Consider the following 263,603-nt stretch of genomic DNA (forward strand, 5'->3'; position numbering starts at 1 on the left):
CACCACCACCATGGGCCACTCAATCCACAACATTGTCTGTCTGTCTGAGTGGCTGGTCTCAGACGATCTTGGAGGTGAACCTGCTGGATGTGGAGATCTTGGGCTGGTGTGGTTACACATCGTCTGCGGTTGTGAGGCCGGTTGGATGTACTGCCATATTCTCTGAAACGCCTTTGGAGATGGCTTATGGTGGAGAAATGAATATTCAATGCATGAGCAACAGATCTGGTTGACATTCCTGCTGTCAGCATGCCAATTGGATGCTCCCTCAATGCTTGTGGCATCTGTGGCATTTAGCTGTGAGACAAAACTGCACATTCCAGGGTGGCCTTTTATTGTGGGCAGTATAAGGTACACCTGTGCACTACTCATGATGTCAGATCAGCGTCTTGATGTGGCACACCTGTGGGATGGGATGGATTATCTCGGCAAAGCACAGGTGCTCACTATCACACATTTAGACTGATTTGTGAACAATGTTTGAGATAAATGGTGATATTGTGTATCTGGAATGAATTTTAGATCTTTAAGTCCATCTCATGAAAAATGGGAGCAAAAACAAAAGTGTTGCGTTTATATTTTTGTTCAGTGTAGAAATAGCAGCACAGGTTTAAATGTGGCACTTGGCCTTCATTTCACAAATGTCAAAAGTCCCACAAGAGTAACACGAGCACAAAGGCAGTCCTCTCAGACTCTGACAAAAAAAAAAAAAAAAAAAAAAAGCACCCCTGAGCTTTTTCATTGTGTATATTTTGCTGCCTGGCAACTTTCCAAACTTGATTGTAAACATTGTGTATGGCGCTGTTGAGCCCTGACATAATGCCATTGTCCACACTGTCACTGCAACAGCGTATTAACCTGACAGTGAAGACTGATGATTAAAGTTCACTTCATCTGAAAACCTATTAGACTTAAAGGAGACATTTTACGACTTTTTTCTTAAGTTATTATAATACTGTAGTTTTATTCATACCAAACATGTTTATGAAGCTCTTTACTCTAAATCCGTCTCACATAAAGCAGTTTCAGCTGTTTTATTTTTGGCATTTTCAGTACCTTCCACAATGAGCCGTTTCAGGGCTCTGTCACTTTAAGATAACAAACTGGAGCTGGCCACGCCCACCCCTTCACCACCCAGGCTGCAATAAGCTGAGACGCTCCAATATCCAGGAGGGGCTCAGAATACAGTTTGTGCTTTTATTACAGTACACTTGGACCACTGCAACTCCATTTTATTTGGTGTAAGCCAGGGTTCACTAGCAAGGCTGCAGCTGGTCCAGAATGCTGCTGCTAGAATTTTAGAAGGGAGGCTTAAATATGGTCATATACAAGAGTTTGTTTTAAGATCCTTTTATTGGTTTTTAAAACGTTGAATGACCTTGCTCCACCTTGCCTTTTGTCCCTATTCCAGCCATTTGCCCCAACACAGTCACTTCTCTCGGAGAATAATTTGTTACTCTTCGTCCCGAGGTCACGTCTGAAGACACGGGGAGACATGGCTTTCTGCGTGGCTGGCCCTAAGCTCTGGAATGCCCTTCCACTAAATGTTAGGGCCTCAACATCTGTGGCGGTTTTCAACGCAAGACTGAAAACTCATTTTTATGATCTGGCTTTTAACCAGTCTTATTCCTTTATGCAATATGATCTTGTTTTATTCTTGGTTTCTATCTTGTTTTAACTTGTTTTTAGCTTAGTTATTTATTGTTGCTGTTCTTTAAAGTGCATTGGTGGCATGCCTTTGTGTGTAAGGTGCTATATAAATTAAAGTTGAGTTGAGTTGAGCTGCTGCTCCTCCAGCAGCAGCTGTCTTGAACATGAGAGGTGGTTCTATTCTAATTTCCCCTTTTGTGACATCACAAATTTGGACTTTTTAAAATCACTTGTTTCGGGCACATAATTCCTAAACTAATCACTGACAAAAAAATGGATTGATGGGTTTATTCATGATTGGAGTTTTTATAGACACAGAAACCCACATGACTGCACATGCAAAAGATACATTTAGCAAAATATGTCCCCTAATGGGCCATTCCCATCTGTACTGGGTCGGCCCGGGCCGGGTAGCCCCAGTTGGCCCCAGCCTGGCCCGGTTGATTCCACACATGCTTGCCTTAAGCCCATGTGGGCTGATTCTACCCACCAATCAGAGGCTTGCTCTAATGGAAGGTGTGAATTTGCTGTCAGCAGTGGGTGTGTTGGCCCTGGTCGGCCTGAAGCAGACCCCCTCGAGAATAGGGCTGAGAATGAGCCTTGGTTGGCCCGGAAAAATACCAGGACACCCAGATATGTAAACAACCTATGCTAACCGGCCCGAGCCGACCCGGTACAGATGGGAATGGCCCATTAGCTATCTTGAATAAAAGCCTGACGTGCACACTTCATTTTGGGGAGACATGCATGAATTTGCCATCAAAAAATAGGCTTACATTTTCTTTTGTTAATATACGTAAATGATCAATAAACGAAACCAAACAAACTCACATGATTTGGAACAAAATTATGCTGATTTTATATGCAGGTCACTTTAATAAATTTCCAGGTTTAATGAAAGCAATGAGGTTTTGTCCCATGGGCAGGACACTGGAATGCTAAGGGGTTAAAAAACCCTGATCCAAAAGTCCAAGGATGATCCTCATGGGGAGGATTTCTACTGTTTAACTGAAACAGAGTTCTATGTAACCAGATTGAATTTCCAAACATCAAGAAGCTTATGCCTCATGTTAACTTTTCTGCATTTACACTGACTTGTCAAGGCGTTTTATAATCCTGTATACACGCTTGATGTAATGCTTCAAAAAATTAAAAGTCAGTGCAAACTCAAAAAGAAGGAAAAACTGTCTTACAAAGAGTTGATCTACTCAAAGCTTAAAATCATGTCACCAGTGAGGCACATCAGGAAAAATACTTGGAACACCTTTATTATTATTATTATTGAGATGTTTGTTTTACAGCTTTTTGTTTCAGGGTTAGAGAAATTCCTCTTTAAGTCAATCAGGATATTCCATAAAAATACAGGAAATCTTTGCAGAAATCTTCCAGAAATGCTGTATTAAACACAAAATCCTCTCGTCTACAACAGATCATTAAACATTCAGTAAAACAGACAATCCCAACAGATAGCGTCAGTATATGAACTGTGTTATGAGTTCAGAAAAATTGGGTTTTTGCTAAATAATCCCCTCCGCCTCTCTAGAAATAGCTGCAAGATCTTGAGGAGACGTCATTAAACAGTGATGTGTGCAGCTTTAGCTTCTTTTTGTGGGACAAAGAAAAAAACACATTGCATCACTTTGCTGTGAAATGAATCTCTAACCAAATCAAACAACTGACACAATACTTGACATAATGCATCCTTTTATTTTAATAATTCCCATTCATCTAGATGTAGTTCATTAATGGTTGAATTATTGTTTTCACTTGTCCAGGAGAGTTTGCACATCATTTTCTGGCCAGCTTCTTTTCATTCTCCCTCACCTCCCTCTGGTCTCCTGAAATCTGATATGTGTGTTTCTCCCCACATTCTTCCTCTCCCCTCCTCCCATGTGCATGCCAGAGTTCTCAGCTCAGCCCTCTGTCAGACATTGGGTTTCTGCAGACCTACAGCGAATTGTTTATTCTGCTGGACGCAGAGAAAACGCGGATTGACCCTTCATTGGCCCAAGATTTACTGCTGAGCCAGGCTCCAGTGTGATTCAGAATATATCAGCCAGCTTCCCGAGGCACCACAAATGACAATGGGCTTGTCTGCCAGGGGAACACAACGTTATTTCATCAGATAGTGTAGTGATTCAGTGACACAGTGACCTATAGTGAACATGGGGCATAAAAATCCATATACTGTGAAAATACTGAAGGAGAAATCCCCAGAGATTATTGCAAATTTTACGAAGCCTCTCTGTACTATTAATGCTTCTCCTGCAAACATAAAAGAAATAAAATGGAACATTCATTTCCCAACATAAAAGGCTCTCTTTGCATCATGAACTTGCATAAACTGTATTACTGAACAACCACAGTGCACTCCTACTTTAGTATTGCAGCTTCACGATACAGGACACAGACATTGTAGATAGAATGGCAGGGTAATACACCTTCCAGGCTGTGTACATAATGTTAATTAAAGATGCAATATGTAAAAAATGGTATAGTAAATAATCATAAAACATGTAGGGAGAAAGGTTACAATGAAACAAATGTTCTTCTCAGGTGGTTGAGGGGTTTTCAGGGGTTCTTCTTTAAAAATGGCTAAAGAAGAATATAGGCTCTGTGTATAATCCGTGAGCTCACGGGGATCCAGAGTGAGCTAACGCTACTGCGTCAGAACTCGACAACCACCGCTAAAATGCAGCAGTGTTTTGCAAAGATTCTAAGTAATAGGAGTGACCTAGAAGTTATTTCTTGTACCTCTAAGAAGCCACAACATATTTTTGCTTTACTGCAATATCAGGTAAAGACGGCTAGAGGCTAAGGTTGAGCTAACAATGCTAACAGTGAAGTATAAGCAAATAGTTGGCCCTAAAAATATTTCAAGTTACTTTTTAAATTACCAACAACTTGATAGGGAAATGTATTTATCTATTTGTCAGCTTACTTGTCTTCACTGGTCATCTTGAATCTTTTGGCGCTGAGCCATAGCTAGCAACAGCTTTCAAACCCACAGAACGGTAGTGTGAAAGTCACTCGTTTTTATTCAGAAAACGGGCTGCAGTAACCAAATTGGACTACAGGATGTCATTCTTACTTTTTTCTTACATTATGCACCTTTAGTTAAAGCTAAACAAGAGATGCCTTGTGATGAAGTAAAAGTACTTCATTATTGTACTTAAGTATAATTTTTCTGTATCTGTACTCCAGTAATTTTCTCAAGGCCTACTTTTTGCTTTTACTTAACTACATTTTCTAAAAAGTTTAAAAAGTAAAAGCACTTTCATTTTCGTTTTGTGTGACCCACACCATAAACCCATGGTCCAATGGAGACAGGCAGTGCACTCCTTCTTCCCCGCTGGACTGCAGTTCCAAAGGTAATAGTACTTTAATTTGCCCCCGTCCCCAGTCTGACAGCACACTTCTACATACAAAACACATATTTAAATATCAGTTGAATACTTAGACTTTTTTACTTTTAAGTAGAAGTTCAAAATGCATAGTTGAATACTTTTACTTAAGTCCATTTCTTTTGTATGCTTCCACGTTTGCTTCTTTTTATACCCCTTTATCTGTACCTTTAAAAAGCAGTAAAAAGTACTTCTTCTACCTCTAGGTAAAACCCATTTCCATTTATCTCAACTTTATCTAGTCTCACTTTGGACTTCTGGACAAAAATTTCAATCTTTTTTTATATTTTAAACTCACATAACAGAATTTATTCCCCCAGGAAATGAGAACAAAAGGTGACTTGTGAACTAAACACAAAGAGAAAATAGTAATTGAGGTGAATGACTGTGTGGTCATTGAAATGACTTATGCAGTTCTTTCGGTGTTCAGCTCAGAAACATCACGACTTATCACTTTACCACAGCCTCAGTGACAATTTTCTCTACTAGAACCACAAGACCAGGGTTGTGTCAAAATGCCACAAGTTCAAAGCAACCTTGAGAAAAAATATATATGGGAAACCCTTAAGATGTCCCGGTGTTAAGAATTGTGGCGGTCTGGGCCTGTAAGTCATTCTCAGCAGGAGCAGAGGTTGAAGTAGGAATGTCAGCATGGGGTCGGAGATGAAATGCTCTTGGAAATGATTCCAGGAAGGGAATGATCACGGACAGGCCACATCGAAGTCTGCTCTAGCTCCGACTCATGACGGAGAAGACGTGCTCACTCATTTATTCTGAACATTGTTAATGATATTTGTTATGATCTGAGACTGAAAACAAAACATTCATGTGAACGACATTTAAACAAAACAAAAAAAAAGCAAAAAGTCTCTTTCCTCCAAAAAAGGGAACATGAACTTTAGAAATTCCAAAAATAGAAAATTGAGAACTTTTGTGAGAAAATATGAAGTAGACTGACAGAAACCTATTGGTACAATACAAAAAGCTACAGTAATAGTATTTCGTGTTACAGTGAACATTTACTTAACCTCAAAAAGTCACTCTTAGCTGCCATCTACTGGCCAACACACAGAAGGATCAGGGTAATTCAGCTTGAACTAATCTGTGGTGGCATCATTTAACTGTGGCGCACAAAACGTTTGTTATTTCTGCAGAAATATTCAGACCTGATAATAAAACATTTGTATCTGCTGAATTGTACGATTGCACATCATTTTCTGATAACAATTTGGGTTCTCCAAACAATTCTATTTAGCTGAGTTAGGCATAAATCACCAAGAGGGCTGCAAGCTATTGCAAATAAAGTACAGTGATGCAGAAACATTCTGCAAAGTTTTCAGACTGCACACGATTTGCACCATAACTCATTCAAACAAAAATAAAGCTCCAAATTTCCTTTTATTTACATTATATTATTTTTTATTATTTAATCACATGTTATTTTGTTCTATTAAATCAAAATCATGTACTGATGGTGTACTGTGTGTGCTGCAGTGTTTACTTTATTTGTCCAACCCAAAGGTAACCAAAAGTAGGTCAAAGATGCAGCATGTTGACATATTTGTTGTGCAGGCCCAACAAGTCTCATGTCTAAAGAACGTTTATACATCAAGGAAATCAACAATCATTTAAAGCACTTAAAAAAGTTATGTGGTTATAATTAACAATTCTACTGACCAAAGTTGAAGGTTAACAAATTATAGCAATAAAAAATATGAAAAATATTGATGGGAGCTATATGTGTTGGCAAATGCATGAAAAAGTTGCTTTGTTCTTTGAGTGCTACATACAGGTGCTGGCCAGTAAATTAGAATATCATCAAAAGGTTGAAAATATTTCAGTAATTCCATTCAAAACATGAAACTTGTACATTATATTCATGCAATGCACACAGACCAGTGTATTTCCAATGTTCATTACATTTAAATGTGATATTCATAAGTGACAACTAATGAAAACTCCAAATTTGGTATCTCAAAAAATTAGAATATTCTGAAAAGGCTGAATATAGAAGACACCTGCTGCCACTCTAATCAGCTGATTTACTCAAAACACCTGCAAAGGCCTTTAAAAGGTCCCTCAGTCTTGTTTTGAAGGCACCACAATCATGGGGAAGACTTCTGACTTAACAGCTGTCCAAAAGACAATCATTGACACCTTGCACAAGGAGGGCAAGACACAAAAGGTGATTGCTAAAGAAGCTGGCTGTTCGCAGAGCTCTGTGTCCAAGCACATTAACAGACAGGCGAAGGGACGGAAAAAATGTGGTAGAAAAAAGTGTACAAGCTCTAGGGATAACCGCACCCTGCAGAGAATTGTGACGACAAACCCATTCAAAAATGTGGGGGAGATCCACAAAGAGTGGACTGCAGCTGGAGTCAGCGCTTCAAGAACCACCACGAGGAGACTCATGAAAGACATGGGATTCAGGTGTCGCATTCCGTGTGTCAAGCCACTCTTGAACAAGAAACAGCGCAAGAAGCGTCTCGCCTGGGCCAAGGACAAAAAGGACTGGACTGATGCTGAGTGGTCCAAAGTTATGTTTTCTGATGAAAGCAAGTTCTGCATTTCCTTTGGAAATCAAGGACCCAGAGTCTGGAGGAAGAGCGGAGAAGCACAGAATCCACGTTGCATGAGGTCCAGTGTAAAGTTTCCACCGTCAGTGATGGTGTGGGGTGCCATGTCATCTGCCGGTGTTGGCCCACTCTGTTTCCTGAGGTCCAGGGTCAATGCAGCCGTCTACCAGGAAGTTTTAGAGCACTTCATGCTTCCTGCTGCTGACCAACTTTATGGGGATGCAGACTTCACCTTTCAACAGGACTTGGCACCTGCACACAGTGCCAAAACCACCAGCACCTGGTTCAAGGACCATGGTATCCCTGTCCTTGATTGGCCAGCAAACTCGCCTGACCTTAACCCCATAGAAAATCTATGGGGTATTGTGAAGCGGAGGATGCAATACGCTAGACCCAACAATGCAGAGGAGCTGAAGACGACTATCAGAGCAACCTGGGCTCTCATAACACCTGAGCAGTGCCACAGACTGATCGAGTCCATGCCACGCCGCATTACTGCAGTTATTGAGGCAAAAGGAGCCCCGACTAAGTATTGAGTGCTATACATGCACATTCTTTTCATGTTCATTCTTTTCAGTTGGCCAACATTAGAGAAACAAACATTTTTTCATTGGCCTTTAGAATATTCTAATTTTCTGAGATACCAGATTTGATGTTTTCATTGGTTGTCACCTATAAATATCAAAATTAAACGTAATAAACATCGGAAATACATTGGTCTGTGTGCATTGCATGAATATAATGTACAAGTTTCACGTTTTGAATGGAATTACTGAAATATTTTCAACCTTTTGATGATATTCTAATTTACTGGCCAGCACCTGTATTATTTTACCTGTTTTCAGGGCTGCGTTTGCAAGGCCTCAGACTTTGCTGTCTGTGGCTGAATGGGCTGCAAATTTGCATATAAACTATTAAAATAATGTAAATTAGCAGATGCATACTTGTTTTGCATCATTTTATGTGTAAGGCACACAGGTTCTTATTGTTTCCTGAATTTAATAGCAACAGCACTGCAACAAATGATTTGCAAGGTTTATTCAAATCAGTCGCAAATCTTTAGGCAAAGCCTGCACAGGTAGGCGTGAAGTATTAATTAAAAAAAAGGAAAGTAACAAAGCATAAAACTCAAGTTTTGGAGACAATTTTCACATGCACAACAGTCGGTTTGTAGACGCGTAGGCTGGAAGAACCCTCAGTTCAGTTAACCACCCTGCACTCCTCCAAGCTCGCCGCTGATTGGTCAGGCTCGGGTAAAGGCGGAAGTCCACAGAGCAGGGGGATTCCCCGAGGGAAGTTCCCAACTCAAACTGGGCTATGTAAAACACACATTACCATATCCTCTGTAGCGCTTCGTAACTTTCTATCAGAAGATTAGGCGACGATGCGGCCGTGGTGTCACAACAAGACATTAATTAGACTTTAAGGAGTAGCTGGAACGAAGGTAAGAAGGGACGCGCTCGCGCCGGCTGAGCGGATCCGCGGAGAGTCTCTTTCCTTTTTCTTCTGGTTCTTTTTTGATTTGACCGGCTGAAAGCATCAGAAGGAGAAGGCATTACAGATAGTTACAGTTCAAATAATACGGAACTATGAAACACTCCAAAAAAGTCAAACTCAAAGGTTTCTTGGAAGGTTTCTGCGTATTTATTAGCTTACGGTAACTGATCCAGGAGCAGCTGGTAGCTACTGGTTAAGCTGACACTTCTAATGGAGAATAATTGATGGAGAGATCCTGGTAAGACTTCCATTAGCTTCTTTACTATCACTCATCAGTTTCAGCTGTAAACACGGTCCTCCATTTGTTTTGCTCTAATATTTAAATTAAAAAAGCAGTGAATCTATTAGCATAAATTATTTGCATCACTTTTTAGTGGTTTAGCTGCTCATCTGCATTTATGTCCTCAAAACTGAAGAAGAAAATCAATATCTGACATTTAGATCCAACTTTTGTTTCATCTAGACTTAATATTCATGAAGAAAAACGTATTTTCATGATTGCTCAATTCAGCCTGATACAGTTTTCCTCATTGCATCAGTCCATTACTTCAACAAGAATTTAGCAACATTTGTACAAAATATAAGTCTCTTTTCATAATTTAAAATGAAACAAAAAAATATAAGTATTAAGCAGATAGTAAATGCAAATCATGCCTAAAAGTTGTTTGAATTGTGATTTATTTTTTTGCAGAAGCGGCTGTAATAGTTTAAAATTTCACTTACAGGGCTCATGTCTGCCGTGTCAGTGATGACCGCGGAGCACAAGGCATGGAAAGGAACATTGGAGACCAGCTCAACAAAGCTTTCGAAGCTTATCGCAAGGTCTCCATCGAAAAGGACAATGCTAAAAAGGAGCTGCAGAAAATGGTAACTGCGGGTTAAATTGTTGCAAGCAGATTTGGTTCTTTATGTTTCCAATAGAAATTTGTGTAAATCATCTAAAGCTGTGTTTATTGATGGGTAACTGAGCATAAATTGTGTGTTTACAGACTGAATATTATGAGCGATACACTCAGGAGCTCCAGAAGCAGATAGAAGACCAGCAGAGGTTGATTTCTGAACTTGAAGCTAAGTTGTCTGCAGCGAGTCAAACATCAGGTTTGAACAAACACGCTCTTACTCTGCACGCATCCTGGGATTTTGACCACATTTCAAACACTTGTATTTTGTTTTACTCTCTTAATTTCCTACATTTTGATTCCTAGAAGAAATAAAATGTGAGCCTTGCAACCATCTCCTCGAAGGGCCCGGCACTTACAGGACACCACAGACCCCGGTGTGTTCTCGCGTAAGAGTCACAGCTCTTTCCACCTCATCGTTGAAATTAAGGACATGCATCCAGTAGCTTGCAGCTTCCTCTCACATTTGTAGAAGTTGGCAGAGCTTCTGCTTTAGTTTGGTGCTGCTATATAAAAGGACTTACAGGAACAAATCAGACCTGCACCCATCTAGAAGTGTAGAATATTAATACATGATTCAAACTGGTACTTTTTAGCATTTCCCTTAATGGTCTTGATTAGTTCTTAGTAATGTTTTCTTCCATATGTGCAGCACTTATTATAGTCATAATATTATTGTCTTGATTATTTCAGCAACAGTAAGACAATGTCTTAATTTTTCTGCTGACTTCAGCATTTTTACATAAGACTGTGGCCTGCAGTGCGTCCCCTTTTACTTCACCAGATGGTGCTAGAGGATAACATCACTGCTCAGTGCAGCTTCAGCTTTTCAAGGAATTTTTTGTGTCTCAACCAACCAGGAAGCATTTTCACTTGTGATGCATGAAATAAAAGTGTGCACGTCTCGGCAGCATGCTCTTGGATAATTGTTGTTAATGACAACTAAAAATTTAATGTGTCTTTTTCAGAAGATGGGCACCGTTGCTCCTAATTTGCCCGTCAGCAGCAGCGGCGTTGACTAGTACGTGTCTCTCCTTGACTGTTTCTTTTATTATCTCTTCAAATCCACAAATCCTGATTTTACAATTTAAAATGTGACCCCCCCCTTACATTTTGTTTTATTTATTTGCCAGTCAGGACATGCAGGGGGCTTTTGAAGCAATTCAAGGTCGATTTCGACAGATCCAGTCTCTAACCAGAAGACAAAAAGATCACCTGAAAAGATTTCATAGAGGATGCGATGCGTCAAACGGTAATAGTGACCTTCGTATTGCACAACCTTGACAAAATTTCCTTAAATGTGCAGAAAAGCTTTATTAAGTTGCATAAATATGTGTTCGTTTTTAAATTATATCTGTTCTGAGAACATCAGTGGCTGATCTCTGGGGGGAAAAAAGATTTAAAAGCATATTTAACCAGGTTAATATTTTCTTTACATAGTGGATGTTTTAATAACTCAAAACTACAATACCTTTTTAAAAATTATTTTTCAAGTTTTTGTATCTTCTAAAATGTGAATTAAAAGGATCTGTTTCATGTAAAACAAACAAGAACACGTTAACAACTTGCACAACAGGAAAAGGAAAAAAAAAATCTATATTTTTTGTGTGAATCTCTTTACAGTTCTTTTAGACCTAAAGGCTGCAGACATCTTTTTTCCCTCGGTGTTGAATCAGTTTAAACCGTGTCCTTTTGAAACTTTAATTAGTACATGTGCATATCATGCATGTAAATTTTGACAGCCCTATGAAAGTATCAGTAGCAGGTTGTGCGCTAACTGGAGTTGATAAGTGCAACATTTGACTGCTGATAGTTAAATTCGCTGCTTTGTTATGTTATTGCTTGCGTTCTGTTGACCCTCCGTCCACTAACGAAACCAAAAACGGTGACAATTTGAAATGCGTGATAACAAAACAGTGACACAACACATCTGCTGGCTGCTGCCGTTCCAGGAAGTGAGAAACACAGTGGGTTTTTGGTCACACCAAAACAAGAAATCAGAGGAATAAAACGTAATTCACTGAAACTTTTATCGCCACACAACCTCGTGGAGAGCTGCTTTGTTGTCGGACATGATGAGAACATCTAATCTCTGCTGACAAAGTGGGAATATGTGCGAATGCTTGTTTAGCAAAAAAAAAAAAAAATGAAATGTACGCAAAGGGCTGACAGCGGTTTGAATCAATGCTTTTGTCTTCTTCATTCTCGTGATGCATCCTCTGCTCTAGGGCCTTTTTTTATTGTCTTTGCAGCAAAATTCCATTAATTCCGTAAGAAACGGCACCTTTAAAGTCCTGGTTCGGTTTTTCTGAAGTGAGTTTTCTGTAGAAAAATTACGATTAATAATTATCTTACCTGCTGTTGAAAGTATTTTGAGTCACCTCAGTTTGGAAAATTTATATCTGACCAACTATCAAGTAATCTGAGTGATAAAACCAAGAATTTTTTTCTCTGCTTCAAAAAAACCTCTTAATTAGAAAATGTCACAGTGGTTCATACTCAAGCTATGTAATAAAAGACCAGATCTCTGTCAAGTTAGCGTTACACGGTCATTTATGCAAAGTGCTATAGTTATTTGATTCTAATTTAACACTTCCAGATATTGTTGCAGGATTACCAATTTGTGTTTGTATAAACCACTATAGGACATTTGAGATTCTATACGTTTCAAAGCAGCAGGAATCCACTAGCCTACAAATCTAGACAAGCTTTAGCAGAAGAAAAATATTTTGCCCTGCAGGTTGGTCTAGCCTCAGCAGGTCTACCATTGGCTGGGCTAAGTTTAGGCAGAGCCAATCACAGCGCTCTGTGTTTGTAGAGATGTTGGGCCGTTTTAGCATCATTACGGCAGAGCTGCAACAACAATGACAGCGGCTATAGAACGGCGCTCGTGTGAAATGGCTTGGGCATCAATTGTGGACGATTAAGACTTTGGCTTGTCTTTGAGACATGAGCAGATAGAGGTACTTCTTCAGTGGAGGATGGTGGACTGCCCCATTGACTGATTTCCATCGTTGTGAATATGTCATGTTGTTTGTTGTTCTGACTGGTCCTAGCGTTGTCTAATCGCGAGCAGAGACAGTTTAAAAGACAACCATAGATTCTGCCTCATGACTGACCTCTGCCTATATGACCAGACTATAATTACATATAAAGAATGGCTTGCCAGGCAAGGAGTATCAAAGCAGCAGGAATCCACTGATCTGAACTATATTTGGTATTAATCAAAGTATATAAAATAGACTTGAAGTCAGTGATTTGATCACATTACTTTGGCTTTTTTTAAACCCAGCATTCTGAGTTCAACCAAAACAAAAAAAGAGTCAATTCACTTGAACCAAACATTCTTAGTTAATTGTAAGGGTAGATCATTATATAGGTCGGCTGATAAATTTATTATTTATTTATTTGTTCCAAGTCATGGTAAATGGTAAATGGCCTGTATTTGATATAGCGCCTTCTAGAGTCTTGGAACCCCTCAAGGTGCTTTACGACTCAATCAATCATTCACCCATTCACACACATTCACACACTGGTGGGGGTGAGCTACGATGTAGCCACAGCTGCCCTGGGGCTCACTGACGGAGGCGAGGCTGCCGAGCGCTGTCCCTCCGACCACCACCAGCAGGCAAGTTGGGTTAAGTGTCTTGCCCAAGACACGACGACAGCGACAGACTGAGCGGGGCTCGAACCTGCAACCTTCCAATTACGGGGCGAGCACTTAACTCCTGTGCCACCGTCGCCCCACAAAATAACAAGAGAATAACAAAAAATACAACTAACAAAACAAAACATGAATATAACATCTTTCTTGACAAAAGAACAGGAGTAGGATGAAGAAATAAAATCTTATAATCCTCCCACCCTTTTCTGTTTCTAAATGACTACCGACTAGACTGACCGACCGATGCCTGTAAACTATAAAGCTGCACAGACCAAACTCAGTCTTCTATTACACACCAATACTCTTCTCAGCATTGCCATTAATTCATTTTCATCACATCTATGTGAACACAGATGTTAACAATTTTCAAAATCATTTTGGTACAAATTGAGTACTTTCCGTTTATAATAATATTTAAATAGAAAAATATTTGAACAACATTTTAAGTCCCTTACTAAGGAATTCCATTGTCTCACACTGAAACGCATAATTTCTTCAAAGTACTACCTGCAAAAGGTTGTTAAGAATTATAATTTCTTCTGCTTGTTTCATCATTTAATGTAAAAAGTCCATATGGCAACAAACGGCATTTTTGCTTTGTAGACAACTAATAAAGTTTGTAAGGAAACCACATCTTTCTGTTTCAATAATCCTGACCTCAAAAACAGTCTTAATGTATGTTCCCTTGGAACAGCTACATTAACAATTTTTACAGCCCTTTTTCTGTAAAATACAGTGGGGCAAAAAAGTATTTAGTCAGCCACCGATTGTGCAAGTTCTCTCACTTAAAATGATGACAGAGGTCAGTAATTTGCATCATAGGTACACTTCAACTGTGAGAGACAGAATGTGAAAAAAAATCTATGAATTCACATGGCAGGATTTTTAAAGAATTTATTTGTAAATCAGAGTGGAAAATAAGTATTTGGTCAATAACAAAAATTCAACTCAATACTTTGTAACATAACCTTTGTTGGCAATAACAGAGGTCAAACGATTACTATAGGTCTTTACCAGGTTTGCACACAGTAGCTGGTACTTTGGCCCATTCCTCCATGCAGATCTTCTCGAGAGCAGGGATGTTTTGGGGCTGTCGCCGAGCAACACGGACTTTCAACTCCCTCCACAGATTTTCTATGGGGTTGAGGTCTGGAGACCGGCTAGGCCACTCCAGGACTTTCAAATGCTTCTTACGGAGCCATTCCTTTGTTGTCCGGGCGGTGTGTTTGGGATCATTGTCGTGTTGGAAGACCCAGCCACGTTTCATCTTCAAAGCTCTCACTGATGGAAGGAGGTTTTGGCTCAGAATCTCACGATACATGGCCCCATTCGTTCTGTCCTTAACACGGATCAGTCGTCCTGTCCCCTTAGCAGAAAAACAGCCCCAAAGCATGATGTTCCCACCCCTATGCTTCACAGTAGGTATGGTGTTCTTGGGATGCAACTCAGTATTCTTCTTCCTCAAAACACGACGAGTTGAGTTTATACCAAAAAGTTCTACTTTGGTTTCATCTGACCACATGACATTCTCCCAATCCTCTGCTGTATCATCCATGTGCTCTCTGGCAAACTTCAGACGGGTCTGGACATGCACTGGCTTCAGCAGCGGAACACGTCTGGCACTGCAGGATTTGAGTCCCTGCCGTTGTAGTGTGTTACTGATGGTGACCTTTGTTACTGTGGTCCCAGCTGTCTGCAGGTCATTCACCAGGTCCCCCCTTGTGGTTCTGGGATTCTTGCTCACCGTTCTCATGATCATTTTGACCCCACGGGATGAGATCTTGCGTGGAGCCCCAGATCAACTGATGTTATTGGTCAACATTTAGCATGAAAATAAGGTGGAAAAATGCCTTGATATCAGCCATGAAAATCGGCCCAAAAAACAGCTGCACATATTAGCCATCGGCTGACCATGTCTCTTACACATCGCCATCAGTATCAGCAATAGAAAACCCAACATGGGTTGACCTCTAGTTAAATGTCAAAGTCTCATCTCTAGTGCTGATTCTTTACATCTTTGCATGCTATTTATACCATATAAAATATAAAATCAGAAGCCTGTTGGGTATTTGATGAATGCATTTGCAGGGGAAACCACTACACCTACAGTGTGGACCAGTGAGAACCAGTATCAAAATGCATGGGGGTGCAATTATAAGCACTGTCGCCTCTTAGCAAGAAGGTCACCTTTTCAGATCTGTACAGCGGCCGTTCCACTTGGAGCTGGCGTGTACTCCTAATGCACGAGTGGGTTTTTACTGGTGTCCTCCCACAGGCCAAAACATGCATGTTAGGGTTCATTTGTAAGTCTTTTAGATAATTGTAGCAAAATGCAATCAAATAAACATTTTTTAAGGTTAATGGTATATGTAACCTGTCAAGATGTGTCTCAAGTGTAACTGTCCTTTAACCAGTATAAAATGAGAAACAGCAAAAACTATGGAACATCACATTTTTCCTTCCTTATCCAGATCAGCGGTTCTCCATGCCCATCCAGTGTACGGACCGAACCGCAGAGGTAGAAAGGCCCTTTCCCTCAGCTTTAAGGGCAGCTGCGGACATCCCTCACCTGCCTGCATCTCTGGCATCCCGTGGTGCCGCTCACGAGGACAGGGACTTGGTAGACTCTCTCACCAAACTCAGTGTGAAATTCCCACCCCCTGCGGACAGTGAATACGATTTTCTGAACAGTGCTCCAGAGAGGAATCCTAATCTGGCCATGCCCATGAAGCTGCAGCCTCCCAGCAGCACCTCTCCGGCGCTGACGAAGGAGAAGCCCATGGAACTGCCTTTGCTTTTTGTCTATCCCACGTCTCCCTCCCACTCGACACCCTCTTCACCCTCCCAAGAGAGTGTGCGGGGACCCCAGCAGGTGAGAAACCCAGGAGAAGGTCTGAGAAAAGTAGTAGCAAATTATCAGTTTCTGATTGGTCTTTGCTAATGGAGGAATAAAACAGTGTGAAGTCCAAAAATATCTCCTTGGCTAAACTTGAAACATATTACCATGTAATGTGTGTGTATTCCTTTTTCTTTTTTTTTATTTGAGCACGGACGCTCTGGTTATATTTGGCGTCTTTGCCTGAAAGTGGGAGCCAGATGGAAGCACGTTGGAACAAGTATGAGGGGCCTATGTAGGATTTTATTGCTGATGTGTTTTAATAAATAATGGTGAATGACGAGATGGGAAAAAGTTTGTGCCGTTTAATTACAGTTTGGTTAGTTTGGATGAACCCAAAAATAGGAAGATAATTAAACACTTGAGAATAGATTTTCCTTTCTGCTGCTGTTTGTTCTCACTATAGAATGGATGACTTTGAAAGCAACAGATCCTTAAACCTCAGGGCCAAGTTTGTGGAGCATACTTGAGTGTAAAAATGGTTTCAAGAATAAATAACAGCTTACATCTCCGATTGTTTTTGAAATTGCAGTCTCTCTGGAGTCCTGGGTTGTGCGAGGCGGGCGACATCGGGACAGATCAGGAGCCTCAGAGCGGCAGTCCGAATAAATGTGCTTTCTGCAACGCCGTGGTTCCTCAGAACCGGATGAACAGCCACCTATTCTTGCACTGCTCTCCTAGGAACGAAACCAATGATTGACGGCGGCAGCAGAGACTCATGGACCAAGGTCCCAACTACTTTTTAAACATTTTACTGTGTTCATCATGATCCACTTCCTGCCTGCCTTGAAGTCCAAGAAGCGCTGTACAGGAACTGAACTTACACTTCTATAAGACTTGAATCCATCTATTTAATACTTAATATTGAAATGGTACACTTTTTTTATTTTGCTCACATTGATTTTCTACTATCAGACTGAGATTTTATGGTGATGCATATAAATATATATTTGAGAAAATAAACCAGTATTTACTCCTGTAGCAGTTTTTTAATATGAATATGAAAATTTTCAGCCATGCAATAATGTGCATTTATTTAAAATATAAGCAAACATCTAGGTGATCTAGTAATGGAGTTCCATGATCCGTTTAAATTATATTCTGGGTTAAAAGGACTAAAAAAAGCTAGAAAATCAGCTGATTATAAAAATTAGACTGATCATTAAATCAGCGCTAATGTTCATCGGTACACAGCCTTTCCAGCGGTGACGGTTGTGGTCGGAGGGACCGGTGGCGCCTGTGCTCGGCAGCCTCACCTCTGTCAGTGTGCCCCAGAGCAGCTGTGGCTACATCGTAGCTCATGACCATCAGTGTGTAAATGGATGAATGATACACTGTAGTGTAAAGTGCTTTGGAGTCCTCTGACTCTGAAAGGCGCTACTCAAGTGCGGGTCATTTATCACTATTATAACGAAGTTCAAGTACTTTGTTACTGTATTTACACAACAAACATATAAACGCAACACCTTTGTTTCTGCTCTGATTTTTCATGAGATGGACTTAAAGATCTAAAATTCATTACAGATACACAATATTACCATTTCTCTCAAACATTGTTCACAAATCAATCTAAATGTGTGATAGTGAGCACCTGTGCTTTGCTGAGATAATCCATCCCACCTCACAGGTGTGTCACATCAAGATGCTGATCTGATGTCATGAGTAGTGCACAGGTGTACCTTATACTGCCCACAATAAAAGGCCACCCTGGAATGTGCAGTTTTTTGCTTTATTGGGGGTCTGGGGACTCAGAACCGGTCAGTATCTGATGTGACCACCATTTGCCTCATGCAGTGTAACACATCTTCTTCGCATAGTTTATCAGATTGTCAATTGTGGCCTGTGGAATGTTGGTCTACTCCTCTTCAATGGCTGTGCGAAGTTGTTGGATATTAGTGGGAACTGGTACACGCTGTCGTATACGCCGGTCAAGCACATCCCAAGCATGCTTAACGGGTGACATGTCCAGTGAGTATGCTGGCCATGCAAGGACTGGGACATTTTCAGCTTCCAAGAGTTGTGTACAGATCCTTACAACATGGGGCCGTGCATTATCTTGCTGAAACATCAGGTGATGTTCATGGATGTACGGCACAACAATGGGCCTCAGGATCTCATCACGGTATCTCTGTGCATTCAAAATGCCATCAATAAAATGCACCTGTGTTCTTTGTCCATAACAGATGCCTGCCCATACCATAACCCCACCACCACCATGGGCCACTCAATCCACAACATTGACATCAGCAAAGCGCTCACCCACACGACGCCACACACACTGTCTGCCATCTGTCCTGAACAATGTAAACCGAGATTCATCCGTGAAGAGAACACCTGTCCAATGTGCCAGACGCCATCGAATGTGAGCATTTGCCCACTCAAGTCTGTTACGGCGACGAGCTGGAGTCAGGTCAAGACCCCGATGAGGAAGACGAGCATGCAGTTGAGCTTCCCTGAGACGGTTTCTGGCAGTTTGTGCAGAAATTGTTTGGTTATGCAAACCAATTGTTTCAGCAACTGTCTGAGTGGCTGGTCTCAGACGATCTTGGAGGTGAACCTGCTGGATGTGGAGGTCCTGGGCTGGTGTGGTTACACGTCGTCTGCGGTTGCGAGGCCGGTTGGATGTACTGCCATATTCTCTGAAACACCTTTGGAGATGGCTTATGGTAGAGAAATGAATATTCAATGCATGAGCAACAGATCTGGTTGACATTCCTGCTGTCAGCATGCCAATTGCACACTCCCCCAATGCTTGTGGCATCTGTGGCATTTAGCTGTGAGACAAAACTGCACATTCCAGGGTAGCCTTTTATTGTGGGCAGTATAAGGTACACCTGTGCATTACTCATGATGTCAGATCAGCATCTTGATGTGGCACACCTGTGAGGTGGGATGGATTATCTCAGCAAAGCGTCTTCAGTTGTAGAGGCTAACCATTAGCAACTCCACATCATGGCGGGACTCCTTCAGGCTTGTGTTATTTGTGGAGATGAAACATCAAAATTTCAGAACAAATGGAGTCAGTGGCAGAGTTGTTTAGCTGTTAGCCAATCACACACAAGATGTCCGAATATCAGGAAGTAAGACCCTAAAACCTGCTGTTTTATGATCCCCCCTCTTCTGGCTCAGTTCTACTTACTGAAACAGGAGCGCCAGAGCTTTCCCCCCACAGAGATAGACTCAGAAGGCATTCCTTTATACTAGAGACCACCTGCAAATGTGTTACCCATTTATCTGTACTTTTACTTATGGAAAAAAAAAATCAAGTACTTTCCAGTATGTGAAAACTTGACTATACCTTTCTTTTATATTTTCCAAACAGCAAAAATAATTTTTTTCTGCATCACTTCTTCACACTTTCACAAAGATTGTCGTGATTTTTCACCAATTCAGTGTGAGGATTCTTGAGGAAACCGGACGTGTTTGTTTTTGCAGAGCTTTGCGTGATAGATTACATTGTAAATACCATAATTATATCTTTTCCAATTCAGAAGTAGAGTATTACCATTTATTTTACGATAATCAGACCCCCTCCTCCCTCCGATTGATTGATTAAGCCAACCATAAATAATTCTCACCACTGAGCCTTTCTCTGCACGTTATAAATAGCCCATACGGGTGCAGAAATGTGCTGCTATAATGCTATCAACTATTCCCAACTAATGAGTCATTAGGCTAACATACAAGAGCACTATTTAAACACGACATCCACATACCAGAAAAGAGTGAAATATGTACCAGTTGGTGTGTATACAAAGGTGAATTTTACATATTGATGTTGGCGAAGTGTCAGAGAAAATGCGTGTTTATTTTGGAGTAACACAAACTGCACAATTCTATGTTTTAAATCCTAAAATGAACACAGGGGAGGAGATTTTATTCAGTTTTTATTTTGGCTAATACATATCCCTAATGATCCTGTCTCCTTAATCTGTGAACAGGCGAACATTGTGCAGCCTGCATGCTTCTCTCTCTGGGATCATGAACAGCTGCTTGCTCATAATTATGTTGTCATTCGTTGTTATTTGGAAGATGAAACTCATCCTGATGGCTAATTTTTTTTATTATTGTTTATGTGTTTATTTCTATGTGCTACCTTCACGTCTTTCTACAGCTACATTGCGGGATTATTTAGTTCCTTTTTTTAAAGATATAAGATCCCCTTTTGTTTTTCTCGTTTGGACATTTACCCTAGAGCTAGTAGATTTGAAATATATTTAAGAGCTATAAAAATGAGTAGGGTATGGATTGAGATGGAGAGGTAGCAGGCTGATTACAAGGTGTCAAAATTGCCAGGAGCAAGAAGGTGAAAGCAATCAGGGGTGAGAAGAGTGCAGCATTCGTGAGGGGCAACTAATTATCCATCTCATTTGTGGAGGGAAGCATTTGAGGCAGCTCTAGCCCACTGAATGGTGACAGATTGGTGCGGAGGAGAGGGGAGGTGTTAGAACAATGGAGCCCAGCTCACCATCATTACTGCATGCTAATCAGCAGCGCTTCTGCACCACCAGTCCGTGCTGGAGAGAGTTTGGGGAGACGGGGAAGTCACCGGCTTCAGGGGACTTCATTCATTTCCAAGTAGGGAAGAAAAAAGGGAGGAAAGTGACGTGCAGCATCGCTATTGGCACTATACCACGGCTTATTTGAGCTCATGGGTTATTTTATGCAGACTGATCATCTTTGCAGCCTCTCTTCCTGCAAGATAATTGTACAGTAAGTGTTGAGAGAGTTAACAAGCACTCGGAGGAGTGCAGTTCTCTGCGTAGTGCAAATGATACATGCAGACAGCAATAATAATCCCAAGAAATTATATATAAAATTGTCACGTCTTCTAACAAATGAGCACAAAAGTTTGTATTTTTCAACTGCAAAAAATATTCTAAAGCACCAAAGACAGAAAACTAACAAGGGGTTTTATGAAGTCACAAAAGAATAATAAAGTTTTTCCCCAAAAATTTAGGTGATTATAAAGTGCATTACACTAAAGCTAATTAGCTTTTTTTTTTTTTTGTATTCGCTGCAGAGTTTAGTACAAATTAAACAGGAATTGATTAATTGATAGTGGCATTTAAAGATAAAAAACACAGATTGTTTCAGTTTCACAATAAAACATGTTTAGTATTTTATTTAACGCCTCTCAAGATAAAAAACACGAGGTGCTTCACAAGACCAAAAAAAGTGATACAAAATGACATAAAATTGGGAAAAGTAAAAATTTGTTATCAAAAAAAGTTTCATACAATCTTCTATAGTCTTAGTCATAAATATAAGCTTCCTTTAAAGGTAAAGTTGCTATATTATACATTATATTAAATGATTTAATCCTAAATAAACTATTTATACTCCTAATACTGATTCAGTGCAGCAATGAAGTTTGTTGGCAACAGAAACAATGTTACACACTTTAAGGCAAGTAACATAAAAATAAACACCACCTACAATTATTTCCTTATGGATTGGAGGCATAATGATTTCAGACACATGCAAACATTTCATTTTGAATTTTAAATCTTGAGCCTACTAAGACACATCTTTCAACTTTAGGACCAATTTTAACTTTAAAATTCATCTTTATGATATTTTATCAAAAGAGTTAACAAAACCTGCAAATTTTTCTTTCAAAGAAGATTTTTTATTTCTTTTATTTTCATGTATGTTCGTTTCCTGCCAAAAAACAGCATCAAATAATTAGCATGAATGTAAAAAACAGTCTTAATAAGTGTAAAAGTTTATAAAAACAAGCATACCTTCTTTTTTCTTGGCCTGCCTGTAATTAGGTTCTAATTGCTGCAGACTACAGACAGAACTCCACAATGTCATTATGTTCAACAATTACTCTTAAATATTTAACAAATGTTTATGAGGCTGTGCCCCTGCCAAGAACAAGTGGAGGAAAGAAAAGGGATTGTTAATCAAACAGACGGAAAACAGAGAGCTAGCGGGTGGATGGAGGTCACATGGCTGGAATGGCCTCTTCACATCGATGCCGTTTAGACAATTAACGACTCAGAAGAGAAGCATATTCAGCTGTCTGTGCACTGGTCACCGTTGGCATGAGTGAATGCCAACTCTCGCAGTGTTGGGAGCATGGAGTATCACCTCACAGTTGTCTTGCCATGCGTTGGGCTCCTATTGCTTTGTGAGTGAGTGTGTGTGTGTGTGCAGAAGTGCCGTAGCCTGACTTTGTGTTCGATTAAATGTGTTGAAGCCATCGCCACCTTTGTAAAGTCTCAGAACGGCCCCTTTTTTCCCTCCATTGTGTTTGTCTGAGAGCCCTGATTTTTGGAGCGGAGATTTGGCAGTCACAGCAAGTGATGACAGAGGCAGTGGTGAGATCGCACCCAGAACCCCAAAGGAGGCTCACATTTCAGGCAGATGAGAGGTCCGTTCAATACATAAAAGCACTGATCATTGGGGTTTGATGATGCGTTGCTCAGAAAAATCACACATCTCTATCAGACAAGTCAGATTTTTTTCTTTTCCACAATGTTTGTTGGATATTTAAGGTCATTGGGCTTCCATTTCAGCTAAAAGACCAGCTTGAACATCCTCTTTTAAAAATGTTCTCCGTTAATTCACTATAGGTTGTTTTTCTTCTTGACAAATGTGGGGTGGGACTGAACGTGGGGATGTTTGCGGAATTGCATCTTGCAATTCGAGGGTTAAGGCAGCATGAAAGAATCCATTCTCGGTTTAATGACCTAGGCTTGCTGGGCGAGGACGACAGGGGAACGTGCTCTTGACTTGTACTGAATTTGCCAATTAACACCTCCAGTAACAGGCTGCCTCTGAACATCACCAGTGAGGAGAAAGGAGGAGCAACTTCCATGCTTTGTTTTTCAGCCTTTGATCCTGTAATGATTAGGTCTTATTCCTTCATATATAGAACATTATTATTATGCCTTACACATTTTTGCTGGAGTGGATTTTCTTTGTATGAATTTTTTGGACCAAGTCGGTGACAAACCCCTATCACGAGCTGTGTAGTCACTCTCAGACTGGCGATCGAGTTGGAAGCATGTGATTTTTTCCACATGCTGCTCGAGTCCTCGTGTAGTTATTGGGCTTTCTATTTTTCGCGCAGAGCCATATGGCCAAGTGCCTCTTCAATTAGACACGTGGCTGGTTTCTAAGATACACCGTGCTTGATTAACTTTGTCCTTTTTTTTATTGTTACACATGAAAATAAAAAAACAACAGCTCAGTCTGAGATGGATTTATCAGAGAAAGATTTCTTTTATTCTCCCCCCGCCATCATATAAAATCGCCATTCTAGCCACCCCTTTGGTTTCACACATGCTTATCAGACTCCCAAACAACACCTAGCACAGGTGTGAATATCAAAATCCCCAGTGAAAATCACAGTGGGTACTCTCGTGTTGTCTTCGGAGTCCTCTTACGTGCAGCAGTGGCTTTGCATCGGGGCCGAGATGCTGCTGGCTAACAGCAACTGCAGAAACACCTTTGGCTAAGTGTAAGGTGGACCTCCTTACACCAAATGCTCTTAATGACTTTAAAAAAAAAGCCACCCGGATCTAATTGAAAGAAAAGGAGCCTTAGAGTACAGTATTGCCCAGTACAATCACACCATGACACAGTAGTTTCACAATTCATTAGCAGGTACTTTCACAATATATAATAATTGAAAGATGGCTGCATAATTGATAGCAGTTCACACCGTGGGGAAAGAGCGCTGATCCATCTAATGATAGTAATAAAGTGTTGTGGGCTGAAGACGATACTACTAAAGGTGTGAGCTGTGTACATTTGCGATGACAAAGGCCTCGTCCTAACACTTTGTCAGACATAACAGATACAAACACTGCAAAGACGTTGCTCACGTTCGAGTCAGCAGAACCCAAGAGGTTCACGATGTTCCTCTGATGGCTGCGCCCATGCTGACCACCCTTGTGTGTTGGAGAACCTTATTAGAGATGCTCCACACAAATCAATTCATTTATTCAGTGTTAAGAAACCATCTGGCTGGACGGGAGCTGAAAGTCATCCTGGCAGGCCAGTTTCCTGACTGACACCTCATGGAATTAGTGGGAGGACGGCTTAATTTACCGTCTCCGCTCATCTCAGACCACACAGTTTACCGTCTCGGTACACTCAAAGATCAGATGTGAACCAGGCGCCTCGGTTAAACCTTAGCTCTTTGTTGCACACGTTCAGGTTGTTTATTAGTCCTAGGTAGTGAGATGCAACACTCATTGTGTTCTCTTTGTGGAAGCTGTGAAAATGGCACGCCATATGTAATACACTTGCTTGCTGCTGGTCTTGCCAATTCCCCCAAGATTGAGAATTCCTGTGCCAATGCTCACACTCTCTCTTTGTCCTTGTGATTTAATTGAGCTCATTGGATTGGTTTGTTGTTTTTTTCCTTCTTGATGCTGTGTCTGATGTTTAGTTGTTGATTTAATGGCACTAGCAGTCTGGTTAGAGTAACCATTTGAACCAGAGCATACGCATTCAGCTGTACCTCTGAGCTACTGATGAAACTGAATTTCAAAGACATAAAATAATAATAAAACCCAGTAAAAAAAAAAAAGGTTATCTAAAGAAAATCAAAGGCAGACATAAACCAATGTCGTTTTCTTTCCCCCCTCTCTCCTAATTCTGCACAAAACAAATTGGCTGCATATTTTGTTCACACCTTGTGCATCTTGGGGATAGCGAGCGCTATTCTCCGCCGTCATACCTGTGACAACAACCTGCAAAGTGCTCCCAGTGCCCTAATCTGCAAGGTAGGGACCTGCTGCCGCTGCATGTAGATGTTGTTTTCTTACTTCGTAGATGCATGTCCCTGTGGTTTTTACATTTGCACACCCACCAGAGTCACACAAGGTAAAAGAGATTATGTGAATGCCTCACAAGCTACCAGTTTTTTCCCCCTTCCTTTTAAAAACATGTTTGCATCCAGTTGAAAGCAATAAAAGCAAACCGATGGTGATTGATTTAGAAATGGCAGTCAGACCATGATTTTAGCTTCAACAGATGGCCAGTGGATTGGTTTAAATGAGTAACACCATTGCCTGCTTTAAGAGTTGGCTCAAGTAGTAGAGTAGTGTAGTACTGTCATATCATATCTCCTTGTGTCAATGATGATGTCACCAGGATAGATGCTTCTCAAGTGGGATCAGACCTACTCAGTGATGTCGGTAGAGACCCGCTCTGGGAGATCCCTGTCTGGCTGCATTATTCAACATTACTCCTTACCTCTCCCAGGGAAGAAGGGACTCCTGAATATTTGAGAGACAGATTTGATTTTTTATTTACGTGTTTAGATGGGAGAAAGAGGGGGGAAAAAATAGAAATAGTGCCAGCCGGTGGAGCCTGGATGGTCACCAAGGCAACTTGCCGAGTTTTGCTACTGTACGGGACTTCTTGGCTGTATCACTGGGGGCCGGTTTGGAAAAGTGTGCTACTTCGAGCGCCTTTTGACTGCGACTATGTGTTGACAAATCATTGATCATTTTGGTTTCACAACTATGTGTACCAGTTAGTTAAGTGTTGGACGGTCACTTAGACATTTTTCTGTTTTCTAGTTAGAGCAAATCTTACTCTGATCACACCTGCATTCACAGGACTCCGATTTAAGCTCAAACGATCAGAGTAGAGCGATTTTCTAAATGTACTCGCTCAGCTGAGGAGAGGCTGGACAGTTGATGTTAAACAACAATAAAGCAGATGTTTATTTTCAAGAGGACGCTCACTGAGAAACCGTGTAATACTTTTACTTTTTGAATAAGATCAATTGCACGCTGAATGTGAAAATAGTCTCCAACCCCTATTTCCTGCATTAGCCGCCGAAAGAGAACAGACGGTGAAATGATCGGGTCAGAAAAAGCCACAGATCTATGTGCACTGCAAATTTGTTTTCATGGACTCACCCATCTTGACTTGAGAATATGGAAAGCTGTTGTTAATTTAGCGTCCAAGAGGGAACAGAGTGCGTGTCAGCTAATAACAGCTAACCGTTAGCATTAGCAGCTCGACAACATGGCAGAACACATTCATACTTGTGGTATGAGATAAAACATCAATGTTGCATTTTCTACCAAAGAAAGAAGAGCAAATAGAGGCAGCGGAAGGGCACGTTGCTGTTAGCCAGTCAAAGGTGAGACGCTTACGTATCTACTTCCCGAAACAGGAGCACCAGAGCTAAGGCCTTCATTTATACTCAAGACCACATCAGATTTATTTAAATAATGGGTGTGACTCTTTTAAACAATTAAAAATGTTGGCAGGATGATATAGTTTATTATTATCCCATGATAAAATAAATAAACTTGCAACAACACTAAAGATATTAATCCATAAAACAACCGTATTATCTACAACCACAATTTGCAACTTGGCAGCATTTATCAGTACAAACAATGAGCATTTTAAGACTTTTATTATCTTTGATTCCTCTTTATTTGTTTAATTCAAAGTGTTAAAATATATATATATACTGTATATATACTGTATATATATATATATATATATATATATATATATACACAAAAAAAAACATACATAAACATGAACGTCAAACAATTTGAATGAAAAGGGGCAGAAGGAAGAAATATCTTATATTATCTGCCGCTATTTACAAACCAAACTTTTTAATAATGCTTCCATACAATTCACAATAAACAACAAAACAAAACGAAACTCAGATTCATTTTCTATTCTTGTAACTTACAGACCTAATCAGACACCAACTAAATTTAGGTTATTGTAGTTCTGTAATACACTTGATTTGATACATTTTTAAATATATTTAGTGACTTTAATTCTTTTATGTCTTTGCTAAGGTTGTTCCATATTCTCACGCCATTTACATAGATAGTCATTTCCTTCATTCTAAATTTCTGGTTCTAAATTTCGGTTTTTAAAATACTTCAGTTCCTTTTAAGAAATAATTACTGACTCTTTTTTCAAACATTTTCTGAATGTTGGTGGGTAACGTATTGGTTTTAGCTTTATACATTGTTTGCTATATTTTCATATTCACTAGATCATAAAATTTCAGTAGTTTATATTTGATGAATAACGGATTGGATGGATCTCGATAGTGATTGTTATTAATGATTCTCAATGCTCTTTTCTGTAGAATAAACAGTGGTTTATTCATTGTGCACAACAACCGTGTGGTCATTGCGTGTTATTGTGGTTAAACCATTGCTCACCATACTGTTAAAACTGCTATAGCGAATCTACAGAACAAGCAAAGTTTTGAATGAAAATACTCACGGAGCACACACCCCTCACCTCAGGTGTCTTGCCTGAGGCCCTGTCCACACGTAGCCGGGGATCTGCCAAAACGTAGATATTTTTCTACGTTTTGGCCTGTCACACGAAAACGGAGTTTTTTCACACGGAAACGGATCTTTTTAAAAACTCCGGCCAAAGTGAAGATCTGCTTTTTCTCCGTTTTGGGTGTCTGCGTGTGGACAGACAAAACCAGAGTTTTAAGGTCCGCAACGTCACTTTCCGCGACAATAAAATGCTGACATCACGTGTGCGACCTGTGTTTACACTAGCCGACAGCATGGATGCCATCAGAGCTGCGCTCACTTTATCAATTGTCCAAGCGCTTTTTGCTTGTTTGTTTTTGCAAGCGGAATTACTGCTCCTTGCGGAAGACCACAGACGAAGGACGAGGTTAAGAACGGGGGAAGTACTGCCGCCTACAGGTCTGGCATGTCCTTAACAACGTATTTATCCAGGTACGTGTGGACAGAGTTTTTTTTAAAAACGAGGTGGTGTGGATGCAAGTTTTTGGAGGGGCGGATATTCGTTTTTAAAAAAAAACCCGGCTACGTGTGGACTAGGCCTGAGACGCTTCTTTCAGAACTGGAAACCTGCATTTCAAGAGGAAACGAGAGAGTGCTAAACACCAGTCGCCCTTTTCTAGGTCCAAGCGCCTTTTGGACTGTGCAAAAGTTTTAGGCAGATGTGAAAAATTGCTGTAAACAAATAATTATTTCAAAAATGGAAGTGTATTAGATTTACTGTCATCAGTCAACAAAATCAGTGAATGAACAAAAGAGAAATCTAAATCTAATCAATATTTGGTATGACCACCCTTCACCTTCAACACAGCAGGAATTCTTCTAGCCACACTTGCACACAGACTGGGCTGGTAGGTTGTTCCAGACATCTTGGAAAACAGATCTTCTGTGGCTTCCTCACATCCTTCTGTCTCTTCATGTAATACCAGACACACTCCATGATGATTAGGGCTCTGTTGGGACACCACCATCACTTCCAGAACTTCTTGTTCTTCTTTAGATAGAAGAAGATTGTTCTTAATGGCTTTGGCTGGATGTTTGAGGTCACCCCCCCACCCCCCACCCATCTTTTTTTGTAAATTTAAATCATTGAAAGCATTCTATGTTTACAGTATTTTTTCACACCTGTCTGAAACTTTTGCACAGTACTGTCAGATTATTTATATGCTAATGTGGTACATTTATAAAATCTAACACAATCTTATGATTCATATCAAAATTATCGTAGACGATATAATATGGAACAGCACCAATTACATTGAATAAGGTGTTGATGTTCTTTTTTTGGTATAAAATTTTTTCCTTGCACTTGCTTGATTTCTGGTTCTGGGTTGTGCATTATTAGGGGTTTATGGGAGGGTTTGATGTTTGTACGAAGAAAGAACTTTTTAAACAAATTTAATGTAGCAGAAATCAATCAAATCAAATTTCTTTTTTTTTTTTGCATGCAGCATTGTACGGTCCAAACCATGATTAGAGGTGATCCGGTGTGGCGCCCCAACATGTGCAGACATGTCCGTCTGCAAGATGCAAAAGTCCCACTTTGTTCTGATGTGATTACTTGCGTGTGGCTGAGATGAAAATGGTTCATTTATAGAATGCAAACAGGAGTAAATGAATTATAAAAGGCACATTTTTGCACAACCTAGATGAAAAACGCTGTTGATTGTGTTTCTGTACCAAGCGCACCCAGACAAAGAAGGCCTCCGCGGTGGAAGAGGTTAGTGCCAAAATCCGCTGATTCTGGAATCCTACGCTGTTTAGTCAAATTGAATGAATCAATATTTCAGCTGCAACATAAGAAAGGAAATCTGCTTATTGATAACATAGCAGACAGTGTGGCAGACAGCGATAGCCTATTGTCAAAATCTGCAGCATCTAAAGATGGCTGCAGAACCCCTGCTCAGGTCCTGATGAGCCAAGCTGAGTATCGATCCATCTGGCTCCAAAGACACTGTCATGTCACCTTTGCATTTAAGTGTTATCTTGTCAGCTTCAAATGATCTAGCTGTCAGATCTGGAACAACCTGGCCCGTGTGATGCTGCTTTGTTTCTAAAGCCCAGCTGTTTATACGGCGGCCTGTGCCAGCAGGGTATTAGAGTCTACTGTTTACAGTGTTTTGTACATATCAGGATTCATCTGATCCGCTAATACACCATCATCTGGTTAGGTATATGTCTTTGGAATTTGGCATGGCATCTGTCTTGGTGACTGTGTCAGCAATACGTCTGCATAACGCACGACGGTTACCTCGTACATCTGCAGAATGTGTCAGTTTTTGTCTTAATTCCTTTCATTTGCAACTCTCGATGTCACCCGTTCTCAGATAATTAAACAGACAGCTAAGATTGAAGCACAGTAGCATCTCAAAACATGTGCAAATTGCTTAATTCCTTTCTTGACAGCAGCAGATGTAACTCTTCGCTGCCAGCGCGGTGGTTAAAGGGCGTAAACTCTTTCAGCCACCAGAAGGATTCTTTTCGTCCAAAGCAAAACCCCTTCTTTCCCCCCCTGTATCTCACTATTTCTCTTTAATGATGATCGCCCTGCTTCACAAAAATCAGAGCATTCGATTTAATTTCTGGACAGCACAGCAGTTCGGTGAGCGTCTGGAGCGCCCGTAAAGGTGACGGTCGGACATCGCCCAGTGGTCTGCACATGCTGGAGCTTTCTGGTGACTTTGTGAAGATGGATTCTTCCTGTAAATGTCACCGTTTAATCATTAAGAAATGACTGAACTGTTCATTTAATTCCACTATTATGCTTACAGGAAAAGTTTGTGAGGGAAATAAACCGGATTCCACTTTTTTTTGTTGTTTGTGGCAGCAGCCTGGATGTGAGCGGTGGCGACATAAATCACGACACATTTATTTTCCCCTCAACTTGGAACATAGTTCCCTTCCCCGTAGAATTCAGAACTGATCATTAACCTTTCCTTTGGTTCCTTCCCTTGCCTGGTCACATTTCCTCTCTATTTGGTTCCTGGCCCCATATGCCACTTTCCTATTTCCTGCCTGCAGACAGCAGGGAGTAGCTCTATTATCACCTTCCTAGAGCTGTCTTTGAATGTGAGAGGCAATTCCATTTCACTCAGCCGTGGGGAGGAGGAGGAGGAGGTGGAGGAAGAGGAAGAAAAGCACACTGTACAGCACACAGAAATTGGTTTAAGTCTTCTGTAGAGCTGTAAGACTATTTAGCTTTTTATTTCTAAAATAATCAGATTACGAAACAGAAACGTGGAGGATGTAGAGGCAGAATTTGGAGTAAGATCAAAGGTCAACTGCACCGTCTCATGTCTGGTTGTTGTGTGAACGCTTCATCGTCATCCTTTGAAATATTAACAATCCTAAAGCAGCTATATTACACGGCTGTGAAACAGCGCTAAACGCAGAGGAGACGCTCGTCCGATGCGTTCCCTCTCAAGTGTGCTTTGCTGCATTTTGCGACACTTTACTTGTGTTATTTTTGGGTTTCCCTCGGTCTCATTCCAGCTTTTATCGGCGCTCCGCTTCTTTGGAATGGAAGGGCTCTTGACAATATTGCTCCTGGATAAATTAAACATGAGTTACGCGGAGTGATAATCTGTGGGCCTCTCTTTTCACACTGCATTCCCAATGAGCTGCGTGTTGGCCTGGTGTTGTTGCCTGTGATTTTAATGAAGATTATTCTTGTAACACGACTGTCGCCTGTTTGCTCCTATTCTCCCCCAAATCTTTTTTTGTACCAGCTGAGAATTTTTTTTCTTCCGTTTTGTTTTCTTTCAAGCAATCTGCGCTATTCTGCGGGTTATTTTTAAGAGTTTTTCTGCCGCAGGTCAATCACTTGTTTGTAACAGACTTGTAATTAAGATACTAACTGAATCAGAAAACGGTATTTTTTTTTAAAGTGTCTTGCTGCTTTTGGACTAAATATTCATCAAGTCTACAGATTGATGAAAAGTAAACTGTCAGACACAGCTGTAAATTCGGTAATTAGTATTTATTCACATTTCATGTTGGTAATGTACCGGGCTCACGCTTAAAAGGGGAGAAGCTTGAGTCTTTATCTTTTAGGGTTGTTTGGATTAAGGCTGACGATTCTCAGAAAACCCCTCTGAGCATCCCAAGAGGAGAACGCGCACACTTGGCCTGGCTCTTAAAATGGAATTGATGTTTAATAAATAATTTCCAAGCCTCAAAAAAATCACAGCGATTCAATGACATTCATTTGGCATAAGTCAGTTTCGTTTCTGCGCGACTTTCATCGGAAATGGCTTAAAAAGTGGAGTCAGTGTGAATTTTTCATGCCACGGGCTCACCGAGGGGGCCAGTGGCCATGTTCTTCACTTGCAGACGTCTGACGGCGCATGGCAGCAGAAATCACAAAATGGTCACAAACCCCGACTGCTCTCCCTGGGTCACACGGGCTCTTTAAAATTTAACAAGAGCAGCAACAAACCAAACAGTTGATAACAGATCGAGGAGCAGGTGATAAAAGAAGTTACGGCGGGGACATTAAGCCCTCTCCACCGACTTTCCTGATTTTATAGCCACACAATTTGTTAGGCCAAGTAATACACATCAGAGAGCGTGAAGCTGCTGTAGTCATTTCTCTCTGGGATTTTTGCTACCCAGAGGACTGCAATATTTCACAACTTTGCCTCTGAATTGGTATTAGACAGCGTTCACACATTTGTAATTATGCATGGATTTAACATTCGCTCTATTCACATAATTCAGGATTTTAAAAGGCTATAATTCATGCTTTGTTCTTTTTATGTCTTCATAAAAAGCTGCTGTTGTTTTTTTGTGTAGAAACGTATAAAGGTGGTTTAAAATTGCTGTTTTTAAATGGAAATTTATAAATAAAATGAAAAAAAGTGCTATGTGAGAAATTTAGAAGATATTTCTGCAAACTTCTTTACAACATCAAATATCGCAGCTACAGCCTGATAAACGAGAAACAAGATTCATGAGTTTTGTGTGAATAACATGAATGAAAATCTATGGGAAACAACCTTTATACAACAAAACAACAACATCTGAGAAGTGTGCATTTATATTAAAAAAAACTAAAATACATAGAAAATAATCTGCTACATCTGCTGCAAATATAATTATGAAACATAATTACACAAGTCACTGGGAAGAATCTTACAGTGCGATGAGAGTAAAGTACTGTAAACAAAGAAAACATCATTTTAATGCTACTGCTGTTGTAAAGTGTTGATTTACCGTTTTATTCAGATCTATATACTTATTGCTGTTTAAATCACATATCGCCTCTGCCAGCGCGCCCCAGGGTAGCTGTGGCTACATCGTAGCTCATCACCATCAGTGTGTGAATGTGTGTGTGTGAATGGATGAATGATACACTGTAGTGTAAAGCGCTTTGGAGTCCACACTCTGAGGCGCCATACAAGTGCGGGTCATTTATCATTTATCACATATAATACTAAATGTAAGCATTAATAGTCCTTTGTGCCTGAAAAGGACTTCCCTGCACAAACAGGACCTATCAGAGTATTGCATTGCAGATTTTTTGAGGGAAAACCTCAGGATTTTCAGCTCGTTGGTGCAGCATCTCTTAAAACGAAAGCACCAGTGGCGTGTCCAGATCTTTTAAAATGGGGTGGCCCAGGTGAGGCACAACTTTGTGCACGGGTGGCACCAATGGTTATGCTTTTTTTGTTTTACCCCCAAGCCTTTTGTGGACGATGAAAAGCCTATTTAAAGGTAAATTAATGTGGTGGTACCTGGGGTGGCATGTGCTACCCCAGGCCACTCCCTGGACACTTCCCTGGAAAGCACTTTAATGTTATAAAACAGAGATCCTCATCAATCCAGCAACCCAAACGCACACGAAGTCTGTATGTGATGCAGAATATTGGTATCACTGGTTTACCTCTGCATGCATCCGCTAGATATTTCTATAAATGCACAGTTCAAAGCATTTGTTGCAGTTTTTTTTAGGAGAAAGAGGTTCATTGTTCTTTAAAGCACACTCATAAATGTTGTTTGAGGGTGAGAAGCCCCCCTAGTGCGGCTCTGGCATGGTATTAACACATGATTCCTGTCACCTGTATTTCCACCAAACATCGTGATCACCTGTCCTGAGGTTAATTTGCTGTGAGCTTTGTGGTAAAAAATCAGTCTGGTCTGACTGGGCAACCCTTAAAGGACATCAATAATGAGCAGGTGTGGGAGTGCACTTCTGCGTAGACGCATGTCTCTGTGTGTCCAGGGAGGACGGCTAATAAGGGTTTAAAAGCCACAACTGTCCACTCCGCCCCTTAGCAGGCCTCCAGCTGTCTTTTCTGTCAGAAAGCAGCCTGATTCCCTCTGACAGAGCAGATCACTGATGGCAGGAAGCCACAGGGGGATATAGTTATGTTAGCATGGCACAAAGCACCACCACGCTCAATCAGATTAATCATGCTTGTTAATTAGACTCTAATTTAACTACTGGTTCTCTTGTAGCATTTTTTTGGTCAAAAATGAAGAAAAATAAGAATGAAAGAAACTCTTCACTTTAATTTATTGATGGAAATTGCAATGTGACATCTAGCAAACAACATATAAATAACTTAAAGGCCATCTTAAATGCATTCCCATGAAATTTTTAGAGCTGCTGTAATATAAGCCACTACCTGTCATGAATCCCAAATAACCTTGGCTCTACCCTCTTAGTTCAGCCCACTGTGCCTCATTCCTTATTACTGGCCTGACAAGGAAATGTTTACCCATCCGACAAGAGACACGGCATTTCATAGTCAGGAAAAAGCAATTTCACCTGACTGGAACAGCACACGATGTCCCAGTATCCTTGCTGGCTATAATTTTGTTGTCATTTTGTGTGCTGTGATCATATCATTGAAGTGACAGTGCTGGGCATTAGGTAAAGTCCCTAAGCTGGTGCTCACTTTCAGGCTTTTTCTCTCCTTGTCATTCACATTGATTGGATTAGACCCAGGTGGCAAGCAGATTCCTCTGGCACAACAAGAAAAAAGTGACAATATGATGGTTGATGAAAGCAGGTTGTTTTGTACCCAAATTAACACTTTTAAAAAGAGAGAAACGTCTTTTTTATAATTATGTTTCTGCGCTTTTAGGGAATAGAGGATACCTGTAAAAAATATTTTGCCTTTCAGCTGTTTCAAGGTATTTTTTCATGTCTTTTTTAAGGCGACGGTGACACAGGAGTTAAGTACCTGCCCCGTACTCGGAATGTTGCAGGTTCAAGCCCGGCTCAGTCTGTCACTGTCATCGTGCCCTTGGGCAAGACACTTAACCCACCTAGCCTGCTGGTGGTTGGAGGGACTGGTGGCACCAGTGTACAGCAGTGCACCGCACACTGTCAGTTCACCCCAGGGCAGCTGTGGCTACAGTGTAGCCTAATTACCACCAGGGTGTGATTGTGTGTGTGAATGGGTGAATGACATTGTACAGCATCTTGGGGGGATCTAGGGCTCCAGAACGCGTTATATCAAATGCATGCCAACCATCAGTATCAAGTACTGATGATGTATTTCCAAGAAACTAGTAAACTTGAATATATATATATATATATATATATATATATATATATATATATATATATATATATATATATATATATATATATATATATATATATTCTTCAAGGGAGCCCTTAATGATTTTCCTGCTTCTCTCTCCAACTAAATGAAAGCAGAATTACGACTGTCATAGTCAACCCTTCCACCACCTGCTGTAGCTAGTGCTAACAACGAGCTAACGCAACATTGAGCCAACAGATACTAAAATAAGACATGAAGTAAAAAAGATCCACACAGTTGGACAAAAATGAATTATTACTCACAAGTCCAGTACAGCAACAAAGCCAGGTCACTATCAGACTGTGATTTCATAGCACTCATCAGCTGCCAAACAAGCGCCGTGCACAACTTGATGACTCAATTTTTTTTAGCATCCATCAGAATAAAACAGGTATTCAAACTCAGACTAATCATTCGGTTATCTGAAATTTCTTATTTAGATTTAGAATCAAACAACTAAACAAAATATTTTAGTCAATTTCTACCAGCACTGTATAATACGGGACATTTACAGTCGGTTTAGGGGTTTCCAATCATTGAGCTGTGGTCCAATCCTGGTTTGCACAATAAAAGTTTCTGAAATCAAAGTTAATTCTATTAACATATTTTATACATGTAGACTTGAATAGGGGGTTTATGTTCAAATTTGCAAAGAAATGTAAAAGTCATATAAATAAAGTGCATGGTCATTTTACTGTAACATTTGTTATAATTGCAATTAGCTCCGCCCCAAGTTCTCTAGTAAAAAGATGAACTTATTTACAAATGGTATCACTTTAATTAAAATGAACTAGTTGTCATTGTTTAAAAAAAACTATTGGACATATTTCAATAAATCTATCCAGATAAACCACATTAAAGCAGAGATCTAAAAACAATCAGAGACAATTTTTAAAAAAATATAACCAGTAGAAAACAACTTCATTCACTAGAATTTCTAAAGCAACTCTTTTGTATTTTTAAAGTTGAAACAACATATCAGATTTTACAGTGCACTGGAGCTCCTTGGTTTGGGTGCACCATATCATATAAAATACATACACTGACCAAATGTAAATGCATGCATCCAAGAGCACATTAGCATTTTCATATTAATTAAAACATTTAAATAGCTATAGATGTTGTTCATGGTGAGTCACTGCTTCAGCTGGTCAAAGGAGGCAGAAGGCAGATGTCCTAACCTGCACTTCTTTATGTCTCCTCGAGGGACAAATCTGGCCACAAGCATAACAAATCAGCCCCTCCTGTTTGATTATGTCCAAACGGCTAGCTGAGCCAATAAAGGGGGGACTTGGCCTGATAAACAGGCACACCTGGGGAGACGCACTGTGCAAATGCATGGTTGATTCAACAATTGGTTTCTTTAGAGAGAGGGGGAGGGAGAGAGAGAGAGAGAAAGAGAGAGAGTAATGCTTATTAATGATCATAGATGGAAGTGAACCATAATCCTGTAATGAGCAGAGCAGAGTGGCCTCTTTTCCTTTGGTGCAGACAAGCCTGTGCTTGCATGTTTCTCAGAAATAGATTGCTGGACCCAGTAGCCCTTCTGTAATGACCTCTCTAGTTAGTTTCAGAGAACCATGGCTGTTCATTAGAGAAACAAAATGCCTTCCAGTGTAATAGGCCTTTACTTGTGTTCCTTTAACCCTCAGATAGTCCTGGTTGGTTCCTCATTCTGCACGCAACTCAACCAAAAGCTGTTTTTCTTTAAATGTTCTAAGTGTTTTATGTTGTCAGTAAAAATGCAACATATCACTATGAAAAAAGCACATCCCAGTGAAGATTATTGAAGGAAACAAGAAATAAGAAAAAGTGAAATCAGAACTTTTCTGTCAGACAGTATCTAAACAGAACAGAACAGCTGTTCTGGAGTAACCTTATTAGCAAATGAAAAATGGAGGTGTTTGCAGCATCTGCAGCTGCTGTCTCATAATTTAATTTAATTTGATTTTATGTTTTCAATCAAAATTGTTTTATCACAAACTAAACCTGCTAGAAAATCTCCAATTGTGAAATGAAATGATTTAGGGTTTAATCACTGACTTCATCTCATCTGAATCGTGTTTATTTTTTTAGGAAATACATGTTTTATTTTATTAAAGCCTTTTACATGTACCTCAGAAATGTAATCAAAAAGAGTTTAAATGATTTATTTTTCCACACAGGATTTAATGTTTTTTTCTCTTCCAGTGAGCTTTTATTATTATTATTATTATTATTTATTTTGTTTTTCAAAGCCACAGCAGGTGCACCGGCTCATAACTTTTAGTACATGAAATATTTACCAGCACTGGGAATCATAAACACATCTTCAGAGGGACGCAGGATTTCACGCTATATCACAAACATTTTAAGGCTTCAGATGCACTGCCTGTCACGTACTGTCATTTATTTATTAAATTTTTTTGGTGTGTTAATAATATATCTAGGCTTCTCCGCGACATACTTTGGCACTCGTAGCGCATAAATAGGTAAATAACGCCGGTAAAAGGTAAATAACACAGCTGACAGCGAAAAACAACAATTATAATTACCTTCTTGTTGTATTTTTTTATGTTTCGTGCTTTATTTTTTAACCAGGAGAATCATTCGGAGTCCATATGCTTTAATCTCAGGCCCGTGTCACAATACAAACAAATCACTTTGTGCACGGCGCTCCTCAGATTGTCCTAATTAAGAGCTGTCTAATTAAATTACAGACTTGAGTTAACCAATGGCAGCACTTGTTTCATTAGCAACGCGCGCAGAGTGATGGAGAGAAAATCCACCCTGATTGCAGGATGGTGTCAATTGGCTAATTTACCGCCTTCCTTGCTTCAAGTCATCTCAAAGGCGCACTTGGTGGTGTTAGACTGGGGGAAGAGGCGTGTGCAGAAGCTGGTGATATAGGTTGAGGTAATAGTTGCTTCCTATTGAGCTATGCAGGTCGAGAATTGCATCTCGCTGCCGAGTGAACTCTCAAAGAAATTTATGAATGTGGGCAGTGGCTTTGCGAGCTCCAATGGATCCGAGGAGCTCTCGTTGCAGGACCATCCTATTATATCCGCAAGTGACAACCTGGAGAGAAGTTCACCTCTGAAAAAAAACTCCAGGGAGATGACGAATCAGTCAGAGGCAGACAATTTTCCCGACTCCAAGGACGCATCAGGGGACGTCCAGAGGGGCAAACTCTCTCCTGATCTTCACGGAGTCTCTGACATCCGTCATAATTTCGATGGATCTGCAGGAGAAAGGTGCATCTTTTCTCCGTCTTCTCAGCCGCAGTCCGTTTCAGCAGCAGCTCCCAGTGCGATGTTCCCTTACCCGAGCCAGCATGGACCCGCGCACCCGGCGTTTTCCATCGGAAGTCCCAGCCGGTACATGGCCCATCACCCGGTCATAACTAATGGAGCATACAACAGCCTTTTAACCAACACTTCTCCTCAAGCCTACCCGGCAGCAGGTTACCCTTACGCGCAACAATATGGACACGCATACCAAGGAGGGGCTTTTTACCAGTTCTCCTCGGCGCAAGCGGGACTGGTTCCGGGGAAGGCGCAGGTGTATTTGTGCAACAGGGCCCTGTGGTTGAAGTTCCACAGGCACCAAACTGAGATGATCATCACAAAACAAGGACGGTAAGAGGGCGCACATGCAGGACCAGTCGGATTTTCACATCATTGCAAGTCGGTCTCAAATAAATAAATAAACTATTTCCCCTTATAATAAAAGGCGCAATTGATGCATTTATTGGGACATCTAAATTGCAAATAAAAAAGAACATAATTTGTTTATATGGTAAAAATATCAGCATACATGTATTTTCTCCTGTTTCTGCAGACGAATGTTTCCATTTTTAAGCTTCAACATTTCTGGCCTCGACCCAACCGCTCACTACAATATATTTGTGGATGTAATCCTCGCTGATCCAAATCACTGGAGGTTTCAAGGCGGAAAGTGGGTGCCATGTGGAAAAGCGGACACGAACGTGATAGGTAATCACGACTTTTGAAAATTTCGATAGAAAATATTAGGAAAAGGGCATTTTCCCGCAGTTAATTTCATTTGGAAATAGGTCATCGCGAATCTAAAATCACTTTGAATGTATTTTTTTCTGTGCGTATTTTTTAAAGGTAATAGAGTTTACATGCACCCCGACTCACCCAACACCGGTGCGCACTGGATGCGTCAAGAAATCTCCTTTGGAAAATTAAAGCTCACCAACAACAAAGGCGCTTCCAACAACACAGGACAGGTAATGCAACCTCAAATCCAACTATTTTATTGTTGTTTAACGCATTTCATTAATTGTACGTATATTTACCGTTATGGTTTATTTCTTTTGTCTGAATTTGCTCCTTCTGTGTAAAAATAGTGTTTCCAAACTTAAAAATGTCTTTTTTCTTGTCTGACGCTCGTCCTTTATTGAAACTCCAGATGGTGGTCCTCCAGTCCCTCCACAAGTACCAGCCCAGGCTCCATGTGGTGGAAGTAAACGAGGATGGGACGGAGGACACCAGCCAACCAGGAAGAGTCCAGACGTTCACCTTCACAGAGACGCAGTTCATCGCTGTTACCGCGTACCAGAACACTGATGTACAAGAACTCTCTCTCTCTGCACAAAATAAACCATTTAGCGCATTTTGGAAATAACATGGATTTAAAAAATAATGTTGCATTTTTTTAAATGTATATATATATATATATATATATATATATATATATATATATATATATATATATATATTCGTTGTGAAAAACGAAAAAATATAAAGTTACTGATAGATTTAAACAAGGAATATGAGAATAAGTTTTTATCTTTGAGGTTTTTCCACAAATTAGAATTAAGTCTCAAATGAAATCACATTCATTATGAATTGTGTTTGCATGCTTACAGTTGTATGAAATGATCACCGCATCTTTTCTCTGCAGATCACGCAGCTGAAAATCGATCACAACCCGTTTGCAAAAGGATTTCGGGACAATTACGACACGTAAGACAACACAATTACATCTATTTGCCTCCTGGTTGCAATTTTTATCTGAACAACACAGTGCGCTATTTGGACAAGGATAATAAAAATGTTGCTTTTTATTTGAATGATTTTAATAGTAAAGAGCAAAAATCTGTTAACGAAACAAATTCAGCAGATTTTAATTAATTTACGTTCAATTTCGTTTGTGAATTTGGTTTGACCTTTGCGCACCGATTAAGAACAATATAGATTCCACAAATGATATTAAAAATGATTTAATTCCTTGTGTGAGACAGAAGGCCCATATTTCGAGGTTGCGTCAGGTGAAACGGGTTCCCAAAAAGCTGCAGATTATTTTTAATAAAAAGAAACATGATTTCAAAACGAATGGACGCACTGTGAAGTTCCCTTCTGAGCTGGTGTATTAGCAGACAAACGTCTTTGTTGAAAACGCCACCATTGCGCACCATTAAGCGCCGAATTGTTTTCTGTTTTCTCTCCATCTTTTCAGTGTCTACACAGGCTGCGACATTGACCGCCTAACTCCATCACCGGGTGACTCTCCGCGTTCACAGATCGTGCCGGGTGCGAGATATGCCATGCCTAGCTCCTTCCTGCAGGACCAATTTGTCAGCACTTATGCCAAATCTCGCTTTCACCCTGGCGTGGGGACTGGTCCTGGCACGGAGCGCAGCGTCCCACTCGGCAACAGCTTGCTATCCCCGCAGCAAACCGAGGAGCCCACTGTTGCCACCCCCCCGCAGCGATGGTTTGTCACCCCTGCCAACAACCGACTGGACTTTGCAGCCTCGGCATACGACGCTGCGGATTTCGCCGGTAACGCGGCCACCTTGCTGTCCTACGCAGCGGCCGGAGTGAAGGCTCTTCCCCTGTCGACAGCGGGCTGCTCCAACCGGCCTCTTGGCTATTACGCAGACCCGTCTGGCTGGGGAGGACGCACGCCGCCGCAGTACTGTGGCGTAAACAGCAAACCCAGCTCGGTCTTTTCCTGCTGGCCCGCCAACTCCCTCGGTGGCAGAGCCGCCACCAACTACCTGTCGGAGGAGGGGGACTCCATCGCCACGGAAAGGTCACCGATCGGTGGCTCGGAAGAGACCAAACCCAAAGACATCACCTCAGAGTCCAGCTGGATAGAGACGCCGTCGTCGATCAAGTCAATCGATTCGAGCGACTCTGGGATCTTTGAACAGGCAAAACGGAGAAGAATCTCACCGTCTGCCACGCCGGTTTCAGAGTCCGTGTCCCCGTTAAAAACGGAGCTGTTGGCACCGAGAGAGTGCGAGAAAAACTGCACGAAGGACATTGGTTATTACAGCTTCTACTCCCACAGTTAGAGAACAAACCCCTCTATCTATCTATCTATCTATCTATCTATCTATCTATCTATCTATCTATCTATCTATCTATCTATCTATCTATCTATCTATCTATCTATCTATCTATCTATCTATCTATCTATCTATCTATCTATCTATCTATCTATCTATCTATCTATCTATCTATCTATCATCAATCTATCTGGACAGTCACATCCTTGAAGGCCAAACTGTAAAATCTCTCCTCACCGCTGAACCACTGTAATTATTAACATATTGTAAATATTTCCGGACACGTGATGGTGATTAAATGTACAAAAATAGGTTTAAAAACGGGGCCACCCAATTTTCTTCTGTTCAGTAGCCTCATCTGTTGGTAACTTCATTTGGGATTCTGTACATGACAAGGACTTGTGTAGCAAAAACAATAATGATGATGATAATAATAATAATAATAATAACAACAACAATAATACTATTACTACTACTAATGATAATAATATGAATCTCTGTCAGTGAAAAAAATATGTATTTTGTACTTTATCAAATCTTTAGGCTACTAAAAGTTTAAAAGCAAAAAATGTGTCGTAAAAAGTTATAAATGTCGTAGATTTAGGAGCTTTTCTTTTATTTCTTTTGAGTTTTTTTAATAGTGTCTTGTGAAAATCTTTGTATTTGCTGTAATGTGACTGAAACATAATAAATAATGCTGTCATGATCTTATAATTTATTCAAACCTACAATTTAAAAAATATCCGTATTATTAGATTGAGTTGAAAGTTGACTTTTCACTGTTTTTACTAACATAAAAAGATGGATTTTTGCAGGAATTTAGAGATTTTAAAGCTCCAATAAAATTTGGTGACCAGAAGAAAAACTTATTTGATGACACTGATGAGTGAAAACGATCCTTGTTATGTATTTTTAATCAAAACAAATATGTATTAGAATAAAAAATGCAGTTATTTTATTATTTTAAGCAGAAATTGGCTTATTTCCACATTTTCAGCACAATTTAAAGCTTTAAGTCATTGTTATTCATGAAATTATTAATTCAAACAAAATGTTAGCTTTTAAATCTCTACTGCATAAAATTCTAAAAGAAAATATAAAACAAACAAGCAAAAATAGAGACAAAATATTATAGCGGATAAATAAATGGATCGGCCCTTTTGAGCATCAATCACTTGAGTTTTTTGTTGCGTAATCTGCAACATTATTGAATTTTGGTGCCTCATTAATGGGAGAAAAAAGATGCATGATATTTAGAAATAAAAGTGGCGCATAATAGGCTGAATGTGCAGCTAATTGACATGCAGTGTGAAGAAAACGCTCACAGCTGTCAGAGGTGTGGCGTTTAGCGTCTCACTGCAGCGCGCGAGCTGTCATCTGCGGGATAAACAGTAGATGGCGCTAAACGGATGCAGATCCTCCAGCCTGAGGTGAATCCAGAGGAGTTTTTATTTTTTTAAACCTTTTTTTCATGAACACACCTCTGTTTGTGTCTCAGTGACGTCACATGCAGTCGTTTTTTTCCCTCTGGACTCACGCGCTCAGGTCGTGATCGACACCAGATGGCAGCACTTTACTATTTCAGTCCCAGAAATCCCTCAAATGTTCTCAGTCACCATCCAGAAGCTGAAACAGTCACAAAAGTAAAACCAGCACCCCCCAAAAAGCCAAATAATGTCATTTTATTAGTCGTTAGCGGTTTTATCACTCACTAGTTTTAGTCATTAAAAATATTATTTTTTAAATATTTTCTTTTCTTATAACCATTTTATCTTATTGTCTTCTTTTTGCTTTTAAATAATTTCATTTAGTCATTTCGAGCCACTTTATGAGATGTTTCAGCCTCTTTTGTGCCAGTTTTTCATCTTATAATGAAAAACACATTTTAAAATGTTTTGGATTGTTGCTTTTGTCGTTTCGAAGCTGTTTGGAGCCAACTGACAATCTTTCTAAAATCTAATGTTTCTGTCTTTCCCCACATGCATTATTAATTATTTAGCACAGCTTTAGCAATTTTGTCAGTTTTTCTCTTTGTGACACTTCAGATCAGTTTGTTTTCCTTTTCAGTATTTTTGAGATATTTTGAGTGCGTCTGTAACTCATTTTGAGTCCTTTTCCACTCATTTCGTTATTGTTTTGAGGTCATTTTGTGAGGTTTCTTTTGTTTTCTTCTTTTTTCTACCTCAACAACAAATAACTGCCAAACAGGCAGGACCAGACCTACGTCGATGGACCAGACAGAGTGCTTTGAGTTTTTGAACTTGTGTTAATCAGTCCGTCCATAATGACCAATTCTATATAACTACTTTCTCTGAGACCACTATTGGATGAAGGGTAAAAAAAAAAGTTGATGAGTGCTGCTGCTGAAAATGTCTCACAGCGTGACCAACCAGCTGGGAACTCTCCTGTTCAAATAACCCCACCCCCTGAGAATTCTAACCGAGCCAATCAGCACTGAGCAGCGTACGTCACACACTACGACGCAGAGTTTCTCTGCGACTGAAGCGGAGTTCGCCACGGCTCTTTCCTTTCTTCTAAATGGCTTGGACATGTCTTTAAAACTACAAGTTAAAATGGCTAAAAGCCATTGTGCTCAAGAAAGATGTTTGCGCCGGCGCCAGACACCATTTTTGACTACAGTTAAAAAACTAAAGCATCGCGCAGTACAGGTGACACTTCCGTCTTTTTTCTGATTGGTTATTTTTGAGCTGGCTTGTCCCATCCCTCATGTGCCTCTCTGCTTGTGAGTAATTGTCTTTGTAGAACAGCGGACGAGTCTGGAAGGCCAGGCTACCAGAATCAAGCCTCATCATCATCCAGGTGAGGTTCTATACTAGAGGGGGCCACACTGTTAGACTTTACCTATCCACTTTACGGTAATAAACTGGCAACACTGTTGCCAGCATGATACCGTGATGCATGGTTAACGGTAACTTACCAATTAGTGTCGTCGTCGTCGTCGTCTTCCTCCGCTTATCCGGGTCCGGGTCGCGGGGGCAGCATCCCAACTAGGGAGCTCCAGGCCGTCCTCTCCCCGGCCTTGTCCACCAGCTCCTCCGGCAGGACCCCAAGGCGTTCCCGGACCAGATTGGAGATGTAACTTCTCCAACGTGTCCTGGGTCGACCCGGGGGCCTTCTGCCGGCAGGACATGCCCGAAACACCTCCCCGGGGAGGCGTCCAGGAGGCATCCTGACCAGATGCCCAAACCACCTCAACTGGCTCCTTTCGATCCGGAGGAGCAGCGGTTCTACTCCGAGTCCCTCCCGAATGTCCGAGCTCCTCACCCTATCTCTAAGGCTGAGCCCGGCCACCCTACGGAGGAAACTCATTTCGGCCGCTTGTATCCGCGATCTCGTTCTTTCGGTCATTACCCAAAGCTCATGACCATAGGTGAGGATTGGGACGTAGATCGACCGGTAAATCGAGAGCCTGGCTTTCTGGCTCAGCTCCCTCTTCCCCACGACAGATCGGCTCAGCGTCCGCATCACTGCAGACGCCGAACCAATCCGCCTGTCGATCTCCCGATCCCTCCTACCCTCACTCGTGAACAAGACCCCGAGATACTTAAACTCCTCCACTTGAGGTAGGACCTCTCCCCCGACCCGGAGGTGGCAAGCCACCCTTTTCCGGTCGAGAACCATGGTCTCAGATTTGGAGGTGCTGATCCTCATCCCAGCCGCTTCACATTCGGCCGCGAACCTACCCAGCAAGAGCTGAAGGTCAGAGCTGGATGAAGCTAGGAGGACCACATCATCCGCAAAAAGCAGAGACGAGATTCTCCTGCCACCAAACTCGACACACTCCACACCACGGCTGCGTCTAGAAATTCTGTCCATAAAAGTGATGAACAGAACCGGTGACAAAGGGCAGCCCTGGCGGAGTCCAACCCTCACTGGGAACAGGTCCGACTTACTACCGGCTATGCGGACCAAACTCACGCTCCTCTGGTAAAGGGACTGAATGGCCCTTAACAGAAAGCCACCCACCCCATACTCCTGGAGCGTCCCCCACAGGGTGCCCCTGGGGACACGGTCATAAGCCTTCTCCAAATCCACAAAGCACATGTGGATTGGTTGGGCAAACTCCCATGCCCCCTCCATCACCCTTGCAAGGGTATAGAGCTGGTCCACAGTTCCACGGCCAGGACGAAAACCACATTGCTCCTCCTCTATCTGAGATTCAACTATCGATCGGACCCTCCTCTCCAGTACCTTGGCGTAGACCTTTCCAGGGAGGCTGAGGAGTGTGATCCCCCTATAGTTGGAACACACCCTCAGGTCACCCTTCTTAAAGATGGGGACCACCACCCCGGTCTGCCACTCCCTAGGAACTGCCCCCGATGACCACGCAATGTTGTAGAGACGTGTCAACCATGACAGCCCTACAACATCCATAGCCTTGAGATACCCAGGACGAACCTCATCCGCCCCCGGGGCTCCGCCGCTGTGTAGTTGTTTGACTACCTCAGCAACTTCTGCCCCCGAGATCGGACAGTCCATCCCCAGGCCTCCCAGCTCTGGTTCCTCCTCGGAATGCGCATTGGTGGGATTGAGGAGCTCCTCAAAGTATTCCTTCCACCGTCCGACTATAGCCTCAGTTGACGTCAGCAGCTCCCCATCCCCACTGTAAACAGTGTGAGCGAGTTGCTGCCTTCCTCTCCCGAGGCGCCGGACAGTTTGCCAGAACCTCTTTGGAGCCGATCGATAGTCTTTCTCCATGGCCTCACCAAACTCCTCCCACGCCCGAGATTTTGCCTCGGCAACTGCCACTGCTGCACCCCGCTTGGCTATCCGGTACCTGTCTGCTGCCTCCGGAGACCCACAGACCAGCCACGCCCTGTAGGCCTCCTTCTTCAGCCTGACGGCTCCCCGAACCTCTGGTGTCCACCAGCGGGTACGGGGGTTGCCACCACGACTGGCACCGGCCACCTTACGACCACAGCTAGCAACAGCCGCCTCGACAATCGCAGAGTGGAACAAGGCCCACTCGGACTCAATGTCCCCCACTGCTCTCGGGACGTGGTCAAAGCTCTGCCGGAGGTGGGAGTTGAAGACCGTCTTGACAGGTTCTTCTGCCAGGCGTTCCCAGCAGACCCTCACTATGCGTTTGGGTCTGCCAGGTCTACGCGGCATGTTCCCTTGCCATCTGATCCAACTCACCACCAGGTGGTGATCAGTTGACAGCTCCGCCCCTCTCTTCACTCGGGTGTCCAAAACATACGGCCGCAGGTCAGATGATACGACTACAAAATCTATCATCGACCTGTGACCTAGGCTGCCCTGGTACCAAGTGTACCGGTGGGCATCCTTATGTTCGAACATGGTGTTCGTTATGGCCAAACTGCGGCTTGCACAGAAGTCCAATAACAAAACACCGCTCGAGTTCTGATCAGGTGGGCCGTTCCTCCCAATCACACCCCTCCAGGTCAAGCTGTCATTGCCCACGTGAGCATTGAAGTCCCCCAGCAGGACAATGGAGTCCCCTGATGGAGCACTATCTAGCACTCGTCCCAGGGACTCCAAAAAGGGTGGGTACTCTGAACTGATATTTGGCCCATAAGCACAAACAACAGTCAGGACCCGTTCCCCGACCCGAAGGCGCAAGGAAGCTACCCTCTTGTCCCCCGGGGTAAACCCCAACACACAGGCAGAGAGTCTCGGGGCTAACAAAAAGCCAACCCCAGCCCTCCGCCTCTCACCCGGAGCAACTCCAGCAAAGTAGAGTGTCCAACCCCTCTCCAGGTCTCGGGTTCCAATTAGTGTTGATCCCAGAATTATACCGTATATTTTATTGCTGTAAAAAACCCTCTGACTGCATGGCGGTGAGATACTGGCAACAGCGTTGCCAGTATCTCACCGGCAACAGTGTTGCCAGTAAAATACCGTAATATATTTCACAAGAAAATTACATCAATAACGCAATATTATACCGTGATTAATAAATATGTGTTGTGCTGTATGTTTATGGTATGTTACCGTAAGCTCATTTCAAGGTATGCTGCAATACCTTTTCCAGTGATTTACCGTAAACATACACTTTTGCTACTGAAAATAGTCAACGCTGTCAGAGGTTACTGTGTTTTTGTGGGCAGTAATTTACCTTTTTCATGTCATATTTTACTAAGATACGAGTAAACGGTAACATACTGTAATACAATAAAGGCTCCCAAAATAAAAGGTTTATACTTGTGTGCACACACACACACACACACACACACACACACACACACACACACACACACACACACACACACACACACACACACACACACACACACACACACACACACACACACACACACACACACACACACACACACACACACACACACTTGTTTGTGTAATAGTTGGATATATTTAAGATCAAGATGTAAACAAAATGCACTGGATTATCTTTTTTTATTTGATTGCTTCCATTAAAACAGAAAAACATAATGGTATAGTGAGAAGAAATTGGCAACTGATGGTCATAATGTAAAAAAGAAATGAATCAGTGACCTGTGTGACCTACAGCTGATAAATAGTCAGATGTATACAAAATGTCTACAAACCTTTCTTAAATGCAAGTAGTAGTTTACGTATTTGAATTGGTGTAAGAAAATGTTTGCGATCATCTGCCCCACTAACAGAAGGTCACTTTTTTGTTGGACACCAATGACATCTTTCAGGTGGTCTGCGATGGACAGAACTTTCTGTCTCTCCAATTCCGGCAGGATGCATGTGATTTCATCTTCAATTTCCATCACTGAAATATAAGGGGAAAAAATCATGAAGAAACTGAATGGTGCAGGGAGACAACAAAAAGATCTGCCATGTTATAAAGGGGTATTGGGTAATAATCCATCAGACTGTCAGCATTTACACACAAACTTCTGTCTGTAGGGCAGTGTTGGCAATAAAGTCCAAGGTCAATAAGGCGTACTGACTGATGCAATTCTAGCACAAAGTACAATTTAGAATCATTAACAAGTATCACAACTATCTACCCAAAGTCAGTGCTCTCACTAGTGTGATCTACTACAACAACATGACCTTTGACATATTTGGTACCTTTGTAGACAACTGCTGACACATCTAGCATGTTATGATTAGAGACATTTGCTTTTGTCACAGCATCCTGAGTGGCAGAGTTGTAAAGATGATGTCTATAATCATTCACTTCTCCAATGATTTGAATTGTAGGTGGAAATATTTGCCCTGGCATAATACTTTTTTTCCATCTTTAATATGGATCCTCAGATGGACACAAAGAGTTTTAATATTTTGTCCAACATACCCACATCCAGGAACTTGTCAGCTAAGATTTCCAGTGAACTTCCAGCTCTCCTCCTCAGTGTTCTCCCCTCGTCTATGATTTCTGTGCATATGGGAACGAAAGGCAGTGAATGTTTTAAAAGTGGCTTTACAATTCTCAATTCCACAAGAAAACATATAATTTGCATTGTGTTTATGGCTTCTAACATGTGAACTGAACAATATAAATTTGTGTGCACGGAATCTATAATATTTACAGAGAAACATTTTAAGTACCCTATATCTTCAATAGTTTCTTTTCCAGGGATATTTTAAGCAATACAACAAAAATGCATAGAAAACTAAACAGTACCTTAACAGTAGGCTAAATAGTCATAAAAGGCTCAAATATGCCTAAAATGTAACATCCCCTCAAAAAACGGAAAGTAGTATAGCTTTCACACTGGCCACCAAAAGGAAAATTATTTGACCTCAATATCGGAGTTAAACCTCTCCAACCTGTTCTGCATATCACAGCATGCACTGCCAGCAGCCTTCACCTGCAAACACTTACTGCCAAATTAGCATTTGTTTTTTTTTTGCTCCTAACTTTATTGAAAACAAATGTCATACACAAGAGAAGTCAAGGAAACAAACTGACTTTGATAGCAGTCTCCATTACAGAAAATGTGAAGCAAATCATTTTACCTTTGAAAAGAAAAAAAAAGAAAAAGAAAAAATGATCAAGAGCAAAACAATAAGTAGCAGAAACATTTTGGCACAAGCAGTTTTCTTATTCATATCTGAGATGTGCTTGAGTGACTAAAAATATAATGAAAAGTTATTCAAGAAAAGGATAAACAGAGAACTGTTTTTCCAATTACATGAATAAATAAATTATTTACATAGAATATTTACAAAAAGAAAACATCAGATATTTTAAGTAAAATCTAGCTTTGGCTATCAGTCCAAAATACAATCACATGCTGACAATTGAAAAATAGATTATGCATTGTTTGTAGATCTTAACAAATTTGGTTTTAAGCATCACATTACTTTGCATGGGTAGCAGCTGAAAATTAATCACCTTGTTTGTCAGTTTTTAAAGCAATCGGGTAACTTCAATAAGGTGTTTACACATTTATGGACAGGGACCATTTTGCAGAATTTGCATGAAGATCACAGCTATAGCTAGTTTAAAAGCCAAAACATGCAGTAAAATACTTACCAGACTGACCAACTCCCCTGTAATGGGTCACATTCGGGATACGCGTTTGGAAAATGTTTTTATTTCTTCTTTTCCTAAAAGTGCAAGACAACGATCATATATTGTGTTTCCAATGTTGTTGTTTTGAAAGCAAATATCCAGGTTGTAACAGGTGAAAGTGATGAATTCTTTTTCACTTAGCTAATTCTGGGAAACCCAACAACATAAAACATACCTAGGGGTGGAAAATACCTTTGATGAGTTCTTCCTTGGCCCATTTCCTTAAGATTCCATCTATAGCTGTCTGAATTTTTTGTTACATCTATAGTGAACACAATAGATAGACAACAGCATAATTTTGGTGGCTGTAATTATCCTATAATATTGCTGTGAAAACATGCAAAAAAAAAAAAAACAAACAACTGGTGGAATTTTGAAATGATCAATATTTTATGGAATATTTTACATAAAATTTCTTACAATTATAAAGTCGTAAACTGGTATCATGTCAGTTTTTTGATAAAATTCTGTAAACATTTATCAGTTTAAATCGCCCACCAGGCAGATGTCAATTACTGTCATTTAGGCAGTAGGACTAATAGATTAGATTAAATATGATTTTATCAATCTGAGATGATTTTTTAATTTACAATGTAGGCTTGGTTAAAGCATCCAATCTTTTGTTTTATATTATAATTAAAATATTTTTAAAGAGATTTTAGTGAGCGTTTACATACTGTATGCTTTTATAATAGCTCAATTAAAACATTTATTCTTGGAGCATTTTCTCTTTACTATGGGGCATAGTGTTTTTTCAAAGAATTGTTTTGGTAATGCACTCTGAATGAAGATTTGAGCAAGGTATTTTAAAATGTCCACTGAAAAACCACAGACAGAAAAATGTGAGAGGTATACCAAATTTTTATATTTGCTGTACTTTACCTGTTTCCTTTAAAACAGTGACATACCATGAAAAATATGTGATGTTGTTGAATTTACTCACCATTACATGCCAAATACAGTACTACACTGCTAAGATTTTAGCTGTATTTTCCTTTTGATTTTACAGTAATATACTATAGGAATGACAGCACAGTCTAACAGTGCATGGAAATTACAGTACTATACTGCAGAGATTTTAGCTGTATTTTACTGTTGATTTTACAGTAATATACTATAGGAATGACAGCACAGTCTAACAGTGCATGGAAATTACAGTACTACACTGCAAACACTTTTAGAGGTATTTTACTGTTGATTTTACAGTAATATACTAGCAAATGCCAGCAAAGTCTAACAGTGCATGCTGGGGTTAGCTGCTCAGTCAGAGATGCACATTTGTAAGAAAACGTTAAAAACATTGCCTTTATGTATGTCTAATTTTATTAAGTAATTGTAACAATAATAACAATTCATTTACAGTGCTTCTGATACAACCAATACATTTCAAAATAGAATAATAAAAATATGCATTATTTCAGTTGTCTATCCCCGTGTCAAAAAGAAAATATTTTTTGAATTATCACTTTTCATTTTCAGAATAATTCATTCACGTGCTTTGGTTCCATGTCTCACATTAGGCTAAATTATCACAACGTGGCTCTGCCCTCAGCAAGGAACAAAGGGGGTCCACGCTGTAGGGTGGCACTGGCCCAACCTAGAACCACCCCTGTGAAAATCCTAACCCAACCCTTTTAAACCAAATTCATGTTTTCCAAGTTTTCAGTTGTGAAAAAAACAAAACACTGAACGGATCTGGCTGAGCCCTTTCTGCTAAAATAGTCTTCCTGCATGAGTCAGACTCCAATAAAACAACAGATAAAGACTGGTTATGTAACTCAGGGCAGATTTCATGACACGCGTTTGCGCGCAGCTGCAGAGATGCTCGTGATTCTTTATTTTTTATTTTTTTCAAATAATCTTTCACAAGAGCATCCATGAAGCGCTAATCACAGCGAGACTCTGAAGGATGATGGTCATATGAACATGTGACTGCTGTGTGGACTCTCATTCACCACCACACCTGACTGGATTAAGCATCCCGGCTCTCTGCTCCTGCAGCTTTTGGAACCAGCCGGGAGAGGGGTGGGATGGATCCTGCAGAACACGGAGCCCAGGTAATAAAATCAAAGCTCTGGTTTATCAGGAATTTTTCTTTTTGTTTCTTTTTGGATGCCGCATAATACTTTCAGGCTGAGTGTTGCATGTGGAGATGAGAAAGTGTTAAATGTGTTATTAATTATGAGGACATCCCCAGCAGAAGTGTTATCAGTACATGAAGAGGCTTGAAGCAACTTTTAGAGCTTTTCTTTTTAGAGTTAATCTCTCAGATCAAAATGAAGGAATTGGAAGATTTTATTAACCTTTTAACTCAGCCAAGCAGAAGTTAGTCATCTTATTGCAGCATGAATTAAACAAACAACAAAACTAATATCTTGTTAAATTGCTTAATTTACAAAGAATGACCATATTTAATGTAACCTTGTTCTCATAAGAGTTAAAAAATGCTAAACTGAACTTTTTTATTGCCCTTTTTTCTTGGTGCACAAATCACATATTTCTTTCTTTTTTTCTCGAAAAAATGCATAACAATGCAAATTTTACATTGATATGCAGTGCAATCAAGAACTATGTGATCTGATTTCTGGTAGTGTTCACTATGTGATGTTCATAACATTTGAAAAAAGGTTTTTAAAAAAGCACGAAATTGTCTTCGCCCAGCCTTTCCAGGACATGTGTGGTGTTTTAACATAATAGATGCGTTTTACCTGCGGGCTCAGCAGCGTGCCTTTTTCCACTGGGAAAGTTCAGATGTGAATTGGTAGTGAAAACGTTCCATGCAGCTGGTCCCACGAGGTCACAAATTCACAGGAGAATTTTAAGATCGCGCATGAATTTGACAGTTCAAGGAGAAAGATGACAGGATGTATCCAAACAGGTTTATTTTCTGTTCTGTTTACCTTAGCTACGGGCAATGAAGATTTTTTTCACTAGTTAAGCAACTGGAAATATGGACATGACTTTTATTTTGAAAGTTGCTGGATGTTTTACTCTGCTTCTGTGTTTGACTTCCTGTGTGGCCCGATCTGAGCTGCTGAGCTTGTCGTGTTCTGGAAGCGTAGTGTGTCAAATATAGACTAATGCAACACATAAGCGATGCTTCACGACTGGTGGAAATGCACCCATCCACTATAATGACATATAATTGCTGCATATCATACTTAACGGACATTACGCAACACTTACCGGCTCTGCCAATAGAGCTCCGGACCCCACGTGACTCTCGGTTAGTAGACGCCATATTGGCAGGAAAAAAAGGTTAACAAGAACATGAACGGGATCGGCGTGGATTTTACTTCGTCTGAGTTTACTTCACACTTTAAAACCGAATAAATCGTTTTATATAGTCAGAAATTAAATAGACTAAACATCTCCGACCCTTACCGTGCCCCGCCAGAAGCTGTCGGAGCGGACTTCTTACCGGACCTGGCCGGGGAACGCCTTGGGATTTCCCCGGAGGAGCTGGCCCAAGTGGCTGGGGAGAGGGAAGTCTGGGCCTCTCGACGCTACTGCCCCCGTAACCCGATTCCGGATAAGCGGATGAAAATGGATGGATGGACAAATAACATAGATTTACATGTAAGTAGTTTAAATAGAGTGCTGTGCTGTTTGAATGTATAAACTAAACGACAAGAGAAAAGTTGATTTTTTTCCGTGAATAAAATAAATATGTCAGGCAGGAGCGTCTCAGGATCTGTCTGAGATCTGTCTCGGTGAGACAGATAATAGCAATCCAAAGTGCTTTTTATGTGTGATCTGACAATTGATCAACCCTTGCTTAAAAATTAAATACAGCTTAGCCGGTTAATTGCTGTGATCATAAAACACGTAAACGGCAGCACGCAGAACCACGAGGCAACGTTTTACGTGATGTTTACTTGTTGCTATGAGTAATAAGACAGAAAAAGCCACGCCAAAATAAGTTTAGGAAGCCCACTAAGAATCGTAATAAAAGCATTTAAAATAAATACCATACACAGTTGAGGAAACGTTGGTTGAAGTACCTGATATGAAGTGGTCGCTGCATAAGCGAAAACCTTTACTCTCGGGATCCCACAGTTTCATTTTAGCCCGGTCACTAGCGCGTTTTATTATAATGATCCAACGTTTGTGGCGCTCCGGATCTTGGGGAATCCTGTAGATGGCTGATTCCTTATGTTGTCCGCGTCTGTTCTGGCATCCTGGGGCACAACAGGAATCTACCACATTTCCCGTTTGATTGAGTTTTCTGACAATAACAAATAGCCCAGCTGCGGGCTTCTGCCTGCCAATATGGCGCCATTTTGATTTGAACTGTTGCATGCCGGGAGAAGTGACGTCAACTCCCGGAGCTCTATACTCATGCATTGGGCATGAGATACATGCATTTCACTGTCTTCACATGCTCTCCCACCACACCTCAGATTTCTCATGCTGAAAAAGCAATAGCCTAAGCACACCCTGCCCCTCGCGCACTCTCTGACAATGAAGGCATGTGACACGAGCCAACCCCCACACCCCCACTCTCACAGCTGGACTTTTGCAAAAGTTGGAAGACCTGGTTGTGCATCCGGTGGAAATGCCTCGTTAGGTTCAAAACATTATTTAATGGTTTACTTGCAAGTTTACACAAGCATTACTTACAACTCCTGACTTTGATGATACCACATACTTTTTAATTACAACTTTTGAACTGATTCAAAATTTCCAAAAGTTTGCAAAGAAACTCTTCTTATTCCAGCAACTTTGTTAGCATGAATGCAGGCATAGGGAGCCAATGTCTCCTCCCTTTCCAGTTGGCTCATGGGTCCCCGGAAGAACGAAAAAATTAATGCAAGTCAACGGGGTTAAAAATGTTATTTTCTAATCCTCTTTGCCTTATGCCCTGGATCGCACATATGTTGTACTGCAATTTAAATGGAAAGTAATGATGGGTGTTTCGACCATGCTAGTCATGTACTTTGAGATTTTTCAGCTTTTAAAAGTTCGTAATTAGCATGACAACAAATCAGACATTCGATTGTCGCATATGCAACGTCACCACAGAATCTTTTCTCCCCTAGCGTAGCTGCTACTTACCACATGGCCTTGTTCATGGTGGTTCTTCCCTCCTGAAGGAAAGATTTAAAGTTTGCTGAACTTACAGCCCTTTTCCCTCTGTTTTTCTCTATGTCTTATTCAATGACATCACTTTTGTGAAGCACATTTGTCCTGGACTTATTTTCACGCAGAACCTAAAATAACGTTTCCCCCGTTGGAAAATAAGCACGTTCTTGGTATCAAAATGTGCCTTTAAAATTCATGGACATCATATGTGAAATCCATGACACATAACAAGCGAAATTAGAAAACAGCGTTTTTAGCCCCAGTGACTTCCATTCATTTTTTCGTTCTTACGGGGACCCATGGTGCGGAAGTAGATGGGCGTGACTTAGGCTCCCTACTACTGTCCCACTTCACCTGCTGTGCCTCTGGCTGATTTTTTATCCTTTACCCATCTTATTCCTAGCTCCCATGACCCCTGGCATATAATATGCAGCTGAGTGCCGGTCCTGCGTTTGTTTACATGAAAACCATAGAGGATGATGCAATCCTTTTGTTCTAATCCACTTTTTATGGGCTTTTTGGAGACTATGTGGGAACACCAGCTGTCAAACGGGACACTGTGAGGTGATCTGGCCAAAGCTAGCATACAGTAGCATTTTAGCTACTTTCTTAACTCTGTCGCTTCTGATGGCAAGGATATGAACAATGCTAACAGCTTTAGGGCTCATCAGGACCTAATTGGGTTGGTTGTGTTTTGTTGACATGTACATCTCCTTTAAGCCCCATGAGATGTCTAAGCTGCAGCTGTTACACACCTGCTTAGACTCTATCTAAACCTGGATGGCTGGGAGCTTTCTACAGCTGAATGAAGATAAGACTGAGATCCTCATCTGTGCCCCAGACAAGCTGGTTCCCAAAGTCAGAGACTCTCTTGGTCAGCTTGCTTCCCACACCAAACCTTCTGTCAGGAATCTTGGCGTGACCTTTGACCCAGCTCTCACCCTGGATTCTCATGTCAGTTCGCTTGTTCCCTCTTCCTTCTTCCATCTCAGGAACATTGCTAAGCTGAGACCCATTCTGTCCCGCTCTGAACTTGAGACTGTTCTCCACTCCTTCATCTCCTCACGCTTAGACTACTGTAACTCTCTTTTCACGTGTCTGAGCAGAACCTCCCTGAACCGTCTACAGGTGGTTCAGAATGCCTGTGCTCGGCTTCTGACCAAGTCCTCCAAACACACCCGCATCACCCCGCTTCTCCTCCAGCTTCACTGGCTGCCAGTCAACTTCAGGGTTCATTTCAAGATCCTGGTTCTGGTCTATAGGGCCTTACATGGACAAGCACCATCTTACATTGGTGATCTTCTTAGTCCCTACACCCCCAGCAGGTCCCTGAGGTCCAGTGATCAAAGCCTACTGGTTGTGCAGCACCAGGCTAAAGACCAAAAGTGACAGATCATTTGCTGCTGTGGCCCCCAGACTCTGGAACTCTCTCCCCCTGAGCCTGAGATCAGTGGACTCAGTGGTCTCCTTCAAAAAGCAGCTGAAGACTCACTTGTTCAAGCTGGCTTTTGTATGATCTTCTTCACCTCTCTCTCTTTATTCTGCTCTCCCACCTATTCCACCTTCCTCAGGATCCACTGATTTCCCTCTTTCCTATTCACTCTCTCTCTTTCTTAACATTTTTTAATCACAATTGCCTATTTTTGCTCATTTTAAATATATTTTTAAACATTTTTTAAATTCTTTTTTATATTTTTACATTTTTTGTTTTTGTGAAGCACCTCGTGATTTTTATCTTGCTATAGAAATGATACTTTCTTCTTCTTCTTTCTTGAAAGTGATGGAACACAACCTTATTTACGTAAAAACAGACGTGGAGCCGAGTCAGAGCCTTAAAAATCTTCCCCACTAAGCCAAAATTTAAGTTTCTACATCAGGTGAAATACAAACAGCAGCTTGTTCACAGAAGGTTATTTTTATGTTAGGGTAATCATTTTATAATGTCTATGTTAAACACTGAGCTCTATTTCAATTATTTGTCTGCTTCTCAAAAGCACATTTACACATTTAGGGTCCAAAGTCAGTGTGTACACATTTATGAATAATTTTTATTTCAGGTTGAGAATGCAGTCAGATAGGGAAAGGCCGGGTCCTCATACGTTGATGTACAGCCAAAGTGGATTCAGGCACACTCTCTCTTACGCCGAGGCGCATGTTCCAATCATCACTCTTCTAGCTGCAAGTTTAACTTTATCTGGTTGTTAGTAAATCGGAGAACAGTGAAACATGTTCCCGAACTGCACAAGTACACTTTAAAATCCTCACCACGCAAGCCAATAGCTTTGAGCTATTTCTGGTATCCCACCAGATTTAGCTAATTGTTTCTACATGAGCCGGCCCTGGAATAAGGTGGATACTTCTTATTAGGTCTGCTGTCTCACTGAGCAATTCCGCCGGGTGCGTGTCGTTGTGCAACGTCCGCAAAGCGTAGCACATAGCAATTAGCCGTCGTTTTACTGGATCGGTGCATTTCTACCAGCTGCAAATTGTTGAATTTTGGACGCATCGCAGAAGCGTAGGGATGTGATGCTTACGCTTTTTATAGATTTTATATATTTTCTATTTTAAATACATGCTGCCATGTTTCTCCTTCCATGTTAATGTGTGAATAGCTGAAGCCAGCCATGGTCTTGTAATTATTTAATCATTTTGTGAGATTGAGGGAGCAGTTGCGTGGAACGCTTTTGGTACCTTTTCGCGTCAAAAATGCTCCCGGTGGGAAGGGAGCTTGCAGGTAAAACATTTTTATCAAATTTAGTGATGCTTATGCATCCAGGGGAATGCCGGTGTTCTGACTATAAGTGCGTCCTTGTCAAATTTTCCTACCATTGAGTGTTATGACTTCGCTCTTGTTTACAGTATAGTAACACGCTTATTAAAGGGCAAGTCACCCCCAAATCAACTTTTTTTTTGCTGATAAACTATATAAATGAGTGTCTAATTGTGCGGAGGTAGAAACGTGTAGTCAATAATTTGGCACTTTAGTGAATCTTATATAAATTTTAATATTCAGCTTTAAACTGTCAGTGTTGCGCAGTTGTCAGGTAAAAACTCAGCATTGCATTTGAATTTAAATCTGCCATCCCTATTGGCTAAGAGGTACACTATGAAGAGCAAGTCTCTCCATACCAGAGTCTTACTCCGCTCCCACTTCCTGTTTGAAAAATGCAGAAAACGCTGTTGCCTGGCAGACAGAAAGAGTGGAGCCACTAGCAAATACACCCACACAGGCTCACAATGACATTGTGACCTCATAATGGACCAGCTAACATCATAGTGTAATATTTAGCCAATAGCAGCGGCAGATTTAAATTCAAATGCAGTGCTGAGTTTTTACCTGACAACTGCACAACACTGACAGTTTCAGGCAGAATATTTAAATATTAACTAAGATGCACTAAAGTGCCAAATTATTGACTACACGTGTGTGCAGCACGATTAGGCACTCATTTCTATAGTTTATCAGCAAAAAAAAGTTGATTTGGGGGTGACTTGCTCATTTTAGCACAGTTAATTTTAAGTAGATATTACTCAAAAATACAGAACTGCAGCATACTTATCAGCAAAAATAAACAGTGTTTGTCGCCAAACGCTTGGTCACCCATCATCAGTTTTTGCTGCTTCAGGTGTGAGAACGTGTTGAGTCATCGGCCTGCGCATGTCCCTAAAGTAACACATATCGACGAGTAGCACGGACAGTCGGAACGGTTACTGTAAAAGATGGTTTCCATGGTGATCCTAATGATCCACTGTTAGACGTTTTAACATTTCTTGGTTTTCTTTGCATGTTTTTATATTGTTTATAAATGAAAACATAAAATTTTAACATGCATATTTACAAAGTAGATAATGGGATTTTGAAAAGACAGTTTCTTCACAAACTGATAGTTTAGCTCAGACAACAAAATACATTCGGTAGCAAAACACAAATAAATTGTAAATAATGACACATTCAACCTTTATTTAAAGTTACATTAGGGTTTTTGTTTAATTTAGAAAAGATGTTTTCTTTTTGCATTAACCTTGTGCATTATGCAAACCTGCTGTGTCACATGTGGCATTTGTGCAAACTTTCCAAGAAATTGGAATTATCCTTAAGCTTTATTTTTAGAATGTTTCTCATGGGGATGTTCTCAAAGAGAAATGAGCCCATTTTTATTGGGATTAGCTGATCATAATGGATGAGATTTGTTGTTATCTGATTGCTCTTTATATCAAAACAGACTTATACACAAAGTGCAAAGCTGAAAAACAAAACGTTAATGTTAGAGCCTTTTATTTTATCTTGACCCGATAAACTCAAGGAAACATTGATTTTCTTTCAGGTCAGCCCTTCATCAGTTGGGCGAAGGAGCTTGGTGAGTTGGATTGTTTGTGCAATAAAACATTTAAAATGATCAGCGTTTTCTAAAATGCTTCAAATCTTAAAAGAGGTGACGTTTGGGATCAGGAAAACACTGACGACGAGGTTGATTTGATGCAGCACAAGCTTATCTGCGGCTGCCTTTTGTGTTCGTGCAACAGAAGCAGGAGTCATCGTTTCATTTCTGATAAAATGCTGCAGGGCTGCAGCGATGTAATCTATAATCTCACACACAGAGAGCAGTGAAGCAGTTTTTTGGAAGCTCGTGCAGAAATTCCAGTGGTTTGACACAACAGATGGGCACCAGCCTTGATCAGACATGGTGTGAAGCACGGCAGCAGGAGTTTGCTCAGAGCCCAGCTTTTAGACTGTGTCACATTCGCTGTAAAGTGATTTTAGAGGAGACGACGCAGACGGGGGACTCATGCATTCGGAGACCTTACAGGTTCCCTGGAGCTTCAACACTCAGGTAGGAGGAGGTTTCATTTAGAGTCTTATGATTCAGCATTTACTTCACCTGGATGAATCAAATTTGTCATGAAATGTGTTTAGACAGCTGCAGCAGAGCTGATAGGGCTGACTTGTGTGACTTTTTTAGTGTGTGATCACACTGAAAATAAAGTGATAACCTTTTTGTCGCACGCGGGAGCGAAGCAAAGAGGATGTCGGTCAAATGACGGCTCAAAGCTGAAAAACATCTTGAATAGCAGCTCAGAAAAACAGAGTACCTTTAATAGTACTAATGTGTGTACTCCAATGGGAGCTTGAAAGCAGAATCATTTAAGGATTACAGAGCATTTTGTCTCACACTGAAAGCCTCCGCTTGCCACTGATGGTTTCAAAATTGCCATCTGTAGGGATCAGATCCAAGTTTGTTCCACATCCTGGGATATTATGTCAGCCGAGTGGTTTGTAAAATCCTTCAGCGTAAAGTCAGGCGTAAAAGCAGATCATTAGTGCCAGAGGTAGCGCTGGGGAATAATTGGATAATAAACAGAAAGGGTTTACTTTTAAGGCTTACGATCAGGATTTGAACATCTGAATGTTACTGCGGCACAGTTTTATATAGAAGTCATCAGGATGGATGCTTTGTGTTAGTTTCCAGAGATTATGGTGCATTAAACTCAATCCTGGATGTGCACTTCCTGCCTGAGTAAAATATATCCTACTTTTGGGTAATGTACAGGACATTAAATGTACAGTGAGTAGTGAACATTTAACATAAGCTAGTGTAAATGGTATTTAAGTATCAACTACCAGCGGTTTAATCTGACTGAGGATGTTGATCCATTTCCTGCAGACAGATTATCATCTGAGCCAGCACATGTGGCTCTGCAGCTGTGAACAGCAGCTCGCTTCATTAAAATAATGCTCCGCTGGTGAACTGGTGGTCAAGGTGGCTCCAGCAAAATGACTAAAATTAAGCAACTTAATGACATGTTTGATTTATTTAAATCAAAACATGTTAGCACAACATACAAAATGAGGAGATTCAGCTCACACAAGCCATACTTTGCTATTTTTCATATTTTAAAATAATTTTCTTGAGCCAGCATGTGCTAAAATGAGGGTTTACAAGGTTAATGAAATGTCACTGAGATCACCGCCCTCTGTAGCTAGAATACCGCATTTGCAACTTCAGGGTGGCGGTCCGGTCTGTTGGACTTAGAAAATGATTGACCTGGCACTGCAGTCTGCTTTCAGCATGTTTGCTGCATGTTTTAGATGTAATTTAGTTGTGATTCACTCCTGTAGACACTAATGAAGGCTGAGGAGACATTTCAGCAATTGGATGAAGGTGTTAAAAGTATGAACAGACAGCGAGGAGATAGGTTTCGCTTTTGGTTCTACTTAACAGACACCAGGGGGGTGCTAAAAGCAAGCCAAAACGGCCAAGTATGCCTTTAAATGAGTCATTGTTATTGGTTGGATTATCAATTAGCTGCACACTTGTTTTCATTTCTTTCGGTGTTTCAGAAATGATTTTGGTCACAAAATAATTATAAATGAAGCCATTTTTTTAAATACTTTTGTTGGTTTCTAACAAACAAAAGTCAAACCCTAAATTAGCTGAGTTGGCTGAAATTCAGCTTATTGTTAAATAAATGTACATATTTGTTGTCTACTTTATTAACCTTTTCTTTTTTACCAAGTTGATTTATAGTCAGCCGAATTAACACTAAAGTCAGTATTTAGTCAGGCATTTTTTACATTGTCAGGGATGATCTTCCGCCCCATTTTCATTCATTTTTATTCAATTAGCAAAGTGCAGCAACTGTACTTCAACACATTTATGCTATGAATAAATATCCTGCGAACAAACCTGTAAGGAAACTGTGGATTGTTGTGTTAACACTGTGACTTTGGTGCTGATTAAACAACAGGATGTTAATTATGGAGCTTCAGAGGTGCTGGTAAGTTGTGATACCTTAGATATGTGTTTCATTCCAGGATTCTGACTAAAAAAAGCTGCACAAGATGGGTCTTACAATTAATTTCATTTAAAAAAAAATAAACTTAATTTAGAAAATTTAAAAGATTTTTGTCCATTTTAAAATAAGGATAAAAGATAAAGGTTTAGAAAGATATGCATGTGAAGCTGAAATGTCTTTGCTTACATGCCACCAGATTTTAATTACACCTTTTCAATTTATCCCCCCCACCCCACCCAACATAAATACTCCTTTTCATCTATAATTCAGAGTCATTTTCACCTGTTTATTCCTGGTACTCCTTTAGACACATGCAATTGATTTAGTGATTAACCTATGTTGACAGCAAGGGAAAAAAACCAATCAGGATGACATTTTGGAAAATTAAACCACAAGAAGTCCCCGATTTCCCTTCAACGAACAACCAGCTAATCAAGGTTCGACCATGGACAACCAATGTATGGCCCTCAACTTGCTTTATACAAAAATAATAATTCAATGAATATATTTGTGTCCAGCTTTAGTTTCTGTTAAACAATTTTATTTTTTATTTTTCTGAGTAAATCTAAAGATAAATCCACCGCGGACAGACAGATTACGGTAGATTTCTAGCCTCCTCTAACCCTAACCCTAATTTGTCTTGCTGGTTGTGTGACCTTTGTGCTGACTGAGTCCCTCATTAACACGTCTCTGCCAGCACTGAGGCCGAGTTGTGAAATCCCATTTTGTATTAAAAAGCCTCCAAACCATTACGATGATAGAAAAGGAGAAATTTTTAATTAAAAACCAGGTAAAAGAAGATGTTTACACCCTTTCACGCACATGAAAAGTGGTGCTTTCATGAAAAGCTATTCAACACCTCCTCGCTCTCGTCTCCTTCAAAACGTTACATAAGCACGCTGATGGTCACAGCAGAAATCGCTGGTTTTCTCTGATTAACAAATGGGATTTTATTCCTGTAAAAAGATGATGTTTTATCCAGGAGCAAAATTATTTCAAAACTCAGCTCAAGTTAGAATTTATTAAACAGTAATATTTGAATTTTTCCATTGAAACTCTTTCAATGGACGTTTATGAATGTACAGGTCAAACAGATAATTTAATAAAATTGCTCACATTTCTAATCATTTAGCAAATTTTTTGTATATTTTCTTTTTCTGTTAAGTTATGTTACAATTAGTTGTTATTCAAAGCATGTTTACATAAATGTAAAGTACTGCAAAGTGTTGTGGTGAGGTGCATTGGGGTGCCGGTAGCTGGGATAGAACCTGCAACCCATGCTGGACAATTTACTACTCAGTATGATTAAAATCTAATCATCTCTTCAACCTAATCCTAAAAATCAAGAGAGACGGAGCTTACCTAACACCCATTGGTAGAGCATTCCAAAGTTTTGGTGCCATGATCGAAAAAGTGCAGTCTGCTCTGATTTCAGATGTACTGCAACTAGGGATGGGTACCTTTGACATTTGAATCAACACGACACCAATTCCCAGTACCTACGAATCGATACCGGCACTTCCGTCCATCCATACATTTTCAGCCTTATCTGACTTATCTGGAGTCGGGTTGCGGGAGTATCTACCTAAGCCGGGATGCCCAGATTTCCCTCATCCCAGCTATTAGAGCCAGCTCTTCCGAGGGAATCCCAAGGCGTTCCCTGGCCAGCCGAGAGATGTAGTCCCTCCAGCATGTCCTGGGTCTTCCCTTGGGTCTCCTCCCAGTTTGACGTGCTTAGAAAACCTCACCAGGGAGGCATCCAGGAGGCCTCCTGACCAGATGCCCAAGCCACCTCAACTGGCTCCTCTTGACGTAGAGGAGCAGCGGGTCTACTCCAAGCCCCTCCTGGATGACCGAGCTTCTCACCCTATCTCTAAGGAAGAGCCCAGCCACCCTGCGGAGAAAACTAATTTTGGCCGCTTGAATCCGTGATCTTGTTCTTTTGGTCATTACCCAAAGCTCGTGGCCATAGGAGAGGGTGGGAACGTAGATCGACCAGTAAATCGAGAGCTTTACCTTCTGGCTCAGCTCTCTCTTCACTATGACAGATCGGTACAACGCCCGTGTCACTGCAGATGCAGCACCAATCCACCTGTCGATCTCACGCTCCAGCTTTCCCTCGCTTGTGAACAAGACCCCGAGATACTTAAACTCCTCCACTTGGGGCAGGACCTCATCCCTGACCTGGAGAAGACCTTCTACCCTGCCACTGCCTCCATTCCTCCAATGCCCATTTTATGGCCAGCAGCTCGCGATCCCCTACGCCGTCCTTCTGCTGGGTGGTGGAAAACTTCCTGGAGAAGTAGGCGCAGGGATGAAGCCTGTCGTCGGGCCCGGCTTGGGACAAGATGGCACCGGCGCCGACATCCGAGGCGTTGACCTCAACCACAAAGGGGACTGCATGATCCGGATGGCGGAGGATAGGAGCCGACGTGAAACGGGTGACTAGGTATTGGAAGGCCCGAACGGCGTCTGGAGTCAGCCGGAACGGTTGGCCGAGAGGGCTTGGTCGGGTGAGAGAAGTGAGAGGTGCCACAATGGTGCTAAAGTCCTTAATAAAACGGCGGTAAAAGTTGCAGAAACCCAGAAAACTTTGCAGTTGTTTCAGGCTTGTTGGGAGGGGCCAGTCTCTCACTGCCTGGACTTTCTGAGGGTCCATCGTTAGTCCTTTATCTGAAATCATGTAGCCCAGGAATGATACAGACTGCTGGTGGAAGGAGCACTTCTCGGGCTTACAGAACAGGTTATTGTCCAGGAGCCGGGTTGGAACAGCGCGAACATGGTGGAGGTGTTCGGCCTCGGACTTGGAGTAGATCAGGATGTCGTCCAGGTAGGCAAACACCCACCGTCCCAACATGTCGCGGAGGACATCGTTTATGAGGCGTTGAAAAACGGCGGGGCTATTGCGCAGCCCGAAGGGCATGACTTGGTACTCCCAATGACCGGTGGGGGTGATGAACGCAGTCTTCCACTCATCTCCAGCTTTAATACGGACCAGATTGTAGGTGCTACGGATGTCCAGTTTGGTGAAGATCCGCGCCTGGGAGATGGCGTCCAGAGCAGACGTGAGGAGTGGCAGAGGATGACAGTCTTTGACTGTGATTTTGTTCAGACCTCGGTAATCGATACAGGGGCGGAGATCACCCTCCTTTTTCCTTAAAAAGAAGAAGCCTGCGGCACCCGGGGAGGAGGAAGGTCAGATGAAACCCTGCTGGAGGGCCTGGTCGATATAATCCTCCATGGCTCTGGACTCGGCGGGAGAGAGAGAAAAAAGGCGCCCCTGGGGTGGACTGGTTCCTGGTTGCAGCTTGATTTCCATGTCGTACGGGCGGTGAGGCGGCAGCGTGGTGGCGCGCCGCTTGTCGAACACTGCAGCCAGGTCCCGATAGGGCAGTGGCAGATTGGGCGGTGTTGGGCCGGGGTCAACGTCTGGGCGGTCTGGCATGGATGGAGGAGGAGAGAGGTGGGCCTGGCACTGGGTCCCCAATTCCAAAAGGCGGCCCTGGGACCAGGAGATCCGGGGGTCATGGAGACGGAGCCAGGGAAATCCCAGGATTAGAGGAGAGGAGGGAGCACATATGATCAGGAACCGGAGGGTCTCACGGTGGCCTTGGACGGTCATCTGGAGTGGCTGGGTTCGGTTTTGGACCGATAGGGTTGGAGGGGCCTACTGTCCACCGAGGTCACTGGCACAACTCTCTCCAAGGGGGTCATGGGGATCTGTAGGCGCTTAGCCAGATCCATGTCAATAAAATTGTCAGCGGCCACCAAGTCCACCAGCGCGTGCATCTGAAGTGAGGTCTCACCATGAAGGAGGGTGACATGAAGAAGGAGTCGATTTAAAGAGGCAGGGGTTGAAGGTGACCCAGGCTGAGTGACCACGATACTCAGTGGGTTCCGTCGTTTCCCAAACGTAATGGACAGTTCAGGCGTCTGTGGTCGGAGGAGCCACAATAGGCACAGAGACCCTCGCGCCACCGTCGCTGTCTCTCCTCCGGAGGAAGGTGGCCTAATTGCATGGGCTCATCAGTAGAAGCGGGTCTGGGAGCAGGCGTGGGGGAACGAGGAAGAGGTCCAGGCACCCTGGATGGGCGAGTGAAGGGCTTGGGCCGAACCAGAACCCGCTGATTGATGCGCAGCGCCAGATCGACCACTTCATCCAGGGTCTGGGGCAGTTCCTTTCCTGCCATCTCGTCACGGATGTAGGTCGCCAGTCCCTCCAAGAAGACGGCTCGGAGGGCAGAGTCATCCCACCGCAGCTTGGCGGAGATGGTGCGGAACTCCGACGCATAAGCACACACCGAGCGCTCCCGCTGGCGGAGCTTTAGGAGTTGTGCTTCTGCTCCCACTTCGCTGCTGGGTGGAACAAAAGTCTTTCTGAGGGCGGACACAAAAGCAGCATAGTCATTGCAAGCCGGTGACTTGGAATTATAAAGCGCAGCGGCCCACTCAGCCGCGCTTCCAGAGAGCAGGGAGGTGAGATGCGCCACCCGAGAGCGCGCAGAGGGGAAGCGTCCTGGTTGGCACTCAAACTGCATGTCGAGGGTGGCGAGCAGACCGTCTGGGCTCCCTGTCTCTCCATTCCACCTCTCCGGGAGACTGAAGTGCGGCCCCTCTGTTGGTGGAGTGAGGGCTTGCTGCTGGAGAGCATGGAGGGCTGTGGATAATTGCAGAATGAGATCGGTCTGGGAGTTTTGCTTGGTATTGAGCCGATCAATCAGGGTGTGGAACTGAAAGAATTCATTCTCCATTTGCTCCATCTTTCTTTTCATTCGCTCGAACTCTGCTGGATCTACGGACTCAGTCATCCTGTCACGATGGTCGACGGTACGGGAGTTGAGCTTGGTAAGGATGTTTGATGTCTGGATTATTAGGTAGAGAACTCTGATCATGGGTTTCAATGAAACGATGACTGAGTGAAGAGCCGGTGCGGCGTCTTCCATATATAGGCTTGGGAGTGACTGGGAGAATGCCGGGAGTTCCCGCAAGGAGCATGCTGGGAAATGTGGTCCAAGATGGAGGCCGGTTAGCTGGGAGAGGCCGGTCCGGGGGCTTGGGTTCTGACAACTTCCTCAGATCTTTTTTGCTGGTTTCATCACCACCCAGTTACCCATCCCATTTAGTGACTGCTTTGTTTACAGCTCATCCACAGTGACAAGATACGCTCTTGCGCCAGCGAGCGGCACGGGTACCGAAACAAGGCACCATTTCATATGATGTGAATCGGTACTCAGTCGGTACTATGGAATTCGGTCGGTGCCTTAAAAAGTACTGAATTCGGTACCCATCCCTAACTGCAACTGTCCAGTTTTAGCAAACTTTACAGGACAAAAAAGCAGATAGTTATCTGTATAGAGATTAAATTTTGCCACATGCTTTCAAAATATTGACCTCAATGGAAGCAAATAAACGGAAAACCGAAGAGGGCCAAGAATTGATCCCTGTGGTACACCCCAGAGAAAGACAGCACTGACGCAAAATCACCCACCTGGACACAGTACTCATCCCAATTCTCCATCTGGCTGCTTTAAGGTCAGAAGTTGATGCGAATTTGCAATAACAGTCTATAAGAAGTTAAATGTGCTAAAATAAATGACGGATCTGCTGATCAAAAAGATGATACATTTAAAAAAATCATTTTGTGAAATGTTTTTCTAAACAAATCCGTCATCATTTATGTTCTCAAAGGTTACATAATCCAACAACTACAGCAACAACAATAACACCGCTCTTGCTATAGAAATAATGCACGCTTTTCAAGTCAAGATACACACCGCTTCAAGGTGAACATGTTGAAGTCGAACTTTATGTACAGGTGGGAAACATCTTTCGCTCATAATAACGAACAATTTGTTTGAACTGTCATGAATCTCTTTCCTTCAGAATAAAAAGACATGTAATTAGTTTCCAAGGCAACCGTGCTTTTCAGCGTGGGATAATGTGTTTGTTCACGATGTCCTCGACTGAAAGTCGAGTCAACAGAGATTTACTAGAGGGCAATTTCAGGTTGTAACAGAAGGAAGAAGGGGTTTGAAGGTTTTAAGCTGTACTAAACCAGTTCCACTACTGAGTAAATGTTCTTTGTTTGATTTGTGCATCTGTGTGCCCAACAGAGGAACGATGATGAGGCGGTGGTGGACAGGGGAGGAACACGGTCTCAACAGAGAACAAACTTTGAGCAGGAAGATTTAGAAGGTACCAAAAAGCATCAAGCAGCAAGTTGAGCTGCTGCAGAGTCCGCCCACTCTGTCCTAACAACTGCTGCTTTCCTCTTGACAGTCTTTTTTTTTTTAAATGTTAAAAGATAAGAGCAGAGTAGGAGGCTGAAGCTGTGGGCGAGCTGAGTTTGCACCGGTAATTTCCCAATCACTCAGGAAAAACATAGGCAGTAAAACAAAGATATAAACATCAGGATGGAGAAACCAAAGGCCAGGAGCTGAAGAACTCTCAGGGGTAGGTGTCAAATAGCAAAGTGTGGCCATTCTGGATCCATTCTTAAGTTCTTCAGCCATGTTTTCTTCTTGGGGTGCTGTGTGTACATTAATGAGGAAAATTTAATGTCATAGAGTTTAGCAAATGGCTGCAAAGAGTAAAAATTCATTCATTCATTTATTAGTAAAAATTGTAAAAATTGATGGGGGTCTGAAAACTTTCTGTGCCCATGGTACATCCACATAATAATTTATGAAAGGAAAATTGTTCTCAACTATGAACAGGCTCTGGAAATTCTAGAGAAGGTCTTCAGGGGCAGTTCTAGAGGGGGGTCTAAGTGGGCCAGTGCCATTATGACAGCGAGCTTGCCCCCCCCCCCCCCCCCCCCCCCGTGCCAGCCCCGCTGAGACCCCAAACATTAATAAGCACAGATTTTTTTTCGTGATAATTTCATTTAAAGCATCATGTGAAACCAAAGCATGTGAATATATTTATCTGTAGTTGAAAAGAGATGTTGAAACCAAAATGTTCATGTTGTTACTGAGACAGATTACTCAGATATCAAATAATTTTTATGCTGATAGTTGTATTTTATTTTAAAACTTATTCAAAAACAATTGTATCTTTGGGTATTTTTACAAATGTGCCTCAGCTGATTACTTCCATCCAGTCTTGAAAATAAACAGTATTCAGTGTAAACAATAAATACTATATTTAATAACTTGTTTCTTTGTTTTGACCCTAATGGGGGATTGTAATTTACTCCTACTCTGATGTGTTCATTCTGCTATTGTTCCTGTGTACACTGAATCATCCCTGAGCAATAACAAGAAGTGCAATATTATTGATTTGTATGTCGATCAGTGGAACGGATATGTTGATTAGCAGTCGATTGTTGGGATTTTAGAATTAGATGCACATTTTATGTCTAGCTGCTGCTATTTGTAGAAGTTGTGCCTTCCAAGCTACAAACCAAATATTGTTTTGCGAATGCAAAATGACAACAAAGTATTTATCTACTTCACAAGTTACAATGTGCTATTTTCAACCACATGATAATTTAAAGAATTGTGTTTATCACCTATAATCGTTCTGACCTTATAGTAAAACTATTGATAAACATCTTCTGCCCCCCCCCCCCCCCCCCAGGCCACAGGACTCTCTACATCGGGGTCCATGTCCCCTTGGGCAGCACACGGCACCGTAGCCATCACAGGCACCGTCACCATGGAAAAAAACACTGGAGGAGAAGCAGGGATAGGAGCCTCCTCTTAGTGGAGGGTCCAGAGTCGCCAGTTTATGGTACCAACACTGATGCATTCATTAGTTTTTACTAAAGTGTTATTAGATGTGATTAATCTTAGTTCAATCGGCTCAGACACTCCGTCCCAGAGAGTCCAGTTCCTGCTGGGAGCAGATGATGATGACGAGGAGCACATCCCTCATGACCTCTTCACTCAGATGGATGAGATCTGTGTGCGGGATGGAGACAACTCCGAGTGGAGAGAAAGCGCCAGGTATGCCATGCCACCTTTTGTTTCTACAACATTAGATAACTTCAGCTATTTTTCAGGTTACAAGACTACTTTGCTAAGTCCTCGTGTTCTGTTGACATGGAATATACAACATATTTTATTTACATTGATACTCTGATAAAAAGCAATAAGGATGGAGAGTAAATGAGTGAAGCTGAGAGGAAAAAGGAGATTTAAGAGCTACATGTGAGGGCCTCAGAACGAATGAGTGCAGACGTAGAACAGATGGCAGGCCAGTTTTGCCGTCTGCTGTCTTCACTTGATGCAAACTCGTCTTACAGGTGGCTGAAGTTTGAGGAGGATGTGGAAGATGGAGGAGAGAGATGGAGCAAACCCTACGTTGCTACACTGTCTCTGCACAGTCTGTTTGAGCTGCGCAGCTGCATCATCAACAGCACCGTGCTGCTCGACATGAGGGCCAACAGCATCGAGGAGATTGCAGGTAAAGCCTTTTTAACAGCAGGACAATCATGCCAATTTCTGACTAGCTCCGCCCCTTCTGACAATCTTAAAGTTGCACATTACCGTAATGCTTCTAAAGATAATCTTACAATCCTACCTTTTGTGGTGTGTTAAGAGCGCTCTGGTCCACTCGGAAGGACATCAGGATCACTCCAATCATTAATACGGCTTTCAAGCATGTTGAATCCCATTGGTCTGATTTTCAGATACAAATGAATGTGATACCTGTTGAATGTGGCGCCTAGCCAATCAGAAAGTGAGGTGACCGAAGTGCACAGCACGCTGCTCCTCCACCATGCTTGTTCACTTTGAAGTTTTATCTCGTGAGATTTCACATCCGAACGGAGAATGTCCATGACTGAAAGTATTTCATGTGTCGTGTGTATTTACCGAGTACAGTGTAGGACCTTAAGCTGTCGTTGGAAGACTCAACATCTATCAAAATAAAATCTATTTGTTTGTATTTAAAGGTTCACAGCTTGTGTTTTTTCCACATTAGATATGGTTTTGGACCACCAGGAGTTATACTCACCCCTGGGAGATGAGCTCAGACAGAAAGTGCGTGAAACCCTCCTAAAGCAGCACCATCACCAGAGCCAGAAGAAGCTGAGCAACCGTCTGCCGATTGTGCGCTCCATCGCTGATATGGGCCGTCGGGCATCAGAACTCCACTTGGACAAGAATGGTAAGGGAAAAAAAATCTGTGTTCAGAAACATGTCAGCATTATTTAGAAAGTGAAACTTTTTTAATTGAGTTCATGGAAATATTTCCAGCAGATCCTCATCTTGTCTTGATTTTTTTTCTGAGTAAGATTGGCAAAATTCAGAAAAGTTCAAACAGATTAGGTCAAACGACAGCCTCTGGTTATCTCAAGGTCATGCATTTTAAACATCATTTAACAAATGCAAAGCTGGAGTCCATATTGTGATGTCATCAAGGAGAAGAAGAGGAGATTTTTCAATTTGAATGGCTATCCACTACTTCCAGGTCTGAAAGCCACACCTCCTACCGCGGACACGCAGGGACAGCAGAGCTAAAACAAAAGTCCGATGTAGTGTAAGGTTAAACGCTGCGCTAATCACTTAGCTTCAGTACACGAAAGATAAATCCCTTTTTGTTCCCCAGTCAGCTTGAAGTTTACAGACTGACCTTAATTCAATGTAGGCCAAGTTAGCATTCAAGCTAGCAACACATTAGCCTACTGAAAACACCACATACAACAATTATCTGCACCAATATTTCTCTTGTCTAAATAAAATGTTGGTTACGGTTCTCTAAAACACAATAATGATAGTATTTACCTGTCCAAAACAAACTTTTCCAGCTCTTCATCAGTTTTGAGCCCTTGTAAATCAAGAAACTCCCTCCATCGTTTAGTGTTTCTAATGTAAACTCCACAGACATATATGTATGTCTATGGTAAACTCTACTCAACTGTTGTGAACTTCTTGTGTTCTTTCTTCTTTGTTGGTGTGTTAAGCTGACTGGGGCACGTTCTCAAAGATTGACAGCTCCCTGTGGATACACAACTCTATTGGTCAACAGTCTAGGCTCATATAACTGATTTGTTTTTCTGATTTATGAGAAATATAAATTATGAAAGATTACCTTCTTTATATTATGGAACAGGGTCACATTTAAGCATTTTGAAGTTACTTAAAACTTTGTAAACAATGTATCCCATCTTTACTTAATACTGAAAACAGACCTTAAGCACTGCAGCATATTTGATGGTTGTGTCTAAAAAAGTTAATCTGAATCATGAATGCATTTGTGCATTTAAATAAAGGTGAAATGTTAAACAGTTTATTTAAAAATACTTGCTCACTCAAAATGTATTCAGTATTAAGATGTAAAATCTAATGAAATGTAACTTGTTGAACCAGTGAGTTTTTGTTTATTCAGGTCAGCTGACAGCCTCCCAATCCCAGTTAGCAGGTCCAGATGGAAAAGGAGACATCAGCAGAGAGAACAGCTCTGTGGACTTCAGCAAGGTATGCTTTTTATTTATTTGGTTTAGGCATCAACAGAAGCAAATACTTTAAAGATGTGGAACACAGAAAAAATATTTAGATTATTTCTGATTATAATCAGTTTTCTCACGCATCTCCTGCATTAGCTTCTGATAGAAAATTAACAGTAAAACCATAGGATTTGAAAAGCCTGACAGATCTGAGTGACACGAACATTCATGAACTCACCTATCTTTACTCTTGATGTGGAAGGCTGTTGTTTAGTGTTCAGGAAACAGCAGAGAACGTCTCGGCTTGTAGAAGCTAACCGTTAGCATTAGCAACTCCAAACAGAAGAACTTCTCCAGGTTTGTGTTATTTGTGGAGATAAAACGTTGCAAGTCACCGGTAGAGGCGCGTTGCTGTTATCCAGTTCGAGGTTAGATGTCCAAATATCAGGAAATAAGACTACAAAATCTGCCGTCTGAAGCTCAGCTGTGGCTTACTTCTAATCGCTGCACCGGAGATTTGCTTCCCCAGAGAACGACTTACAAGACATTCATTCCTAATGAAAACATTAAACGGGTGTTTGACACCTTTAATAAAAATGACTGTGAAACAAGAATCAAAGTTAATCAATGAAGAAATTTGTAATAAAGCAATTAAAATATTTTCATTTAATTTCATTTCACTTTATTTATAAAGCCCCTTCTGCAACCTTATCAGATGCCCAAGGCGCAGAATAGAACAAACAAATATGCATAAAAACAGTACAAAACCATAAATAAAAAATAAAAAAACTCAAAAGGACCACATTACATTCTGGACAATGAAGCTACTGTAACACCTGCAGAGAAGCCCCAAGATGTTACATCAGAATAGGTTTGCCATTTTCAGTAAACAATTCACAAATTAGGAACTTGCTTCGGTACTAATGTGCTACATATAACAATAAGATTAAAATAAAATCGAATAAAATATAATAAAAAAAAACTAGAAAACTTTCAGCTATAAAAAAATGGCAGGTAATGGTAACATGGCCGATAACGTGACGTTGTGTCGAGTACAGAAGACCAGCATGGTTGTGTGTTTATAATCTATTCACAAGTCTAACAGCAGATGGAAAGAAGCTGTTCTTATGGTGGGAGGTTCTGGTCCGGATGGACCGTAACCTCCTGCCTGAGGGGAGCGGCTCAAAAAGTCTTGACCCGGGTGCGAAGGGTCAGCTGCTATCCGACCTGCACTCCCGAGTTCTGGAGACGTACAGGTCCTGGAGAGATGGAAGGCTGCAGCCAATTACCTTCTCAGCAGAGCGCACAATGCGCTGCAGTCTATGTTTGTCCCTCACTGTGGCTCCAGCATGAAGTGAATCTGACCAACCAGCATTAATGTGGGCAATGAAGCACAGAATCGGATCTCTTCAAAAATAGATCATTTATGAAAAATTGCAAAAGCTAAAAGTCCATATAAAAGCTCAGTCTGTGCAGGTTGTGCCTACAAAACAGGGCAGGGAGACCAGTTAAAATCCAGGGGGAAGTTGAATTGTCTTCACCAAACCAACATGTATGAAGCCAGGTAGTGACGATGACTTGAGCTTCCCCCAATCGGCCCGGTGCCTCCAGCCGTCCGACTCAGTGCTGACAGGTGTTTGGTCCTTCTGATCAGTGGCTCCTGGTCTCCCCTGTTTGGCACACCTGTGAGCTTCTGCGAGGAGTTCTGCAAAGAGTTCAGCACAGCCACAATAGATCAATAAAAGTCATTATATACATTAAAACAAACTAACAAGAGGAAGCAGTTAAGAGACAGCGAGGTTCACCCGTGAGTCTTTACCTGCAGAGTTCAGCACAGCCGCAATAGATGCAGAGCTATGTGTGCCTTCCCCTTAAGTAGAGCAGTGCCTGATTTCTAATTGAGATCACCTGTGTTGCTGCACCCACACACACACACACACACACACACACACACACACACACACACACACACACACACACACACACACACACACACACACACACACACACACACACACACACACACACACACACACACACACACACACACACAGTGTGATACAGCTCTACCAGGTTACACTACGCTACGACATCTGCTGTTGGAAAGACATTAAATAGAAATGCGTCTTCAAATGAGACTTAAAACCCTGCAAAGAAGGTGACTGGTGCACGGTTGAAAGCAGTTCATTCCCCTGCCTCGGAGCCAACACCAACAATGCACGATCCCCCCGTGACCTGCAACAGGAACACGGAACCAATTCCCTATCAGCTGAACAGAGGGCTCTTGATGAATAGTGTCTGTTCAAAAGGCTCACCAGGTAAGGAGGAGCAGTCCCGGGAAGACCCTTAAACACCAGAGTTACCACTTTGAATGTCACCCTGAAGTGTACAGGGAGCCAGTGCACAGGCACCAGTACAGGAGTGATGTGCTCCCTGCGCGTCGTGCTTGTCAAGAATAGCGGCTGAGTTTAGGACTAATTGTAGCCGTGCCACCGCGCACCAATTATGAGTCTCCTAACAACGTTCAACAAGTTAATGAAACTCAGCCATATACAATCAGCAATGAAATCTCAGGAAGCAAAATTGGCTGAAACATATAATGGAAAAATATACAAAATAAAACAGGAAGAGAATAAGAAAAGTACATCAGAAAATACAAAAAGGTTTGGCTTAGATGATCTTTTTTGCGGGTTACCTAGCATAAATACTGTATAAAAAGCATATTGACCTCCTGAGGCTTATTTTTTCCTATCTATTGCCAACTAAAGATCTTCATACTTTTATATAACAATACTCCACATAAAAAGTACATCACATCTGACAAAAATGAGCAGACTGTTATGCAATGTTGCATTTTTTTGAGTAACAGGAGGGTATTTTTCACAGAAAAAGCAGCCAGTGAGGGATTAGGATTATAACCATGTTAAGTATTAAAAAGGTCAGTCAACACAGACCACAGATGGGAAAAAAGAACTCATTCACCATTATGTTGTGCAGGTTTGAACACTTCCATATGCTTTTCTTTGAGCTCTCATGAAATAATTATAAAAAATGCTTTGAATATGTGTTACAGGAGCTAAAAAATAACATTTTTGTTGCTTGAATTAGTGCTTGAATAAAAAAGTAAGTTTGCTTTTTATTTCCCAGTGACCCAATAAACTAATCTGATAAATCAATGTGTCCTGGAGCGTCAGCCTGCGAGGGAACAAGCAACACTCCAGTGAACACTTGTCATGCGATTATCACTTAAAAATCAACACCTTTAATATTCCAAAATGCTCGTCACAATACGAGTGTCAGAGAGCCGAAAGCAGACCCGGAGAAAGAAGGCTTCGTTTTTATTTATGTTAATTCTGGAATCTTTGTCATTATTATATAACAGATCAAAAAATGTCTTCTGCAATATTTCTTTCACACTTCTGTGACCTACTTTGTTAACACAAACAAATCCCCCACAGATGGAGGAATTTTAGACTAGAAACCAGTTATATTCATGCATTTAAAGGATTAGTGGGAGGATAAAAAGTAAATAAAGACCTTCTTCTTGTGAATTCGTGCCATATGAGTGTATTTTTTTTTTATTCAAATGGACCAAAGCTGCTTAGAGGTTCAACTTTTGGGTGTCAAGGGTTGTCCGTGCTACCTTTTTCAGATAGATCTTCATTTTATGAAGAAGATCCCACCAGGAGCAGAGGCGTGTAACGTGTTGGTGGGAGAACTGGAGTTCCTGAACAAGCCGGTGGTGGCGTTTGTCCGTCTCTCTCCTGCGGTTCTGCTCAACGGGTTGGCTGAAGTCCCGATTGCTACAAGGTCGTTGCAGACGTTCCTAAAAATGTTTGATTTTTATCACGATTCACGTTTAATTTGACAAAATAAACTGTTTTTCTTGTATCATCTTCAGGTTTCTGTTCATTATTTTAGGACCTTTGAGCAGGGGCCCTCAGTATCATGAAATTGGAAGATCCATAGCGACACTTATGACAGATGAGGTGAGAAAAATGTTCTGCCTCCTGGAGAGTTTCTAATCTTGAGGAAAAGTGTGCGGTTTGATGAAATGTCAGTCAGTTGTCATGCTCAGATTTTCTGCACTTTGAATAAATTCACAGCCCAGCAGAACTCAATTAAACTCCCCAACGTGGCGGAACATTTTCAAGTGTGAAACACAGCTCAGAGCTTTCAGAACTTGCTTTTTGGCGATTAGTCAGCCCTCATGTGCTCCTGTTTGTCCAGACGTCATGTAGTCATCCACTAAGATTGTGGGAAAGGATCACCGACTCCAAAGTCTGTACTTGATTAGGAACTCTTTTAGGAGAACAGAAGTTGGGAATATTGTGAAATTAGGATTCTTTGCTTATTCAGGGACCATAACGCACTTCATATTAATTCAGACAGAGTCAAGTATATCATTAAAAATAAATTTTATTTTCTGGACTAATTATAATGCATGACAAGCTATGAATATGTGAGGGAATGCTGATGGAATGTGTGTTGTAGGTGGTGTAGTGTAGAGTAGGTGTGTATCAGAACCTTTGTATCTGAAAGAGATTGTGAATTCTGGGTGCAAAGAATTTTGTGGTCTGCTTTAAGCTAGAGAGTTGCTTATTCATAAAACAACATCAGACGCAATCTGTTGTGTCTACGAACCCTGATCGGAGACCCCCAGCAGATCCGGAATGTCAGGAAGTCTTGGTGGACCTCAAAGCACAGAGGTTCGCAGAATAACCGCAGTAAGACCAGTTCCAGTCTAGAGTTGTCTCCGGGTCCCAACAGGCAGGAAGGCTCGTTGCGTCTAAGACGGACGTCTGAGAGTTGCAGTAGCTCTGGAAGGAGCTGTTGTCTGTAATCACTTGCAGCGTCGTGGCAAGGTTTTGACTTAAGGCCAAAGGAGGTTGCTTCAAAAAGTCATCTTTCCTGATTTGGCCGAATTGAGGTGCCAGCTGGAAACTGAATAACTCAGGAAGTCATCCTAGTTTTATTAACCCCTATGTTAGGATTTCTGGCAAATCAGAATTTGACATGTTTGTTGACGTTACCAACATCTTTCAGAAATCACGCCTTCCAGATACAAGATGTCTTGTTCTGTGGATAAAGAATCTCTAAACTTATGTGAGAGGTGACTGTAACCGTAATTTGTATCTTATGAACTAGGGATGTAAGAAAATATCGATATGGCAATATATCGTGATATTTTTCCCAGCAATATTATATCGATATTCAAAAGCTGTGTATCGGAAATATCGATATGGCAATATATCGTGATATTTTTTCCTGTGATTATTACATCGATATTCAAAAGCCGTGTATCTAATTCTTGAAAGAATTTACATGCAAACATGTGTATTTTCTTTTCGTTTTGTGCAATTCAATCGCCACCTGCTAGTTGGCAGCAGTGTGTGACGGGTTTTGTTTCCACCATTGAAATGTAAATCCCTCCATCATGGTTCAGATACCTGATGTTAAACATGTTACGTATCAGATTTGACTGTTTATTGAACATTCTTACAATAAATTCAGCAAACAAATTGCTTGTAACGTCTGACTGAATGTATCGCAATATATCGTGATATATCGTATCGTCTCCCCTGTATCGTGATATGTATCGTATCGCCAGAATTTCAAAAATACACATCCCTGTTATGAACCTTGTGCATGAGTGTAGATCATGATTCACTTGTTAAATCAAACATTACTGATCATAACATGTAAATCTTTCAATGTGATGGTAATATTCATTTCGCTTCACTGAATTAGGCACAGATGATTCAAACATATAACATCTGGTTCATTCAACCATATTGTTCATTCATCGTTCATTCTTCATTATTTTAACAGTTCACTTTTATTCTGTGAGAAATCCAGCAGTCTGAGATGAGAGGAAAGCTATTGTCCGAAGACCTTGGGGAAGAACACTTTGTTGACAATCTTGTGTCCTGGAATGTCAACAAGCACCGTAGAATCTTTCTTGGTTCAGAAGATTAGAAAGCACACAGAAGCAGGTTTATTCCTTTGGATTAAAGGGTCACCATGTAGGTCAAAATTTAGATGGGAATTTACTCTTTCTGGACGTTACACTTTGCTTATGCAATGGGCCACCATTACCACCCATCAGCCGAAGTTGACGTTTTCTTTTTAGATTTCTAAAATTAAAGGGTCAGTTCTGGGTTTTAAGTGAAGCTTTGAAACACAAGTTGTCAGGTCCAGTTCACCAGGAGGTTTCAATTTTCACTGCGGACAGTGAAATGACACAAACTGCTTTTCAGTATTTTACTGTTTTCTGTCCAGGTTTTCCACGATGTCGCCTATAAAGCCAAAGACCGGAATGACCTGATCGCTGGGATCGATGAATTCCTTGATCAAGTGACTGTTCTGCCTCCAGGAGAATGGGATCCATCCATTCGGATAGAGCCACCAAAGAATGTTCCTTCTCAGGCTAGTATTTGAACTTTTCATTTTGAAGATTGTTTTACTTAAAAAAAAAAGTTTTAGCCTGAGACTGAATTTTACCTTTTGATTAAACAGGAAAAAAGAAAGAAATGCAACATTTTACCAAATGGATTAGTGGAGGGAGAGGAGGAAGATGAACACGGTGGTCATGGTGGTCCAGAACTCCAGCGCACTGGGAGGTAAGATACACATAAACTCTGATCCTTTGGTGTTTTTACCATTAAAATGTTTTATTATATATTGTTTTTGGATAATCTGATAAAGTGGAGCCAGAAAAATTGCATCTTCCTACAAATGCACCCGGCTGTACCAAACAGCTATTTCTGTGGAAACTTGAGCTCTAGTGACAGTGGATTGGTTTCCATGGTAACACCTTTTCTTCTGATATCTATTTGCAGCTAGACTTTTCCATCATCACACCAAGCTAACAGCTCAATAGGAAAGAGGCAGAGAGGGGAGAATAAACCTGGGAAAAACAGCAATGTTTTGTTTACATTTCTGTTTATAAATGAGTGAAAAAAACCTGACAGAAAATGGATTTTCATTTCAATTTTCAGGTGGTTCGGTGGTCTTGTTCTGGACATCAAGCGCAAAATCCCTTTCTACCTGTCCGACTACACTGACGCCATCAGTTTGCAGTGCGTTGCCTCTTTCTTATTCCTCTACTGTGCCTGCATGTCTCCTGTAATCACCTTTGGAGGACTGCTGGGCGAGGCAACAGAAGGGAGAATAGTGAGTTCAAACCGGAACTAAACCTTTGACTGGATAAAATGAATAAACATTCATATTGTATTTTTTCCAGAGTGCAATTGAGTCACTGTTTGGAGCCTCTGTGACTGGAATAGCCTACTCGCTGTTTGCTGGGCAGCCCCTCACCATTCTGGGAAGCACAGGCCCCGTGCTTGTGTTTGAAAAGATCCTGTTTAAATTCTGCAAGTATGTTGATCTGCAATCACACAAATGAAATGGCTCAGAAACCCCCGAGGCTCTTTAAATTGCCCGTTGCACCATGTTTTGGATTTAAATGTAATCAGCTTGCTTTGTAATGCATTCTCTGATCTTTAAATTTCATTGTCATAATACATTTCTCCAATACAGCGTGATTGTAACGATAAATAATCACATCTATTGTCTCTGGTAATCTCCTCACAGAGAGTATGGCCTGTCCTATCTGTCGCTGAGGACCTGCATCGGTTTGTGGACAGCTTTCCTCTGTATTCTGCTTGTGGCCACAGATGCCAGCTCCCTTGTTTGCTATATAACACGTTTCACAGAGGAGGCTTTTGCTTCGCTCATCTGTATCATTTTCATCTACGAAGCCTTGGAGAAACTTATCCACCTGGGAGAGATCTACGCCTTCAACAAGAACAACAACCTGGACAAACTCACCACATACTCGTAAGAGAAAGAAAACACTCCTAATTTGGGAATTGTGGTTTTTCAGAAATCCATAAAAATGATTGTCTGTGACATAATAGGCAATACATCTTTTTTATATATTTTTTGCTAAGCCCGCCCCATGCAATACGAACTAAACAATGGCCAGCACTAACCAATACCGTTAGACTACCGCTTACATACAGACGTCAATCAAAAAGAGCGCTGAGCGTACCTCGGATTTAGCAGAGTTGGCGACCTTTCTCATGGACAAGTGAGTCTTTAAATATATGAATACACAAAAAACATGAGCATGATAATTGTAAAACAATGTGTTTTAGCTCTGTTTTGTCAGCTAGAGGAGCGCGTTCATGAACGAGAGGTGCTGCCTTCTGTCGTAAATGCGGAAGTGAAAACAACGCCTGGTGTAATGCGCTTGTTAGCCACTAGATGGTGCCACCAGATAAAAAAAATAATCTGGACATCTCCTTTGAAGCAGAAATCTAGGGTGTTTGTCAATGTCAAGGCGCCTGGCCTCGTGAGGCGATGTCTTGAGAGGCCAGGCGCCTTGCTTTACGAGGACACTGTTCTTCCTTGGTCAAAGGAAACAGTTAAATGGAACAGACTTTCATCACGTGATCGTGGCTTCTGCTGCGGTCACATCACGTCATGTGACACGGGAGATAACGCCATAATTTTTATGTATAAGTTTTAATATAAATGCATAACAAGCCTTTTACTTTTTAAATTGTGTATATATTGGTTATATTAAATATGTAAGGAAGTTACTACATGCTAGCCAACGAAGCAGCAACTACTAAGCAACTAACCAACCATAGATAACTTCTTTGGATCTATAAAAACAATTCCAGATATCAGCCCAACAGCTACAGTTAGTTGACTTACATTTAAACTGGAAAATTGACCCCGAAGTAGCTGCTGGCTTCTGATCCACCATCCTTTAGAAAATACTGCGGTGTATTCTGGGAAATTTTTGGCCAAGGCCAGGCTACAAGACACCTCCCGTGTATCCTTGCTCAGCTAGCTAAACGGCTAACAACTTCAGTCGTGTCTTGCCAATCACAGCACTGTTGGTTTGGTGGGCAGGATGATGCAACAGAGCGGAACATCTGAGATGGCTATGGCCCATATGAAACTATGGACTAGTTAGACTTAGGCTTTTCTTTGAGTCAAGAGCAGGTAGAGGTACATACTGTGTCTTCGTTGATGTGTCTGCCCTGTTCACTGACATTTGTAGTGGTGAGTATGCCGGCCGTTCATTATCCTAAGCATGAAGAGACCGTTTGAAAGACAACCGTAGATTGTCATGATTCACGAGGTGGTGGGCGACGGTGGCACAGGAGTTAAGTGCTCGCCACATAATCGGAGGGTTGCAGATTCGAGCCCCGCTCAGTCTGTCGCTGTCGTTGTGTCCTTGGGCAAGACACTTAATGTATCTTGCCTGCTGGTGGTGGTCAAAGGGACCGGTGGTGGCAGTGCTCGGCAGCCTCGCCTCTGTCAGTGTGCCCCTGGGCAGCTGTGGTAAAATCATAGCTCATCCCCACCAGGGTGTGAATGTGTGTGTGAATGACTGATTGTGTTGTAAAGCTCCTTGGGTGGTTCCAGCACTCTAGAAGGTGCTGTATTCAATACAGGCCATTTACCATTTATGACCAAGGTCGGTTTATAGGTCGTGGCGAGACTATTGACCCTTTGCACGTGACGTCACGCCACTCATGTGACCGCCCCTTTTGCCATGATGGACGGCAAAAAGACCGTTTACACCAGTAGAAACTCCAGTGAAGGTAGTCAAAACAAGCCAGTTTGTAGCCTTTTATCGCTTTTATTTAGTTTGACAGTAAAATGGTTTTAGCTTGCTGCGTGATTGGCTGCACTAAGAGACGAGGATGTGAACTCAACTCGTTTTTTTCTTTTTAATAACTTTGATCAAGCGGACTAGCAGGCCTCAGATTTGCAGCGAACATGTTTTTATCGGGTAAGATTAATGTTAATTTATTTCACAAGGAAGACGGGGACAGGGATAAATGTGATATGTTTATACAAGTTATTGATAATCCTGATGGATGGGTATTTCACCACCCATTTCTCCGTCCACTGTAGTGTAAAGCGAGACGATTATTAACAATATTAAAGCTCCGATGTATGATTATGTGTGTTAAAATTACGTTATTTATTTATATGAGCGTCGGCGTTCAGAGATCTTCTCATTCCGGTGTGAGAGCAGCAGCTGAACCCGGTAACACCACCAGCAACAGAAGCTGGTAGTGATCCGGACTTTTTAAAAATCAGCTTTGGTGTAAAGTGAAACGCTGTTAACAACATAAAGTTATAAATCCAGAGGGGTGAATTTAGGCAAAGTCAGCAACATGTTTACATCGGTGAACAGCTGCAGAGAGAACGTAAGCTAACGTTGGTAAGCTAGTTAACACACCGCTCTCTATGAGCCCCCGCTAGATGCGCTACTTCTTCTGATAACTGAACTGGGCATGAACTGGTTGAAGGAATGCTGGAGGAGTTTTGTTTTTGTTTTGATCACAAAAACAATTTCAGGCTCTACTTTTCCCTTTGTTTAGTAATCGTGTCGCTCACTGTTTACATGCTTTAGCCGTCCACCAGGCTGGACCCACGTGATTAGGTGACGTCAGTGCAAAGGGTCAATATGTTCACAAATAAAGGATGGCTTGCCAACGCTATTGGCTACTGCTATACGGGAGTCAAAACAAATTGCATGGGGCTCTATGGAACAGGAAAATATTTCCTACATTATGTCATAGAACAAGGTCAGACTATCACTTTTACAGATTTCTAAAAAAATCTCTGGATTTCTGCTTTAAAGGATGTTTAAAACCAAAAAAAAGTTATTGTAAATGATATTTCCTGGCAGATCAGGTTTGATTAAGTTAAATGTGTGGCCACAGGTGTTCGTGCGTTGAGCCTTCAGACCCGACCAATGGCACCCTGACATTTTGGGAGGTCAACAATGTCACTGCTTCAGAAATCTACTGGGAGGCCCTGGAGGTTAAGGTACGCCTCTTTACCAACAAGTGAAAAAAACTGCATATCAGATCAAAATAGGTCAGAGAACTGCAGAACAAAAGAACTTCTCTTAAAGCGGCCTCCTTATCCAGATGGAGGAGACGAGATGAGATTTAGGACATGCGGTTGGATTAGGTTAGATTAGATTAAAACTGCACTGCATGCCATTATAAAAGCACATTTATGATGTAAGTGAATAGTTGTTTTTTGATAGCTGCAAAAGCTCTTGAATCTTGCTTGTTGCTGGTTAATAAGTCTGAATGCTTCCACTCTGCCTCCCTCCCAGGACTGTGTTGAGAAGCGGGGGGAGTTTGTGGGCCCCGCCTGTGGTCCTCATGGGCCTTACATTCCTGACGTTCTCTTCTGGTGTGTCATTCTCTTCTTTTCTACTGTCATCATGTCTGCCTTCCTCAAAGAGTTCAAGTTCAGCAATTACTTCCCCACAAAGGTACAAAACTTCATCACAGCCCAACAAGTGTGGGACTCGTGGGCAGCACAGTGCAGCACTACCCTCTAGTGGTTATGCAAGGATACAGCAATAAAAAGCATTTGGGAGCTTGTTGGATTACAATTCTGATTGTTTTAAAGTTAATTTTAACAGGTGCCATGTCTTTCAGGTGCGATCCATCATCAGCGACTTTGCTGTTTTCATCACTATTCTCACCATGGTCCTGGTTGACTACGCCTTAGGGATTCCATCTCCAAAACTTAAAGTTCCCAGTGTGTTTAAGGTGATCAAGAAATACTTATTTTTGTATTTAGTGGATTCTAAACATGGAAATATGTGAAACTAATACAGCATTAATGTTTTAACAGCCAACTAGAGACGATCGAGGCTGGTTTATCACCCCGTTGGGGCCAAATCCCTGGTGGACGGCTGTCATAACCCTCATCCCAGCTCTGCTTTGTACTATCCTCATCTTCATGGACCAGCAGATTACAGCAGTTATCATCAACAGGAAGGAAAACAAGCTCAAGGTACTTTCCACCTCCGGTTGATGCTGTCCCATCACTCATCTGGCTCCAAACTGAAATGTTTATCTTAATTCATCTGTGCCTCTCCATGCTCCTCAGAAAGGCTGTGGGTACCACCTGGACCTGCTCATGGTTGGGGTGATGCTGGGTGTGTGCTCTTTGATGGGCTTGCCGTGGTTCGTAGCAGCCACCGTCCTCTCCATCACCCACGTCAACAGCCTGAAACTGGAGTCGGAGTGCTCCGCTCCCGGGGAGCAGCCCAAGTTCCTCGGGATCAGGGAACAACGTGTGACGGGACTCATGATCTTCACCCTGATGGGCTGCTCTGTCTTCATGACGTCCGTGCTCAAGGTCAGACACAGCCCAGTTATTATGTTCTTGTGCAGCTATAAGATCTCACATGGAATGAGACTTTAGGCATGGCACCGCTTTTTCAACAAAAATTATTCTATATTTTCATATTTACAGTTCATCCCCATGCCTGTGCTGTATGGCGTATTCCTCTATATGGGAGCATCTTCTCTTAGAGGCATTCAGGTAAGAAAAAGGTCCAAATTGCATCCAATTTAAAGCAATTTTTATTCAGAAATACGTGTTTCTATATTAAAAATGGACTAGAACAGAAAAAAAAAACAGTTAAATAAGTTGCATTTCTAATTTATTTGTGTCAGTTAGGCCTTACTACATCCAAGAAAACAATGGTCTGTGCTGCTGTTTAGTTTTAGTTATAGTACATGTTGTAAAACTGAAAGTAAATTTCCAAACCGTCACCACAAGCTAAGGTAATAAATCTAAGAGGTTTTGATATTTGTACAAGAGAGTTTTGTATTAATTATTAACTCTGATGAGGACTTTTTATCGGATTACATTCAGATTGTCTGGCTGCCCAGATTAAGATAATAATAATAATAATAATAATAATAATAATAATTATTATTATTATTATTATTATTATTATTATTATTATAACAACAACAATAATAATAATAACACAGATAGACAGATAGATAGACAGACAGACAGACAGACAGAGACAGATAGATAGACAGACAGACAGACAGATAGATAGATAGATAGATAGATAGATAGATAGATAGATAGATAGATAGATAGATAGATAGATAGATAGATGATAGATAGATAGATAGATAGATAGATAGATAGATAGATAGATAGATAGATAGATAGATAGATAGATAGATAGACAGACAGACAGACAGACAGACAGACAGACAGACAGACAGACAGACAGAGACAGATAGATAGACAGACAGACAGATAGACAAATAGATAGATAGATAGATAGATAGATAGATAGATGATAGATAGATAGATAGATAGATAGATAGATAGATAGATAGATAGATAGATAGATAGATAGATAGATAGATAGATAGATAGATAGATAGACAGATAGATAGATAGATAGATAGATAGATGATAGATAGATAGATAGATAGATAGATAGATAGATAGATAGATAGATAGATAGATAGATAGATAGATAGATAGATAGATAGATAGATAGATAGATAGATAGATAGACAGACAGACAGACAGACAGACAGACAGACAGACAGACAGACGGACGGACAGATAGACAATACCTTTATTAGTCCCACACGTGGGAAATTTCATCGTTGCAGCATAGAGGACAGTACAGTCAGATAAACAGGTAAGACAAAAAACACATAATTTGATAAAAAACAGTAATATTTAAAAATATAGACACTAACGAAAGAAAACCACAATGTTCCTCATTCAACGGCCAGCTGCAATGGCCTCCTTATAAAATCTAACCGCTGCCGGGAGAAATGATCTTCTGAACCTTTCCCTCACGCAGCGTGGATGCAGCAACCTGCTACTGAAAGAGCTATTCAGTGCTGCCAGGGTCCGGTGCATGGGGTGGGAGATGTTATCCATCAGAGAAGATAGCTTGGCCACCATTCTCCGCTCAGTCACCACCTCCACTGGGTCCAGAGGGGCTCCAAGAACGGAACTGGCCCTCTGGATCAGTCTGTTCAGCCTTTTCCTGTCCCTATAGCTGAGATGCTGCTACCCCAGCCAACCATGCCATAAAAAATTGCTGAGGCCACAACAGCATCGTAAAAGTCTTGAGTGGTGGACCCTGGACTCCAAAAGACCTAAGCCTCCACAGCAAGTACAGCATGCTCTGCCCTTTTTTGTAAAGAGCTGCTGTTATCTGACCAGTCCAGTTTATTATTTGAATGAACACCGAGGTACTTGTAGGTCTCAACAACTTTAATGTCCATTCCTTGGATGTTCAGTGGATGTACTGGAGGGTGCCTTTGCCTGCGAAAACTACCACCAGCTCTTTGGTTTTTCCGGTGTTGATCTGGAGGTAGTTTTGCTTACACCAATCCACAAAGACCTGAGTCAGCTCCCTACACTCTGTCTCCCCGTCAGTAATGAGGCCGACTATCGCTTAGTCGTCTGAGAACTTTTGGAGGAAACAACTTGTAGAGTTATAGGAAAAGTCTGCGGTGTAGATGGTAAACAAAAATGGTGCCAAAACTGTTCCCTGCGGGGCACCAGTATTGCAGATAATTCTGTCCGACACACAGCCCAGAGTCCTCACACACTGTGGTCTATTCATGAGGTAGTCAAAGATCCATGACGTGAGGTGCTGCTCCACTCCCAAATGTTCCAGCTTGTCCCTCAGGATCTCTGGTCGGATAGTATTAAAAGCACTTGAGAAACCAAAAAACATGATCCTCACAGTACTTCCCTTGCCATCGAGGTGGAAAAGGGAGCGATGCAGAAGATGGATAATTGCATCCTCCACCCCAATGCCAGGCTGGTATGCAAACTGCAGTGGATCCAAAGATAATCTCACCTGAGGCCTAAGCTGCGTGAGGACCAGCTGCTCCAGAGTCTTGATTAGGTGGGAAGTCAGGGCCACCGGCCTGTAATCATTTAGATCTTTTGGATGTGGCTTTTTTGGCACAGGTACCACACATGAGGTCTTCCAAAGTTCTGGTACCTTGCCCAGCCTTAGACTCAGGTTAAAGATGTATGCCAACACCTCACACAGCTGGTCCGCACAGAGCCCAACGACACTTGAGCTGATACCATCCGGACCTGCTGCCTTCCTGGTGTTAATCCTCTTCAGCTCCAGCGTGACCTGTGTAGCTGAAACCAGCAGGCTGGAGCCGCGTTCTGAAGGAGCATCAGCTATCGCTGTTCCAGATGGTGGGTACTGCGTCAGAGGGGGCTGTACAGATGGAGTGACTGAAGCTGAATAATCAAACTTATTAAAAAATAGATTTAATTTGTTCGCCCACATTACCCCCACCCCCACCCCCCGACAAAGGGCTCTTTTCCTTGTGGCCAGAGATGTTCCTCAGGCTTCTCCAAACTCCCCTCACATCGCTCTGCTGAAGTTGATCCTCCATCCTCCTCCTGTAGTTGTTTTTTTCCTCTCTGAACAGTTTCCTCAGCTCTGTTTGCACCCTTTTCAGCTCCTCTCTATCACCCGATTTGAATGCCCTCTTTTTCCTTAAGGACTGTTTTTATCTGTGGAGTAATCCATGGTTTGTTGTTTGAGAAGACACGTACAGTTTTAACAGGTACAGTGTTTTCTACACAAAAAGTGATACAGTCCGTAATACAAGTCACCAGGCTGTCAATGTCCTCCCCATGATCATCACAGAACACCTCCCACACAGTAGACTCAAAGCGGTCCTTTAGAGCTTCCTCACTCTCCGTGGACCATCTCTGAACTGTGTGGGTGTCTGTAGGCACCCTCCGCACTAAGGGTTCATGCTCAGGGACAAGGTGCACTACATTATGATCAGATGTTCCAAGGGGGGGGGGAGAGATGACAAACTTTATGCATCTTTAACATTAGCATACGATAAATCCAATGTTTTATCGTCTCTGGTGGGGGATGTCACATACTGGGTGAAAGTGGGGAAAACGGAGTCCAATGATTCATGATTAAAATCCCCTGATATTAAAACCAGTGCTTGTGCAGATTGTGTCTGAAGTCTGCTAACTACAGAGAGGAGAGAGTCACAGGCAGCCTCTGCATTCGCCGAGGGTGGAGCACTCGCAGTTACGACGATAACATGCGAGAATTCCTGAGGGAGGTAATAAGGTCGCATACTCGCTGCCAGTAGCTCAATATCCCTGCTGCAGAGTTGCTCCTTCAATGTAATATGATCCGGGTGGCACCATCCATTGTTTACAAACATCGCCAGCCCCCTCCCCTCCCCTTCCCTCTGTCCTGTCTGCCCGCACTACAAATCCAGGAAGTGAGATGTTTGAGTCGGGGATAAGCGATGTTAACCAGGTCTCTGTACACATCATCATGCTCGACTGCCTGAATTCAGTCCGGTACCGAATCAGCCCAGCAAGTTCATCCATCTTGTTGGAGAGAGATCGCACATTCCCCATAGTGATGGAAGGTAGGGATGGTCTATACCGTTTCCTTCGTGGGCGATGACGCTCCCTCCCTGCTCGGCACCCCCGTCTTTTCCTCTTCCCCCGTCTTTTCCTCTTCAACTCTCCGGGGATGTCAGGTCTGTCCGCCACACGCATCGCTGCGGGTTTCAGTGCCAGTAGCTGCTCTCGGTTGTAAACAAGACGGCCACCCGCCATGTCGCCAAACACCGACGAAAAAAACAAACAAACAAAAAATACCAAACAATAGCCAGAGCGAACACTACCCAGTAGTGCATGTTTGTGTTGCTCCTAATGAAAAACCTAAAAAAAAACTAAGAAACTCAAGAAAAATAGTAGAGAATCAGAAGAAGCTCAGAAAGGAGCAGAGCTGCTGCAACAGGCTGCCACTCAATGGGGGCGCCAGGTGTGCCATGTAAATAATAATAATAATAATAATAATAATAATAATAATAATAATAATAATTGGTCTCTAGTGTGTTCCCAGTATTTGCAGTAGTTGAAAAGTTGTTCCTCTTCTTCTTCCAGCAAGCTGTAACTGAACATTACAATCAGAAGTTTTGTAATTCATTCAGTCTTATTTTTTTTAAATAGACAAAAGACAGGAAGAAACATTACAGCTCTTTTCCCCACAAAAACAGAACAAGACCTAAATGGTTCATAAATAAAAAAGTTCTAACTGAAGACTTGTATTTTTTTCGTATTCCCTGGCAGTTCTACGATCGTCTCACCTTGTTTGGGATGCCGGCTAAACATCAGCCAGATTTTATCTACTTACGCCATGTTCCTCTGAGGAAGGTGCACCTCTTCACCATCATCCAGCTCAGCTGTCTGGTTCTGCTGTGGGTCATCAAGACATCAAAGGCTGCCATCGTTTTTCCCATGATGGTGGGTAAACAGTCCAGTTTGAGGCAATGAGGTTCATGACTGGGAGGCACTGAAACCTCGGGGTATTCAGTCAATTTAGTTGTTTATTGAAATGTATTTAGATGGGCTGATTTCTCTCTTTTTGTTTATTTAAACTAGAAAATTGTGTATGATCTAATCTTTATTTGTACGTGAAGTTCACAGGAGAATATCTCCTCATTTTCACTGAAAGTCCAGTTTAGAAAAATTATAGTTATGAGTCGTAAACAGAACAACTTCGAATAAAGTTTACCCACTGGGAAAATAAATTCTATTCTATTCTATTCTATTCTATTCTATTCTATTCTATTCTATTCTATTCTATTCTATTCTATGCTATTCTATTATGTTCATTAGCTACAGACCTGTCATCACTACCTTTTTAAGAAGATCACAGAGCCATGTGTTTGTGGAGCTCAGCACTGCCTCCTATTTGTAGGATTAGCCTTTTTTCCCTCCTTCTGGGCGTGTTCATTGCGCATTTCTGGTTGAACCGGGTTGAGCATAAAGGCTAAACTTGTTTTTCTTTTTCAGAAAGACTAAATGTCACAAACATTATTAAAGCTGCAATAGCAAATATAGAAAACAAGCTAGCTTTTAAACACAAACACGGAACTCCCCCCCCCCCTCCTGTTAGCTGTCGTCCCTGGGCCACGTACGCTGGAACAGGAGCACTCGCTGCTGGCGGAAACGAGAGAGTTCTAAACACCACTTTTAGCACCCAAAAAACGATAACCTGATGGTCCGATGGTTGCTGTTGGTGTGAAACGTGTTATTGGCAGAGGTTTTTAGACAAATGCGAAAGAATCACTTTATTAACCTTTTCATTTGTTTTTAAATGTACAATATATTTATAGCTATTCTACGTTAGAACGTTTTTAGGAGACATGAAAAAATCTTTTGAGCAAATTTGTTTTCCAGATTTGCTATAGCAGCTTCAAAGCTGCAGTGGCAAATCTGCACATATACTTGCACGTCAGTGACTGGATGCAATTTGCTGGTGTAATGATCTGAAGTTGTATATTTATACACTGTAATTAGATCTAAGTATTATAATCAGAAGTGGTTGTTTTTATCATCAGGGAGTTTACTTAAACACTCTGTATTGATTGAGAGTCAAGAAAAGAGAGAGTTGGGATCGTTTAAGAGTCTTTAATTTCAATAATTATAAATTCTTACAATCTACCAGGACTATCTCAATGATGGATGCATATGGATTTGAATGTTATAGTGTTGGTGTGTGGGTGTGTGTTTTGTTCAGAATCTCTAGGCTGCCGTAGCGAATCTGGTTGTTATGACTAGGCTACCACGAGGCTTCAGAAGCTGATGACATGAGCCGCCATTTTGTGCCGTGACCACGTACCTATGGAGTCTCCCGTGTAGATCAGGAAATGCCAGGTCCTCGGACCTCGGATGTACCGGAGCTGGTGAAACAGCGGTCGCAGCACTACAAAGCCCGTCTGTGGGTCGGCTCCGGTAGCAGTCGGCAGGCGTCAGCAAGTTCACTCTTATTTTGAAGGAACGTCGTCTTGTTGGTTCAAACGACGGAAATCTCCAGCTTGACAGTTCTCAGCTTAAAGTAGAAAGTACAGCTGGCCAGCCTGTAACTTTCTGAATGATGACGATGGAAATCCTTAGGACCTCCACATGAACGGAACTGAGGTTAACATGGAACTGAGTATAAAGTGGCGTTGCCTTGTTTTATATCCCCTAATTGTTTACCAATCTTAGTAAACCGGATTGGACAGATTAATAAACATCCCAGATTCTCTCTACGACAGACGAAAGTTCTGATTGGTTGAAAACAATGTGTCATGCGTTTCCATGGTAATGTAGATCAGTCTGTCTGGTGCAGTCCTGTTTATTCATTAAACACATAACTCATGACATCTTTATTTCACAGATCATTCACCTGATTATTAATGATCAACATATGCTTTGATTAGTTTATCCCAAATAAAGTACTTTGATTAATCAATGGAAAGCGTTCTTCTTCTCTTCTTCTGTCTCTTCTCCTGGAATGTAAACATACTGAACCAAGCGTCCGACCTTGGCGATGTTACTGTGTGAAGGGGCAGCTGTTAAGGGCAGACAATTATAATATTCATAACGCTACACTGGGTTCCTTATATAAGAAACCCTTTACTGACTGGCTTAATGAACTGACCTGTACTGGAATGTTTACTTTGTGAAGTGCCTTGAGACTTTAGTCGTGATTTGACGCTATATAAATAAACTTGAATTGAATTGAAAACACATTCCTGATAATCGTCTTACATTCGGCCTTCTTGTATGCCATGCAGGTGCTGGCTCTGGTGTTCATTAGGAAATTGATGGACTGTATTTTTACCAAGAGAGAGCTGAGCTGGCTGGATGACCTCATGCCAGAAAGCAAAAAGAAGAAGCTTGAAGATGCAGATGAGGTGATGTTGAATTCACAACCCAGCTCATCTGCAAGCATATTACTTTCAATTTCATTTAATGCCAGTTTCAAAACGTGACTGTTTTACCTTCAGGAGGAAGAGGAGCTGAGTATACTTGCAGAAGAGGAAGGAGTCGTGCAAGTGCCATTAGGGGGGTATAAGTAAGTTGTTCTGCATTTTTGAGAGTTAAATAATAATAAAAATCATAATAATAATTATGATGATGATGATTATTATTATTATTAATATTAATGAACCACTATCTGTTATCTTTTTATTTTTGTAGAGGGATACCAATTATCAACATCACAGATGAGATGTCAAAGGGTTCTTTTGGAAATACTTGGAATGCCAACGATTAGAAAAATATAGGTAATAAAATCTTATCACGATATCACCATATTTAGTCTTTTCTTTAAAGTTATATTTGTCCTAATATTTTACAGATTTATTACAACAAAAGAGGAACATCTGGATGTAGATGCTGATTTGATTGTGCTAAAAGCTTCTTTCTTCTACTTTGTTTTCTTGCTTTTATTGTATTCTGATTGTTTACAACATTCATGCATAAAAGTTTGAAGGAAATATTATTGTAATGTCTTTTTCAGCTCTACATGTCTACTAATCTCAGTTTTCATGCTTTTTTATATTTTAGAAGTAAATTGGAGAAGAAGGTCAGTGTTGAGTCAGGAAACAACTCAGCATTATTAACTTTTGATTTTCAAACCTTCAAATTTTGTCTCTTTAATCGGTGTTTAAGTAAAAAAACGTGAAACCTGATTGTTCATAACTTTTCTGCTCACGAATAAAATGCACACATTTTTGATGTCAGACATTTTGAATCTCGTATCTTCTGCACATTTCTAAAAACCAAATGCAATACTCCTGTCTGCTAGAGCAAAACTAACCTATTCATGTACAAATAATTTAGTTATATATATTTTTGTGTCATGTATTTTATATTTATTTAGTGTTTGCTGTAAAATGTGTTCATTAAGGCTTGTAGTTTTTTTTGCTTTCTGTTGCAGAATGCTGCTATTTGTATGAAATGTATGAATTTATTATCAACTCATTGTTTAGCTCCAACACTTATTTCTGCATTGTTACACCTCAGAAGAAAAAAAGAGATACATTTAGGAAAAATGTGTTTTTGTTGACAAAGAAATATTTCATGTTATTGTGCAAAAAGTGATACATTTATATAAGCATTACTGTTTGTCTTGTCTGTTTGAATTAACAAAGAAACATTTAAGATATATTTTAAACGTATTAGTTAATTCAACTGGAAATAAACCAGTTTAAAAAATAGATACAATAATGATATATTTATTGTGTATCTTAGGGAAACAACTGACAAAAAACAAGGACTTCTGTAGACTTAGAGGAAATTCTGGACCACCATCTTGTGTCACCTTGTGGGTTGGAGGAGTAGGACCCAATACGCAGATATCCAGAACGACACGAGGCAGGAGAGGATGTAAAAGAAAACATTCTTTATTAAGAATGATTTAGACAAAAAACCTAGAATCTAAGAGGGCAATAAGCCACTGACAAGGACAATGGACCAACAACATACTGAGACGCAGGCAGGTTTATATACACAAGGGCTGGGTGATTAGGGAATTGTGCACAGGTGAGACTAATAAACAGAGAGGAGGAGCACAACAGAGCAGGGGAAGAAACCAGACCTAAAAATGGGGAAGGGAGCAAATTGAACCAAAGGGAGAATACTGACTAGATAACACTAACAGAAGACTAATGACAAGTGAGGTGACTAAGGGAAAACATGAGGGAAACCTGGAGGGGGCTGGGAAACTACAGGGACACAGAGTCCTGGGGGAACACCTAAGAGATAAAATCTGGAGTAGGCTGGGGAACACGAGACACGAGGAACACAAGGAGACACATAAGGAGAACCTAGAGAGGGATGGAGAACACAAGGTGACACATGACGGAGACGCAGAACGAAGACCATGACATCTTGTGTCTCAGTGTGTGTGCGTGTGTGTGTGTGTGTGTGTGTGTGTGTGTGTGTGTGTGTGTGTGTGTGCGCGCGACCTCGACACGCAATGCAGTATGGGTGGAGTACTTTAGAGGTAGGGGAGGTAAGGAGGAGGGGTATTCATAAGTAGTTTCAGCTCGTTACAAAACACATTCTGGACAGAGAAGATAAATGGTTTAAGAGAGGAGTAAAAGGAAGGCATCTATGTTAAACGGGAAAAACCAACATGAAACAGCGGAGGAGGCCTCAGGTTTCCCCTTTCCAGTACAATGCTGCGTTAATTCCAAAACAGTTTAAGGCTAGGTCACACCCTCTCCATCGAATCAAAACAACCATTCCTACACAATTGGTCCCAACGACATTAACAACTCATTTGGGGGAAGGGAGGAGGGGTATTCATAGGTACTTTCAGCCTGTTTATTAAGAAACAGTGGACAGCTACAGTTAATAGGCTTGACCCTCCCATGTCCCAATCAGAATTGAAAAATCTCGGATGAGAAGTGAAACGACTTCATGAAACCAGTTGCCTTCAAGTCCAGCTGCCTTCATTTAAACCCTTTGGATTACCATGACCTAGATTACTGAGAACCTTCACCAGCATCTGTCATACACAACCCTGCAGCAGCATGCTGTAGCTAGCGCTAACAACAAGCTAACTAACACGAGCCAACTCTGATTTGTAATAAGCCACAAATGTAAAATATCCACACTAGTAAGTGAGTAGTAAGTATATTTTATTTATATATCATTTATCACAGACAAAGAATCCCAAAGTGCTTCACATGGATCAAAACAAAATAAAATTAAGTCATAAAATCATAATGATCTCAAAACAGAAATAGAATAAAATCAGAAAAAAATAAAGTAATAAAATCATAATGAAACAGATTAACATCAGAAATAAATAGTGTCATACAAGAATAAAATTTCATAAACTGATGAAAGATTATTACAAGTTTGAGTTCAAAATAGGAAAATAAAAGATTTAGGTAAAAGCAGCTTTAAATAAAAGGGTCTTTAGCTGTTTTTTTAAAGACGTCCAGACTGTCAATGCTACGTAAGGATAAAGGAAGATCATTCCAGAGTGGGGGTGCAACAGTCTGGAAGGAGCGATCACCTCACCTTTTATATCTGGTCTTTTGAAGTTCTAGAATGTTCAGGTGGGTGGACCTGAGGGCTAGGGTTGGAGCATAAAGCCTGGTTTATGCCTGACGCATTTACTTTCCGCTTGGTGATGCGGCTCGCGGATAGAACGCGCTTCACACCTTGCAGCGTGGTTCATGCGGCTTGTCTCTGCGGTGAGCCAATGTTCTCCCTAACTGTAGGGGGCAGCATGGAGCTCTACAGAATGCATCCAACACTACACCATAGTAGAAGTTAAAATTACTGTTGTTTACAACATGGCATTCCAGCATTCTTTAACAGCGTCCTCGTCTTTTCCGACAGTGCGAGCTATTTCTCTCCAAGAATTATTAACAACATGTTGATCACGGTGATCTCTGAGAGCTGAATCATACAAATGTCTGTATTTACAAACCTCTGCCATACTAGTTCTTGCCAGTCCGCCATGTTTTTCCGTGTCCGACCGTCCGCGTGGTTAGAAAATTTCCTAGGTACGCGGTGCGGAAAGTTTGGGCCGTGTGGAGGCGCGGTGGAGGGGCGTGGTTGTTAAAATGACGCAAGTTTGCCGCGTGGAGCCATGCGAACCTCGCGGACGTGTCAAGCATAAACCAAGCTTTAGGCTTTAACAGTTCAGTAATATAGGGAGGAGCTTGACCATGTAGAGCACATGTGACAGACACAAGGCCTGCGTGCCAGATGTGGCCCGTGGATCATTTTATGTGGCCCGTGAGATAAATATCAAAAATATATTAAAACTGACCCACTGGCCGATTTTACTGCAAAGACTACAACTCCCATGATGCTTTGTAGCGTTAGCGTGGAGCCGAAGCGCCCCCTTCTTTGTGTTTTTTCCTGCGTCTGCTGCCGGTGTCTGCAGCTCCGCTGTCTCGGACAAACTAAACACTCCTCTCACTCAGCGCCCAGCTTACTCATCTATTTGCTGACGTTGAAGCCCAGAAACAGAGATTTTAACTGCTCAGTAATGTGTTCACGACTGAAAGAGAAAATTTTCCAGCTAACTACCAGACAGAGCTGATATAACTCCAGCGAGCAGCGACATGCTCAAATCAGAATGACTCTGTGGCTGCTGTAGTTTTTATTTTTCCTCCCCAACACACAACAACGTGGTCAAGCGGCTCAGACATGTTCAGCAGCACAAACCTATGAGAGCACCTGTTGCCATCTAATGCTGTCATTATTATGATGAAGATGAACAAAACAACAGGAGTCTCCTCCTCAGCAGAGCTCCTCAACCCCATGATGCAGGTATCTGGCTGGAACGGGTGAGCATCACAGTAAATCAGTGGAGCAAACTGAGCTTTAAATATTTTGGTTTTATGCTCTTTTTCTGCTCCAAAACAGGAAAGTTATCAGGTGAGATGTTGCATTTTCATTTAAGATAAAATTATATTTTTATTTTGTTATTGGCCCGTGAGAAAAGATTTAACCCACAGTAAAACAGGAAGTGGAAAGGCTGCAGATAGATGAATAGAATAGAAAATCCCTTTATTGTTCCTCAGTGTGGAAAGCTAGACGCAACAGCAGCGATGACACTTATTACAGGAGAAAAAAAGGAGAATAAAAAATATGAAAAATGAATAAACAAGAAAACAGAAATCCTGAATAGATAAAAAAAAATGCTGAATATACCACAAGTAACGAATACCACTGATGTGTTTTATTTAAAATGGACTTGCTCGTGTGTAATTTGATTATTCCACATTCAGTGTTAATGCAAAAATAAGTTTGTTTCCAAATTAAAAGGTTAAAAATTGCATATATGTTGATAAAGAAAATGTGCAAATTTGCCATCACTTTTTCAAAAAATATTAAATTTGGCCCACAACTTCGTCCCAGATTTTCCTTTCAGCCCAGTGTGAATTTGAGTTTGACACCCCTGATGTAGAGCATTGAAAGTTACAATCAGGATTCTAAAACGAACTCTAAAGTTGATGGGTAACCAGTGCAGAGACATTAGAATAGGAGTGATGTGTGCTCCTCTGTTTGCTCCAGTTAGGAGCCTTGCTGCAGAGTTCTGGACCAACTGAAGGTGGTCAAGTGCTTTTTTTGTTAAAACATGTGAAAATTGTGTTACAATAATCTAGCTGGGAGGAGATAACGGCATGGATAACCATTTCAAGTTCATGTTTTGACACCAATCTTCGCAGTTTGGAGATATTTCTTACGTGATAAAAACAGTTTTGGACCAATGTTTTTGAGTGGCCTTCAAGAGACATTGATTGGTCAAAAACAACACCCAAATTCCTCAATCAATCAATCAATCAATCAATCAATCAATCAATCAATCAATCAATCAATCAATCAATCAATCAATCAATCAATCAATCGATCAACCAATCAATCAACCAACCAATCAATCAAACAAACTTTATTTATATAGCACTTAATCATACAATACATGAAACTCAAAGTGCTTAACAAATTAAAAAGGCCCCGCATACCCACATTCCCTCCCATCCCCAGAATTTTAAAAACAGTCTGACAAGAAAAACCCCGTCACAACACTATCCTCCAGCACACACACACACACACACACACACACACACACACACACACACACACACACACACACACACACACACACACACACACACACACACACACACACACACACACACACACACACATGCCCCCCCCCCCTGGATAAAACACAGTGGATTGAGATCAGATGAGCCAGACCAGCTAAGATAAGGATAAGGAAACGCCATCGGGGGAGCCATCCGCCTCAACAGCAGTAGATCCACAGCAGCAGCCGAGGCACCAACACAGGGCGCCCAGGGCAGGGAGGGCGGAGACCTCCACCTCCACCCAGGCACACCTGGAAAGCACCCAGGCCACCACAGCTGACCACCGCCCCCGGGGCAGAGGGCACCCACAGAGGAAACACTGGGAAAAAGGTTAAATTAAGGTTAAAATATAAAATCATAATAGCTAAAATGAGAATTTTAATATAAAAAGTGATATAGATATTAAAATAATGTTGATCATAAATCTTTAGTAAAAAACTCAGTTTAAAAATAGCACGTATAAAGAAAGAATACATAAACAAGTAAATAAATAAATAAATAACTTAATTAATTCATTCATTTATTTAAAAAGTGATAGTAATCAGTTAAGAGCTAAGCTAAAAAGATGGGTCTTGAGCCTGTTTCTAAAAGCATGAATGTTCTCTGCGGCCCTGAGGTCCCCTGGCAGCTCGTTCCAGAGGCGAGGACCGTGGTAGTGGAAGGACGCCTCGCCGTGAATATGTGTCCTGACTTTAGGGATGACAAGGAGATGGCTGCCAGAGGAGTATAGAGACCGTGTGGGTTCAAACGGTATAAGTAGTTCTGAAAGATAAGAAGGCTCAAGACTGTTAAGACACTTACAAACCGTTAAAAGTATTTTAAAATCGATCCTGAAACATACGGGGAGCAAATGCAGTGATTCTAAAACTAGAGTGATGTGCTCCCGCCTCCTGGTCTTCGTCAGGACACGTGCAGCTGAGTTTTGTAATAGTTGTAGACATGAAATCCTCTTTTTGGGAAGACCAGGAAGCAGGGCATTACAGGAGTCTATCCTACTGGTGATAAAAGCATGCATCGTCAGCGTCTCCGTATTGGCCCGAGAGAGAATGGGGCGGACTCTGGCGATGTTCTTTAGATGAGAAAAACCTATAAATCTTCAGAAGGGCCGTCTCGGTGCTGTGGTTCACCCTAAAACCAGACTGAATTTTTTCTAAGACATTATGGGTGTTGATAAAATCATTAAGTTGAATTAAAACAAGCTTTTCTAAAATTTTGCTTAAAAATGGTAAGTTAATTAATGGTAAGTCTAAATTGTTCTTCTTCAGCAGGGGCCTCACCACCGCCCGTTTAAAAGTGGCAGGAAACACCCCCGTCTGAAGGGAGCAATTCATCATAGTTAAAACCTCATCTCTAAAAGAATCTTAAAATTGTTTATAAAAACCTAGTGGGAAGAGGGTCCAAGACACATGTGGTGGGTCTCACTGAGGAGGAAACTTTATCAAGACTCAGCTTCAGCCAGAATAAAACTGTCCAGTGTTTCCTCAGGTAGACACACACTCTCAGATGTGTCTTAAACCATGTTACGTTGAGAGGATAAAATATTACATCTGATGATGTCTACTTTCCCTCTGAAGTGGGCTGCAAACTCCTCACAGAGAGTGTTTGAGGGGGTTTTCTGAGTTGAATTAGAGAATATTATTGATTGTGGAGAAAATAATTTTAGGGTAATTTTTATGGTCTGAGAGGATTTTGGAAAAGTATGCGTTTCTTGAATCCTTACGGCATTATTGTATGTTTTAGTAGTTCTGAATATATCTGATGATTTATTGTTAATTTGTTTTTCCTCCATCTCCTCTCCGCCACTCTGAAGTTTCTCTTTAGTTTTCTTAGGTTTTCATTTCTCCAAGGTGATGTATGATTTGACTGTAAGTTTTTGGTTTTGAGTGGAGCAAGCAAGTTAAGAGCTGACTCAAGTCTTCTGTTAAAATCACTGATAAAATCACAAGGGGTGGAAACGTTAGTTGGAGGGATATTGTTAAAAGCTTCAAGAAAACCAGCAGCCACTTCAGGGGTTAGATGACGCTTCCTTACATTTCTCACAGAGGGCCCGCACTGGATAACGCTGGTGATGTTAAAAAATATGCAATAGTGATCGGACACTGCCAAGTCGACAACAGAGGACACACCAGTGGACAGGCCATACGTGATGACCAAGTCCAGGGTGTGTCCTCTGCTGTGAGTTGGCTGCATGACACGTTGGGTAAAATCCATATACTTCAAATTTCTTAAGTCCGTCTTGACGGAAGAGGATAAATGACCAAGTTGTTGACTAATCAGGGGAACCATGCTCTCAGGGGCCATGATAAGACATTCAGTCTTTTCAGAGTTTAACTGAAGGAAGCTATCTTCTAGCCAGCTGGTGATAGCTGATAGACACTAGTACTTCAGAATCCTTAAAGGAGCAGTACAGCTGAATGTCATCTGCATATAGGTGATAAGAGACATTATGCAAATAATCAATGATCTGTCCAAGAGGGTGTCTGTACAGTAGAAACAACAGTGGACCCAAATCAGAGCCTTGGGGTACCCCGCAGAACAGATCGGTAGAATCTGACTTGATTTGGATTATACAGACACTTCAACTTCTCTTAGAAAGGTACGATCTAAACCAGTCTAGAACAGTTCCAGAGATTCCCACTGAGTCACGAAGTCTGTTAATTAAGGTGCTGTGATCAACAGTGTCAAAAGCTGCAGAAAGATCTAACATTACTAATTCTGTGAATTCCCCGTTGTCTGCAGACATCATGATGTCACTGGAAACTTTAAGCAAAGCTGTTTCTGTTGAATACTTTTTATGAAAACAAGACTGGAATTTGTCAAAACTGTTGTGTAGTTCCAGAGAAGTAATGAGTTGATCTGCCACAACCTTTTCCAATATTTTAGAGATAATGGGTCATTTAGAAATGGGTCTGTAATTTTTAGACTGAGTCCAAACTTGGTTTTTTAAGGACGGCTTCAACAACTGCATGTTTGAAAACAGATGTTACAGAGCCAGATTGTAGGGATACATTAATAAAGAATACAATGCATGGGCCAGTTTGGTCAAACATCCTGATGAACAAGATGGTAGGAATGAAATCAGCATCAGAATGTTGAACATCCGCCCTCACCCAAACTACAGGAAGTCCAGAACGCAGCCAGGTCTCTTTCAAACACAGACGCTGTCATCACTCTCATTCTGGCCGATCCTCACTGACTTCCTGTGCACTTTCGAATGAAATACAAGTTTTAACTTTTGCCTCCAAAGCCCTGAATGGTCTAGTCCCCCTACACTTGTCAGAGCTGCTCACCCCCTACATACCCTCCATGTCACTGAGGTCTGCTGACCATCTACTGCTCCACGTTCCCAAAATGAGATATAAAGTTTGTGGGGAGCGTGCCTTAGCGGTTGCTGCCCCAGACTCATGCACGCCCTCTGGTGGTACGCCAGGCTTCTTCACTGGCTTAGTTCAAATCCAGCCTAAAGACACATTTCTTTCATTTAGCTTTTGGCCAATGATTGTTCTTTCATGCTATGCTTCTGTTTTATTGGCTGTTTTATCTTTCTGTTTGATCTTAGGTGTTTTTATTTTATGATGGTTTTTATTTGTGTTTTATGTGTGCGAAGGTTTAAATAGGTTTAAACGCTTTTACTCTGTGCAGCACTTTGGTCAGCTGACATGTTGTTTTTAAACGTGCTACACAAATACATTAGGATTGGATTTAGATCTTTGCTTCGCTGCTCGAGAGCAAAAGAGGGAAACTTTTCCAGATAAGAGCTTTAATCTTGCTCACTTGTTAAATAGGTGTTGTTTACAGTTGTTTTACGCTTACTCCCAGTATTTTCTTCACTGTTTTTTTCTTTTCCAGATAAAAAAAACATGAGCTAAATAAAATATCTTTATCAATGCAATGTTCTGAGATTGCATCATTAATTTTTCTACAACATCTTTCCACGACTTTATAAAATCATTCTGTATCACCAAGCTGTATTTTCTTCCTCTCCTTGTTTGGACTCTGATCACACATTAAACGAACTGTCAGCTGATTAGACAGCTGCACCACCTGAGTTGGACGGCGTGAACGCGGCCAAGCACCGGTGCCAGCTCCTAACCCTCTTAGATTTGGCCCACCAGCAGACAGGAGTGGGCAGAGGTTCCCTTCTGCAATCAGCAGATGGTTTGATGTGAGGCAGATGACAGCTGAGAGAGCTGGACTGTCCCAGAGCGCGTCACGCAGCTGGCCCATGAGAGACTGTTTTGTCTCACAATCGGGAGGAAAAGAGACAAATAAAAAAGCATGTCGACCCAGTCACTCATCCCAGTGAGTCTGAGCTGATTGACATGATTTCCTTTTATTCATCATCAGTCAGATCATCACGGGAGAACCCATCTCCAGCGAGCAGCTGACAGGTGAAACACGTCGCTGCAGAAACCCCACGGCATATTTCTGCTTGGGGAGACATGCATTTACTTATTTTTGTTCTCCCTCCATGAAAAAGAGGAAGTAAAAATGTTAACTGTAACACTGATTATACAATAAAACTCTTGTGTATTCATTTACTTTATTCTTTTTAAGAAGTTGAACATACAAATCATGTCTTCTGATTCATTTAGAATAAAGGAAACTCAGTTTTGTGTCAATAACATTCTTTGATTCATACAAATTTATTTAAACAAAAGAATAAAAATGACAACATGTGGGAAAAAGAGATATATTTTAATTGTTTTGTCGAACATTAAGGCTTCTCGTGAAGGAGGATTTAATAGTCTCGACATAAATATGTGGAGTACAGATTATGCAACATATACTGGCACACAATTAGTGCTGCAAGTAGCTGCATTATTTTAAAAAAGGGCAATGGCAGGAAGAGTGGAGCAGGGAGTTTAGTCTCTTCTGCCTCGGCCGGTTTTCAGCCATGAGACAAACTCTTTGGCTGCCTGGTCCTGCAGGTAGGAGCTCACATCGCTGGTGTAGGTCCCGTCTGCGTGGCGTCTGAGCACGCTCCTGCAGAACAAAACAGCAGAACTTCCTTAAAAACCCCAAGACTCATATCCATAGTAGAAAGTAATCCAGTTTAGGTGGATTGTATCTCTGATCCTTCAAGGGTGGATCCTATGTGTCCTGTTATACGCCTGATCCACTCACCCGTTCCTTTTGGAATTCTTCAGCTACTGGACAAAGTCTTGTGCTCTCCTTGTCTCCAGATATTTACTGTAGTCATTGGAAAAGGTTCCCTCTGAGTGCCTCTTCACATTTGGGAAATCAATTGGATCACTGAACATTGAGTTTTCACTCAATGACCTATGAGTGACCCAGAAAGGAAACACGCCCTCGGTATGTGTGCAATTTCTGGTTTTTTCAGGTTAAACTGGAATATGATAAAAAGGCCTGCTTTCAAAGTACTTAATTCTGCATCAGAACTTTGATTTTGGGCTAAAGCTTCTCATCAGTCGGTAAATATTTACATGATTTTATACTTTATGTAAATTATTTATCTAAATGAAAGAGTTTAATTGCACAGATTGTCATATTTCTGAACATTTAAAAATATTTTGCATTTGCATCAATATTTAAAGCAGATCTGGAATATTTTATCAATCGCATCAGTTTTTAATTAATAAAATATACCTTAATGGAATATTTCACACAATCCCAATTAGATAAAATGTTTGAAAATCAGCTTAAATGTTGCTAACTAATTCAAATCTGTGCAGAATAAATAAGTCATGAACATTGCAACATTTTAAGCTACAGTACTGTTAATACCTGCATAGAATATATGATTAAAAATGTTAAAAAGTTGGTTTTACCCAGATGTTCGGTCGGCGTCCTGGACAGGCACCTGCCAGCTGCTTTGTATGAGGATGAGGAGCAGGACTCCAGCGAGAGACTGAGCACTTCTCATTATTTGAGCCTCTAAAAAAATAAAGAAAAACAGAAAAAAAGAGACTTTAACATAAAGCTAATTTTTAGTTACAGTTTTGTAAATTATTTTAATTTTTAGAACAAAAATTCTCACCTTTTCAGACGATTGCTTGGAGAGGAAGTTTTGGTTTGCATCGACTGGCGTCCTCCTTCTCTTGGGCTTCTGGAGCCTTTTCACGGTCTCCTCCTTATATAGTGGAGCTGGGGGTTCTCTCAGGTGACTTCCCCCGTCACAGGAACCTGAGGATATTTTCTGCTGCACTCAAATCATTAGTCACAGCTTCCGGCTCAGTCCCTTGAATGTGTTTAACTTTGGTTAAAAAGTGACAACGTGACAGCTGGATGGTGGAGCCAACCCATAAGGTGTCTGAATCCAACGTGACCTCCGACCTGACACCTTCTAGGATGTAGTGTAACAAGGGAAAAAAGGTCTCGTTTGTTTTAAAAACAATCTTTATTCCATTTATTATCCAAACAACACAGAAACAGACATCAGACTTCACATCTAAACCATGAGGTGTGATTAATCATCTGTGTGTGTGATCACATTTACATAAAAACATCAATATTTGCATCTTCAAGTGCATGCTTTTATTCCTAAAGGTCACATTCTTTAACAAACCCTGAAACGAGCAGCTATGTAAAAATGGCTAAAACGTATCCCAAAATTCTCAATATCAGCTGGAATTTTAATTAAAACAGATAAAAAAAATGAGGTTTCACTATGAAATTTGTTCATTTTTCACATCTACTTGGGATTAAGGAGGCATTTCTGCAGGAAGTTGCTCATGAGTGTGTACAGGTGAGGATAAGCTGATCCACCAAGAGAATGGTCCTTATCCGTGTACCACTGTGGAAATAATGTCAAAAGATTAATTCACACAAAAATATGTTTTATTTGACACAATTCAAAGCAGTCTTTTTCCATTTGAAAACCTTTCTTAAATCAACACCATCAAGGCAAATATTAGTTCCACCTCCCCGAGCCAATATTTACCATTGCCTCAAAATCCACTTGCTCGTCCACCAGAGCTTTGGAAATCTGCGCAGCCTGCTGGAAGTGAACGTTGTCTGAAAGGGAAGGACAGCAAACCTCTACGTGACTGAACGTTCACACTGAGATCTCGTGCATGACTTCACCTTGTTACCAAGAACCCAGATGACACACGTGTCCACGTCTTATCAAAAACAGGAAAGACTGAAAGGAAGGCCAGAACGTACCATCTGCTGTGCCGTGAACCAGCAGATAGGAAACCTTTTTGAAGTTCTTTGCTCTGGATGTGACTGTAGAATTCTTGAATTTAGAATAGAGGAAATGTTAAGATTTTACTCACCTTAAAATGTAAGTCAGAAATTATTTACACAACATTAATTCAATATTTACTTTGTAGGCATCTGAATTCTCTGTGGGTCGGCCCATATAGCGCTCAGTGTAAATGGCATCTGCAAAAGAAGAATATTTAGTTTAAATTAGACACTGAATATCGACATGTTTACCGATATTTAATACAAACCAATACCAATGTATCTGGGGTCTCCCATCCTAATTCCTACCTAACCATTATTATGCTAGCTAATATCATGTGGTGAAAACAAGGCACTTTTTTTTAGCTTTCTTGGTTTATTCTTTGCCTTAAACTCACAGCAGCTTAGTGTCACAGACAATCTGGAAAAATCCAAACAGTAACAAGTCAAAACATTTAGAATCCAACCCAGATCGACTCAGACTTGGCTCTCTCCTCTCTCATGCCTGGTGGAGGGTAACACACACCTGCGTGTTAGACACACAGCTGGGCAGCCAACAGAGGACAAGCTGTGTTCACAGACGACAGGTCCGTCACATAAACGTTCCCCAACATGAATAGGACCAAATTCTTAACAGAACATAACAAGTCCTTAAATGAAATTTGCAAACAAAAACAGAACTTAACAATCTTTGAGTTACACTAGCTAGCCCGGCTTTGGCTTGGCTTACTGTTTAGCTGCTCCTAAATTTACAATTTAAATGAAGTCTTTCCAGAATTGCACATTGCAGTGGTGATTAAAATGGTTCCTTTTTTGACAAAGTCCTCGATTTATTGGTTGCTATTGGTACGTGACGACCATTTCAAGCCATATAAATAAAATCACTCAAGAAAAACACATCACGCCCCACCTTTAAAGTCATTTAATAAGGTTACCGAAATGTTTGTAGATCTTTTTGAATACTGACCATAATATTCCCAGTTAGCTACAGGGGCCACTGCGATCCCACACTTGAAGAGGCCAGTTCCAGCACCCAAGGCCATGGAGGAGACATAACCGCCATATGACTGATAAAAAGGAACAGATTACTTTTAACAAACACGGCCTGATTTAAAAAACAAAACCACACAAACTTGAAACTTACCCAACCCCAAATCGCAATTCTATCCTTGTCAATGAAACCCATGTCGATGAACTTCCTGTAACAGAAATCAGATGCTCTCTAGAGATGTTTGGAGATCTGTACCTTTGCTGAAATCATGACATGAATATAGTACACTCCTCACCTCACAGCTGCTATCTGATCTTCCACCTCAAATGTCCCGAGGCGTTTGTAGATTGCGTGTAATATTTCATCGCCTTGGTAACCGCTTCCCCTTCCATCAAAGCTGGCGACGATGATTCCAAGCGAGCTGGAGAGGTACGTGCCCCAGTTCAGCTTGAACTGATAGTTCACACTCTGACTGCAGGGGCCACCATAACTGCAAGGGACAGAGCCGCCAAACGGTATCAAATTGGAACAAATATTCTGGTTTTAATGGAATTAAACTCTTAAGTGTTGACTTACACATCAATGAAAAGAGGATATTTTTTGGACTTCTGGAAATTTGGTGGCAACATCATTTCATACCAAAGATCTGTTGATTTAAAGAGATTGAAAAAAAAATGCATATGGTTGAAGGCAGATTTTCTGGGGTTTCTATTGGTAAAAAAAATAACCCAAATTATTTAGAAATATCAAATAAAATACATTTAAATAAATATGTTATTTAAATGAATTTGACTGTTCCCATTTGTGTTCATCTGCTTTGAATTTGCACATCAAACATAATCTGTGATTCTGCAACATTTAAAACAAAATCCAAAATTCAGTTTGAAAGTGTAAAAAAAACAACCTTCTGGATCAAATACTCTAAAAATATCATTCTTAATTGAAGCTGGAGAGAGTTATGTGTTTTTAAAATTAATTTTGTTTTGAAGGGGTAGACGTGTGTGTAGTCTGGACAGTTTAAATAGCAAACGTATTTATTTTAACATTTTTAAACAGTGTTTTATGGTGAACATCATGTCTGCAGCCTTTCTAGGAAGCGTGATTAATGAGTCTCACCAAATCCTGCAACCTTTAAGGTGCCGTACTTCATTGTTGGCATTTGAACTTCGGAGAGCATGTTTTCCAAATCCTTGTTGTCTTCCAGAATCTGTAACTCTGACAAGTAAAAACAGACATTTACGTCTGATGTTTTTATTCATCACAGTTCACGCGAAGCTTTGTCAGTTTGACGCAAAACAAACCTCTGATACTAACTCTCTGTGACTAACATATTAATAAAACAGAAAATTTGAAAAAAGTACCTGCACCTGAGCCCCTGTTGTCCATGAGTGTGTAAAGGGGCAATCCAGGCCCTATTGCAAAAAAAAAAAAAAAAATCCAAACATTTCAAACTTTTGAGGTGGCGTTCCCAGATGATGCCTACATGAATGAGTTATTGCTTGTGAACATGAGGAAGGGTAACAGACCGTAGCAGTCCATTCGGTAGAACGAAGCATCAACGCTTAAGTAAGCTGAATTGTACTGACACCTGTCCTCATGCAAGTCACAGGTGAGACACTGCGGGGCTGAGGAGCTGCCCCCAATCATAACCCTATATGGAAAATAATAAAACATCTCATAATAATAGGATTCAAGGATTTAAATGAGCTCCGAACATGATGTTACTGACCATTTTTGGGTGCTTCAGTATGGATACTGCTTACCTGTAAAGATTTCTTTTTACAGGTACTCCCTTGTACTGGTTACTCACAAAATATCTGTAGAAAAGCATAAGTCATCTTTAAATGTTTTGTGACTTTTTACATTTGATGTTTCCTCTCATTAACGAAGGCTTTTATCACTTACATGGCGTCCTTTGTTAGTTTTGATATGTAAATAACTTCCCACTCTCCAGAGCTAATCGGTGTTGCTACGCCCTTAACAGAAGAAATTCACTCATCAAAAGATTTCACCACACAAAGTGTGAAGGAATCCTTTAAAGATGCTATTGCAATATAATGAAGCACTCACATTTTTCACAAGGTGAATGTGTTTGTAGCCCTTAGAATCGCTCATGATTTTGTAGAAACTGAGGTTATCTTCAGCAAAGAAAAGAGGCAGGGGCGTATACTGTGGAAATAATACATGTGTGTCATGAACAAGATAAAAACGATCAGGAATCACATTTTATTTGTGGAAACTTACATGACCGATCCAGCCTGTCTTGCTTGTTTGCTCAAATGTCTACAAGTGAAAATATTCACTTAGCATCTAATGAATTCAGACGATCTCCTCAAAGATCTCATTTAAACAGAAACGAGAGACGCGTCATCTACCTGTTTTTCTTTCCAACTGCCTCCATCGAAGTCATAGATCTGTACCACAAGGTGATTTTGTTTTCGCGTGAGCCACTGAACAGCGACACGTTCATCTGACGCCCAGGTCACTGAGCACAAAATGTGGTCACTGAGTAAAGACAACAGAAAGTGACAGGCCTAGTCAGATCAGTGAGACACAGCAGGTATGTCTGCTTTAAATATGTAATAAAGGAGGCTAAAACGATGAACAGACCCCGAGGCAATGGATGCAGGAGGGAACACTTGAGCACGGACGGATGGGTTAGATGTATCAACCACAACCAGTTTTACCTTGGTAATTTTTGATCCAGCCTAATCCAAAGACAAATATAACACTTTATTAAAAGATACTGATAGGGTCAAAAAACAATACAACAACCTCAGTTTGGAGAAAGAGAGATTAGTTTTAAATGGACTGACAAGCTAACAGCTAGTATTGCTGGATTTTAGACAAAATCCAACTTCAAAAACTCCTACAGTCCGGATCACACAGCAGGAGTTTTAAAGCGTTTGCTGAATTTCAAAGCACGAGAGACCACACATGTGGTGATAAAACATCATAGTTATAGCAGTTTTGGTCCTACAGTGTGTGGTGTGCAGCAACTTGGAAAATACACCAATCATTTTCACTCACAGACATAATCTTAGAAGATAAAACTTGACTTTAACATAAACAAATATGGCAGACAAGGAGTGTGCTGCATGCTTGTTTCTGATTGGCTAGATGTCACATTCAACAGGCAGTATGTTTGTTTTTCTCTGAAAATCAGACCAAGACAATCCAACATGTTTGAAAACCTGGATTTATGATCGGTGTGGTCCCGACATCCTTCCACATGAACTACAGCACTCGTTACAAAAGGTAAGATTATCTGATAAGACTATCTTAAGAGCCGTTACTGTCATCATACGTATCCTTCAGATTATCAAAAGGATAGGCATGATTATTCTGCTGTGAGAACAAGACTTTAAACAAATACATCTAGTCAAACTTATCAGCAGCAAAAACTTTTGTTCCGCAGGTTGGTCTAGCAACGCTCACTTGCAAGTTTACCATTGGTCGGAACAGCTTTAGGTCAGGCCAATCACAACGCTCTATTGAGAGACGTTGGGTGGACTTAGCATCAGAGCTGCAGCAAAGAAAATCTACAAAGAGGGTGTTGGCTCAGGGGAGGCGCTTGTTTGAAACATAGACATGGATACTTAGATGCATTGCTGCCATAATGGGTGGGTTCCTCACTTTTTAATCCCAACTGGATTCAACGCAGAGTGAGCAACTAAGATCTGCAACTAGTGAAAACACATCACGTGGGATTACTATTGAATTTTCTAGTCTACCTGTTGGGATTTTACATTTTATTAATTTATTTTATTTTATTGTATCTATATTTGAACTATTGTACTATACCACACGTCTGAATTTGGGACAAAGCAAAATGAATGTGTTATTTTATTTTATTTTTTAGTTATATTTTTAGTTACAATACTTTTTTAGTTTAATACTTTTTTTTATAAAACTATTTTTTAGTTTAGTTTTTTAGTTATAATACTTAGTCCTGGCAGAAGAAATGGCTCTGGTGCTGATATTGACCTTGGCCCACTGACACCTTATGAAAAGAAAATGGTCAGTAATTTGGGGATTAAAATCGACTCATCACTTAATCTTGACACTCATGTAAATACAGTGGTGAGGTCCTGTTTCTTTAACCTGAAAAGACTATCCAGGATCAGGCCTCTGCTGTCCAGAGCTCATCTGGAGTCTGTGTTGCATGCCTTCGTCCTGTCCCGGCTGGACTACTGCAACGCTTTGTATGCTGGTCTGGCCCAGTGCACGGTTGCACGGCTCCAGTTTGTGCAGAACTCTGTGGTTAGGTTTCTGACAGGCACTAGATGTCGAGAGCACATTACCCCAGTGCTGGTTGCTCTGCACTGGCTCCCGGTAAAATATCAAGCTCAGTTTAAAATCTTAACTCTCGTTTATAAGGCCCTCCAGGGCAGTGCCCCCTCGTACATTACTGCGCTTTTGAACAGGTATGCTCCATCTCGGTCTCTTCGCTCAGCCGAGCAGGAACTTCTGGTGGTCCCCCAGTCGAAATTTCGATCGAGGGGTTGTCGTGCTTTTTCTATTTTGGCTCCAACTCTGTGGAACGAATTGCCACTGAGCATTAGGCAGGCACCATCCCTTCAAGTCTTTAAGTCTCGTTTAAAGACTCATTTTTATCTGATTGCGTTTTAGCGCTAGGGTCATTTGAATTGCCCTAACGTTATGGTTTTAACTATTCTTCTTTTTAACCCAGATGCTTGATTTTATTTTGTCCGACATTAGTTTTTTTATCGATTAGTCTTATTCCAATATCTCTTATCTGTAATAGTGTTTGCTTGATATTTTATGATTTTATGTTTTTATCCTGCTTTTATGCCCATGTACTGGGAATGTTTTTCTTTTAATGATGTTGTTCAGCACCTTGGGCTTCGGATAATGTTGTAGAAGGTGCTATACAAATAAAATTTGATTGATTGATTGATTTTTTTCTAGTTCGGTAAAGTCCATCCTCAGTAGAAATAAATGCACTGGGGGCGAATGGAGACCCATCCAAGATGGCGGCTGACCAATATGGCAGCTCCAATAGGCAGCAGCAGTCCACGTCACGTCTACGTATACGATGTCTGTGATTTGACACAGCTTTGTTATCAACTTTGGACAAGTTAGATTTGGGCTTTTCTTTGAGACATGAGAAGATTAAGGTTCCCTAATCCTTAATTCTGAAAAAGGATGAATTTGCTTTGTCTTCTTAAACGTCTGGTTCCCGTATCAATGTATACGCCACATTGTTCATTTCTCTGATTGGTGCTAGTATGTTCCGATTATGTGCAGAAATATAGGTGCTATCTTATTTATGAGATAGCAATTTTTCCTCTTATTATTGCATTATTTTTGGAGGGTTTGGCCCCACAAGCTGTTAAAATGCCAATCTTTACATAACAAAACTATAATTCTCCAAACCGAGGTTGTTCAAAGAGCTATCTACCATCACTAAATTATTAAAAGTTGACATAATTTCCAAAACCCAACTTCTTAATAGTTGTTCTACATGCCAGACGTAACTGCAAAATGTAACTGACCATATCTAAACGTTTTACACATTTTATGATCCAACCTTTGCGTATGGAACCTCCACGGTTTGAGGATACGGCTCTGATCCATACCAAATGTATTCCACTTTATGCACTTCTGTATCATTAAATTCTGCGTAGGCCAGGAATTTTCCCGTTTTAGACCACCAAATTGCCCCAGCTGATGCAAACACTTCCTCTAGAAGTTGAAGAAAAACAAATTCCTATTAACCAACTTCCGTGTCATAAACACAGACGCACAGCTTGCCTCACCCACCTTCATACACCCAGTCAGGGATGCCGTTCAGAATCTCATTCATTTTCCCATTTCGTGTGATCTGAACAACTTGAGCATCGACACTGGACTTGAAATAAACATTGAAGTCTGAGACGTAGGCCTGCAAGACGATGTGTGAATGTAACAAATATAAAATGTGATATTTATTGTATCAGAAGATGGAGATGCAGCATTGTTGAAATAAACCATAGATTCCACAGAAAAACATGATTTAGACTCACAAACTGGCTTCCTGTTGGTCCAAAGGTAAAGTACTGCACAGCAGGTGGAAGGCTGACTGATGTCACAAAAGTTCTGCGATTAAATCAGAAAAGAATTAACCCTTTGATGCATAATGGTCACTACAGTGGACAGGTACTCAAATTGTTATTTATTTGTTTTTGCTATTAATCACAGCTGTTGAAGACTTTATTGCATTTGAGCCCCTCCATTTGTACTTCAGTAAGCCAAGCCACCATATTTCATGTTCAGAATGCACGCTGTCCACTGAGGTGGACATGTAATAAATCATTTGTAAATTATAAAATTGTACAAAAAATAATTGTTGAAATTTGTTTCATTCACACCTAAAGACGAATGAAAAAAAATGTTAAAAAAAATCATGGTTGAAGATTTCATAATTCATGCATCAGAGGGTTAAAGGTGAGGGTTGTTTTCTGCTTCGTGATAGTGACCCTGCACGAAACACAGTAGTTAGACACAACAAAGGTAAAAACACACACACAAAAACTATGAACTGATTAAAAATGCAGTTTTTTACAGTTTTGCAACAAAAAGGGATGTTTTGAAAATTAATTATGCAAACAGTAACCCAGTTAGAGTCATGTTCTGTGCCCCTTTTGTCCCCAGCGCCCTCCTGGTTTCCCTCATGTTCTCTATTCTCCCCACCTTTTGGTTTAGTGTTTCAGTTCTCCTGTCTCCTTAAGTGTGTGTGTGTGTGTGTTTCCTTTCCCCACTTAGATAATTTATTTTCTTCTTTTTAGATCGCCCTGTGTCCTTGTTTCTATGATGGTTTTAGTTTAGTTGGTTACCTTTGGTTTTCAGGATTATATTTGTTTTTCCCCCTGCTTATTTCTGCTCCTCCTTAGTTCATTGTTTTCACCTGTGCCCAATTCCCACGCACCTGCCCCTCGTCTCCTATCACCCAGCGTCTGTATATAAACCCTGCCTGTGTCTCTCTGTGTTGTCGGTCCGTTGATGTTTGTTAGCATTGTTTTGTCTCCCCTCTTGGTCTCAAGTTCTCTGCTCATAAAGTGAGCTCTTGGTTTTGTCTTTGCAGTGTTTTGTTAATAGGTTTTGGCTTTCTGCCCTTTTGGATTTACATTTGGATTTTGTCACCCTAAATAAAGAGTTTTACTTTTATCACCACTCCTGCCTTGTCGTCCTGGGTTCTGCATCTTTGGTCCAACCCTCCTGATCTCAATGTGACAGTTGGTGTCAATGCAAATGCAACAAAATCAAATTTGGTTGTGATTTATTTCTCATGTATTAAAGTTTGGTCCCTTATTTGAGATGCACTACTCAAACAGCACGTTGTATGTAATCCTTATGCAGCTGAACAGCTGTATCTGGTCAAAGGATGTCTGTGGGAGTCCTGCAGTTTCAGCCAATAGATCCTTTGTGTTTAGTGGTTTGGGTTTGACTCGCATCAGGTCTTATCAGTTGTGTCTGGGGAGTTTTGAGGCCAGAAGATCAACTCAAGCTATGTTGTGTTCCCAGTCCTTGGAAAGAATATTTGGGAGGCTTGCAGCTGCCCTATGAAGGGCCTCAAATGTAGGGCAAGGCTGTTGGTAAGGAGAATCTGCAAAAATGCTTAGGAAGGTGTCAAATGTCTAAATAACCTGCGTGTAAATGCCAGAATGCAGGTTTTCCCAGCAGAACACTCAGTTTTACTCCATCTATGTGAGTTTATAATGTTATGGCTGACTGCTCGACCATTTAAGTTAAAAGATGCATTTTTAACAGTGGGTTTAAACAAAATATGTTATTGATTCTACGTCTCTTGACTGATAAGTCTGTCTGCAGGTATTCAGATTACAGCTGGTCCTGTAATAATGAATAGTCATTTACTTTTACAAGAAATCTGATAAATATGAAGCAAACTTGATATAATTAACAAGACACCTAGTTAAAAACATAAAGCAACAGTCAAAATGGTTTTCTGTTGTAAGATATGGAGTCGGTCTGGAACTCAAAATGGGTTTTCAAAAGGCACGAGAGGGAGGTGACTTTTCATGTACTCGCAGAAAAGTTCTAAAAAGAGCATGCCTGGATTTCACAAACAGAAAAAATACCTTAATATACTTTAAGTACTTAAAATACTTTAAGTAATTTTCATGAAGACACAATGGAAAGAAATACTCAGTTTTTGGAAGAAAAAAAAAGCTTAAATTGTGAATTTAAACAGAGGAACTCACATTAGTGTGTTAAAGCAGAGGAAGTTCACACAAATATGAATGTTTCCTCAAAGTGTGAGTCTGCAAATGTCGTTTCCCCCCAGCTCAGTTCTTTGTGTTTTCCATTTTGTATCAGAATTTTATTGTATATTTTTATTTATTGACATTGCTGTTTATTTTCAATGTTACAGTTTCTAATTCTTCCCTCTGTTTCTCTGTGTATTTTGGTTTTTTAAATCAATACATTATTAGGCTTATTTGCCTGCCTTAACTGCTTCATGAGGTACACATTTTTATTCAGTCACAATCTCACTTTCCCCCCAGAAAATTATGTTTTATTTTTGCACAGCATTTGTCAGAACTAGTTGTTAAAGGTTGGATTAATAGAGGTCACAGAACTTAAAGATCAACTAATATTTTAACATTGTTTTTTTTTTTAATTTAAAAAGCACAGCGTATTTGTTTTTACCCTTTTTTTGCTGACAAGTTTCGGCTAACGCTGTAGCCTTCCTCAGAGCTTCTCCATTGATCTGCGGGCAGCAGAGGATGGTGTCGCCCTCCACTGCCTGCGCCCTCCTCACCGATGACACGGTCCCATGGGTGATCCAATGTTTAAACTCCACTGTCTTTGTTCTTGGTCCTGGGTCCACGTCTCCTTATTTCATTTGCTTCTTTGATCCACTTATGTATTTTTGTTGCTCTGTTTATGACCCGTGTTCTGTCCCATTAAATGATTTTCTCTTGTGTCTGTTACGGCGGATATCTTTATCATACTTTCTGCTTCTTGTCTTGCTGCTCTTGTGTGTCTTCAACTTGTTTCTTTCTCGCACTTTTTTCTATGTTCTAGTTTTCGTGTGTTGAGTTGGCGTCCGGTTTCTCCTATGTCTGTTGTATTGCAGAGTTTGCACGGTGTTGCGTACATTTTAGTCCTGCAGATATCTTGTCTTTTGGGTGCACTAGTCTGTTTCTGACTGGTTTTGTTGATGTGTTTGTGTTGTTTTCTCATTGTTGTTATTATATTTTCTGTTCTGCCTTTAATGTATGGAAGGGTCATCACTGGTTTTTGTTCTTGTCTTTCTGGATTTTTGGTTCTTGTTTTGGTTTGTCTTTTGTTGTTTGTGATAAACAGAACAACAAAAATACAAAAGATAGATCAAAGTAGCGATAGAAAAAGAAGACGTGGACCCAGGACCATGAACAGAGACGGTGGAGTTTACACATTGGATCAGTCATGGGACCTCGTCATCGGCGAGGAGGGTACGGGCAGTAGAGGGCGACACCATCCTCTGCTGCCCGCAGATAAACGGAAAAGGAAGTAACGCCAGCACCAGCAGAGCTCTGGAGAAGGCCACAGTTAGCCGAAACTTGTCAGCAAAAAAAGTAAAAAAAAACTAATTTTCTACTTCGCTGTGTTTGAAAAAAAAATTAAAACAATGGAAGGATTACACAGAACGAATGTACAAAATATGTTCAAAGAGAAAAATTTTACTACTCTGCACAGTTCATTTACAAGAAATGTTTAGTTTTTTCACTTTGAGGCCATCACTAATCTGATCCAAAGTTTGCAAATAAAATAAAGATGCCAATACTTACGACTTCTCTCTGTCGTAGATGGAATACGAGGCCGTATATGAATGCCTCCAGTTCTGCAGGATTTAAAGGCACTTTTTATATCACATCTTTAACATCAACAACTGCAGCGTTTTATGGTCCCATTTACTTCTCACCTTTGTGTAATTGCTTTCAAATGCAACATAGTTGAAATCACTCGACAACCAGTAATCAGTAGCATCCACCTTCGCCTGGAAAAAAAGCTCACAATTCATGTTCAGAAGAACAAAAATATGTTTTTGTTGTAAAATAAATGAAAAATAATTACAAAAGTTGAATTGCTCAGATACAACGATTCCACTTTTGTTTCAGCGTTGTGGAGATAAATATGGCCATCGCTTGTTTTATGCAGATACTCCACATCTGCAGACATGAGGGACAATAATAAAAATAATAATAATAATAATAATGGTAATAATTTGAAGGTAATTCTAGCCCAACACTGAGATTCATGCAATCATTCCAGTAGAGGACAGATAGAGAAACCTGATATCCAGTGCAGATTGTAGGATCTCTTTCTGATGGTGGTGTTGAAGTAATCCTGAAGTGTGAAAGGCCTTTTTGAAGCTCCGGACTCTGGACACATAAACATGCATGCTCAGGTTTATTATCAAGCTGGGTGTCCATCACTCCAACACACAGCTTCAAGCTGGTTCATGCTTGGATCAGAATACTTTGAAGACGCACAGGTTAGAGAAACTGAAGAAGTGAGCTTTCTAACTTACTGCTGTAATAAACAGCTGGCACGGTTATTAACGTGATGACGACAGCAGCTCCTACCAATCCCCACACCAGCCTGTTGCAGCCCTTTTAAGAGATGACGGGAAAAACAAAGTGTCTGGATCATCTTCTGGGTTCATTTTGCTTTACTTTATTCTATTTTAGTTGACAGTGGAGGTGAATCGCTTACTGACCATGATGATGATGATGATGAATGATGATGATGCTGATGGAAGTCGCGGTCTTTTGAAACTCCTCAAAAGTCGCCGTGGTGAAATCGCAGCCGGGTGAACATTCTCCGTCAGCAGATCAGAGACTTTGTGCTGAACACGGCAGCATCGAGTCGAGCTCCGTGCCGCTGGTCCCACTTCCTTCTGTTTATCTGTGACCTGTCCTTCCAAACGCGCAGATGACTCCTCCAAGTCCGCACAACTTTCCAGGAGCGCGAAACTTACCGTACTCAAATTAGGGAAGTGGCTTTTTCCAGCGAGGGCGCAACAGGCTGCAGATGCAAGGAGGAGACCGCTTTATGAGTCATGATTTCTTATCCTCAACAGATTTGCATTTAATAACAATAAAGTGACACGTTTGTATGGGGCGCCGATTGTCTCACTTTGCTTCTTATAATAAAAAAAAGAAACAACGAGTTTGTTTTCGTCACTTTTTCCACCATATTTACAAAGGAAATCGTAACTTGAATCCAGATATTATTGTTAAAATATAAATATCTATTTAAAGTTGAATTCAAATTTTTAAATCAGTCTATTTTTAAATGTAATATTCTGCAAACTACTGCAAGTTTTTAAAAATAATTTCAACCAAAAAAAAAACATGTTTTTGCTTTTGTGTATTTTTTTTCTCTCCAAATAATAAAGTTTCAAATTTAAACTGCAAATTGTCACACCTGTCTGTCTCCCCATTCTTTTCAGTCGTGTGTCTTCTGATTACTCCCACCTGCCTCTCATTTTCCGATCACCCAAGCTCCGGCTCCTCATGTATTTAAACCCTCAGTTCTGTTTGTCTTGTCAGTTCATTGTTTCACTGTCTCGTGCTCATTATTAAAACCCTTTTGCATGTCCTCATCAGCCTGCCTTTCTGTTTCCTGCGTTTGGATCCTAACTTTGACCGCTCAACTCACCTGCGCAGCGTGACATAAATCAAATATGCACAAGTGGTCAAATAATGGTCATTTGCCCTAATAAGGACTTTAAGGATCAGTTTTCAGTGTTCCTGTCTGGGTTCTCCCTGAACATTGATTAAAAAAATCCCATTTATTTCTAAATTTATCCAAATTCACATTACAGTCAACCCATGAAATTGTTTATGTTGAAGCTGTGTTGAGTGATGAGGGCGTTGCTCCACTCTGTCAAGGAGGTGCAGCCAAATTGCCAAGCTCTTGCTCTACTGGTCCATCCAGTTCAAAAGAATTCGATTGTAGTCAAAACAAGACGTTCCTGAACATACATGACAGATACAAGCTTCTACTGTAGTGTGACTGGGCTCATATTCATAGATAAGCAAGTCATTTTGATTTTAAATGTGTGTGTACATGTGAGGAACACATGTGGATTTTGTGGTTGTTGGCAGTCAAGGATGCTAATTTTACACTTACTTCTAAAATGTATGGCCAACAGATCTATACATAACGTTTTACAGCGTTTCAGTGAAAAACTGCCTGATGAAAATGTGGAATAAATCAGAGTGGTAGCAGCTGATTGGATACCTCCTAGATGCTTCCCTCTGGAGGTTTTTTGGATAAATCACAGACCTTGTTGGGATTAAAGAAGCTGGAAAAAACCCACACGATCTCATAGGAGCCGAGGAAGAGGAATGCCATGCCTCCCTTCTGGATCTGATCATCCAAATGTGACCTTGTGGTGGAAATTGGACAAACTACAACAAAACTTTGGAGATTGGAGCAGTTTACACATTTGCAATGCACCTATCCCACCTAGGTGATAGTAACTCCATCAGAAGAAAAAAAAAACGACATTTTAGTAAGGTAGTAAATGCACATAACCTTTACACGGAAACATACTTGAAAGTGATCGAAAGATTGCAAAGGACTCTTCCAATCTGAATACAATGTATGAAAAAGAGAAATTTTTTTGCTCAAAACATTGAAATTAAATATATTGTTTCTGTACAAATTATCCTCCAGGTACTTTTCAACTCAAGAAATATTCACTGGGAAAACAGTTACACATTTCATTTGTACAACTTGCAAGATTACCCAATCAATCGGTTGATCCATAAAGATGTGGACAGAGGGGTTGAAAAGCCTACCTCTTAAAATAGCGCCTGCTGCCTCAATAGAAGTGACTCACTGATGGATGGATTAAACGTAGAGTCAACAGCACCTGTTTGTGTGCAAGAGAGTTGACAGGTGGGCTCTGAGGGGCGATCACAGGCTCACTGACTCCCATCTCATGAGACAACAACCAGTTGTCTGCAAAGCATACTTTTATTGACTTATTTCCAAAATTAACAATCAAGTTGTCCTTTCCAGTTCACCAACACTGCATTTTGTGTAATAGACAAAGAAAGTGCAATTTATTGAAACACGAAATACAGAAAAAATACATATTTCATCCAGAAGTTGGCAGTTAAACGAAGCTTTGCATTTTGTTTATGAGTTGATGTGCAGGTAAGGAGTGAATACAGCAGACATAAGTGCTTTTATGTTCCAGTAGTTCATCCCATTTCCTCATCTGAGCCCTGTGCCATCATGCTGGCATGTTCGATGTAGTCAAAGGCCGTAAACCTGATGGGGAGGTCACTCCACTTGGTGCAATTGCTGATCTTTTTACCGTTGATATTCACCACAAAGTTTTTCACATGAAGGCAAGGGAAATCCATCCCACGGTACACCATCACCGAACCCCATGGCTGCAACAGCAATTAGAGAAGACAAATGTGGTGCACAAGGCACGTGTCACTAGTCCATTAGTCAAATGACTTAGTCTTTATAGTTTTCTCTGAGTTAACCCTAGTTTTTCCTACAACAGAAACTAAAAACAGGAAATACCTGGCCACAGTCTTTGCAAGCGATGACAGCGTTGGTCTCATAGTCCAGAAGTCGCTCCTGGAGAGTGGCATTTTCTCTCTGAATGAAAAGTTCCCTATACGAAGAACATTTTTAGAAAACATATGATCAAACTATGCAGTAAAAGTTGCTAAATATTATTAAAAAGTAGTGGTGAATGATTAATACTTGAACTGTGTGGTAACATTGACTCTGTGCATGTTTTCAATGATCTGGATGTCTTCACCGCTGCACACAGGTTTGGCACAGTTTCGACAGCTGAACTTTACATGCGATGGCTTTTCGTCCTTGATGGCCTTCTGCTTCCGCTTCACCTGTCTCATTCTCTCCTCCATTATAGCCTGAAGCTGAAACTCCATCATCTAATGAAAATTGACAAAACATCTTAGAATTATGAGCGTTTCAAATGAAAAGACATTATTAAAAATATTTATTCTGTACCTGTTTCTGATAAGCTTCTCGACTCTGACCTTTGATTTTATTTATGGCTTTTCCCATCATTTCCTCTCGGTACTCGTTGACACACTCTCTTTCAGCCACCCCAGAGTTCTTTACATCCACCACAGTGTAGGAGCTGTCGTCAGCTCTTCCTCTGCCTTTGGCCTGTAAAAGGAGAAAACATGAAATAATTCAAAATAAAACCTGATTATCTTCCTTAAACAGGATCTGTAGCAACCTCTAAATCAACATCACATGCATGAGTTATTCTGGGTGTCTGCTTATGACTCAAAAGAGGCTGACGTTCAAAAGAATAGTATGAGGTCAGTTATTAATAGTTTTCGTTGGGCGTTTCATTGGTGTATTAAGCTATAATCACAAATATTTCAGAAGTTCCAAAGGCATTTATGGAAAATAACATCAAGCTGAGTAAAGAAATCTATATTTGAAATTTCTGCTTGTCTATTTTCAAGACCTCTCAAATGTAAAATGGAATGCTGTCGATCAACTTCTGGTCCAAATCCAGACTGATGGCAGCTCATTCTTGCACAAGTAATGTTTGGAGTTTGTCAGAATTTGAGGATTATTGTTTATCCACTGCCCCTTGAGGATTAACCACACTTTCAATGGGATTAAAGTCTGGGAAGTTTCTTGGTTATGGATCCAAACTGGATATTTTATTCCCTGAGTCGCTCAGCTACCATCTTTTCCTAATGAAACGGTGCTCGTTTTCCTGGAGACGATTATGTTTAGCACCAAACTGGGAGAAATTTCTCTTGAAGGGGGTATAGGACCATTCTGTTTTCATGGTGTCTTGATGCTAAACTGTGTGTGAGTTGATACTCTTTGAAGTTCTGAGTAATTTTACCAGACCTTCATGGTCTATTTTACCAGACCGACCATTTACGCCATTATTGAATTTTGAGAGGTTGAGGACAAACGGAACTTTAAGACAGAGAAAAAATTTTCTCTGTCTGGCCCCAAAACAATTTCTCATCTGAATCTGGTGCCCTTGAGCCTGCGAGACTGAAACGATCATCCCAAATGTTTATCTGGCTGATTTGAAAACATCTTTAGAAAAAATTAAGGCCCTTAAAAGACGTAAATGAACCCATGTCAAGATAGAAAACCCCCATCTGCCAGCACACGATCAATGGATCAGTGAACTTGTGGCGCATATTCATCAACACAGACTGAAGGGCTCGGTTGGGAGACATTATCTTGTTTATGCATCATTTGTGATATTTTATATTTTTGCTTGTCCTTTTGAGTTTGATCCAGTGTGGCTGATTTACGGCCTTCTTGGCCGTATAAACAACATTGTGTTTGTGAAGGAGAGTAAATGCCTTTGGTGTGAACTCTGTAGATCTTTCACATGTGAAGGGGGGGGGTAAAGGGTAGAGGCGCCGGGTGAAACACAACAAGGAATCACATATTTAGAGACTGAAAATACGAGTAACAGTTTTACCAACCTGTATCATAGCAATCTCATTGGTTGAGAGACCGTATCGGATAACAAAATTGCAGGCTGGTATGTCCAAACCTTCCTCAGCTACGGTGGTGGCAACCAGCAGGTTGACTTCACCAGCTCTGAATTTTTTCAGCACGTCCTTCTGCTCCGCCTGATGAACACAAGGAGAAGTGCTTTGCATTGTGGAGTTAAATGGAAAGTCTTTTCTGTGTATTGTACTTACAGCAGTCATTGGTTTGGTGTCACTCTGGTCTCCTCCTCCAATGACATGTGAAGGTTTGACCTCAACATCAGCAAACTTGGGGTTTTCTTGAATCCACTGACTCAGGGTGATGGCACTGTGTCGGGTTTTAGTGAAAATAATTCCTCTGGCCTGTCCTCTAGAGCTGAACTCTCGCAGAATCTGTTCCCTTAGTTTTGACAGGCTGTCGTTTTCATACTTTGGATTCTTCGAGAATGTCTCCAGCTCTTCCTTTTTATCTGTGAGATTTAGATTTCAATCAGCAAAGGAAAGGACTTATTGAATAACCTAAAAAGCAATTTCACCTTTAAACAATTTGAAGAGGAATCTCTCAGTATCTGTTATCTGTATGTTCTGCTCCCCATCGACTGAAGTTTTCTTCTTGATTTGTTCCTCGTGGAATTTGTTCAGGTAACTGAGGGCATCGCTCATGCGGATGGTGTTGCTGAGAATCAGGCCCTCGTTGTACCGTCGAAGGAACTCTGCACAGACTCGCACTGTCTTGTCCTCCTCTTTTGCAGCTAGAATGGAATGAGGCAGTTTTATTTTAAAATCTACAACAAGCATCATGGTTGTCATCAGTAGAAGTGGCCTAATGATGGGCAAGTCTAAAGGCTTAACAGGAGAAGCAAGAGAAAGCGTTAGAGTTGCATAATGGTGGAACACAATCCCAAACGGACCTTTGAAAAACCATAATGACCCAAAATGCCGCTCACCTTGTCGTTCTTTCTGAACAGCCCACTGTTCATAATTCTGCGAGCCCAGGTCACAGATGGGGCTAAGCTTGGCTTCATTGTGAATGGCGTTCATGATGGTCTTAATGACATCCCCGAAAGGATCCTGAAAGGAATATTTGTGTGAACACACGCACACAGCTAGGGTCCGTAATGTGACGTGATCAAGAAGAGGAAGAGGGAACTTTTTTATAAAAAAAAAACTCAGTCTCCAAACTATCTCCTCAGCACTGTAACGTGAGGAAATATGGGTTTTCTGTGCCAAAGGTCGTATTTGCCCGGCTGGGTCAAAGCTGGGTCACGCAGCAACTTTCACCCACAGATTAAGACCTGAGCCGACAGCAAGTCTGAAGATTCCACAACAATCCAACACCTGCATCTCCAGAGGAAGGACTTCTCACACACCCTAGTCATAACAGAGTCTTAAACTTTCTTCATTATTAAAGTTAAATAACCATTTGATCACTTTGCTCATTATAAATGTATTTTAATCAAATGAATGATTATTATGCTTTGGGTAATCATAATGAACTATAATGAATCAGTATAATTAATTAAATAATGTTTTAAAGATGTTTAGCGATGACCTTCACACTCGCTCACACAGGTCTGTATCCACAGTAACTCCAAAACACATTTGCTCTGACGCACAAGTTTACTTTGGGAAGAGAAGTGGTTTTGGGTAAGTTAGTATGTTCGAGATTGACAACGAAAGAGAGCGGACGTGCTGAACAAACGCCAACGGGGAAAGGAGCCCTGACGGCTCTTCCCCCCCCCGCTATTTCTGTCAAGCCAGACAGAATAGCTGAAATGCAACTGCTAACGCAGACTCGTCCCAGAGTCTTTGATTTCTGAGTTAATTTAAACTTGAGAAAGCGCATCTGTCGAACGCTTCAGCAAAGTGTACCGAGGTCAACTCTGGACTGGACGGTCGCACACCTTCGTCTTCTCGGTCAGCCAAGGTGGCACCTGGAGAAACATCCTCCTTCGGTCCGGATCTAAAGAGGGTCCTAAGGTCGGTGAGGCAGAACACGATATATAGCGTTCTGATGCTGGTTTTCTAATAAGAACTAAAGTTTAATTCAAACCATCATTTTTCACTCAGACACCTTTTCTCTCCCTGAAGCAAACTCAGACACCTGCATGCACACATTCATAATTCCATTATCCTCAATCTTAGCACAAACAACACAAGGTCTATTTGTGCAAGCTTAAAATATCAACTGTTAAAGATTGTCCAACAAGGTTGCTAATGTTGATTATTTTTCCTATGATTGTCATTTCTAATCGTTAGTTTAAATTGAAGAATTAAAACACTTAAATTTCAAACTTGTCTCTTCATTGAACTGAAACACAGACAAACGGATATGATCGTCAGTTTATCAATGAAAACAACCTTTGAGTCTTCTTATCTCTATAAATTTGGTTATTAATTTTGTTAAAATTAATATTCCAGATTATTATGTAGAATGGTTCATATTTCATAAAAGAGCCATAAACCATTTTGCTACAGCCTTAATCAGGTTCTACAGGAGCTGCTAAACTTTCATTTTAATCAAATGTGCAGTGCTCAAGTAGAAAAACATCTAAAACAGTCAGGAATACGGCCCTTGTGATGGTAGCACATCCCTGCTAACGCTACAACAGGTGGTTCTAGGTCCAGGAGGATCTAGGGGGGACACCCATCGACATTATACACTCCAATAACAAGTTTTTCTGCTAAAATGGGAGGTGGCCACCACCGCCATTTTGACCGTGTCACAGGTTCCGTCAAGCCCAGACAACTCCACAAAAGGGAAGAGAGGAGGAGCTGAGGGTGGGGCTGTAAGGCTGGGATCAACTGACGACACCCGGTCGAACTAGCTACAAGCTAACCTGAAGCTAACCCAAAGCTAATGCGGAGGTGGGAGCTAAGCTAACGGAGGTAGCAACCTAGCTACAACCGGAGTTAACTGTGCACAACACCAGAGCTTCTGAGTCAGAGATACGCCGGGCTGACCGCTGGGTAAAACCGGGTGGAACACAGAGGTCTCGGAGACCTCCACAAGCCGGCAGCCGCACAGCAGACAAGCGCTGCTGCGCAGAGCTGCCGCTGGGAGAACCGGGTGGAAAGGTTTCCATCCCAGAGCTCCACAAGCCGTCAGCCCGCCACAGCAGACAGAAGCCGCGATCAGACAGATGCGCCGAGCTGCGGAGAGAAGTGGCATATTTTGGCGGTTCTGGCTTGCCATAAGAACCAACCGTCAGCCCGCGCGCAGCACACAGAAGCCGCGATCAGACAGAGATGGACCGGGCTGCAGGGAGAAACAGCCGGCATTCCGGGTGGAAAACATCGGTCTCCCGAGAGCTCCACAAGCCGATAGTCGGAACCCAGCTCCACCAACATGTTATATTTCAACCCATTTTCTGAAGTGCAGCATTATGTTAAATGCACTGGGTTTTACCCTATTACATTTAAATTTCATGGTTAAACAGTACATGTTAAAGTCTAAGCTCAGCTCGGCAGTGACCTAAAATACATAAATATAATTTTACTTACCGAAAAAAATGAAGTGGAGACTCCTTGGACGCTCTATTAGTGCAATTAATGCCACAGCAAGCCTGGGCCCCCCTCTGCCCCCCCCCCCCCCCCCTGCTGAGGGTGGAGCCCTCTGTGATAATTTTGCATAATTAGCTGAAAAGAAACTCTTAAACAAATATTTTCTTGTTGTCATTGAGATAAATAACTCAGATAATGTGTTTTGGGCAAAATTGTTATATTTTGAAACTAAATGAAAATCGGCTGTAAAAAGTAACTTTTACGCCATTACTTTTGTTGTAACTATGTACTACAATTTGAAATACTAAAATGTATTGTTTGTAGTGTTTTTTTTTTTTAATAATTGTGCCACTGTCACACTAGCATCGGCTCTGCATGGTCTGGATAGCATAGAGTTTCTCCATTAGCACAGCCTGCCTGCTATCAGGGTGCAACCAGACTGTTTTTCAGCCCTCTCCCAGAGGTGGTCTGCTTCAGGCTGACCAGGGCCAACACACCCAGTGCTGACTGACAAACTGGCTCTAATTCACACCTTCCATTAGGGGAAGCCTCCGGTTGGTGGGTGGAATCAGCCCACCCGGGCTTATCGTGTTGATTACCTAGGAGCTGAGGACATATCTGACTGCATTCCTAAACAAGGATTTGTGGAATCAACTGGGCCAGGATGGAGCTGACTGGGGCTATCCGAGTGGTGTGGAGCCGATGCGAGTGGGTAAGGGGCAAGTTTACAGACAGAAGTTGATTCAATGCAGGTCGAGTTGGCATTTAAGCTAGGTTGGTGTGCTAAGATGACTGGAGTGCATCTTTGATGACTGACAGATCCCTCTACACAGTTCTATTGGTCAACGCTCTTGGCTTGCGTAAATGATTTGTTTTGCTGAGGAGAGCCTTAGGGAAAATATAAATGATGAAATATGACCTTCTTTATATCATAGAACAAGGCCAGATAGTCAAGTGTAAGCATTTTATAAGTTACTTGAAAAATCTAAACTTCGTACCTCAGCTTTAAATGAAAAATGCGAGGACATTTATTGTAAAACTGTTTTGCGTGAATTCACCTCTGCTTTGTTTTCAACAGTCAGAATAGTTTTTCTTTGTTGCTTCCGGTCTTCTTCTTGGCTTCTCGTCATGATTTCTGAAGCGTCCAAGTTTGCACAAATCTATTAAAAAAATTAAATAAAAGTCCAAAATTTGTAGAGTTCACAAAACGTTTGGTTTGAGGAACAAGATAATGAACAGAGAGAAATCGTTCATAAATAGGGCTGAACATCCAGAAAGAAATGTAAGGTAAGTATTTACTCTCATTATGTGCTCCACAGCCTTCGCCACTGTGTTGGCTCCCCCAACCCCCGGTGAGGCAGTCAAGCCTAGGATCTGTGGGAGGGGTACGGTCTTCTTCTGCTCCTTCTTGAGCCTCAAGTTCTTGTGCTTTTGCATCAAATATCGCATCATTATGTGGTTGTAGACTCCTCCTTTCTGCGTGTGGTGGCATTCATCTATTATGATTAAGGTCAGATCTGCGCAGAAAGATGAAATCATTCTTAAACTCAGCTTTAAAAAAAATCATTTCACCCAATTTTCATGTTGCAAAAGTCCAATCAAGCACGTATGTTACTATTAGTCAAGTCATTGACGTTGAGATTCAAATTTGTCCCAAGAGGGAAAGGGAATGCCGAGTGGCAGCTTGATGTATTATGATGGAGGCTCTCATGTGAATTTGATCAGCCACACACTGATGGCTTGAACAGACGTGTGGCCTGGAAACCAGGAGGAGGGGAAAAAAAATGTACAAACAGCATATGCTCCTCTGAGGTGGCTATTCCACCTTGGACTGGTGACTGCCAACAGGAGCGAACACAAGACATGACAGGATCCTGTCGGGGGAAATCCTGCTCCGAGTCCTCTGGGTGGCATTTTATTCCAGAACGTGTCGGAAGTGGAGTCCAGGACAGGTTTTTAGTAGCCTGCCCTGCCAGACTCGTCCTCTGTTGAATTCTGCACAGAGAAAGAGTCTGGTAACTCTCGGCAAAGAGCACCATGAGAGGCGGGACTAGCCAGCTCAAAAATAACCAATCAGAAAAAAGACGGAAATCCCGATTGTACGGTACGTACGATGCTGCAGTTTTCTAGTTGTAGTAAAAAAAAAAAAGGCATCTGGCAACGGTGAAAATATCTTTTATTAAATTTGTTTTTTTAGAAGAAATCTTTTTAGCGCTTCTACTTGTTGTTTTAAAGACATTTGAGTCATTTAGAACAGAGGAAAGAGCCGCAGCGAACTCTGCCGCTGTCTTTGTTGTTTATGAGAAACCGAGCGTCGCTGTGTGTGATGTCAGCGACGCTGTAGTTTTTTAGCTGTAGTAAAAATGGAGTCTGACGACAGCGCAAACATCTTTCTTTAGAAGAAAGGCTTTTAGCGCTGCTACTTGTTGTGTCCAAGTCATTTAGACCAGAGGAAAGAGCCGCAGCGAACCCCGCTTCAGTCACCATGCTTATGATAAACTCGGCATTATGGTGTGTGACATACGCTACTCAGCGCTGATTGGCTCGGTTAGAATTCTCACGGGGTGGGATTATTTGAATAGGAAGATAACAAATGAGTCACCCCCACACAAAAACTCAAGATCAAGCAACTCCATCATTTCTCAAACTGAAATCATCTTAGTTTAAAACTGATTTCAGCTGAAAATATAGTTGAAACCAAATGGTTTGTGTTGCTGGATTTAGACGATGTGCTTGGTCTTGTTTTGTTTTTATGTTTAAGTTTTGATTTCTTTTTCTTTCCTTTTCCAGCTGGTCTAACTGCATTTTTACTCGTTACTTTAGATTAGGGATGGGCCAATATCTCAGTCGGCTGATATATCAGGACGATTTTTACCCTTTTTAGGGATGAAAAATTAAGATTAAAGAGCTTGTTAAGATCCGTGTTGAAAGTTGTGCATCAACTGTTTTATTAGTGAGATTTTAGCCAACAGATTAGGTGGAAAACGTCTAAACACTGACCATGAAAATCGGCCCCAAAAAAATCGGCAGCATATATCGGCCACTGGCTTACAATGACCTCTAAATGTCGGTATCGACAATAGAAAAACCATATCGGTCTATCTCTGCTTGAGATTTATGGTTGCACCTCATCAGATCCAGTCTGAATTTGATATTTCTCACATAAACCGTTGTTTTTATTTCTTGCCAAGCTCAGACCAGGTAGCTTTGTTTTTCTTTCATTTTTCTTTACTTTTCCTCTCTCCAGTCTTACCAGCTTCCAAAACTTATAACATATAAAGTATGCATGTAATGTTTTATACAAACTGTTATAATCTAATATTTTCTACCCTTTCTACCCAATGCATTCCTATTTAATTACATCAAAAATCATGGAATAAATCTCCAAATCTTCAAACTTTTGTGTGTTTGAGACCAAACGTACTGAACTTCAGACCCACAGTTAAGTTTCTGGGCCCAAACAGTAAAATGACGTAGAGCTCATACCACTCATCTTCACCCCTTCATCCTCTCCGTTCTCGGCCCGCTCCAAATAGTTTTCCAGAATCTGGGCCGTGCAAATGATGATGTCGTTTTTCTGCACAGTCTTGGCGAAAGAGATTTTGAGTTGGGAGTCTCCACTGACTCTCTCCACTCGGTAAGTTTGCTTTAAGTAAGGCAAAAACTCAGTGGAGTAATGCTGCTCCACGAGAGGAATCTGTAGGGCAAAAGGAAACATGACATTTAATTTATTTTAAACAGAATCCTTTGGATTCCTAAGATTTTAAAGCATTGTTCCACTGCCACAGAGCTAACACCACAGCTAAACAGAAGAATCTGTTTTGTTTACAAAAGGAGGAGACGCCCTCTTCTGCACAAACCCGACCAACTAATTGTAAAGTTGCTTTGAGGAATAAATAAACATTGCTCCACTATAACGCCATCCAGTTGGAAAGTTTTTAGACTCCTGCAACTTTTTTTTTTCCCCCAAAAGGGATTGTGCCAAACAATAACAGCGTGCACGGGAATATCTAAACCTCATGACATAGAATTAGTGGTGAGCTGACCTACATTTGCAAGAGAACATTTTAAAATGGACACGAGAGGGATCGTATTACGACGAAAGGCCAGATGCACCAACTTTGGGTTCAAGTACCTTGTTCACCAGGACAACCACCTTCCCTGGGCTCCCCGCCTCCCTCCTGCTGTCCAGATGTTTCTTGGTAATGTACACCGCTGCTCTGGTTTTACCACTTCCTGTAGGCAGGCATATAATAATGTTCTTCCCCTCTAAGGCAGGTCTAGCGACTTCCATCTGATAATCCCGAAGAACAATTTCTGTTTTTTCAGGGCTTCTGGGGGCTTCTGCGGCTGCTTCAGAGTAACTTAAATCTGCAAGGCGGAACAGAAGTTGCATCCATGTCAGCAAACCACATTCACACACTGTGCTGGAATGTCCTGTTAAGGGTGTTTTGGGAAAGGTAGAAATATGCAGACATGCAATGTACAAAGTTTTCCTGGAAAGCATAAACTTTAGTTACATAACTCTGAATATTCCCAAGTAAAACCACAGAGTCTGAGAGGATCAGCTCCGTCTTAGACAGTACATATAAACTTAGGAATGGGGGCTTCGGATAAAATGTTTGCAAACCAAAAAAAGAAAAAAAAAAACTATTGTGCATGGAAAAATACACCTAAGTCATCTCTGTACTGCTATTCCCGCTTCCTTCATGTGGTACAATATGGTCCAAGCACAACCATGCTTCACCTCATTCTGATTTAAAGTTGCTGACAGGCACTGACTCGGACGACCCGTCTGCGTTCAGTAGAAACAGTCGAATTTCCCACTTTCTGCTACCAGTTCCACGCTTCCTCTTCAGCTGTGAGTTCATAACCACACAAATTGTTCTTTTTTTCCAGCTCTGTGCAGACAGTTTTTAATTTTCCTGTTCAGACTCGATGTGCCGCAGGAGGAATTGCATGTACATAAACACAAGTCGTTCCTGATAGAGAGATAGAGCCTTAAAAGTAATTAAACTAAGAAGAAGTATTAGGTCTGTGGGGGGCCTGTAAACTTTTACCGGCAGTTCCCAGACACTGTAATTACTAAAAAGGTGAATAGGCAGCTCTTTGGAGTCTCACTCCAGCTCTTTTCTGAGAACACTCAGATTGTTCTGCTCAAACTTCACCTCCTCTGCAGGCGGATATCACAAAAACAACTCCAACAGTTTACCAAATTCCATTTACATGAGCAAACTAAAACCTGAGGTAAAGTCATGAGGTGGCGTCTGAAATTCACTCACCTAAAGGACTATTGGGAGCACTTGTTCAACTTCTCCTTAATGCAATTATCTAATCAACCAATCACATGGCAGTTGCTTCAATACATTTAGGGGTGTGGTCCTGGCCAAGACAATCTCATGAACTCCAAACTGAATGTCAGAATGGGAAAGAAAGGTGATTTAAGCTACTTTGAGCATGACATGGTTGTTGGTGCCAGACGGGCCGGTCTGAATATTTCACAATCTGCTCAGTTACTGGGATTTTCACGCACAACCATTTCTAGGGTTTACAGAGAATGGTGTGAAAAGAGAAAAACATCCAGTATGCGGCAGTCCTGTGGGCGAAAATGCCTTGTTGATGCTAGAGGTCAGAGGAGAATGGGCCGACTGATTCCAGCTGATAGAAGAGCAACTTTGACTGACTTAACCACTCGTTACAACCGAGGAATGCAGCACAGCATTTGTGAAGCCACAACACGCACAACCTTGAGGCGGATGGACTACAACAGCAGAAGACCCCACCGGGTACCACTCATCTCCACTACAAATAGGAAAAAGAGGCTACAGTTTGCACCAGCTGACCAAAATTGGACAGTTGAAGATTAGAAAAATGTTGCCCGGTCTGATGAGTCTAGATTTCTGTTGAGACATTCAAATGGTAGTCAGAATTTGGCGTAAACAGAATGAGAACATGGATCCATCACTGTGCAGGCTGGTGGTGGTGGTGTAATGGTGTGGGGGGATGTTTTCTTGGCACACTTTAGGCCCCTTCGTGCCAATCGGGCATCGATTAAATGCCACGGGCTACCTGAGCATTGTTTCTGACCATGTCCATCCTTTCATGACCACCATGTACCCATCCTCTGATGGCTACTTCCAGCAGGATAATGCACCATGTCATAAAGCTCCAATCATCTCAAATTGGTTTCTTGAACATGATGATGCATTCAATGTACTACAACGGCACCCACAGTCACCAGATCTCAACCCAATAGAGCATCTTTGGGATGTGGTGGAAAGGGAGCTTCGTGCCCTGGATGTGCATCCCACAAACCTCCATCAACTGCAAGATGCTATCCTATCAATATGGACCAACATTTCTAAAGAATGCTTTCAGCACCTTGTTGAATCAATGCCACGTAGAATTAAGGCAGTTCTGAAGGCGAAAGGGGGTCAAACACCGTATTAGTATGGTGTGCCTAATAATCCTTTAGGTGAGTGTATGTTCCTGTGACTTTCATGTTTTACCTGCGGCCTGTTTTACAGCCTGAGAAATGAAATGTTAAATTTTCTTAACAAGTTATGTCAACTAAACCTATTTGCCTAAAGCAAAACCCTAGAGTTTGTAACACGTTAAAACATTGTTTTCCAACTGGTTTCAGTGGTTCTTGACCCAGAAAATTAAACAAATTCACAATGGACAGCACTCTGCTGCCCTCTGTTGACCAGAAACTGCACTTACCGGTTTTGTGGTTCAGGGTAGGTGCACTAGTGGGAAGTCTCTACCTACTTATGGCAACATCTGAACTGTTTAGCCAGCAGCTAATGTAAAAGCTAGCAGTTAGCTTTTTCAGTTCACCGACAGTCAGCAAAAAACAATAATTTTGCTTTGTTGGCATCACGGCGAAGCCTGGGAGTAAAATTAAGAAAGTAATGTCTTTGGAGGAGAGGCAAAGTGCTAAAACCAGGTGAACATCGATGTGGCCTACACTCGTTTGAGGGAGCTGAAGGAGGCTACAGAATCACAGACTGATGGTGAGCTGGCTTTATTGCTACTGGACTCGTAAGTAACAATGTTTTGTCCAGAAGTGTGGATCTTTTTACTTCATAGCTTATTTAATGAGTTAGCTCATGTTAGCGTTAGCTCACTGTTAGCGCTAGCAACAGCATGCTGCAGAAGGGTTCTTTCCTCCGGATGCCATTCCGCTTTCAAACAGAAGGAATCACATCGCCCCCATGCTGGAACAGTTGCATTGGCTGCCTGCTGTTTACAGGATCCAATTCAAAGTTCTTTTCACTTAAAAGTCCTCAATAAACAAGCACCGCAACCCCCGTCTGTACAGCTAAACCGGCATGCCCCAACAAGATCCCTACCTTCTGCATTTGCTGTTCTCCCATATAAATCATGTGATGAACGGGCTTTGCTGCTCTGAAATGATGGAACGCTCTTCCTCTGTCTGTCTATCCGACTCCCTCGCTAGCATGTTTTAACTCTGCCCTGAAAAATCACCATTTTAAAATGGCTTTGGGCCATTAATCTACCTTGACTGTGGGATACTCAACCCAGTAGTACGCCGCATGGTTGAGGTTGTTTGTATGTCTTTAACATGGACAGTTTTCCCCCTCATTGCTTATTTAAATGAGGTTTTACTATTTATTGTTTGTTATGTGTTTTAATCTTTTTCTCTGTTTTGACTCGTTACCCTTCCAGTTCAGCACTTTGGTAGGCTGCCATGCTATTTTAAATGTGCTTTATAAATACATTTGACTTTGACTTTCAACCAATAGGAGAAGCAGAAAACGTATAAAGTGTTGCTTTGAATGTAAGAGTAATATAAATGTACTTTTAACATTCCAACACATAAAAATATTTATTATTATTTAAATTAAATCAACAGTTTCAGTGGAACCAGCTGACATAACTCTGTCAAACAAATTTAACTTCTTAGGAGTGTACTTGTGTCTTTATGGTTTTCCGGCAACATTCCCAAAACCCGGTTGGTCCAAAAATACTTTAAAGACAGAGGAAAAGCATTCTTGTGTGATTGACAGGAGATCAGATCTTCTAACCTCTCCTTCGGTCTCCCCTAAGGAGCTGGAAAGGGAATGAACTTATGACGTAAAAGCCCAGAGGTGTTGTGGAGGGCTGGACTTCACAGATTCCCCTAAAGATCCATTAAAATGGATTCACCATGTGGTTTTCATTTGACGCGCCAACATATTCCGCCCTCTACGACCTCTCTGCGGTTCCTCGGTTAACACATGGAACTTATTTATTGATGCTATAGAAATGTTCCAACTAATTTCATTCTGAACAAACACTATCTTGCATTTTCCTGGAACAAGAGCAAAGTTTTTGCAAGTAGTTTAGTGTGGATAAACAAACAGATTTTCTTTTATTACTAAGTTTGGGGGTCTTAATGCCATGAAATGGAGAGTGAATGAATCCCACCTGGAGGCAAGCCATCTATGCTTTTGGACGGTTCAGCACTTGCATACAGACCTGAAACATAAACCAAGTTTAGTTCAAATAAACTCAAGTGGCTGAATTTTAAACTTTATTCTGGGCTCTGCATGCTGCTATATACAGCTATGTAACAAAACGCGAACCCCCACCTGCCCTACTAAACTTGGTGCTGTCTGTTCAAAAAATACATTTGTATTCATTCTTAATGTTTTAATCAGACACAGGCTGATCCTAAAATATCCAACAAGGCAGTACCACGGGATACTTTAGCGTGATTTCTGCACAACAGAAGCAGCTGGAGATCAATCTTTAAATACATGCTAAACTAAATTGTGTGTCTTCTGCCCTCTGGTGGAAGATGATAATACTGAAAATGGACAAAATCAACTATTATTATTATTATTATTATTATAACCTGTTGAGTCATTATCAGGCTCCTCTGTCACACTGATCTCCATAGACACTGTGTTGTCACAGCTCACTGCTTCCTGACCGGAAGCTGCACCTGAATGACCTGCAAGTCCATAGTTAAAGATGGTATGAGTATATTAAGACATAAACTTTAACAAAAGACAACAATAGAACTATCTGACATTATAAAAAATGTGAATAGCTATTGATACTGATTGCTTAGATGAATTAAAGATGCCAAAAGTGTGCAAAAAAATTGTCTCGTGATCAATGAGTGCTCCAGTCTCACCCTGCTGCTCACACCAATGTGGGTCTCCGGTCAGTTCTCTAAGTAGGGGATAGTGTTCTGTTTTTTTCAGAACTTGTAGAAATGTGGAGAACCATCCAGGTGGGCGTCTCACGATTCTCCTCAGAAGTTCCCCGGCCCCACGTCCGGGTCCTTGAGTATCAATTTCAGCTAAAACCTTGATGTAAGTTTAGACACAATAAGTGGATTTATTCACCTGAACAGAATCCAAGACTGCGTTCTGCTGCCATCTAGTGGCCAAAGAGATAAATGCTACTCAGACAACTGAATGGACTTACCTTGTCGTTGTCGTCCTGGCCGAGCAGCCCCAGAGAGAAACACTCACAGCAAACGTCAGCTGTCTTCATTTGAACAAGACTTGGAGCCAGTAACCTCACAAGTGCTACACAGTAGTCATTCTCTTCCTCTTCCTCGGGTTTAGGAGAGCCTTCCAAGACCATAGCAGCGTATTTCGAATCTCCATGTATTAAAGCGTCCACGAAGGCCCTGAACCAGCCTTCAGGGTGTGGTTTCTTAAGGACAACGTCAATAAGTTGGTTCGCAGCAGATGCATCACCCTCTGTCTTCAGCTTCTGCAAAATCCGCTCCTTATCTTCATGTGAAATAAAATATAAATGGTTCAGCACCGGCCCCACTGATATCTTTTCCTTCAGTCTATGTCTGAAGGTTTTAATGAGCTCCTCTTGCTGTTCGTCCTTGTCAGGCTCCATGATCCGGAGTCGCTGTCTTAAGTTTTCAGCGAGCTGCTCTTCACCCCTGTCAGGCTCCATGATCCCTCACCTGTCCGAGAACAACACACCTACAGTCATGAAGAGGTTTAAAGACACGGGGAACGCCTTAAATGGTCACTTACCGCCCTCGTGTTTTCCAGGAAAACAGCTGTTTTGTTTCACTTTCGTTTGAGCAGAAATCAAAACCAAAATATGCCACTAGGTGGCACTGTTGCAACACAATATTTTTACAAGTCCCAGAAAATCTGAATCTCACACTTCTGTAAATGCAAATCTACTTTTGTATCATTAGGGCTTTTCTATTTAAGTGCAGAACATTTTCTGTTATACTGCTTAAATTATTTCTTCCATTGATTTTCCCATTCCCTGTAAATACTCTGCAATTTGGTTTCATTTTTTTATTTCTTAAAACATGTAAATATTCAATATTTCTATGTTTATTTATTTTATTTTAAAAGTATGTCTGCATTATGCTTTCTTTTTTTTTGCTCTTTATTCTTTGTTTTTTATTCTCCCTTTTGGCTCTGTTGTATAGTAACACAATAAAGGACCCTTGATGTGAGTGGAAGTGTCTAAATATAGATGTTGGCCCTATAAAGGGTTAATGCTTAGTAGTGCACTTAGTAATGTTAGAAAGGGACCCTTATTGTAATGTGTTACCAATGTAATTGCTGCTGCGACAGCTGTGTTGTCAGTCGTTTCCAAATCTTTCTGCAAACAGTGAATGCTGTTTACACAGATCAGGAGGAAAATAAGCTTTCTCTACGGTGCAATTCCCCCAAAAACCTGGTTGTAGAACACATTACAAATTATGTTGAACTTTCATGTCATCAGTTTCAGGAAAAAAAATCTTTTGACGATGTTTAAAGAGCAAGTCATCCCCTACGAGAAACTTACTTCACTCCCACTTCAAGTTTGAAAAATGCAACAAATGCTGTTGCCTGGCAGACTGAGAGGGCGGAGCCGCTAACAAATACACCCACACAGGCTCACAATGGCATTGTGACATCATAATGTACCAGCTAACATCAATACAGTGCAGAGTTTTTACCTGACAACGGCACAACACTGCCAGTTTTAGGCAGAATATTTAAATTTTAACTGAGATGCACTGAAGTGCCAAATTATTGACGACACGTGTCTGCAGCACGATTAGACACTCCTTTATTTAGCTTATCAGCAAAAAAAAGTTTATTTGGGGGTGACTTGCTCTTTAAAGTTTGTCTTCTGCCCCACTTCACTTCAACTACACTGTAAAAACGTGGCTCCAGTTTGTTTAGTCTATCTTACATTTCAGTTTAGACCTTCAAATTCCTGTTCAGAGTCATTCTTTATGCCTTACGTAGTCCAAAACCTCTCATCTCAATTCTTTTCCATACATTTAAAGGTTCATATCACATTATATATCATTTATCACTTGATTAATTGCTCTAAAAGTCATTGTTTTGATTGCGTTATGACATGTACACACATAATAATCCCAGTAAAGGCCATACAATCATCTCAATGTTATTATAATTAGACACAATTTCAATTGGACTGTTTTCATTTATTGCTTTCACAGCTTCGAAACAAGCATAATCACAACTTTGTTTTTACTATAGAATCTCTTAAATAATTCATTCAGTAAAAAATAAATAAGAACCATATCAACATCTTACAATGAGATGTTTGTCTACAAACGCCTAAAGTTCGCTTAGTTAAATATACATGAACCAGAATAAAAAAAAAAAAAAACAAAAGAAGGAAAACAGCAGGATTCACCAATGTATGCCAAGTCAAACAGAAAGATGCTTGGTTTTTGGATCTGGTTGTATAGGCACAAAGACTTTTTTCAGGGGGCGGGGCTTGCTTATGTGCAAGTGCTAACATTAGTTTTGGTGAATCTCGAGGGTTCCTTTCTTCCTTCCTTAACTCAGGCCTTAAATGAAGGACGCATATATTGACATCGTTAGTAGTTTGCTACGTTGGGCTTGAAAATAGTGCAAACCAGTAAATATAAATAGATTTTATAACACATGCACTGCTTTGAAGAGACGCCTGCATCATACTTGCGTGTCCAAGGCTGGGATAACAGCAGATAATCCTCAAATCTGTGTGTAATGATATTTGCCCAAACAAGCATGTATGATGATTTCTCTTAGCTTAACGTTTTACAGTAGGTGCACATCAATGACTGCACTAGTAGTAATAATAATAATAATAAGAATAAGATATGTTATTTATTTAAAGATTCTTTAGTATACTTGAATTTGTAATGTACTACAGTGCAATTCTCCAAAACCCCTGAGTCACACATCAGAGAAGACAGGTATACATCAAAGGAAAAGAAAATAGTTCTCACACATTGGTGAAAATGGTGTGTTATACCAACAGATGCAGAAAACACCACCTTTAGACTGGAAATGGGCTCCAACTTTAATGACCTGGTTCAGCGCTGACTGCTGAGGGTACGCGTGGACAGATTCATGCAGCATCCTCCGTCCCAGGAGAGAAAATTCACCGCACGCATTTCCACTGCCTTGTCAGAGAGCTCGGTGTCAGGTGCTATGCAACAATTTTTAGTAACGGGGTGGAAAAGAATGACTGTGTCATCGTTTTTCCTGTTGCAACAAAGTCACCTCATCATACTTCAGGCTGCACAAAGCTGTGCCAGGCTTTGCTTTGGCTCACCCGCTTGTTTCAAAGGCTCTGGCTACATAGGTCAACTGTCTGAACAAACATCTGTGCTTGCTAGCTGCCAGCCAGACTTGAAAAGATTAATGGGCTGTCACCATCCAGCATCTATAATCTTTAGTGAAAGCTTCCTTTTTTATCTGGCCTGCTTCTTCTATAGTAAATCAAATGGGTGATCAGGTGTGTTGTACAGTAAGAGGAGATGTGGGCCATTTTGAAGCATGTTTCTGTGTAGAAGTTATAAATAGCTGGTGTTTACACACTGTAGATAAAGTCCTGAGCAGCTTCAATTCAGAAAAAATGCTTCATGGTGCACAGGACCGATGAGCTAACAACCATAATGACTGCAACCAAGAACAAGGTGTATTGCTGACAACTTATAAAAGAGCGTATTTGGATTCTTAACTCATTATTCATGACATCGCCTTGAGATGACTTATTTGGCGCTACATAAATGAGGAAATCTTGTCCCTGATTGGCTAACAGCTCAACTCTTCCAATGCTTCCATAACACTGATGTTTTATTTCCATTAAGAACACAAGTCTAAAGGAGTTCTGTCGTGTGGGGGAGTTGCTAATGCTAACGGTTAGCTTCTACTAGCCAAGGCACACTCTGCTTTCTCCTGGACGCTGAATCAAAAAACAGCCTTCCTTGGTTGTGAGCCAAGATGGGCGAGTCCTAATTTTCAGTGAGTGATGTAGATCTGTGTGTCTTTTTCCGACCCGAGCGTGTCTTTTTCCTTCGGTGCGTATCGCAGGAAAAAAGGGTAGAAGACTATGTTCATGTTCAGCCTGCATTTTAAACTCAGTGTTTCTCCGTGAACCCGCTCTGTAAAACTCCGCCAATTACAAGAAACTACATTTACTGTAGTTTATGCAAATGTAATTTTATAAACATTTACACCGCTGCCCTTTTCCTACTACCACCTCATTACAAGCATGTTATCTGAAATATATGGAAGCCCATTCCTGCCACTCAGATAAAAAAAAAACTCAAAAAATATTATCTCATAATTATGACTTAGCTATCTCATTATAATGAGATAATCTTTTGTTAATCTGAGTGGCGGGAATGGGCTTCAATTGAAACATGCAGGAGAGATGAGTTAATATTTTTACATGTATTGCAAAATAAACAGCAGAGAACAAATCTATTAAAACTATTAAAACATTTGCATTTAGAGCTGAAACAACTAATCGATTTAATCGATTATAATCGATTATTAAAATAGTTAACAACTTTTTTAGTCATCGATTAGTTGTTTAATAATCATATTTTACCGCATAAAGTCTATTTTTTACCACAATCTGACATCGGTTACAAGCTGTTAAATTTGCCGCCAGTGTGTGGCAGTAATGAGCCACTGATCTACCAGTGGAGCCGTAGAAGAAGAAATGAGCCAATGGGTGCCCTCGGTTTTCATGACGTATCACGTTACTGACGCTCATCTTGCTGTGAGAAAATGGCGGAACAAGAGGAAATACGGAAGAAAAATAGAAGCGACAAAACTGAAGAGAAACCCCGGACAAAAACCTCACGAGTATGGGAGCACATTTGAGACGAAAGCATGTGGGGGCTGATGCAGCAGAGGAAGAGCACCGCGGTCAAGTGAGCCGTCATTTGGAAGAGCCAGCCCGGTAAGTAACAGAAAATAAACAAGCTGGACTTAGTGTTTTAGCTGAGTTCGTTATAGTGGATGTTAAACATGTTTTTTTGCCGCGTCAGTCTGCGGTGTTCTACTTCTGATTGACTAGATGCAATCGTGAATCTCCTCCGTGTTGTGTATCATGCGCTTGCCAAATTTAGCACGTCTGTTTATAAGAATGTTCTCGTTAAGAGAAAAACGGCACAAACCCATAACTATGTTCCTCATTCAAAAAAGGACAACTCCGCGGAGAAAAATATACAGACGAGCTGTGTCCAGGTGAATATAACGCGGCATAGTTGTATGCTTTCAATTTTTAAATATAGGAGAAATTCAGAAAAAGTAATTTTTTTACTATTAAAAGGCTGTTTTACTATCTAACGCTGTAAAACGCCTCACAACACATTTTTATCATGTTTCTTAAACAGTATTACACAAAATAAACATTTTTCACATTTCTCTGGCTAATTTAAACACTCCCGACTCAAAGTAAAAACCTCATGAGCTTCTTACTTAGAGCTTTTTAATAGTAAAAATGTTTTACTTTTTTTCTGAATATCTCCTGTTGCGGGCTATTTTGTAGAACGTAACCCTCAAAATAAATGATCACTGTATATTGTTAATTAATTCAGATAATATAATATTGATTTAGTGTTGTAGTGTGTGTGCTGCTTTATTTTATATGTGTACTTATTTCAGTCTATTTGTGTTTCTTATGCAGAAAAAAACAAGCAACGATGGACAACTACATGGGGAAGAAGACACTCACCCCCCAGCAATTCATACCACTTACAAACTCTATTCTAAACATGCTGGTAAAAGACATGAGGCCACTATCCATGGTGGAAGGAGCAGGCTTCCAGCTAATGCTAAAAATTATTCTGGACTGATATTTTGCACTGTTTAGCTCATTTTATACTGCTGACTGTGTTCATGTGCAATAAAATAGATTGCAGTCAACTGCACAATTCTCTTATGTTTTTTTGTTCTTAACTGAAATGCATCCATCACTTGTATAGGTTAAATAGCTAAACAATAACAAACCGATTAATCGATTAATCGAAAAAATAATCGACAGATTAATCGATTATGAAAATAATCGTTAGTTGCAGCCCTATTTGCATTACATTTTGGATTTTGGAGCAGTTTAACAGAAACCAACGTTGGAATAAGATCCACTAGCACTAGTCACTTATTCCTAGTCACTTGTTGCTAGTCAATTGGATCCCAATATACAATCTGTGCCTCTTTGATAACCGGAGACAGGAAGCAATAATAACAAGAATCTACAATTTGTGTAATGCAAAATTGATTGTGGAGTAAAAAAACGTGAGATTAGAGCATTTTAAAACAGCAGCAATACACTTTTATCTAATCTGCTCTCAGACAAACCATCAGTCCTGTGGAAAATAAACACTAACTCTATGCAGGAAGCTACAGAAGATAAAAAAATCCTTATCCCGGAACTCATTTACACTAGAAACACACTTCAAAAGGGCTTACATTTCCATTTTGTAGTATTGATAATCTTCATAATAAACTTTTTTTTTTTTTTTTTAGTTTCTGCAGAAATGAAACATTTCAAACTAAGGCTGTGACTAACATGTTGTCCATCAGCAGATTTCTCGTTTACTTCCTTGTCTGCTGGTTTGTGTTTCTCAGAGGTTGCCAGTGTGGTGCTGCCTCCATCCTTCATATCCCTGTTTGCCAATTGCAAAAATAAATAAATAAATAAATAAAAATAAGAATATAATATATTTTTAAAGTCATTTCTGGCAGTAAGACTCTCCTTTTGATATCAATCTGGACACTCACCAAAAATGCTTATCATTTTCATGTCTCGTTATTGGATAACTGAGGATCTTTCTACATCAGTTGTGTTTGAACAGAAATGCCATTTAATCTGATGTTTTGGTATCCAACATGCAGGTCATTAGGACTTGTCCTGTGTGAGGTAGATCAGTCTGCTCTTTTTATTTAGAGATGTTAGTGTTACTGTCTAATTTTCATGGTGTCATTCTTTTTTTTAGGTTCATTTTTTCAGATTTAGGGGGAGATTTCATTAGTAAACTATATGATGTTCAGACTTGGACATTAAAAGCTGAAGTAAGGTCGCAGGAAGCAACCCATATGAGCACTAAGTCATGGCGAAACATAAAATTGATTAAGTTTCCTAATATAGTATTATCATAAGCATCCCTGAATTTAGGTAAAACCAGTAGTGATGGTGGTGCCACCCCAGTAAAAGGGCATTTCTGACTCAGAGGAAAAGGTTTTGGGTAATATAGCTGGAAATCCCCATTACTTTTATGGAATGTAAATGAGTAAAGACTACAATGTTGTAATAAATAGTTATTCAATTATTAATGAGAGAAATAAATGCCATATTATGACTATTAATGATAGTGATATTGTGAATGGATCTTCTAAGAACTGTCTCTCGTTTCTATCTCGTTAAATGCAAAAATCAGTTTCATCCACATGCACAATAAGTGAACATTTCCGTGACACAGCCATTGTGAATTATCAGGACAGATGGCTGTGTCAGCATGCTGATTCAAACAAACAAAGGTGCTACATAGTAATTACAGCATTATAACCCCAGAATTAGAAATCGGTGCTCCTGAAAAGTTTCATGGCCTTAGAAACTCTGGGTCTGAAATGGGTTTGTGGTGCCTGGTGGTGCAAGAGCCGGGGTCAGAAGGCGGCACAGAGGAACACGAGGCAGAAGAGGTTGCAGCTGGAGGAGGAATCAGTGCTGACTGCTGATGCACTGTGATCTGCTGCTGCTGCTTGTGTTTGTCCGTATGTCTTTGTGTAAAAATGGCTGCTGCTGTAAGGCTGTCTTCAACGGGTGCATTCCCAATAGCCGAGCTGGAAATAGAGTCTTTGGATTCCTGAATGGTGCTCTCCAGTTTATGGCTGGGGCCCTGCGAACAAGATAGGAACAGGTTGAAAGGTACTTGCGAAAAAACAGTATAAGAGCCTGTTTCCACTATCGGAACTTCCGGGTAATTTTACCGGACCTTCGCAGCATGTTTGCATCTCCATGTCGCCGGCCACCCGAAAGCACCATTTTTTGGGTCATTTCAGGAACCAACTGAGAAACTGAACTAGGGAATGCATTCGGATATAGCTCGTTAGAGTTACTGGGCGGGACTTGTGGTTAACACATGCTTATTGGTTGTAACTCAGAGGGAAATGACATCAGCAGACATCGCTACATAACTTGTATTTGTAAAATTGGAAGAGTTGCTGGTGAAGCAGCCTGGAATAAAAGAACATAAGCAGTGTTGATGCTGTTTTAAAGGGGAACTAGGCGGTTTTAGCTTGCTTTTAGCACCCCCTAGTGTCCGTTTGTAGAACTGAAACCAAAACCTAGCTCCTTGCTGTTCGTTCTTTTAACATTTTAATCTAACTGCTGGAATGTCTTCCCAGCCTTCATTGGGGTCTACAGGAGTGATTCATCACTAAATTAAACAAATCAGCTGTGTTCGTGATCTAAAGCATGCAAGAAACATGCTGGAAGCAGCCTGCAGCTCCAGGCAGTTCAGCTCAAGTCCCAACAGAGTGGCCTGCCAGTCTGAAATTGCAAGTGGAATATTCTGACCACAGGAGGCGATAGGCGCTGGGTGGCCTTTCATTAACCCTGTAAAGGGTCATTTTAGCATATACTGGCTCAAAAAAAAATTATAAATACAAAAAACTTGCTAAGTATTCCTTTAAAATCAGTGTTTTAAAACTCTTGGCCGTAGTAAAAAAAAAAGCACTTCTTCTTGTCATTCAACGACACTTTTTACGTCACACAGCTACATGACTTTGTATGACAGAATAAAACTTTTAATGTTATTAATATCCTTGGATACCTTTTTGTGCTGATCAGTGACATCACTCAGTGTCAAAAATGTCACGATATGCTGACGACTTAGCAAAGCCCTAAAAGGGCTAAGAGGATTGAGCCATCGTATCACTCAATCACTTTCTCCTTCCTCGAAATTTCCTGGAACTGCTATAGTGGAAACACAATTTATTGTGAAACAGAAATGGTGTTCTTAAAGGGCAAGTCACCCCCAAATCAACTTTTTTTTCTGATAAATTATACAAATGCGTGTCTAATCATGCTGCAGACACGTGTAGTCAATAGTTTTGCACTTTAGTGCATTTTAGTTAAAATTTCAGTTTTCTGTCTAAAACTGTCAGTGTTGTGCCGTTGTCAGGTAAAAACTCTGCACAGCATTTTAATTTAAATCTGCCATCGCTATTGGCTAAGAGGTACCCTAGAATGTTAGTTGGTACCATATGATGTCACAATGTCATTGTGAGCCCGTGTGCATGTGTATTTGTTAGTGGCTCCGCCCTCTCGGTCTGCTAGGCAACAGCATTTGTTGCATTTTTCAGACAGGAAGTGGGAGTGGAGTAATACTCTGGTAGGGGGTGACTTGCTCTTTAATAAAGATAGCATCCGTACTTGAGTGCTGGCATGGCTGTAAAAATGGCTTGCAGTCAGAACAACTGGCTGAACCTTCCCAGCAGGTCTTTGATAGTCTGGACTAGCAGTCACAGTGCTGTAGGCGGGGGGTCCAAGCGTCGGCTGTCTCTGCAGCATTTGCAAGATGGTCTGAATATCTGATATCAGCTGCGACTCCAGCCTTAAAAAGATCAAAACATCTAGTTAGAAGGGCTGTGAGACAGACTTAATATTTAATCCAAGACAAGAGGAGTTTAACGTGATGACAGTGTGATCCCGGCTGAAAACATTAATTCACTGAGCGGTAGATGGAGTTGCTGCTCTTCACCGGGGGGACAAATGAAGAGGCCGTAAAGGTGTGGAAACACATCCTGGAAGAGTAGTAGACAAAAGGTGCTGCTCGAGCAAGGAGTGATAATGAGTGTCGTGTGGGAGGTGTGAGTTCAGCATTTATCGTGAAAATTACTTTATCAAATCTGTTTAGTCAATCTAATTATAACCAGACGTCATGAAAACTAGATTTTAAAACATCCATGTTTTTTCCATTTCATTTTATGTGAAAGAGGATTATTTACATTAATCTTTTAAAAAAAACACTTATATCACAATGTTTTATCTCTCTGCTGCATGATTTCAAACCAGAAAAAGCAACAAACACAACAGAAAAGTGCAGCTGATCCTGCAGCCAGCATGCATTAGAGGCAAAAATAAGGTCAGGTACAGCGCAGTGGATAAAATATCTTATTTGAGCTTAATAAAATGAGCCGGCTGGGTATTTCAGGCATCCTGATGCTATCCTTCATTCTCTCTGGTAATTCCAGCTAAAAATAACTCCAGCTGTTTATTTGTGCCGCCGCTTCACGTGTCTGACGGCGTGTCGTCGGATTTACGATCGATGGCTCTCTTCATTCAGAGCATGATGCTGTTGGGAAAACATGTTTTATATTTTAGTTATTTTACACTTAGTTTTCTCATATTCATGAATTATAAATAAATAAAGAGCACAGGCTGTTTGAAATAATTTGCAATGTTTTGTGTATTTTTGCTTCTAGTAGTTCAAACCTCTCACATTTCAGATTCTAGCAGCGAGTTGTCTCCATCCACCTACTCATGAACACTCAGTGTCTTTGTACTTAAAGTAAAGTGGGAGGTGACAACCGCCCTGAAAAATAATAATAAAACAAACCCTTTAACTGTTAAACAACAGAAGGAACAGTTGGGTGAAAATGTAACAAATGCTGAAACAATTGTCTTGCATTTGTGTTTCTTTTATGAAATGTATAATATGTAATTTTACAGTGAAATAATCACAAAACCATCTTTGTCTCAATCATGTTTGAAGGAAGTTTATTTTCCTTCTCAGTTGGCTGGAAGGTTTTCAGTTTGTCTTTTTTCAAAAACACTAAACAGGGATGTAGCTTTTGTTTAGAGTCTGCGAGCCGGCGAGGTTGTCGACTTTGCACAAGGTAACGCTGCAGATTCAGGATTTGTAATTTTACTCTGGCCAGCAGTGTTTTGTAAAGATCCTAATCCAGGAGCAGGAGCGACCGGGAAGTTATTTCTTGTACCCTAAGGGCTGGAATATCAATCAATCAATCAATCAATCAATCAATCAATGATACTTTATTAATCCCAGAGGGAGATTAGAGTTTCAGTACACACAATTCAGAGATCAGACATACATGGGCAAGACACATGACAAGAATTGGTGACTGTGGTCATTCGCAACCCAGAGTCGCGCTACCTTAATAGAGATAAGAGGGTTACATGAGGAATTGAATCGGGAGGAGGGAAAAAAGGCACTTCATAGCTACTCTCCCACCAGGAGGGCAGCTTTGCTCTGCAAAAAAACACCTGAAACAGATAAGCAACAAACAGCACAACACACCATCACATGTAGCCACAGGTGGGAGGGAGATCTTGGGAGGAGCGCAGAGTACATTGACTCCTGCAAGTTGATGACCTCGACAGGCTGAAGTCCACCCATCCGAATGCGGGGTGGGAAGGGGTGGGGGTGGGGGAGGTCGGGTTTTCACAGCATCTGTCTGCATTCCTTCGTGGGGGTTTGTTGTTGGCATCTCAAGGCTGCCATGGCGTCAGATTCGGATAACAAGACTTTGTTTGGGTCAGACTGAGATAATTTTCCTCTCTTCCTTCAGTCTTTAACTGATCATTCCAGTCCTCCAGTGAAGCCAATTTAGGTTTTTAAACATGTCCACACCGTCCGGTTACCCTCTCCGCATCCATTTTGCGCACTAATACCGGTATCGCAGCTAGAACATTGTCCAGCTTGCGATTCACCTCGAGTAGCGTCACAGTCTGAGAAGTCTCCACACGGACGGTGCTCTCCGTGGGTGCAGGTCACCCTCCAATCGCTCCTGTCTTCCCAAATTTCCAGAAAACCAGATATCCTCCCACTCCAATCAGAAGAAATCCAGTGATCATCAGGCCAAACATCCACACGTCTTCGACGTCCTCAATGGACAGCTGGGAGAGGCATACGATCTTCCACTCTTTCCAGGAATCCATCATATATCCTGCCGGGTGTGTCCCTTGCGGGCAAGTGGGAGCCCCCTGCTCTGTTCTCATCGTTGAAAAAATCTTATCAATTGCGCTGAATGACCAATTTATCAAATCCATAGTTGAAAAATAGGGTTTTTCAGAAGAAATGCAGAGAAGCACTCTGTAGGCAGACAGGACAAAGAGCCTTGGGAAAAAAAGATAAGGGAGCAGAAAGAGAAGCGTCTGTTCTCTGCGAGTGCCGGAAGAAGAATCGACTTGCTGTTTAACTTTGCGTTGGCGCAAGCAGCGAACATTGTCCACATACTTGCTGCTGTATGACACTGCAGTGCATGTAGTACTGAATGATTACATTGGGGGCACAGTAGAGAACTCAGACCAGAAAAAGAACCGTGTTTATTGGGTACAACCAAAACAAACATGGCGTCAATAGAAAAGATCAGTTAAAAGACAGCAACGGGACTGAAGATAGAATGAAAGACTTCTAAACCAGGCATGTTGAGTGTGTCTCGCTCGTTTTGTTAACTCTACCTGCTGGTTACTTGTATATTGCAGCGTTCGCACGTGTCTTAATATCAGGCAAAGAAGGCTAGAGGCTAATGTTGAGCTAACAATGCTAACAATGAATTAGAAGAAAATAGCCAATTCAAAAAAATATCTCAAGCTACTGTTTAAATCACCAACAACTCGATATTACAGTGAAATTTATTTATCTACTAATCAATTTTCTGTGCATGACTCGTGTTCACTTGTTCACTAGCTAGCAACATCCATGAAACTCAGAACGGTATTGTGAAAAAGACATTTGTTTTGTTTTGAAAAAAGGGCTGCAGTACCCAAATTTGACCACAGGATGTCATTCTTACTTCATTCTTACATAAAGTACCTTTAATATTTCAAAACGAGTCTGACTGATTTTGACCCAGCACTTTATCTCCCCCTGTTAAATTAGTAGAAATTACCAGACTAATAAATAATATTGATCTGTTTGACCTAAATCTGTCTGAGAGCAGAAAACAACAGGTGGCTCCTTGATTTAAAAGAACATAAAAAAAATCACAAAGAGCTGAAAAGTTAGCACTCTGGGGTAACTCACAGTTTATGACAGTAAAATAAAAGATCCAGCTTCTTGCTGACTCCAAAACCCCATACCTGTTCAAATGCTCCTGCAGCTGACTTAAGCGCTGCTCCACTTCTCCGTATGTGACTTCACTGGCAGAATTATCGTCCTCTCTCAGGTCCTGGAAGTGTGCTGACTCAACCAGGTAGTCCGTGGGCTTCTTACAGGTCCATTTATCACAGCGCAGATCTGGAAAACCAAACCAACACACATGCTTCACATTTTCATATGTGGGCCAGGACGTCATCTCCACACAAAAAGACAACAAAAATAGAACGTAATTAATCTCAGCGCAAAAGTGTGGGTTCTTTGTTGGAATCTATCAAGCTTTTTTTACCAGGACAACTGTTACAGCCATGTTTGCCCTGTTGTTATCTCCGCTGGGCACATGGCACCTTTCAGCCTGCTGTCCTCTGATAGTTGCTTTGCCCCTTTTGTGGTTTTAAACAGTGAGACAGTTATTTGTACAGTTTGTTCTAACCACAAAGACCACCATTTATCTCAGAGGTCATCCGTGCAGGTGGCTTCGTTCCAACACGAGATGTTCAAAGCTGCAAAAATCAATCTTAAGTTTTCTGCCTAAACCTTTAAATTTTCCATTTGGTTAAGATGGTGTTAGAGCCAGAATCTAACAACACCTTACATTTGAATGTGAAAAGATTCTGTTTTTTCCCTCCAGGTTGTTTTAGTGCTTAGCTCTGCGTTTTCTGCTCCTTGCTCACCTGAACATCGTTAATCATCTGCACACCTGCTCTTTATTTAGTAAATTTTCCGAGTTACTCCTGGTTTTCCTTTAAGTTTGTGTTGCTTCCTAGCTTTACTATCGATTGGTTTCTTGTCTGATGCACACCCTAGGAAACGCAAAGCATAACTTGGTTAATAGTGCAATTCCTGGATCTCATCAACTCTTTGCTCTCTGCATTTGGATTCTTTACCACTCAGTTATAACAACTTTTGCCCTTAAGTCACAGTTTAACTGGCAAATTAGCAAATCTCATCAATAATTGTTGAAGAGTTGTTCCTGTTTATCAGAAAAAACGAATTTCTGAAATTACCTAATAAATGCTTTATTGCTAAACGCCAGCTCAGTGCAAGTAGTCCTGCTGTTTAACTGGCTGAGAGAGAGAGAGAGAGAGAGAGAGAGAGAGAGAGAGAGAGAGAGAGAGAGAGAGAGAGAGAGAGAGAGAGAGAGAGAGAGAGAGAGAGAGAGAGAGAGAGAGAGAGAGAGAGAGAGAGAGAGAGAGAGAGAGAGAGAGAGAGAGAGAGAGAGAGAGAGAGAGAGAGAGAGAGAGAGAGAGAGAGAGAGAGAGAGAGAGAGAGAGAGAGACTTCTATTGTCGCTAAAAGGGGCATTTTTTTTGTAAATGGGAACGCCCACTCCTAACGAGAACCTCTCCTTCTTCTTATTTGCTCCTGAAATGTTACTTTACCTCAGATATTTCTAAATTAGACATTTTCTCTGCTCATCTATCTGTTCTCGAACCTACGTTTAAGTCCCGCCCCCTGCTTCATCCACAGTTTGTACAAATATTGAACTCGAAACGGGAGACTGTCAATAAGGTGGGATACAAACTTTTCTCCTCTACTTCGGACTCTGTCTCTTATGAGAAGTGCATCCGAAACACCACAGCTAGACAGGAAGAGGCCAGTGGCTTTTCAAAATAAAATAAATGTTAAACGTTTCATGACATTTAAATTAATTTCAAATTATGATTATGGTTAGTGTAATATATATATATATATATATATATATATATATATATATATATATATATATATATCCACTCCATCCATTTTCATCCACTTATCCGGAGTTGGGTCATGGGGGCAGTAGCCTAAAGCGAGAGGCCCATACTTCCCCCTCCTGGGCCAGCTCCTCTGGGGGAATCCCAAAGTATTCCCTGGCCAGGTGAGAGACATAGTCCCTCCACCGTGTCCTGGGTCTACCTTTAGGTCTCCTCCCGGTTGGACGTGCCCAGAAAACCTCACCAGGGTGGCATCCAGGAGGCATCCTGACCAGATGCCCGAGCCACCTCTGCTGGCTCCTCTCGATGTGGAGGAGCAGCGGGTCTACTCCGAGCCCCTCCCGAATGACCGAGCTTCTCACCCTATCTCTAAGGGAGAGTCCAGCCACTCTTCGGATAAAACTAATTTCGGCCGCTTGTATCCGCAATCTTGTTCTTTCGGTCACTACCCAAAGCTCATGACCATAGGTGAGGGTAGTGTGTGTGTATATATATATGTATGTATGTATATATATATATATATATATATATATATATATAAAAACTAGGATTAGAAAAGCCAGAAATACTTCATACTGTCACATAACATTCATGGACTCTCAAAGCTGTTGTTGGTTTCACAGACACACACACACACACACACACACACACACACACACACACATATATATATATATATATATATATATATATATATATATATATATATATATATATATATATATATATGTCTGTGAAACCAACAACAGCTTTGGGAGTCCATGATGTTAAGTGACAGTATGACGTATTTCTGGCTTTTCTAATCCTAGAGTTTCACCCTCTATTTTCTATTAGAAGCGAATGCAGTGAAAATGGCTAGAAAACTATGTTCATGTCCGGTCTGCATGTTAAACTTAAAGTGACTGAATATTTTCAAAAATAAAAAGTATTTTTTCTCACAGGCTTCTCAGTGAACTTGCTCTTTATTTTTGCAGCAAGGAGTTCTCTAAAACAGTGGTTCCCAAACTTTACAGCTTCAGACCCAGAAAATAGCAATTGTCACGACATTTGATGCCAGAAATCTCAAATTTGACAATATAATCAAACTAAGCCAAAGAATTCAGGGTATAAAGAAAAACAAGTTCGTAAACACCTAAATCCATTCAGGATGACCCACAGAGGGTTCCCGCCCCAGCTGGGAACCACAGTTCTGTATCATTGTGTATATTGGTTCTGACTGCGTTGGAATCTATGGAAGCATGTGCTAGTGGTAGATATGGACGCTTTGCTTGGGTACCCAAGTGTAAACAACAAACACAAAGGAAAATGCCATAATTGATGGCACTGGTGAACTATTGGCAGCAAGTGTGATTAGTTTTACCTTCTACAGAAGTCCTTTTGCTCAAGTTCTGTCTGACGATGACATCCGAGTCCAGGACGGGAACGCTAAGTGAGGAGGAGCCAAGAGCAACTGAACATCTCTTTAGGCATGAGTTGGACCCTCTCTCCTTATGAGCATCTGTAAGCACTTCCTTGTTTTCCCCTGGAGAAAAACAATCGGCAGGAGTTAGTGGAATAACACCATACTGCAATCCACGGAGAAGACATGTTCTCAGTGAGCACCGCTCAGCAGATAATAACAAAGAACAAATCTGCAACCACAAAGAGACTGATTAATAAGGCTGAACAGCTGATACAGCTCCACTAACCTTTGGGTCGATCCGGGGTGAAAGAGATCCTTCTTTTCACGCCTTTACAGCTCTGGTCATCTGGACCACTTTCTTGGACATCAGTGGGCTATGGGCATTTATTTAATAAATTTTTTTAAAGAAAAAAAAAAGAAAAAAATGAGCCCGAATAGATATTTTGACTGTGAAATATCTTTTAAAATGCTACAAATAAACAATTAAACCTCATTTTAAGGATCTCAACCTTGGCAGAGTCATCTCTGAGATTGAAGGTGAGCTCCAAGTTGTTGAAGAAGTAGTCTGAAAACTCTGGGTACATATCAAGCACCTCCAGCAGATCTTCTCTCTGAATGGTGCTCAGGTCACAGTAACTCAGAGCACGCACGTCAGCATTGGACTTCCCAGACTTGGCATAAAGATGGATCATTTCTCCAAAGATGTCATTTTTCCCTGGGAGTGACACACAAACACGCTTGTCAGGAAAATGATTGAATTTACTTGCAAAACAGGTGTGTTTACACAAAATAATATGAGTTGACACTTATTTATTCTTCAGTTTTCATTCATAGGAGGCTGAAAGGTTTGTTTTTGTGTCTGATAAAAAAATCAAACTGCCTACTTTCTCTGAATATTTTCTCCAAAGACCTGAGCATCGGCTATCGTTCTATCTTTGATCTATTATGTATCCTGAGGAATAACCAGCAACACAAAGCAACTTTGATGTGTGTTGAAAAAAGAGGGTGTATCGTAATTGACACGCTCCACATCTAGTGCACTTCAAAGGAAATATTTGGGTTGAGAAGAACGATTATGTAATAAAGCCAGCAAACTTTCATAACTTTGTGCAATCTAGTGCGTCACAAGCTTAGTGGAATCAAAAGTTTTCTTTGCTTGGATAAAAAAAGAGCAAAGGACAAGAGGTCTGGTTTAAAGGCCATCATGAGAAATCTCTTTGTTGGTGCGTGGGGTTCACTAAATGCCAGCAGTGTAAGCAGGGGTGCAGGAAAAAGAGATGTGATACGCTGGCTACCAGGGTTCATTTCACAGCATGCACCGGACACCCTTCTACCGCAGAGGAAAGCCTCACACAGAGTGATGAATTTCTCCCCAACATGCAGCTCTCAACACAAGGATTTAGATAATTGTTAGTTCAGAAGACTACTTTTGCACCCATGGAACAATAAAGCAAGCTACGCACAAGAGTGTGTCATGAAAACTAACCAAACACAAAACCTTTTCTGTGTCTGATCTGTCAGATGCTGGAAAAAGGCCAGAAAATAACATATAAGATAAAAAAAATAACTACTGTTAACAGAGGATTATTTGATCAACAATAATCAAAAAAAAAAAAAAAAAAAAAAAATAAATAAAAAAATAAAACTTTTGAAGCTCCTTAATAACAATGTCAGTGTCTGAATCCAGTCATGCAAGCAGTTCAGAACATAACACAAAACTGATGTTTCCTCCTGAGAGCTGAGTTATTATGTTCTTTTATTGTTGGTTTTAATTCCCCAAAGCTAATTAGGATTAGGAACTCACAGACATAAAAAAAACAACCATTATTTTCTTATTAGTTCTAAATTAAAAAAAAAATTAGAATTTTGTTTAAGAATAACAAAAAAAATAACAATTCATTCAATTCTCCCTTTATATTCAAAGCAGGCCTTTAATCGTTATTTCAATACATGTGCTGTAGTCTCTAATAGGACTGCATGCCTCTGTGGGGATCAAAAGCTCTGGCGCTCCTGTTTCAGGTGTTAGAAGTTAGTCAGAGGAGTGGAGAGCAGAAAAGGGGAGAATTTGGAGTCTTACTAATTAATATTCATGATAAGCAATTATCTCGCCTCTGATTGGCTGACAGCAACCTGACCCTTCCAATGCCTTTGTTTGTTCTGCAACTTTAATGTTTCATCTCCACAAATAACTCGAGTCTGAGGGAGCGCTGCCATGTTTTGTAGTTGCTAATGCTAATGGTTAGCTTCTACTATCTGAGATGCGCTCTGCTCTCTCCTGACTGCTAAAAAACACAATCTTCCCCAGCTGTTAGCCAAGGTGGGTGAGTCCATGAATTCTAAACTTACAGTGTGATGTAGACCTCTTTGGCTTTTTCTGACCTGAGCATTTCCCCATCTATTTTACTTCAGCGGTTAATGCAGGAAATAGGGGTAGAAGACCCTTTTTTCATTCAACCTACATGTGAAACTCGATCCTATTTCAAGAAGAACAATTATTATCTCACTGTTAAAATGGATCTTGAAGGGAAATGAGATAACTTGTAGCGCAAGAAGCTAATTCAGAAATTTCTAAAATAATTTTCTTTACCAAATTCATGCTCCTGCATTTAGCCATATCCTCTAATCAGTATTTAAAAATGTACATTGTGTATCATAAAACCCATTCACTCCTGCAAATATTTTAAGAAAATTATATTTACATTTAAAATTTCTAAGTGCATTTTAAAAAGATCAACATTATCTGACTCCTAGTCCGAGCCACCCTTTTACTTTTCAAAGTATTGAGTGACTGGCCATGACACTGAATACAAAGTCAGCTGAGAGCTCCTCCATACAATAAAGAGGTGACCTTTTACAACTGATCACTCATCGTAGAGGGGAGGGAGATTCGATGGGCAAATGGAGACTACATGCATAAATGATAACCCATTCAATCAAAGGTCAAACGACAATATAGATGCAGCTCTGCCAGCAACATTGTCATAATTCATAAGGGACCTAAATTACCATCTTTGTAACCTGCTGCCTACATAACTTATTGCAATTAGTCAAATATGCAATATTAATTAGATGAAGTACCTCTAGATGTTCCTGCAGTAGTTACATAAACAATAAAGACATGCATTTACCCAGGATCGCTACCACTGTGTCATCTTTCAGTATCTCAATGGAGCCACGCGACAGGAAGTAGAGAGCCGTAAGAACGTCTCCACTGTGGACCAGAGTATCTCCAGGAGGTGCATGAGTGGTTCTGAAGCGCATTGCCAGGGCCCTCAAGCACCCTTTGGTGGCTCCTTGGAAAGCTTTGCAGTTGTGTAGAAGGTTTCTGTTGAGATGCAGACAAATATCTGCTTGCAGGCACTCTGGGAAACCTTTTAACACCTGAAAAATCAATGAGCAGAATTTATAGAACTGATCTTTAGGATATCCATCCATCCATCCATCCATCCATCCATTTTCTGAACCCGCTTGTCCACGTAGGGTCGCGGCGGGGGGCTGGTGCCTATCTCCAGCGGTCAACGGGCAAGTAGGCGGGGTACACCCTGGACAGAGAGCCAGTCCATCGCAGGGCAACACAGAGGCACACAGGACAATCATGCACACACACACTCACACCTAAGGACAATTTAGACAGACCAATCAACCTAACAGTCATGTTTTTGGACTGTGGGAGGAAGCCGGAGTACCCGGAGAGAGCCCACGCATGCACAGGGAGAACATGCAAACTCCATGCAGAAAGATCCCAGGCCGGGAAGCGAACCCAGGACCTTCTTGCTGCAAGGCAACAGCTCTAACCACTGTGCCACGGTGCAGCCCATCTTTAGGATATGCAGAATGGATACTTGTTAAAGGGGACATATTATGACTTTTTTGTTCTAAGTTAAAATAGTACTAAGGTCAATCCAAAAGGGCTCAAATGATATCTTATGGTCAATACAAAACATATTTATGAAGGTTTTTGAACAAAATCCCTTTCAAATCAACCAATGTCAGCAGTTTAATTCTTTATGTTTTCAGTACCTTCCAAAATGAGTTGTTTCAGGGTTCTGTCACTTAAAGAAAACAAGCTGCAGCTGTATCTGGGAGAAGCTCGGAGTAGAGTCACTGCTCCTCCAGCGGCAGCTCTCTCCCTTAAACATGAGAGGTGGTTCTGTTCTAATTGTGACATCACAAATGGGGCCTTTTTGAAATGGCTTGTTTTAGGCACATAATTCCTAAAACTGGACACTGACAGAAAACTGATGACATTTATATTGGCAGGAGAGACTCGCATGACAGCACAAGGGGATGCAAAAGGTAAGTTTGCATAATATGTCCCCATCAAATCTTATTCTGTAAGTAGTTCAAACATTTACAAGGAGCATAATAGATTCATGGATCCATGCAACTTTCACAATCTATATTTTGCATGTGAAATATTTTGACTATTGTGATTTGACACGTGTAATATAATCTCTCAGTTCCTAAATAAAAGAATATAAATTCTGAAATTATAGCAGAACAATTTAAAATAGACCTCATAAATGAAAAGAAGAAAGTGAAAAATAAATGGAAATGAAACATTTCCCAATAATGCATTTGAAAACAAAAAAGCAATAAAAGGCACATACCTCCTGCTCTTACCAATTAAAAGAAGTCATTCAAAAAGAAAAGCAAACAAGAGAAAGAAAGCTTTGGTCAGATTCATTATTTTATGATTTAATGTTAGATATAGTTCTGCTAACAGGTGCGTTTTTTACCGTGTTCATGTCAATGCCGTTGGTGTAGGTCCACGAGTGCTGGAAGTACTCCTCTAGTCTTTGCCTCAGTGGGTTTGGGATCTGGTGAAAGCGGATGAACTCTTTGACCCGTAACATTTGAGCATGATAGCGGGCTGTCCCCGAGTACAACCTCTGGATGATGGCCGACACATTTCCAAAAATACTGGCATACATGAGTGCTGAAATACAAACAACATAACAAAGATGTGGGTTATATTCAACAGAGAGGTTTGTTACAGTAGCTATCAATACATTTAGCTGTAACGTGCTATTATTATGGAGCCATACAGTAAGAAAACAATACGGACTCATAATGTAAGCTGCAAGCAGAAAATCAAATACTCACAGCCAATTAACATCACACATATGGAAAAGATCTTCTCTGAGTTGGTGTTTGGGGACACATTTCCAAAGCCCACACTTGTGAGACTGCTGAAAGTGAAGTAAAGTGCTGTGACATACTTGTCCTTGATGGAGGGACCAGAGCTTGGATCACTGTAGTTGTATCTCTTCCCAATGGACACGGCCAGATTGTCGAGCCAGCCAATCTTGTGTTGCAGGTAGGGCTTCTCCACGTTGCCAATTGCATACCATATACAGGCCAGCCAGTGGGCAATTAGGGCGAAGATGCACATGAGCAACATCAGGACCGCCGCGCCATACTCAGAGTAGCGGTCCAGCTTCCTGGCCACACGCACCAATCGTAGAAGCCTTGCTGTCTTCAACAGGCCAATAAGAGTGGTCGTCTGAACAAAATGTACAATAAGGGAGTTTATTGCATTTGGGGTCTTGAAAACTGATATAGTCAAAATAAACATGATTAGACAAGACGTTGCTGAGCTTTGACCCGTAGAGTGAGAATGACGATGTGGTTGAAAATATGATGGTCAGTGCGTTTTCAGCTGTGGTGAAACAGCCAAATTCCTGCACCATTGTTTAAAGGCAACATGCAAAGGAGCCATAAAGGATAATGAAATTATGCATGGGCAGGTATTTAACCATAACGCTCGCAGAGGCATGACAGGATCATGAGCAATGGCAAGCATTTGGCAAATGTACAACCCAACAGACTAAAATAATAAAAACTATTTACATATAAAAACTTCGGTACAACAATCCCATACTAAAGCCTGGGGCACACTGAAGGCGGACGCGCCATGTCGCGCCCGAGATTTTGAGAAGTCAAGTGGTCACACAGAACGTGCCATGCCACGCCGTTGAGCGCTTCTTGGAAAATCGAGCAATAGTCACAACATCATGCGGAACTTGAGAACAGGAAGCGGGAAGTGACTCTATTGTTCATACGTGATCAGACTTGCCATCTCGTTTTGTGAAACTCTAATTCATTAACAATGGGTAAGTATGCTATTCATTAGAATATTTTAAGATCAATAGTACTTTAAAGTTCTCAAAACTGCGGCTGGGTTTGTGCCGGCGGTTGGGTTTGTGTCGTACAGTTTCTATTTAAAATGATGGCATGGGCATGACGCGGTGCGGCGAGTCCGCCTCCATTGTACCCCAGGCTTAACACACTTTTAATCACCTTCCTTTCAGTGGGTGTTCACACAGACGGCATTGACTCGATTGACTTAAGACCAGTGCCTCATCAGAATTAACTAAAATACGTGAGCGAGTTGTCACAAAACGCTAAAGTAGTCATTCAAAATCATGAGACGTTGACAAAAAATTTCAAGAAAGCACCACAGCAAATTTTAGAAACCCTGGAAAGTTTAAAGAAGACTAGAATTTCAAGAATATACTTTTTTTTTTAGAATAGAAACACTTGTCCCCTTGCAGTCTTTGAAGGCGTTCACTCAGCTGCATTTCAACTGAAATAAGCTTTTTTCTAAATTTAAAAAGGGAAATTATAATAATGAAGTTTGATAAATGAAACATTCCCATTAGATCAATAAATAATATAGACGAAAATGTAACTTTTTTTATTCTTTCAAAAGAACTGTCTTTTTAAGGTAATGCCATTTGTATTGAAACAAAAATTTGCAATAACCTGCAAGAGTCTGCTTGATTCCTGTGAGTTTCCCACTGAGGCGAATAAATCCAACTGGTTTAACTTCAAACTGCTTGAGTTTTTGACAAAAGCAAAGTTGAAAAATGAGGATTTTCTCTTTCACAGTCTTCTTATGTGTATTTCTCAACCAATCTAACATACCGTAAATCCTCTAATACAGGCCCGGGCCTGTATTTGACTCAAGCTCATCAAGCTCCAGGCCTTTATTGGAAGGAGGGCCAGTATTAGAGGCAGGCCTCTATTTCTATTTGAGCAAAATGAACTAATGGTTCGCTGGAGTCTTTGACAATTAAAATTGTGCCCACATTTTCAAAGTTAAACACATTTCTTTTAACAACGGTAGTTTCTGCCTCAGCCCTCTCCCCCCTCCCCCTGCGCAGCAGCCGCAAACTCACTGATGCGCCTGCAGCCTCTCGGAGTTCCTGCTGCTCTAAACATTAAAATAATTATTTAATTTTCTGTTCCTCACTTCTGATTACCTTCAATGGTGTGTGTTTGTTGCAACCACCAGGTACAAAAACTAACTTGTTTTTATTTGACTATTTTTCTGTCCTGTCTGTTTATTATCTTCCTGCATCTCCTCTCAGTCCTAAAGAGAAACTGCTACCTGGGTTCATATATATTCACCTCATGAGTTACCTTTGAACTGCAGTTCTAAAACATCTACCGACCGCAAAAACAGCGGAGCGCTCGCTGTTTGGCGGCCGTATCAGTGATCAGTGTGTCGGAGGACAAGGTGATGCGCGCAGCGCCCCGCTCCACAGCATGCGGCGAAACGCATCAGGCGCAAATAAAAGACAGAAAACATTAAAGGAAATGAACTGACATGAACGATCGCGTGTCAGTAGCTAAGGTCTGGCACAGCGCGTTGCTGATCACAGAGAATGTGATCATACGATAATTCAATAGGGAGCGTGGTTTCACAGACGCGGAAGTGAGAGCGTCGGTGAAACACCGGCTGCTCTAGGAAACCCCCGAGCGTTCGAGTGTCAACGAAGTGACACGGAAATGCCGGGCTTTCCAGAAGTAAGTAAGATAACTTACTATGAGCTGATAGTTCGTTGGATTGATTGGTAGGTTGGAAACTCTGATCATGAATCTGAAGAAACGATGACTGAGTGGTGAGCTGGAAAGGCGACTTCCGTTTGGTTTATAGCCGCGGTTTGTGACGTAGGTGCGACGTGGAGGGAATCCCCGCGAGGGGCATGCTGGGAGTCCCTACTTCGCGGATTTTCACCTATCGCGGCCAGGTCTGGAATGCATCTACCGCGATAAACGAGGGATTACTGTAGTTCATACACCCCCTACTGCTGCTCTCCAGAGTGTTCTGCAGCATAATCAGCACGTTCTCTTTGAACTTGATAGTGTAATGACCTGGCTGGGGTTGTAAGCCAGGTGCATTCTGGGTATTGTGTTATATGTGTTTCCTATCGTTCCGCTAGTTCCTATGTGTTGATTTGGTGTTGTGTGAGTGTTATGTAAGCCACAGGGAAGATGATGTGTGTTCTGTGGAGCGGGTTGAATTAGCATGGTTAACTGACACCATGACTCTGTGTGGTAGGAGCGTGATAGAGGATCATGTCTGTAGCGTTACAAAGCGTTGAAAAAAAGCCTAATAAAGGTCTGCGTGAACCCCTACTGCCTCCTGCTGGTTGATTTGGAAACTATAACCCTGCCGCTGGGACGCTGTACTTGCTTGTTACCACATACCATCCGGCCACAATAAGAGACCGGCCATTATTTACCTCCGCTGACTCTGACACCGGCCAAAATTGGAGACCCGGCCTTTAATTGAATACCGGCCTGTATTAGAGGATTTACGGTATTCATTCTTATTATAAAGAAAAATATATACAAAAATATTTCAAATAATCAATATTAAAGCAATTTGTTTGATAATTAAAGCAGCATTGTGGATTATCTGTATAAAATAATGATTATATAATATCCTTATCATATTTTAGTTTTGCCACACAGTAATTTGTTCATCCCTCTGTGAGAATCTCACATGATAGACTCCAAAAAGTCATATAAACACTTCCTGAGACAATGGCTTATCATTGGCTAATAAAACAAGAAGCAAGAAGAAGATAGCACTTCACATTTAAAAGTTCTTGTAAAAAACACATCCAGTTGAAGCCGTTTCAACCCTTGACTAGTAATATTTGTGTATTTATGGTATTCTGCTCACAATGACAGATTTCTGTAAGTGTAAAAAATGTTTTTCCCTCCATTCCCTTTCTGGCTCTCAGACTCTGATGGTATACAACGCTCCCCTCATGGGACTTTCTCTATATTAAATTCACAAAATATACACGTTGGGGAATTCCAGTCTCAGTTATTGCTTTTTTGCCACAACATAGTTATTTTAAGAAAACAGCCTCCTGTCACGATGACAAGCCCACTGTAATGACTCTACAAAAAAATGTCCTATAAAACGTAAGAATTCTTGGCTATTTTTTTGTTATGACTCAGTTTGTCGACTAAAATCCCTTTTTGCTCCGAAGTCGTTTATGTAAATTAAAAATAACTCAAATGTATCTACTGAGCTTCTCTGGACTTAAGGCTATTACTAAATCTGCGCTTTATCACCGTCATCAAATAGCAAGAGTCAGAGGCCTCATGTCCAGACCAGACTTAGAGAAAATCATTCATGCTTTTATTTCTAGTCGGTTGGACTACTGGTCTCCTAACTGGTCTTCCCCAAAAAGCTGTGAAGCAACTGCAGCTTGTTCAGAATGCTGCTGCAAAGAGAGCACATCACTCCTGTTCTTAGATCCCTACACTGGTTACCAGTAAACCACAGAATAGATTTCAAAGTGCTCCTACTAGTTTATAAATCACTCAATAGCATGGGACCAAAATACATGTTAGATCCCATTCCTGAATATGCACCCAATCGGGCTCTGATATCCGTAGGAAACAATCAGCTTGTAGAACCACGAGTCAGAACCGAACAGGGAGAAGGTGCTTTTGGCTACTATGCTGCTCACACATGGAATCAGCTCCCCCAGGACCTCAGATCGGCCCCAACTCTAGTGTTGTTTCAGTCAAAACCTAATGTACTCATGAGCCTTTGAATGAATGCTTCTCATGCTGCATCGTCTCCACAGTGATGTAGTTGCTCAACCTTAATTCAGTCTTTTCCTTTTAGCTCTAGATTATAATTTAATCTGTGTACATGTTTGATTTGTGTTCTTGTGTTTGTTGTTGTGCCATTTAATGCTAATTAGAAATCACACAGAATTGCCCTTCGTTTGAAATGTGCTCTATAAATAAAGCTCATCAGCATACTTGACGTTTAGTCAGTCTTTAAATGAGAAATAGGCATCTAATGGAAGTTCAACTGAATATGAATAAACTCTTAAAAGCATCAGTACATGTAATCATGTTAGAAGACTGCATTAGTGATTTAATCTCCTCTCCGCTCTGCTCGTTCCTAACAGGAACAAGATTTATAGGTTCAAACTGGGACAAAGCTTTTAACTTTTTAAATCACATTTGAATGTTTCTGATAAAACGTTCCTCCGTGCATGATTTCAGTCGTGCTCGGCGCTTTTGATCATGTGATTTATTATTTAGGCACAACACTTAAATCAATCACATTTCATACATTTTCCGCTCTGATACAACGATTTGCTTAACTGCATATGGGTCAGCCTTTTTTGTCAGGCTGTTAAAGGAAATGAGCCTTGCGAAACCCATCTGTTGCTTTCATTACGCAAATAAGGAGGAACGTGAGCGAAACTTTGCACAATCATTCTGAAACTTCCAAAGCCGGGAAGCTAAGGATGGAATTCAACTAAAAAGCTCCTGGCCAGGGTCCGTCGTTGTTTTTCATTCTCCAGTAATATAAAAACCCCAGATGCTCATTTTTGTTTTGATTTGTTGTGATCCTGTGAACTGACTCAGCAGCGGCAGTGACAGAAAAGATGACTTTAGTTCATAATCTGGAGCTTTTCTGGTGTAATCGAGTGCCCACAAAGCCCGATAAAGCTCTGAAGTAGAGCCAAAGCCTCAGAGGAAATATCCTACCATACATATGAATTAAACAAACAAATAAATAAATTAAACCTGTCAGACCAGGCAGCAAGCCCACCAATAGTAAATCTGCATGTAAGCCGTTGCACAGAGCCCTGTTGGTCTTGTTTTCACATAGATGCTTCATTGATTGCCCTTTGGTAAGCCACTAATCCTCGTTAATGGATTTTACAATAAGGGCCATTCAGAAAAAAGAGGACAGTGAAAGAAAGACAAAAACCAGGCAGTTGGAAGTGTTTCTTTCAGGACTGACAGAAAAATTCCCCTGAGATGCGAGTGTTTAATAGACCAAGCATGCCTGCTGTGGTGTGAAATAAAGCCGTAGGGTAGAGAAAAAACAAGATGAAACACAACAAACCTCATCCGATCCTGAGCCGAAGATAAGGAGGTCAAAAGGGATAGCAGCCACCATGTCGATGAGGAACCAGCCTTTGAAGTAATGGATTGCTATCTTGGCCGGGTTGCTGACAACTTCCTCATTATGGTTGACGTAGGTGGTCCTGAAGTTTATGAGGATGTCAATAATGAACATGATGTCCACCATTAAATCCACAACATTGAGAGGGCTGCAGGAGTAGCCACATTCACGCCTCCTCTGCTCCTCTTGGTCGTTGAGGAGAAATGCAGCAGAGTAAGGGGTAAGGATTGCTGTGTAGATGACCAGCAGGAGGATCAGCCAGTCCCACACAGCTTTGAAGGGGCTGTAGTGGAGGATTGTACACTTGTCAATGCGGGGCGTCTGCAGTTTGTACTCGGGAAGAACATCAGCTCCAAGTGACAGAACCTGGAGAAGACAAAATATCCAAAACAGATAAGAAAAATATCTATTTAACCCTCTTTAAATAGAAAATTGCAAATAAAATGAAGTATTTCACGCATTAGGAAGTTCGGGTTTAGAATGTTTAGAATCATCTCATTCGGGCGTAATTTTTAACTGATGATTTAATCAATGTGCTAATGCAAAGTTCTAGTTTTGATAGCTCTCTCTTGCATAAGGACAGTGGACCGCTGCACTACTGTTTGGGTGTTGATGGTGTCATATTGTGGAGGTGTTGCTTGGACTCAAACGCAGGTGAGAAGGCACAGGAAGCAGGCTGGCTGAGCTGCTTTATTGAACAATGGCAGGTAGGAAGAAACGACGGGAAACAAGACGAGGATATGACACAGACAAGCACAGAGGGTTTAAGTACACAAGGATAATCAAGTAGGCAGGGTAGCCAGAGGCAGGTGAGGTGAATTACAAACGGTTAAACAAACTTTCACCATTCAGGAACGTCAATGTTTTACACATTTACTGTATCTCCTCACTCATCGCAAGTGATGAAAGGAAGTCTGATGTGTTTCCATTTTGCTTAAGTTTGCAGTCCCCAGGTCCCCATATCCTAATGGGCATCTTACTCCAACACAAAACACTACTCGCTTGCAATGATTTATGTATCTACTGCCCCCATCACCAGGAAAAATACACACTATCACTGAAGGCATGAATAGGCATGTTTAATTTATTTTGATAATTTAACATAATGTAAGAAGTGGAACCAAATCCTTAATTTATTAGCCAAGCAAATCTAGAGACAGTAGTCAAAACAAAATGATTTTGCGCTGCATGTCGGTGTAGCCGTGCTCCATAAGAGCCTCAGCAGGCCTACCATTGACCTGAGCAGTATTAAGCCTGATTTATACTTCTCCGTGAGGTCCGCAACGGAGAGACACTCACGGAATGTCGGAAAGGTATTCAAATGCGAACTTCTGAACAGGCAGCCAAGTGTTGCAAAGCAATTCCCGGCCAAGACAACAGGGGGCGTAGCGCTTTTCTGTGGCCTCCTGCCACCATAACTCATGTATCTGGTCCATGACGGTGTATTTACTAATGTGTTTACATAATTCAGAGACTTTATGACACGGACAAATTTGTCCTTCATTCTCCTCATCTCTTCACGCGGTCACCACTTCTAAAACCACGGTTCCCATCATTTCCGTCCACGTTTGCTCCGTATTTTGTACTCCTTCAGTCACGCGTGAAGAAACGTTCATATTTTCAGACCTTTTCTGGATGTGTCTGCAATCTGTTCTGCCGACGCTTAATGACATTGCATGTCACCGCACTGACGCAGACGGAGAAGAATGAATCAGGCTTAAGTAATAGTGTTGCACCAATCACAGCACTCAATCGGTTTGGTGGGCGGTAAGAGGTGGCAGAGCAGAACAGATGAGATGGTGGCGGCTCATTTGAAGCGGCTGTTGAATCAACTTTACACTATTTTGATTTGGGCTTTTCTTGTAGTCAAGACCAGATAGAAGTACTTAAATGTTATTATTTTTTCATTTTTTTTAGAAAAAGGATGTAATTGCGTCTCATTCGACAGTGTATGCCCTGTTGCGTGACATCCGTGGCGGTGAGGACGCTGTGGTGTTCATCGTCCAATAGCATTCGTAGACAGTTTAAATGACAGTCGTAGATCTCAACCCATCTCTGTTTACGAGTCGTGGCTAGATTATTTATTCACACATATAAGATGGCTTGCCAGACTATAAATTTGTAAAGTGTAAAAGAAATGCTGAGAGAAATACTTTCATCTGAAGTTACTAAGATGTCAAAGAATGTTTGCAAAAAATGTGATAGTTTGAAACTTATTGGAAACGGTTCAATCTAAAACATCTGTAACTAAATTTCTGTTATTAAAGAGCAAGTCACCCCCAAATAAACTTTTTTTTTGCTGATAAACTAAATAAACGAGTGTCTAATCGTGCTGCAGACACGTGTCGTCAATAATTTGGTACTTCAGTGCATCTTAGTTAAAATTAAAATATTCTGCCTAATACTGACAGTGTTGTGCCGTTGTCAGGTAAAAACTCTGCACTGTATTCTAATTTAAATCTGCCACCGCTATTGGCTAAGAGGTATGCTATGATGTAAACTGGTACATTATGATGTCGCAATGCTGTCATGAGCCTATGTGTGTGTGTATTTGTTAGCGGCTCCGCCCTCTCGGTCTGCTAGGCAACAGCATGTGTTGCATTTTTCAAACATGAAGTGGAAGTGGAGTTAGAATCTGGTAGGGGGTAACTTGCTCTTTAAGTTGTTGTAATTACACACTAAAATTACAAATAATGTAAGGCAATGTTTCTGTCTAGAACCTCCCCTAAATTTGATCCATCCCACTGACTTGCTCTGTATTTACTAAATGTTTGCTGCTCAAAAAGTAAAAGTAAAACACCTCCCTAAGCGAAATGTGGTTCTAATTTAGCGGAATGAATAGGCTCTGGCCGGATGTTAAATTATTCAGCCTGCTCGGGAATGCCAAGGCAGTCCCCTGTTGTTGGCCTAATGACCTACGGCAAGCAGAGAAAGGACTCTCTAAAGACATAAAGTAGTGTAAGAACAAGGACGAGGGCAATGGGCCATTCTATTCTCCTCAGCACTCTTCCTAACTTCGACACATGAATTATAGATTTCGCCATGCCAGCAGTCCGGAAGCAGACGCAGCGTTCATATGTCAGCAGTGTCTCCAAACTTCAAGTGGGACTCTGCAGGGAGGAAGACTGTTCAACCAGGATGAGGGGTCTTCATTTATAAATGAAGAAGGTGCTGTATGTGGAAAGAAGTTTCTTCTTGCTTGGTAAAAACCAGAGCATTACATTTGTACTGGTTTGACCTACAACCCCTTTCCATTGAATAACTTATTTACTTTAAATATCTGATAAATTGCAGTGAAAAATATGTAGATTTTTTTAGTTTAGTTTCATTTATGAAAAAAGTTGAACATTTTTGTAACACATTACTTACTAGTTACTAGTTCACTTCATCCTGTAACTGAGTCTCACGATGAATACCTAGTAACCCTAACTTCTTGTGGGTCTACTCTATCAGGAGTAATTGCAACTCACTCATCTCCTCCGTACGGGTCAGTGGGAACACTTTACTCCAACAAACCACACGCTTCCTTTCACTACCTTGTTTTTGTTGGCAGAATCTCACCAACTTAAAAATCTGTTATGGCAAGTAAAATGTTTATTTTCATATTTTTTTTCCCAGATTTCAACGTTTTTAGCAATATCCTAGCTTCAAATGCCAAAACACCAGCTCAGTTGTCTGACAGATTATTTTATTGCACACAGGCGGTGCCATTTCAGAAATATTTCATTAAGTAAAGCATTCTCTTCTTAATAAACAGAAAAACCGTTGGAACAATCCTTGACCCCAGTCCTGCCTTTTCACATGTTTCTCTGCTCCAACCAGGCCCCCACAATGCAGCTCTGAAATTGAGTCAAACCCGGAAGTGACAAAAATTGCAGTTCCACCCTCATCCTCTGGGGGCTGGTGGCAGAAGCGAGCAAATCCTCATTGACTCCCATGTCAAAAATACCAATTTCACAGCAGAAATAAACATGTTTACAGCCTGGTACCAGAACATGTTGTTGGTTTAAATGATCTAGTTTACACTCATGACAACTCTGAGGGGGGTGAATTTTTTTCTCACTCTTCTGTTTAAGTGTATTAAAAGCCTAAAATTCTGTACAATTAATGAGCATCCGACCCACGTGACCGCAAAGCTAGCTCCGTGGAAAGGCCTCAGTAGAGCCTCAGTCTGGCCTGGAAACTGCTCCGGGATTTTGAGTCTCTGAGTATTCTTGTTTGGAGATTTTTGTGCAATTGTTGGACAAAATGACTTGCTGTGGCATTAATTGCACTAATAGAGCGTCCAAGGAGTCTCCACCTCAATTTTTTTGGTAAGTAAAATTATATTTATGTATTTTAGGTCACTGCTGAGCTGAGCTTAGATTTTAACATGTACTGTTTAACCACGAAATTTAAATGTAATAGGGTAAAACCCAGTGCATTTAAAATAATGCTGCACTTTAGAAAATGGGTTGAAATATAACATGTTGGTGGAGCTGGGTACCGACTATCGGCTTGTGGAGCTCTCGGGAGACCGATGTTTTCCACTCTTATCCCCTCCTCGCAGCTTGGCGCATCTCTGTCTGATCGCGGCTTCTGTTAGCTGCGCGGGCTGCCGGCTTGTGGAGCTCTGGGATGGAAACCTTTCCACCCGGTTCTCCCCAGCGGCAGCTCTGCACATCTCAGATCGCAGCGGCGCTTGTCTGCTGTGTGGCTGCCAGCTTGTGGAGGTCTCGGAGACCTCACCTGGGTTTACCCAGCGGTCAGCCCGGCGTATCTCTGACTCAGAAGCTCTGGTGTCGTGCACAGTTAACTCCGGTTGTAGCTAGGTTGCTACCTCCGTTAGCTTAGCTCCCACCTCCGCATTAGCTTTGGGTTAGCTTCAGGTTAGCTTGTAGCTAGTTCGACCGGGTGTCGTCAGTTGATCCCAGCCTTACAGCCCTACCCTCAGCTCCACCTCTCTTCCCTTTTGTGGACTTGTCTGGGCTTGACGGAACCTGTGACACGGTCAAAATGGCGGTGGTGGCCACCTCCCATTTTAGCAGAAAAACTTGTTATTGGAGTGTATGGAAACCCATTGTCCATATATGTATGTTGATGGCTCCAACACAGGACCAAAATAAATACATCAGGTGATGTAATAAATGCATAAATGTGTCATTTTTATAGTGCCTTGATGCTATTTTTATAGCACTGACTCACCTGTGTGACTTTTTCTGTGACGTTGTGAGTCCTGTCTTTGACCTTTGGTGCTATAATGGGTTTGTCTGATGTTGGAGGAGAATGAGGCTTCTTCTCGGTCACCTCTGAGAAGTTCAGAGCAATCAGAGGGATCTTATGGATGGTGCTGTACTTGTTGATGTTTGAATCCGAGGTAGAGCCGATCAGGCTAGACCTAACATGGTTGAAAGGTCCTAGAGATTCAGAGAAAAAAAACATTTAAAGGTGTTCTAGGAAAAAATAATTATTTTTTACAATTGGACATTGTGAAACATTGTTGGGGCTCACAATGACCCAGGAGCCTTGATGAATGGCCAAACATAACCCCAAAATAAAGCCCTAAGTCCGAATCCACACTGGAAGCATCAGCGACGCAGAACGGCAGCGGGAAGGTACAATTCCGTGCTTCGCTGTCTGCCTCGCTGGACTCACAAGATCACAAAATCCCTCGAGACTTTAAGGGTCACAATATGATTATGACATCCGCCATTAAACCAAGAGGAAGAAGGAGATCACGTTTGATATCACTGTTTGATGTCTCTTCACTGCCAGGATTAAATTAATGGAAAACACACCTTAGCACTTCTCGAGAGACTCTGAGTAAATAAGCTGTTAGGTTACATGTATCCATGTGATCTACATAGATATGAAATAGCATCTCTGCAAGTCTTTTATTTAGGAAATTTTTAGATGTTTAATTTTTTAAAATTTTTTCTGTTTTTGTCCCTCTCATCCAACAAGAATGTTAGCAGTAGCTCAGGCTAGCATTCTGCGCTTTGCATTACCATGACCAACATTTATATATTGAAGGGGGTTGTGCCATGTTAATATAAGGAGGTGTGTCTAAGCTTATGGCATGTTAAACCAGAACCGTTTCTCCATCGCCATACGAACATTTCTACTTTACATAGGAAAGCGGATTATGAAAGAATGGATAAAGCTCGAAACGCGTGGATTCTTCCTGATGTAAGAGGTGAGTCTACTCTTTGTTTTGGTTCCTTTGGCATCAACATCATCCTAGCGTGCAACGTTGTGACTCTTAAAAATACAGTAAAAATGGTGAGAAACGGTGGCAGCGAATGGCTTTACCGATCAGGAAACGGCTGGCGGTGAATGAGTTAAAAGATAAATGTTAGTATCAGTTATATTAAAGTGGTGTAAAATACCTTCTTAATGTCTTCATTTTTATAAAATTTGTAAAAATACTTTAACTCGTAGGTCGCCATTGTTGTTAGCATCACGATGCACTCTGGGTAGTGACGTCATATGGTTGTACCTCGGTTGCACCGGCCGGCTTTGGGACCCTGTAGTGACTGTTCAGTGACATGAACATGTCATCTTTTCAGCCTTTTCAATTTGAACCAGAGTGAAACATTAATGAGGACATCGCTGACAATGTTTCACAAAACGAGCTTCAAAATGAAGAGCAAGAAGGGCGGGATGAAGCGAGTGCAGGACAAAACCAGTGGTGCGTGTGTGGCAAATGCTCCGTGGTAACCGAGAGGGAGAGTTTGTTGTCGAGAGCTCACATTTTTGTCAGCAGAAGTTAATGGTAAACTATCGTGTGATCAAACTTATTCAATTATGAACGATTTTGGAGAATTTTAGCATCCAGAGCTGTCGTGTGCTTTATAGATGATGATTAGTATATTCAGTGAAATGACTTTAATCATTTTTGCAGATATTATATATTTGGAGAACACCGTATTGCTACACTTGCTGCTTGTTTTACTGACGGGAGAGGTGAATGTTCAGCTCCATCCGTGACGAGTGGCGTGTCCGATGGTTCGCTGAACCTGACAGAAGCGACAGCTGCAGGAGCGGGTTGTCAGCTCGGGAGAGCGTCCAGCGTCTCTTGTCTCTCCGAGAGCGATTAGGTTCCTTGTGTGGGAATAATGGTCGCTAAAGCATTTAGTTTCCACCTTCTCTTATACCCAGCCGTTCTGGTGAGCTCTTACTAGTTGTGGCCGACTATAATGGGCTCGACACACGAGAGGCGACAAACGACCGCGATCAGCGAAATTTGTCGCTGTCGCTTTTATTACCTGACGCACGGGAGGCGATCCGCGGCAGCGGCAAAGCCTTCTACGCATTCTGTTCCATGGTGAAATCGAAACGTCCGTTGTTTTGTTTGGCTGTGTCAGGTTGGAGGGAATTAAGGTTATTTAAGCAGTTCAGAGTTAATAAAGTGGTAGATATGATGTTTCACAAGGTGCTGTTAGAGTTATGTGAAATCTTACTTCTGATTTTACTATATAAACATAATAATAATCAACTTCTCCTTTATGTTTGCTCGGAGATGTGCATCCTGTCCGCTCATTGGTCAGTGAATGAAACCTCCGTTGATTGGTCCTCGTCCGAGCGACAGCGATGAAAAGTTGAAAATGTTTCAACTTTCTGGGATCGCGTCACTGCGTCGCCTATGCACGGCACGTGCACGAGCGCAAAATTTCACACGCACGTTTTTCGCGTTTCGCTTGGTAGGAGGGAGACCCGCGATTATCGCTTTGTCGCGCATGTCTCATTGAAAATGGAGAGGCGATTTCGCCTCCCGTGTGTCGAGCCCATAAGCCTCAAACGCATCAGGAGAAAAAAGTTGGGAACACAGCTGCGGATCTTTGGGAAGTTGTGTCCGTCCACAGGCATCTTCCCACTGCTTTCTCCTCTTCTTGTCAGTGGGAAAGCTGTGTAAACTCACATCACTCGCCTTGTTGCCCTTTGACTGGAAATTACATTCAAAGGCAGCTCAATGTGCCATTTTACTTAATTATTAATACGGCAATGGCTATTCGCAACCAATATACGTCATCACCCCCAGAGTGCATTGCGTGCGGAAAACATGGCGTCCTACATATGTTAAAAAATGTACTAAATATTATAGGTTTATAAGTAAACAGCAATATTGTGGGTTTCTAACAACATGGTTTGGTAGAACAGAAAACTTGTGGCATATTAGGGCACACACATCCTCATAGCTGGAGTTCCTTTTAAGCTCCCTATGTATATAAAAAAAAAAACAAAAATAAAGTAAATGTTGCTTTAATAATAGGATCACTTTATATTAAAGTAGTGCTGATGAAACTAATCTGGTTTGTTTTCTTTACCCAATAATAAAATGCATGTACATGCTAATTAACTTCATAAGCTGAAGCCTGCTTAAACATATTCTTGGTAATTATGTCTTTTTCCAGACAGAGACTTAAGACTGAAGGAGGTTTTAAAATCTTCACGTTTTAAGCAGGATGGTGACAAAAATGTGACGCATAGAGCTCCAGATACTTTAGGTCTATTTATAGCGAGCAATGATCGTGGTCTCCTACACTTCCACAGAACTGCTGACTAATGTGTTCTGGCATCAATGGATGATGCAGGATCCACAGGACATTTCTCCCATTTTTCCTTGCAAATAGAAAATAGACTTCAGCCTTGCAATTTAGGATGCCATCTGTTACTATAGTTGTATCATATACTAAATATGATGATGAAAGATTTCTCAATCGTGTATTTTGAAGGTTAACTCTTAAAGCAACATTACCTTGGTTACTTTGTTTTGAGAAAATATGTGTCTGCTTTTGATTAATTACAATGTGACAACATGAGATAACTAAATATGCTGTGTAGGTTTCCATGGTAACAATTGAATTTCATTTGGTTTGTTATAATAAATATTTTTTGAAACCCATTGAGTTGGATTTTTTTCTTTAACTAAACGGTAGTTTCGAGCAAACCTGACTGTGCCTGCTTACGAATCCTCAACTCGTCACCTTCCTGAGTTGCATGCCTGTCTTACAGCAGGGGTGTCAACCTCTGGTTCTTGAGCGGTCTACGTGTCTTTAACAGGATTTCTGCATCAGCACATCTGATTTAGATGAACTGGTCTTTCACTGACTTTTGCAGAGCTCGATAACATGCTGTGAAGTCATCTGAATCAGGCTGATGCAGCTGGGAAACGACGAAATCTTGCAGGGTTGTGGCCCCCCGAAGACTGGAATTTGTCACCTCTGCAGAAAAGTGATTCTCTGCATTTTTCACCTGATTAACATAAACTCCCGGTTTCACAGAACAGCACCTTCTACGTTCAAATCTTTTTAATTAGTTCCATTTGAACAGAAGCTAGACATGAATATTCCAAAGTTACTGTAATCTTATAATTAAAGAGTTATGATTATTAAAATTTTTACATTTAAATGATGAATTTGACTTGTTTTATACACTATAAAAATGAGTTTGACAAAGGATGACTTATGGGAGATCATTTTGAAGCGCAGAGCTTGGGCACTGAGCTGGAGAAGGATAGATCTGACTGAGAATTCAGGAATAGAACATGTTAATACAGCGTCAGCTGATTACCCACAAGGTGAGCTTGCTTTGCATCACATCCTAAAGCTGACTACATGAACGTCTTGCTTTAATCCACATGTATGGCATTACTTACAGGCCTAGTAATACAGTTTTTCTCCTATGATGTAATTTTTCATTAACTTCACTGGTCAAACTTCTTCAGGTCAAGATTTTTTTCATTAATTTATTCTTAGTCTCTAAATAGCTAGTGTCTTTACATTGGTCCCACACACATTGGGAGTAATACTAGCCCCTATTAGCAATAACTGCTATATTATACCTTCAGTTGTTTGCCGATCCCTGAAAACGCTTTTGGAATTGCAGCTGTAGCCCTCAATTTCATGGATGGATGAGGCTCTCCTCATGCTGCTGGTGCTACCTCTGGGGAAGGTGTTTGACAAGGAGCTGGAGGACTGTTGTGGCTCTGTTTGGTACAGCTTCTCCCAAGGGACTTTCAGGGATGAGTGGTCAAGTGGTTCAGGGCCGATGCTAGCCTGGGAGGAGTGGTGGCTTGAGCCTATGAGGGCACGCATGTCATTGGCCTCATTGGGACTGCAAACACTCTTGGTGGGTGAGGGGAAGCTCTCCAAGGCCACCGAGTCCTCATCCTCTTTGGGAGACTCCACCATCACAGCATCTGGGTCCTCTTGTGGAAGGGATTGCTTGTTGGTGTTCATTAGGCTCAAAGCAGCCTGACGGAAGCGGAAGAATCTGCTTCTTCCTAAAAGCAGAGAAGGGAAAACAAAACGTTCACCAGTTTACACACACACCGGATGAAAGCAAGACATTTTGCGCAATGTCTTGCATGAATATATTATATTGTTATAAATATGTTTTAATGGTCCACAGCAGGACTTATTTAGCCCATATCGAAGTTGACGAGGTGAGATCTGTACATTACAGCCCTATAAATGTTTTGGTACAAGTTAAAAATGACATTTTGGTGTGAAAAGCACTGCAGTGTAAGAAATGAAATGTTGAATTAAATTAATCATTTTATGTCAAATGGTTCCACGAAAGCTAGTTGCTTAAATATAAAGAATAAGATATGTTTACTTATGTAGTTTTTACCATTAATCTCTGGAAATATCCACTGAAATGTTGAAAATTAATAAAATGATGTCCAGTTGTTGAAAAATATTGGTGACTTTGTAACATAAATATCACAAAAATTGGGTCTAAATTAAGGCGCGGGTCTAGCATCTTTGGGGGATGCCATATCGGACACCATGTTTCCTTCTGGCTGGCTCTGGGTCTTGCACCTGTCGATGATGTCACACTAGATGATTAGCTGGATTTTCAACTTACCGAAGTTACACTACCACGTTCAAATACATTTAGGCTGCAAGAAACAACAATTTAACAACAGAACTGCTAAAACCTTTCCTAAACGTATGTGAAAGAACAGAATCAAAAAAGCGATGAAGAAGAATAAAAACTACATTTTGGCTGAGTGGTATTGCCGCAGGATGGTGATGTCATCGGCAGGCGCAGGACCCCAGTGTTGTACCCGAACGCGTTCATTAAACAATCGTTCGGGAATTTGTTTGGTTTTTTTGTGAACGTAAACTGAACTCGTTCGTGTTTAGCCTGATGAACGTAAAAGTGAGTGCGTTCATCCTGGCGTGTATGAACGGGTTTATGAACGTGTACTTTCGCCGTTCTAGCTCCAGATCTCCACGGAGCTTTTCCGGAGTTAAAGCCTAGCTAAAGCTTCCTGTTAACCATAGAGTTTGTGAAAAGTAGAACCCGCAAATGCGGCCAAACATAGGCAGTAGCGGTTGGTGCGGTGTCTACTCTTCTACATCTATGCTGTGTGCAGGAGTCAAAGTTCATTCAGAAAAATGTAAACGGAACTTAACTGAAAGATTATACATTTTCTTTTATGTTTTACACTTTTAATATGGCACTTTGAGTTTGGTACCTCAGCCTGGTTCCAAAGATTGTTTAATAATTTCCCATTAAAATTATTTCATGAGTTATGCATATATATATATATATATATATATATATATATATATATATATATATATATATATATATATATGTGTATATATATATATATATATATATATATATGTGTGTGTGTGTGTGTGTGTGTGTGTGTGTAAATTTATATATGTATGTAAATTTATATATATATATATATATATATATATATATATATATATATATGTAGCGTCATGAAGGGACTGTTTTCCCCTCTCTCCTCATGAAGAACTTATCTCCTTGAGATATTGCTCAAGGCCTTTGATGCCTCTGCATCTAAGCTGTTTTAACCAGCTATTTGCCTCCTCCAACAGCTCAAGAAGAAAGAAGACCAAGATCTCTATTAAATAATAATCAAATAACTTGTTAGTCCAAATAATCATGTAAAGCTCAATGTTAAATCAGTCTGTGAAATGAGAATATTAATTACTTGATATCATAATCCTATGATGGTATTTTAATAAGTAATATAACTTTAAACTACACACTAGACTCATCACACGTAATGCTAAGATCACATGACACATTCCTTTGTCTCTCCAATCAGAGCTTTCCTTTCTGACGCGTGGCGTAGTCTGTGCGGTGTTTATTTTTTTTGTCACATTCTGATTCGACCATAAATCAAAAAATCTGAATTATAAAACTAACTCCCACGTCACCCTTAACTCAGTTCAAACGTTCTAGAGTTGCGAGCCGGCCACTCGTAACCTTTTAACCACAAAGAACCTTGACCAGCTGGATTATAAAACCTGTTGCAAGCTACACCTGACACAATGTTCCTTCAGAGTAAAAGCTGAACTCACTGACCCTTTACGGTACCGCTGACGCTGTCAACCAACTGTCATTTACCTGGAGGCAATCCCATGACAAGTCTGTCATGCTGTTTCACCGGCTCCGGTACCAAAGGGGGGTCCGAGGACCTGGCATCTATAATGCAGGTCTCTGCAAGGGTATGTAAAATGGCAAGATAGCGTCTGAATGTGGTTTTTGAAACTCTGATTGTAGTTTAGAGCAAAAACATTCGCTCCCACACAGAACTAATGCTTCTCTGGAAACGAGAGTTCTGATAACAACATTCCACGTTACACCCTCCATTTTGCCTCATTCACATCTAGATCCATTCATCACACAGAGTTTAGAGCTAATTAGCCTTGTTTTAAATTGTTTATAAATAAATCTTCTTAAACTTTAAAACTTATCTCTCACTCTCTCTCTTGACTCTGGGTTAATACGAAGTGTTACCTAATCCCTGCAATAAAAAGTTCTGATCTTCTGTTTAAAGTAATGTTCAAAGATACATCAAATTGATTTCATATTTTCTACGGAATCTCACCTTTGATGGTTTCTTACGTAACTATATATATATATATATATATATATATATATATATATATATATATATATATATATACCGTAAATCCTCTAATACAGGCCCGGGCCTGTATTTGACTCAAGCTCATCAAGCTCCAGGCCTTTATTGGAAGGAGGGCCAGTATTAGAGGCAGGCCTCTATTTCTATTTGAGCAAAATGAACTAATGGTTCACTGGAGTTTTTGACAATTAAAATTGCGCCCACATTTTCAAAGTTAAACACATTTCTTTTAACAACGGTAGTTTCTGCTTCAGCCCTCTCCCCCCTCCCCCTGCGCAGCAGCTGCAAACTCACTGATGCGCCTGCAGCCTCTCGGAGTTCCTGCTGCTCTAAACATTAAAATAATTATTTCATTTTCTGTTCCTTACTTCTGATTACCTTCAATGGTGTCTGTTTGTTGCAACCACCAGGTACAAAAACTAACTTGTTTTTATTTGACTATTTTTCTGTCCTGCCTGTTTATTATCTTCCTACATCTCCACTCAATCTTAAAGAAAAACTGCTACCTGGGTTCACATATATTGACCTTATGAGTTACCTTTGAACTGCAGTTCTAAAAGATCTACCGACCGCAAAAACAGTGGAGCGCTCCCTGCTTGGCGCCGTATCATACAGTCTGAGCAATAAACGCGGAAGTTAGATCCAAACACCCGTTGTGTGGGAGAAGCATCGAAATGAACTGTTTAATCTGCCCATCATTTGTGTTGAGAGATCAGCAGTGTTTGGATCAACAAAGGGCGACTACTTTGACAGTAGAAACTGTATTTATGGCTTATTTTTGTGCATTTAAAGTTCAGCCGCCATTGATAGTTGTTAAAAGTTGTTAAACCTGTGCATATGAAACAAAAAACGCCTTTTGTTTAGCGATTTATTGTGAAAAAAGGAAGTTGTGCTTGCTCCTTTTCCTGTTGGGCAGTTGTGATTTCTGTCCATTGACTGCGGAGGTGCTCCGGCGAACATAGGATCGATTCTATTTTTGCCGGACGCCGGAACAGAGGGCGGCGCACGGCGCCGCACTGCCGGAGCACGGCCGCAGTAGTAGAATTGCTCTGATTGACTACAACGGGACCGATTTTGCTCCGGCGTTTGTGTCGGAGCGGAGCGGAGCGGAGGTAGTGGAATTTGCGTCGGAGGACAAGGTGATGCGCGCAGCGCCCCGCTCCACAGCATGCAGCAAAACGCATCAGGCGCAAATAAAAGACAGAAAACATTAAAGGAAATTAACTGACATGAACGATCGTGTGTTAAATTAGTTTTTGAGGTGGCGACACCTGATTGTGGCCGTGCTCAGGAGGCAGATCTACCGACCGCGAAAACAGCGGAGCTCTCCCTGCTTGGCGGCCGCATCAGTGATCTGTGAGTCGGAGGACAAGGTGATGTGCCCCGCTCCACAGCAGCGAAACACATCAGGCGCAAATAAAAGACAGAAAACATTAAAGGAAATGAACCGACATGAACGATCGCGTGTCAGTACCTATGCTCTGACACAGCGCGTTGCCCCCCTGAGCGCAGGAGCTTGTCACCTGCTGACAGCAGGCTGCTGTCTTTTCCGAGGGCTGCATCTTGCCGTTCATTATCACGTGACAGCGACTAGTCGACGACAGGCATAAAAAGTCACTATAGTGAAGTCGACTAGTTCATACAACCCCTGCTACTGCTCCCCAGAGTGTTCTGCAGCATAATCAGCACGTTCTCTTTGAATTTGATAGTGTAATGACCTGGCTGGGGTTGTAAGCCAGGTGCATTCTGGGTATTGTGTTATATGTGTTTCCTATCGTTCTGCTGGTTCCTATGTGCTGATTTGCGTGTTGTGTGAGTGTTATGTAAGCCACAGGGAAGGTGATGTGTGTTCTGTGGAGCGGGTTGAATTATCATGGTTAACTGACACTGTGACTCTGTGTGGTAGGAGCATGATAGAGCATTGTGTCTGTAGCGTTACAAAGAGTTGAAGAAAAAGCCTAATAAAGGTCTGTGTGAACCTCTACTGCCTCCTGCTGGTTGATTTGGGGGACTATAACCCTGCCGCTGAGACGCTCATAATTGCTTGTTACTGCATTCCACCCGGCCACAATAAGAGACCGGCCATTATTCACCTCCGCTGACTCCGACACCGGCCAAAATTGGAGACCCGGCCTTTAATTGAATACCGTCCTGTATTAGAGGATTTACGGTGTGTGTGTGTGTATATATATATATATATATATATATATATATATATATATATATATATATATATATATATATATATATATATATATATATATATATATATATATATATGTTATTTTGTCTCCTATATATATAGGGGAAAAATAACTATGAACTAGTTAATTTTTGGAACAGTGAACTTAGTTCAAAAAGTTTTAAATTATGAACTAAGAAACGAACTAAGTCATTTTAAAATGTATGAACTGAACTTTGAACTAGTTCGTTTTTTAAACAAACTTTCCCAACACTGCAGGACCCTGAACAGATCGGGGAACTACAGCACCAGAAAACTAAAATCGGCATTCTCTCGATGGAATTCACTGAAGGACCATCAAAGTCTGATTAGTCACGACGAGGTCACATGCTTCCTGTTCCACACGTTTACTGTAATGTATTTTTTTAAACTAGCGACTGTCATGGTGATATGGTGTAAATCTACCCTAGAGGCAGGGAACTACACATTGCCACTTTAAATGAACAACATTTAACAATATTACTCTTTAGATTTAAGCAAACATGTTTAGTGGAACCAGTTGACATAGTATAATTAAGTGAAATCAACTTCCTGTTTTTAGTGTGGCTGACAAAGATAGATGTAGATAATCAAGCTTAAAGCCTTAAAGAACAAGTCACCCCCTACAAGAAACTTACTTCACTCCCACTTCATGTTTGAAAAATGCAACAAATGCTGTTAATTAGTAGCCTTAATTCTTCGTTGTTTTGAAATACAGCAAAAAGAAAGTGTTCTTCAGTGCGATTTCATTCTTGAGCTTTTGAATAAATAACAACGCTAAAAGCAGGAGTCTGCTAATCACAGTATTTGTATTCTTAAGGTGTTAGCACAATGTTCTTAAGTTTTTTTTTTACTAATTAAAACATTTAAAATTTCTGCGCTGTATTTCTTTACAGGTAAACAAGTCATAAAAGCCATTAATAACCTTTTAAGACATGGTGCACATAACCCCACTCACTCATGAATCCGTCCCACTGCATTACATAACATCACTGCCATCTGTTTCCATTGCTTGACCAAATGTGCTGATGTGAAAACTGTAGCTGCTTACAACAAGAGGCAAGATAATCTTCTAGTCAAACCTTGTTATGAGCCAGGAGGACGAGCAAAAATTGACATTTTCATGTATTTACCGTACGATGACTTTCTTAGATGCATCGTCAAAACTCCTCAACTCAACTTTTTTTTGTTTGATTACAAGAAATCAGCTAAATCAAATTCTGCGTGTAGTCAAAAACATGCAATGCAAACCAGATTTTATCAGCTTTAAACCAAGTGTAGCATAAAATTAACTTTGACTCCTTGCCATTGCATAAGAGCAGCTCAAAGTCAAAGACAGCGCTGAGGTCGAACTGTAAGTGTGATATAATAAAGTCTCACTATCGCTTTGCCTCCACTGATCTAAAGCCACATTATATGCTCCTCTCTCTCGTGACTCCACATAAAAAAAAGCATTGTCTCTCATGAGCTAAAGTAGCAGCAAACACAGAGGCGTGCATGCACATATGTACATTAATACAAAGGGTTAAAAGGCACATTCAAGCACACAGTGTAGCATGGGCTGACTATCAAAGCTTTGGGCAAATTTTTACTGAGACAAAACTTAAAACTGGAGTCTGTGGTTTACAATATGTAAACAAAAAAAATCTGACCCTGTTCTATGGAGTAGGTAACCTCCCCTGGACCCTGCAGCAAAACAAATCATTTACGCGAGCCTAGAGCATTGACCAATAGATTTGCGTTTTCCAAAAGAGTGAGCTCTCAATCCTCAAGAATGCACCCCAGTGCCCAGCATGCACTGCAGGGTGGTGCAAACACCTCAGTCAGTTTAGCACACCAACCTAGCTTACACGCTAACTCCACCTGCATTGGATCAGTGCCAGCAGTTACAATCAGGTAAGTCTGAGGGAGATCATTTCGACAACATTACTTGTTTGCTAGCGATACACGGCTATTTGTGTGCGTGGTAGGAGGCGTAGCTTTTAGCTCCTTTCAGAAGGGGATGGAGAGCTTTTCATTCAAATTTCCTCTCCTTGATGATGTCATATACTTTTAAACTTTTTTAACTTCAGCTTTACGAAAGAAGACTTCAGAGTGTAATGCTGCTATCTGGAGTTTTCCCCCGTCAGTATTTATATGTGATTTTCTAGAAATGTGTGAGCCCCATGCAATCTAATGTTCGTGGATGCAGCGATGTACAGTTGGCGACATTTCTATAAATATTAAAGAATAAACAGCTAAATGTGTCGATGATGATTGTAAAACAATTAGTTTTAGTTCTGTTGGCTAGCTAGTGTTCAGGAATGAGAGGCGTTGCTCCCAGATGGAAATAGGGGAGGGACTTAAGGTGCTATACATGTTTCCAGCTCTAGATGGCGCCCTCTGAGAAAAAAATATTCCAGAGAATCTAATTTATCTTTAATACTCACTTAGATCTGACCTTGTTGGGGATGCTGGGGTTATATTCTCTGTGGAGCGGTCACTTCCCTCATCCAAGACGAGCTCAAAATTCAAGATGAACATGATCACCACGCCCTCTTCGTTCTTCACCGGGATTATGTGGGTGTTGCACTGAAAGTCGGATCCTGAGAGAGTGACAAAGGGTCAGTAGCAGAATTAAATCATGTTAAATCTTAGCGAACGTCTCTGAAAGCTCTAACACCTCTCTTGTGATTTCACAAGAAATGTGTAAATGCTTAAAATATTTGCCTGTCAGAACAAATAAAATAGAATGACATTTCAAAAGTTTTTTTTTAATGCTGACATGTTTATTTTAATGAGCAACACTTTCCAAAAACGGCAGTGGTAGCAGAAGTTAACATCAAACTGTAAAGAGAGTACATAAAGGGAAAGTCTGATTTTTTAAAGAGAGGAATAACAACTCAAGAATATTTCTCAGTTGTTCTGGATATTTGCTGAAGCCTGGAGGCACAGCAGTACAACTTTCTACCCACTTAAATATAAATATCAACACAACTCTCCATTGAGCTGTCACCATCGTCTCAGTTTCTTTCTAACTCTGAAACGGACAGATTTTTAACCACTTAATGAACAACTACATAAAACCTGCTTATTTGGTGCATTGTATTAACATCTGTACATGCCCAGTAGGAATGAGCTATAAAAACAATGCCCAATAGTGAAAGTGTCCCTTTGTGTCTGCAATATGTAGGTCTGTCTGTCATTCGGTCTTGGTTGTTGTCTTGCTCATTTTCAGAGAGGACGCACATTACCAGTGTTTCCTGTAATCTCCTCTGGGCTCACAGACACCCTGCCAGCAGCATTCATTAGCAGCAGACTTGCTGTCTGACTAAATATAACAAGCTCGGTCTGCCTCAACATGCCAGGATTGAGCTGGAAAGGACTCTTGCATCCAAGCTCACAGAATTAATGGTGCATTTTCAGTTTTGTGCAAATATATTAATGAGTTCTTAATGGAACAGAAAAGCACCAAATTAGTTTTTACTTAAGAATGAGTAGATGTAAGCATCAGATGGGAGTAAATAGTAGAGCGCAGCTGCTTAAGAGGACCAGCAGGTGTGTACTACATCTCGCCTGGTGTCAGGGGTGCCTCCCTGAATTTGATCATGGAAAGGAAGAAAAGTGCTAATGGGGCAAAGCCACTCTGTTTTTCTGTAGGATATCCATTTGCAATTAAAAAAAGTATTTTATATGCATCTTGCAGTAATTTGTCTCCTCTAAAACGCAGCATTGTCACAAATGTTGATTTGTTAATCCGCAGTACATTAAAGGAGACATATGATGACTTATTTTCTGAAATCATAATAGTGCTATGGTTGATAAAAAATGCAAGTTAATGAAGTTCTTTGCACAAAATCCCTCTCACATAAAGCAATTTCACAGTTTTATTCTTGACAGTTTCAGTACCTTCCAAAATGAGTTGTTTAAGGGCTCCTGTCATTTTAACGTAACAATGTGTATTTTACACAGTGCATACCTAAATCATTGCAAGAAAGCAGTATTTTTGTGTTTGAGTAAGATCTTACCAACGGATGGCCATCAGGGTCAAAAATCCCTGGGAGCGCAAATTTTCAAACAATTAATTCATCAGATTATTCAACCTCCAGCAAAATGACAAGCACATCAGACTCCCTTTCATCAGTGGCAACGAGCAACGTGTAAAACAACAATGTGTACGAACGGGGAAAGTTTTGTAACTGTGTGTAACTAATCAGCAAATGTGTTTTGTCCTTGGGGGCTCCCGTAGAAGGAAACATGCCGTCTAATATGGCGTCACCCACAGACTTAGACCCGCTCCCATGTTTTTTAGACCCATTTTTAAGGCATATATTTTACAAAGCTGTCAGTATTTTTCAACAACTGGGCACCAGATAATTCATTTTCACCATTTCAATTGATATTTCCAGGGACTAATGGTAAAAACTTCACATTGTCACTTGAAGAAAACAAGCTAGAGCTGGCTACGCCCACACACCCCTCGTTCAGGCTGCTGAGAAACTCAAATATCTGGGAGGGGCTAAGAGTAGAGCCACTGCTCCTCCCGCGGCAGTTCTCTCCTGCACACGAGAGGTGGTTCTATACTAATATACAAAAAGGAACTTTTGAAACAGCTTGTTTTAGGCACATAATTCCTAAAACCAAACACTCAATGGATGTTTTCTTCCCTTTATCAAGTTTGGAGTGTTGATAGAGGCAGTAGAGACCGACATGTTAACACAGGATGCAAAATGTAAGTTTAGCACGATAAGTCCGCTATAGTATTAAATAAAATTTATTCTGAAAGTTAAAATCATTTTTTCTCACTATAGTGGCTAAAAATACAATACATTTGCTTATTTATTCAATATATTGAGTGTTTTGTTTGAGCTTACTAACCTACGCACATTAACAAACACCTTGACACAATCATTATTTACTCCTCACATAACATAACTAGATTTATATAAATGTGTGGAAAGAGGAAATTCACAGTGTTAATCATAAATTTGACTTATTAAATGCAGTTTAACAAAGTGCTTTACTACAAAAAAATTGAGGCAAAAGAATAAATAAATAAAAAAAACAACCCAAAGACCAAATCGGCGATCAGCTGTCATCTCAGCTTTGTGTCCCGCCAAACTGACCAATTCAGCGGAAAGATTTTTGGGCTGAGCTTTAGCTTAACAGATTGGGAAACAATAGTTGTGCTTAAAGGCTAAACCACAGGGGCTCCTTCTCATCTGGTCTCCTGCTGAATGTCACCTCTACTGAAACAGAATCAAAGGAAAGCTTCCTCTGATGGGAGCGTTGCACGAGCAGAAAATGGGATTTCTAAATTAAAATACAGACATGTTACTAGAGTTTTATCATAATTAGAATGAAACTGATAGCTTTTAGTTTCTAAAGTCTGTGGATCTTTGAGCATTTTTGCTTCTTCATGACAGCACGCAGCTGCTCTGTCTTAATTTTTTTGTTTACATTTTACATGTTTAACCTCGGTCCTTGCAGATGTTTACATGTGAGCTCTAAAGCAGAATATGTCCATGTTTGAAATAGATTTTTTCAAATTTTAGTGCCTTTGATCACCCAGATCTTTCCTAAAACTCATCTCATCATAACATATACCCTACCCGCCATTTTCACAGCTGTTGTATACGGTCACCACGCTTGACGATGCAGCACATTTTATTAAGGAAGGAGTGAAGCTCCATTCAGCTTCTGACATTTATTTAGTGTCTTCTTTTCAGCCACGAAATGTCATTTACACCTGCATGAATGAATAAATTCCATATTAGGACTAGCTCCCTTTTCATAATGGAAATTTCATTACTGTAGATCTCATTTCCATCATCAATGATTAAAACATTGCTGCTTAATCAAACGATCATCTGAACTCCAGCGTAAAGATATCTCACGGGTCAAACAGCGTTGTGGTGAAACATTAATGGAAATTAATTCATGGTTTTGTTTATATTTAATTAACTGATGACCTTAATTGTTTAAGTCTCACAAAAGCTCTTTTGTTTGGTAAAAAGTGACACCTTGCAAGGTCAGTGATGTGTTGATGTGACACACTGACATGTTCTGTCATGTGTGTCATCTACACCACGTGTCAGACACAAGGCCCACGGGCCAGATGTGGCCCGTGGAGCATTTTTATGTGGCCCTCGAGATAAATATTAAAAAAATATTAAAACCAACCTGCTGGCTGGTTTTACCGCAAAGATACAACTCCCATGATGCTTTGCGGCGTTAGCGCAGAGCCGAAGCGACCCCTCCTTTGTGTTTTTCCAGCGTCTGCTGCCTGTGTCAGCAGCTCCGCTGTCTCGGACAAACTAAGCACTCCTCTCACTCAGCGCCGATTTTACTCATCTATTTGCCAACATTGAAGCCCAGAAATGGAGATTTTAACTGCTCAGTAATGTGTTCACGACTGAAAGAGAAAGTTTTCCAACTAACTTCCAGACAGAGCTGATATAACTCCAGCAAGCAGCGACACGCTCAAACCAGCATGTGGCTCAAACTCTGTGGCTGCTGTAGCTTTTATTTTTCCTCCTCGACACACAACAACGTGGTCAAGTTGCTCAGACGCTCTCCATGCTCACCAGCACAAACCTATGTGAGCACCTGTTGTCATCTAATGTTGTCATTATTATGATGAAGATGAACAAAACAACAGGAGTCTCCTACTCAGCTCAGAGCTCCTCAACCCCATGATGCAGGTATCTGGCTGGAACAGGTGAGCATCACAGTAAACCAGTGGAGCAAACTGAGCTTTAAACATTTAGTTTTTATGCTCTTTTTCTGCTCCAAAACATGAAAGTTAACAGGTGAGATATTCACTTTCATTTTAAAAAAATATTAAGTTCGGCCTGCGACTTCGTCCCAGATTTTCATTTCGGCCCAGTGTGAATTTGAGTTTGACACCCCTGATCTGCACCCTAACACATCTGACAGTGAGAGCAACAGATTTGAAATTCATTAAAAACAAAAGCTACTCCAGTTACCAGTTAAGAAATGATCTTCAACTTTTTTTGCAGAATTTGTATGAAAGCTGGTTCCACCAAAGATGCAAATGCAACGCTTTTGTCATCATTTGCACCAAAAACATACCTTGAAGGCTATAAAGGCAGATAGAGACAACATGATCAGCTGGTTAAGTGCAGTTTGATGATAAAGGACTTAACCAAGTACAACTGCATCAATCTCTAGTTGTACACTGTAAAAAATTGACATGTTGAGTTTACTTAACCAAGTTATGTTCCACATAAAGAGTAATATTCATTGTTATATGTCATTAGGTTAAAAGTAAATGTGTAGTACTCTTTAACATTTAGTACACTGAACTCATTCACTGCCAGCCATTTCCTGATCGGTAAAGCCCTTGGCTGCCAGCGTTGCTCACCGTTTTTACTGTTTTTTTAAGAGTCACAGAACGTTGTGCACTTGGATGATGTCGATGCGAAAACAACCAAAACAAAGCGGAGACTCACCTCTTACATCAGAAAGAATCCACACGTTTCAAGCTTTATCCATTCTTTCATATACCGTTGTTGAATTGTGATCGGCAGAAGCTTTTCCGGTTCGTGTCTCACTTTTCTTACAGCAGCGGCCCAAAACGATCTCCTAACACATGGATTTTCTGCTTCCTCATCATGTGATGTGTGACGCATGTGGGTGAAGATTGGTTTTAGAGCTGAGATGTTTGTTCTCACGGTGCAGGGGCTCGTTCCGATGCCCACACAGTAAAAAAAAAAGCAAATGACGACTTTAGTCGTCAATGGCAGTGAATGAGTTAAGTAACTAGGTTAAGTGAAGCCAGTTGACATAATCACTTCATTTCTTAACGGATGCATAGCAAAAAATCCGCAAAGTATAGTACGCTGCAATTAGCCATCATTAAAGTGGATCGGTGCATTTCCACTGGTTGCAAAGTGTTGTGTTTTGGACGCATCCCAGACGAGTAGTGTCGCATCACTTCTCTAAATTTCCACTCCGAGTTTAATTTTTACGCACTGCGCTTGCAGAATGCATTAAGCTCAGCAGTTCAGAACAGGCCAGACAGGAAGTCAAACATGAAAGCAATGCAAAACATCCAGAAATTTTCAGAATAAGAGGGTGTAGTACTTTTATGAGGCTATCCTGCCACCACAGCAGATGCATTTGTCCCTCATTTACTTTATGCAGTTGACGTATTTAAATCCACCTTTCCCATAATTTCCCGTGATACCTTTGTACTCCTTCACCCCGGGTTTCCACGGGAGCCGTCAGCAGCACGTTACTGCAGCAGCACGTCTTGCTCGCGTAAGCTGCTGCTTGGCACTTCCCACGAGACGCGAATCAGCAGGGGAGCAGCTGTCACCGACAGAGCACGAAGTCACACGAGTGACTTCGTCAGTAAACACAACAACAAGCAGGAGAAAACTACAACATGGCTCCAAAATGTTTGTGTTTTTATGTTCTGTCCGTTTTATAATCGCCAATGCGGACCTGAAAAACAAAGGAGACCGCTAGCTAGGTGATAACTTCTCACGGGGCCGCACAGTTAGTAACCTTTTTTAAAGTAAAGCGACCGGAAGGCAGTACGTTCTTTATTCTGAAAATCTCGGGAGCTTCTCTCCATTTCCGCGTCCGATTTCCTGTCTTTCCTTCCCCAAAAATGTCGAACTTGACCTGTTTCAGAGGCGTCGCGCGTAGAAAATAGAACCAGCGCGTAAAGGCCGCGACATGCTGCTCCTGAGACGCGGCCGACTCGCGCTGCTGACGGCTGCCGACGGCTCCAGTGGAAACGGTTCTGTTGACCACAGCCGTTCCTATCAGCAGCTATGACGTGCTGCTGCAGTAACATGCTGCTGACGGCTGCTGTGGAAAGCCGGGGTCAGTCACAGGTGTATAAACATTTTTATCATCAGACTTTCTCCGCGAGATGCTCAATCTGCTTCGTGTCTGCTGCAAGATATCAACTTTGGATTATTTAGACTTGTGCTTTTCTTTGAGTCAAGGGCAGAAAGAGATACTTAAGTCCTTTATTTAGAAAATGAATGTATTTGTGTCTTCTTCAACGGTGTATGGCGGGCTGCCCCTTCATCTGCTACAGCGGTACGTACATCACATTGTTAGTTGTCCAGTAGCATGCAGAGACGACCATAGATTCTATCCCTCGACTGAGATCTGTTTCTGGGTTGTGGCCATACAAAACTACATATTCACATACATAGGATGACGTTCCTGATGTTAGCTTCACGGTATCACTCTCAATTCACCAGTGTAGCTTTTAAATGCAGCCCTGCAACCACAGCCTGGCAGTAAACTTTGTCTGATGTAGCCTGACATGTTTCTGTTTAGGGCTATTCTGCTTTAACCAACACACAAAGCTGGGGCATAGCCTGTCAGGACCAGGGCATTTAGGGGATGGCCAATGCGAGCTCACCCTTTGTTTAGAGTCTTTGGGGCTTGTGGCAATATCTCTCCTCAATGAGACCGCTGTGAGCTACAAAGCCTGGCCTAATTTCATCCTCAATCAGTGTCTTCAGATCATTCAGGGGTAACTAGCAGCTCTAGCTCAGACAGCACTGCTCTTTCTGTTAACATCAGCTCATGATATTCTTCTTTGTAATTTTTTCTTTTAATTTTGATTAAAACTAGATCACATTGTTATAAAGAACCTGATGAGATGAATGCATGAAGGCCTGTTTTTTCCATTTTCCTACTTAAAAGGAACATCCATCCTCTTAATCAGAGATGAGCTTGTTTCTTGTTTCAATGTAAACAACAACAAAAATAAGTCACACTTTGAAACCCGTTCCAAATTTTTGTGCCACCCGACTCAGATTTAACCAGTTTCCAATGTGTCAGTTTTAATGATGTGACTGTTTTTTTTTGCATCTATCTTGTTTCGTGCGCTGCTTAGTGTACCAGCTGTCAGTCAGCTGTGGAAGATGGCTGATAAAAAACACAGGCAGTCATAGCTCAGCTAGCAGAGGAACACACCAACCTTAATAAATTAAGTTTGGTTCATCAAAAAGCTAAAAGTCTTAGTTTATCTATTAGCCCAACTAAACAGCCTAATGGATGTTTGCTAACCTGCGTCATTGCCCAACATCAGTTTGCCTGGCTTCCAGTATTGCCAAACATGCAATGGTAAAAATTAATAAATAAATAAAAATAATCCATGAAAAATACAATTTTGCTTTAATAAAATGATATCATGTATTAAAGTAGGGTTGTCACGGTAACCGGTATAGCGGTACACCCCGGTAAAAAAGTTGACAATAAAAATAACCGTCCAGTTTTTAAAAAACTAAATTATCTCGGTGGGTTTACCGTGGCCGCGGTTTCGGCGCGGTGACCCTTACCAGCCACCGTCGCTTCAGCTGAAGTTCCCGCGGCGCGCACACGCACTTTTTAGTTTGCAACGGCACCAAAACTTTGAAGCTGAAATAATGGCCGAAGGAGGAGACGGCAGCGCCCAGGACATCCATCAGCCCTCAAAGAAGACTAACTCGGAAGTATGGGCATATTTTGGATTTCTGAAAAATGCTGAGGGACAGTTAATAGAAGACGGCTATCCCGTTTGCAGAACGTGCAGGAAACAAGTGTCTGCAGAAGGCAGCAACACTTCGAATCTAATGGCACATCTGAGTGACCATCACCCACGTCTCTACAGCCAGTGCAAGGTAAGATAACATTAGCATTTTAGCTTAAATGCATGACGTGAGGACTTTTGGTTGACGGAGAATGCAACGAGTCACTATATACTGCAGCCGCAGCGTCCTCTGCCAGCATTTAAACCGTGTCACGGACACCCTGTTGCTGGATGAAGCATCTTATTTGTTGATGATGAAGAGAAATATACAATTAGTTCCTTGTCATTGATTTGTTTACTTATTCAATGCCATTTATACTTGAACATTTGGATTTGATTACATAGTGTAGTAGTTATTTTAGTAATTTGTTTATAGTGGCCATTTATTTTAAATACATATTTTTTAAGGTTGACTTGTACAGTGCTCAAGTCAAGTGTGGACTGGAGTTTTAGATTTTCATTTTGATAATGAAGAAAACAAGTATATGAGAAAACAAGTGGTGTTTCTTTGGTTTGTTTACATATTGTTTATGTTTTGAATGTTTGGATTTGTACAATTTAAACCTGCACTGACTACAGTAACATGTTCCAGAAAAATAAGCTATTTGTTCCTTTACTTGTGAAAAGTTGCACTTTTGCTAAGGCTTGTGTTATTTTAGGTTTAATAAACAATGTTAAACCTTTTCAAAACTATTTCAGTTTGTGTAGAACAGGACTATCAATGCTTTCTGAACATATGCAACACCGTTTAAAAAATACCGCGATAATACCGAAAACTGTGATAATTTTGGTCACAATAACCGTGAGGTTAAATTTTCATACCGTGACAACCCTATATTAAAGTAACACTAAAAAGTTTATTTAAACTTCAAGCTAAAGCTTTAACATTTAACAGTGATTGTTGGGTTAGAAACTTGACCAGTTTCATATTTGACACCACTCTGCAGCCCTCTGCTGGCCGGCTTCTGCACTGAACAGTTTTGTGGAGTAGGTGGGTGTTCTAGGGGGTGCTCTCATACCTGCATTACAGCTGTTAGCTATTTTCTGTGCAGTTAACTTTTTCACTTTGCTGATCACAAGAAGAAGAAAAAGAAGCTTGCTTTTCTGTTGGCATCATGGCAGAGCGTGGACATAAAAGTAAAGGAATAATGTGTGCAGGTGAAACAAAGAGCTTAAACCGGAGTAAACATCGGCGTGACCTACACTAGTTTGAGGAAGCTGAAAAAAGGCTATAAAATCACAGACTGATGGTGACCTGGCTGTGTTGCTACTGGACTTGTAATTTTGTTTGTCCAACAGTGTGGATTTTTTTAGATTAGTGGCTTATTGACTTAGCTCCAGTTAGTTCATGTTAGCTCATTGCATGTTAGCAGCAGGCTGCTGCAGACAACAGTAGCTGTAATTCCAATTTCAACCAGTATGGTGGAGGATCAGAAAACTGCACTGTGTTACTTTATCACACTTTATCGCTTGAATCTATAAACTCACTCACTTATATGTATTTGTGCATTTAGATCAAAGTAAAAACATAATGATAATATAAAACTCGTGGATTTTGGTTTTGTTGATCTTTTCCTGTTCCATTTGTGACTCAGATCATCTTGGTTTGGTTTATCCTTCCAACCCTTCAGGCTGATGCTCAGTTTGTTTTCCTTGATTTTATTTCCTGTTCTCTTTTCACACCTGCCACTGATTTCTAATCACAACACCTGCTATAACTGAGTGGTTATCTTTCCTTTACACTTCTAATGTTTCCGTCAGATCTTTTCAGATTCTCACTGTTCTATAACCTGTTCTGCCCTCGTGTTTTCTTCGTCATCTCACTTTTTTATTACTTTATTTAACATGTTGCAGTTTGTTTAGAAATAAACAGCCTTGTTGTTGCCTCACACCTGCTAAATCTCTGTACTTGGATTCATTTCTTCCACAAAGTGCGCTGTGGCAGCAGTAAAAATACTGTACTTGTCATTTTTTCTCAAGGTTATGTCCAGACTCTCATCTGTTAAATGAACTTTCCGGTACTGCCATCTTTCAGAACTGAGCTTAAGTTCAGCGTGTCATCCAAACCACTCCAGTACACCATTTGAGACTTCTGCTTTGAAACCTGACACATCATAAAAACTGATGTGCGTGATGCCAACGGAGGCTGATAAAAAATTGATAAACTCTTTCAGAAAGAAGTCACCCAAGTGTCCTGCAGCACACCTTGTGCACCACAGGCACGCCGTGTCCCCTCACACCCCCGCCACTAAACCCTCCGCAGGGGCACGCGGCCCTTCAATCCCCTCGGTAGGGAGTCACATATGAAATCCAGCACCCACGCACACCACATGTCCCACATCATTCAACATGGTTAGCTAAACTGCTGCTGTTATGTAGCCATTATCCATTTAACTTCTCCCTGCTCCACGGTGTCAGCTTCCTTTTGTTAAGACTCATTCAGGTAGAAAGTATTATTACACCCTCTGGAATAAGATAGCTTTAAAAAGTCACCAAGCGAAAGCATTTATCTCATTGATTATGTATCCTGACGAGAGAGTGCATGTGTGGTTATCTCTCGCTGCCTTGCTTGTTCACAAAGAGAAGAAAACATAAATTAGAAGAAAACACCATTGTGTTAAAGGTTGCTGTGCGTTTACAGTGTGTTGTTCCATTTAAAGCATCGTGCAAAAAATCTGCTTAACCTTTTTGGCTTTTTCACAAAATTAAAGCAGAAGCTTCATTGCTCCTTATGTCAACCAGCTTCATCTAATCCAAATCTCACGATTTCCCACTGTAGTGTTAACAGGGGAGAGAAAACAGTCTGGATTATGTCACATTTCTGTTCCTCTTGAATCAGAAACTCACTGAGAAGCATTTGACACTTGTTCTTTCTAAAGTACGATCAAACACATAGAGTTTTACATGCAGGCTGTTGTTGATTTAACAACCAGGAGAGGGCAGAGCGTGTCTTAGCTAGTAGAAGCTAACTGTTAGCATTAGCAACTCCACAACATGGCAGAACACATTCGGGCTTGTATTATTCATTTATATATAGCTTTGCCTATATTTGTATAGCACTTTCTTTGGTTTCTGACACCCCCCCCCCCCCTCCCCCGAGGCACTTCACAACACAATCAGTCATCCACACATTCTTAAGCTGGTGATGATGAGCTACAGCTGCCCTGCTCATGGAGGCAAGACTGCCAAACACTGGTGCCATCGGTTCCTCTGACCACCACCAGTAGACAAGACGGGTTAAGTGTCTTGCTCAAGGACACAACAGTAACATTGTCTGGCAGAAGTCAGGATCGAACCTGCAACCTTTCGATTGCTGGACAACCACGACCTCCTGAGCTCCTGCTGCCCTAATTTAGAGAGATATTTAGAGAGATGAAACATCAACGCTGCATTTTTTACCCAAGAAAGAAAAGCAAACAAAGGCAGTGGAAGAGTTGCATTGCTGTTGGCCAATCAGAGGTGAGATGTTTGCATATCATGAATATCAACAAGCAAGACACAAACGCCTGCTCAGACTAGCTTCTACTTCCAGAAGAACGGGAGCCAGAGCTTTTTTGGGTATCTATTCCTACTGGAAGCCACAGCAGACTTATTAAACATAACAAGTGCATGGCCACTTTAGGACAAGGTTTTAAACAACAAATCATGCTTTTGAGAAGCTGAATGCTACTGGATGGTTTATTTTATTATATATGGCATAAAAAAGTGGCTTAATGCAAAGGATTTGCTGATTTGCATTAGAACTGATGACTGAACCAAGAAGCATAAAACAAATGCACTTTTTACCCCTGTACCTCAATTTGTAGCCAGTTTTAAATCAATAGATGGATCTTTTATTCCTCCACCACTCAAGGAAAGCAGGAATTGGGTCCTTCATACCAGTTTAATGCATTTATTCTCTAAGCTGCTCATTCCCAGTCACTGCACTGTCAGCTCTGACATCTTTATTCATGAGCACACACGCTCACTGTAAATTCCTCTGAGGAGTATTACGAGTTGTGTCTCGAAGCTGCGATGCACACCAGGGAGGATTGTCATGAGACGAGAGGCAAAGATAATGTCAGACGATTCCGTGGCTCTCATCCTCCGCTCTGCAAAGATTTGAGGCACACAACAGAAAATAAAGTCGCTTAAAATTCTTCGAAATATCATAAACCATCCCAAAAAGGCCTGGGAGTGTGATAAATTATTGTCTTTCAGATTTCTACGTAGTGGTTTGATCATGAGTTGGGGAAAAAGTGTTGAGGCTGATGGCTGCTGATGGTGGATTAAACATGCATCCATGGCCCAGAATCTAGTCGAACTCACAATTAAAAATTAAAACCATGGCTCCTTATGATTAAATATTTCTTCTTTTCTCCTGTTTGCACTCTTTCAGAGCAATGCCAACGCATTTACACAAAAACTGTACATCCCAGCTTGGCACAAGCACAAACTCAAGTAAAATAACATTTAATTATAAATTACACTTTATGGTTTGCTCTACATGAGGAGTGACCTCAGATTGTATGGGGTGTAGCATTTTCAAGCTAATGATAAAAAGCTCTTGAGGAAGCCCGCTGGGAGGAAGTCGATCTGAGTGGCGCTGCTGAATGAATTCCTTTTCATCTGCTATCCTATTTCAGGGAGTACACGTTATTTGCAGGAGGAAAACAGCAGGATTTGAAGAGTTACTAATTAATATTAATGATATGCAAACATCCCACCTCTAACTGGCTAACAGCAAGGTAAGTCTTTCGCTGCCTCCATTCACTCTTGGGTATAAAATGCAGCATTGATGTTTTATCTCCATAAATAACACAAGCCTGAATGTGCTCCGCCATGTTGTGGAGTTGCTAACGCTAACGGTTAGCCAACAAGCTGGGGCGGTGCTCTGCTCTCTCCTGTATGTTAAATCAATACAGCCTTCCACGGTGGGGCGCCAGAAAGGGAGGGTCCATGAATGCCAATCTTACAGTATGACTTAGATCTGTGTGGGTTTTTGTAGCCCGAGCGTTTCCACATCTTGTTTCTTTCAGCGGCTAACGCAGGAAATAGTGGTAGAAAACTATTTTCACATTCAGCCTGCATGAGAAACGCAGAGTGAACAATCATGTTTCAAAAATAAAAAGTGTTGCATGGTTTGTCAGAGAATATTTAAAGCCAATCATAAAAATGTTACAGAGAGATTTAACAAATTGATTCACAGCATTTACAATAAGGGGGTGGGGGGCTTCTCTTTTAATGGCTAATAAATGGTTTAGAGACAAATTATTAATAAATCAGACATTAAGATCATTAATAAACATTTATTATACATTAATTAAGGATGCGAAAGAGAGAAAACCTTTGCCAACCAAGTTACTATCTTGTGAACACAATGAGCCTTTTTAACACAACTGTTTATCAAATAATATTGTTCTGCATTTTAAATACCCACAACTGGCAAAATGAGCCATTATGTGTATTACTATCAATTAGTTTTAATGTCAGCATACAAGTTTATTTTAGAAATGCTAAATAACAGTTTGTGCTCTATCCTCTTCTTGGTGCCTTTTAGTCATTTATAAATGTTTGTTAAGCATAGTTAATAGTTTCATGCTTGATTTTATGTGTAATGCAATGAATAGAAAGAGGGAGATTGGCTGAAGTTGATGCTGCAACCAGCCACTAGGTGGTGTTTCTGCTTCTTTTGACTCTGCTTTGAGCAAAGGTTTATGTGAAAAACAGACTCCACTTCTACCTCTTCATCATTTCACCTGTAAAATATGAAAGTATGATAATAATTGTGTAAATTAAGATCCTGTTTAGTAAAGACAATAATCATGGATGAGCTTCAGATCAGCGCCGTGTAGCCTAAAGAATGTCCTTTTTCAGAGCATTTCTGTGGGTTTCAGCTTACCAAACGCTTACTGAGAATTGTGAGATAATCACGTATAACGTCTGATTTTTTGCAAACCAAAAGGGCCTTGGACAATTGGCTCACCAAAAGGCTTTAAAGGGTGAGCTCATGAAGCAGTGGGTGATGTCACTGTGGCTACAATCATCTGTTCTGTGAAGTGTGTTGCCTTCATCTGCTTCTGTCTAAACTATAAAGGTAAATGGAATATTCACTCACAGGCCACTTTATTATGTACACCTTGCTAGTACTGGGTTGGACTCTCTTTTGCCTTCACAACCACCTTCCACCATATCCCAAAGGTGCTTGTTTGGATTGAGATCTGGTGACTGTGGAGGCCATTTAAGTGCAGTGAACTCATTGCCATGTTCAAGAAACCGGTTTGAGATGATTCAAGCTTCATGACGTGGTCAACACATTCTCACACCCGAAACGTCGAAAAATGACGCGTGTGACCAAGCCTCAAAATATGACAATTAGGGGTGCCCCAGCGTGTCGGGAGAGGACGTGCAGGGACACGGACCTGGTTAAGGTTAGAATGGGGGTGAGGGGAAGGTTAAGTAGTTCATTAGTCGGTCAAATGTCCGTCTCACCGCGGGCGTTGGATACCGACGCTCTGGGACAGTGCATCCTCAGTGCGATCTCTCCCGACGCCCTGGGTCACCCCTAATCGTCATATTTTGAGGCTTGGCCACACGCGTCATTTTTCGACGCTTCGGGTGTGAGAATGTGTTGAAGTGGAGCATTATCCTGCTGGAAGTAGCCATCAGAAGACAGGTACACTGTGATCATTAAGGGATGGACATGGTCAGCAATAATATTCAGATAGGCTGTGGCGTTACAGTGATGATCAATTAGTACTTAAGTGCCCAGAGTGCACCAAGAAAATTTTCCCCACACAATTACACCACCACCACTAGCCTGAACCGTTAATACAAGGCAGGATGGATCCATGCTTTCATGTTGTTGACGCCAAATCACCTTTCTTCCCCATTCTGAAGCTCGCTTTGAAATTCAGCTCATCGTCTTAACCATTTCAACATGCCTAAATGCATTGAGTCGCCACCATGTGATTGGCTGATTAATAATTAGCGCTAACGAGTAGATAGACAGGTGTACCCAATAAAGTGGCCAGTGAGTGTATAGTCAGTCAAAAGATTTAAATTGCATAAAATCATCTAACCAATGATGAAGCTAAGACGAAGAAACACAATTAATTCTACTTCTATTGTTAAAATCCTTTTGCAAAGACAACTTGAGTGGATTTAAACCTAATTCTATCAGTTATAACATGTATACTTTATTTATACAGGTAGTTGTGGAATTTGTGTACTTTTATTCAGTCATCATGACCAGGGCTGAAAATGATGTCACTTTTTGCAAAATCAGTAATTAATGACATGTTCTGCATGCTAATAACGTATGTGGACAATCTGATGGACTCTAACTGCCCCTGATGATCACACCTTTCTGTTAATGGCTGAACTCGTAAAAAGCACATGCAGCCTTGTGAGCATCGTGATGAGAGAGAACGGAGGACAGTGTGGATTTAAGCAAACTGTTTTAACAATATTGCACTAATAATCATATTTCTCAATCCAAATCCTGAACCTAGAGTAGCATTTTTTTCCGAATTACATATAAAACTGGAGTGTTTGTGACAAATGCACATTTCTTTCTCACTTACTTGATGTGTGAGAAGAATACACACACAATCACGTTATGTTAGAGCTGAATTCTCTCACTGCTTTCCCATCAGGAGGTATAACTAGCATAGTTATAACTATTTGTCCCACTATGAAGCAAACACAAGCTGCAGCAGAGAAGTGGCACCACACACTAAAGGCACCTCTTGGTTTCTGGCGTGCTGCGTTGCCATACTCACCATCCTTCCGGTAGTAAGTGATCTCCACCTTGCGCTCCTCAGGACCAAGCACAGCCTGTGCCAGCTGGTTGATCGCCTCTTTGTCGGTGAGTTCCCCATGGAGAAAGTCACAGGTGCAGGGCTTCTGCATGATGTCTGATCTTGAGAAGCCCGTCATCTCACAGAAGCTATCGTTGCAGTAGATGATAGCACAGTTCTCCACTCTGGCGTTGGCTATTACAAATTTCCTGTCTATATATATATATATATATATATATTTAGGAAAAGAAGAAGAAACGTGTGAGGCTGTTGGAGATCTAACCGCTGACCTGGTTTCACAAGAAATGTTGGAATAAGATAAGAAAGTAAATACATTAATGAATAAACATGATCACTGGGTGTCATCAGTTCCCGAACTATTAAATAATTGAATGTTTTGGTGACAACTTGTACATTTTCACATAATAAACTGACATAATTTTGCTTTGTGAAGTAATAATAATCCATTCAAGGATTGGGAGGAGTAAGGTACACATGTTTACTCCTTCATCTCGGTGTCTAAAAACATTAGTGGTGTTTCCTTGCAAAATGATACTTACTCTGACCCTCGAATTTCCGAATAATTAATCCCAGGAACGTGTTTTGTGGCGCAACGTGACCTCTCCTCACAGGCATGTTTGTTCACTGGTTATTCCGCGACGTCAAGTTTAAAAAAATCAATCCCGAAGTTGCAGATGTTGGTGCTTCCTTTGAACGCCCGTTCGAAGCGAAGACTCTCCACTTTGTAAAAAGAGAGAGCAGAAAAAAAACATTTTTTTTACTTCATCCAAGAGTTGTTTATCCCGCTTGTGTCCCCAAGCAGGTGAGATGAGAGCCCCCCTCACCGAAACGCGCGGAGTCGGGAGAGGACGTTCGGAGTTGGATTCGGAGCATCGCGCGCTGAGGATGTGTGCGCTCCTGACGTCCGCTTGTTGTGGTGTGTTTGGCTCCGACTGAGAACGCTGGGCTGGTATGCCAGGAGGAGTGACGCGGCTTCCACTGGGCTCTATCTCAGCTCTTGTGTCACGCACAGCAGCTTCATATCAATAAATAAATAAATAAACTAGTAAAAGCTATAGTGTGACAGTACCTATTGAATAAAGGAAGAGTCTTTTAATTTAGCGATTATTATAATGAATTGTTCCAGGGTGAACTTTATTTCAGGAAAACAGAGCAGAGTTTGGACATTAGTGCAGATTACATTATTGGCTGTACCCACATTAAACCCATGAATCAATGAGCTCATATGCTGCAGAAAATTACTGCAATATATGCTGTTAATTACTCAAGGGCATCTGATTTGAATATGACTCTAGAGACTGTTGGCCTCTGATGAAAGGATGTTTTTAAACTTTAAAAAGTGTGTGTGTGTGTGTGTGTGTGTGTGTGTGTGTGTGTGTGTGTGTGTGTGTGTGTGTGTGTGTGTGTGTGTGTACATAAGAGCAGTGTTGTGGGAAGAGCAGCGTTGTGGGAAAAATGTTTATTTGCTTTCTTGTGCAACTCACATATTTGCATATCTCATTAGACTTTCATTTCATAACATCAGCTTTCACAATTTGGAAGTTGACTCTGGAGACTAAGAAAGTAGATTATAAGGTGTCCATGCCTACAGTGTTTCACTCAGGGCAGGAAAGCAATATTTCTCAGGCTGCACAAACTCTACAGTATTAAATTCTGTTTATGTGTGTTATGTAACACCAGCAAGAAAACACTTTTTTTTAAATTTTCGTTAAAAGAAAAAACTGATTTAGCTGAAAAATATGCAGCGTTGCTTGACTTGTGAAATGTCCACTTTTCAGAAACTTAAAACATAAATGTTTATTGAAGCAACCTGCATGAGTTAAAACATTTACACTTGATAAAAACACACACACACACACGCACGCACGCACGCACACACACACACACACACCTTGTATTAGAAAATTCCTAAAAATATACAGAATAAAACTTGAAAACGTATTGAAATGTTAAAACAATCATCTCATTTTCAGGTTTGACTCTATTCTCAGATTGTCTTCATTTCTTCACCGTTGCAGCTACAGATCAAATCCAGTGTTTGACATGTTCCTGATTCTTCTTTGGTCCACAGTCATTTTCTTTGTTTTGGCAATTCATGATGAGATGATTGCGACAACATGCCAAAAATTGGCCCATCAGCTCTGTACTCAGTCTCTTGTCCAATTCTGATACACAGGGCAGCTGCAAAGTGTTTCTGCTGCGGAGAGGACTCAAACCAGTGCTGAAAGTCCAATGTGGAAAGTGTAAAAAGTAATGATGAGAGTAGTAGTAGTAGTAGTAGTAGTAGAAGTAGAAATCCAAAAATGTTCAAATGAAGACAACTGGACTTCTTTGGTTTCTTGAAGATGTTTCACTTCTCATCCAAGGAGCTTTGTCATTTCTGACTGGAATATAAGCTTGACCCTCCCATATTCCAGTCAGTCCAGTTGCCTTCATTTGAATCCGTTTGGATTGCTATAACCTGGATGACAGAGAACCTTCACCAGCAAACAGTAGTAGCAGTAGGGGTAGTAGTAGTAGTAATAGTAGTAGTGGTAGTTGTAGTAGTAGTAGTAGTGGTAGTAGTATTAGTGGTAGAAGTAGTAACAGTTGCAGTAGTAGTAGTTGTTGTTGTTGTGTAGTAGCAGTGGCGGTAGTAGTAGAAGTGGCAGTTGTTGTTTTTGTGTAGTAATAGTCGTAGCCCTCTTAGTTATTTTTGTGATGAATGAATTTTTGCAAAGCAAAATTAAACAAGAACTAAATGAAAACTTACGTAAATGTGTACTTCTGTAAAGACTAAATTATGATGAATATTGAATGCTGCTTTTTTTCATCTTTGTACATTTTGAAATGGTACAGTTTACAATTAGTGAACAGAGATCTGATAAAGCACAGCTCTGAAGATGAGTTTTTGTATTCCCTTCAAAGGTAAGTAAATATGTTTATGTCAGTTTGATGAGATGGACACAAACCCTAACCCTAACCCTCTAAAGTCAGAATAGCAAAGGTTGTGTGTAAATGCAATGGGCTTCAAATTGTGAAGATTGCAGACATTTTTTTTGTGGTTTCTAGTGAAAGGTATTATGTAATTAACATGTGCTGAAACCTATTTTTTTCTATTTTTTCTTCAAATTTAATCAGGATAACATTAACATGATGTGATTTTGGCTGTGAGGCTGGCTGTTTCACTGTCCATGGTGCTGAAGTTTCAGCTCCACTTTGTGTGTTCCTCAAGTGTTTGTGAGAAAGGATTTACTTCAGTTAGCGTTATTGCATTCTTAAAGTATGTTCTCTTACTCTTCATCACACACACACACACACACACACACACACACACACACACACACACACACACACACACACCCTCTTACATTTTCCCTCGGATTTTCATGAATGGATGGATGAAAAGCAATCGTCTCATTTGCATGCACTCATTCAAGCGCAAGTGATCTCTGCCGACTGTGGCCACGTGGTGAACAAATGAAAATGTATGCATAATATAAAGCCTCACTTACAGTCTCAAAACATCTGGCCCAGAATTTTCTTAAGCCCATCAAACATCTGGCCAATTGAGAGCCAGAGCTTGCACAGTTAGTGCATCCAGAGATCATGCAGATTTCATCAGTGTTTCATGATTTCTTTCCCACGCTGCCATTCTCAAATAAATAAACAAAAAAAAAATAATTTAAACATTGCATACCTTTCACAGTCGTTAATTAAAATGCTGTTGCATATCAGCATTAGAGTTCTTTTTTGGTTGTTCTGAAATATTTATCTGCAGAGAGAGGCATGATGGGTAAGACAGGGTCAACATGTACCTCTCTTGGTCAACAAACAAATCCGAGCGCCAATCCCCAATAAACAGGCTCCCTCCTCAGGGTCTGGAAGCGGTTTAGGAAAGGATTAAACTCACTCTGGGCCAGCCCTCTCTTATAACAATCTGGGTTGGGGGGGGGGGGGGGACCACATCAAATCAAAATCCCTTCAAACAAGCAGCAACGCTGTAAACAAAATGGTGCACCAAAAGTCTTGAAATGTGGCAACAGTTGTGTCCAGTGAGCCCTTTTTAAATGATTGTTAATTCTAATCCTCACTAGTTGCATTGATGACAGTTGCTGTGGCAGATATGAATTCATTAAATGAAAAAGCAACACTTTGATTTGTTCTCAAAGTCTGCCTTCTTTTGGAAGCCTGGGGCAAACAGTTGTTCTGCACTGTGAAATCAGGAAAGACAGCATGGAAAGGAAGTCTGCTTCTTTGCAAACTGCAGGCAAAATGAGATCTCCTCAGGTCACGCCATTTTTCTAATCAAATCACAGTCAGACTGCAGCTGCAGCTAGTAAAAGCAAATAGTAGTAGAGAGGTTCAGTGCACAAATGGGAATAAATGTTCCTATCCTGTGTGTCTCAGAGTAGTTTACAACTATTTTAGTATTGCTGTATCAGAAGGTGGATAGCAAACATAATCTGAGAGCAACACTAAAGTAAAGAGTCTTTAACACTATTTCTTTCAAACTGGTATCACTGGTTCTTGAGCCAGAAACTTGAGCAACGTCATGTGTGTGTGTGAATGGGTGGATGACTGATTGTGTTGTGAAGCACCTTGTTTTTTTTTAGAACCCTAAGAAGACTCTATACAAACATAAGCGTTTACCATTCACGTTGGAAAGCACTATGAAGCCCTCTGTTGACCAAAACCTGCAATTAGCAGTTTTTTGATTCAGGTAGGGACACTAGTGGGAGGTCTCTACCTGCTTTACAGCAATAGCTGCTTACTGTGCCGGTAGCTAGGTTAGGAGCTAGCTTTTTCAGTTAGTCAACCATCAAGAAGAAGAAGTTTGCTTCTTTTGTTGTCATCATGGCAGCCTGGAAGTAAAAGTAGGTAAGTAATGTAGGTAAGAGCTAAAACCAGACAGAACGTGAGTGTGGCCTACACTTTGTTAGTGAAAAGGAGGCTATGAAATTACAAACTGATGGTGACCTAGCTTTGTTACTACTGTTATATTATTTTTGTCCAACATGGAGATCTTTTCACTTCATGACTTATTTAGCATCAGTTGGCTTGTGCTCGCTGTAGCTTGTTCTTAGTGCTAGCTACAGCAGGCTGTGGCAGGGTTGTTTACAACAGTTGTAATTTCGCTATCTACCAGTAGGAGGGAGAAACAAGTAAATATATTAGGTGTTGCTTGCATGTATGTATGTATTTTATTTTAATTTTTTTGCATTATTTGATAAAAAAAACGGAACAAAGTTGTTTTAACATGCATTTTATTTTGGGAGAGATAAAACGATTATAAAATAAAATGCATAACGTTTAGGAACTGTCAGGACGGCATGTTCTTTAACGACATCACATCTGATTTTTCATCTCAGAGTGGAGCGAGTCACCTCTGCTTGAGCCCTCAATTTTCTGAAAGTAAGTGAAAAAGATGACTGTCAATTTCTTGGCATTTGACTGGTCTGCTGAGTTGTAATAGTGGAGATTTCAAAAGGGAGGACAGTCCTCTAATGAAAAGAGAGCACCCTCAATTAACCTCTATTCGAAAGCCTTCATCGTCGACCAACGGACTGAACGTCCACCTGCTCAGGCAGAGATTACTGATTCACATCTGGACTTCCATGTTGAAACACAGAAAGACAAATTCTGCTCAGAAAACAACAATGATTTATATTACGTTCGTATAGTCTGACATTCTTGATGAAATCATGTAAAATACTCCAGCTTTATGGATTCATATGATTTTATCAAGTGTGGATGGATAGTGTGCAGTGTTGTTTTGAAATTCATCAAGCCATTCATTCATTCAGTCTGTCATTCATTCATTGCACATAATCTCTGGGAATCTAGAGCAATCTGCAGAACAGCAGCCGCCACCGCAGCATGAACCGTCCATCGCCTAATCCAGGTCTCACGACAGAAAGGCTCACTCTCTCTCCCTCTTCCTCTCTCACTCTCTCGCTCGCCCTCCCTCCTTCATCTTCCAATGCTATGGCTGTCCCCCGTACACTCACGCTCATGGAGCACAGTCGCAGGGCTTACTCATGGTTCGCATACGCCATTACAGCCCCATCTCTGAGAATAATCCAGTGCTGCAAAACACTGCTTCCTCTGCTGCTGTGCCTTAGCCCATATACCACCGCACACATTTAGCACCATCTGCTCCCAATGAGAAAAAAAGGCCACCCTGCACTTGTGGCTTAGTGTGAGACCCAACAATATCATTTAATCTGCCAGAGGTCAGTGCTCTCTCTCCCTTTGGCTCTGTTACAAATGTTCGACTTGTCACACAGGCAGGAAAATGTTCTTTGATACATGATTTCTCTAAATAACATCATAGAAGTTTATCCTTAGTGGTACCCTGTAAGCTGAGATTGTTTTGAACCATCTTAGATTACATATTAGTTTGCAGAGTCAGATATATAGCTGCATCTTTGCTTGGTGTCATCGATGCTCAGACCTATGTGTATACAGCTGCAGTCTTTAGGCACGTTCACCATTTGTCGCCTCCCACAAAGAGGCTACAAAGTCATCTCTCTGTGAACTGCCGCCGGGATCAGTTGCCATTCCTCTCTATCCAAGCTGTGGCTGCTGACTCATCACAAGTCCGGACAACATCTGTAGGTCATCCATCCATTGTTGTTTGTCTGATGGGCTAGAAAGGGATACTAATAACAAAAGCATTATCAAGTTTTAAAGGAGTCAAGGTTTTTTTCATGAAATTTATTCTAAATACATCAAAGAAGGTATGTCCAAAGTTTGGCCCAGGGGCCACATATGGCCCGTTTAGTTGTTTTGTGCAGCCCCTAATTTTATTTCTAGAATTATGTATTTTGTCTCATCCAGAAGGGTTTCTAACTTTCCTCTGTTAAGATTTTTACTAATACGCCTATTTTGGATGGTGGGTTTTAGAGTTTTTTATGTTCTTTCTTGTTTCATGATATGTATTTATGTTTTGTTTTAAGCTTATTATTTAAATTTCCTTTTTAATGCATTATATATATATATATATCTTGGTTATTTTTAGGGGTACAAATTATAAAAAATTACCCAAAACATTTTTTGCATCATTTAATCAAGAAAATCTAAATGTATGCCTCAAAAGGACTAGTAAAGGTGCAATATATAAGAATATAGTGAGAATTTTACAGTGTCAATATCTCAAAAGAGTTTAATGTTTCAGTCATTTTGGTAGGAAGGTTAAACTGAAACATGTTTCAGATCCAGCTGGCTGCAGGGATTGTTAGTTTTTCTCCATTGAAAGCAAAGGAAGGAGGGACATAACTACTGTTTACCGTCAGCGAGCGTGGGGTTGCCATGTCTCCTGCGAGCTAATATTACAGCGCCGACATTTGTAATTTGACAAAGACCAGCAATCAGCTCCAGAGTTGTTTAAAGTGGTTGCAGTAACCAGATTTTACCACAGGATGTCATTTTTACTTCATTTCTACATAATGCATCTTTAAAGCCTGGTTCTCATGAAAGGATTATTTAAATTGTTGGCCATGTGTCAAAGCACGAGACACCACACATGTTGTGATAAAAAAGTCAGTTTTATATCTATGGTAGGTGGGGTGCAGTAACTCAGTTAATACTACACACTTCGGCTCGGATGGGAATTCTGTTGACATAAAACGTGACTTTGAAATGAACAAACATGTCAAAGGAGGAGCTTGCTGCGTTCTTCTATCACCTCACTTTCTGAATGATTACATGTCCCATTCAATAGGCAGCACATTTCTTCATCCCAGAAATCATTCTAAGATGATCCAACACGTTTGAAAGCACAGGGTTATGATCGGAGGGGTACTGATGTCCTTCCGAGCGTACCAGAGTACCTGTTACACACCACACAAGGTAGGATTATCTGATAAGATTATCTTTAGAGTTGTTGCTGTGATATTGCACACTTTAAAGGCTGTTGGAAGGGGCGGAGCTTGTCAAAGTTTGCATGATTATCCTGCCTTGTGATCAGGGCTTTACATATTCGAGCATATTTATCAAATCTTGAATTTATTTCAAGTAGATCAAGTAGACCATTACAAAATAAAATGTCTCAAACAAGGCTTTGTACTTTATTGGAAACCAGTTTTTGCTGATGTGTAAATGTTATATATATATATATATATATATATATATATATATATATATATATATATATATATACATTACAAAAAAGATCAACATTATTATTAGGATTTTTCCCCCAAATATTTAAAAATGTTCATACTGTTAGTTGTAGTTGTCGTCACCAGGGAATGTCTTTATTACACCAGTAAAAAATGCTTCTCCAAGGCTCTGCAGTGAACATTAGGGACCAAAGATCATTTATCTGGGGCGCTATAATGCCTGGTGACATGAAAAGGCCACCATCACCGGACATATTCCTGCTATGAAGCAATTTAGATTCATGAATAACTAAAATGTTGCCAATTAAAATCTGATGCTGCAAGAGAAAGGAAAAACATTGAGTTAAATCACTTCAATTTGGGGGTTTATTAGTCATTATGCAGGAAACAAACAGATGCTGCAAGTCTCCTGTTGCTACGCTCCAGCTGAATTCATGGGGAGCTGTTATCTAATAACACTTGAACAAGCTTTTAGGGCTTACTTTAAAAAAAAAAGCTCCATTATCACTGCATTTAATGTTCAAATTTCCTTTTTTAGGCCAAAGTGGATCTGAGCTACAACTTTTATAGGATTAAATAGTTAGAGTATCATTGAAATGACCGTATTTATCACTATTAAATAGTTTTTAGTCATTTTTCCCTCACTTTTAGTAATCAGTTGTTGTTGTGTATTCTAATTAATTGTTAATGTTTTGACCTTTCTGTCAGATTTATTTTAATCCGGGAAAGAGAAGCATCCTGGAGAAATTTGGAAGAACATGCCAATGCTACAATAGCAAGACCTTTATTTTCTTTCTAAATCTGTTCCATTAAACTGATATGAAGTCAACTTTATTTTATTCTGAAATTCATCCCCCCAAAAATTCTTATTTTACCAAATATTTAGTAAAAAAAATTGTAACTTTTACTGACAGAATCACTGCAAACTTCAGCTGTGGCGGAAGAGTTTCTCCTTGTAACTTTGACGAATAAGTGACGCTCGTTGTAAGACACTTCATTCACATGAAGTGTCTTACAACGAGCCTTTAACTCTCGTAATCCCTGAACTATACAGAGCTAGATGAAGTTTTGGGGCTTTTGTTGTCTCTTCCACTAGGGACAGTATAGGAGAGGGGAGGAGAACGTAGGTAGGAGGAAAGAAGAAGTGAGAGAGTTGAGATGGATGCCTGATTCTGCTAAATGTGACGCAGGGTTGAATAAAGCTTGGAAAAGGAATACTTGCCTACTCGTCATACTTTCTGATACAATGGCCAACCTTAACAGCTTTCATGGATGAATTTTTCATTAATTCACCCTCCAAGTTTAAAAGTGTCCTTTAGTTTTATATCAATGTCTCACAGTAGAAGTCTAAAGTGTCAGTGTGTAACTTTATACCGATAGGCTGCATTCAAGCTGTACTAAAATTAAAGTTAAAGTCTCATTAGTCGTCACACACACTGATGTGGTGAAAGTGCATCTTGGCACTTGACCCATCCCCATGGGGAGTGCTGAGCTGCAGATATTTCTGCGCTTGGGAATTATTGGGTTGTTTACCTCCAATCACAATGATTCATATTCAGTTTGACAGTTGACTAATTGCAACCACAGGCATCAAGTAATGAGGTACAAATACTCCATTACCTTATTTGAGTTGACATTTTGGGTATCTATAGTTGACTGGAGTAATAATTTTACCTACTCCTTATATTTTAGCACAATCGTTTGTACTTTCTACTCCTAACTTTATTTAGCCTCATTTATTCTACTTTATTTCAGCTTGTTAAAAATCACAAAAACAAAAACCTATCTAGATGTATTACATTATATGGATAAAGGGAATTTGATTGGTTGAATAATACTTTTAAACATCTACTGTCGTGACTCGTTATTGGACTGTGCGTGATCTACTGCACTTTGCACACGACACAAACCACGTCCCAGACCAGCCAGAACATTCATTTAGTTTTAATAAAACTAATAAATGCTGTCTATAGACCACCATATGGAGTCACTACGCCCCCTGTTCACTGAATCAGTACTTTTGTGCTTTTACTCAAGTAAAAAGCTTGAATTGATACTTCAGCTTGTACTGAAGTCTTTGTAAATTCCTATACTTCTGTCTGAATTAAGGATGTTTATACTCCTGACACATCTGATTCCATCAATGTCTCTGTTACTCTAGGCGTTCTCACTTTATTTTACATTTTCTCAGCTTCTCACCTCGAACTTTAAAATTCTGTTTCAAACGGCAGTGTTGGTGGTGCATTTTTAATGGGACACCCTGACAGCATCTTTACTCTTTCTAAAGGAGAAACCTGCTCAACAAATGTCAGCAGAATGTGGAAATGCGCTAAATATTGCCAACCTCTTGTCAGATTTTAGATCAAGCATTTCATTACCAAGTAGTAAAATTGCTGGCAGAGCTTTATTGGAGTGATTACCTCTCGTTTTTGCTATCGTTTGTCTGATCAGTGGTTACTATGGAAACTGGTGCCCCTGTAGATGTGCCGTTGCCCTGCTTCTCCTTTCAGTACTTTTCTTACTGTTGTTCTCATAAATGTTTCATTTAAAAAATGCTTTATTCACCAGTGATCTCTGCAAAAAAGAAAAAAAAAGAAAAGAAATACAACAAAGAAAAGTGGCTTTATTGGATGAGGTGGCTAGCAAGGACTAAAATAACCAATGGGTGGATTATGAGCTATTATTACACATCACCCTCACTAGACTGAAGGTGGTCCATTGCACTTAAGAAAAGTCTGCTTCCTGTGCTGTTTGCTTGGCATATGCACACGTGAGGGGTTCCTGTTACAAGCAGCCTGGCTCATGGCTCTCTCTCTCTCTGGAGGGCAGCCAGAAAAAGTCCTTCTGCACATATGAACTAACTGACAGTGATGTTGTCACACATCACATAAGATATCCTACACACATACACACACACACACACACACACACACACACACACACACACACACACACACACACACACACACACACACACACACACACACGCACACACACATACACACACACACACGTACGCACGCACGCACACACACACACACACACACACACACACACACACATACACACACACACACACACACACACACACACACACACACACACACACACACACACACACACACACACAGGAATAGTCTATACTATAATGAAGACAGCTATGGCTGTCTTTTCATTCGGTGAGAACACATTCCCCCTCTGCACCAGCAAATGATGGTTTTACATGTGCCTGTCTCTTGCTAATTTGCCACTTTTCAAAGGTGAAAGGTCCATTTTCTATAGTAAGAGCAGCCACCTAAGCATTTTTTACACCAACCATTATTCAGTTAGAGTGGAGCTGCAATTTTCCGACTGTGCTAAAAATAGTGCAGAGATTGTGTTTTAATGTCCAAGGACTGCGCAGAGAAGAGGCATTTCTTTACAGAAGAGCAGGTAGAAGCTATCTTATCGTCAACTTTTAATGCTCAGATCACATATATTTTTTGTTATGATCAGCTAAATCTGTTAAAATGAGTGGCTTGCTCAGCACCTTTAGCAATTTAATTGAATTAAATTACATTTTTTGAAATTCAGTCAACATTTCTTATATAGATTTATTTTTAATTACTTGCATCCATAAATTAAACAATCCAAACCCCCAGGAAGTTTAACTGTAATTGCTTTTTCCATGGATATATTTTGGTTATTTACTGAAAAATCTCAGTAGTGTAGTTAGTAAAAAAAAAAATCCCAACCTTGTATTTGGAGAGGATTGTGTGCTTCTGTAGAATAAAATTATCAGCTTATGCAAATGTAAGACTGCTACTATAAATAGGAAAATAACCGAGCTACTACTGGCAGTCACCTCGAGCTGCTCTGCAGCTTCCCATGTGATCTGTCTGTCACTCCTCATTCCATGCATCCAGGGTAACTTCAGCTTTCCGGACAGTATACGTGTCATATTTATGTTGCTGCTGTTGCAGCTTGTTTTACTCTGCTTGCTGTCTGCTTTTCACCCCAACGTCCACCTGTAGGCACCAGATTTTACTCTCATGAATGTGTAACATGTTGAAGAAACAGTTTTTTTTAATATGCTCCATTGTTTAAACAGAGTAAGTCTGGCTTTAAAAAAATGTATCTACTATTTTTACATTAATTTATTCACTTATCCAAGTCTTTGTGTAGTCAAATATTAGCAGAAAAACTCTTGGATGTCTTCCACAAAAATAAAGATCCTTAGAAGCATTTTTGCTCTTGCAGGAAGTGTTTTGAAACTCTTGGTTTCATAGCCTGGAGACCGTCTCCTGTTTATAAAAATGTTTTAGTACAAAACCAAACTATGTGGGTCTCATCGGCTGTGCAAGCAGTAAAACAGTTCTGTGCTGACATCAGGTGGTTAACGCAACAAGTTACACCCTCAACACTTTATGGGATGTGATGAGCATTGGACTTTTCCCTCCTCAGCTAAAAAAGTGCAATAAGATCAGGTTTTGCTTACTCGCTGTTGTAAAAGTAATGGTTATGTGATGCAATGAGCTTATTTTTTAAACACATCTGTTAAATTTGCAAAAAACTATGGGTTCTTGTTAAGACACTGGATCACCAGGAGCATCAGTTGTGAATGTAAGCAAATGACTGCACAGCAAATTTAAAGCATGGATTAATATAAAGAAAGAAATAGACTGCTTCTGCACGCACGTTTTGTTTTTAAATGACGTTAAACCAGTAGAGGGCAGTGTTGATCCACATTTAACCCACAGGGCATTCGCCCTACATCTGTCATCTGACTCAATGACCAAAAAAAATACTTCAATATTACATTAGGATAACTATTACATGTGTAATTAACACTGTCTTACTTAAAAACTGATTTCTAATAAAATAGTTGTGTTGCATGCTTATTATCAAAGTCCAATATTCATCCAACGTGTGAAACATAAAAGAATAAATCTAAAACCTTAAAATGCCACATTAGTGTCACATTTTACTGCTGCACAGATGTTTTTGGCAATGTGAAAACAAGATCCAGTCCTGCCTAAAATTTCAGACTAATTTCATCATGAAGACATTTTTACTCCAGATTTTCTACAATAATTAGTGAAGCAAACATACACAGCACCATTTAAATGGTACACTTGGCAGTTTTGCTTGCTTTTAGCACCCGTAGTGTTTGTTTAGTGGAACCAAACAAATAAACTTACCTCCTCGCTGTGCGCTTGTCTTTTTAACACCTTAATCTAATTGCTGAAATGACTCTTCAGCTGTGTTCATGATCGAAAACATGCAAGAAACATGCTGGAAGCAGAAAGCAGCACCAGGTGTGTCAGCTTCATTCAACAGACCAGACTGGCTTTCTGAAGTTGCAAATGCGGTATTCTAGCCACCGAGGGCAGTGGGAGTCTGAGTGACATATCATTAACCCAGTAACGGGTCATTTTAGCACATTGTGGCTCAAAAAATAGTTTAAAAATATGAAAAAGTTACATGGCTTTAAAATACAGCATCTTGGTTATAAACACAAAGCACCTGTGGCTTTAGAAACCCAATTAAATTAATTTTAACTGGAAGAAACTAATAAACAGTTTATTGCCTAGAACGTGCATGCTCCAAATGTGGCTCGGGGACCTTTTGTAGCCCTCAGAAGGATTCAGTGCGACTCCCAATTTCATTTCTAGAACGGTGAAAGTAGGCTGACATACTGTAACATTTTTATATTTTGAGTTTTATTACTTTAACTAATTTAAAGCACTAATAAAAGAAAAATCAACATTAAAGGTTGAATATGTAACACCAAAGCGTCATCTAGTGTGTGGAGGTTGTAGTTGCAACAATAGAACAAGGTTTCCAGCTGTCAAGATGCCAGGTTTGCTGCCAATGCATACAAGGTAAGGACTAATTACTAAATAGTACTAATAAGTTTATTTTACAACACTATTTAATGTTAGCCTTTCTATTATCGCCACCTTCTGGGCTCAGAAGGAGCTGCTTGACTTGCCATGTCCGCCATTTGCCACAGCGCCAGCCTTTCTGTGTCGAGCAGATTGTTTACTGTATTTGGCAACCCACAATGGTGCCCCCTATTGGCAGGTAGATGTAAACAACCCGGTGTTGTGCCCGTCAAAATAAATATTTGATCATTTTTACTTAACTATAGCTTTAAAAGGAAATACAGTACCTTCATTCTGCACACTTCTACCACCAAGTGGAGGTATTATTATTATTTTTTTAAATGTAGCTTTTTATTAAATTGATCCGTATTCAACCTTCAAATAATTTCTGCAATTTTAATAAATAAAAATCTAAATTTTGTGGCCTGCGTGGACATTCAACTTGCAGATTTTTGTCTTTGCCCAGTAAAGTTTAGACACCTCTGGCCTAGAGGGATGGTGTACAATAATTATTTCATGTAATAAAAAAAAAAAAAAAAAAAAAAACCAGGCATGTTGAACATATGATTTTTTGTAAATGAAAAGTCTTGAAAGGCTGGTTTTCAATATATGTATATGTATATATATATATATATATATATATATATATATATATATATATATATATATATATATATATATATATATATATATATATATATATATAACTCAATGTAACTAAAGAAATCCAAGAGTTTGACAAGTGCATTCAAGTGCACAGTGTAAGGCAGGCTGACGTTTTAAAGTCAGGTTTGAGGATAAAAGCGTTAGATGTTTGTGAGCTGTTGTGATGTGCAGGTTAGGTGTAGTGTAGGGTAGGGGTACTTTAAATCCTCTCAAACAACAAAAACAAGAGAAAACCATGTGAACAGTGTTAAAAGTCAGTCTTAAGTGTGGCATTTATGGCACAACGTTGTTCTTGTGAGAAGAAGATTGATGCCAAACCTTTGTAACATTCATATAATCTGAATTATGAATCAGCGTAAGAAGAACCCTATGTACTAAAATGATGAATATTTAAAGGATGGAGAGTAAAGATCATCAAATCGATGAAATATGAATACCAATGTTCTCCTTTTTTAGTCTGATTAGGGGTTAAATACAAGGCTAACTGCATAATTTATCCTCATTCTTGCATGTTTTTTTCTACCATCGGAATTGGCCTTTCATACATTTGTTAACTTCTTTGTCCGTCTCTTTGTAAATTGAAAATGTGGCAAGGTTCAGAATGCAAATGAAGAATAATTGGTGCCTTTTGTTTGAGGAGCGTTATTGTTAAAGACATACAACTGTCGTTGCACGGCATTTCATGTGCATAAGAGGTATTCTGCAACAAATCTTCCATATTCAAGCCCACTGCAGCAGTTGACTGCCTGTCGTCCCCAGTGACACAGCCATTCTGTGAGATCCATTAAATTGAATGTTGTATTTAACTGGTTTGGAGCCGGGGCAAAGTTACATGCTTTTGTAGCGTTCAAACTCCTTCCTCTGGTGGAATGTGCTTATTTTAGGGAGAGCGAGGCAGAGAGAAAAAGTGGGAGTAAGAGCTCACGCAGGTGAGTGTCTAACAGTGAGGAAATCAATATGATGTAAATTATTAAGAGCTCAGGAATGCATCTGACCCCTACTGTCTTGCAGCAGCCGGGCTCTGAAGGCTGGCAGGTGAACGCAAGCTTGGACTCTCCCTCTAACACTCATTAGTGGCTGGAAGCTGGGGCTCCTTGTGAGTGGGAAGGCAGGGATCACAGCGGGGAAGTGATGGCCCAGGCCTCTCACATCCCAGCTCAGCCTTCGTTCCGGCTTCGCCAGCCTCTCCCTGGAAGCTCATTAGTAAGTGCACTGATGCATAAGAGCTAGTCATTAACTGGGCTCTTTTTTCCCCGTCTTCATCCCTCTCTTTCCCTCGACAACATGTCTGATCCTGAAGACCGGTGGCAGTGCTGGTTTTAAAAGACAAGAGGAGTTCACATTACCGGAGGAGACGTATGGATATGAGTCGGCGGTAACCATCCGATTTTATTTTTCAGTGGACGGAGGGTAGGGATAGGGTGGAAGAGGTGGGGGGTGTCAATTTAGAGTTTTTCAAATGGAGTCCATCCACAGCCCTTCAAACCAAAGAGTAAACATTAGCACTTGACCAAGGCTTTGGCTGCGCTCCCCTCTCTTTCGCCGCTGTTGGTTTTGATCTCGGGTATTTGCTTTTGCTGCTGGCCAGATCCCCCTCAGCACCTGATGGTTGCACGGGCTCTGAGTAAATAAGATCTGGGGCCTGGGCCTCTTCTGGGGCCGATGGGTAAACAAGGTCTCTGGTGTGTGCAGCGTGCCTGGCAGCAGGGTGAGCACTGGTGTGGAGGCCCCTAGAGAGGGACCAACCCCCCTTCCTCCTTTTCTATGTTTGGCTTTGAATTCTGTTATTCCCTTAAAGTTTCTCCATTCCAGCTACTCACCCTTGAAAGCAAACACAAAGCTGAGCTGCGCCTCAGCAGGAATAGTTAATAATGTTTGTCAGTTATTCACAGGAACATTAGATGCATTTCCACTATGCGAGTTCCCTGTGTGTGTGTGTGTGTGTGTGTGTGTGTGTGTGTGTGTGTGTGTGTGTGTGTGTGTGTGTGTGTGTGTGTGAGTGTGTGTGTGTGTGTGTGTGTGTGTGTGTGTGTGTGTGTGTGTGTGTTTGAGTGGGGGTGGGGGTGACAGGTAAAATACAATGGCTTGGTCCTCTCAGCCTTTGTTTCCATATAAAATTTGCCATTTCAGGACTTTGCTAAGACGTCTCCATATCGCGACTGCTTCATCACTGACCAGCGCCAAAAAGTGTCAAAGGACTTGAATAATATTAAATATTTATTCTGTCAAAGTTGATCGTAATTTCATCCAATCAGAGGACCAGGAGAGTGGCTGAGAGTCATGTGTTATGGCCACAAAGCACCATGAATTATGACGCTGTGGGGGAGCATATTCTCCACATTTTCCAGTATTGGTAGTTTATAAAATAGCTATCTTAAAGCAGCCTCAACGGTTCGTTTTGTTTTCCGTTCCGTTCCGCTTCACCAGCAAATCTTCCAATTTTACAAACGCTGGGTGTTTGGTGATGTCTGCTGATTCCTACTGAATTACAACCAATCAGCATGACTTAACCAAAAGTCCCACCCAGTGACTCTACAGGGCCATTTTCAGGTACATAACCCAGTTCAGGCACTCCGTTAGTTCCTGACACGTCCTGAAAAATGGACATGTAAGATTATCTGCATGTTGAGACAGTGGAAACTGACCTCTTTATACAGGTGAAACTGCAAAAATTTGAAGATGGTGCAAAGGTCCATTTATTTTAGTAATTTAGTTCAGACTGAGAAACCATCTAAAGGCTCAGGAACCCTTGGCAGGTGTTTTGGATTTATTAGTGGGACACTTTGAGTCTAGAATGTAAAACTTTTTCACAATATTCTAATTGTCTGACATGTTGAATGTGGGGTTTTCATGAGCTGTGAGCCATAATCATCACAATTAGAACAAATAAAGGCTTGACATTTTTCACTTTGCATGTACCGAGACTCTCTCATGTTTTAGTTTCACCTTTTAAGTTGAATTACTGAAGTACATTAACTTTTGCACCATACTGTAATTTTTCAAGTTTCACCTGCATCATCTGAACTAAATCCAAGCAAAATAACTGCCATGCCGCATGACGGACACCGTTTCAGACAAGCAGGATGTGAACAACATTTTGTGATTCTACAAAAGTCTGCAGATGGATCTCATTAGAATTTAAACATCCTATAATTAAAAGTGTTTGGAGATCATGTAAGATCAAGCTTATGTCTCCGAGGAGCCGTTTGGCATTTAGTAAGTCTTTAAATGTCAGCGGGATAAACGATGATGATAGCACCGGTAATGATGTAATCATTTCTTCAATGGTAATCTTCCCAAGCTCACAAACAAATGGATTTCATATAGTACTGAAATATTAAACAATTTAACACCTGATGTCTTTGTGATTTATCAAAACAAGGAAACAAACACAGCAAGGTCTCATGGGAAAACACAGCAGTCTCATATTGTTGAACCTAAATGTTCGTCCAGTTGAGCAAAGTCAAGCAGTAGCTCTGGTTTAGCTCCAGCTTTTCTAGTAAATGTGGACTTTATAACAATAAAGCCATTTTCTACAGAGGATAAAATGATGCACATAATTTTAATGGTGTCACCCAGTCAGAGTATCTAAAGGGGTTTGTCTTTGTGAAAGTTTACTGAGTCAGATCTCACCAACTTAATGTGATCTGGCACAAGCAATGCTGGATCCCATTACGCCAATTAATCCATGTTGTAACTCACAGACTCCTGCTGACCAATTCACATCCACAGTTGATAGATTTTGGCTGCAGGAGCCTCAAAAACTCCTTGTTAGAGCCAAAAACCCTGTAAGAATCCCACCACCTCTTTTTAGCCCCATCACATTGTCTCTTGATCGCCAGCAATTAGCCAAGCCAAGCAGGCTGAGAAATGACAAGATGGGGCACAGCGATTGTGATGCATGGGCGTTGTTGGCTCACACGCCAGCTGAAAGCCTCAACAATGTTTGTTAACCCTCGGGGTCACCGTTGATTCACTAGCCCAGACAGAAAACAAGATTTATGTAGCACAAATCAATACACATTCAGACTTTTACCATTGTGCAGCACCAAGCCAGGGACTGTCCTCTATCAGTCTAACATGACACTAATGTGTTTTATTCCTGTTTAACCCAGCTTGTGATAAATCCGTCGGCAGGCCAAGGAGGAGACAGTGAGAAGCAGGCTGCCCTTGATTAGTTGGGGAACATGTGGCAACATGCAGATGCTGATGCAGCGATGTGCCACAGAGGCAATGACCCATCAGTCTTCAAGTTTCCCGCTGGGGGATTATTTATCTGCTGTTTATTTATTGGGAGAGAATTCAGCAATCTGTATCCCAGCGTAACAGCGTATCAAATGACACTGTTTGAGCCGAGCTAACTGGCTCTCTTTATTTGCAACGCCATCCGCTTTGATTTCATTAACACCGCTTGTCAACCAAACACAAAAGGGACACACACCTGGCATATCAGTCACCGCAAACAACTCCAGAGTAAATTATTGTGAAATAGGAGTCATTTTCTACAAGCTGGCAGGCCAATAATGCAAAATTTGTTTAATGTCTTTCCTGCTCGCCACATTAAAGAGGCTGATTGGAAAGTGACACGGGTGACGAGCGGTATTCTCTGAGCGCTGACCAGCAGGCACAATGGAAGAAGGGGTGGTGATGTTGGTGGGGCGCTGAGTCCGGTGCCAAGTTCTATTTCAAGGGGCTGCATTCCAATTGATTGGGAGGCTTGTGAAGCACTCGCTGGTGACAGAAACAAGAGTATGGCCCCAGCAACTGCTGGGCAACATGCCAGGTGTACAGTCTCCGCTCTCAGCGTTTCTCTCACTCACTCTGCCATGCACACATTAGCGACACATTAGCAACACTCACAATGTGACCACTGGGAGATCTTCCCCAGTGCATGTTGTTACATTCTGAGGAAGCTTTGATTTTTATGTGAGGTGAGTTTTTCAGTGATCATTTTCTGAAAAGCTACAATATTCTCACAAAAATTATGAACACGGTAGTTAGCGATGGCTCCAGAGTTACCCCTACTTAACACTGGAAGCATCAGCCGCGGAACGTCTCTGCTTCAAATAGGATCCGTTATAGTCTATGGGGTGATTCAAACCAACTGCGACGTAAGAGTTTTCAGGCGATAAGCAACGCGCCACACCCCGCCACTAAGGTTAGGATTGGGTTATATTTCTACTGCGAGCTGCTTCTGGGAAATGTCCATTTTTGGAGTTAACATTGGGCTAGACACATGGTTTCTTTGTAAAACCTCTGGTAATAATAATAAAAAAAGACTATTGCGGCAATGCAACTTCTTATCTATGCACTCTTGGCATTCTCTTGATGAGCTTCAAGAGGTAGTCAACTGAAATGGTTCTCCAACAGTCTCGAAGGAGTTCCCTGAGGTGTTTAGCACTTGTTGGCAACAAGAGTGTGCAAAGCAGTAATCAGAGCAAAGGGTGGCTATTTAGAAGAAAATAGAATATAAAACATATTTTCAGTTATTTCCCCTTTTTGGTTAATTACATAACTCCACATGTGTTCATTCATAGTTTTGATGCCTTCAGTAAAAGTCTCTCAATGTAAAAGGTCATGAAAATAAAGACAACACATTGAATGAGAAGGTGTGTTCAAACTTTTGGCCTGTACTGTGTGTGTGTATATATACATACACACATATATCTTTTTGTTATATATTCGCATCAGCTCCTCTAAATCCGAGACCGGTCTTAAGTGGAAAAGGGTAGAATACTTTCTCCAAGTTCGGGATGAGGTCCTGCCTCAAGTGGAGGAGTTTAAGTATCTCGGGGTCTTGTTCACGAGTGAGGGAAAGCTGGATCGGATTGGTGCTGCATCTGCAGTGATGCGAGAGTTGTACCGAGCTATCGTGGTGAACAGAGAGCTGAGCCAGATGGCAAAGCTCTCGATTTACCGGTCAATCTACGCTCCCACCCTTACCTACGGTCACGAGCTTTGGGTAGTGACAGATAGAATGAGATCGTGGATACAAGCGGCCAAAATGAGTTTTATCCACAGGGTAACTGGGCTGTCCCTTAGAGATAGGGTGAGAAGCTCGGTCATCTGGGAGGGGCTCGGAGTAGACCCGCTGCTCCTCCACGTCGAGAGGAGCCAGTTGAGGTGGCTTGGGCATCTGGTCAGGATTCCTCCTGAACCAGCTTAATGTGATCTGGCACAAGCAATGCCAGAACCTCAATGCTGGTGAGGTTTTCCAGGCATGTCCAACTGAGTGGAGACCCAAGGGAAGAACCAGGACACGCTGGAGGGACTGTCTCTCTGCTGACCAGGGAACGCCTTGGGATTCCCCAGGAAGAGCCGGCTCAAGTAGCTGGGGAGAGGGAAGTCTGGGCATCCCGGTGTCGGTACAGGATCTGCTCGGGTGCAGGATCGGCTCGGGGTCCTTCGACTGCCGATGATGTCACATTACTGCAAATCTACTCGGCTTTCACACATACATTTTGGAAAGACATCAGCAGTTTTGTTAATAAATTCTTGTTTGTTAACACCTAAATGTTTTCTTTATAATTGTAATTTGTTAATAAAACACCATATTATCTTTGTTTTGTAAAGAACGTGAAACTGCATAAAACCAACATCGGACTGACAAAAAATAGAACAGTTCTTATATGTGAAGCCATATCTTTTTGTATTAATGTGGAGTTTGTTTGTATATTTCCTTAGTTGTTATCTAAATGCATTCTTTGACTCAAAATATTGCTTGGTGTCTTTCAATAAAGTTATGTTTTATTTTGCCCCATTTCATCAACATCAAGAGCTTTTGAGGGTCACCGTTCATCATTTGTGTAACGGAATGAAATGACTGTTTTCCACTTAAAAGTCATCCCCCCCCCCCCCCCCCCCCTCTGACACAGAACTAGTCTGCATGAGATATTGCCTCAAGGTCTCATGCATTTGCTATAACTGCTTCTTTCCAGCTCAAGAGAAGAATGAAGAAAAGGACTCTCTCTTTGTAATAAATCAAAGGACTCTATTTTAATAAAGCTAATCAAACAAAGTGTTAGTCAATAATAAGATGTGACCAATCTGTGAAATCAAAATATTAATTACTTCATTATAATCCTATAGAATATAATAAGTAATGTGACTTTAAATGTTTCCACTAGGGACTGATCTCACGTAGCGTTACACATTGCTTTTAGTGATCCAATCAGAATCTGCCAGATCTGACGGAGGCGTGGTTTTGGTGGTGCTTGGTAAATCTGTCATCTTTTCATTCGACCATAAACCAAAACATCTGAAGTATAAAACTATGCCCACGTCATCTTTAACGCCAGTTCAAAGCGTTCGAGAGAAGTTGACGGAGTGAACCAACGACAAGCTGGATAAACCCATTGCCGTTCCACCTGCTGCAACGGTTCCTTTCAGAATAAAAGCTGAAGTCACTGACCTTCTGGGTCCATCTGACGCTGTCAACCAACTGCCGCTTTTTACCTGGAGACAATCCAAAGACTAGTCTGTCGTACTGCTGACGCTGTTTCATCGGCTCCAGTACTGAAAGAGGGGTTCGAGGACCTGGCATTCTGGATCTGTACGGAGGTCTCATTCTAACCCCCAAATTCCACTACCTCCGCTCCGCTCCGGTCCGCCCCCGCCTTCCGCAGCCGCTCGCTTCCGAACTCAATTTTTCTTGGTACCCGCTCTACAACGGCTCCGCTCCGGTGCGGAGACCTGAGGGGGGCAAACAAGCATGCGTGGGATTTTAGAGATCTTGCGATACAGTCCGAGCAATAAACACGGAAGTTAGATCCAAACACCCGTTGTGTGGGAGAAGCATCGAAATGAACTGTTTAATCTGCCCATCATTTGTGTTGAGAGATCAGCAGTGTTTGGATCAACAAAGTGTGACTACTTTGATAGTGGAAACTGTCTGTATGGCTTATTTTTGTGCATTTAAAGTTCAGCCGCCATTGATAGTTGTTAAAAGTTGTTAAACCTGTGCATATGAAACAAAAAACGACTTTTGTTTATCGATTTATTGTGAAAAATGGAAGTTGTGCTTGCTCCTTTTCCTGTTGGGCGGTTGTGATTTCTGTCCATTGACTGCGGAGGTGCTCCGGCGTCCGGCGAAAATAGGATCGATTCCATTTTTGCCGGACGCCGGAACAGAGGGCGGCGCAAGGCGCCGCACTGCCGGAGCACGGCCGCAGTAGTGGAATTGCTCTGATCAACTACAACGGGACCGATTTTGCTCCGGCGTTCGTGTCGGAGCGGAGCGGAGGTAGTGGAATTTGGGGATAAGGGTATGTGTGGACCGACAACATGGCGTCGAATGTGTTTTTGAATCTCCTAACCAAAACTTAGCACAAAGACATCACCTTCAATTCCTACTAGAACTAATTGTTTCTTCGGATTTGCTGGTTCTGAACAACATTCCACACTACACCATTCTCCGTCTCATTCCATCTTAGTTACACCATACATTTAGTGTTAAAGTTAGTCTAGTTTTAATTAGTTTAGTAATAAATCTTTAAACTTTTAAAACTTGACTCTCTTTTCTGTTGTCTCTGAGTTAATACAAAGCTGTTACATAATCCCTGCAATAAAAAGTTCCAATCTTCTGGTTAAAAAGTACCCACAGATCCATAAGATTGATTTTATATTTACTATGGAATATTATGTCTTATGGCTCATGAAATAACATGTAAATGAACTCATTACATTTGCTTATATTTTAAATTTCCTTTAGAAATGCAAACATATTTTCTCCAAAAGTGTTGATTTTTGGACTACAGGACTACAACCGCTAAGACTATGACCGCAAATTTGTTCTGACAAATCAAAATCATAAAGTGATAATGTAACTTCCGTAAGCTTCATGTTCAGCCAATCAACTACTTTGACGTCATCGACAGTCGTTGGACCCCGAGCCGATCCTGTACCCGAGCAGATCCTGTACCGACACCGGCTTAAGCTGCTGTCCCCACAACCCGACTCCGAATAAGCAGCTGAAAATGAATGGATGGATATTCGCATATATTTTCTATTGGTAGATAATGCAGGAAACAGAGGTAGAAGACTATTTTCACTTTCACTTTTAGCCTGAGTGTTGAACTCAGAGTCACCAATCGTATTTCAAAAATAAGGTAAATGTGGTTTCTCAGTGAACTTAGTCTTTAGGATGGTTTAATTTTATGTTCTGATACCTCAGAATTGTTTTGTGCAGGGCCAAGTGGCTGCAGGTGTCCACCCATATGCCCGGTTTTAGCAACAGCTTGTCTCGATGGTGAGGCTGATGATCTTATGAAACAGTCTGGATTATTGTCCTAGAAAATAAAAGCATATGCACAATTTACATTTTAATGAGCAAATGAGATCATAAAACAAATTGTCCTGGCAAAAGCACCTCCTGCAATCAAGCAGCAATTAAAAATGTTATTAGAATTATTAAAATAATCATTGACTTGATACGTAGTAGGTGGAAACAAAATCAATCAGAGTTTATAGAATGCTATAGTTTATTGTTAAGCCATGTGTTGCAACTTCCTCTTTGCAAATATGTTTTGACTGCGACACGTTTGCAAGAAGTCGTGCATAAAATTTATGCATGACTGATGCAAAGTTCAGTAGGCCTGTGCCAAACAAAATGCTGTTCAATTAAAAGGGAAGCAATGGCATCCCATATAATAAGGGATTTCTGGGTGGATGTACACTGACATACTAGCATGATGGCTCATTCATGTCATGCTATGTAATTTGGTTAATGTACCCCACCTCCCGCTCTTAAAACACTTGCACATTCACGTTTGCCATTATAATCTCTATGACAGAGGACATTAATTATGTTCACTGGCTGATCTCTGTTTCTTCACAACATCACTGATTAAAATTTCACACATTGTAATGATGTGCTTCAGAGCTAGAAGCTGTGAAGCAGTCAGAAGCATTCAGTGGGCTTGAAATCCTATTCTTGGGATGTTTGAGTACCCCCCCCCCCCCCCCACACACACACACACACTTCCTCCTCAAAAGGACACATGTAATCCAAATTAAAGCTGTTAAGTGCTTGAAGAGAAGCTTTATTTACATGCAAATGGAATATATAGCAGCACTTGTTCATTAAAATATTGTGCAAATGAGGAAACAACAAAGCAGCAACTTTTCTCCAGATATGTGGGTTCAGATTTCATATTTGGGAAGTTTAATTAAGCAATAGATTATGTTTTGAAAGGAGCATTCACTTTAATGAATCCCCAGAGAACGCAGATAAACACAGCAATAGTATCAAAGCATTCTTCTGTTTAATGGATGTGAAAATTAGGGATGTAATGGCTTTGAGCCTTATTTTTTATTGCTCGTGGGAATGCTCCCCCTGATAGAAATGACACTCACGTAACCTACATTGTACTCACAGTTTCATTTTAGATACTACGTAAAATCTGTCATTTTCAAGGCTTATTTAAAAGAAGAGTTTAAGCTACTGGTTTTAAACTGGTTTCAGTGGTTCTTGAACCAGACATCTGAGCAACTTCACATTGGACAGATGTTTTGTGGTACTGGGAGGTCTCCATCTGCTTTACCGCAGTAGCTGTTTACTGTGCCAGAAGCTAATGTATAGGCTAGCAGTTAGCTTTTTTCAGTTTGCATACGTCAATAAGAAGCACAAAAATAAGATTTTTGCTTTTTTTTGTAAGTAAATGAAAGAGAGAAAAAGTCTTTGGAATCTAAACAAAGAGCTAAAAGTGAACATCGGCACAACCAAGTTTCGAACCATGGGGGGTAAGAGGGAGCATGGCTCTCCTGAAAGGGTAAAGGGGTCCCCAGGAAGCCCTCAAATGACACACCGGGGAGGGGGGGTTGTGGGGGGTGATGGGGGTGATGGGGGTGGAGTGATTACCCAGTTTCAACCCATATTACAATATTTTGCGCGTTATAACTGAGGTGATCCGATGTACGATGAACGCTCTCACAGCGTTGTGTTGTATGGACTACTTCACACACACCTCACGGGGCTCCCTTCCCCATAAGCCTGCGTGTAATTGGAGCCCCCAGCACAGCCTACACGAGGTTGAGTGGGCTAAAGGAGGCTACAAAATTACGGACTGATGATGACCTGGCTTTGTTTTTACTGGACTTGAAAGTAATAAAATGAGTTTGGACTTTTTACCTTAGTGGCTTATTTTAGTATCAGTTGGCTCGATGTTAGTGCAAGCTACTACAGCAGGCTGTGACAGGGTCGGTAACAAGATGGCACCTGTGCTTGGCTTAGCCGCAGTCACCGGCCACTTTTTCAAACTTTTCTCCACTAACCTCCTCTTTTCCACCTTGCTCCTGTCTGCAATCCTCTTATGTTTATGTTTATGTATTTAGCAGACACTTTTGTCCAAAGCGACTTACAAGTGATAATAAGCATGTTGCCCTTGAGGCTAACAACAACAATAACAACAACAACTGACATCAATCATGGAGAGGAGGGAACAAGGAGTGGACAGTAGAGAGGTGGGGATGGGTGCAGAGATGGTGCTAGTTAAGAAGATGCTCTCTGAAGAGCAGGGTCTTCAGGAGTTTCTTGAAAATTGAAAAGGAAGACCCTGTTCTGGTAGTGCTTGGAATGTCATTCCACATTTGTGGAACGATGCATGAGAAGAGTCTGGATTGTCCTGAGCGTTGTGTAGGCACTGCTAGCCGATGATCCTGCGATGACTGGAGCGGCCGGGCCGAGACGTAAGCCTTTGCAAGAGGATTCAGGTAGATAGGAGCCGTACCATCTCTTACTTTGTACGCTAGTGTTAGCAATTTGAATTTGATGCGTGCTGCTAGCGATAGCCAGTGGAGCTCAAAGAACAGAGGGGTGACATGTGCTCTTTTTGGCTGATTTAAGACCAGACGCGCCGCTGCGTTCTGGACCATTTGAAGAGGTCTCACAGTACAACCTGGATGACCAGTTAGAAGGACATTGCAGTAATCGAGGTGGGAGATGACAGTAGATTGCACCAGGAGCTGGGTGGCATGTTGTGTTAGGTATGGTCTGATCCTTCGTATGTTATACAGCACAAAGCGGCATGAACGAGCAACAGAGGCAACATGATCTTTAAAGGTCAGGTGTTCATCGATCACAACACCCAGATTTCGAACTGCCTTTGAAGGAGCTGGATATAGGACGTCATTTTGGATTGAGATATTGTGCTGTATGGATGGTTTTGCTGGGATGACAAGTAGTTCAGTTTTAGAGAGGCTGAGTTGGAGATGGTGGGATTTCATCCATTTTGATATGTCAGAGACAGTTTGATATTCGTGCAGAGACAGTGTGGTTGTCCGGTCGAAATGACAGATAGAGCTGGGTGTTATCTGCATTGCAGTGGTAGGAGAAGCCATGTGATAGAATGATCTCACCCAGTGAGGTGGTGTATATGGCAAAGAGAAGAGGTCCTAGTACAGAGCCCTGGGGGACTCCTGTGGCAAGATGGTGCATGGTAGAGGATTGGCCAAGATACACTGAATGATCGTCCTGTGAGGTACGATTCAAACCAGGCGTGCGCTTTCTCTGTGATGCCCATGCTAGAGAGTGTGGACAAAAGGAAGCCATGGTTGACAGTGTCAAATGCAGCCGATAAGTTGAGCAGGATAAGCACTGAGGATATGGCAGTCGCTCTAGCTTCTTTTAAGATTCCGTCACTAACAGAGCAGTTTCAGTGGAGTGGCCCTTTTTGAACCCAGATTGGTAAGGGTCAAGCAGACAGTTTTGTTAGAGGTATTCTGTGATCTGCTTGAAAGCCACCCTTTCAATGATTTTGGACAGAAAAGGGGGGAGAGAGATAGGTTGGTAGTTCTCCACATGATTTGGAGGAAGAGATGGTTTTTTTCTTTTAGCAGCGGTTTAACCTGAGCATGCTTGAGAGAGGTGGGAAATATACCGGATGTCAATGAAGCGTTGATCACATGTGACTGCTGCGGCTACTGTAGGAGCAATAGCTTGGAGCAGCTTAGTCGGAATGGGGTCAAGTGGGCATGTAGTAAGGCGGCTGCACGTGAGAAGCTTGGACACACAGTTCTCAGTGAGAGGGGAAAAAGAGGGAAATGAAGCAGTAGGGCTTGAGATGGTTGGGCTAGAAGAAGTTTGTGGTAGCGAATGTTCAGGAGTGGCCAGTTGAGTAAACTGTTTGCTTATAGCTGCCACTTTGTCATTGAAGAATGAGGCAAAGGTGTCAGCTGAAAGATTGTTGGTAGGACGTGGAGATGGAGGGTTGAGCAGAGTTTTGAATGTTGAAAATAGTTTCTGAGAGTCAGTAGAGCTGAGAATTTTGTCAGTGTAGAAAGCTTTCTTTGCATCAGTGATGCTGGCTGAAAATGAGGACAGTCATTGTTTAAATTTCATTTGATCACCAGGATCTTTTGTTTTGCGCCATTTACGTTCCGCAGAACTAAGATTGGTGCGTAGAGACCGGAGGGTATCATTTAGCCAAGGGAGGATCTAGCAGGTCTAGTGGCTAAAGGGCACACGTTGTTAAGACAAGAGCAGAGTGTGGAGCAGAGAGACTCGGTGGCATCATTCACTCCATAAGCAGAGAATGTGCTGGGAGATGGAAGAGTGGAGGCAACACGAGAAGAGAAGAGGTTGGGTGCCAGATTGCGGAGGTTGCGGCAGAATGAGACCATTGGGGAGGAAGCAGTGGACCTCCCTTGTAGAGTCATGCTGAAATGGATGAAGTAATGATAGGAAAGATGCAGCGTTGTGACAGAGATTGTGTCTATGGCACAGTTTCTGGTGAAAATGAGGTCAAGTGCTTTTCCAGCTTTGTGAGTTGGAGGACTTTGTACTAGTTTTAGATCACTCTTCAGTAGTGTCCCTGCTACCATCTCCTACGATCGCCAGTCTCTTTTGTCCTTCCACTCGTTCACGATCGCCCAAGATGCACCGAGGACATACCTCCCTGTTTGTTTATCTGAGTGGCGCACTGGCCCAGAGCCAAACAACGATCACAACCAGTGCACCTCCAGCGATGTTTATCCGGCCCCGGGAAAACGTCGGAGGAAAAGAGGAAAACGATCAGGAATCCAGGTGTGAATAAGACTTCTCTTAAAGCGTGGTTTATCTAGTAAACATCGGCGTGATCTTCTAGATTCTTGTCCTTTGTTTGGTGACTTGAGCACCACTTCCGCATTCCCACCAGGCCGCGTTGTGGTGCGGTTTTTCTGTCAAAGTGTTTTAAGGTCGGTTTATCTTCATTCCTCAGTGGTTTCTCCTCCTGTTCCCTCCATAAGTGGTTTTTATAAACTCCATGCATCTAACCCTGCTAATTTACGTCCTCTAACTCTAGCTGTTTCTGTAGTTTCTGATTCCTCCAACTCACTCAGCATGGCTCTATTAAATTCCCGCTCTGTTAACAATAAGTCCTTCCTGCTCAATGATTTAATTCTCTCTAAAAACCTGGATTTTCTGTTTCTGACTGAAGTTTGGCAGCAAACATCTGATTATTCTGGTCTGATTGAACTCTGCCCGAGTGGTTATTCTTTTCTTAGCCAGCCCCGGGGTTCTGGTCGTGGTGGAGGCCTAGCTGTTGTTTTCAGAGACCATCTTCCATGTAGCTCTACAACCTCTGGTCACTTTGCTTCCTTTGAACTGCAGCTGATTAAATTTGGGCGTAAGGACCCGTTCTACTGTGCTGTGGTCTATCGTCCACCTGGTCCAAACAGTTCTTTCCTTCAGGAGTTTAGTGACTTTCTATCCTCCACTGTGACGCTGTCCAAACTGTTGATTGTTGGTGACTTTAACATTCACGTTGATGATCCTTCTGATCACTTTGCCATGAATTTCTCCAGCCTTATGGACTCCTTCAGCTTTACCCAGCATGTTTCTGGCCCCCCACACACCAGGGGGAAGACTCTAGACCTTGTTTTTACCCTGAGTCTAAATGCTGACAGTGTTTGTCCTGAGGATGTTTCTATTTCGATCACCATTGCGTTTTCTGTAACTTGTCAGTTTTTGCGTCCCCACCTCCTGCTCACCGTATGGTTAGTTCTCGTTTTCTTAATGAGAGCACAGCTAGAAATTTTTCCTGCTGCTTTTGATCCACCCTGTTCTTCTGATAACGAACCAGATTCCTTAACTTCTCAGTTTAACGAGCACTGCCTCTCCATTCTGGACAATATTTGTCCTGTCAGAACCAGATCAGTTCCTGCAGTGAACCCTACTCCCTGGTTTAACAACAGCCTTCGCAGCCTGAAGCGCCAATGCAGAAAAATTGAGCGCTTGTGAAAGAAAACCCATCTCCACGTCCATCTGCTGCACCTAAAGGATCTTCTGACATCCTTGAACTCTGCAGTCAGAGATGCTAGGGTTTCCTATTTTTCCAACCTGGTGTCCCAGAGCAAAGGAAACCCCAAGGTACTGTTTAACAACATCAGCAGTGTCATCTCTCCTTCCTCTCCTACAACCTCCATCCACTCTGTTGCAGACTGTGAGAACTTTTTGTCTTTCTTTGTGGACAAAGTCAACAAGGTTAGATCTAGCATCTCTCCTTCAGCCTTATCGCTGCCTCTCCCGACTCCAACCAGGCCCATCATCCTAGATAGCTTTGCTCCTGTTTTTTGCCTGAGTTAACCAAATTAGTTAACTCTATGAAGACCTCTGCATGCCCCCTCGACATCTTACCCTCATCTTTGTTTAAAAGTGCTTTTCAGTCCATCGGTCCCAGCGTGCTCTCTATAATTAATGCTTCTCTGGTTTCTGGTCAGGCCCCTGCTTACTTTAAGAACGCTGTAATCCACCCGCTTCTTAAAACGAGTCTTGACGCCTCTCTCCATAGCAGCTTCAGACCCATCTCTAAACTTCCGTTCATCTCCAAGATCTTGGAAAAGGTTGTGGCTAAACAACTCACAGCTGCTCTTGATCAACATAACATCTATGATTGCTTACAGTCAGATTTTCGTAGAGCTCATTATACTGAAACAGCTCTTCTTAGGGTCTCTAATGACCTTCTGACTCACAGTGATGCAGGGAACTGTTCTGTTCTGGTCCTGCTGGACCTGACTGCAGCCTTTGACACTGTTGACCATCACCTGCTACTGGAGAGGCCGAGAGACTGGGTAGGCCTATCAGAAACTGCTCTGGAGTGGTTCTCCTCATATCATTCTGAGCGTTCCTTTTCTGTGGCCTTCTCCAAGTTTAGGTCCTCCACCACCTCTCTTACCCATGGTGTCCCACAAGGTTCTGTGCTGGGGCCTCTGCTCTTCCTCCTCTATCTGCTCCCTCTTCGGCACATCCTGAGCTCCTTCAAAGGAATCTCCTACCATCTTTATGCAGATGACATCCAACTGTACATCTGCTTTAAGCCCCATGAGATGTCTAAGCTGCAGCTGTTACTCACCTGCTTAGACTCTATTAAAATCTGGATGGCTGGGAGCTTTCTACAGCTGAATGAAGATAAGACGGAGATCCTCATCTGTGCCCCAGACAAGCTGGTTCCCAAAGTCAGAGACTCTCTTGGTCAGCTTGCTTCTCACACCAAACCTTCCATCGGGAATCTTGGCGTGACCTTTTACCCAGCTCTCACCCTGGATTCCTAATGTCAGTTCTCTTGTTCGCTCTTCCTTCTTCCATCTCAGGAACATTGCAAAGCTGAGTCCCATTCTGTCCCGCTCTGAACTTGAGACTGTTCTCCACACCTTCATCTCCTCACGCTTATACTACTGCAACTCTCTTTTCACATGTCTGAGCAAAACCTCCCTGAACCGTCTACAGGTGGTTCAGAACGCCTGTGCTCGGCTTCTGACCAAGTCCTCCAAACACACCCACATCACCCCGCTTCTCCTCCAGCATCATTGGCTGCCAGTCAACTTCAGGGTACATTTCAAGATCCTGGTTCTGGTCTATAGGGCCTTACATGGACAAGCACCATCTTACATTGGTGATCTTCTTAGTCCCTACACCCCCAGCAGGTCCCTGAGGTCCAGTGATCAAAGCCTACTGGTTGTGCAGCGCACCAGGCTAAAGACCAAAGGTGACAGATCATTTGCTGCTGTGGCCCCCAGACTCTGGAACTCTCTCCCCCTGAGCCTGAGATCAGTGGACTCAGTGGTCTCCTTTAAAAAACAGTTGAAAACTCACTTGTTCAAGCTGGCTTTTGTGTGACCTTCTTCACCACTCTCTCTTTATTCTGCTCTCCCACCTATTCCACCTTCCTCAGGATCCACTGATTTCCCTCTTTCCTAGTCACTCTCTCTCTTTCTTAACATTTTTTTAAATAAAATGTATTATTTTTTTAATCACAATTGTCAATTTTTTGCTCATTTTAAATATACTTTAACCATTTTCTAAATTAATTTTTACATTTTTACATAGTTTTATGAAGCACCTCGTGATTTTTATCTTGAGAGGCACTACAGAAATTATATTTTCTTCTTCTCCTTCTTCTTCTCCTTCTCCTTCTCCTCCTTCTCCTTCTCCTTCTCCTTCTTCTTCTTCTTCTTCTTCTTCTTCTTCTTCTTCTTCTTCTTCTTCTTCTTCTTCTTCTTCTTCTTCTTCTTCTTCTTCTTCAGGGTTGTTTACAACAGTTGTAATTCTGCTTTCAGCCAGTAGGTGGACAACATATTTAGAGGGTACTATGCAACTTTCTCATATGTATAAATCATGTTCTTGAGCCAGTATGTGCTAAAATGACCCTTTACAGGGTGTCACTCAGACCCCACCACCCTCCGTGGCCAGAATACCGCATTTGCAACTTGAACTATTTTTTATTTACTTTGAAAAAATTAGCCGACATTTCTGGCACCGCAGTCTGCTTCCAGCACATTTCCTGCATGTTTTCAATCATTACCACAGCTTATATGTTTGATTTAGTGATTAACCGCTCCTCTAGAAACTAATGAAGGCTGAAGAGACATTTCATTTGTTAAAAAGACACAGTGATGAGATAAGTGTCAATTTTGCTTCGACCCCAGATCTTTAATAACGGACAGTAGGGGGTGCTAAAGCAAGCAAAACTGCTTAGTATCCATTTAATGCCTTTTAACTGCAGCACCTGCAAGAATTCGGCTTTGCTTCTACATGTAGATTTGAATTTTCATTCTTTACATAATTAAAAAAAAACATCCAATTCTCACTCATCCGATTCGTTAGTCAACCAAAGAGCTTATTCTCAGCAAACCTCTGGTCATCTTTAGCTTTCTCAATAAGACGTCTGCCTGAGTCTGGCTCTATATTCTGCAATCCCGAAAGAGTGCAGAGTCAGTGAACCCTGCTACATTGTGTGATGGAGGAGTTGCTATGTGCCCAACGTTCACCTCTGCAAGGCTGGCTGTTGTTTATCCCTGTAATGTCCATTTTATTGGGAATCTCAGCGAGCCTTCACGCTACCTGCTGTGCTCAGCAGTGTGGAGAAGCTGGGGCCAGAAGTGCGGTGGTCAGTGTCTGTCAATCACAATCACAAGGATCAGTTAGCAGCCATCATTCTGAGAAGCTGCACCCAGATGTTGCCTGTCTCCCAGCTCTGCATGCTTTCCACCACAAACTGACTCTTTCTCATTATGTGCTGCTTTATTTTTACCACTTTTAATCATCCTGCACTACAACATCTTTGGTGAGTTCACTCTAATTTATTGTTTGGAAGAAAAAGACCAAAGAAAATGCGTTGTTTTAACCTCGACGGAGGGTGTTTGTTTCTGTGTTTGTGCTGGAGTCCATAGGAGGGGGGGGGGGGGGGGGGGGGGGGGTTGATGCTGTGGAAGGGAGCAGTCAGAGGTGATAAAAAGGGAACGCCACAATATACTCAAGCTGTTGGAAAACAAACAGAAAACATTGATTTTATCATCTTTACAGACCCCTGAAAGCTCGCTGTGCTTGATGTTTACCTGACACGAAATAAACAGTATACTGTGGACTGTGGACTTCTACTCTGCATTTCATTTGCCGCAGTGCCCTCCGTATATGTATGTCTTTGACCCGTTCCCGCCCCTAATTTTTCCCATCACATTCAGAGCAGACCTGCCAACGGTCAGCTTCATTACAGCCAATATCTTAAATCACCTCTCAGGCGCTTCCCTCCAGTTTGAAGCTCGGTCTCCTCTGAATCGCAGTCATTTAAATGTTCCTGTGCTGATTGTGGGTGCAGGTGGTAATACATTAAGGGACTGAGACAGCCAGTGGCACGGTGCTGAAAGACCTTCATCCATTTGCACTAAGTTTTCCCTTACATTCAGAGGCATGTCGGCCTAATTAGACCAATGATTTTTGACTGTGGCCATATTCATATGGGACAGCTCACTTTAAGTTGTACAACAAGATGATTCTACACCATGTATACTCCACAAGGCCAATAGATTATGACACAGTCTGGGGAATTTTAAGAAGAAATTGCACATTAACGAAAGGGGAGAATGGCTGCAGAGAACTGCGACGAGGTTATTGCTCTTTTACTTTTCATCTTTTAAGTAAAATAAAAGTCCTGAATCCCTTAAGAGGTGGTGATATCTGAGGTCCAAAACAATGTTTGTTTTATTGCATGTGGCAAAACAAATCAACAGAAAGTCAATTCATTAATAAAAAGACAGTTTAAATAATAATAAATGTTGTGCTGCTTGTCCAGTCTTTGGTTCAATCGTAGAAAAAAACCACTTGTCTCCGTGTTTGAACCACACTGAGTTGTCAGTGTATCTCTGTCTCTCAACGATGAGTTCTTCAAGCAGGTAAAAGCTTCAGAAAGCCCTCGGTCCATTTCCATTCTAGCTTCCAGCAGTGTGAGTGGTGTGACAGCCTCTTGGGGGGAAAGATTATTGAGATCAGGCCTCCCCCAGCTCGGTGCCTCTGGCCCAGCCAGCCGAGCCAACCCAGTCAGTTCCTCCAGCCACCCCCCCCACCCCACCCCCACCCCCCCCCGGCGCCTTACAGAGCAGCCCACCAGGCGCACAGAGAGCAAAGAGGCACCAGGGACTTCTCTAACTGTCCATGCTTTGGGCAGCTCTCTGGCAAGCCAGCATGAAGAAGGCCCCCAGTCCCAAGGCTGTCCCACTGCTCCCCACTTAGAACTCACTCACAGATTCAGGGACGAGATAGTGTCTGCTTTGAGGATTTCTGCCCGTCTGTAAAGGAGGAAATTTGGAAAGCCTTTGAAAGTCCGCTTTTAACGCGACCTGGGCAAACGTTACAGCGGGGAAAGCAGAAAACCAAGAATAAAGTCAGACTAGACACATTTTTCTTATCGTTATAACTTTGTTTTTCAGATTAGTTTGACAAATTCCTGATTAAACGGATTAATTTAGGCCATATTAATAACAATAATAGTCATATTTTACCCAAATGGAGGCTTAAATCTGTATTGGCTATCGTTTTTCTAATCCGATCCAGTATTATGAAGCCACACACCAACAGAAAAAGCCCCGTTTAGTTGGTTTAATGACTTTCTTTGTGCTGAATCTTGGAGGACATGTTTTGAAGAGGAGTTGCTGTTAACCAACCGGTGAGAGCTGGACGAATTGTTGAGGCCACGGCTGCTGGGAGCTGGATGAGGACTGACAAGGCCACCCGTATAAAGGAAGGGGCAGCTCCTAGTCAACCAATGGGGGAAGGGCAGGCGACAGGATCGGTATACAACAACAGCAATAAACACACAATTACTTTAATTCTCAGTCGTTTTATTGTTCTTCTTTGTATTCAAATACTTTTCATGGTCTTTTAACAATTTAATGTTTTGTGTCCATGTTGTTTTCTTCACTAATTAGCAGCCATACATCAGAAATGTCAGCTGTTACTGCCGGTGGGTAGCTGGAGAAAAGGAATCTGAAGATTCTGCAGCCACCGAATGGAAGATTACGGCGCACTGCTGTGACAAGCTGTCTAAAATCATTTACAGCTCATGTGCAGCTTTCTAATTGCAGGATCAACCGAACACAACTCAAAATAATTGTAAACCATAATATCATTGAGGCGAGCACGCCGTTCGTTCTGAACACAGAAAAATTAAACATCTAAATGGTTTCGTGTGTTTTAGCAACTCGTTGGGAAACAGAAGAAATTACACTTTCAGACAACACGTCCTTGACTTAGTCTTCCAGACTTCCTCTGCAGAGATGTCGAGCCTGACTGTGTTTTTGTTGGGTGAATTTTTGCAGCTGCTGGAAAAGTTATGAGCTCAGTAAATAGCTAGTTGAGCATGCTGGTCACGCCAATAACAGAGGATAGCTAAACAATAGCCCCTAACTGGACTGTGACAGGGTAATTACCGCGCTCACATCGTAAAACTCCCTTTACATAGGTCACCTGGAAAGTGTAATTTAAAAAGCTTTATGGATTATTTTTTTATTGAAGCAATTAAATCAAAAAGCAAAAAGTAATTAAGTGTGGAGGTAATAATACTGTTGGTCAACAGCGTTTGTTGTGAGAGCGTGATTTGTCAGCCTCACCTCTCTAATGTTCTCTTTATAGAGCAGACCACCATTTAATTTACAGTCCAGTTTTTTTATTACTGTATTTTCTGCAATTATGTTTATAATGTCACCAAAAAAAGCTGAGAAGGATTTAATGAAATCATCATCACGAGTGATAATTGAGAGCGAATGCTCGATCTGAATTATCATCTCCCAGTATGTTCTAAATTAATGAATCGTTACTATTCATACTGCTGGTTTATAATTATGTTAAATTGGCTGTCTTATCAGCAGTCAAAGACTTGGGATTATCGGTGTGGACTGTGCCAAATTCCTTGTGGATACAGGCACAAAGAAAAAAAAAGGAGGAGGGGGAGATAATATTGGGAGGTTAAACTCCACAATTTTCTCTTAAAGAGATGTAAGGAGAGCTTTTTTTTTTGCACAAATGCGCTCTCGCTTTATGAGAGAAATCAGACTGACGGGTCTGTGGGGGCATTAGCATCCACTTGACTCGTGGTGCAGACGGTTTTTACAATCCAACACATACGTGGAGATGACACGTCAACACTGTTGATCCCTGCAATTGTGTCAGGTAACCGAATTCAGATGATATGTTAATGGGAAAGGGGGAAGTACGCTGCCCTTGTTAGCGTATGGGCCACTTGCATTTCAGAAACGGATTATCATTCAGCCGGCACATTTCTGACAATAACAGTAATAATCTAATTGTCAGGCAGGGAGGAAAAAAGGCTTAATTTTCATGCTGTGAGGTCAAGATAAATTGGTAAAGCAGAGGGAAGATTGATTTCTTTGTAAATCAAATAACTCAAGTTGTTATTTCCTAAAAACGTTGAACACAGATGGAAAAGAGAGTGAAATAAATGAAAGAAGTTGAAATGTGTACCTGTAATATCACATGTACAGGGTTATAGAAAAAGCAGAACATCTTCCATAGCTAAAAGCTTTATGTGCAGACACCTAATCAGCCACACACACCAGCTTTAACTCCACGCCCCTCGCCCACCACCATTAAAGCCTTCATTGACGTCTCTGCTATCCTTCATGAAAAAGCAGCTATAGTAACCCATCACACACGTCCTCTGATTGCTCTATAGGTATCCATGCACGCATTCATCCAGTAGATGAATGGGAAAAAAAAGAAGAAAAGAAAAATGTTTTTAGTGAAACGTCAAAGAAAGGTGTTTTAAGGTGAGGCGCGTAAATAAAAGAAAAGGTCCACGTGTCGGATGTATTTGTTGTGATTTGATGGTAAACTTTCCGTCTCCTTGTCATTGGGAATGCGAACAGCAGAGGGCAGCTTGAATACATAAATACAAACTAGAAGGGTGCATCAAAGGCATGCACTGGTTTACATGGGAGGGCTCCCAGCACACACACCTCAGCTCCAGTCTGACAGCTGGCTGGAGACTCTGTGATCAGCATCAACCCCACCACAGCACCTCGCTGGGGACGCAGCCGAGGAAGAGGGGAATAAAAGAATTGTGGAGTGACAGGTAATTGACCAACACCGGGCAAGTAGCAGGTAATGTTTTCAAAGCCTTGTGTCAATTCACCGGTCATATAAAATCTTGAGTTCCCTCCTGTCCTCGCCCTCGCCGCCTCGCTGTTTCCTGCAGGTTGCAGAGAGTTACAGCACTCTCTACTGAGGAGCAAACCTCAAAGAAAACACCGCTCTGTGCTGCTTTTATTGTTAACCTGTGTTCAGCCATTGTCTGCCCTCCCTCCTGAGTTCCATCTCTTCCCCTTTCTCTCCCTATCTAACCCCCCCTCCTCTCTCTCTCTTTCTCACCGTGGCTCAAGATGAATCTGCCAGCATGTGCCCATGCTCTTTATCACTGTCAGATGCCCCATGGTGGTCCTCCTCCTCTTTCTCAAACTGGGCACCAACCGCTGGCTGGAATTATTCCTCACCTCCAAAACTCTCCCCACTGTTTCTAAATAAATGTGGCTGTAGTAACCAAGGAGTGTTGCTCATCCATCTTTACCCTGGTGTGTGTGTGTGTGTGTGAGAGAGAGTGTGTGTGTGGAGTGTGCAGTGTTTACTGAAGTAGACAGAGAGTCTAATAAGCAGCACGGTACTGGAAGAGTAAAGACACCAAAGTGGAGAATGGATTGCATTGCTGTTATTTGGTTGGAGAGGAAATTTGTTTTACTCAATTTAAGAAAAGCTGTTTGTTCGTGGAGTCTTTAACTAACTTCATTTTGTAAAATCTACAAAACCTCTTTGACAGCAGATTTTTCGTTGTATTATTAAAACAGCATATTATTAAGCGTATGCGTGCAGACGTGTATAAAAGCATTCTATATGACGTTACAAGCTAGGAAGGTGCACCTTCATCTCCTCACGCTTAGACTACTGTAACTCTCTTTTCACATGTCTGAGCAGAACCTCCCTGAACCGTCTACAGGTGGTTCAGAATGCCTGTGCTCGGCTTCTGACCAAGTCCTCCAAACACACCCACATCACCCCGCTTCTCCTCCAGCTTCACTGGCTGCCAGTCAACTTCAGGGTTCATTTCAAGATCCTGGTTCTGGTCTATAGGGCCTTACATGGACAAGCACCATCTTACATTGGTGATCTTCTTAGTCCCTACACCCCCAGCAGGTCCCTGAGGTCCAGTGATCAAAGCCTACTGGTTGTGCAGCACACCAGGCTAAAGACCAAAAGTGACAGATCATTTGCTGCTGTGGCCCCCAGACTCTGGAACTCTCTCCCCCGAGCCTGAGATCAGTGGACTCAGTGGTCTCCTTCAAAAAACTCACTTGTTCAAGCTGGCTTTTGTATGTCCTTCTTCACCTCTCTCTCTTTATTCTGCTCTCCCCACCTATTCCACCTTCCTCAGGATCCACTGATTTCCCTCTTTCCTATTCACTCTCTCTCTTTAACATTTTTTCTTTTAAATGGCAATTGCTTATTCTTGCTCATTTTAAATATATTTTTAAACATTTTTTAAATGCTTTTTTTCTATTTTTACAATTTTTGTATTTTTGTTTTTGTGAAGCGCCTCGTGATTTTTATCTTGAGAGGCGCTATAGAAATGATATTTTCTTCTTCTTCTTCTTCTTCTTCTTCTTCAAGCACCTGCAGTTGAAAGACACATTTTCTTTTCATTTGGGCAACTAAAGCCTCGCTTCAGAACTTTTAAAGTGCGGTCTATGACAGGTGAGATATCACCTCTTCAAAAACGTTTCTTAAGAACCAACTTCTAAAGATTTCTTTGAGCTCTTTCATAAAATACATTTTCTAATATGCTTTGGTTAAAATAGCTTAACAGCATTTAGAGAGTCTTTACACTTAAAACAATAAGTTTGGTATTTATATGTTGGAGTTACTAATATATACAAAGTAAAATGAACTTATAGAGCAAGTCACCCCCCAAATTAATGTTTTGTTGCTGATAAACTCTATAAAGGAGTGTCTAATCATGCTGTAGACATGTGTAGTCAATCATTTGGTGCATCTTAGTAAAAATTTAAATATTCTGCCTAAAACTGTCAGTGTTGTGCCGTTGCCAGGTAAAAAAAAACTCTGCACTGCATTTGAATTTATATCTGCCATCGCTATTGGCTAAGAGATACACTATGACGTTAGCTGGTACATTATGATGTCACCATGTCATTGTGAGCCTGTGGCCATTTCTCAATGTGCATACTTGTCTGAACTTGTGTACTCACATCCTTGTGAAACATCATCAACGATGGCCCAAGGACTGTTCCAATTCTAAGTATGAATAAAGGCAAGTTGGCACAAAGTTCCCAGATGTGTTCTTGCTCCGCCCATTGTATCAAGGGCGCATCAATGCATCCTTCTGCAGACCTGGGACAGCAAAGTTTCCTGCAACGCAATGCGTCACAACCCGTTAAACTCCAAACATCAGAGGAGAAAGCTAATAACTGTAATGTTTTATGTTAGAGATATAAATAAATAAAATAATCTAAAGTTGTCTGTTATTGTACATAATCGTGTGTAAACTGTAAACTTTGCTGTGTATTTGGGTTTTACTCTTCAAGATCCTTCAAAATGCTAATTAGCTAACCCACTATCAAAATAAAAGCCCCATAGGTCTGCTCTTAAAGTGCAGGAAATGCTAGTTTTTTAATAGTTTTGATCAAAAGTGGGCCAAATATAATACAAAGAAGATGCTTTTGCTGTTATTTTGTTATTTAAGGAACAAACTACGTAGACTTTTATTTTTATGTCTGGTAATAAAAATTTGTCTGTACGATTCTGTTCCAAATACCATCCTTATACTCCCGTACTCGGTAGAACAGACTTTCTGGTGTCCTTGACAAGAACATACTTGTCTAGTACACAAGACGGTAATAGCATCCTTGAGTATTAAAAAAAAAACGGCCAATGTGTATTTGTTAGCGGCTCCACCCTCAGTCTGCCAGGCAACAGCATTTGATGCATTTTTCAAACAGAAAGTGGGAGTGGAGTAAGACTGCTAGGGAGTGACTTGGTCTTTAAAGGTGAATAGTATAAAAAAGGCAATCTAGTACAAACTACTTAAAAATATGCTTTTTACTAATGCTTAAAACAGAAGTCTGAAGATGTTTTCAGAGGACACCATCTAGAGATGGAAAAATGTAATGCATCTTTAAAACCCTCTCCCTACTTTTGTGATTAATGCTGCAAGCAACGCCTCTTCTCCATGCATGTGCTCCTCTAGCCGACCAACATAGCTTAAACACATCGTTTGCCAGTTATCATTCTCACATTATGCAGTTTATTCATATAAATATATATTTTAAAGACTTGTCCACAATAATGCCACCAACTCTGCATCAGTCTAGGTACTTTGCAAACACGTGCACACAATGTGATTGATATCTGTACGTAGGCGATGTATATTGGCTAAAGGCGGGTTCACACTGGAGGCATCAGTGGTGCAGAACGGCAGCGGAAAGTCTCTGTTTCAATTTTTAATCCATTATAGTTTATGGGTTTATCCCAACATTCTGGCGTGTCCCAGAAGCAGATAGGACCAGGTTCTATTTTTTCCATGAGCCGCTTCTGGGACACGACAATTTCTGTAGTTATAAGACTAGACAGGACATCACACACAGCTTCAGTGTAAAATGTCCTGTAGTTTCATAAGACTATTGCACAGATGCAATTTTTATATCTAGATTTCGTCAGTACATGATGTGACCTAACTGCTTATTTCCTCCCAGCATCTTTCAAGAAGTGCAATGTTGTGTTTTTCATGGGTTAGAGTGGAAGTGTGGACCTGAGGTAATGCTGCGTGTTGGTCATTTCAAACTGCATGGGGCTCTACGGGACGGGAGCGGGCTTAGCAACAAAAAGAGATAACTTTTATGGAATTCTAAAAAAATTATACATAATTCCTAAAAGGGAAGCTCCTGATTGCTGCTTTGAAGTACATACAACTGAGGAAAACTTGTTCAGTAAGCACATTTCTAAGTACTTTATACAAGTTTGTCTTGAGTAACTTGTATTAAGTGCAGTTGACTTTGTAAACATTAGCTACTAACCATCAACATATACATATATGGACAACGGGTTTCCAAAGACCCCAATAACACGTTTTTGAGGAGAAATGGGAGGCGGCCACCACCGCCATTTTGACCGTGTCACAGGTTCTGTCAAGCCCAGACAATTCCACAAAAGGGAAGAGAGATGGATCTGAGGGTGGGGCTGTAAGGCTGGGATCAACTGACGACACCCGGTCGAACTAGTTACAAGCTAACCTGAAGCTAACCCAAAGCTAACGCGGAGGTGGGAGCTAAGCTAACTGAGGTAGCAACCTAGCTGCAACCGGAGTTAACTGTGCACAACACCAGAGCTTCTGAGTCAGAGATACGCCGGGCTGACCGCTGGGTAAAACCGGGTGGAACACAGAGGTCTCCGAGAGCTCCACAAGCCGGCAGCCGCACAGCAGACAAGCGCTGCTGCGATCTGAGATGCGCAGAGCTGCTGCTGGGGAGAACCGGGTGGAAAGGTTTCCATCCCAGAGCTCCACAAGCCGGCAGCCCGCGCAGCAGACAGAAGCCGCGATCAGACAGAGATGCGCCGAGCTGTGGGGAGGGGAGAACCAGGTGGAAAACATTGGTTTCCATCCGAGAGCTCCACAAGCCGGCAGCCCGCGCAGCAGACAGGAGCCGCGGCGATCAGAGATGCGCCAAGCTGCAGGGAGGGGAGAACCGGGTGGAAAACATTGGTCTCCCGAGAGCTCCACAAGCCGATAGTCAGAACCCAGCTCCACCAACATGTTATATTTCAACCCATTTTCTAAAGTGCAGCATTATGTTAAATGCACTGTGTTTTACCCTATTACATTTAAATCTCATGTTTAAACAGTACATGTTAAAATCTAAACTCAGCTCGGCAGTGACCTAAAATACATAAATATAATTTTACTTACGGAAAAAAATGAAGTGGAAACTCCTTGGACGCTCTATTAGTGCAATTAATGCCACAGCAAGTCATTTTGTCCAACACTTGCACAAATAATATCCAAAAAAGAACACACAAACGGCACAACCAATGGTCTAAGTTGAGAGACTGAAATTGATTGAACAGTTTTCATGCGAGGCCGAGACTCAGGCTGAGGCCTTTCCCTGGAGCTAGCTCTGTGGTTACGTGGGTCTGATGCTCATTAATTATACAGAATTTTAGGCTTTTAATACACTTAAACAGAAGAGTGAGAAAAAAATTCACCCCCCTCAGCGTTGTCATGAGTGTAAACTAGATCATTTAAACAAAAAACATGTTTTGGTACCAGGCTGTAAACATGTTTATTTCTGCTGTGAAATTGATATTTTTAACATGGGAGTCAATGAGGATTTGCTCGCTTCTGACACCATCCCCCAGAGGATGAGGGTGGAACTGCAATTTATTTCACTTCCGCATTGGCCTCAATTTCTGTCCCGCATTGTGGGGGCTTGCTACTAAAACAAATTTACCATATACCTATTATTTTAAGTGCAATTGATTTGCATGCTTTTTCAAGTAAGCAAAACTAATCAGATTTTACAGAACACACATTCATTAGACACTGAAAATGTGACTTTTTAAACAAAAACAACCTCCTGTTTTTCAACTTTTACTGCAATTAAAAAAGACTTGCCACACCAAAGTTGATATTTTACACAACAGATCCATGAGGCCTCTTCTTACTGTGCGAATCTCAACCCTCAACAAAAATCCACACATTAACTTACCCTAAGTTCAAATTTAAATAGTTTTGTAATTAACAAGTAAGCCGAGCCTTAAAATGTCACATTTATTGTACTCTCATATCTCCGAAATTCAGTCCTGAAACAGAATGATGTGTGTTTTATAGCAGTTATGATAAGAGGCTTACACAGTCAAAATCTCAATATAGATCATTTGACAAACGTCTTTGGTGGCCACTCGTTAAATTGGTTTCACCCGCATATTTGGGCCTTCTTTAAAAGATATCTTTGAATAATGGTAAGCTGTTTAGCTCCTCTGAAAAGAGGAGGGTGAAGCAAATGAACCCCATTCCACTGTTTGTTTAATCTATAATGTTGTAGAATGTCTTTCCCTTCCTCATGCGGTGTGTAGCTTATATATCCTAGAACAGATTAATAAAGCTTAGACACACCTATCTTGAATTTAAGGCTGTCTAATTCTCTGTGTTGCACACCAAGGACACAAGAACATATTATCTGATCATTCCTTGCATTCATTACATTAATGAATCAAAAATGAGGAAGTGTTCCTGCTCTGGAAAGTTCATTACCATATGCATTAATATTAATACTATTATGTGGTGAGTGCTGCTCAGCTGAAGTAGCAGTGACAAGTTTCAATATGTGGATGCTTGTGGAAATAAAATGTTTAGGAAAGTAGGAAAAAAAATCTTTAATTATGTATCTGAATATGCAAAACTGGAAATAACCCTAAACAGAAATAGTTTTTTCTGGTCCAGAACACAATACAATGGTATTAGCCATTGAGCTTTTGGAAGGTGTGATGCAAAAAGTCAGCAGTACTTTGCAAAATTCTTGATCTATTTATTTGCATTCTGCCTTTAAGAGGCCAGCGGCTCATTTAAAGGTCCTTTAATCAACGGTTCTCCAGGTTGTGCAAATGATTCTAAAAGCGTGTGTTTGGATAATGACTACTTTATAAAGAAACGCCAATCTTCAAACTGATGACTCAAGAAATTAACCCATTTTGTGATTATAACATAACTAACAATAGAATGCATCTGAAATAGCATTTTTGGACACTTTGTTACAAGCACTGTGTAACAGACATGTCATTTGTTAGTTTTTCCTCAACTGAATCAGTGAAAATAGGAAAAAATAATGTTTGAATGACACAAAATTGTATTTTTGGCATAAACAAAGAAAGTTAGTGACCTACTTTAAGAGAACATTTGACATTGCATACTACTGTATACAAATTCAAGACTAATGCAGAATTTTGTCAAACTCTATTGCCTTTGTTACTTTTGGAGATGTAGTAAAATAAATTAGAGTGTTCTGATGAGTTTTCATTTCATTTTTAAGTAAGGGTTTGAATCATTGCGAGCCTAGAGCGTTGACCAATAGAATTACGTATCCACAAGAGGGAGCTCTCAATCAATCATCTCATGCAATCAATGACAGTGCGCTCCAGCCAGCGTCGCACACCAACGAAGAAGAAGAAGCCAGAGGTTTGCTGTGAAGCAACCAAAACAAGTACCGAAGTTAAAGATTCCTCAACTAACTTTTGCTTCTTAAAGAAAATTAAACCAGTTTAAAAGTTCTTCTGTAAAAACTCGCCGTGAGACGTTTACTACATTGGAGTAGAATTTACATTGAAGACACTTTTAAAAGATGGAGGGAGCTTTGTGATCTACAAGGGCTCAAAACTGATCAAGAGTTATTGTATTGTAAAGAATTGCAAGCAACATTTTGTGTAATTAAAGAAATAATAGTGCAGATAATTGTTGTATGATGCATTACCATAAGCTAATATGGTGCTAGCTTGAATGCTAACTCGACCTGTACTGAATTAATGTCGGTCTGTAAACTTCGAGCTAACTGTGAAAAAGAAGGGAGGAGAGCAAACAGGAATTTATCTTGTGTCTAATGGAGCTAAGTGATTAGTGTAACGTTTAGCCTTACGCTACATCAAACTATTGTTTTAGCTATTTCCTCCAGAAGCGGAGGGGTAGCTGCCGGGGTGGGAGCTGAAGCCATTCTCTACCTTCTCTACTTGATGATGTCACTCTGCGAACCAAAGCTTCAAGTATCCCAACAAATACAACAAAAACAAATTCCTCTAAACACAACTAGGTAGCTGGCGTAACCGAGAATAAAGATGCAAACAAAAACACATTTTACTTGTCAGTGCTGCAAATATTCTGGCATCTGTAATCCTCTTCACATTATGACATTTCTACACAGCTAACAGAATAGATACTCTATTGTGCTGCTTGAAACAATGATTTTTCCACACAGTGATCATAGTTACTCAGTTTCTTAAAAAATATGAAACAGACTAACAACAAACCAAGTAGAAAAATAGTAATTTTGGCACACATCAGTGAAATGTGCCCTGAATGTTATGAAAAGCTGTTGCATGGCCACTCTTTCTGGTACCAAATGTAGTTGGTTGTATTTTACCCCCGCTGAAATGTTGGCTGTCAGCAGAGCTCCCATCAAAAGCAGCGGTACCATCTATTGCCTGGAGCGTCTGGCTCTGTCCTCTTTCTTTTTTTTTAAAAACCAAACCGTGTCTCTGGCAGCTGCATGCATGCACACCAGCCGAGGTCAAAGCTGTCACTTCAGAGGGCACTGTCAAATCTCAGCCAACTCTGGATGATGTGGGAGTGCTCCCTACAATCACCCAGATGTTTCCAATCAGCTGGACTTCTACTATCCTCTACATCCACTTTATGTGTTGAGTGTGGAGCGTCACCATCGAGTCCAGGAAACATTTTCAGCAAACTGGAGAAAAAATAATGAATTTTTATGCCTGCTGACATTTTACACCACTGTCCTTCATTTCTGGTCCTAGAGGGCCACAATCCTGCATTTTTTTTAGCTGTTTCCCTGCCACAACACACCAGATTTAATGACTGAATCACCTCTTTAGCATTTCCTCAAGTTCTTCATAAGCTCATGAATCACACATTTACTCGAACCAGGTGTGTTGGAGCGGGGAAAAAAGACACGAGCCCTCGAGGTCCGGGATTGAACAGCCCCATTTTAAATGATTGTTTGCATGAAAGTTGTCATTTTATTTCTTGTCACATAACCATTTTTTCAGAGAAAGCAACAATGCAGGAAGTGATATTTTTGCCTGTGATAAATGAACAAATGAAATGTAAAAAATTACTTACTGACCATAAAATTTTGTCTTTTTTGGGTGTTTGATCAGATTTTTTATTTATTTTGAATACAAAATAGAATAGGTATAAGTACGAAACGTAGCCTTGTGTTGGGTTGTTTGTGTGATGAGTGCGATTTTGTTTCTACACTTTTAACCCCAGACTTATTCTAAATAATCGTAATTTTACAGATCTCAAATATATAAATGTATTTGTAGCTTGTTGTTTGACCGACATGCTCCATTTGCAGCTATCGCCAGTTAGCATGATAGTATTCAAGTGTAATTTGGGAGAAAGTATGAACAAGTCATATGGTTGCATTTTTGGTTCTTTTAAAAGCACAGAAAAGTTTTTTTACCTTGTTGACAGTTTTGTTTACTGACTGCAAACTTCCTCAGAGCTGACGCTGATGGTGGCGTCACTTCCTTCTCCGTTTATCTACGGTCATGTCTTCAAACAAACCCAAAAAGTCCAAGTGCCTTCACTTATACCCCTTTGGATCCTCATGTATTGTTTGTGTTTCAATTAATTTGTTCACTTGTCTTTTATCTGCAGCATATTTTGTTTAAATCTTTATTTTATTTATTAAAGCAAAGTAATGCACTTGCTCCTTAAAAGGATACTTGGCAGTTTTGCTTGCTTTTAGCACCCCCTAGTGTCCGTTATTAATTCACTGCGGTTTTACCAAAAATGAAACTGATCTCCTAGCTGTTAGTTAATCTTTTTAACACCTTAATCTAACTGCTGAAATTTCTCCTCGGCTACACTTTGCTTCTAGAGGAGCTATTCTTCATTAAATCAAACAAATCAGCTGTGTTCACCATCCAAAACATGCAGGAAACATGCTGGAAGCAAACTCCAGCTCCACCGTGTCAGCTCCACTCCACTCCACAACTCCCAACAGACTGGCAACTCTGAAGTTGCAAGTCTGGTATTCTGGCCACAGGGGCCGGTGGGATCTGAGCAACATTTCACTAGCTCTGTAAAGGGTAATTTTAGCACACACTTGCTCAAGAAAATTGTTTTAAAAATTTTGAAAAAAGTTGTATAATATCCCTTTAACCATTGTCTTTATTTGGATCCTTAGTGGTACAACTTCTGGGCTAACTAGCTAGCTCCTTCATCAGCTAGACACACCAGCAGGAGCCCTTCCCAGATATCATGGCATCTTAGTTAATAGCAGCTTCAGCGGGGTAGGGGTGGGCGTGGCCAGCTCTAGCTTGCTTTTTTTTAAGTGAAAGAGCCCTGAAATGGCTCATTCTGGAAGGTACTGAAAACGTCAAGAATGAAACTGCTGAGATCTCTTTATGTGAGAAGGATTTTATTCATAGGACTTCATAAACATGTTTTGGAATGACCATAGAACTATTACAACTTGATTTAAAAAGCAATAGGTCTCTTTTAGAAAAGTCAAGCTGAAATTAGTATTACATTATGGCAACTTAATAGTGGCCAGTCCACAGTCAGCCTGCTGAGTCCTTTCTCATTTTTTTCAACCCAGGATGCATGTAATAAGAGATTTTCAACTACTTCCACTAAAATAAATGGTCGAAAGTTCTGTAACATGAAACAAAACTAATATTATACCTTTGACGGTCGCTTTAATTTCACAGATGTCTGCATTTGCATCCATCGAATCATCAAATTTAACGGATGACATTATTTAATTCTACATTCTCTTACTGGAAGCGGGAAAAATATGAATCATCCTTGACTTCACACTTCCACAACAATGAGGCGAGGCGTACCATAACCATTCAATGCAAATTACTGCAATTTAGACTGTTATATTCAGCGGAAGACCATTGCTAAATGGTCAGAAAACCTAGACACAGATATTAAAATAAATGATGTCTAATTAGAATTTTAGTCACGCTATATTAACTAATAGAAAGTTATTAACATTTCAAAAGACAAAAAAGAGCTTTTGCCTGTAATTTTAACAGTGGGTGGGTTGACCTGTGAGCCATGCTATCTGATCACTATAATGACAGTGTAATGGCATATTTACATTAAAATCCTGCCTGCAAATATAGGATTCAAAAATAGGAGGCTCGGGCGAGGATTATTTAATCTGGCCTGCTGACCTCTCTCTGAATGTTTCTGTTTTAATTTTAATACAAAGCCAAAAGTTATAATTTTATACTATTTATGTAGCTCGCGTCAGTGATTTGCTTTTCTCCCACCACCCATAATGTTCTCTTTAGTGCCAACCTTTTGTCTTTCATCTCCCCCCCTTTTTCCTCCCTCCCCGGTCTTTAAAGGCAATTATCATCTCACTTCTGTGATGTCAAAATCCCACATTTCTGTTGTATCTTGAGGAGCTTCGTCGGGATGAATGAAACTCTTCACCGAAAAAGATGAGCGGCCCTTTTCACGCCATTCCCCCGAATCGTCTGATACTGCGGACTTTGAAACAAGAGAAGTTCTTTGCATTTTAAATGTTCCTAATTCATCTGCTGTCACTTTGATATCCCACAAGACACTGGTGTGCTTTTTAAAGATAAAGGATGTAAGCACAGAAGTGATAGGATCATAGGAGGAGAGGTTTTAGGTCTAATTGGTATAAAAGTAGTGATGGAATGAATTTTCTAATATTGAACTTTTTTTCCTTCCTTTGGCTTAAACAGTCTGACTGCATGGTTGAACATGACTGCAGCAGATTCAACTTTTTTTTTAATATACTGTATAAAGGATCTCATCTGTTATATGAATGCACTAAAAACATTTTAAAATATTTTTACACTGCAAAAACTGATTTTCAAGAAAATGAAAAAAAAAATTCATATTAATAGTGTAAAAAGAAAAAAAAATCTTATTTGTAAAAAAATCACTGATTAGACTAATGTATAAATATTCTTAAATACGATCAGATGTTCTTGTTTTGTATATAAAAACATCTGTGGTGCAGCACTAGTAACACAAACCTGGAGAAGTTCTGCCATATTGTGGAGTTTCTAATGCTAACTGTTAGCTTCCACAAGCCGAGATGCGCTCTGCTCTCTCCTGGCTGCAAAACTCAGCACAGCTTTCCCCGTCACGAGCCAAGATGGGTGAGTCCATGCATGCTAATTTATAGTGTGACATAAGCTCTTCTAAGAGCTGGCAAATCAGAGTAATGCTGCCTCCACAGGGTGTCTTATGAACGTGGTGTGGCGACATGGAGATGTGGGAATTTTGCGGCATTTGTGTTGCCACACTTGGTAGTAATATTACAGCAATGTCGGACCTGTGAATGCATATTGCGCCTTGGTGGAACAGAGGGGGGTGTCATGATTATGTGGGGAGTCACTGCTGAGCTCCTGCTGGCAGCTAAATTGAAGATGAAAGTAAAAATGGGCAGTAAGTTTAATTTTTGTAAACAGAACCAGCTGAGATGATAAACTAGAGCGATGCAGAGCTCCAGGAGCTTCATTCTGTTAGAGCTGGAAGTGAGACCACTAGAAACGTTACAGGGGCTGTAGAGGACAGACACCTTTAGGAGCCTGTTGTTTAAAAAAAAACTTAATGAGCGCAGCTTCAATCACAATAAAAAGCAAGTTATGTCCAAGATAAACCGAAGTCTGCGGAAGTACAGAGACCACCCCCACACCCTGTTTATACTGCCATCGCGTATTTTTTGTAAAAAGGACACGATTGCACATTACCGCCAATTATAAATGATCTAAGGCTCGCAGGTGCTGCCACGGCGTTGCAGAAAATTGGCGGCATTGATTTGTAAAAGAGGCTAAAGATCCATCTGGGAACTTTACAACAGACATTGTGACGCGGAAAGGCTTTACGACACAATTGCAGCCGCAGTTTTGACAACTTTCTATTGATCTTAAAATATCCAAATAAATGTCATACTTACTCATTTTTAATGAATTCGAGCCTCGCAAAACTTGACGGCAAGTCTGATCACGTGTAAACAATAGAGTCACCCGTTTCTTGTTCTCAAGTCCCGTGTGATGATCGTACAACTTTCCAAGGAGCGGCACGTCCTGTGTGACCACTTCTCGGGCGCAACGCAATGCACCCGCCTCCGGTGTGCCCCAGGCTTGATCATATTTTAAAAATAAAAAGTGGTGTTTCGGTGAACTTGCTCTTTAAACTTAGCAAATAAATGTAACAGTTAGATTCATTTGTTAGGTTTAAGAACTCTTGCCAAGTGATTTTGCTTACCCCATTTGCAGAATTTTTTTGTGTTCAAAACATGAAAATTGGATCATATTTAACAATATTTACCTTAGTTTAAGTAGTGTTGTTTTGTAAATATGTTTATTTTTCTTTTAGACAAAAAATGTAAATAAAATGTCTACTAACAATGTTTTTTTTCCCCAGTTCTATTTTACAGTGTATGCTCTTTGGACATTACTTGGCTGCCTTCTATAAAACAAATTCATCATCACTGCTCAAACTCCACATGACAATTGGCTGTGAAAACCATTTTCTGACATCCTGCAGGTGAGGGGAGGAGATGTGTATTTTCAAAATGCTAAATGACACCTAAAGTTTAGCGTAGCTCCTTGTTTCTCAGACCTAGAGGCGGACCTGACCATCTGCTCTCCTGGTCAGATGGAACCATGCTTTTGGCATCGCTCAGAGCTATTTTATTGGCCGGCATCTCAAAGGACACCAAGTATTATCAGATTTCTCTTTGCTGGAAATACTGAGACAGAGGTACAGTAAGAATAACAATATGCTTAGAGAAGGAAGGAGGTAGAGTCGGTAAAATGAGCAGAAAAAAAGAGGGAGTGGGATGGCAATAACAACAAGTTGTCTCACGAGCAGCCAGATACTGTCACATTACAGATGGAATCACTTCAGAAACATGGAGAATTAATACCCTAATGAAGCTTGGAGTGGCCATTAGGTGTGTGTAATGTGGCTCCAGGGGGGCTGGGATAGATGTCCAGCAGCTTTAGGCCCTTATTTGCGCACAGTCACCTCAGCGGTAGCTTTTATTAGTGTAACATTAGAGGAAACGGGAGAATGCCACAGAAAGATAGCGTTTTATTACTCTGTTTCCCTGGGAGCCATGCTCTACCTGTCATAGGCACACAATGCATGCTGCTTTAGTTCCTTTTACAGCTAAATATCTCTGATACAAATGTTTCTGTCGGTGCAACAACATTTGGGTTATTATCACCGAAGTGTTCCGGTGCTGCCTGGAGATGAGTTTTTTGGTGTAATGCTTCAAACGGTGTGAAAGGATTCCTCCACAGGAAGCGGTGAACATAAATTCCATTCACATTTTTCATTCACATTAATATACATTTTATTTATTTATTTATTTATTTTTGGTCCTCCACTTCTATTTCACTCTCCTGTTCTCTTGACAGGCCAATTGCATGTGCTCCCTTTTTTATCTCTTTACATTTTCAAGGAATGAATTGCTCTCCACCGTCACTGGGCACTGGCCGAGAATTCATTTTTAGTGGGTCAAATGTTTCAGAATGTCATTTTTGACAGGAACCAACCACCACAATGAACACAAGAAAAGACACGGCCCGCCGAACCTTTTTTATTTTTATTTTTTTGCTCTGTCTTTCTTTTCCGTTCCAATCGCTGCATACACTTTAAGCATAGAGAACCGTGCTCTACACAAAGCAGTGGCACAAATTGTCCATTTAGAAATCAATATTGAATTAAAACAGTCCCTACTCATGAATAAAAAAGAAAAAAAAGCCAAAGAGCAAAAACAAAATGAATAATGGTAAGGGGCTATTGGAGCTGCAGGACTCCACAGTCAGCTAATGAAGGTTATGTTGCATGGCAGAATTCAGTAATTGCAACGCACAAGTGAGGTATTAGACAGGATGTAGCTAATGGAAAACAATCACATTTAACATGGCTCCTTGGTTCTAGCTGTTCAATAAGTGAGCAGCAGGCTGGCTCTCAGAAAACAGGAGGTGGCGGAGGGGTGAGGCGGGTTCACACAGCACAGGGTTTTAATGTGATCGGACTATAACAGACAATCTATTTACAGTGTGCTCTGGGGAGCTAATAAACAAATGTTGAGTAATTTCAGCCAGCAGTAATTACCCTTGCAGCTGACAAGGAGAGTGTGATACTCTCTCCTTCACCTCCGGCTCAGTCCAGGAGGCTCTTTGGAGCTCCGTCCTCCTCTGCTCGTAGATGTGGCTCCAGGCCAGCAGTCCGAAAGATACAGGATCATTTACAGTACACTGCTTTTCTCTGGGCACTGGGGTGTCGTACGTGCTATTACTCTGTTGTTGTTTTTAGCGGAAAGCCACGCACAGATCAATATGATTAAAACCTGATAATAAAGGTGGAAATTCACGACTTGTAGAAAATGTACGTGTTGCAATTAAATCAATCCAATTTATCCAAACATAGGTTAAACCAGCATGAGAGCTAATTAACATTTTGGTTTCCGTAGATTCGTCACCTCTTTGAACCACGTGCTTATATGCACTATAACCCCATTTAAAATAGAGACAGCGGAGGAAGAGGATAAATATTACGTTTTTGCAGGTGAGACGGGCACAAAAGGCCAAAGGCATCTTTATCCAGAGAGCTCAGACTTGATCCCTCAGTTACTGCGAAATAGATTTTTATGCAAATGTGTGTATTGATTACTGCACCCCTCTTTGATGGAGAAAACAGCGTTTAATTAGATAGAGATAATCATTATGGAATAATCATTAATGCATCTTGTTTACATCAGCATAGAAAAGATTATCTGCCGGACACAACTTCTCAACTCTCTATGCACAAATCAGCACGCTGTCCCACAAATATAAAATATAACTCATTTCTTGTGAGCAATGAGTGCCAAATCCTGGTACATCTGTTTAAAAATCAGAGCACATTAGCCCTAGCTGCCTGGTCTTGCTGACCAGTATGGCACAAACAATGTCACATATCAGATCCCTGCATTCTCTCCAGAATAACAAAAAGGGAGTGGAACGATGACGTGCGTGGTCCAGTTTGAGAAGATGACAGACGGATAGTGAGCCAGCCGGTCCCTTATCCTCAGACAGGCAGATGTCCCCTCTCTCTGCGTGGCCGGCTGCTGACCAGGGGAGAGCCAGGCGGCTGCTGAAATGAAGAAACTTGAGAGCTCCTCAGGGGGTGAGCTGGTCATTTGATGTCCAGCACAAGGGCAGGGTGTGATGCTGAATGAGCTGAGGGAGGGTGGCAGCCTCTGCAGTCTGTTGCAAAGGCCTGGTCTGATGGGTGGGGAACGAGGGGAAAATACTGAGAGCAGACACAGCGTTACTGTATTTTACCCATTTTGTAAAGAGGTTTACAAAATCTAAGAATCTTGTGCAGGTTATAACCACTAATCTTTTAGCAAAATGAGCTAAAATTATGGTTTACACCATTGAAATGGAGCTTTGTGGGAAGCTTTTGAACATTTAGTATCCTGTCTCTTTAAGTGACCTCAGTTTGAAGAAAAACTGATAAATTCTGACTAGACTGATGAGCTATAAGGGATCGTTTATGAACTGATGCCAATCTAAAAATATATAGCTTGAGCGAACACTTTTTTTCTGTGTATCACCATCTATTTGCACTCTGCCACATTTGTATATATTTAAAAAAACTTGTATGAACTCCTATAATTTAAAAAACTAAATCAGTTTTTTGGGCAGTTCCAATCTGTTTTGTTCAGACTATCCGTTGGCTCATCAAACAACCAAAAGTAAATTATAATTCCTCAAAACTGAGGTAAGAAATTTGATGTCCATACCCATGTGCTGCCATGTTCATTCCATTGGTTTACCGTGTCGGTCTCTACTGCCTCTAAAGACACTCCAAATCTGGGAATAAAACATCCATTCTCCGTCAGTGTTTGATTTTAGGATTACTGTGTCTAAAACGAGCCATTTCAAAAATACCCCGTTTGTGATGTCACAAATAGAAACAAAATTAGAACCACTTTTCCTGTGCAAATAGAGCTGCTGCGGGAGGAGCAGCAGCGCTACTTCAAATCCTTCCCAGATATCGGAGCCTCTAAGCCTATAGCAGCCTGAGAGGGGGTGGGAGGGCATAGCCAGCTCCAGCTTGTTTCCTTAAAGTGAAAGAGCCCTAACATGGCTCATTCTAGTAATGAACCTGTTAATAATAAAGCTACTGAAATTGCTTTCTCTGAGAGTGATTTTTTTTTTTGCAAAGAACTTCATGAACATGTTATAACTTAAGATAAAAATTGCAATACCTACGAATTAAACCTTTTCAACTAGGACCAAAACAGCCCATGATTATTCTTTGCTCAAGGTAGAAGTCTACGACCAAAAGTCACACTGAAATATGTGAACTACAGTCACATTGGAAACATGGCATCTTTCTTACCTGGCCTGGGTTCATTCTTGCAAGCAGCAAAGAGCCCTTTGAAGGCTTCAGAGACGAGATGAGAGGACGCCATACCTGCAGAGGGATCAACTATGCTGAAGTGCCAGCACCACAGTGCCGTAATTAATCGCCAGCAACGGCAGCCTCAGTCCTGCAGCCCTGCTCAACTTCTCCCCAACGACAAAACCTGTGGTCAAGAGATGTTAGGCAACATTAACCACCTATAGCATTTCCATTTTGCCCAGGAGGAGGGGTGTGCATCTGTGGATGTGGTGGTGTCTAGGGGTGGGTCTGTAGATACTGTGGGAGCTCAGGCTCGGAGAGCGGTGGTGCATAAGCCATGGCTATGTACCTTTCATCTTGGAGGAGATTTGGAGAGGTTTCAGACCACAGAGACTTCTTAATTCTCACTAATTCATTTGCGTTCCAGATTCACTGGGCCAGGGATAACCTGAGAATGATAATGAACTCGCAAGGGGAGTGCATGGTCCCTTGCCTTTGAATGTGCTCAGAATAGATTCAGATAATCTTTCCTTGTGAATCTTTCTGGAGGAGAAGAATCTTATTAAGAGTGGCTGCTTGTCATTAGTACACTTCTCCAAGTTTAGAGATGTTTGAGAAAGCATAAGCTGCCAAATCACAGTCATTGTTTTTACATGAATAAATATATAAAAAATGTTTGCAAGCTGCAAGATCCAAAATCAATATGTTCTACCCACCACCTTACATAAAATGTTTTTTTTTGCCCTTTAGATATCAAGATTCTTACGAACAAGACATTATCATCACAAATGAGGCAGTAGGATATTTACATTTATGGATTACCATGTCGTATATTCAATATGCGTTTGAGACAAGACATATTTGCTGTTCAGAAAAATGCCTGTAGCATCCATTAAACATGTTTACTTTTAAATTCTGTTCAAATTCTATTCAAAGATACTTTAGTAATCGCAGGGGGAAATTAGAAAGCTTTTTTTTAGCAAATAAAACATTCTGCAGAAATTGAAGTCATATTTGCACCTTTGCTTGAAGCAAACTTTTCATTACAGTCAGACTGAAATCTCAACAGAAAGAATTTTCCATACGCTTCTTTATAGCTGGCTGACAATGAATAGTGAGATTTTCAGGAGATTTATAGGTCTGCAGAGTTCTAAGGGATAGATGGAAAACTCTTGTGGAAAAAAGAGAGAAAGTGAGAGGGAAGGAAAGCTGCCTCACTTCGAGACTGGTCTCATCTTTGGTCAAACAGAAGTGAGCTTAATTTGTGGGTCTGCCAGGGGAATTTCAAAGGGAAAAAAGCTTTGAGTGACGCCAAGCTTGAGCTCCCTGATGTTAGTGAGATGAATGAAAACAGGTCTACAGGCTGCGAGCCTTCTCACACTCTCACATTAACAAAGGGCCTTTACCTTTTTCATCAGTTGTCTTCTGTAGAACGAGGGAAAATGCATGGTGGCGTTTCAGTGGAGCTCACTCAAAGATTAATCAGCATATATCATTGTACCTACATGACTATAAGACTGCAGATTTGAAGAAGCAAAACAACAACAAAAATAATTATTATTAGCTTTTTCAGTGTAAGCACATATGTTCTTTTTTGCATGTAATTTAACATTTTTAAAGTAATTTATAAAATGCTTACATTTGACTATCTGGTCCTGTTCTAAGATATAGGTAATTTTTTACTATTTATATTTCCCCAAAGTCCTTCCTCTGGCCACTACAGCAAAATTAATCATTTATATGAGCCTGGAGCATTGACCAGTAGAATCATGCATCCACAAGAGGGAGCTGTCAATGAGAATGTACCCCAGTCAGCTTAGCACACCAACCTAGCTTGAATGCTAACTCAACCAGCACAAATTTCAAGCTAACTGTGGATGAGGAGGGAGGGGAACAAAAAGGGATTTATCTTTTGTGTCCTGGAGCTAAGTGATTAGCGTAGCCCTCAACTGCATGCAACAATGGTCTATTGTTTTAGCCTGTTGTAGCGGGTGTGCTGCCATCATAAGTGCCAGATTCCTGACTGTTTCAGATGTGTCTCTGCTGAACACTGCAGATTTTATTAAAAAGAGGGTTTAGCAGCTCCTGCAGAACCTGATGAAGAATGAGGAGATAATTCAGCAGTTAGAGCCAGGTGTGTCTGATGGGGAGCATACAACAGACGAAGTTTGCCTACCAAAAGTGAAGCCAGTACGAAAGTGACAAAAATGGCATTTCCCTCCCTCATCTACTAGGGCTTGTAGCTACATTCGCTCAGAGTTTAATGGGTGTCAGTCATCTGCAACCACTCTCTCAGCTCCATTTTTGTATTTTCCGGGAATGAGGAGACGAGTATTGCCGCCAAGATGGCGGTAGTAGGAACTACTCACTGATCTTCAATTCAGTTCTTCAGAAACCCATGGGTGATGGCACAAAGCGTTTGTCCATCTTTATAAATAAACATATACAGTCAATGGGAACACATCAAGAACATGCAGCCACAGTGGCCATCTGTTAGCCCCACAAATACTGTGCGTGGTATGAGGCGTGGCATTGAGCTCCATTCAGATGGGAAAGGGAAGCAAGGGCGGGAGTTATTAAAATTTCAAAATCTCCTCCTCCTTTCCTTGATGACATTATGTTACGAACCCCAGCTCTCACAGAAGCAATCACATTTACTCCCAAAAGGTTTTTTTTTTGGGTGTTCTTCTGTATTTAAACAGAAATGTGTTTATTCTTCACATAACAGATGCTAAATGTTGGAAAATTGCCATTTTTTCTGCTCAGATTTGATCCTTATTTTTTTTTCTGCACTCAAACAGATCACTTAAAAGGAACGGTGGGAGGAATCTGTTGAGCGAAAGAAAATAAGATCAAGTTCTGGGCTGATTCCTGCAGCAGAAAATGCCAGAATTCCCCCTCTGCCTTTCTGAGTGTTTTCAAACAAAGACTTTCTGTTCCTGTTGTACAGGACCAACTGGCCTCGATAGGATGACCTAACATTTTGACAGGACAACACATAAAGCTGCTCTTTATTCTGTGGACAGCTAACCAGATGCAAGCATGGGAACCGCTTTAATCAATAGAAAAATGTGGGCGTGCTATATGATTTATTCCAAGCTTTGCATTGTATACAAAGAAGCCTCGGATATTGCCACAAGAGCAAGCTGTAATGAGACCCACTCAATTTTCCCTGAAAGCGTCTGTTGCGATGGTTGTTGCCGTGGAGGGTTTACAAGTGCTATCTGATCAGCCTCGAAGGCTTGCCAACGAGACAGATGATTAGGTATGGCAAACAAGCCTCATCACGAGTAAAATTGATGACTCAATGCTGGATGATGGACAGCTCTCTTTGTATTGAGATAAGGCCCTGACTGTCCAACACCAGTCAAAACCAGGCCATCATCGAGCATAAAGAAAGACATTTGTAATATCATTAAATCCAGATATGCCTCTGTTCACATCTGGCAGGCAGCCATGCGTGTGAAAGATGGAGGAAGGGGGGCTTAAGGGACAGAAAGAGAGAAGCAAAGCCAGAAAGAAACAAAAAACACTCGGGGCAATCATTCCTGGCAGTGCGCTGGCAGCTGCAGTGCTTTTTTGTAATTTCAATATGTTTCTCTGCACCTCAAGCTTGGGTGCAATAACAGCTTACAGATTGCTTATGTCATCAAAATTTTTGACAAACTTCTCAATTGCTTTTGACCTTCTTCTTTAGCCATCTGTTTTCTTTTCTTTTTCTTATCTTCCTCTCGGTCTCCACACGTTATTTTCACCCGAAGTGCAATATTAGTGTGTTTAAATAAATTCCATTTCCACAATCAGCAGTTGGTGATTGTTTATCTGAAACTTTACAGACTGAGTAATGTCACAGGGCATCAGGAACGAACCGAATGCTCACAAACTGCCATATTAGCATGCAGTTTATCATTCATGACCACAGTAGCAACATCAGCCTCAATTTGATTGGTGAACCTAAATTCAGTCTTAATGCTGCTTTCCGGAGATTTTCCCTTTCAGAAATGTTGCATGATTTGTCAGAAATCTGTAAACGCGATTGTCTCATCATGTACTGTGATAAAATGTAAGCAATACGACTTTTTTTTTTTGTGCAAAGCATGCCCCCTGCCCCGTAGAGCTCTGTGCGAGAGGAAAAGGAGCGCCAGCCAGAACTAACCAATAGACCATTAGACTACCACTTACTTGCTTCAAATTTAAGGAATACCTCGGCTGATGCAGAGTTGATGAATTCTTCACTGACAATTAAGTCTCTAAAATATAAATATATGAGAACTCAACATGACATGAAAATAATACTCGCAAAACAACGTGTTTTAGCTGAGTTTGATGGCAACAGAAGCACATTTATAAACAGAAATGTGAAGTCGCCATCTTAAAAACACAGAGGAACAGAGTTTTTGTGTGATATGCTTGTCAACCACTAGATGGTGCCATCGGATAAGAGAAATACTCCAGAAAGAAGCTTTAAACAGAACAGCCTTCAGCTTTACTTTAAAGAAGTCTTACAGTTGTTTTATTATTATTATTTTCCACAGAAACCCCCCAAAAATCTCTGATGTTCCTGTTTCAGGAAGTAGAAGTTAATCGGAGGAGTGGGAGACAGGCAACAGCAGGGATTGGAGTCTTACTCATTATTATTCATGATATGCAATTATCTTGTCTCTGATTGGCTAACAGCAATGCAACTCTTCCGCTGCCTCCATTCATTCTTCCCTCTTAGGCAACAAAAGCAACGTTGATCTGCCATCTTCATAAATTACACAAGTTCATACATGTTCTGCCATGTTGTGGAGTTGCTAACGCCAACGGTTGGCTTCTGCTAGCTGAGATGCACTCTACTATTTCCTAGCTGCTAAATCAATACAGCAGTCTGCTGTCGTGAGCCAAGGTGGTTGAGTCTGTGAATGCAAATTTTGCAGTGTGATGTAGATTTGTGTGACTTTTCCTTACTCAAGATATTTTTTCCCCATTTTCTTTCAGTGGCTGATGAAGAAGACGGGGGTTGAAGGTTATTTTCTCTCTTAGCATGCATCCCAGCTAGCACACATAGGTGGGCCCCATATGGAATATATATGGGCAAGTAGAATGAGTTCCTCTAGGTTTTGTCCACAGTTTCCACTATGGCCCCGGTTTGCCCAGAAAGATCTTTGCCCACATAAATTTTAACAGGCACTACACGGGTTTCAGAGGGTTTACAATCTTTGTGGACAGGCCCCTGTGGGGCCATTGTGGAAGCTGCGGACAAACCCTAGTGGGACCCATACAGCTTGCCTGTACATGTTCCATATGAGGCCCGCATGTGTGCTGGCCATCGACATATATACTGGACAATTTGTGTCCATGGGCTCCAATTATAAGTTTTTGTGCCAAAATGGGAGGTGGCCACCACCGCCATTTTGACAGTGTCACAGGTTCCGTCAAGCCGTCAATTCCATAAAAGGGAAAAGAGGTGGAGCTGAGGCTGGGGCTGTAAGGCTGGGATCAAATGATGACACCCGTCAAACTGAAGTGATGTAGCTACAAGCTAACCCAAAGCTAACGCGGAGGTAGGAGCTGAGCTAACGGAGGCAGCTACCTAGCTACACCAGAGTTAACTGTGCACAACACTGGCACTTCTGAGTCAGGGATGCGCCGGGCTGACTGCTGAGCAAAACCGTGTGTGTTACAGCTGTTGCTGTTTGTCCCAGAAATCTGACGCCGCAGAGGACAATCAGTGCTTTGCCTCCTCCTCCTACCTGCACAGCTGTACTCACTTGGGCTGATCACCTCCTGAGCAACATAAAAGGGAGAGCTGCCAAGAGGAAGGGAGAGACTGGATCTGTGCCAGTTCTCTTATGTGCTCCATTTGTTTGTGTTTTAATGGGTTTTAGTTCTTTAAGCTTAGTGAAGCTTATGAGCTTTTAGAGGTTTTTAACAGACGAGGGACCAGAGTGCTGGCTTCCTCTTGGCTCCCAAACTTGTATAGTCAGTTGACTTTGTGTGTGAGTGTTTGGGGTCATTCTGATGTCTGTTTTAAACGTAAACCCTTGGCCATTTTAACAATGTGTTTTAAGTACTTTTAGATTTGGAGCTTTTTGTCTTTTTAAAATCCTTTAATAGAATCATTGTTTACTATTTTATCACCTGAAACACATGCCTCTGTGTTACTCCCTGTCCTTCTCTTTTTCCACCCATAGAGGACGCAACAGGGTGGAACACAGAGGTTTCCCAAGAGCTCCACAAGCCGGCAGCCCGCACAGCAGACAGGCACCGCTGCGATCAGTGTTGCGCCGAGCTGCTGCTGAAGGGAGGGAGACCATACCAATAGTCGGAACCCAGCTCCACCAACATGTTAAATTTCAACCCATTTTCAAAAATGCAGCGTTATGTTAAATGCACTGGGTTTTACTATTACATTTAAATTTCATGGTTAAACAGTACATGTTAAAATCCAAGCTCAGCAAGTGCAAGAGTGGCAGTGACCTAAAATACATAAATATAATTTTACTTACCGAAAAAAGTGAAGTGGAGATTCCTTGGACGCTCTATTAGTGCAATTTATACCACAGCAAGTCATTTTGTCCAACAATTGCACAAATAATATCCAAAAATAACGCACAAACGCTACAACTAATGGTCTAAGTTGAGAGACTAAAAACCGTGGAACAGTTTTCAGGCGAGGCCGAGGCTCAGGCTGAGGCCTTTTGCCGGAGCTAGCTCTGCGGTCACGTGGGTCTGATGCTCATTAATTACACAGAAGTTTAGGCTTTCAGTATACTTAAACAGAAGATTGACAAAAAATTCACCCCCCTCAGAGTTGTCATGAGTGTAAACTAGATCTATTAAACCAAAAACATGTTTTGGTACCAGGCTGTAAACATGTTTATTTCAGCTGTGAAATTGGTATTTTTAACATGGGAGTCAATGAGGATTTGTTCGCTTCTGACACCAGCCCCCAGAGGATGAGGGTGGAACTGCAATTTTAGTCACTTCATGTTTTGCTTCAAACATCCAGACCCGAATTATGGGGTCTTGGTGCTGGCTGGGATGTAACTCAGCATGACTTATCATATTTCTAAATGAACAAGTTTTACAGTTTCATCAGTGAAATCACTTGTGGGTGTTTTTTTAAAGCTAGTGTATGGATTCAAAATCTTCTATGAATGGATAAAAATCTGGCCAATGCCTGACCAAATCTTTGCATTTTCACCAAATTACTTGGTTGATCCTTTATGCCCTGTAACTTTGCATTTCAACACAATAGATTTTTGTAAATGGCAAATAAACAAGAAAATTAACTGTTAATTTGCTTTTACAGTCACAAAGACTGTGTTAATCCAGATAAATCAGGATAAAATCTGTTGGAAGGTGTGTGTATCTTCTAACATATACTCTGTAATTTTGTAAATAACTTTAACTGTGTAACTGAGTAATTTAGTAACTATCTTTTGCTGCCTTTTGGCCAGGACTCCCTTGAAAATTAGGTTTTTAATCTCAATGGAACTCAGGTTAAATAAAGAATAAATATATAAATATGTGTAAAATAAAGTTACTGCAAAGATCAATCTAACTAAATAAGTTTTTTTTATTTTAATGTAGAAAACATTTTCAAAAGCACTTTGTTTTGCTACAAATCCAAATAAGAACATTGTAATAAAAAGGTCCAGAAAATAAAAATAAATATCCACTTCATCTGTTTGAGGTTCAGATAGATTCACTACAACCACCCACTATATAGCCACTCGTTTTTAATTACTACATGAGTTAATCACTGCCTAGCTTCATTTAAAATGTCAGTAATATCAGCTTCTTTTAGTGTTGCTGTTCTCACATGAATTATGTCCATTTTCAGTGGTTTTCTTTAGTGAGAAACCCTCTGCCACCTTCCCCGTTCAGATGGGAGGCATAACAGAGACCTCTTGAATTGTAAACCAACATCGTGGCATTAAGAAGTATCTTGTCTAGTGATCCGGTGATCAGAGTAAACAACACGTTTCATATAACACAGCCAGTCCACAGTTTGACATTTCTCTCTGATTTTCATATCTCTGCCTGAAATGACAGTCTGTGTAACATGTGGAGGCTTTAAAAATGCCATGGCTGATATGAAATCAATTTGCATTTCCCCAGTGCCTGGATAACATGGCCCCGTCAGAGGACCGAGCAGATCTTCCAGAGATAATGACGTTTTGGAGGGCGAGTTGCACAGTGGAGCGGATGAAATTGAAAGAGTGACGTTCTGTGTTTCCCATGATTGCCTTGAAGGGGGAATGCGTGGCTATTGGACACGGCCTTCTCTGTCTTTGCTCTCCATTAGACCCTCTTGTACCCAGTCAGGGGTTAAGACAGGCTAAAGACATCCACCAAATCTGGCCTGGAAAAGACTCGTTAAATACATTTCAATAAAAAAAAAATCTGCTTTTCTGTTAAGAGTTGACACAAATGCATTATTAAAAATGAATTTAAAATGTAATTATTTTCAAGAACTTTGTGATTTATAATGCCTGAACAAAATAAGTCACCATAAAAAAATAAATAAATAAAAAAGGTCACACACTAATATTTCGTTCAACCACCCTTAACTTTGAGTACGATGCACATTTGCTGTGGCGTTATTTTGGTAAGCTTCTGCAAATCACAAGATTTATTTCCATCCAGTGTTGCATTGGGGGTGATGGTGGCACAGGAGTTAAGTGCTCGCCCCATAATCGGTAGATTGCAGGTTTGAGCCCCGTTCAAGTTTGACGCTGTCATTGTGCCGTTGGGCAAGACACTTGACCTCCCTTGCCTGCTGATGGTGGTCGGAGGAACCGGTAGCGCCAGTGCTCAGCAGCCTCGCCTCTGTCAGTGCGCCCCAGGACAGCTGTGGCTACATCGTAGCTCTTCCCCACCAGGGTGTGAATGTGTGTGAAAATTACTGATTGTGTTGTAAAGCCTGTTGGGGGGTTCCAGGATTTTAGAAGGCACTATATCAAATACAGGCCATTTACCATTTAATGTTTCACCAAGATCTTGCATTGACGATGTCTGACTGCTGCACAAAGCCTTCTCCAGCACATTCCAAAGATTCTCAATGAAGTTAAGGTCTGGACTCTTTGGTGGCCAATCCATGTGTGAAAATGATGACTTATGATCTCTGAACTACTCTTTCACGATTTGAGCCCCATGAATCCTGGCATTGTCATCTTGGAACATACCCATGCCATCAGGGAAGATGGAATAACTTAGTCATTCAGTAATTTCAGATAGTCAGCTGACCTCATTAATGGGGCATATCCTGTTGCTAATCCTAGACCTGACCAACTGCAGCAACCCCAGATCATAACATTGCCCCTGCAGGCTTGTGCAGTAGGCACTAGGCATGATGGGTACATCTATTCATCTGCCTCTCTTCTTACTCTGATGCACCCATCACTCTGGAACTGGGTCCATCTGCACCAATCAGACCAGTTTTTAATATTGCGGTGGACAGTTCTTAACCCAATTTCATTAGTTTCTGCAATCTCCTTAGATGTTTTCTCTGCTTGATGCATGCCAATGACCTGATCCTTCTCAAACAGACCACAGATGTATCTTTCTACATGGTTGTTCAACCCTTTGACGCATAATGGTCACTACAGTGGACAGGTACTCAAAATTGTTATTCATTTGTTTTTGCTATTAAGCACAGATGTTGAAGACTTTATTGCATTTGAGCCCCTCCATTTGGACTTCAGTAAGCCTAGCCAACACATTTCATGCTCAGAATGCACACTGTCCACTGAGGTGGACAAGTAATAAATTGTTTGTAAATTTTAAAATTTTACAAAAAACTATTTGTTGAAATTTGTTTTATTAACACCTAAAGACGAATGAATTTTTTTTTAATCGTGGTTGAAGATTTCATAGTTCATGCATCAAGGGGTTAAGGAATGAGAAGCAACTCATTGAACTTGTTGGGGTTAAATAACTTGTTACCAGCTGAAAAATAATTGCCCATGCAGTAATTATCCCGTAGGAGGCTCCTACCTATTTGCTTAGTTAAATCAGGTGGTGACGTATTTTTTGGCTGGACAGTGTACATACGCTTATTACAGCGTAGTCCAAACCAGTTCTCATAAACATTTTCTACAAAATCAAAGCCAGTATTCCACATACTTTTGCTTTAACTACTGGGAAAAACAATTGGATTTACTTTTGACTTGTTTTAAGTGACAATGTGTAGTTTTTACTGTTAATCTCTGTAAATATCCATCAAAATGTTGTTGAAAATCTAATAAATGTTGCTCAGTTGTTGAAAAATATTGGTGGCTTCATAAAATACAACCATAAAAATCAGGTCTATAATACATGGAAGCGGGTCTAAGTCTCTGGGCGACACCATATTAGACGTCATGTTTCCTTCTACGGGAGCCCTTGAGGACAAAATGCATTTACTGATTTGTAACAAATGGCTACAAAGTTCCATCTTTCATAAACGTTGTTGTTTAACACATTTGCAACTTCACTTGTTGCCAGTGATGAAAGGGAGTCTGATGTGCTTGTCATTTAGCTGAAATTTGCACTCCCCCGGGCTTTTTGACCCCAATGGGCATCCATTGGTAAGGTCTTACTCCAACACAAAAATACAGCTTGCTTGCAAAGATTTAAGTATCTACTGCCCCATATCGCCAGAAAAAATACACACTGTCACTTTAAAGCTGTGATCCATAACGTTTGCAAACTCTTTATCAGTTTTAGCCCTTGTACGTCACAAAAGTCCCAAAATCTTTAAAAAGTGTCTCTAACATAAATTTCACTCCACTGCCATAAACTTCTCGCAGCGAGTTTTTCAGAAGAATTTTGAAACCGTTTTGTTTTGAGAAGTGGAAGGCCGCAGAGGAATCAATATATTCAATTGTTTGGTTGCAAACCTCCGACTTTTTATTTTTCTTCTTCGTTGGTAGTCAAAGATGACTGTGGTTCATTCTTGTCGATTACCAGGTCCCTCTTGTGAATAGGCAAATCTTTTGGTAAACTCTTGAGACTCGCATAAAGGACAGACCAATGGGACTTGCAGGTAACATTGGATAACCTCATAGAGCATGGTAATATAGTAAAATTTAGGCATTTGCTGAGCTACTTAAAAAAAAATTCTAAACTACACACCCCATCGATGAGCCCCTTAATAAATGCACATTTACACATTATTTTTTTAATTGAAGGTTTGTTCACATTTGGCACTTCATCTTATTTAATAATAAATCTGTCTGCAATCAATAGTTAAGCAATTTTATTTTAACAATAACAAAAAGTGGCAGAACACACACACACACACACACACACACACACACACACACGTGCACAACAAAAAATCTCAATAGTGAAACTGGCAGTTTCTGTAGTTTCTGAACTAACAGAAGAAACATGCACTAATTATTTTCACAGATCACCATTTGACTTACATATATATATGCGTATTTTTTGAGCACCTCATTATTTTTCCTTATGAAGATGAAATAGCTTCAAATGTCTGGGGATTGCCAAGGTCATGTCATAATAATACGTGTATAAGGCGAGTTTGGTGTTGCAGAGGGACCACTGAAGCACAAAATGTGCTGTTTTTCATGTTACTATGATAAATAAAAGCAGCCTGCCATGTTTACACAAGTGTCCCAGTGGGTCTGATGTCCACCTTTGGTGAGATGTCATTTATTTCTCAAATATTCGTTTGCATGCAGGGATAAGTTTGAATGAGGCAGGGTGATAATGAAACACTGTGGCTCAAATCAACCTTATGAAAGTCTTCAGGGGAGGAGAGATGGGTCCGTCACATCAATAACAGTTTTCAATTAATAAAAACATAATTGTGTCTCGTCTCTCAGGCTTGAGGTAACTTCAGGGCCTTCCCCCATTTAGAGTGAGCAAACCTTTAGTGCTCCGCAGCCCACGTGAGATGAACACACAGCCTCTTTAAATGATACAGACAGACACACAAGGCTGGAATTTATACTTGTCCGTATGGTTTGTTAGCACTCAAGAGATAAAACTTTACATGTTGCTCCCAATTAGCACAGCAGTGACCGTGCACTGTCTTCTGTGCTCAGCTTCCCTTCTGAAGAGGGTCTATTTATGTAAAGACTTGCAAGGATGTGAGGATTGAGGCGAGGGAGACGAGATATGGACCGTGCGAGATTGAGTGTGTGTATGTGAGTGTTCTGAAGGAAATAAGGGTGAGCGAGAGGGTGGAGTGAAAGAACAAGATAGAGAGAAAAGGAGAATTGAAATGGCTTAAGCATTCATTTTGAGTGGAGAGACAGGTCCTATTAACGTTCAACAGCGTTTGTGCAACTTGGAGCCGAGGTTATGATGCAAATGAGGAGGAATTAAAACTGGCCAGAGGTTTGTCATTGATGGATTGCAGTCTGGTAGTGCTCACACTTCCTGGTGTCCATCAGAAGCGATTACTGTGTAATTAAACCTTATTTCTGGACTCTCCAGTGCATAATTACTTTGTGAATGTAACCATCATCTAAAAGCTACAAAAATGCTTTACCATTAGTCCAGCAGTCAGCTTTAGGAGCTTGTGTCAGATATAGCCATCAGACACAGCAAAAGAACTGTCACTTATAATAAGAAGCAAAAAATTAAAAGAAACACTATGCTTATTACGGAAAAATTAGGCTTTCAAGAGTCCTTTTTGTTATTTGCATAATTTATCCCCCCTCACCCCCACCCCCCTCCAGCACACCACCTACCACACATACTGCAAGCTTCAAGCAATTTCCTTCACATTTAAATAGATTGCACATTTAAGGCTACTTAAGGAAAATTATCACTTTGCATATTTTAATTGTTATGAAGGAAGTGATTTGAGAGAGGTCTGTGGCTCATCCTCTTGAGCCGTGCGGTTGCGGAGCTGTCTGATTCGGCTGCTCGGCGCTGCGGCTCCACAGATAACCTCCGAGTTCACACACATCCACTCCACTTTCATCAGAATGCAAATGAAGCACCTAACGCTGGGACAAGTGGATCTTTGATATTTACAAAATAGCCACTAATAACTTGAGTGATTTGTTCGAAGCAACTTTGTTTTTCCTCTCATCATTGCTGTTAATAATAATAATAATAATAATAATAATAATAATAATAATAATAATAATAACAATAATGCCATGAAATTGTCTCAAAATCTACAATAAAGATGTTTACTGCAATTCAAGTCTACAGATACAAGTTGTGGCATTTATAAAATATATGATTGTATGAAAAATTTCACTCATCATTTAGCAATAATCAGTAATGCCTGAGCCTATAATAAACTACCAAATGAACATTGTGGAAGGTCATAGGGCTAAAATATACTCAGTTCTGTTTTCTTGTGTAATCATGCATGCTGGATCAATTTAAAAATGCAAACAAAATAAATAATAATTAAAAGAAAAACCTTCAGGAGTTTTTGGAGGAGAAAAATTGGATCCTTAATTCATCTATTATTGCCCCATAATGAAGAAAAACGTGTCCAAAAGCTTTGTTTTAATCGCTTTCCACTCAGTGCAAACTTTTAGGAGTAATCGGCTGACATTTTATATGTGGTGTTTTTAAACAAGACAAACAGATATTATTGATGTGAAATCACTAAATTGTCAAAGATGTTCTCTAATCTGTTGTTTAGAAAATTTTAGAAAACTAATATAGTCAGCTCAAAGTTAGAATACATTTTCTGTTATAATACTAAACAAAAATATAAGTGAGAAATGTCTCATATTAGAATGAACTGTAACATTTCTATGAGTTTTTATTTTTTATTTTTTTCCAACTCACCTCAGTATTCAATATTGAAATCCATTAAAGTCTCTTTGTATAACTTTAGGCCTTTTTCACTGAGAGTAGTTC

General features: G+C 40.9%; 7 protein-coding genes and 2 long non-coding RNA genes across 20 annotated transcripts; 4 read left to right on the top strand and 5 right to left on the bottom strand.

The window, feature by feature from the left end:
• Positions 1-8,498: 8,498 nt before the first annotated feature.
• tank (TRAF family member-associated NFKB activator) lies at positions 8,499-26,967 on the top strand. 9 transcript variants are annotated; one of them, XM_015966581.3, is made up of 8 exons: positions 8,499-9,074; positions 9,853-9,994; positions 10,117-10,225; positions 10,333-10,415; positions 10,995-11,047; positions 11,160-11,278; positions 16,162-16,562; positions 17,119-17,567. In XM_015966581.3, exons 2-8 carry the CDS (start codon positions 9,896-9,898, stop codon positions 17,284-17,286), a joined length of 1,032 nt encoding a protein of 343 aa, XP_015822067.1. In that variant the 5' UTR covers positions 8,499-9,074; positions 9,853-9,895; the 3' UTR covers positions 17,287-17,567. The 9 variants fall into 9 exon arrangements, with proteins under 9 accessions (XP_015822067.1, XP_070400533.1, XP_070400532.1 ...); XM_070544432.1 differs by having other exon boundaries at positions 10,333-10,403; XM_054746985.2 differs by lacking the exon at positions 8,499-9,074 and adding an exon at positions 9,084-9,365 and having other exon boundaries at positions 10,336-10,403; positions 10,998-11,047.
• Positions 26,968-37,499: 10,532 nt separating this feature from the next.
• On the top strand, positions 37,500-42,437 carry tbr1b (T-box brain transcription factor 1b). Its single transcript, XM_015966580.3, has 6 exons — positions 37,500-39,044; positions 39,247-39,401; positions 39,540-39,661; positions 39,844-40,002; positions 40,339-40,400; positions 40,894-42,437. The coding sequence occupies exons 1-6, from the start codon at positions 38,347-38,349 to the stop codon at positions 41,735-41,737; spliced, it is 2,040 nt and encodes a 679-aa protein (XP_015822066.1). The 5' UTR covers positions 37,500-38,346; the 3' UTR covers positions 41,738-42,437.
• A 5,487-nt stretch (positions 42,438-47,924) lies between these two features.
• LOC139062709 (uncharacterized) lies at positions 47,925-49,642 on the bottom strand. The gene is made up of 4 exons (XR_011516279.1): positions 49,626-49,642; positions 49,456-49,537; positions 49,008-49,088; positions 47,925-48,476 (listed from the first exon to the last, which is right to left on the bottom strand). It is a non-coding gene; the product is annotated as an uncharacterized lncRNA (long non-coding RNA).
• Positions 49,643-51,973: 2,331 nt separating this feature from the next.
• Positions 51,974-93,322, top strand: slc4a10b (solute carrier family 4 member 10b). 3 transcript variants are annotated; one of them, XM_054746979.2, is made up of 27 exons: positions 51,975-52,288; positions 59,642-59,674; positions 59,916-60,148; positions 68,225-68,306; positions 69,693-69,845; positions 69,922-70,060; positions 70,360-70,520; positions 71,040-71,225; positions 72,447-72,535; positions 76,157-76,314; positions 76,406-76,493; positions 78,787-78,933; positions 79,024-79,127; positions 79,506-79,680; positions 79,751-79,884; positions 80,101-80,346; positions 83,265-83,370; positions 83,669-83,830; positions 84,000-84,113; positions 84,199-84,360; positions 84,457-84,708; positions 84,826-84,894; positions 89,497-89,670; positions 91,992-92,111; positions 92,205-92,272; positions 92,398-92,483; positions 92,558-93,322. In XM_054746979.2, exons 3-26 carry the CDS (start codon positions 60,104-60,106, stop codon positions 92,471-92,473), a joined length of 3,210 nt encoding a protein of 1,069 aa, XP_054602954.1. In that variant the 5' UTR covers positions 51,975-52,288; positions 59,642-59,674; positions 59,916-60,103; the 3' UTR covers positions 92,474-92,483; positions 92,558-93,322. The 3 variants fall into 3 exon arrangements, with proteins under 3 accessions (XP_015822063.1, XP_054602954.1, XP_015822064.1); XM_015966577.3 differs by lacking the exon at positions 59,916-60,148 and having other exon boundaries at positions 51,974-52,288; XM_015966578.3 differs by lacking the exons at positions 51,975-52,288; positions 59,642-59,674 and having other exon boundaries at positions 59,721-60,148.
• A 9,025-nt stretch (positions 93,323-102,347) lies between these two features.
• On the bottom strand, positions 102,348-103,949 carry gcgb (glucagon b). Its single transcript, XM_015966575.3, is given in 4 exon segments — positions 102,348-102,809; positions 102,951-103,106; positions 103,616-103,721; positions 103,825-103,949. Coding segments are annotated over 3 exon segments (372 nt in total). The 5' UTR covers positions 103,711-103,721; positions 103,825-103,949; the 3' UTR covers positions 102,348-102,688.
• A 216-nt stretch (positions 103,950-104,165) lies between these two features.
• fap (fibroblast activation protein, alpha) lies at positions 104,166-118,413 on the bottom strand. The gene is made up of 27 exons (XM_015966574.2): positions 117,406-118,413; positions 116,696-117,003; positions 116,507-116,588; positions 116,268-116,357; positions 116,050-116,144; positions 115,898-115,972; positions 115,764-115,816; positions 111,996-112,068; positions 111,754-111,874; positions 111,521-111,675; positions 108,577-108,674; positions 108,342-108,471; positions 108,211-108,249; positions 108,037-108,135; positions 107,872-107,942; positions 107,730-107,783; positions 107,493-107,617; positions 107,328-107,378; positions 107,083-107,181; positions 106,543-106,612; positions 106,262-106,456; positions 106,120-106,174; positions 105,943-106,042; positions 105,115-105,173; positions 104,952-105,024; positions 104,728-104,801; positions 104,166-104,580 (listed from the first exon to the last, which is right to left on the bottom strand). The coding sequence occupies exons 1-27, from the start codon at positions 117,419-117,421 to the stop codon at positions 104,479-104,481; spliced, it is 2,562 nt and encodes an 853-aa protein (XP_015822060.2). The 5' UTR covers positions 117,422-118,413; the 3' UTR covers positions 104,166-104,478.
• A 533-nt stretch (positions 118,414-118,946) lies between these two features.
• Positions 118,947-135,036, bottom strand: ifih1 (interferon induced with helicase C domain 1). Its single transcript, XM_015966573.3, has 17 exons — positions 134,990-135,036; positions 134,415-134,916; positions 134,119-134,293; positions 133,834-133,932; positions 133,404-133,454; positions 129,106-129,341; positions 128,457-128,667; positions 126,270-126,487; positions 126,029-126,130; positions 122,414-122,537; positions 122,003-122,218; positions 121,680-121,936; positions 121,458-121,607; positions 119,989-120,150; positions 119,716-119,909; positions 119,530-119,623; positions 118,947-119,390 (listed from the first exon to the last, which is right to left on the bottom strand). Exons 2-17 carry the CDS (start codon positions 134,904-134,906, stop codon positions 119,196-119,198), a joined length of 2,976 nt encoding a protein of 991 aa, XP_015822059.1. The 5' UTR covers positions 134,907-134,916; positions 134,990-135,036; the 3' UTR covers positions 118,947-119,195.
• A 3,556-nt stretch (positions 135,037-138,592) lies between these two features.
• On the top strand, positions 138,593-140,157 carry LOC139062624 (uncharacterized). Its single transcript, XR_011516185.1, has 2 exons — positions 138,593-139,181; positions 139,911-140,157. It is a non-coding gene; the product is annotated as an uncharacterized lncRNA (long non-coding RNA).
• A 907-nt stretch (positions 140,158-141,064) lies between these two features.
• Positions 141,065-196,120, bottom strand: LOC107390068 (voltage-gated inwardly rectifying potassium channel KCNH7). Of its 2 annotated transcripts, XM_070543963.1 has the most exons (16): positions 195,704-196,114; positions 195,126-195,356; positions 179,246-179,401; positions 171,515-171,955; positions 166,876-167,087; positions 161,632-162,057; positions 155,550-155,949; positions 155,183-155,382; positions 155,054-155,056; positions 153,572-153,824; positions 150,953-151,158; positions 150,730-150,817; positions 150,402-150,563; positions 147,330-147,486; positions 143,658-143,838; positions 141,065-142,119 (listed from the first exon to the last, which is right to left on the bottom strand). In XM_070543963.1, exons 1-16 carry the CDS (start codon positions 195,777-195,779, stop codon positions 141,823-141,825), a joined length of 3,489 nt encoding a protein of 1,162 aa, XP_070400064.1. In that variant the 5' UTR covers positions 195,780-196,114; the 3' UTR covers positions 141,065-141,822. The 2 variants fall into 2 exon arrangements, with proteins under 2 accessions (XP_070400064.1, XP_054602951.2); XM_054746976.2 differs by lacking the exons at positions 141,065-142,119; positions 143,658-143,838; positions 147,330-147,486; ... (2 more) ...; positions 150,953-151,158; positions 153,572-153,824 and having other exon boundaries at positions 154,884-155,382; positions 195,704-195,884; positions 195,989-196,120.
• Positions 196,121-263,603: the final 67,483 nt, after the last annotated feature.

This window comes from Nothobranchius furzeri, chromosome 14, assembly GCF_043380555.1.
Source record: "Nothobranchius furzeri strain GRZ-AD chromosome 14, NfurGRZ-RIMD1, whole genome shotgun sequence".
Classification (NCBI taxonomy): domain Eukaryota; kingdom Metazoa; phylum Chordata; class Actinopteri; order Cyprinodontiformes; family Nothobranchiidae; genus Nothobranchius; species Nothobranchius furzeri.

Coding starts and splice junctions, on each gene's coding strand:
- tank (XM_054746980.2), top strand. Junction 10,416..10,994: donor AGACCCCGGTGTGTTCTCGC/GTAAGAGTCACA, acceptor TGTCTTTTTCAG/AAGATGGGCACCGTTGCTCC. Junction 11,279..16,161: donor AGGATGCGATGCGTCAAACG/GTAATAGTGACC, acceptor TTCCTTATCCAG/ATCAGCGGTTCTCCATGCCC.
- tbr1b (XM_015966580.3), top strand. CDS start 38,347: ATGCAGGTCGAGAATTGCATCTCGCTGCCGAGTGAACTCTCAAAGAAA. Junction 39,662..39,843: donor CTTCCAACAACACAGGACAG/GTAATGCAACCT, acceptor TTGAAACTCCAG/ATGGTGGTCCTCCAGTCCCT. Junction 40,003..40,338: donor CCGCGTACCAGAACACTGAT/GTACAAGAACTC, acceptor TTTTCTCTGCAG/ATCACGCAGCTGAAAATCGA.
- slc4a10b (XM_015966577.3), top strand. CDS start 52,262: ATGGATCCTGCAGAACACGGAGCCCAG. Junction 59,675..68,224: donor CAGTTGGGCGAAGGAGCTTG/GTGAGTTGGATT, acceptor TGTGCCCAACAG/AGGAACGATGATGAGGCGGT. Junction 70,061..70,359: donor GAGTGGAGAGAAAGCGCCAG/GTATGCCATGCC, acceptor CTCGTCTTACAG/GTGGCTGAAGTTTGAGGAGG.
- fap (XM_015966574.2), bottom strand. Junction 111,875..111,995: donor GACCAACAGGAAGCCAGTTT/GTGAGTCTAAAT, acceptor ATCGTCTTGCAG/GCCTACGTCTCAGACTTCAA. Junction 107,784..107,871: donor AAACTAACAAAGGACGCCAT/GTAAGTGATAAA, acceptor GCTTTTCTACAG/ATATTTTGTGAGTAACCAGT.
- ifih1 (XM_015966573.3), bottom strand. CDS start 134,906: ATGGAGCCTGACAGGGGTGAAGAGCAGCTCGCTGAAAACTTAAGACAG. Junction 126,131..126,269: donor CTGTGGAGCACATAATGAGA/GTAAATACTTAC, acceptor TTTTTTTAATAG/ATTTGTGCAAACTTGGACGC. Junction 121,937..122,002: donor CCTCTTCAAATTGTTTAAAG/GTGAAATTGCTT, acceptor TAAATCTCACAG/ATAAAAAGGAAGAGCTGGAG.
- LOC107390068 (XM_070543963.1), bottom strand. CDS start 195,779: ATGCCTGTGAGGAGAGGTCACGTTGCGCCACAAAACACGTTCCTGGGA. Junction 155,950..161,631: donor TCGGCTCAGGATCGGATGAG/GTTTGTTGTGTT, acceptor CATTTTGTTCAG/ACGACCACTCTTATTGGCCT. Junction 150,818..150,952: donor TCAGAGATGACTCTGCCAAG/GTTGAGATCCTT, acceptor AAATGCCCATAG/CCCACTGATGTCCAAGAAAG.